Source organism: Candoia aspera, chromosome 3, assembly GCF_035149785.1.
Source record: "Candoia aspera isolate rCanAsp1 chromosome 3, rCanAsp1.hap2, whole genome shotgun sequence".
Classification (NCBI taxonomy): domain Eukaryota; kingdom Metazoa; phylum Chordata; class Lepidosauria; order Squamata; family Boidae; genus Candoia; species Candoia aspera.
Genome location: NC_086155.1, coordinates 44,408,167 through 44,696,524, shown reverse-complemented (window position 1 = coordinate 44,696,524; position 288,358 = coordinate 44,408,167). Strand labels below are relative to the sequence as shown.

The 288,358-nt window shown below is 40.4% G+C and overlaps 5 protein-coding genes across 7 annotated transcripts; 2 read left to right on the top strand and 3 right to left on the bottom strand.

Annotated features, from left to right (window-relative positions):
• Window positions 1–50,649: 50,649 nt before the first annotated feature.
• CDK18 (cyclin dependent kinase 18) lies at window positions 50,650–96,706 on the top strand. The gene is made up of 16 exons (XM_063297505.1): window positions 50,650–50,767; window positions 76,126–76,280; window positions 82,847–82,986; window positions 83,314–83,439; window positions 85,560–85,616; window positions 86,490–86,604; window positions 86,878–86,972; window positions 87,706–87,768; window positions 88,022–88,145; window positions 88,896–89,016; window positions 89,504–89,601; window positions 90,439–90,544; window positions 91,198–91,240; window positions 94,531–94,621; window positions 95,237–95,314; window positions 96,162–96,706. The coding sequence occupies exons 2-16, from the start codon at window positions 76,157–76,159 to the stop codon at window positions 96,194–96,196; spliced, it is 1,416 nt and encodes a 471-aa protein (XP_063153575.1). The 5' UTR covers window positions 50,650–50,767; window positions 76,126–76,156; the 3' UTR covers window positions 96,197–96,706.
• Window positions 96,707–130,344: 33,638 nt separating this feature from the next.
• On the top strand, window positions 130,345–177,079 carry MFSD4A (major facilitator superfamily domain containing 4A). The gene is made up of 10 exons (XM_063297506.1): window positions 130,345–130,864; window positions 150,767–150,965; window positions 152,733–152,972; window positions 167,162–167,330; window positions 170,057–170,172; window positions 170,879–171,052; window positions 171,972–172,119; window positions 173,171–173,241; window positions 174,092–174,212; window positions 175,291–177,079. The coding sequence occupies exons 1-10, from the start codon at window positions 130,632–130,634 to the stop codon at window positions 175,350–175,352; spliced, it is 1,533 nt and encodes a 510-aa protein (XP_063153576.1). The 5' UTR covers window positions 130,345–130,631; the 3' UTR covers window positions 175,353–177,079.
• A 3,412-nt stretch (window positions 177,080–180,491) lies between these two features.
• On the bottom strand, window positions 180,492–195,979 carry ELK4 (ETS transcription factor ELK4). The gene is made up of 5 exons (XM_063297503.1): window positions 195,488–195,979; window positions 194,228–194,443; window positions 192,134–193,030; window positions 190,013–190,129; window positions 180,492–187,946 (listed from the first exon to the last, which is right to left on the bottom strand). Exons 2-5 carry the CDS (start codon window positions 194,432–194,434, stop codon window positions 187,848–187,850), a joined length of 1,320 nt encoding a protein of 439 aa, XP_063153573.1. The 5' UTR covers window positions 194,435–194,443; window positions 195,488–195,979; the 3' UTR covers window positions 180,492–187,847.
• Window positions 195,980–211,929: 15,950 nt separating this feature from the next.
• Window positions 211,930–228,213, bottom strand: LOC134493173 (Krueppel-like factor 15). Its single transcript, XM_063297502.1, has 3 exons — window positions 227,551–228,213; window positions 219,189–220,208; window positions 211,930–212,962 (listed from the first exon to the last, which is right to left on the bottom strand). The coding sequence occupies exons 2-3, from the start codon at window positions 220,115–220,117 to the stop codon at window positions 212,782–212,784; spliced, it is 1,110 nt and encodes a 369-aa protein (XP_063153572.1). The 5' UTR covers window positions 220,118–220,208; window positions 227,551–228,213; the 3' UTR covers window positions 211,930–212,781.
• Window positions 228,214–237,269: 9,056 nt separating this feature from the next.
• Window positions 237,270–279,236, bottom strand: SLC45A3 (solute carrier family 45 member 3). 3 transcript variants are annotated; one of them, XM_063297507.1, is made up of 5 exons: window positions 278,960–279,236; window positions 246,904–247,317; window positions 245,221–246,042; window positions 243,447–243,712; window positions 237,270–241,634 (listed from the first exon to the last, which is right to left on the bottom strand). In XM_063297507.1, the coding sequence occupies exons 2-5, from the start codon at window positions 247,094–247,096 to the stop codon at window positions 241,206–241,208; spliced, it is 1,710 nt and encodes a 569-aa protein (XP_063153577.1). In that variant the 5' UTR covers window positions 247,097–247,317; window positions 278,960–279,236; the 3' UTR covers window positions 237,270–241,205. The 3 variants fall into 3 exon arrangements, with proteins under 3 accessions (XP_063153577.1, XP_063153578.1, XP_063153579.1); XM_063297508.1 differs by lacking the exon at window positions 278,960–279,236 and adding an exon at window positions 268,921–269,006; XM_063297509.1 differs by lacking the exon at window positions 278,960–279,236 and adding an exon at window positions 252,589–252,691.
• Window positions 279,237–288,358: the final 9,122 nt, after the last annotated feature.

Sequence of the window (288,358 nt, the reverse complement as noted above, 5' to 3'; positions counted from 1 at the left end):
TTCCCAGCCTGGGCTGGGGGCGGGGTTGCCTGTGCACGGGTCTGGCTCCAAGTGACAGCAACCAAGCACAGTTGTGGTTCAGTGAGAACAGTCCCAACCACATCTGCCACCTGGTCAAGGTCCTGAGGTAATCGTGACAAAGCATTGGCTAGAAAGTTTTTCTTTCCCAGAATAAATTTTAACTGGAAGTTAAAGCAACTGAATGTAATGGTTGCCTAAACCCAAATACTCAGTCTCACAAGCTCGGGCTTAAAGATAACTGATTTATTAAAGGAATAGTATGCAAATACAGAGAAAGCTGAGAATGAGCAAAAGCGCGCCAAATACAAACTTAAAAGCCTTGCCTTCAATCCAGTCCCGCCCCAAGCACCCGTCAGCCCACACCCCCTCCCAGGTGCTAGGAACCGTTACACGCGCCTGGGAAAGTAACCTTGAACAGGATTGCAAACCCAAACATACATTCCAAAGATCCAAAACAAAGGAGAGTGCAGGAATGGAAAAACCCCAACATGAGCCAGGCGGATATACACGTAAAACGGCTTGACATGTGAAACGTTACAATGTTAACAGAACATTGAAAGGAGAAACATGACATATTGCCCCCCCAAAAACAATGCTATGGAGCGGGTTTGTCAGGGTATGTAGAGTGGAAATGAGTAACTAGACAGGGCGAGCGTACATCAGGAGCGGAAACCCATTCAGGATGAGGGAAATGTTTCCAGCGAACGAGGTACTGCAAAGTGGAGCGCTGGTGGCGGGAGTCCAAGATTTCCGAAACCTCGAAGTGTTGTTGGTTATCAATCATGAGAGGAGGTGGTGGAACCGGTTGGGGATGCCAGCGGTCCGACTGCAGGTAGGGCTTGAGCAAACTGCAATGAAAGACAGGATGTAAACGTTTGAGGTTATGGGGTAAATCGAGTTTAAAGGTAACAGGGTTAATTTGTGCCACAATCGGAAAAGGACCGACAAACTTAGGGCCAAGTTTCTTTGAGGGTTGTGGTGACTTGATGAACTTGGTGGACAAGTAGACCTTATCCCCCACAGCAAAAGTAGGTTCGCGGGAGCGTTTAGCATCAGCATGACGTTTGTAGGTGGTTTGGGCATGGAGCAGAGCTTGTTGAATGTTCAGCCACGAGTCTTTGAGAGTGTCCGCCCAGTCAGTGAGAGAGGCTGGTAGGGGCTGCGGGTGCGGGAGTTCAGGGATGGGGACGAACTCCCGCCCGAAGACAGCCTTAAAGGGAACTTGACCAGTGCTCTGATGCACGGCGTTGTTATAAGCCACTTCAGCAAATGGAAGCAAGTCCACCCAGTTGTCCTGTTGGTAATTGACAAAAGCTCGAAGATATTGCTTGAGAGTAGAATTAACTGCCTCAGTAGATCCATCCGTCTGTGGATGCCAAGCGGTGGATAGGGCTTGCTTTGTGCCAAGCAGTTTTAAAAATGCCCGCCAAAATTGTGACATAAATTGTGTGCCTCTGTCACTCACCAAACGGGCGGGGATACCGTGAAGGCGGTACACGTGAACGAGGAAGAGGTGTGCCAGTTGTTGCGCGGTGGGGATAGAGGCGCAAGGGATGAAATGGGCTTGTTTTGAAAAAAAATCTTTGACCACCCAAATGACAGTTTTTCGTTGACTGGGGGGTAGATCGACGATAAAGTCCATGGAGATGTCTTGCCACGGGAAGGACGGAGTGGCAACTGGTTGGAGGAGACCTTGAGGCTTGCCAGTCTTGCGCTTTGTGGCTGCACAGACAGGGCATGCCGTGACATAGGCTTTAAGGTCCTTTAGCAAAGTTGGCCACCAGAATTGACGCCGAATTAGGTGAAGTGTTTTTAGATATCCGAAATGTCCAGCTAACTTGTCGTCGTGGCAACGCTGAAGGATTGTTTTCCGCAAAGCGTCAGGCACATAAACACGATCGTTGCGCCAGGCAAAATTGTCAGTGAAAGTTACAGTGTGTAGGTTTGCCTGTAACCAAGTATCATTTTTAAGGTGGAATAGCAACTGTTGTTGCAAATCTGATGGAATTGGCAAGCGTGGTGAGCGGCCGGGAGGCGGAGTGGCTTGAGGCTGCGTTTGGCGCGCTCGCGCTTGGCTGCGTGTCACCGCAGCCAAAGCCAATTGCTTTTCAGTCCAGACCGTACCTTGAACTGTTGGCCCTGGGCCAGCATCCTGGGGTCTGCGGGAGAGCGCATCGGCTAAGAAGTTTTTCTTGCCTGGTATGAATTTGAGGGTGAAGTCAAAACGGCTGAAAAACTCAGCCCAGCGAAGTTGTTTGGGGCTGAGTTTACGACTGGTGCTTAATGCCTCCAGGTTCTTATGGTCAGTCCAAACTTCAAAAGGGTTTGAAGCCCCTTCTAGTAAGTGTCGCCAAGTTTCTAAAGCTGTCTTTACAGCAAAAGCCTCTTTTTCCCAAACATGCCACCGTCTCTCTGTTTCAGTGAATTTGCGAGAGAGGTAAGCACAGGGTTTTAAGGTGCCAGACTGGTCTGACTGGAGCAGTAGCGCTCCGACGGAGAAATCGGAAGCATCCACTTGTACCACGAAAGGTTTGGTAGGGTCTGGATGCTGCAAAATTGGTTCGGTAGTGAAGATTTGTTTGAGTGCTTCGAATGCCTGTTGACAGGTTGGAGTCCATTTAAGGAGCGCTCCTGGGTTTTTTGAGCGCCGCGTATCCCCCTGCGCTTTAGTTTTCAACAGTTCAGTAAGGGGGAGGGCGATTTCAGCAAAATTTTGAGCAAATGCCCGATAGAAATTGGCGAATCCAAGGAAACTTTGTAATTGTCTCCTGGTACGTGGAGGCTCCCATGCTACAATAGCTTCCACTTTGGCAGGGTCCATTTCAATGCCCTTAGCGGAAATCCTATATCCCAGATAATCGATTTGTGATTGATGGAAGGCACACTTGGACAGTTTAGCATACAACTCCGCTTTTTTCAATTTAGCAAGCACTTGACGCACCAAGTGAATATGTTCTGACACGGTTTCAGTATAAATCAATACATCATCCAAATACACCAGTACTCCCTTAAACAGGTGGTCGTGCAAGACCTCATTGATAAGTTGCATAAAAACCCCAGGTGCCCCCGATAAACCAAAGGGCAAGACCTTGTATTGAAAAGCCCCAAGAGGACAGTTAAACGCCGTTTTCCACTCGTCCCCTTCCCTTATGCGAATGCAAAAATAGGCTTCTCTCAAATCCAATTTTGAGAAGATTTTGCCTCTGGCCAGATGTGATAACATATCTTTGATCAGGGGCAAAGGATATTTATTTAATATTGAGACTGCATTGAGCCCGCGGAAATCGGTACAGAGCCTCAATGAGCCATCCTTTTTTGGTCTAAAGAGGACAGGAGCCCCCACCGGGGAGTTAGCCGGCTCAATGAAACCCCTAGCCAGGTTTTTGTCAATGAACTCCCTCAGCGTAGCCAGCTCTTTGGGAGACATGGGGTAAATCTTTGGGTGAGGTAACTTTACATTAGGTAAGAACTCAATGGCACAGTCTGTTTTCCGGTGAGGTGGCACGCGATCTGCTTCCTTCTCCCCAAACACATCAGCCAGATCTTGGTATTGGCTGGGTAGCCCTTCTAGTGGCGAAAGAGTTTGTACTGTAGTGTTAGCCACCCGACCTCCCTCCATGTCCTCTAACAAGTCCTTTTCAGGTACTTTATAAAATCCATCAGCAAACGTTACAGTTCTATGCAGCCAATTGATAAAAGGGTTTTGTTGCACAAACCAAGGCATTCCCAAAATCACCAAAGGCCCCCCCACCGGAGCTATGACAAAAGGCAATTTCTCCCAATGGGAGCCCAACTGTAAAGCTACCAGTCCTGTAGAGTGAGTGACTGCTTTCCCTCCCGCCATGGTCCCATCCAATTGCGTGAAGATCATGGGCCGTGGCATAGGGAACGTGGGCAGTTCTAGGGCAGCTACGACATCAGGATGCATCAGCGAACGAGAACAACCCGAGTCCAGCATGGCCCAGACTTCGACAGTCTTAGTTCTAGAGCCCAATTTTACTTTGACAGTCATTGTAGGGAAGTTTCCACTCACCAAATCATGGTCGCGCCCGGTTTCTTCCACCTGTCCAACGGCGCCCTTCAGGACAGGTGGAAGGTGTTTCCCGCCGGCTGGTCAAATTGTAATTCCTCGTCCTCATCCCCGAATAGGAGGTCTGGAGGGTCGGGTGCAGCGCAGGCAGCCTTCATCTTGCGTGGTAGGGATGGCAATTTTCCCGGCGCTTTCCCGGGCCGCTCTTCTGGTCGGCGCCTTGGGCACGAAGTAGCACGATGCCCATCTTTCCCGCATCTTAAACACTGCCCTTTCGCCAATCGCCATTCCCTTTCTTCCTCCCAGGGTTTCAGTTTAGGGCGACTCGAAAACCCCGCTGCACGAGCCCCCTTCGCGGCTCAGGTCTGTCTCAGCTCCTTACTCTGGGCATACATTTGTAGGGCGCTTTCTGCACTACCGGCCAACTGTATCCAGCCGTACAACGTTTTGGGATCGTCTCTGCACAAAGCCCAACAGAAGATTTCCGTCTCCAGCCCTTGCTTGAACATCTCCACCAAAGTCGACTGGGACCAGTCTTCCACCTTCCCCGCCAGGGCTTTAAATTCTAAAGCGTAGTCTGCGACAGAGAGGGTCCCTTAGTAGAGTTTTCTTAGGGCGTTCTTCGCTCTCTCTTGGGCTAAGGGGTCTTCAAAGTGCTGTTTCAGTGCCCACAGAAACTCATCAAAGTCCTCTAACTCCGTGGCCTCAGCTTGGCACAGCTGTACATACCAATCAGCTGCCCTCCCCTTCAGCTTATTGGCAATGAAGTTAATCTTGCCTTGTTCAGAGCGGAAATTTAGACCCCAATCCTCCATATAATGTCTAGCATTGGTAATGAAGAAGGACAGCGTGGCAGGGTCCCCATCAAACTTCACCCCAAAGGGTGGGAAGGTCCTTACCGGCTCCACCGGCTGTGGTGGCTCCGCAAACAACAACGTGCATTGAGCCGCCAGTGGTGGCCGGTCTCTGGACGCCCTTGACTCTCTTCCCCCCAATGGCCGGGGAGCTCGAGTCTTGCTTCTCCCCCTGAATGACAGGGAACTCCGTCGGGGGGGAAACAGCTGAGAGGGTTCCTCTTCCCAGTCTTCCTGTAGGGACCCCGAGCTTTTGGTGGCATCCTTGATGAGGGTCACTATCATTTCCATTTTGTCCTCTATTGCCTTCATGCGGGCAGGGGTGACAGGCTCTTCTAAGGGTCTATTGGTTACCACCACCCTCGGTGATAAGGCGATTTTGGGTTCCCAGGATGGTTGTGGAGATCCCCTCCCCGGTGCTGCTCCCACCTTGGGCTGGGGTTGGAGTACACCCCCTGTGGCACCCTGCACCACTGACAATAGATCATCCAGTTGGACATCTCGCCTCTCCTGACGTGCTGCTCTTTGCGCTCTCGAAGTTGGAGCTATTAGAGTCCTCGTCGGGTCCGGCTCTTCTTCACTCCCTTCACTCTCGCGAAGCGGAGGTTCGATCATCGCTAGCGCTCCTCTCTACCCAACTTTGGATGGGGCTAGCGGAAAGTATATAAATGATTCTCAGCTTTATGTAATGGTTGCCTAAACCCAAATACTCAGTCTCACAAGCTCGGGCTTAAAGATAACTGATTTATTAAAGGAATAGTATGCAAATACAGAGAAAGCTGAGAATGAGCAAAAGCGCGCCAAATACAAACTTAAAAGCCTTGCCTTCAATCCAGTCCCGCCCCAAGCACCCGTCAGCCCACACCCCCTCCCAGGTGCTAGGAACCGTTACACACGCCTGGGAAAGTAACCTTGAACAGGATTGCAAACCCAAACATACATTCCAAAGATCCAAAACAAAGGAGAGTGCAGGAATGGAAAAACCCCAACATGAGCCAGGCGGGTATACACGTAAAACGGCTTGATATGTGAAACGTTACAATGTTAACAGAACATTGAAAGGGGAAACATGACACTGAAAAACTGAGCCCAGCGAATCTGTTTAGGGCTAAGATGTCATGGGGTGTGGAGGGCTTCCAAATTCCTGTGATTGGTCCAAACCTCGAAAGGGCATTTAGCGCTCTCAAGGAGATGGCGCCAGGTTTCTAAAGCTGCTTTTACAGCAAATGCCTCCTTTTCCCAAACATGCCAACGGCGTTCTGTTTCAGAAAATTTCCTGGATAGATAAGTGCAGGGTTTTAAGCAACCTTCTGAATCTCTTTGTAATAAAATAGCCCCAATAGAGGAGTTAGAAGCATCAACTTGGACCACAGAGGGGCACTCAGGATCAGGGTGCTGTAGAATAGGCTCAGCAGTGAAAAGGGTTTTTAATTTCTCAAATGCTGCCTGTCATTCAGGCGTCCAGTTCAACACTGCCCCAGGGTTTTTAACTTTGTGTGTCTCCCCCAAGCCCTTGGTATGGAGTAAATCAGTGAGGGGCAGAGCAATCTCAGCGAACCCCTGGATAAATTGCCAATAGTAATTACTGAACCCTAGGAAACTTTGTAATTGCCTCCGGGTGCGGGGACGTTCCCAACTTAGAATCGCCTGTATTTTGGAAGGGTCCATTTCTATACCCTGGTCAGACACTCGATAGCCTAGATAGACAAGTCGGCTTTTGTGAAACTCACATTTGGAAAGTTTGGCATAGAGTTTGGCATCCCTAAGTTTGCGTAACACCTGTCTGAGGAGGCATGTCTGTTCCTCCTCAGTTTCAGTGTAAATGAGAACATCATCTAAATAAACCAGGACCCCTTTAAACAAATGATCATGTAATACTTCATTAATCAACTGCATGAAGACTCCGGGTGCCCCAGCCAACCCAAAAGGGAGGACTTTGTACTGAAACGATCCTAGTGGGCAATTAAAAGCAGTTTTCCACTCATCCCCAGCTTTTATGCGAAGATCGAGCTTGGAGAAAATCTTGCCCTTGGACAAATGAGCTAACATGTCCTTCATGAGGGGTAGAGGGTACTTGTTGACAATAGAGACAGAATTTAATCCACGATAGTCCATACAGAGTTGAAGAGTGCCATCTTTCTTTTCCCTGAATAACACAGTGGCCCCAACTGGGGAATTAGCAGATTCAATAAACCCCCTTGACAGATTTTTGTCAATGAAGTCCCGTAATGCCTCAAGCTCCTTCTGAGTCATTGGATAAATTTTTGGCTTGGGCAATTGAGCATTGGGGACCAACTCTATTGCACAGTCAGTTTTCCAGTGGGGGGGTAACTGATCTGCCTCCATCTCCCCAAATATGTCTGCAAAGTCTTGGTATTGAGCAGGCATTGAGCAGGCAAGCCTTCTAAATGTGGCAAGTCAGGGTGCAGTGTGGCGATCACTGCCCTTCCAACCCCCGCTCTTGCAACTATCTCCGCTGTAGAAGCTTGGTAAAATCCATCTGTAAAAGTCACAGCTCTGTGCTCCCAGTTGATATAGGGGCTTTGATAGGTCAACCAGGGGATCCCCAGGATCACCAAGGGATTGCCAACAGGTGCTACAATGAATTTCAAAGTCTCACGGTGGCTGCCCATTTGCATTGCCACAGTTCCAGTGTGTCATGTTCACCGTTTCAATGTGCATTGTACATCGTAACGTTTCGCATGTCAACTTGCTGACGCATGTTCTGTTTGGGAGGGGCTGTGCGGACTCCTTCTGCTGGGTTTGTTATCTGTATTCAGTGGAATGGAATGTGTTTGGGTTATCTAGTGTGTTCAAGGTTTTCTTCCCAGGAGATCAGCAGAACTCGTTACCAGCACCTGGGGTGGGGAATTTGAAACAGTTGGGCGAGGGGAGGGATTACGTTTGCACCGAGGGTTTTTAGCTTGTATTTGGCGCGCTTTTGCTCATTCTCAGCTTTCTTTGTATTTGCATGCTATTCTTTAATAAACCAGATATTATTAAGCTCCTGCTTGTGAGTCTGAGTATATTAGGATAGGCAATCGTTACACAGTGAAATGGGTTGCTGCCCCCCCCCCACTGTTGAACCATCCAACTGTGTGAAGATCAAAGGATGCTGGAGGGGGAAACTAGGCAGGTCCAAAGCAGCAACCAGATCAGGGTGAATTAAACACCTGGAACACCCAGAGTCAACTAAAGCCCATACCTCTGTAGTTTTTGTGCAGGAACCCAATTTCACTTTTACTGCTAAAGTGGGACAGTCAGCACTCACCATAGCATCTTCGCACCCATCCTCTTCCACCTGCCCGCTGGCACCCTTCATGGCAGGTAGCTGGCATTTCCCGCTGGCTCCTTAGAGTTGTCGTCAGCCTCTCCTGAGAAGTAAAGTACTTCTTCAGCTTCAGCTGTCCCTTTGGCTGCTGTCATACACCGCGAGGGGGGGCGATTTGGCCGGCGGCTTCCCCGCTCGATCTCCAGCCTTGGCTTTTGGGCAATCAGCTGATCGATGGCCCTCCTTTCCACATCGGAGACACTGACCCCTCGCGTAGCACCGATCTCTCTCCTCATCCCATGCTCTATAGCTCGGCCGGGCAGCAGTTGCAGCACTTCAGGGTCCTCTCATGGTGGCGGGTGGTTTTTCAGGTTTTCTAGTTTGCATGAAGGTATGCTGAGCGTGCTCAGCCTTTCCTGCCAGACAGATCCAGTCGTACAATGACTTGGGGTCATCTCTACACAATGCCCAACGTAGGATGTCCCGGTTGAGTCCCTCTTTGAAACGCTCTATTAGAGTGGACTCAGACCAGTCAGTGATTTTCCCAGCCAGAGCCTTAAACTCTAGGGCGTAATCAGCTACTGACATTTGGCCCTGGGTGAGCTCCTTTAGCTCCTTCTTAGCTCTTGCCTTGGCCAGAGGATCTTCAAAATGCAGCTTTAACGCCCACATGAAATCATCAAAATAATCAAGTGCAGGAGAGTCAGCATCACTTAATTGAACATACCAGTCAGCCACTCGACCCTTCAGCTTGGTTGCAATGGCAGTTATTTTAGCCTCTTCGGAAGGGAAGCATGCTCCAAACTGCCTCATATAACTTTTAGCATTAGTTAAAAAGAAATATAACTTTGTTGGATCCCCATCAAACTTGACAGAAAAGTCTCTCACCCCACCTCCGGTTGGAGTGGAACCAGCAGACACTTGAGTGGTTGGGCCCCAGGTTACAGTAGCTTTCCCTTTTCGGGGGTGGGATACTGATGGCCGGGCTCTGAGGGGTGGAGATTCATCCCGGAGCCATCTCTGGCCCCGCTCCGCTGGCGGTCTGGATGGGAGGATGGGGGATGGTTGCGAGAAGCTGGGATCTCCTCCGCCCTGCCCCTGCCCCTCCAGCGACAAAGACAGGTTTCTCAACATGTACTCCATCAATTCTATTTTGGCTTCCATCACTCTTAGTCTCTCAGGGGTTTGAGAGTCCCCACTCCTTCGTGTGCCCGGTTTCCTCTCAGTTGACACCGTAGTAGATTCTTTGTCTGGGGTTAGCAGGAACCGATACTTCCAGGACATCCCCGACACCCCTGATTGGGGTTCCCCCACTTCATCCAAGGTGATCAACTCTGCGAGCAATTCGCTGGGTGCCGGTTCCTGCCAGCAAGGTGACAGTAGGTAGGACAGGAAACAAAGACAGGGAAATTCACCAATCACTGCCCTTAAATTGTCCCCCATTAAACTAAGGGCAGTACCAGACACTAACCTCATTACTAAAGGCAAATAGAGCTCAGCCATCAGGGCAGCGCAATTTATGTCAGAATACTTTTCTGCTAACTGGAGGAATAAACATTAATATAACCACAAGGAAGAGTCCAGTCTTCAGTATCTGACACAACAATCTAGGGATTCTGAAAGTATTTTTCCTAAAGCACTTTGATGAGTTGCAACAGTATGTAATGAAGAATAATTAAATATGTGTTTTATTTCCAGAAAGTTATGAAAACTTTTCTTGAAGCCTTGAAATCAATATCTGGTGTGTGTGCACACATTGGTGTCATATTTCTTGGCATCATTCCTGACCTTCACATTTTGTAAATCTGATCTTCAGACTTCTATTTTGCACAAAGAACCTATATTAATCAATAAGAGTAGCCATTGTGTAAGTTCTCTCTCAACACATGGAGAATATTCTTACATGTGCACTGCACTCAGAATAAGAATACCTGAATAAGGTTTCGTTAGAGCAAACTTAGCTATTCATTGTCAGAAAGTAATCAGCGTTTATATACAATAAGAATATATTTACAAAACAAAAGCCAATAAAAATTCCAGGGAATGGATAGGGGAAATGCTACCCAGTTTGCATCTTGCTTGTTGACTTCTGGTTGGCCACTGCAGGGGCGGAATGCCTTGGTTCACCAGATGGGCCTCTGAGGTGTACAATAGGGTTCTTCCTATATTTTTAACCTTCCCCTCCCATCCATATACTATACCATTTGGAATATTTCCTCCCACCACTGGTCACTGAGTTTGGAGGGAACTCAGAAAGAGCCGTTTTTGTAGAAGTGAAATCCTTTCTTCCAGCTGCTTGTTGTTTGGACGCTGTTTGCTTTTTCAAATACAACTGATATTTATATTAATAACCTATCTTGTTTGGTTTTATTTGTATATGTATTAATTTCTATGCATGATTAAATTACCCATTCTAAATGTTGGTCCAAACACCTAAAGTCTCCCAGCTGTGAGATATTATTTTTATTTTGCCTTCGTGCATACTTTTTTAACACCCACCATATTCTAAAACTTTTGGAATGCACCAATAATCTTAGTAGAATTATTAGAGGCATAGCCAAAGGAGAAGATCTGAAAACTCTCCAAAAATAGGATAGGCCTGCTTGATCATTAAAAGCAGTAATACAGAAAATGAGAGGCAGTACTAGAAAGAATAGCGTACAGTGCCTTTAAATCCTCTTATCCAAAGCTGTCTTCATTTTCAGCACTTCTCTCCAAGATGTCTTTGAACATTCAGTCCTTTCTGCATGAGCCTGCAAGTTCCTTTAGTTTATCTCTCTTACCTTTGCATCCATTCTTTCCAAGTTATAGTTTTAAACTATCATTGCAGTGGGTGATGGTTACTATAATTTTTAATTTCTGGTTAGTAGGATGGACCAAAAGCAGTTCCTGTGACACACTCACAAAATATATGCCCAAACTTGTTAATGTCTTGCAGAATTACTTCTCTTAGGCAGGTTTCTGGAAATAAACTATTTTGAAATCAAACCAGTCACTTGTAGCAACATTAGATTTGCCTATGTAATTCAATGTGATGTTTCTGAAGGAGTCCTTGCCATATACTTGATGGATACTGCATAAGAAACAGACCAATACTTTACTGATGCATCCATTCCCTTTAGTAGCAATAGCAGGCACATAAGGACATATGTGAGAGCCACTCTGGTGTAGTGGTCAAGGCACCAGGCTAGAAACTGGGAGATGTTGAGTTCTAGTCCCACCTTAGGCATAAAGCCAGCTGGGCGACCTTGGGTCAGTCACTCTCTCTCAGCCTTAGGAAGCAGGCAAAGGAAAACCACTTCTGAAATCTTGTCAAAAAAACTGCACAGACTAGTCCAGGCAGCCGCCAGGAGTTAAAAACTGACTTGAAGGCACACATGCACCCACAAGGACATATGCATGCATTTTCCTTGTTCATCTTAATTAATAAGGGTTAATAACAGATAGGACAGAACTTTCTTGCTCACATATCCTTCTCTCTTTCAGTAACACCTACTCTATTCCTCCAATTCAAAATGAATTAAAACAGATTATTCTGATACGGAAAGAAAACATTCCACTTGCTTGAGAGTAGTGAATGGCTGGAAGGCATGAGCCCAAATATCTTTAACTCTGTTGATTTCTCAACTTAGTGTTTTAGGCCTGGCCCAAGATATCTTGCTATATGAGGCAAAGGGCAAAATGCCCCAACTACTACTAGCTAATTCTACATACCAAAACCAATTGGACCAAATCTATTTCAGCACCCTTCCATGTTCCTGAGGGCTGCAGTCTAGCCCAGGGTACTCAGTGCCAACAAAAACCTCCTCCAACACCTGGTCATATCTGGGCAGTGTAACCCAGTGGTAGACCCCACCTTCTAGACTGTATGTTCTCATTCATATAATGAGAATTCTGGGATTCTCTTCATTTTGATGGACTAGAGATTTTTGTGTCAATCTCTGGTGCTGCAGCTCTCAGGCTAATGAACTGGTCCTCATGTAGCCCTCATAATGTTTTGAGTTTCATTCTCCTTTCTAACAGATACAAGTACGGAAAGTCCTCAGCTAAATGTAGGCAGGCCTGTTGCAAGGAAAGAAAGTTCGGTAAATTAATTGGTTTTGGAAAGGGCACAGCAAACAACAAAAACAGCTCTTGTGATTCAGAGTCGTCCAGTGGGCTGTGGCCACTCTCATCCTGACGAACGGTGCATCACGAAAGGCAGATGAGAGAGTACCTTGGAATGTTGTTCTGTGAGAGAAGAAAAGATCCCTGTGCACAGAAAGCTAGTGCATCAGGGAGAGCGTGCCAAAAACCTCGCCCCTGCTAGCCTGTTTTTTATCCTGATGACAGTAGAGTCCAGCAAGAATGTGATATGGAGGACAGTGATTAGTATGTGACGATCCTGTATCCAAATTAGGCAAGGGAGACGATACATTGGCAGAGCTTACATTGCTGGCAGAGGCTCTGATCTTTTTCTACTGAAGTATGGGCCAGGTAGCAGGAGAACAGGGCAGCTTCCTTAATATTGTATACTTCGATTAGGTGAAAACAAAAGATCCCTGCCTCTGATCTAATTCGGAGTCTTAATCTTTACAAGGAAGCTCAAAAACGAGTTCCTAGTTGGGCATTTTTATTATTTTCTATCATGGTCACTGATTAAATTCTCTCTCTCCCTCCCCCCCCCTTTTTTTTTGTCTAATTCGTTTTAGCCAGTGGGCACCATCACATCGCTTTCCACCGCAACTGCGCTACAGCCTATGAAAGCTGCATCTGTTGAATTCCTGCCTTTTCGTCCAGCAACAAAATACGGCAACATTGACACGGCAGGACAAATCCCGCGCCGTCCACGCCCCCAGTCCCTCCCCCCCCCCTCAGGAAACTCGGGGGAGGAGGATCCAGCGCCGCGTGAAGTCCTCCGGCCCTCTGCGGATGGTAGCGGCGGGGTCGCTCCGCCCTTCCGAAGCTCCGGGTTCAGGTTGTTCTTGGAAACCAGAAGCCTCCAGTTCTCCTTTCTGCCCGGATCGGACTTGGTCAGGGAGCGTCATGAATTTCTGCCGGGAGGCGTGGACGTGGGACTTCGCTTCTTCTTTTTAACGCCAAAGGAAAAGAAAGCCGGCGCGGCGCGAGCGAGCACCGCCGTAGCTCCTTCCGTGGGGCGGTTTGCTTTCGTTTCCACGGGGTTACAGTGTAAACCCAGCAAAGGTACAGCGAAATGCGGCGGAGTGCGGGGGGGGGGGGAGAGCGGGAGAAGGGGAAGAGGGTCAGCTAAAGGAACAGACGCCGTCTCCTTCAGGGCCCTTCTCCCTCCGGCTTCCTCCTTACCCCTCGGCCGTTCCAGAGGGCGATTTTCTGCTGCGCGGGTGGGTGGGTGCGCGCGCTGCAGGGAAAGAAAGTTAGGTCAATCAGGCGGCTTTTAGAAAGAGCGTGGCAACAAAAACAACTCTTGTGGCTGGAAGACATCCGCGTAGGCTCCGACCATTCTCGTTCTGACGAATGGTAATTCCATGTCTCTGTTGTTGCGCCGCAGAAGATAGGTGAGAGGACCGTGGAGTGTTTTTCTGTGAAAGAGAGGAAAAGATCCCTGCGTGCAGAAAGCTAGTGTGTCAGGGAGATTACACTAGAAACTTCACCCCGTAGCTTGTTTTCTGTGTGGGTGGCATTAGAGTCCTGCTAGAAGTCTGCTTATTAAAAACTACAAGGTTTAATCACTGCATCCTTTATGAGAATAAAGCAGTGCCACTGGGTTATTCAAAATCATTTCCATGGTAGAAGCCTCGGGCCTTCAGACTGTGAAGATGAACTTCATGTAGCACCAGGATCTCATTTTCACCTTGACACCTCCCTTCTTTTTTCTGTTATATTACCTGACCTCTGTTTCCTTCACTGACCTGGGCTTTCATCAAGTCTGTACTTTGACTTTCTATAGGAGGAAGCTACAAGGAAGAGGAAAAGAGAAAAGCTTTGGGAATGTAGGGTATAATTTATTCAGAAGGTGTTTCCCTTTTTTACCTGCTACCAGGCATATCCTAGCAGGGGTTAATCTGCTGGATTTCAGTGTAAGGTTTTGATCAAGTAAACAGTTTGCATGGTTCTAGCATCACCAGAGCAGTAATGATTTTTTTCCCTGAGTAAATGGAAAATCTGTGCTTAAAATATTTATTTGACACAGTTGCCTTCGTTAGAGTTGACAGGCTCCCCAAATTGGAGGAGTTCCTGCATATTAGGAAGTCTTGAGCTGCCAGACTAGAATTGGAGCTAGCCAGGGATGTTTAAACCAGCTCCTTACACCCAGAAACAAAGGGGAGAGTGACTGTTGCAGATGGATGAGGACAATGGTGGCATTAATTGTGGAAGGGAAAGCAGAGTATCCTCCAGTCTCAGACTGCTGGCATTGATTTTTATTTGTGGTTTCTACCAGCCAAGCAAGTTGGAACAACTAGCGTGTTGCTCTGAGGGTGATGAAGTAGCTATTATGAGGATGGTAGGCTCTAATAAAGTTGAAGAGAAATATACCAGGAACCATATTAGGTATAGAGAAGCCAGTGAAATAGAGAAATATATCAGGAACCATATTTGGTCTGAAGAACCTGACAGCGCAATTTTAGGGGCCACATAAGAAAGACATATTAAAAAAACACACAAATTGGAAGCCAAATAGGCAATTAGTTCAAAAGGTATTTCCCTAGGGCTATTATATATCTAAGCAGCAAAAATCAGAACAACTACTAGATGAGAGCGAAGAGTTAAACGTTCACTGTATCTCTTTGCAGACCAGACATGATAGCCACAGATTTTCCAGTCATCTGTTTAGCATCCTGAACAGCAGTGGTTTTTTATTATTATTTTTAAATAAGATAGCAAACTTTTTTTTCCCAAAATGTCTTGCTTGGTGTTCTTTCATAAACTGAGATTATATGCACTGTTCTTTGCCATCAGAAACAGAGATCAAAGGGGCAGTTGTGCCATTCAGAGATGGGGCTGATACAATTTTGTTGTAACCTTTGCCTTTACTTCAAGCAAGGAACTTCAAGTCCAAATAGAGATCTGCTTGCTAAGGTGTCATGTGCTTTGCTTGGTTCTGTTTTAGAATGTGTTACAGGAGTCTAACCATTATGGCTTATAAACCATGGTTTATGGCTGAGCATGATTTAAGAATCCAGTTAATTGGACTTTGTAAACAAACCATGAGATAGTATAATGTATTAACTAGGTCATAATGTTCTTTTAAGAATATTTTATCCCTGTTTTTGCTATGCAGAAATATACATAGGCTGCAACTCTGTGTATACCTACTGGAAATAAGTTCTTTGAAAACAGTAGTGATTGCTGAAACATAGACATGTATAGAATTGTACTTTTAAAAACTCTCCCTTTCACTGAAGCCCTCTTAGACATCATAGCAAGTGCTGAAGAGTAGCACGTTCCATTTCCTCAAGTATTCCATGGTGGTCTGACTCTTCTCCTGTCTTGCTTTTCACACTAGAGTGCATTGGGTCTGGTGTTCTGTATCCAGTTGATCCGTCTTTGAATGGAAAACTACTCAGCATTTTACATGATGTTGATAAGTAGTAGCAGCAGCAGTTGTACTTTGTATCTGTGAGCAGGATACTTGCAAGATTCTACCCGGAGCCTGTCCAACGTAAAAAGAAAACCAGACTTACTAGCATTAGACCTTGGAGGAATGCTGATAAATAAAGGCTTGTTCATGCGTTTTATATGAAAGGTTGTTACCATAGACTTATTATTCTGGGGTTGCTATCCTGCAATAATAGCCCCTGTCTGCACACAAAAATGGAATTTCAGTTCTAGCATATCACCCTTCTTACTTTCTTGATTAATTCACAGGCCACTGTGTTTGTGTTTGGGACTTTGTATTCTATAAGCAATAATAGTCTTGCTTAGATAATCATTGGGTGGAAGAAAAGATTTTGCCAGGGAATATGGATTCTTTTCCAACTCATTTCAATCTTTCATTCATCTCCTGAGCTTATTTATAGAGATGAGAATAAGTAAGTTTGAGGCCTATTATTCTAGGCCTAGGATAATTAATTCCATTGGCTAGGCAACTTTTGATGCTTTAGATACTGCTGAACCACAAATATGATCCCATATTATCAGCCATACTGACTGCTGGGAGTGGTAGCTCAGTTCACGTTTGTTGTGCTACGAACTGCCTATCTCTGCTATAGATTATTATTACTTGATGCTCTCATTAGCATAAATTTAAACATGTAACCTATCTCTGTTACCCTGCTTTGTGAAAGAGCTGTTTGCCTTATATACTCTGTTTCAGTGAACTAGTGAATTGTCACTATAGTTATTCTTGGATACTTGCAAATGGTTTGCTTTTCTTAGCCAATATTAGATTCAGAGCCCCAAGAGAAAGTTGCTATCCTGAACAAATTCAGAACTGGGCTGAAATGCATAATAGATCAGCAGGCAGCTTTGTACTGGCATGTCTTCTGTGCAAACAACATTGAGCATTTACTCTAGGGGCCACTGTGCTGGCTGTGTTACATCCAGTTAAAGACATTTGTTCTATATTTATAGCATTATGCTTTACAAATCCACGTGAGTATTTTCATACACAACAGCTATTTGTGCTCTTTTCATTCATATAGGAATCTGGATTACTTCATTTTCTTCCAATTTATTTACTTTAATGCAAATGGTTTAAGCATTGCAGTAACAGGTCCCACTGTTAATTCAGTCCTTTTACACTAATCAGCAAAGTGGTTCATATGCTGTAAATAGCAAAGCAGGGTAACTGTGTCTGGTATGGAAAACAGAGTCCAGAAACATAAGGATTTGCCTGAGGTTCCAAGGAGAGCTTTAAAATAGAAGTTAACTCTTAGGAAACAAATCTGTCTTCAATTCTTATTTATTTTTCTTTTATTTTACCAGTGAGTAATCAAGGGCTTTATAACCCATTATTGTCTTTTTTTTTTTTAAATCAGAATGACAAAAATAGACATCTATAAGAGAAGGATTTTTACCCAGGCATCTGGCAACCAAAATTCCAAAGCCTCTGATCCTTAGATCCCTCTCAGAACGTCTGCTGAAAATCGAAAGGTGCATTTCCTACCATTTAAAAGTAGGAAACAAACAAACCTGCAGTGGTAATCCTACAATAGGTGATTCATAGTTTGTTTTAAAAAATAACTCCCCCACATTGAACTTCATGACTCTCACCATCCACCAAGTTTTAATGCAACTCCTGCTCATCAGGGATTTCTACCTACTGCTATAGCCGTTTTTGCAGCCAAATTAATTTACAACTTATCTATGACATTTGGCTATTTTATCTTGACAATCAGAGATCCCGTTGAAAATAATACTGTGGCCTTGTCATTCCCTTTAGCTTTGTCAAGACCATGCTATAGGAAGCTGAGCTATGGTGAGCCAAAATTGCAACTAGGGGACTACATAAAAATATACCAGCAACAGGAAGACTTTATTCAGATAAGTTTCCATGCCAAATTGTCCTTCCAAGTAGTACAAAAGTCCAGTCACCAGTATCAGTGGACTCAGTCAGCCATGAATTTAAAAGTGTTTCAGTCAGTAAGATATTCCAATTCTGGTAGCTAGAGATCCAGAGTGGTATGGTGGTGGTTAAAGTACTGGATTGTCACTGGGGACACCAAGGTTCAAGTCCTCCCTCAGTGATAGAAAATCATTAAGTGACTTTGAGTCAGTTGCTTTCTCTCAGCCCAGCCTACTTCACAGAACTGCTGGCAAAGCATTGGAAAAGGGAATGCTCTATAAACCACTTTGACATCCTGAACAGAAGGTGGGATTTAACTGTAATAAATCAATAATCATCAGGGAGGCCCAGCTGCACATAGTACCAAATTTGGTGACTTCTGAGTCTCTATCAACATATTTGAAGATCCAGGAAACAAACAAAAAAATGAGGATCTCTCCCCCCACCCCCTTGGGAAGAATGTTTTCCTCTTGGCCTTCCCTTTTATTGGAGAGAAAAAATGAAAAAAAATCTTCTCCCAAATCCATTTCTGCTTCAGTCTTCATATCTTTAATTCTATCCATGACATACAATACTTTTAAGGAATAATAGAGTATCTCAAGAGTGTCTCATGTTAATCCTCAAAGGTATCATAAAAATCTATAGCAGAGAAGAATGGATCTTCCCTTCATGCCTCCTAAGGCTGGACACCAAATACCACTTGCTTGAATCCACATTTTATTTAATGTCTATGTAATATATATATGGAGAGAGAGAGAAGAAACATCTAATCATGTCAAAGTGATCTTTCGGATGTTTGATAATTGAAATTCACATGGATAATCTATCCATATATCCAGTGAATCTGCTTCCTCAGATCTTGTTACCCTTTCTTTTGCAAAAGGAAATGAAAAACAAAATATCTGCTCTAGATGTTGTACCATATGTTGATCTTAGTCCTGCAAACAATTAGGTTTTGCAGAGCTATCAGTACACTAATCAGATGCATTTTTTTAAAAAAAATCCAATCAAAATTCCTTTTAAAGTAGGCTTTCCCTTTCTGCCTCTTGTTCCTTGTGCAAATTTACAGCCTCTGTTCCAAGGCATTTGGAAACCAGATGACTGAAGAAAAACTGAGCATGCTCACTACCTGCAGAGTGCTAAATTTTAGTTGAATGGAGTTGAATGTAATATCCTAAAAGGTAGCATAGCTAGCTAGTTAGTTAGTTAGAACTCTAAACAGAAAAAAAAACCCCTCTGTATTAAAAGATTTTGTTGCAGGACCTCCTCATTAAGAGTTTAGTTTGGGCCAGGGTTTAACATTCAGATTTGTTTCCTGTAGCAGGGTTTCACAATAGTGTATGCAAAATACAATAAATATGAATACTTCTAGCACATGAAGGTTAATTTGGCTCAATATTTATTTATTTATTTATACTTCAAATTTAGTCATTGCCCATCTCACTCAGAGAGTGATTCTGGGAGATTTACAATAACATTGAGTGCATTCATCAATCCTCACATATATGGGAACAGATGGAAGATACAGTTTACAGGATTATTTGACACCTGAATTTTAATTCTATAGCTGTAAGACTGAAGCTGATACCAAAGAAATTGTAATACAATTGCTGCAGTGGTGTCTATGTAATTAAGGTAACCCTGGATTCCAGACCAGATTCTACTGGAAGCAGACTGCTGCTACCCGCTGATCGTGATGAACCCCAGCCTTCCTCCAAGTCTTGGAAGGTATAGAAGAAATGTGGATTGTCCTTGTAATTGTGCCTATCTCATTTTCCAGCTTCAAAGGTTAGACTTGGTGTTGCTGAAATAGAGCATCTTACCAAACCAGAAAGTTCTTGCCATCTTTATGACTCTGGAGCTAATGGATATGACAGATAGCTTTTATACCTTCAGATTGCTAGAGTCTGAAGTGTCTCAATTTTAAACATTCCCCTTTAAATTTCCCACTGGAAGCTGGGGATAGGAGCATGTCATTGTTCCTGGCAACTACTGGTGTTGCCTTGCCTAATAAAACCACCCCAAAATCATAGACCTCTTACCTAGACTTGTGAAGTCAGCCACATCTAAGTGTACTTCTAGATGATGGGATCTTCATATATCACAAATGCCAAGTGAGTGTCACAGATCTCATGGTGCTAAAGCTTGTTAGTTCAAAGATTGCCATCATCTAAAATCAAAGGGTGCAATCCAAAATGATAATGGCTATTAACACAGTATGGTTAAACTATTATCTGAGTTTCTATAAATGAGAAAAATTAGTATTTATAACTATCATCAATTTCACAGATGCTTTCTTTATAAATTTTCTTGGGAATAGAAGAATAATGAAGGTCTTTAAAAGTGACGCAATTTAAAAGTGACGCCTGTCTCTTTGCCACCTGCCTCACTTTACAAATGCCAATTATTTATAGAATGTGTCTAGAAGTAGCCATGCTCAGGTAGGGAATGAGTGAGGCCAAAGTTGTGACAGTTACTTTTTCAGTGGCCTGGGGAGAAAAGATAGTGTGGGATTACAAGACAAGTATGAAACACAGGGAATATCTTGTCTCTTATACTTAAATCCCCCATATCTGCACATCTTGATGCACCCAATTTGCTTCAGTAAGACTAAAAGCATTGTGAAGAAATCAGAAACAAGGGAAGACTTTGGTCTAATGTTTTAAATAAAATAGAGGTAGGAATGAGCATGTGGTTCTGTAAGGCAGAGCACATGAAATGTGTCCACTAAAACACAATTGAGGAATGTTCTTATACAAAAAAAATGAGATATTAAATAAAAGAAGAACAGAGAGAATGCAGATACTTGCATTAAAAAAATCACTCTGAAAATTTTTAACTGTTAAGGTCTATCTGTCAATTGCCAGAGTAATACCTACACAGTTGAAATGGCTCCAGGCTACAATTCATTGAGATGTGATAAGGATGGCTGTGTTTGTTATTCATTGTCATGATCGCCGTTGCGATGTTTGCGACATTGTAACGGCTCGCATGACAAAGCGCGGATGCGTGTCAATGACTGGAGAGGTGCGGGCAATAAACCGGACAAAGAAGGTAATGGGTTTGGGAGATCTATTAAACAACAAGGTCTCATCGCCCAGTAATCGACCATTGACACCATTGTCAAAGAAATGATCAGGGCGAGGTTCGGAAGAGCGCGTCCGGGCTTTCGAGGAATATCGAGGTCTAATCGCCCGGTAATGGACCATTACCTCGCAGGAAGATAAACAGGGCGATGCCCTGGGTGAATGGGGCTAGACGACCTCTCACCTATCAAGTCTTGATGGCCTGTCACTCCATGGAACTCGGGCACACCGGGGAGTGTGGGGGTGGAGCGCTGTTTGACGCGAGACTATTTAATTCAACTTTTGGCGCGCTTCCCTCACTCTCAGCTTTTTACTGGTGTGCATTCTATTCTAAATAAAAGCCAGAGCTTAAACTTAATTTAGAGTCTGAGTCTTTTATTTAGTCTTAGGCATTCCTTACATAAAGCTGAGAGTCCTTTAAGAACGAACCGCACTAGTCTCTACCAGGAAATTTTTATTGCGAGAGAAGCAGCTAGCGATGATTGAACCGGGGACGATCTTGGAGTCGGCGCTTCAGAGCGGAGACACGAAGGACTCAACGCGAGTGGGGGAGGCAACCAGACAGCTTCTGGAATCGGCACTCCCGAGATGGGACACGAGCCCCCTCCCTACCCACACCGCACCCCAGTTTGGATCCTGGAGCCCCAGCCCGGAGTGGAGGGCCCCGATGGAAGAGGGAGTCGTGAGTCAACAACACTTTGGGTGGGATGGCATAGCGGACCCCCGGCCGGGGACACCCCACACCACTTGGAGACTCCAATACCCCCAGACGCCCAAGAGGGAATTCGCAGGACTGCCGATCGGGCAACAACCGACAGCACCGAGGATGGACGATCCCATCACACCGGACAGGATCAGGGCTCTGGAGTCCAAGGTGCAGTCATTAGAACACATGCTGCGATCCATGTCAACTGTGGTGAGTGAGCTCACGAAGAGTGCTGCTGCGCAGGGTGCAGGGAGGGGTCTCGGCATCCCACCCACCCTATCGCCAGCCCCGAAAGGAAGGGGCCAGGCGTGGGACTTTTTCCCAGGGCCCCGTGGCTTTACTCCGGTGGGGGTCACCCCTACTCACTCACAGGTTGGGGTTTCTCCAGTTGGTGGGATCGCTAAAGACTTTCCAGTAAAATTTGATGGCGACCCCATGAACCTGTCATTCTTTTTAACTAATGCAACAAACTACATCCAGCTATACGGACATTGTTTTGCATCGGAAGGGGCTAAAATCTCAGCTATGCCACAAAACTTAAGGGTAGAGCCGCGGACTGGTACGTACAAATGTCAGAGTCCGGAGCCCCAGCCCTGGCTACCTTCCACACCTTCCTGACTGCTTTGAAGCGGTACTTTGAAGACCCCCTGGTGAAGGAGAGGGCTAAAGGCGCTCTGAAAGAACTTAATCAGGGGCAGAAATCGGTCGCAGATTACGCCCTAGAATTTAAGGTCTTGGCAGGGAAGGTCCCTGAATGGTCGGAGGCCACCCTGATCGATATGTTTAAGGATGGCCTCAATCGAGAGGTGTTACAATGGGCGCTGTACAGAGACGATCCGGACTCACTGCATGACTGGATCTGTCTTGCCGGGAAGGCTGAACACACCCAGCGCACCATCATGCTGGTGGCTAAGAGAGACAGGCTTCCTCCCAGCGGGAAAGGACTAGTGCCACAGTCGGGCCCGACATGGGACGCCGAAAGACAACGTCGCTTTGCCCGTGGGCAATGCATCAAGTGCGGTAAGGCAGGTCACCGTGCAGCAGAATGCCACAAGGCTAGGACGGCGGATCGCCCACCTAGACCGACGCAGAAGGCTCCGCAGAAACTACCCAACCCTCCCCGACGGCTGACAGGGGCACTAGCGACCCTGGACGAAGAGGACATCTACCTCGCGGGGGACGGGTTGGCCGCCCCGGAGCAGCCGGCGGAAAACACCTTCCACCTGTCCTAAACAGCGCCACTGGGCAGGTGGTGGAGAATGGGCGCGATACCACCAGGGTGAGTGCGGGCTGCCCCATCCTGGCCGTAAAAATTGAACTGAGCTACTGCTTCAAGACCATCGAAGTCGGGGCTTTGGTGGACTCCGGGTGTTCCAGATGCCTGATCCACCCCAACCTAGTCGCTGCGCTAAATTTACCCTGTTTCCCTCTCCCGAAGCCACTGATCTTCCAGCAACTCGATGGTTCCACGGCGGGGGGGGGGGGCAGCCACCCAGGGTACAGGGAATGTTACCCTACAAATAGGTATGCACAGGGAAACCATAGAATTTGTGGTCACCCCGGTGGGCAAGCCTATAGTGGTTCTGGGAATCCCCTGGCTAACTCGCCACAATCCCTACATTAACTGGAGAACCCGTACGATAACGTTTGAGGATGGGTTCTACCAGGCGCCTGCTAAGGGGAAATCCCTCACTTTGACTGTGGGGAGGGCTGAGATTGTCGACCCTCAAGTTCACACTTCCCCCATGGAGGGGTTGCCGGAACAATACGCAGACTTCACTGACATCTTCGGGGAGGAGGAGGTGGACCAGTTAGCCCCCCATCGCAAGACGGACTGTGCCACTGAACTGCTCCCTCGTGTCCCATTGCCTAGGCCAAAAATTTACCCAATGACACAAAAGGAATTGGCGGCGTTGCGGGACTTCCTCGATAAAAACCTCGCTCGGGGCTTCATCGAACCGGCAAACTCGCCGGTTGGAGCGCCCGTTCTGTTCCGGGAGAAGGAGGACAGTACCCTAAGACTGTGTACAGACATGTTCTCTGTTTAGGTATACAGGAAAGAATGAGAATTAAAATAAATAACTTAAGAGGAGGAAAATGGTTAAGGTTCTCCCTTGCCCTAGCTTCACCAAGCACCCCTTTCCCTGTTCTTGTACTGATAACAGGGAAGAGCCAGTTTGGGAAGAGAAATGCCTAAATTCCAGAATTTGAGAAGGGTTCAGTTCATCCAACAAGTGGGCCCCTCTTGGTCTAAGACAGCTCCAGCATCTATCTGAATAGGAGCAACTGCTGTTGTCTGTTTATGATTATGATTATCTCATTTGGCCCTGATGGATCTGCAGCTAAAATCCTGTGAATGGGAAATCTACATTTGGAAGCAAAGTTTCCACTGTTTCAAGTGGTGATGTGGATAGGGCAGCAGTGACTATATTCCTCCATTGGAGGGTAGAGGTTGTTATCTTCTGCGATGCAAGTGCTTAAGTAACTTTGACCTGCCAGGCCAATCTGTTTCAATAGGTGGATTGACTGAGGTGCCATCTTGTCCTTCACATAAAGAGCAAACTATTTTAGGCTAGCCTTGTTTGAGCTGAGTATTGCAAACTTTCCTAAAGCTTGCATTTCATAGCCTGGATATACAAGCTCAGCAGTATTTCCAGTGTTGTACTATAGACACTTAAAGGACACTTCAACACAGTGTATTTTCACTCACTCTCCCCATCCCTCAAAAAGCAGTCTGAAGCTTCTGCCAGCTTCAGAACACTGAGAACAGGCCAGGAACACTAGGAGACCATCTGTCCTTCCTCCAGCTGAGCAGTAGGAGTCAAAAAATGGAACTCAATCAGTATCTCACACCTGAGCTGCTGAGCTGGAGTTAGAAAAATATCTTTGTCCCCACTCCCACACACATGCAAAAGAAAGTAAAGTTCTGGTCCCATTCCTATCCAAATGTTCAGCACTTGCTGCATTTTATACCATTTACAAAAACAAAATGAACACTGGTTACCAGGTGGAGAAAAGCAAGACTGTGTGAAGGCTCTGTTTGTTCTGTTTCTTTAAAAAGGTTCTGCTGGTGATGATGCAGGAAAGAGAGCATGGTAACCTTTTGCAAGCAGGTGCTTTTCACAGCTCTAATCATGATTGTAGTTTGTGGTGAAGAGTATCTCTGTGTGGGTGTTGAGGGTGGGAGTATACTTCAGTAGCTTACACCAGCCCAGATGCAGCAAGATGGGGTTCAGTGAAAAGTCAAGGCAGGTTTCTGTTTTCACAAAGATTGTGAAATTGATTAGAAAATGGGTTTGTTAATACAGTGAGGTTGCCTGTATTCTTTCCCCAGCATAATTGCCTGCAATTTCCTCCTAGCAAGGAACTGGGAGGTAATGAAGCAAGAACAAAGCCAGTAGGAAAACAGACTGCCCACAATCCCCAGAACTGTGTGGAAAAAAGGTCCAGCTTTGTTCCTGTTTCAGATAAACCAGTGTGGAGCCTAAATAGCTAGTTCAGCCTTCACAATGAGCTAATGCCATAAGGATGGCAAATCCAGTGGCAATTCTGGAATGGCCCAAAGAGGACTAGGGAGAGAAGATTCTTTCAAGCGTACAATTTAAATACAGCACTCACCACTGTCTGCCATAGCAAGATATCTGAGGCCTGTAGATTGCTGTTGATAGCACTAAGTCTTTCCTCCTCTAGAGATCTTCTATAACCCTAACTTGTGCTTCTTTCAGAAAAGTACACATTTTCCTCTGGCTTTTAATTTAGTTGGTGGAGCATCTTAGCTTCTAGTATTTGTTATATTGTGGGTGGTGGATATTTCACAGCTTTGTTTCATTTTAATAGACTATCTTGATTTTTGCTTATTTGCTGTTGCCAGACACCACACTAAGAATGTTCACCATTATATTCAGCTATAACAACCCTTGCACTATGCTGAATGGTTTAAGGGTTGTTGTTGTTGTTTTCATAGCTTAAAAATGTTCATGAAAGGTGGAAATTAAAAAAAAGTTATGAATTCTGACATGGTTAAAAAGCATATTCTAACAGATCTGTTGGAATTGTAAACCGCCCAGAGTCCCCTTTTTGGGAGAGATGGGCGATAATAGAAATTCGAAAAATAAATAAATACATTCATTCATTCATTCATTCATTCATTCATTCATTCTAGAATTTCCAGTTAAAATGGCCCAGTTGTAATCCTGATGTATCTGGAGATGACCAGGTCAGGGAAGACTGTTCTAACTGCATTTTTTAACATAAGAGGATAATTATTAATTTCTGAAAAGATTAGATGCTGATTCTTTTAATGAGGGCTAACATTTATATAAATAAATGCCCTCTTTATCGAAATAGATGAGGTAGGGAAAGCATGCATGCATCTGCTTCTGGAATTCCTCCCAGCACCTTTCTAGAAGCTTTGCTCTGGGTCTTATGGACAGGTGGAAGGCAAACATAAGAATGGCGCAGTCAGTAGCCTTGCAGAGCCGCAACCCAACTTCCTCCCCCGTAGGGATGCATTGGGGGATTTTTTTTTCCTGGAGTTTCTTTCTTTGCAGCCTCTGGCCAGAGCTGATCCTCTTGGCAGCTTTGATGACAGAATGATGTTTTTCTTGTCAGCAAACCCATAGTATCCAAGTTGGTCCCATTCTGTTCTGTTGTGAGAGAGTTATCCTGGTGACAAACAGAGAGAATCCAGAGCCCACCTGCTTGCTTGCTTGCTTGCTTGCTTATTTATTTTGTTACTCCAATCATAACCAGCTCTGAGCAGCTTACAGACCTACAATCAGTAGTAAGATTAAAACAATACAAAATATCCCCATCACTGAGAACTAACCTGCAGAGATACACATTCAGCCTCAGGAGGGAACAAGATAAATGCTACCCCTCGGCCCTAATGGCCACTGGGTATAGCTCTGAGGATGTGGGAAGGGGAAGCTGGTTTGCCCTAATCACCATAATGTAGGCGTGTACCTGAACTCTTACCCATATTCGATCTGATTTACCTTATGCTTTTCACCAGTGGGGTTTTAGCCATCTCTTCAGTTGTCTTGTCTCCCAGACCACCTCCAGTTTGGTGAAAGAAGAGAGGCCGTTACATAATTTATTTCCAAGATTCCACTGGGTTGGGGAAAAATACCTTGCTATGCTCAGTATCCCATGTACCACTCAGTTGGTTCATTTCATTTATAGAAAGGATTTCAAAGCTTACATTTTAGGCTGCAGAAGTTCCATCTATTATAGGAGGAAATTATTTTCATAATGTTCGAACTCCTTGTGTTTCCCATTCAGTGTATCAAGAAATTTTGGTATGAAAGAAGTATGAATTTGGGGGATGTTATTGTGTATAATAGCATAATTATACATGTGTTAGAATTGGTTTCAGTGGCTATAGCCATGAAAAAATGATAATGAAGAAAGTGCTTTAGATTCCTCATTTCACACTTCTTAAAGAAGTGTGTTGGGAAGCAGCCATAACATAATTCAAGTCTTTTATTACAGGTGGTCCACACTTAATAACCACTTGTTCAGTGACCATTCAAACTTACCACAGCGCTGATCAAGTGGTACTTACAACCAGTCCTTGAAATTCCAGCTGTTGCAGTATCCCTGCGGTCACGTGATCGCCATTTGCCAGTTTCCTACAAGCAAAGTCAGTGGGGAAGCCAGCAGGAGGTTGCAAATGGCAACGACCCACAGTGATTTGCTTAATGATGGCAACTGCAACATTGTGCTTTACAACCATGTTGCTTAGCAATGAAAATTCCAGTCCCAATTACCATTGTTAAGTGAGGACTATCTGTATTGTAATGCTGGAAAGGCTAGCCATATGTCTTTATAAATTTTTATTCCCTCCACACACATTTACTGTCATTTAACCATAATAGATGAGGCTAAGTTTAGCATTGAGCAGGATGTAAGACAAGGAATTGTGATGTCCCCTTGAGTGTTTAATGTATTTATAGATAAATGCATAAGGAATGCTTGTGCCAATTATACTGGTTGATGCTAATGCCAAAATTAAGACGTATATTAGGTTGGGGTGTGAATGTATGTGCACTTTTGTATGCAGATAATTCTATGCTGTTGGCTGAGAATCTGAATGTAGTGAATGTTAGATAGACTTTATGATGGAGGAACAATTGCAAATTGAATATAAATGGTGACAAAGTAGAGGAAGCAGATGAATTTCTGTACTTTTGTGGAATGCTTAATAAAGATGGGGAAATGAATGGCAAGTTTTAACATGTACAAATGTTGGTAAGGGTGGTAGATAACCTGTGTTTTTTTGTAATGAATTAATGTATGTGGAAAGAAGTGAAAATGGCTGGCTGTATATAAAAAGATGTTTGTTTGTTTGTTTATTTCTCAAATTTTTGCTACGGCCCATCTCCCCCCAAGAGGGACTCTGAGCGGTTCCTGCCCACTTTGTCATAGAAAGTGAGAGTTGAGTGTGTCAGGACAAATATAAAAGCAAATTGAATATAGTTTATAGTTTATTAATAGAATTTTTATTATTTCCTTACCAGGTTTGTTTCTGAGCCAGGACCAAAGAAACAGGCAGTTGCATGAAATTTAAGTTCTTTAGTTTTCACCCAAGAGCAAAAGCAATGACAGCAAGCTGTTAGGTGGGCGATCGTGCAGGACCCCCTCCTTACAGCACATTATATACATTCCATTCAACTCCTCCTTTAGAATACCACACCTTACTCCGTTACCCATACTCTACCTTAGCATCACTCCATATTAGGAATTTCCTTCCTTCACTCTATCTTAAAATCATTCCATATAAGGGACTTCCTTCCATCCTTTGTAGGGCCCCTTGACCATTATTAAACAATACCTTTCCTCTGGAGAAGCTATCCTTGGAATGTACACCTTATCTTGTTCCTATGGGTAAAGCTATCTATCGAGGTCTGTTAGAAAGGAAGAGTAAGATGGCCAACACAACTCTTCACGGAAATAAAACATGGTTTCAGAGCCATAATGAAAGTGCAAATGTTTCTAATATGTGAATACTAAATATAAAATATATGAATATGTAAGTTCTTCTATCAGTAGTAGGAATGGGGCACTTAAGAAATGTGTGTGATTAAAAGAGAGAGAGGTGGTGGTGGTGAAGAATGAATGAGTTATGAATGAATGTGGATTGAAAAGAAGGTGAATGAGTATGAAAGAAGTAAATCGAGATGGCTTAGTATTGTAGAGAAAATCAATGGGGATCAAATTGCAAACAGATACATGAAGGAAGAATGAATGCATTATGAGGAAGATGATCAAGAAAGTTGTAGCTGGATGAGAGAGAGGTAAGTTTAAAGTGACATAAGGACATGGTGGAAGCAATGGAGAGGTATATTGTAAGTTGTTGGAGTAGACCACATTTAACCATGTTTCTTTTTCTTATCTCAGGGATTTAATTTCTTGGGCTTAGTACATTCTGTGCATAATGTTGCTTACTCCAAAAGGGAACAGTGTTTTGGGTGGAGAAGTGTTTATAAGACATTTTGATTTTTTTTTAAAAAAAATGAGTAGCAATATTGAAATCAAACCCCCTCAAGTCCTGCCTCACTGTGATGGGGTTTCTGGGAGGGATGAGTGAGAAATCCCAGAAGTGTATGCTAAGAGTATATAATCTCAGCAAGCTCAGAAGAGGCTCACCAAAGGCATGAAGTTCATCCCAGCTACCCACTAAAGAAGGCAGGCACATATATTTGGCAGCAGTGATATAAAAAGATGCCAAAGGTGGAAGATCACTTTAGTGACAATGACAAAGGCGTCATTTCACACTGTGCAGAAGAAGGCAATGGTATATATCCTGTATTTTTACCAAGAAAATCACATAGCTAATAGAAAATGACTGACAATATAGTGGCAGTTGTTGGCCGTGCGGGTTGGATGGTGTTCGACCTGCTACTGAGGACAAGCTGAGGATCTTTTGGAGTACTAATGTTGTTTATGATGTGACCAGATTAAAGCCTTTGGGTCATCTAGTTACTGTTACTGCTATGCAGAAAAAGACAATACAAAGCTGAGAAGTCAGAATTACAGTGGAAATATGGAACATAAGCATGAACACAGGAAAACTTAGCACAGTAAAAGATGAAATGAATCAATGACTCATTGACATCCTAGGCATCAGCAAATTAAAATGGACTGTAGTTGGAGACCTTCAGTCAGAAGATCATACTGTTTACTATTCAGGACACAAAAAACAAATTAGTAATGGTGTTGTTGCTTTCATGGTCAGGAAGGATATAGCAAGGACAGTACTATGAAGTTTATGCTCGAGGCACTGATGCAGCAGAAGAAGGGAAGGTTGATGAGTTTTATGGTCAAATTAAATCTGAATCAACAGAACAATCAAGATGCTACTTTGTGAAATGCAGTCAGAGGCTTCTTACTAGTATGGCTTAGGTACTGGGTAGCTGTGCTATAAGCGGGGTGAGCTTCTCTGCTCTATTTACCGTCCACCCCTAGACTTTACTTTCCACCCAACTCACACAAACCCAGGAACCATCAGAACAGATTCCTTTATTTTAATTATTATTCCAATGCATAAAAGATTCTTATGTGTCATTGCCTCAGTTCCTAAGCATTAGGGAAAGGCCCTGTGCTTTCACATGGCTTAAAAAGGGAAAAATGAAGTTAAAAATTACTTACATTTGTATATACATATATTCACAGACATTTTTTCTGGAGATGATTTTTTTTAAAGGTTTGACAGTTGTAACAGTAAAAATTATTCTCAGAAGCATTATTACAATATTTATGTCTCCAAAATTTACCTTGATAAATATAACAATACATGTAGATCTATAAAAGTCTTTATTGGAACATAATTATTTTGTTTATATTTTGATTGGACCCAGCTTGTCCGAATGATTAATAGAACTTAAGAAACAAAAGGTTTAAAGCCACTGGAAAGTTATATCCTATCCTGCCAATTTTTCTACCTTTAAATTTCCCAGAGCTTGCTACTCCTTTGTTTCATTGTGAGGAAACTACAGTTGTCCTCACCTCCTTTAGAGGAATGCAGAAATAATGTTGGCAAAGGAATGCAAGAACTATAGCAGAACTGTTAAGAGATAATACATGAGAAAGTAAAAGGCAACTCAGTCCTGGGAAATGAGGAAGTGTGAGAAAGAGACTCAAAATACCCACACCTTGATTCTGTATCATATAAGAGGGCGGGAGAGGGAAATTCTGCCAAGCCTTCAAGATTCTGCTATTATACCCTATAACAGAATTCCCCAGCCAGCTTGCTAACTGGGAAGTTCTGGGCATTGAAGTCTACTCAACTTAAATTTGCCAAGGTTGAGAAACATCTCTCTGTAACAATAAAGTGGAGTTTCAATAATTCTTGTTGTGTCTGTTTCCTGACCTGGCACCTCCAACCTGCATGCTAAATGATAGGATTTTAAATTGATCATACCTAGGAAGGTTTGAAGCTGGGAAAAAACTACTACAGACACAAAAAGATGCTTCTTTGCACAGGAAACTTCAGAAAAGCAACCTGGAATTATGAACACCATATTTTTACCATGTGGGATGAATGTACATAAGTGTCACCTTCCATCAATGCTTTTGATCATCTTTCCAGCTGCCAAATTATTGTTAACTTGTCAAGGGCCTCAGATCTGCAGCTGACTACAGAGAAGGTCATAGCCTCTGTGGGAGACTGAGCTGTTGCTTCTCCCTCAGAAGAGATTTGAGAGAAGGAGTGGGTGAGTGGGAAGTGAACATGCACAAATCTTGATATGAATAAATATAAAGAAGGGGAAAACACAGTTTTAATCCTCTAACAAGTCTCAGAATTCTCTGGGAAGGGCGGGAGGGAGCTGCATCATATCATGTTATGAAGTATTAATGGTGCTATTAAAGGATGGATACCTTTGTCTCTTCAGACTGTTATCCAAGCAGCACTGTTTGGAGATGATGGAAATCAGTGGAGTTGCACTGACTGATCCTCCAGCAATCTATCTTTTAATTTCCAAGATTGTCTTTAGGCCCATATGCATCATGTTCTTTTGTTCTGAAGTATGCAAACCCACTGAAAAACAACTTGCAATACATCTAGAGCAGCCTTCCCAAACTGGCATTCTCTAGATATGCTAGGAATACAACAACCAGAAGATATCATAGCTAGCTGGGAATTGTAAAAGCTGCAATCCCAACATTTCTGAAGAAAATGATATCAATGTGAAATGTTAGTGGCATGATCGGGATATTTTGAGGATGTGAAGATGTGTTTAGGAGCCACATGGGGTCTGGGGACCATGGATCACCACCTCTACCTTTGGGAGGCCTGTAATTCTCATGTACCCATTAGGTATAGAAAAAAAAATCCTACAAACCAGTAGCAGTACTGCTTATGTTATAATCATTAGAAGTCACTCTCCTCCTGTGTAACAGCCTTTGGGAATAATTGTGCAATATGCAATTATCTAGTCTTACATAAAGATAGCAACAAAGATCTTAACACATTATCTGAACACCACTAATTATATAAATTAATCATTCATAATAGGGGGCTAGGGTGGATTAAGAATTTAAAACAAAATCAATACAGGCTGCACTGTAGTTCTTCAAACTGCTGCTGCTTATGTATGTTTTCATAAGGCTGAAAACACTCCCAAGAGATCTCCCAAGAGTTAAAAATGGAGAAAAGGCCTCTATTTTAAAATGCTAGCTCTCCTTGCCCAGCCATATTATTCGATGGGTCCAGCTGCTTCTTCAGTCACTTCCTTTACAAACCAAGTAGCAAGAACGGCTGTGAACACCAGTAAGAATCCTCATCCAGCAGGGAGAGCTGCTGTATTCTCTTGCCCAAAGGCCCCCAAAAGAGATCTAATTTCAAGCTGGGAAGAATGATATGTTCTGATAGAAATAGTTTTGTCTCCCTAAAGATAAAAATACTTCTGATAAAAGCATTTCCTTTTATTTTTTAAAGTCCAAAATTATTTTAACGCGGACAGGCCACCCTCTCTTCCTTTCTCACTCTCATTCATAAGTACGGGCCTTGGGGTTGTAGAGGATAAATAGGTTAATTTTGCACCACAAAAAGGAAGTTCTTGTCCTCAGAGTTATTCAAACACGCCTTTCCAGTCTTGCAGCTTTCTGTTTGCTGTGCCTTTGCACTTCCCTTTGGGTAAAAAGCCTAGGATTAAAACAAACATTTCAGTTTTCATCATAGGCCGGTCAAGTTTTTGCCCTACTATCACCACAACCTCAGTCAGAGATTCTACAGATAGCTGAGAATTTGGGTTTCTTTTATACCTAGTAATTTGAAGTCTTGTGAAGAAATCTACTAAATCCAGAGCCAGAACAAACAAGGTGAATTTGGCTTTTCTTCTCTGAGGACCTAGGGGAGATTTTTTTTTTTTTTTAAATTAACTTATATATCCCAGCTTTCCTCCAAGAAGCTCAAGGTAGCATAAATGCTTTTGAGAATACAGACTTTCACAAAATTATAACTTAAAAAAATACAAAGTACAAACTATAAAAGTAATATTCAATGCAATATATAAAAGCACAAATAAAATATAATAAAATCACAGGAGCAGATAAAATCTTAGTTGTTGCTCAGAAGCATGGTGCATTCTTATCATACAGATAAGAAAAAAAAAGTATAGTTTATATAGTTCTCCTTCATTACCTGATTTATTTATTTAGAAAATTTATAGTCACCTATAATTCTGGGCAGCAAACAATCCACACAAAAAGAATACTAGAAACACCCTTATAACCAATTAAAATAATCCAGTGGAAGAAAAGATAACTGAGGCTCTACAATAATTCCATAAAAACAGACACAGGTATATTGGGCTCCCTAACATCGTGGCCTTAAAGCCTGGGGGAAATGCCAGGTTTAACAGCCTTCCAGAAGGCCAAGAAGGTTGGGGCAATCCACTTCTCAGGGAAGAGGCTGTTTATAGGGCTGGTGCTGCAACAGAGAAGGCAAAATTGTGTGAGTAGTTCAGATTACATTGAGAGATAGTGACTAGTCCAAGTCTGACTGGTTCAATTTATATATTCTAGGCTAGATTTCACAAACTCAGTGCCTTCAAGATGTGTTGGATTAAAGTACCATAATGTTCAGCCAGCATTAAATTGATGGAAAATCAGGAAGACATCATCTTGGGGAAGCCTGTCCTAGCAACTACATCAGTTAAAAATCTAGCTTCTAAATTATTCTTTAAAATAAAGTATGAATTAATAAAATATTTTAAAAAACCATGAATGGACAGGTACAAAATACCAGAGGGAAAAATCATCCTTGTTCATTGCTCATCTTAGAGTATCCTTAGTATAATCGTAAGGATGTTCCAGAACTAAACGTCTTCAGTCACAGTAAAGAGCAGTGTCGTACATTCTAATCCTATGCATCACCTACTTAGAATTACCTACCTAGAAGTAAACCCAAATCAGCACAAATGAGCTTAATCTACAGTAAGCTAAACAGGTATAGGATTGCAAGTTCAGATGTGTTTAAAACCTCTTTTGGAACTGCCTCAGAGTAACACAGGATTTTCTTGAGAACTGGGTCGTCTCCACGCACTTTCAGGACAATCTGCATCAGCCGCATGACCCAAAGGGCTGCCCAGAGGCCATGCTCAGCTTCATTCCACTGGCCTAGTTCAACTGCAAGGAGCAGTGGCTGGTGCTGCAACAGAGTAGGCAAAATTGTGTGAGTAGTTAAGATTACTGAAGGAGCAAAGAGGCTGTGAGTAGGGAGCCCACTCTAACATATACAGTGTGTTGCTTTTTGAGCTGTTTCAAAATGTGCTGTTCCTAAAAAGTTGTCAGAATGATTACTAGTAGAACCGAACAAAGATCAGTGTAGAAGGATACAATTTAGGAACAAAAACCACTTACAAATTGACACATACCAATCAGTTTACATACTCATTAACCAGACTTGATTTTCAGACAAGGCAATGATTTGAAACTTCAACAAAGGATCGTTACCTTGTGCTGGAGCTTGAGCACCTCAATGATGCCATGAGCTAAACCGTGAAGGGCCACCCAAGATGGGAAGGTCATGACAGAGAGGTCAGACTGAATGCGATCCCTGGGGAAGGAAATGGCAACCCACCCCAGTATTCTTGCCGTGAAAACTAAATGGATCAGTACAACCAGAGATATGTCGGTATACCATCGGAAGATGAGACCCCCAGGTCGGAAGATGGTCAGAATGCTACTGGGGAGGAACAGAAGATGAGTTCAACTAGCCCCAGATGTGATGACGCAGCTAGCTCAAAGCCGAAAGGACGGCTAGCGGCTGACGGTGCCGGTGGTGAATGGTGAATCCGATGTTCTAAGGATCAACACACCATTGGAACCTGGAATGTCAGATCTATGAGCCAGGGCAAATTGGATGTGGTTATTGGTGAGATGTCAAGGTTAAAGATAGATATTTTGGGCATCAGTGAACTGAAATGGACTGGAATGGGCCACTTCACATCAAATGACCACCAGATCTACTACTGTGGACAAGAGGACCACAGAAGAAATGGAGTAGCCTTCATAATTAATAGTAAAGTGGCTAAAGCAGTGCTTGGATACAATCCAAAAAACGATAGATTGATCTCAATTCGAATTCAGGGCAAGCCATCTAACATCACAGTGATCCAAATATACGCCCCAACCACAGATGCTGAAGAAGCTGAAGTAGAGCAGTTCTATGACGATCTGCAGCACCTACTAGACAACACGCCTAAAAGAGATGTTATTTTCATCACAGGAGACTGGAATGCTAAGGTGGGCAGTCAGATGACACCTGGAATTACAGATAAGCATGGCCTGGGAGAACAAAATGAAGCAGGACATAGGCTGATAGAATTTTGCCATGACAACTCACTCTGCATAACAAACACTCTCTTCCAACAACCTAAGAGATGGCTTTATACATGGACTTCACCAGATGGACAACACCGAAATCAGATTGACTACATCCTTTGCAGCCAAAGGTGGCGGACATCTATACAGTCGGTAAAAACAAGACCTGGAGATGACTGTAGTTCCGATCACGAACTTCTTCTTGCACAATTTAGGATCAGACTAAAGAGATTAGGGAAGACCCACAGATCAGCTAGTTATGAGCTCACTAATATTCCTAAGGAATATGCAGTGGAGGTGAAGAATCGATTGAAGGGACTGGACTTAGTAGATAGGGTCCCCACAGATCAGCTAGTTATGAGCTCACTAATATTCCTAAGGAATATGCAGTGGAGGTGAAGAATCGATTGAAGGGACTGGACTTAGTAGATAGGGTCCCGGAAGAACTCTGGACAGAAGTTCGCAACATTGTTCAGGAGGCGGCAACAAAATACATCCCAAAGAAAGAGAAAACCAAGAAGGCAAAATGGCTGTCTGCTGAGACACTAGAAGTAGCCCAGGAAAGAAGGAAAGCAAAAGGCAACAGTGATAGGGGGAGATATGCCCAATTAAATGCAAAATTCCAGAGGTTAGCCAGAAGAGATAAGGAATTATTTTTAAACAAGCAATGCGTGGAAGTGGAAGAAGACAACAGAATAGGAAGGACAAGAGACCTCTTCCAGAAAATTAGAAACGTCGGAGGTAAATTCCAGGCAAAAATGGGTATGATCAAAAACACAGATGGCAAGGACCTAACAGAAGAAGAAGAGATCAAGAAAAGGTGGCAAGAATATACAGAAGACCTGTATAGGAAGGATAACAATATCGGGGATAGCTTTGACGGTGTTGTCAGTGAGCTAGAGCCAGACATCCTGCACGGCACCCAGCTGAACTGTTCAAAATCTTGCAAGATGATGCTGTCAAGGTAATGCATGCTACATGTCGGCAAATTTGGAAAACACAAGAATGGCCATCAGATTGGGAAAAAATCAACTTATATCCCCATACCAAAAAAGGGAAACACTAAAGAATGTTCAAACTATCGAACAGTGGCACTCATTTCACATGCCAGTAAGGTAATGCTCAAGATCCTACAAGGTAGACTTCAGCAATTCATGGAGCGAGAATTGCCAGATGTACAAGCTGGGTTTAGAAAAGGCAGAGGAACTAGGGACCAAATTGCCAATATCCGCTGGATAATGGAAAAAGCCGGGGAGTTTCAGAAAAACATCTATTTCTGTTTTATTGACTATTCTAAAGCCTTTGACTGTGTGGACCATAACAAATTGTGGCAAGTTCTTAGTGGTATGGGGATACCAAGTCATCTTGTATGCCTCCTGAAGAATCTGTATAATGACCAAGTAGCAACAGTAAGAACAGACCACGGAACAACGGACTGGTTTCAGATTGGGAAAGGAGTACGGCAGGGCTGTATACTCTCACCCTGCCTATTCAACTTGTACGCAGAACACATCATGTGACGTGCTGGGCTTGAGGAATACCAGGCTGGAGTTAAAATCTCTGGAAGAAACATTAACCATCTCAGATATGCAGATGATACCACTTTGATGGCTGAAAGCGAAGAGGAACTGAGGAGCCTTATGATGAAGGTGAAAGAAGAAAGTGCAAAAGCTGGCTTGCAGCTAAACCTCAAAAAAACCAAGATTATGGCAACCAGCTTGATTGATAACTGGCAAATAGAGGGAGAAAATGTAGAAGCAGTGAAAGACTTTGTATTTCTAGGTGCGAAGATTACTGCAGATGCTGACTGCAGTCAGGAAATCAGAAGACGCTTAATCCTTGGGAGAAGAGCAATGACAAATCTTGATAAAATAGTTAAGAGCAGAGACATCACACTGACAACAAAGGCCCGCATAGTTAAAGCAATGGTGTTCCCCGTAGTAACATATGGCTGCGAGAGCTGGACCATAAGGAAGGCTGAGAGAAGGAAGATCAACGCTTTGGAACTGTGGTGTTGGAGGAAAATTCTGAGAGTGCCTTGGACTGCAAGAAGATCAAAGCAGTCCATCCTCCAGGAAATAAAGCCAGACTGCTCACTTGAGGGAATGATATTAAAGGCAAAACTGAAATACTTTGGCCACATCATGAGAAGACAGGACACCCTGGAGAAGATGCTGATGCTAAGGAGAGTGGGAGGCAAAAGGAACAGGGGCCAACCAAGGGCAAGGTGGATGGATGATATTCTAGAGGTGACAGACTCGTCCCTGGGGGAGCTGGGGGTGTTGACGACCGACAGGAAGCTCTGGCATGGGCTGGTCCATGAAGTCATGAAGAGTCGGAAGCGACCAAACGAATAAACAACAACAATGATTTGAAAAAATCATTTTTTTAACATGAGTTCATGGGTTAGTCTCATGCATTAATTACTAAAATTCACTAAGGCTATTTCTCTGTCAGTCTGAGAGACAGTGTGTTGCATGAGTTCTCAATGCACTTTAAAATATATAAAACCCCAACCAGCTTTCACTTCTGTTGAATATTATCAGTGAAATTCTGCCAATAAAGATTGTTTTTCAACAAGATGGACACTACTGAGGGCCTAAAAAGTAGAACATGCAGAAATAATCGAAGAAGCATTTTTTGTGACCACAGAGATTATTGGCACTTCCATACTGTGCTATTCCCACTCAAATCTAACTAGAACAAATTAAAATGCATCTGCTTGTCATTTTCACTCAGGCCACCTTTGACCAAGGGAAGCCACAAAAGGCATTGTGCAATGAATGCCCCACCCAAACTTCTGCTGGAGATGGAGCAACAGAGAAGTCCCTCAGTTTGACTCCACATGAAAAGGAAATGAAGTATGTGGCTTCTGCTCCCCTATACATACTTTCAGTACATGTTGTATGTGTTTGTATGGTTGTCCACAGAAAAGTGTCTGTTATGGGTGAACCTGCCTGGCCAAGTTGTATTCCTTCTGTATGAAAAACCCCATTGACAGCTGTGAAGGTAGAATAGTATTACGGTACCAAGGTGCAATCAGGTGCTTTTTCCAATGCTTCCAAGCATGCTTGTCACAGTTGTAGCAGAAGCAGGGAAAGGGGGCGTTATATCCTAAGCAAAATGCATACTTTGGGGGGGTGTAGGAACTAAAACCCATCATAAAGGGACTTCCACGCCATCTTTCTTTCCACTCTACAGATGTAACCAAAATTCCAAACCTTCAAACTACACACCAAAGGGGAAAAAAGGAAAAGAACTACAAACTCCAAGCCCTCTGGTGCTTAGCATAGCCACTCCTTCTTTGGCAGAGAGAAGGGGAAAGCAGACAGAACTCTTGTCAATTTCATTCCTGCAGAGAATGGACAAGGCTGTGAATGGCACTGCCTTTCACTATTCTTTCTTCCCTCCTCCCCATATTTCTTGCTGTATTTGCAGAATATACAGAAATCTCTGGCTGCTTTAACTGCCAGACAAGGTCTCAAAGTGATCTGAAATACCTCAGCAAGTGTTATCTCTGCACTTCAATGAAGTGAAACACGACTGCCTTGCAGATATCCTAATAGTTTCTTTTTATTTTTGGATGTTCTGTTAATGTTTACTAATCACCAAGGGATCTTTATGTGTGTGAATGGCAACCTATATCAACTTTTCAATCCATATTTACAGGAATTCCATAATACTGTTTTGCTTGTGTTTTTATGTGATATTGTAAATCTTGATTTCAATCAATTATATGTCATCAAGTCGATATCAACTCTTAGCAACCACACAGAAAGATTTTCTCTGGGATGAACCACCAGCCCGGTCTTTCGGGTCTTGTCGTGGTGCTGGAGCTTGAGCACCTCAATGATGCCATGAACTAAACCCTGAAGGGCCACCCAAAACGGGAAGGTCATGACAGAGAGGTCAGACTAAATGTGATCCCTGGGGAAGGTAATGGCAACCCACCCCAGTATTCTTGCCGTGAAAACTAAATGGATCAGTACAACCAGGGATATGTCGGTATACCATCGGAAGATGAGACCCCCAGGTCGGAAGATGGTCAAAATGCTACTGGGGAGGAACAGAAGATGAGTTCAACTAGCCCCAGACGTGATGACGCAGCTAGCTCAAAGCCAAAAGGATGGCTAGCAGCCAACAGTGCTGGTGGTGAACAGCGAATCTGATGTTCTAAGGATCAACACACCATTGGAACCTGGAATGTAAGATCTATGAGTCAGGGCAAATTGGATGTGGTTATTGGTGAGATGTCAAGATTAAAGATCGACAATTTGGGCGTCAGTGAACTGAAATGGACTGGAATGGGCCACTTCACATCAAATGACCACCAGATCTGCTACTGTGGACAAGAGGACCACAGAAGAAATGGAGTAGCCTTCATAATTAATAGTGAAGTGGCTAAAGCAGTGCTTGGATACAATCCAAAAAACGATAGATCTCAATTCGAATTCAGGGCAAGCCATCTAACATCACAGTGATCCAAATATACGCCCCAACCACAGATGCTGAAGAAGCTGAAGTAGAGCAGTTCTATGAGGATCTGCAGCACCTACTGGACAACACGCCTAAAAGAGATGTTATTTTCATCACAGGAGACTGGAATGCTAAGGTGGGCAGTCAAATGACACCTCGAATTACAGGTAAGTATGGCCTGGGAGAACAAAACGAAGCAGGACACAGGCTGATAGAATTTTGCCAAGACAATTCACTCTGCATAACAAACACTCTCTTCCAACAACCTAAGAGACGGCTTTATACATGGACTTCACCAGATGGACAACACCGAAATCAGATTAACTACATCCTTTGCAGCCAAAGGTGGGGGACATCTATACAGTCGGTAAAAACAAGACCTGGAGATGACTGTAGTTCCGATCACGAACTTCTTCTTGCACAATTTAGGATCAGACTAAAGAGATTAGGGAAGACCCACAGATCAGCTAGATATGAGCTCACTAATATTCCTAAGGAATATGCAGTGGAGGTGAAGAATCGATTGAAGGGACTGGACTTAGTAGATAGGGTCCCGGAAGAACTCTGGACAGAAGTTCGCAACATTGTTCAGGAGGCGGCAACAAAATACATCCCAAAGAAAGAGAAAACCAAGAAGGCAAAATGGCTGTCTGCTGAGACACTAGAAGTAGCCCAAGAAAGAAGGAAAGCAAAAGGCAACAGCGATAGGGGGAGATATGCCCAATTAAATGCAAAATTCCAGAGGTTAGCCAGAAGAGATAAGGAATTATTTTTAAACAAGCAATGTGTGGAAGTGGAAGAAGACAACAGAATAGGAAGGAAAAGAGACCTCTTCCAGAAAATTAGAAACGTCGGAGGTAAATTCCAGGCAAAAATGGGTATGATCAAAAACACAGATGGCAAGGACCTAACAGAAGAAGAAGAGATCAAGAAAAGGTGGCAAGAATATACAGAAGACCTGTATAGGAAGGATAACAATATCAGGGATAGCTTTGATGGTGTTGTCAGTGAGCTAGAGCCAGACATCCTGCACGGCACCCAGCTGAACTGTTCAAAATCTTGCAAGATGATGCTGTCAAGGTAATGCATGCTACATGTCGGCAAATTTGGAAAACACAAGAATGGCTATCAGATTGGGAAAAAATCAACTTATATCCCCATACCAAAAAAGGGAAACACTAAAGAATGTTCAAACTATCGAACTCATTTCACATGCCAGTAAGGTAATGCTCAAGATCCTGCAAGGTAGACTTCAGCAATTCATGGAGCGAGAATTGCCAGATGTACAAGCTGGGTTTAGAAAAGGCAGAGGAACTAGGGACCAAATTGCCAATATCCGCTGGATAATGGAAAAAGCCAGGGAGTTTCAGAAAAACATCTATTTCTGTTTTATTGACTATTCTAAAGCCTTTGACTGTGTGGACCATAACAAATTGTGGCAAGTTCTTAGTGGTATGGGGATACCAAGTCATCTTGTATGCCTCCTGAAGAATCTGTATAACGACCAAGTAGCAACAGTAAGAACAGACCATGGAACAACAGACTGGTTTAAGATTGGGAAAGGAGTACAGCAGGGCTGTATACTCTCACCCTACCTATTCAACTTGTACGCAGAACACATCATGCGACATTCTGGGCTTGAGGAATCCAAAGCTGGGGTTAAAATCTCTGGAAGAAACAATAACAATCTCAGATATGCAGATGATACCACTTTGATGGCTGAAAGCGAAGAGGAACTGAGGAGCCTTATGATGAAGGTGAAAGAAGAAAGTGGAAAAGCTGGCTTGCAGCTAAACCTCAAAAAAGCCAAGATTATGGCAACCAGCTTGATTGATAACTGGCAAATAGAGGGAGAAAATGTAGAAGCAGTGAAAGACTTTGTATTTCTAGGTGCGAAGATTACTGCAGATGCTGACTGCAGTCAGGAAATCAGAAGACGTTTAATCCTTGGGAGAAGAGCAATGACAAATCTTGATAAAATAGTTAAGAGCAGAGACATCACACTGACAACAAAGGTCCGCATGGTTAAAGCAATGGTGTTCCCCGTAGTAACATATGGCTGCGAGAGCTGGACCATAAGGAAGGCTGAGAGAAGGAAGATCGATGCTTTTGAACTGTGGTGTTGGAGGAAAATTCTGAGAGTGCCTTGGACTGCAAGAAGATCAAAGCAGTCCATCCTCCAGGAAATAAAGCCAGACTGCTCACTTGAGGGAATGATATTAAAGGCAAAACTGAAATACTTTGGCCACATAATGAGAAGACAGGACACCCTGGAGAAGATGCTGATGCTAGGGAGAGTGGAATGCAAAAGGAAGGGCCGACCAAGGGCAAGGTGGATGGATGATATTCTAGAGGTGACAGACTCGTCCCTGGGGGGGCTGGAGGTGTTGACGACCGACAGGAAGCTCTGGCGTGGGCTGGTCCATGAAGTCACGAAGAGTCAGAAGCGACTAAACGAATAAACAACAATGGTGCACCCGTAATTGCTGAGTTGAATCCTTCCACCTTGCTGCTGGTCGTCTTCTTTTTCTCTTCCCTTCCACCTTTCCCAGCATTATAGACTTCCCAAGAGCTAGGTCTTTGCATAATGTGATAGTTTGAGCCTGGTCATTTGTACCTCAAGTGAGAGCACTGGATTGATTTGTTGTATCATCCATTTGTTTGTTTTCTTGGCTGGCTATGATATTCTCAGGAGTCTTCTCCAACAAGTTCAAAACCATCAATACCTTTTCTATCCTGCTTCTTCAAAATCTAACTTTTGTATCCATAGACTGTCACAGCAAAAACCACTGCCTGAACCATTCTTATCTTTATGGGCACAGACACATCACAGCATCCAAATATCTTTTTCCAGGCCTTCATTACTATTTTACCAAGTGCTAGTCTGCAGCATCCTTGTTGACTACTAATTGTATGCTGCCTAGAGTCATTTCTGGTGAGACGGGCAGCTATATAAATTTGATTAATAAATAAATAAGTAAATAAACGAATAATTCTTTTAGTCAATCCTAAAAGGCAGAAGCTATCCACCACTTCAGTATCTTCATCGTCAGTTTTAGCACTGGTTGCTAGAACTGCTGTTGTTACTTTGGTCTTAATATTTAATCTTAGTCACATTGTTTCACTTGTGCTCCTTGGCACAGTGTCAGTGTCAGTAGACAATGGAAGTGTCAGTAGACAATTGGCCGTGCCAGACAATGCCAATTCAGTGCAAATAGGTGAAGTTGAAGCAGTAACCAAGTTTGCCTTCCCCCAAAATTCTCAGGAATAGCTGTAGCCATGCAATAAAGAGACATCTACTACTTTGAAGAAAGACTGTGATATACCTGAAGAAAATATCAAAAGACAAAGACATCACACAAAAAGTTAAAGTTCATCAGAAAGGCTGAGTGAAATAAAATGTATGCATTTGAATTGTAGTGCTGGAAATAATGGCTGGGAATACAGAGGACCATAAGAAAAACAATTTATTCAATACTAGATGAAATAAAACTGGACTGATTGCTGGAAGCATTACAGTAATAATGAAGCTAATGCCTAAATATTTTGGGCATACAATGTCAAGGCAAAAGTCATTGCAGAAGACTCAGAAAAATTGATCAAAAAAGAGGCTGACAGAAGACAAGGTGATAGATACTGTTACTGACGGCACAAGCATAAGCTTACAAGAACTTACAAGATCATGAGGAGGGAGAAGTGATTGAACTATTGAAAAGCAACAATTTGTTAACATACTTTTGGGGGGACATGGTCCTTCCATGCCTTTTTGAGAGGGGAGGGGAGTATGGCTTTCAACACACATATGCTTGCACATACATTTATTGAGTGAGGGAATCTCCAGGACTGATTTCTGCTATAGCAATAATGTGGAGAAGTTGAGCATTGTATATTTTCTCTCTTCACACCCACACACATACACACACCGCACATCTACTCTACTTGAAGGACCCTCAGGGACATCTTTCTTTCAAATTAATACAGTACTTTATTCATCCCAATATTTGGGAAGAAAACTATTACTTTTGATCAGTTGTGTTTCTTCCCCCATTTCATTTTAATTTTCCTGCAGATTTGGTAAAACATCAGATAAAAGAATAACCCAGAAATTTGGTTATGGGAATATTTAGGAGGATATTACAAGACCCACATCTTTGTTTTGCAACTTGATGCGTGTGCGGGATGGGGGAGCCTTCATTAGAGTTAGACTTTTGTGGATTGTCTGCTTTCCTCAGTCCCACAAATAATAATAAACAAAGATTTGTGATCATAATAATGATCAAGGAATTGTTTTATCTTTTGATGAAGTATACTCCCAAGATGAATTTCATTTTCTTTATGCTAGCTCTGGTAGAAATGGACCTACTTACAGAGTTTGAAATACTTTTTGGTTGAAAAGAAATGGGAGGCAGGTGGCACTGGAGCAGCCACAAGGGAAATGTGGGATCTCCCAAGTAGTAGCAATTATCAGATCTTTTTAGATCCTGAAGTTACGAGCCCCTTTGGTAGGAGTACCACAAGTGCTGGATCATTATCTATCCACTGAACTGCACAAATGTCCATAGTTTCATAATTGTAAAATACTTGGTGCATCATGCAATTCCCATAGTATTGTCCTTGCCAATCTGATTCCCTCCATATGTTGGACTTAGCTCTTAATTGCCTAGCCAGCATGTCCAACAGCTGTGGTAACTGAAGGAAAATTGAAAGTTAATGTTCAACACAGATAGAAGGGATCAGTTTGGGGAAAATTACAATTGCACATTGTTGCAAAGTCATTTGCCTTTCATTCTCTCTTAATCGTAGCAAGTTAGCAGTTATTTATTGCTACTCTTTTATTAAGTATCTTTTGAAAGTTAAAAAATATATGCATTCTCCTTTATTAAAAATGGAAGGGCTTCCCCCGGCAGTGGGTTTGTAGGATGATTTTTGTGTCATATTTATACAAAGTGTTCACAGAAAGGAACATCTTGTACCCAACAGGCATTAATGTCCTGATTTGGATCTGTATTAACAGAATGTTCAGACACTGAATCTTTATATTGCCCACTAACAACTACAAAACGAAGCAAAACCAAGATTTTTGGTGAAATAAGGTAGAAGTATTTATTTAAAACAATCTCATAGTTCTAGAACTACAGGAGAAAGATGAAATTAAGGAACATGCCTATAAATGCTTCTTTATCCCTTAGTTCATCTTAGATGGAAACTGTAATGATGATAATTCATACATCCCTGACAGCATCATAACACTTAACAGCATCAAAAGAGATAGCTGAATCTGAACCCCAAATCTGAAACAAAACTTCTCTAGTCCAGAATTGGCACACAAGATAATGTTGGAAACTCAGATGCAGGAGAGGAGGACAGTAGCACTTTATTATTGTTATCTCTTAATGAGCATCTCTGATTCTGAAATTAGAAGTTGTATGTAGCCATCATAACTGAAACTAATGTTCTATTATTTTGTCAAGCCTTCTGATATAAGTTAATGGCCTGCACAACTCAGTTATGAAAGGCAATTCTATGGTTAAATGTCGTGCATGTGAACAAGTGTAGTACTTCCTTTTTCCTACCTTGAAATTCATTGGAAGGCCTATATTCTCACTGCAAGGGAATATATCTCCTTTTTCTTAGTCAGGACCCGCACTTAGCTATGAAAGGTGAAAGGTCCCCTGTGCAAGCACTGAGTCGTGTCTGACCCTTTGGGGGGACGCCGCTTTCATGACGTTTTCTTGGCAGACTGTATATCGGGGTGGTTTGCCATTGCCTTCCCCAGTCGTCACCTTCCCCAGCAAGCTGGGTACTCATTTTACCGACCTCGGAAGGATGGAAGGCTGACAGCCAAACAATTATACTAGACTTTAGCAACATGACCAAGCCTGAATTACAGCCTCAAATATTGGGCACTGTTGAACCAGGTTTTCTGAGTTGGGATTTCTGCCATGGTTATTGTCATCCCCACCTATATACGTATTCATTATCTGTATTGTGTTATTGTAGTTACAATAAGATTTCATATGAATACAACAAAGAGACATAACCTAGGAGTTCAACTGTCATATAAGCGTCCCTGTTTTAGAATCCGTATTAGAATATTTGTAATGTATTTGTCACAATGTATGAATTAATTGCATCTTAATCCAGCTCTTAAAGGAAATCTTAGACTGAATTTACACATTATTTAAAGTCAGTGTGACCTACTCTTAGGCCATTGCAGCCAACCTGCTGAGTGCAGGAGTCCAAATTAAAGCATTGCTGACACAACACATTTAAGGAAGGCAAGGTCACCTTAAGTAATTGGTTCCACCGTCAAACTGTTCTTATCTTTTCCTAGCATTACATTCCTGTAAGTTAAATCCATTATTCTATGACCTGTACTCTGGGATGATAAAAGACAGGAATTGACTTTCTTTGGTGTGACATCCATTAAGAGGCTTGGAAAGTGCCTCATCCCTTCCTTCGGTTCTCTTTTCTTACATATTAATATCAAGTTATGTAACCCTCATATACCTGAATATCATATACTTGTACATTTATTTTTTCCCCTAAGTGAAGAACTTTGCCTTTATTCCCACTGAATTTCATTTTGTTAGTTTCTTCCCCCTTCCCAACTTTATCAATATCATTTTGAATTTTATTTCTGTTTTCTAGCTATCCTACCTAGTTTTGTATCATCTGCAAATTTGATAAATATTCACTCCACCTCCAAGTTATTACTGAAAATATTGAAGAGTACTGGGCCCTTGACTGACCTTGTGGCCCTCCACTTGATACTTCACTCCAGTGAGGAGCTCTTGATGAAAATATTTTGAGTTTTCAAGCCAGCTGTGGATACCTCTAATAGTTATTATATCCAGCCCATATTTACCAAGTTTTCTGATCAGAATGTCATTGGAGTATCATGTCATATACTTGGCTGAGGTCAAGATATACTGTGCCCACAGCATTCCCACAATACATCAAAACAAGTGACCTGATCAAAAATTAAATAAGATTAGTCTGGGAAGGGTAGTTCTTGACAGATCCTTGTTAACATCTAGTAACTTCTAAAATCTTCCCAGATATTGATGTCAAACCAACTGCAATATCATGGATCTTCTATTTTCCAAGTTTTGAAGATAAGGACCTTCTCCAACCATCCTGTACTTCATCCATTCTTCTGATTTCTCAAAAATAATAGATTAAGGCTCAGCCAGACCATCAACAAGTTCTTTCAATACCTTAATATGTAAGACAGCTGTCTCTGAAGATTTGATCTATTTTCCTCTCTCCCTCCCACCCTCTCCCCAACATCTGATCCTAAAGTTTATCCTGTTGATTTAAATAGAACTTCAGGATGAATAGGACCATATTTTAATGCATATGAAAAATTAGTACTAAAATATGAATAAGAATGTGCCATCACATCTTTAGCTTTGGACCCTGGAATAAAATTTATGCGCCCCAGGGCCCTAAGGCAGTCATAATATAGCATAGGGAAAGAGATCAGCTGCATGAAAAGTGTCATGGTAAATCATCTGAACACAAAAACACATTTAACATCGTTTCTTGGAATAGGGATTGTAGCAGCATGCAATATCTATTCTTCAATACAAAGTAGCGTTGGTTGTGCCAAGATTCATCAGATTTCAGGAGTATTCATCAGCTGAGGACAAATGGGAACACCAGAGGAGTTCATTTGAGGAAGCTGTTCATTCTGCCATGATAACTTCTTCAGTCAGCCTTGAAAATGTATATTGCGTCTAAGCTTTTACCAAGCACGCAGCTTTAGTCAGTCTAGCTACCTTCGTGTTTGCTCAAATATAACCAATACTAGAAATCTTCTGATTTCTGAAAGCAGCCTTCCTTTAGTCCTTTGTAAGCCTGTAAGTCTGTAGCAGTTATTTTCCAGCTGACAAAAGAACAGATCATCTGCTTTGTATTCAGGAGGCTGATGCATTCAAAGGAATAGAAGTTTCTCCAGGGACAATTAAAGATGATCTTCCTGGATCCTGGCATACCATTGCCCAGCCAGCACAGTGTGGTTGTGTCCATCCTCCAGGAAATAAAGCCAGACTGCTCACTTGAGGGAATGATATTAAAGGCAAAACTGAAATACTTTGGCCACATAATGAGAAGACAGGACACCCTGGAGAAGATGCTGATGCTGGGGAGAGTGGAAGGCAAAAGGAAGAGGGGCCGACCAAGGGCAAGATGGATGGATGATATTCTAGAGGTGACGGACTCGTCCCTGGGGGAGCTGGGGGTGTTGACGACCGACAGGAAGCTCTGGCGTGGGCTGGTCCATGAAGTCACGAAGAGTCGGAAGCGACTAAACGAATAAACAACAAAGTTTCTACACTGGTGGTGGGAATAGTTCATATAGTATTATTGTTATTGTTATTATGCACACACACATACATACACACACGGACGATGCACATACAACTTTATGCAAATTTGATGGCACACCTGAGCAGTATTCTAGCCTATTTTATCCCACTTTTTAAATATTTATTTTGGTCAGCTCAAGGTGGCAAACATACCTAATACTCTTGCCTCCTATTTTTCCCACAACAATTCTGTGAGGTGGGTTGGGGTAAGAGAGAGTGACTGGCCCAAAGTCATCCAACTGGCTTTCATGCCTAAGTGTCCTAACAGTCAGGAATCACGCTGAGACGAGGAATAGGTCTCTAGTGTTTATTGCTGCTACATAAGACAGAAAATCCTAACAAACTGAAGAAGTGTGGGAAAAACCCAGACAGATAAACCCCAAAAGTTAAGGCGGGTCTGATCTGTGTCTCTTTGAATGGCTGCTTAACTCCTCAGTACTACGCATGCGTTTTCCCCCCTGGACAGAGGCCCCCTCCTGCTCGCCATCAGTACTCATGACACTAAGGGAGGCCTAGAACCAGGGCTGTAACTAGGGTCTGTGTCACCCAGGGCAAACATGGATTCCGCACCCATTTTGGCACCCCCCAGCACTCATTTTGGCACCCCGCCAGCGCAGCACCCAGGGCACATGCCCCGCTTGCCCCCCCCCCAGTTGCAGCCCTGCCTAGAACTCATAATCTCCTAATTTCTAGGCCAGCACCTTAACCACTACACCAAACTGGCTCTCGTATGTATGTATATTTGCTACTTGATAATTACAACATCAAGGAATAGTAGTTGTATGCAGAATATCCCACTGCATGTCAAATAGCATAAAAACACAGAAATAGGGAGCATTGCTCAGGCATTGTTTGTATATAGTGGAGAGAGTGGACTGTACTTGCTAGTCCCATTATTAAGCAAGTTCTGTATAATAATTTCAGCCTACATTGGTTCCATTGCACTTTGAATGGATACAAGCCCTGCCAGGGATTTGAAATAGACAGATCACCAGTCACATCAATATCTGTAACATAATCAGCACACTGGTTTTCCTAGACAGTATGCTGAAAGTACAATATTTCTTCTAAGCATGTTCAAAGAAGGCTAGAATACTGCTCAGGTGTGCCATCAAACTTGCATAAAGTTGTATGTGCATCGTGTATGTGTGTGTGCATGCATTTATTTAAGTATCAGAATTCTAAAGAACATTTCCATTAGGTTGTCATGGGTTATTTTAGAGTAGCTCAGCAATAGTAAATGGAAACTTCTGCGAGACCTGTTAGTAATTTAAGCCATTCCATCTTTTTATATATGGAAGAGAGGATCTTCATTCCTCAAAACATACATAAACTTACCAACAGGAAAAGAAGGAAATATATATTCACTTAACAAGTATCCTAGAAAATCATGGTTGTAGTTCATAATAAGCCTTAAAGAAATGCTAAAATGCTAAAAAACAAAAGAGTTAATGTATTTGGTATGTGTTCTGGGAATCTATTTAAAATTCAGGATAGCATGAGCCTGCTTAGACATGTTTCCCTACAGATGTTGGTCTATAACTCTAAAATTGCCAGGCAACATACATTTATTTTCTTCCAACTGTCTCACAATTTAACAATCTGGAGCCAGTGTGATGAAGGGTAAAGGCTTTAGTCTAGGACTGGAGAGGCCTAGGTTCAAGTCCTCTAGGAACCTAACTAGGTGGCTTTGGCCAATCCCTCTCTCATCCCAACATATCAATCTAACAAATAAAATGAATAACTTTGGCTGCTTTATTCATTGTGAAATAACTTCCCCCAATCCTTTTCTAGACTAGCTTACAGTGGTATTTAAAAGTTTATGAACCCAAATATATAGCTTTGGATCATTTTCCTCAATAAATCAATGAACAAGTATAATGTTTTTGACTTATTTGTTTAATTGGGTTCTCTTTATCTAGTTTTAGCACTTGTGTGGAGAACAGATCACATTTTAGGTCATATTTATGCAGAAATATTGAAAATTCAAAAGGGTTCACATCTTTTAAGCACCACTATACTTTATTATGGCAGTTAGCATTTGTAAAGTTACTTTTGCTCTAGTGTGAAGACCTTTGGCCTTTCTGTACCATCTGTCTTTTGATTAACACTCTTAATATAGCTTTACTTATTTGTTTAGTATATTTATCTCTTACCTTTCTTCCTTCATGAAACTGAAAATTATCAATATTGGAACCCCCGGATCAGACTTGCTTAGCTTCATTGAGGTAGATGCTTCATGGACCGTTGTGGTCCATATTTTGTTCCTTTTAACTGCCTTTGAGAGAAATTCAAATCATTTTGAAATATGCTAGCTTTCCTTCCACTTCCCTTTATGCAGCTTATCCCCACCTCAATCCAGATGGACTCTAGACAGTTTATATACATACTTCCTTCTGGTAGTAAATGCTATAGGAGATATTACATTCTAACAGCAAGTGTTGTAGAGTATGTTTGGTTGAAGTTTCTCTTCAGTAAAAAGCATTCCATAAACTTTAACATAAATAAATAACATTATTGTTATCATCACAGAATCCAGTACAGTGCAAAGAAGGTTGTTGTGGAATAAACCTGCAAACATCATGCAGTGTGTTCATAGGAGATCTCTCAGTGAGAAGTAACATTCAGGCAGTGCCTCTTGGAGTGACAAAAGAGGTGAGTGAGTACATCAGAACATCCCTGTTTTCACTTGCGAAATATTGGAGGGTTTACTTTTGTGATGCTCCCCAATGGAGATGATATCCTCTCTCTTTAGGGGAACAAAAAGTAAGCTATGTTGCATAAGGAACTAAGTTATTTATCTGCAGACTGTGTCATGCTTCTTCCTGTATTGCTTTTCAAGAATATTCTCAGTGCTCAAATGTTGGTTCTTTCTCCCTTAAATTCTGAAAAGGCTCATGCAATATTTTCAGGTATTTTTTTTTAATCAGTTTGGCCCTAAATAGTAAATTCAACATGGTTTACCTTTCTATAATTTTATTAGTTTATAAAAAACTTAAACATACATATAAAAATACTTTATTGCTTGTTGGCTATGTTATCCATCCTGTTTCCAAGAGTATGATTATATGTCTTCCTACTGCACAAAAGAATCCTCTTTTTAAAAGGGTCCATTATTTGAAGGGCTGTACAGTCCAAGACAAGGTTAGAAATAAAGAAATATAAGAAGCTGGACAAGCAGGGGACTTAAAATTGTTCATCAACAGTTAGCATTGAACAGCAGTTGGCACAAATCATCTGGGCATAATCCCTACTAGGATGAGATCTGTTTAAATTACAGCACTTCATTTATCTATTTTCCATCCAGCCTTTATTATTTTTTTATAAATAACTCAAGGTGGCAAACATACCTATTACTCCCTTTTCCTCCTGTTTTCCCCACAACAACAACAACCCTGTGAGGTGAGTTGGGCTGAGAGAGAGGGAGTGACTGGCCCAAGGTCACCCAGCCGGCTTTCAGGCCTAAGGTGGGACTAGAACTCTCAGTCTCCTGGTTTCTACGCATGTTTGCTTGTTTTAAAAAAGTCTTTGCTCTTTTTTTCAGTGATGCAGCTTCCATCTCTCTCTCTTTTCTTTTTTTACAATATGTCAGTGGCCATCTGACTCTTCAAGTATCTCATAATATAGCAACCATTGGCCAGATGTTACTTAAACAGACTTCCTCTATATGTGAAACTATCTGTAAATACAGATACAGATGCACACAGCATACAATGTGTACTCAGTAAAGGTTAAATGAAAGCATAGCTGAGTCTTAGCTTCGTTGATTTTCTTGCTTTACATCATTTGATTCCACTGCAGCTTTAAATAACAGATACAGAGCTTTACCACAATGGGATTTAGCTGGCTGTCCTTTCTGCTGTTGCATCGGCCTATGAAAGAAATCTAGTTACTTCTTCCCTTATTGCAAATCTGGTTAATTAACCCATGATAAGTATATTAGATAACAGCAATCTTTTACAAGAACGCTTACAGTTTAGTTTATACTACGTGGAATCAAAATGAATCTTAAACCTTTGGCCTTTAATGGAAGATCAGGCTTAATGATTCCTTGCTTTTAAGCCAGGGTAGGCTTTTAATCCTATCTCACTGATGCAACTGAGACTGCCCCCATCTTTCCTAGGAGCAGTGGGCAAAATGCCATGTTGCCTGGTGAGAGTATAGAGATTGATCACCTGGGACACCTTCATTGAATATCTGCTTTCTGCCTAGCTAAATGACTGGACTATTTTTCCAGGGGGTAGAAATACCTACAGCTGATTCCTTTGCTTGCAGTAATATTTATTTTTATTTTATTTATTTATTTATTTATTTTCTGTCCCACCTTTATGTTGAGCAACTTCTTTTCTTTTAAGCTGAGCTAAGGAATCCAGCACTGCTTCGCCATTTCTTTTAAACTTTGGACATAATAGAATTCATTTATACAAATGGGAGATTCTCGTGGCCACATTCAAGATAAAATATAGGGTATGATACGGTTTTAACAAATATGTGTGAGAGGGGAAACAAGGTTATAGCGATAGGCTCTGTCCCCTGACCTTAAAACAGGAGAAGAGGCTATGGTGAAAATCCTGCTGCCTTCTACTTGTATGTATTTCCTGTTTTCTTCCACACAGATCAGGGCTGGGAAAGGATCATTAAGATGCAGGAAATACAAAGTATTTGTAACAGAAGAAGGATAGTTACCAAACAGTTTGGTTTGTTTCTTTCTTTATTAAAAATAAAGCTAAAGTATAAAAAAAATCAAAGTGTAAATGCCTGGTGGAGGCTGAGCCACTTCCTATAAATTTAACTGGATTTTGAGCACTCTTGAAATCTTAGGACAGCCAAGTGCATCAAGAGGCTCACTGCACTGCAAGTATCTAGTTACACAGTTTCAATTTCTGTATTGTGAATTATATCATCTGGCAAACAGGGTGCTTAGGCTGAAATGGTCATAATAACCATTCTGTTGAGGAATTTCTGTTTCTGTCATGGAGGTAAAACACATATATGGAGGAGGAGGCTTTTATGGTTTAATTTTTAAAAAACCTACTTAATAGCATTTCTGAAACTGAAATACAGGGACTGATTTGTGTCAAAATATGTTTCATAATTCTCTGTGTGTGCATGTATGTATATGAACAATCCAAGTTAGAAGAGGTAACAGTCCTAAGTCCTGGCCAGCATATAAATGAAATAAGCACAACAACAGTTGTTTCTGGTCTGGTGCTATTTATCATCCCCAAAGATTTATCAAAGCTGTGATGAATGACGGAGATCAATATCTGTGGGCCCATCTGGTGATGATCACGGCATATGGAAGATTGCAATGTACAATGTAGGAGGAGTGAAATGTAAAGAGCATAATCAGCTAATGACATGAATGATAGAAAAAAAATGGCATGCTGTGTGTGAGAAACCAAGAGAAAGGAAAGGTATAATAGGTGTGAATAAAGGTGGTCTTATATGATGGAGTTGGTGAATACATGTAGAAGTGAAGGTGTAAGTTTAATTATGGATGAAAGGGCTAAATTGTATGCCAGAAAATACAAATAGGTGTCATTTAGGTGGTTGTAGTTGCATATGAAAATTAGATTCCATATGTTAATGATAACTGCATGGTGATAATGGAAGTAGCATGCAACTTTCTGAATGAATGTGATCTAGAAGAAAATATTCTATTTTACATGAATGAAAAGGTGGGGACAAGTCAAGAAAAAGTGACTGGGACATTTGGAGACCAAATAATGAATGAGAATGGTGACTGTTGAATGGGCATCTGCTTAGAAATAGGTGTGATTGCTTAAATACATGGTTTAAATATAAGTTTATTCATATGGACAAATGGAAGAGGTATAAAACAAAACATGAATGATCTGACCTATTATTTCCTAGTGTTAAAAGTGGATTTTGGAGAAAGATGGAAATGGAAGAAAAGTGAAATAAACCAGAGTAAAAGTAGAAGAGAAAATCTGAGTCATTGGTGAATAGTTATTATAAGATAGAATAATATCTCAATAGAATGGATAGAGAGCGAATATAAGGGAAAGGAATGCTTGGAAGAAAATGAAAAGACTTATGTACAAAGTGCCACGCAAGTGTGTAGAGTTATGCTAATGGAAAGTATGAACAAGGACGACTTCTAGAATGTAATGAAAGTTTATATATATAAGAAAAATGCATATAATGATTGCTGCAAAATATTGAGAAGAAAAAGATACTGTATAATATGTATACAGAGGGAAATAGTTGCAAAGAATGTAGTCAAAGAGAACGAGGAACGGTTAAGATGAAAAGAGGCAGAGGTAATGCAGAGCAATTTAGTTAGAAATCATAATTGTTGTGGAAATGGATGAAGGGAACTTTAAAAAAAGCCTCCAGCAGAGTGAATGGGATTAAAATGAAAGCGATGAAATGATTTGGGATGAAAATGAAGTGAGGGAATGCTGGAAAAAGTATTTTAAAGATTTGTATTGGAATGATAGTGGTATGCTGATGAATAGAATGGAAAAGAATGTCATAATTGTGTTGAAGAAAGTATTGTTGAAAAGAAAGTCAGAAATGCTGTAAGAATATTGAACAATAGTATGACTGCAGGTATAGATGGTATAATGGGAGAAATGTTAAAATATGGATGCAGTTTGCTTATGGAGTGGCTGTGCAACTTGTTTAACGTATGTGTGAAGACAGAGTGGCTTGTAATCCCACTTTGAGCTTTGGGCATCATGATGGCATATGGAGAACAGGAAGCATCCATTGTTAGCCCCATTCCCTTAGCTTTGTTCAAATCACATGCAAGACTGTCTGATCCATACGCATTCAATTGCAGTACACAAGCGTGGTTGCTGTCTGGTATATGTAGTGGAAAAATTAACCTAACAAACAAAATGGAGACTGTACCCCCCACCTTTTAGAGTCAAACCCAGTTCCTCTCTTTGCCTAATCCCATCAGACCCAAATTGACCCTCCCTGACCCAGACAAAGCCCCCTGCAATCCTATCTAAACCAAAGAATAGAAGTGTCCTTACCAGCTCACAGTCAGCCCAAGGGCAGCCCTGCCAAGGGGTTTGCAACATAGAGAAACACCAAGGTTCCATCCTCCCTCAGCTGATGTCCTCAGCATTCCCTCTCCTTTATCAATGGACTTCCCCAGCTCTGCTGCCCATTTTGCCTAACAATAGAAGAAACTCCAGATACCCTTACAAGGACCCGTCTAGCTTCCCGCAGCTGGCTAGCGAATCAGATCCCTAGGATTTCCCACCTTGTAGTCCTCAACTTCTGTAAAAAAATCTTTGCTTTTCCATTGTTCAGGGTCCTTTCTTGTAAAGCAAGCCTCCAGTGAACATTACCATAAACATGGCTCTTCTCCTCAGTGTTGTGCTCCTTACTTTGGCAAAAATCTATAACAGTGTAAAACTTATTTAGAATTCTAGTTTTTTAATTTTAGTAAGAAATTCTACAGACTCCTAAATATATATGTATATATATTTACAGAAGGTAGACAAAAGAATTATCCAAGCATTGGAACACCCCTTCCCAATGCAGCTGTTGACCTGTATGTAAAATAACTTGACCTTTGTAAATGAAGTTGGATAATTCATTCAGGGCATAGCATTAGAATTTATCTTGGGAATTTACATTGCAAAACAAGCACAGCTCTGAGCATTCCTCATTTACTCTTGTATTTCTTGCTTGCATGAACTGTGTTTAGGTGAACTGCTTTTCTTAATTGCTAATCTCAGTTTCTTCTTAAACAAGGAATAGAAGTCTGATGTCGTAAATCTTGCTGTCTGTGCCTTAATCACTTGCTTCCATATGATGATAAAAAAAATAATGAACAGGGTGAAGGCCAGTAAGATTACTCTTAACTGTTGAAAATTCTAGAACCTGTTTCACAAAAGAACAATAGTTCTTTTCTCTTAATTGTTAGATTTTCATGATTCTGGAGATTCTTTTAGCCATGTGTGGGATGGAGCATGACAGAGATGTCAAGATCGTGGAAGCTTTAATTAAAAATAGACAAGAAAAAAATGGTTGTGTTCAGCACTATCCCAAAAGGGTATGTGAAGTGGCAGATGTCGACATAGGCCAGGCAGGCAGGAGTGGGCTTACTTCATGTTTATGGAGCCATTTAATTTTTCTCACTCTTCCATATTACTTCCCATGAGACAATTAGACATGCTACCTCCAGGGTGGCCTGCTGGGGAGGGTGATCCTCCAAATAAGCTTTTGATCTAGCTGATTCAAAGCTGCCTGCATCCCACCCTTTCACTCCTTCCATCTTACCCGAATGAGAGCAAGCCAGAGGCCACAGTTTTAAGTCAAGAATGCCACAACAGCAACAGTGATGACAATGGAATGGCAGTGATGCACTGATGACATTTCACCACTTTTTTAGTTCGGGTTTTGTTTGGTTTTTCTTTGTAATTCAAATCGTGGAAGGAGCTTTCTTTTTTTAGCTCTTCCTATTATAAAAACGTTTTAAATGTTACAGGATAGAAAAAATAAAAATAATTAATCCTGTAACATGGATAGCCACAAGATGTGTAATAGAAAATAAGAAGTTGCATTTTAGTTGAATAAAAAATATTCCCCTGGTTAAATCTCCTGATAGAAGCTGCTCTAGCTTGGTGGTGATACACTGGCTATAGCTGAAGGCATGTGATCCATACAAAATGCTGACACAACCAACTTCTTTTTAGCTTGACAAGAACCTCTCTGGAAAAGCAGACAATATTGCTCTTGAATTATCAGTAATTACAAGATTATGACTTGACAAACTGGTACTTTACAACACAATATGCCGTTTGTTTGTTTGTTTTCTGTCACAGTACTTATGGCCCATGTTAAGGGGGGGGGGCTTGAAGCAGAATTGGCAGAAAATGTATGATTGTGATTTTTAACGCCTTCCCTTTCAGCTGCACCAACCATAATAAGGGTCTCAAATTACAGGAAGGCAGATTCCAGGTGAATGTTAGGGGGGGAAAAGATTCTAACAATAAGAGCAGCTTAACAGTAGAACTGATTGCCTAATGATATAGTGAGCTGCCCTTCATTGCACGTACCTCCACAAAGCCTCAACAGCCGTCTGTGGATTTACACACTGAATGAATGGCTGGGCTTAATAAAGTAAATAGTCCCTTCTAACTCTGTGATTCTGTGATCCTGGTAACTCTTACTGTGTCTGTGTTTCTAGGACTTTAAAGAAATCAGAATGAAGTTGTGTTGCCTTAGAAAAAGGCACTTCCTTTGCTGTTTGCAGGCATAAATTCGTTACCAGTTACTAGCTCTTGTTTAGGGATATCTGTGTACACTTCTGTAGACTCATTTCTGGGAATCATACAAGCTTTTATTATTCACTTTTTAAGCAAATGCCTTAATCATTCTATTTGGCAATCAGCACAGAAGGGAGGAGACCAATAAAACATCTGCTCAGGTCTCTGAGTTTTCTCTCAAGCAGGTGAGAAAGGTTGTAATTTGCCAAATGGTGAACAGTTGGCACAAGTAATAAATTTCATGGAAGTTGAAGACTGAAGGCCAGGGAATCTAAAGTAGAAGAACAAACTCTGTGTATGTACAAATGGACCCTTTTAATGCTTGCCTAAGAATGAGATCATACATTTTGTATTTGTTATGCATCTGACAGAATGGGCTTTGACTTATGAAAGGTTGTGCCACAATATAGTTCTTGATTTTTAAAGTACCAAAAGAACTTGGGGGGGGGAGATTGCACATGACCAACAGGTCAAACGTTTTACCTGTCATCTCTTGCTACCTGTTGCACTCATGGGATTCTGAAATACATTTGTCATGGTTGCTACTTGCTTGTGCTGCATGACCATGAGTATGGAAAGTTGATCCAGTCCATTTTTATTGTGAAGTTTAGATGGGGAGGGGGAGGGGGAGGGGGAGGGGGAGGGGGAGGGACATAGTTATTCTGTAAGCAATTTTCCTACTTTCTACTGTTTGGCAGATATAAGAAAATCTACTGTAGCCCAGGAGCTTTTGACAAGAAACGTTCCCATTTACACATCAGAAGGATTCTAGCAGCATCTTTTCAGACTAACTAATTTTATTAAAAGGCATAAGCTGTCATGAGCTACATCTCACCTCAGCATATGCATGGAGTGGCTATCTGAAGTGGGATGAGGCTGCTGATGAGGTGGGGGGAAGGGGGAGACATGTTTTAAATAACTCAGCTTAACTTCTGTCTTAGATGAAGGTGGCAGTGGACTACCTAGAGCAGTGTTTCTCAACCTTGGTAACTTTAAGAGGTGTGGACTTCAACTCCCAGAATTCCCCAGTCAGTGAAGCTGGCTGGAGAATTCTGGGAGTTGAAGTCCACACCTCTTCAAGTTGTCAAGGTTGAGAAACACCGACCTAGAGAAACATAACAATGGAAGCCTTGGAAAGCCTTTCCACAAGTGAAATGTCAGCCTGTTCGTTAAATGAATCTACTTATAGCAAATGAGGAGCTCTATCTTACATGCATATTTTACTTAACATTTTTCTAGTAAAATATTTCTCTGGTTCCTTTTCTTCTATGCTCGTGGCTGATGTTGTAATTTCTCTGCTCCCTAAACTTTTGTTTTAGAGCATGACGGCACCCTCATCTAACTCTGTGCAAGCCACAGTGGCAACTGCAGAGCCTTCCTTAACCAGCCTTCTCCAGAGTCCTTAGGTTTTTCCCTGTCTTTATTCCTAGTACACAATCAGAGTGCTGTTTCTGCTGAAGGGAAGGGGATGCAGCATAGCTGTTCTTCCACCTCCTTACCCAGAGTGTGACTCTCTCTCTCTAATCAGAATGCCTCCCCCTGCCCAAATTTCATCAATTAAAAACTTCGTTTTCTCTACGTGTTTTCTTAGGAGCTGCCTGCCTTGCTTCTGTGTCAGGTGCTGCTAGCCTATTCTGACCACTGCTAGTCAGTGGGACTGGCTCGAAAGAAATCAGCCTTGCCCCTTTGTAGCTTGCAGGTGTTGGCTGTGTTGATTCAGCACGTCCAACAGTTTTGAAAGTGTGTGCATTTAAACATTCTGCGAGGGATAATAGTGACTGAGCATCCACATAAGTAAATCTCACGTGGGCACATTGCGAGAGGAGGGGGGACTGCAGTGGCTGGTAGCCAACAACAGCTTTTTAGACTTGGTCTTCAACAATGCATTTTTGTGTCATATTTGCTATTCTTTCTTCTTTGTCCAGTGTAATGAGTAGACTAATACATAGGAATGTCAGTATTATTACTCGGCTTCATCTGTGGTTATTATGTAGCAGGGAATTTCGATTATAAAAAGTCATCTCCTTAGCCTGACTATCCTAAAAGTAGTGTTATCTATTCTGTTAGTTAACATAGCTAGATAATGCTGGGTTTTTATTTTCTTTTATTGGCCTTTCTTAATGCTGCTTATTGTTCTCATGCTAATATATTTTGCTATTCAGAATACCAAACTGCTGTTTGGAAAACAATTTCTTGGCCCTGGCATTTCAGGAACTGAAATGTCCTCTGGAATGAATCACCTTTTTTGAGCAAGCAAATATAAGACTGAAAATGATGAGCAAGAGAGCAGAACAAGAACAGATTTTGTTGAGCTGGTGGTGAATCAAAGCAACTCACCAGGCCTGGCAAGTAGGCGTTAGGGGCATTGAGAATCAAGATGCATTGACAAAGCTAAGTTTACAGAAGGACAAAGAGTGTTTTTATCTGAGATTCATTATTAGGCAGAGTGTAAAACTTCGTTTTGGGATTTATGGGCAGAAAGATAGCACATGAAAGCTACATTATTTTCCTTCCTCTATAATGGCAGAGGAAAACTTAAGTTGCTTAGGAAAAAAAATCAGCGCAATGCTTACATTTCAAGTTATAATAAAAATGTCTTTTAATGAGAGAATGCAGACGGTTGATAGTCAGCTGTTTGAAATTAATCCAGAGGAAAATAAGGTTTTCTGTGCTTTATTAGTAACTAGTTAACACAGACAAATAACACAACCCTTGTAAAATCCAGTAGTATGCAGACTGAGAGAAGAGAAGGTAACTAAAATGGAATGATGCAATTAGGAACAGGAGGAAAATGCACAAAGGAAAAAAATGATAAAGATTTAGTCTCATAAACACACCAGGAGTAAGTATTGTAGATCCCTACAGTGTGGATGAATGGATAAATAGTCTTCAGAAACTGACAGACAGCTCTGACTCCTGAGCCCATTTAAGCCAGGGGTAATTTTTCTGATCATTTCAAGCCATGCCCTCTGAAACATATGTCTCAGGCAGCTCAGATATTTTCAGATTTGTATTCTCTTTCTTAACAAAAATTTAAATTCCAAGCAACATGGCTTTTTCACTCATTATTAGTAACTAAGGTTAAGCCAATGAATTTTTCGAGCACAAAAAGGGAAGTATTAAAGGGCCAACAGAGGAATTCACATTTGTCTGCTAGATGGCACAACCACATCCTGTACTGCTGCTGGACAACATATCTGTTCTCCATCAGACAGTTTGCCTGGGTCATACTCAGCTTCACTCATCATGGTGCCAAATCTGATCAGTGGCATCATCATGAAGATAAATGAGTTGAGAATGGGATTTCCTGTCCTCATCCTGGTAGTGTAAAAAGAATAGTGCCCAGCAACAAGGGCATGACTATGCAATGCCCTCCTCTAGTTGCATCCTCTCCTTCTCTCCCAAAATCAGTAACTATGTCTTCTCCTCCATCTTCAAATTTCAATATCTGTGTACAGATTGGCAAAGCTGACCAAGTTAGTACAAGTGAACCTAACTGGAAATTAAGTTAAATGCATATGAGGGGCAGCTCTTGAGTCCCATGCAGACAGCTGCTTTGTGACCTTACAGATAAAGATCCAAAACAGACAAATCCTTGCAAAACAATTGTACAAAATGAAATCTGACCCTGATCTCATTAGACAGGTATTTCAGCCACCAGACAGCACATCTAGTAAAAAGTTAGAAGCTGGTTGCAATTTATTAGAGCTCTTGGAATACAGAACAACCACCACATCCATCTCAAATTATAGATATTTTAATTGGAGTTTCCTGTGAAAATAATAGGATGGTCCCAGTCTAGTTAGGAGAAATGGATCATGTTTTTGAGTTCAAAGAGTCATAAAGATAATGAATGTGGAATAGCCAAGCAGTAGCAGCAACAGGACCTAATAATATCCTGTGATTTCTCAGCGACTGTTTTTACCCCATCTCACTTCCTCTCCAAACTCTGTTATATTTAGTAAAATATAACAAATTAGTCATATGAAGAGAAATCTTTTATCACCTGCAATTTCCATATTATCCTTAGTAGAAGCCATTGATTTCAGCCAAGCATCTTTGGACTTGAAAGAGGCAGAATCTTGCATTTCAGACAGAACAGATGGGAGAACAAGAAATGGAGTAAAATCCAAAATTTACTGATTTGTCCATTTCAAGAGCAAATACTTAGCCATATTGCACTGGATTGGATTGCAAAGAATTACCAAACTCCACAATCTAAGTATGGATTTGTCTTTAGAATTTTCCTTCATCTGATCCATCTTAAATGTTGCATGAAAAAATACAGTCTGTGCAAGACAATGCAAACTTTTCTATATTAGGGGAATGTAAGACAATAAATGCTTAACACGTTAGCCAGTGCTAAATGAGAAATCAGCTGGGAACCCACACTGTCTCAAATTTCATGGAAGAAAAGTGGGTTATATGAATAATAAATAAATGATAAGCTCTCATTGTGGATTTGGATGAACAGCTAAGTTGATAACACCAATTTATAAAATACATGAACATACTAATGCTAGTAGTAAGATCTCAGTTTACCAGTTCCTGGTAAGTAAAAAAGTGATGGCTTGAAAACTTATTTCATAAAAGCTCTAATATACTAAATTTGTTCCATACATAGCAAATGTTTGCTGATCAAAAGCATTTACATGCAGTCAAAAGGCTGACAACTTTTTGTTGCACAAATGCATATTTTCAGAATGATAGGCTCTGGGTATTTTCTGGATTGCCTTAATTGCACAGTGACTGTATCTCCTGGTAGGAGAAGGAAATTTTTATTTTTCTTGGCTATTTATATGATGCTAATCCATATGACAGTGCTTCAGGGAGGCATTCTTTCTGTGAGTGTCAGCTTGAGCTTATTGTTTGTGTTAGATCAAATAAGCTTGTGCTCTGCACAGCCATGCAGAACTTGATCTGAGTACTAACTTGGCTGAGCTCCAGTCTTCTGTTGAGTAGGTACTGGAACAAGCAGGGATGGGCAGTAAAGTGTGGAACTAGATCCTGCATCTTTGTCATAGGGAGGGAAGCCTCAGTCTTTGGGATATGTATGCTAGGTTCCAGGGCTTCAGGGAAGATCTACTCTCTTTGAATTCTCAGATGCCAAAGAAGAGGGATGGGGTGGGTGAAGTGGAAATGGCCTCAGCCAATCTCTTTCAGGATGAATTTCATACTCCCTGGTATGATAACATCAAGGGATTTGATTGAGTGATTAAATGTCAACCAACAAACAGTAGAAGATGATAAATGATAAAAAAAATCAATACTTAATCTAAAGCCAGAGCAATATAAAATTGCTTTATATTGTATGATGGTGTAATTCCAATAATTACGTTTTTAAAAAATCTTCAGAAGAGCTCCACTTTAACTGACCTCTGGAGGCCATAAATGTTGGGCCGAGTCTGACTTCCAGGGGTAGTTGTTATAAGACGGGGGTTATGCCAGGGAAATACCTTCTCCTGGCCTGATCCTCAGAAGTGAGGAATCAGCAGTAGATTTTCTCAGAAAATTTCTCAGAAAATCAACATACTAGGTTGATTTTGGTTTATGATCACTGGTTTTCTTCTTGACTAGCCAGCTTATCAAGTTGACATGGTTCAGGAGATTTAAAGCAAGATAAAAAAAAGTGTTTCTTAAGGCTGGAAATGTGCTAACAGTACTAATGTGCGAAATATACTAATAACAGATTAGTGGTCTTGTCTCTTGTTCATATCCAATTTGATATCTGAAGTTACTTGATGTGCTATTCCATTAATAATAGTGCCACTTTTCTGAGCAACTTTGGAACAAGGTATTGCCTTGGTATTCAGCCAGGCAGAAACCATGGAAGATAGGCAATCCCTCAAATAACCTGGCCTTACGCCATATAGGGCTTTATAAGTAACAACTAGCACCTTGAATTACACCTGGAAGCATACTGGTAACCAGTGCAGTTTACAGAGCAGAGGTGTCACATAGGCATACCAAGGCATGCCCATCACTCCTGAGCTGCTGCATTCCGGACCAGTTCAAGCTTCTAAGTCATCTTCAAGGACAGCCCCATGTAGAGCGCATTGCAGTAGTTGAGCTGTGAGGTGACCAGGGCATGAGTAACTGCCTGAAGTGCCTCCCAATCCAGGAAAGGGCAGAAGTGGCACACCAGATGAAGTTGTGCAAGGCTTTCTTGGCCACAGCTGCCACCTGCTCTCTGAACAGGAGCTGTGAGTCCAAAAAGACCCCCACATTGTGCACCATTCTTGAATGGGAAAGTGTTGCCCCACCCAAGGCTAGGGATAGAAAATCCCTGGATGTAGGCAACCCTAATATTCACAGCAACTTGATTTTGACAGGATTAAGTAAAAGCCAGTTCTTCCCCATCCAAGCCCAGACAGTCTCCAGACACTGGAACAGGGCCAAGCTTCACTTGGCCAGCCTGTCGTCAACAGATATAACTGAGTATCATTGGCATAATAATGATACTGAACCCCAGACCAGCAGATGAATTCACCCATTGGTTTCATGTAGGTGTTAAACAGGAGGCAAGAGAGCATCAAGCCCAGTGGCATTCCACAAAGCCTAGGGAGTGACATCTCCCCCCACCAACAGTAAATGGAACTGGCCCTGGAGAAAGGAAGAGAACCACCATAAAATGGTGCCCCCAACCCCCACAGACGGTGCTGAGGGATACGGTGATCGATGGTATCAAAAACCACTGAGAGGTCAAGGAGTGCAAGAATGAATACACCACTTCCATCCTGGCTCTGCCACAGGTCATCAACATCATCACCAGGGCTGTCTCCATACTGAAATCTAAATGAAATGGGTCTAGATAGTTCATTATAGTGATCCGTTATAGTAACTCAAAATTATAGATATCAATTCAGAAAACTCTGAATTCAGACTTCACTACAGTGTTCATGATTTTACATACATCATGTACATTTTACATACATTACATACTTCTTATGCATATGTAAAATCTCATTTGACATTTACCTGACATTAGCCCATTAAATTAAGGGTTTATATATTGGGAATGGAGGCTTAAAAAAAAGGATAGATATTCAAGCTGGATCTTGGCTTCTGTTGTAAAAAATAAATAAAGCAGATACATTCTTTAATGTAAGCTATACTTATCCAAATGTGGAGCTATTAGAAGCCAGCGTAATTCACTACATTTCAATTACATTTCACAAGAAAGTTATATATGACTTGGGAGGGGTGTATCCTGTGTCATCCTTTTGCAGCAAAAATAGGGAAACATTCTTTCATGGATTTGCAGCTGAGGGAAGTGGAAAAACTGCATAAAATTTATGCCAGAGTAAGTTTGTTAGTATTCAAAAACTGCTGTTTTTACTGTAAAGAAAGTTGCATTACCTTTTGCATCTTATTAACAGCAGTGATGCTGAAATGCAGACTTTGACCCTCCTATGTGACTTGTTATATAACAACTTTGTCACTTAACTGCCTAAAGCAGTTTCTACCTATGTTGTATTGAATGAACAAGTTGTCACTTGGGTGTCACAAAGGCCTTAAACCATTTGTAATGCTACTTCTAGATGGTCAAATAAAACCTTTTATTCCACTTCATCAAAGTCTAATTCATACTGGTAGATGAGACTTTCTGGACTCAACAGCTAAGAGAATTATGTGTTTTAGAACATAGGCTTTTTTTTTCATAAAACTTCACAGTTCTTTCTTTTGCAGCTAGCAGCCTTACCACCAGGACCTTAATTATTTCTCTTTCAAAAATTTGCCGTAAAGTGGAGATGGCCATGCAGCACCAGTTTTTGCACAATTGAATTATGGGTTTTCAGAGAAGCAGGAGAAGGTGGTGGTGGTTCTTGATGTTTTTCAGTTTTTCATTCACTTCCAATTCTTTGTGACCCCATGAGCATTCATTTCATCAGGATGGTTCTTAATATGTCATAAATAAAACTCATGTTTACATCATCATCTTTCCTTCTTGTCTTAGTCTCCTTTCTGCAGTTACCTTCATATGCTGGTATGGCAAAAGGTTCCCAATATGTGTTTTCTAGTTATCTCTTGGCTATGGCACTAAGAAAGCAAGGGTTGCTCGAGTCCTTAGAATGAAAGTGGCATACCTAATTAAAAAAAAGAGAGATTAAAAAAATACATTTTGGACCCCCTAGCAAATGTCAGGAAATCAGAAGACGCTTAATCCTTGGGAGAAGAGCAATGACAAATCTCGATCAAATAGTTAAGAGCAGAGACATCACACTGACAACAAAGGTCCACATAGTTAAAGCAATGATGTTCCCCGTAGTAACATATGGCTGCGAGAGCTGGACCATAAGGAAGGCTGAGAGGAGGAAGATAGATGCTTTTGAACTGTGGTGTTGGAGGAAAATTCTGAGAGTGCCTTGGACTGCAAGAAGATCAAACCAGTCCATCCTCCAAGAAATAAAGCCAGACTGCTCACTTGAGGGAACAATATTAAAGGCAAAACTGAAATACTTTGGCCACATAATGAGAAGACAGGACAGCCTGGAGAAGATGTTGATGCTAGGGAGAGTGGAAGGCAAAAGGAAGAGGGGCCGACCAAGGGCAAGATGGATAGATGGTATTCTAGAGGTGACAGACTCATCCCTGGGGGAGCTGGGGGTGTTGACGACCGACAGGAAGCTCTGGCGTGGGCTGGTCCATGAAGTCATGAAGAGTCAGAAGCGACTAAACGAATAAACAACAACAAGCAAATGCCTGCCTTTTGGAGTACTGAAAGTAAAAGAGCTGGCAATGGCAAAAAGAAAAAGAAAAAAACCCCAAGCCTGCAGCATGTTTGTGACACCGACAGATAATCTTTTAAGCTTTTTCAGTGCAGACTTTTTAACCCAAGTGTTCTGTTGCCATGGTGAACAACGAATTAGCTCTGGATGCTGAATCTGACCTCAACAATCTGGAATGTGATCTTCATTTATACACATATCCCATCATGGGATCATGCTAGAGAACAAATTGCAGCTTTGCCAAACACTTAGCTTCTACTGGGCATCATAATAAGAGTGGGGAGAACTATTGTTAATGTCTTAGAGAACCTCATGCCTTTTAGAGGTCATTTCGTCTTTCAAAGTGGAATTAGTCTGATTAAGAATCTTTAGCCTGTTGTCTATTTAAAGGATAAATGTCTTTTGAGCATAAAAATTTTTCACTAGTTGTGAAAAGTGAGTCAGTTGTACCTTCTGGACCCTCTGTGTTGGAGCATGGTGGGTATTGGTCAAAATAGGAGAAAACTCAGGTGTACCAGTGTCCCTGTCCACACTGATCGGAAAGCATAAAGACCCACTTTGTTCACTCTAGTATAGGTGAAGTTGCCTGAATGGAAATTCTCTATGCAGTTTCATCTCATCCAGAAAGAGTCTGTAGAAATGCTTCAAGGGTAATTGTGGGATGGATGAGGAGAAAGACCAGAGAGAAGTGTCTTATAAACCAAGGAATCCTTGCTGGCACAAACTAGATGGTTATACATGTGTCTGAATGGATGATATTGCACTCCCCTCAAAAAGCTATGAGTGCAGTTTGGGCATTCCTCCAGATGTGATGTTTATCACACTAGGAGCACCTTTTTTTCCTCAGCTTTGGTGGATTTTCCAGCTGTTGACCTGGTCTCATTAACAAACATCCTGGCTACATCCAAGCTTAATGCTATCTGCTTCTGCATATTTGCATTTAATATAGATTGGCCTTGAAGATAATCTGGATACTGCAGTGTGTGTAAGATGCAGTGGCTTTAGAGGGTAGGAATTCAGATCATGTTGCATCTGTCCTGCGTTAGAACAGGTGGAGGAACTTGCAGTCCTTGGCTGATTTTGAGAAAAAAAATTACCAGGATTGAAGCTCACTTATTTAATGGGAGACTACCAGGAAATCCCAGGGCCAAAATTGGAAACAACGTCACTGAAGAAGGCAGTGGCAAACCCCTCCATGTAGGTGCCAAGAAAACTTTAGGTCAGTAGGAGTCAAACTGGACTCCAGAGAGTCTTTGCTTGTTATATTCATTACGCTGTGATTCCCCTGTTGTAATTGGTAGAGAGGAAGATTCACTATGGGCTCTGCTTTGGCTACAGCTGGGAGGCTCATTCTTCTAGTTTACAAGAGGGTGGTCAGATCATTAAAACAAAGGCATTCTTTGCTTGGAAGAGGAGATTCCAATTTCCTCATAGTGCCTCTGAATTGTTATATTGATTGATTGATTTGGTTTATACTCTGCCTTTCTACTTAAGTGTAGACTTACTCTTCTACTAGCGAGACTTTCTTGGTTTACAAGACAAAATTGCAAAGCAGAATAATATATACGTGAAGTTGACACCTAACAGTTTCTGCAGTGAGCTAAACTAAGTTCCAAGGTTTTCATATATGAATGTATTCTTCTAGGCACTGAATTCTGTTTCTGCTATTAGTATTTGTATTTTAGTCTGACCATAAGTTCCTCATCCAATGCAGCATATTCTGTAATAATGGATCTGGTTTTTTATAAGCTGCAAGAGGCATGGCAGAACCATTTCCACCTGAAAATGTAGGAATGGGGAATACAGTATAAGGAATAATTGAATTGGAAATTGCAACAGCAACATAAGAATGAAACAAGCCAAAATAGCATCACAGAAATTGAAGAGGGTAGAATGTATCCAGAAAAATAAGGAAAACAAGTGAAATACACTCTAAGAAAATCCAAACGAAATAGTCTGTACCCAACAAAACATATTTCCATGAACAGCCCCCTAAGAGGAACTTCTGTCTGGTTGCAGCTGCATTGCTGAACGGCTGCAAGGACCACAGATAGGAAGAAGGTAACTACATTGGAAATAAACAGGGCTGTGTGCTCAGTGCAGTTGTGCTCATTTTAGCAGTTGGCCAAATAGAGCTACCCTTTGAAGCTAAGGAGTTTTTAGCATTGTTATGTCCTGGAAACAGTGTGTGGGCTGTTGAATGGTGTGTTTGTGTACTGCAAGTTTCAAAGAGAGTCTGGATGGTCCTCAGTCAGAAATGCTGTAGTGGATCTTGCAATGAGCAGGGGGTTGCCCTAGATGATCTCTAAGATACCTTCCTATTCTGTGATATATGCCAGGGGAATATTAGGTATTAGACTAAAGAAGTGGATGTCAGATAAGTCTACCTTCAGCCATGGAAACTCACTGGGTAGTCACTCTCTTTTGCCCAATTTAGCTCACAGGGTGGTTGTACTGATGTTAAATTGAAAGGAAATTCTTTTGTAAGCTGACTTGTAAGCTCTTAAAAGAAAGGTAGGATGCATATCTAACAAATAAAGCACATGTGCACATATACAGACACACATACATAAAGCAAAAACTGAGAAAACATCTCATAAACCCCCAAAAGGTAAAAAGGATCACCCTTTGGTTACCTGAGGAGTGTTAGCTCAGGGCAGAATTGGAATGACTCCATAGGATATACATTCAACAAATCCATTCTGGAAAAATGGCTTTATTATTGAACACAACCAGTGCTGCTTATCATTTTTTTTCATCAAGGGCAAGATGACATTTCTTATGCTGTGAAGACTTCAAAAGCTCATGCTTGGTAAAAATTTGCAGAATAACGGTGGATATATTTTACTCTGGCTGCATGTGCTACAATCATAGAATTAAAAGAAAACAAAACACTACTGCAGCAAAATATGGTAACTTGGATTGCTTGTTATATGATGTCACATTTAACACAACACTGGCTGGGGATGATGAGAGTTGGAGTAAAAAAACTAATTCCTGATATTGGAAGCTGGTTCAGTATATCCAATTAAGAAATTGAGGACTTGCAGGCAAATGGGAGTGTTCCAATCCTCTAAGGGCATATGGGTTCCTCTCCAGTCATCCTGGTCCCGAAGCTTGGGGGAAATGAGATTTTGCACAGTCAGTAGAGACCATATTAAGATACTGGATTTGGACCAGTTCCCTGTGCTCATGAGAGTCTGTGGGAAGCAAGCGTAATAGGTCTGCCTCTCATGTTGTAAGCATGTTTGGTGTATAATGTGTTAAGTATCTAGTCTTTGCCTGACTGCCTATCCCACAGGTACTACTAAAATAGATATGGCTCCTAGTCTGTTAAAGAGGGGAGGAGAGAGGAAAGTTTTGATGGCACTCAGATGGACAGTTGCAGCCCAGTCAGGGAATCGACATTCACTCTTCTGTGCTTAGCAGATACATTGCATGCTTTGCCATGTGTATGCAGAAGATCCACCAAACCTATTCCTTTTCTGATAAGAGAGCAGTTTGGGGTCATTTTAAATCCAGGGCTCAGGAGTGAGTTCTCGGGGAAATGGAAGGGAGAATGGTGGAATCCTCAGAGATAATCTGAGGAAGCAATCCAAGAATAATTAAAACAGGGAAATGTCTTTCAGGCAACAATTACCTCAAGAAAATAGAGAGAAAGGAGCATTTCTCTCCTAAACTTCTGATTTAAGGTTGCAATTTACAAGAGTTGGGAAATATCCAGGAAAAACAAACAGAAAACTATATGCTGGAGAAATTTGTTTGTTTAGCAAATTTATATAGCTGGCCATCTCACAAAACATGACTTGGGCAGCTTACAAACATAGTAACAGTTAAAAATCATATGGCAATTCAAAAAACTTCAAACAAAAATAAAAATAACATGAAAAAAACCCAAGCTAGTGGGAGAACAACAGTCATTTAAACACATACAGCCACACTGCAGGCTCGCCATGGGATCGCCAAGGTTGATGGAAGATCCATGTTTTAAGGGCTTTCCGGAAGGACAGCAGGGATGGGGCTAATCTCACCTCAGGGGGAATGATATTCCAGAGGGCGGGAGCTATGGCAGAAAAGGCACACTGAAAAGTTGAAGAGATCCCTCATCTCTAAGGTATAGGTAATGTTTGATTTACTTAGATGTATGTGTGGATTATAATCCTTACTCGTCTCTAATCACTATTTTGTCTGAAGTGTTTTGTACTTACACAAGCTCAACTTCGCCATGTTGTTACACCTTTGAGCAGCAGATCTCATCCACCTAAGATCTGTTTATTTCTCCTTGACAGCTATTTATGGGAGTTTCCTTTAGGGCATTATTTGTTATTCGTTTTCAGTATTGTATTTCTTTACTTACCAGCAAGGCTCTGGGAGTCCTACCTCTCTCACATGCTAGGGTTAAGGGGAAGGTTCCAGGTAATGCTGTCCTTCCCAGGTAATGGAAAAAGAGGAGATGCAGCAGTAACTACCAAGCAGCTGCGTCAAGATAGGAAGGTGGGGCCAAGGTGAGTTGAGACCTCCCACCTTCGCCCTTATAACCTCAGCCCTGGTACCAGACATGCATTGGACTGGATGTCTGTGTGTTTGGGTTAAGTATATGTGTACTCTAACAATATAGTATCATGCTACATGACTCGGTAGCTTTCGTGCTATAGGGCGTCAGTGTGGAGAATGCATGTTGTCAGCTTTTAATGGATGTTATAAAACAATTAGATCTTGTGGAGTTAATCTGTGTACGGGTCAGGATAGGCAACAGGCCCCACCCCACCCCCATACCTCCTTTGGGGGCCATCAGGCTTTATTCATTGGGGATCCCAGATTGACACGGAGCCCATCAAGTGGTTTGTTCGAATGATTGTTGTGGACAGGGTGGTGGGGGTATAGTGGGTTTTGTATTTGGGGTTTTATTTCCGTAAGCCGCCCAGAGTCACTGTGAGTGAGTTTGGCGGCCATATAATTTTTTAAAATAAATAATAAAATAAAATTTAAATAAATAACTTATTTAAAAGCGAAGTGTCTCACTTCTTGAAAAAATAATTAAATGGAACACAGGCTTCTGTGAAGCAAAATAGTAGCTCCCAGCATTGCCTTTTCTGCCCTACATTGGGAGGGTTGAGAGTACCTGGGAGTGTGAAGAGATAAGGGGTGTTATGTGGCTGGCCAAGCCCACATGGCAGATGTTATGTGAAGGCAGATCTCCCGTAGGAACCCTTTTGTGAATGCACTGCTCACAAGTTCTCACAACTGCAACTGTGTCCATGGTCCAAAAATATTAGATACCCTGGTCTGGGTGCTAAGAGCTAAGAGCTCTTAGTTCCATAACACATTCTCCCAACAGACCCTTTGATCTTTTTCTCTTCTTGGTTGTGCTGCTTTTCTATTAACCTATCTGCCACTTCCATCAAGCACTCTAAGCATTTTTAATGTGTTTGCCATTTTAAAGTCTGTCAGAATAAACTTAGATGCAGGTTACATAAATAGTAAGAATATAATAAGAATCTGATCAAAGGTCCAGCATCCTGTTTTCCGAAGTAGTTGGAAAGCCTGCAAGGAGCATTTGAAGATAAATGATCTTTTCTACCACTGCCCTGCTGTACAAGGTATTTAGCAGCATAGGTCCTATAAACTTTTAACATTCCAAAATCCTTAAGTTAACAGGGTTTTACTTCATTGAAGTGTTTAACTCCCTTTTAAAGCCATCTAAACTACTTGGCAGCAAATTCCATAAGTGAATTAAACGTTCAAAAAAAAAAAACCTTTATTTTCTGTGTCTTGAAAATTCTGCCAGTTTCATTGGTTAAATCACTGGCTGGCTTCCTAGTTTAATGTATTTATAGATATCTTGCTGTTTTGTCTTTATATTTTTAGCAGTATGTCCCTCAATTTTATTAGTTTTTGTTGTTTGTTATATTATCACTTTACCTTAGTATTGCCAGAATTTGTTCTCTTGAGACTAAGAGCTCCATATTTGAAGAAACCTTTGCTTTTTATAGCTTTCCTGACTCTGCTAATTAACCATGCTGGCATCTGTTGGATTTAGTCATATATTTTCTAACTCAGAATTTATTTTCTGAGTGCTTATTAGTATGGTTTTGATTCTCCTTCATATGCCTTGAAGATATGGGCCCTTTTGACTCTCCCCTTTAACTAGCCCCCTCATTCCTTGGACATTTAATTTGAAACTAAATGTGTCTGCAGCTAGGAATTTTTCCTCTTAATATGCATGTTCTCCCACAGTCTAATATCACTTGCATCCCAAGTCAAGTGCAAGGAACCACCTCAATTGTCAGCTGTCACCCTCCCCTATTTAGTTCCCATGACTACCTCGTCTGTTGTACAACCTTTTATTATATGTCTGCAACACAACCCAAACATGCACTTACCCAGCCATTATAAGGTTAACTGATGTTCTATTCATCTATATGTATATATTTTTCTGATATAGTTCAGCTTGCAAAAGAAACCACAAGAAAACATCAGTATATTGTTATTCAATTACTTTAGCACTTCAGTTCATTATTTCAGTAGATCAGCATTTGTAGTTAGGATGACCATGTAGATAATTTGTGGAGGACAGCTCTCTATTTAACAATATCCTCTCCAAGCCCAGTTTCAAGAAGGGGCAGTAGGGATGCATAAGCTTTAGCAAGACTCCAAGTCATTTTCCTTCTGATGATGAGAAGATGTACTGGATTTTTCAGAGGCATCTGCAAGATCAGTGGCTTTCATCAAAAAGACTAAAGTAGTGCTGTGCCACTATGACACAAGCACCACCTCCTTTGGTCCTGACTTATATATAAAATGGGTAGAACTTGTCAGCCCCCCTTCAGCCACCCCATGCTTCTGATATTTTTATTTATATTTTAGCAAATAATGCACAACTAATTTCTAAATGTGCATCTAAGCCACCATATGAAAATATCCCACAGGATATTTTTCACCTAGGTATATGGGGGGGGGAGGTATCTTTTTTTCTTTATGACAGTGTGTGTGTGGTAAGCTTTGATTTTACCTTCTGATTTTCCTTGAATAACTAGCCTTTTGTTTTCACTGAAGAAGAATATAATTCCTGCCTAATATAATGTAAGGATGGAGAGAAAGTGGTTTGAGCAATAGAGCTGAGGCTGCTAAAGATTGCAGAAAGCCTTACTTAAATGCACTTGCCCTAATTAACACCTGAAACATTCCTTTGTGAAACCAAAGTTAATTAACAGAAGCACAAGATACACAGTTTGGTTGCTGTTCTGTTAATATTTCTCCACTGAAAGATTGGGGGGTGGGTTAGCCAATGGCTGCTCACTATTATTTCTGAGCTGAAATAAAACAGAACCAAACCTGCCCAGGTAATGCACTGTTATTGCTCTAACCCAGCCTTTCTCAACCCTTTGACCCTGGAGGAACCCTTGAAATATTTTTCTGGCCTCGGGGAACCCCTGCACATTCAGGCTCAAATATAGGCCAGAAGTTACAAAATTATTCATGTCATATGTAGGCCTGTATATATGCATTAACAGTGTTCTTAAACTAAAAATAAATAATGAAACTTACCTCTTTAATGTGAAGTTGCACAAATGTGAAATATTTTTTTAAATGAATTGTGATCTCCCAGGGAACCCCTAGTGACCTCTCGCAAAACCCTAGATTTCCATGGAATCCTGGTTGAGAAACCCTGCTCTAACTCAAAGGGTGGGGGGTATTCATTTGGCTTTTCATAGTTACAACAGAAAATGATGCCTCTCAAGATTTCATAAGGAATCTTTGATATGCTACAAAATTAGTCCAAAACAATCTTTAGGTTTATGGGCACTATAAAAATGATGAATTGCTTATCATTTATTGACAGCCAAATTAGTTTGTTCTATGATTTATTTACCTGATAGCTGGATTACAGACCCAAAGAAGTTTAGAAGACAGCTAATCTGATGTTGTAACTACCTATATTCAGAAAATGTTCCCTGTGCAAATTAGGACTAGAGGAAATGGGCAAGTAAACAGACTGTTGAAGATGATGATTTACTTGGAGAAGGGAGTCAGCTAAAGGTATCTCTTATAGGTACCCTAAAACTAGAACTAGCAGTTGTATTAAGTTTTAACAGTGTCCTTTCTTACAGAATTTCTTTTACTTATATATTATGGGTAGAATTCAGGAATCTGGTCTTTGAGTCTGTTGAGAATGCAGTCTTTCTATTAATAGTAGTATATTTGCTTTGCATGCAGAAAATCCCTAGTTTCTTTTTCTTGCATCTCTGGATAGTGATGAAAACCCTGAGTCAATACTGACAATACTGGGTTAGATGAATCAGAATAAAGCAGAATAAATTCCAAATACTGAATGCAGTGCTTTTATTCTACTATGTAGGAATGATGTTTTTTCCCTGTGGATTTACTAATAGCCTTAGTAACTTTGAGTTAAATGAAAAATTGGCTAAGATGGATTTAGGAAAACCAGGCAGAGGAAGGATACCCCACTCATCCCTAGCATTTATTTTTCACGGTTTAAAGCATGTGGCGCACCTCTCTTTCCAGAAAAACTTGCAGGTACTCTGCAAGCTGCTCCCCCTTTACCTTTAAGCTACTGAAAATAATTGAAAACAACTGTTTCAATTTTGTCACTGCCTTCATGGAACTTACATACAAAGCATAATAGAATAATAAAGTATTTTTCTATTTATGCTGATTATCATTCATGTTTGAAAATGTTGCCAATCCAATTTGCAAGGTAGTTTCCTTTAGACCAAGATTTAAGAAAAGGTCATTTATGAGTTTGGATCCATTCAGTACTTTTAAGTACTTATTCCTGAATGAAGAGGGGACATTACATTGAAAGAATTGGGGTGGGGGAGTGGAGAGGAATCACTAGAAGGCTTAGGATACACTGGCTCCCAGTATGCTTCGAGGTACAATTCAAGATGCTGGTTATCACTTACAAAGCCCAACATGGCACAGCATGTGACGGTTCCAGGACCTTAACCTTAGAAATTCTCCAGACAGTACATTAGGAAGCTTAAAGAATTCATTTATTAGAATCCAATTACATAGGACAGTTGCAAAGCTCTGAATAACATTTTGGCGCCAAAGCATTCATATGAAATCATTCCCTCTGATATAGTTCCTCCTCCCTGTCACAAACAAGCCCATTCTCACTCCTGATCTTCCCCCTCCTAGCTCGTTAGACTTAATTAGAGTCCAGGTGTTGTATCAGCCCGTCCTTGCTCCAGTGGCTTGTGAAGGAATGCAATTAACGGTCTCTCTGTCTGCAAAGCTACGAAAGCTGACACAGGTTTGCTCTTGTCCTGGCTGGTAGTTGATGCGTGTAGCAGGAAGTTCATGGCAGGCGTGCAAAGCGAGCCTGACACAGCACTGGGTTGGGCATGTTCCAGGTCCCCTTGTTGAGGCAATGTTATCTGATGGAACCTGGGAGGCCTGCCTTTCTGATGCCATGACTGCCTTTTCAGACAATTTCCCTCCTGAGATTTGGATGGCCCTGACCCTGTTAGCTTTCAGGAAAGCTTTAGAAAATTGACTTTGTTGGGCCAGGATAATAGGTGAGCCCAGCTCTGTGTGGTTGATACGTTGGCTTATGGGTTTTATGTTTTGTTAACATTGTATGGTTTTTATCTGCAATATCGTTTGGGGTTTTTTTATTTCATATATGCTGTCCGGAGTCATGATTATGTGAGTTGGGCAGCTATATCCATCTTCTAAATAAATAAGTAAATGAAAGGTCATGAAGAGTACAAGTTTTTAAGTAAAAATGCATTGAAAGTCCTACTACCTTTCACTTTGATGGATCTTTCTGAAAGTGGCTTTTAACATTCACTGTAGCCTATATCAAATATCAAAAATGGCTGATATTTTTCTCCAGACATTGATGAAATATGCCATTGGATCCCATTAGGATTTATAATCAATGTATTTATATTTAAGGGAAAATAATGATTATAAATCAGGATTTCCTTTTCTATGTCTTTGGTTGCAGTTCTGTGATGAAACTGAGTGCCATCATTTTGCTTTCCTTCCCTATCAGATCCTGCTGTTGTCTTGCTCTACAGAATACAATGAACAAGATGAAAACGTTCAAGCGCCGCTTTTCCCTTTCAGTTCCCCGGACAGAGACTATTGAGGAATCCCTGGCAGAGTTTACAGAGCAGTTCAACCAACTCAACAACAGGAAGAATGAAGGTAAAAAGCTGAGGAGGGGAAAATTGTGGCATTGAAATGGGAAGGTGGGGTGTGGTAGTGGTGAACTAGGGTGCCCAAGACCTTTCCAAAAACAAGGCAGCTGAAGTCCTCAGATTACAGGTATTCATCTAGTGGGGAGCAAGCCATCACAGTTATGAAGTGCAAGATGTTTCAAATTTAAAACATCTTGGGCTTGAAATAGCCGTTTTGACTGTTCAGAAAGTTTGGTTTCAGTGTTGGAAAGAAAGCATGCTGTTCTCTGGTAATTTCAAGTTGAATGTTCTAACCATAAAAAACTATCTTGAAATGGTCTCAGCTCAACAACAAAACATCTGTGTTCTGAGAGTTTTGTTTTGAGTTAGAACCAAACATTTAGGCTGTATTGTGCTAAGAGAACTAACTGATTGTTTCAAGTAGGACTGGTTTGTTCCAGCTTGGAAACATAGCACATTTCCTGTTTTGTGCACACCTCCACTTCTGTGGTACCAAGCCAGGACACTATGGCTTGCTTGCTTGAGAACACATCTCTGTGCCACCTTGTGGCCCAACGAGGCAGTTTACAAAACGAAATACCATGTAACTACTGGAATTTAAAAAGTAACAAAATTAAAACAGAAAGTTAAAGATCATTTTAAAAGGGGGGGGGTTTCATTCTAACTACCATTACATGTTTCATTCTGACCTACATGTGTTCATTAAAACAGATGTAGAGCATTTCCACATGTAGAATAGCACACACAAGATGTGCATAGTTAAGAAACCTGCCTTTTATGGCTCCTCAGATCCAAATTGAAACCATTCATACTGGTCTGGTTCAGTCGCCACAGTAATCCAGACTATATGAGTAATAAGTATTAGTGATGCTTCTTAACATTCAGCCTGAAGAACTTTCCTTGCTATTTTGTGATATTTTGCTTGTTAATAATAAAAATATTACTCAGATGTAGATTATGGAATAATCTCTCCACTTCAAGTAGTTACCTATCATATCAGAAAAAACATTGAGCCTCCAGTATAGTATGTGCTTGGGAATACCTGAAACGTAAGAAAAAGTTCAAGGTATAGCTCAGATTCTACACTAGTTTCCTTCCACATTGTTTATATAAATTTATTTGTATAAATTTATGAGTTACCTTTGAATGTGAGACTAGAAGAAACACGTTCAAAGCTATTCAGTGTCTAATGAATACTGGAAAAGGCAAACCACAGTCAGGATCCAATATGATCTGTTTTGTGATTTATTCATAATACATCTGATTGTTGAGAGGACAATCTTGTACCTTTTTCAAGTTCATGTTAAATATTTATTAACTGAATATACATGGTTATATTTAGACATTTCAGTTTTGTAAATCTTTAAATACATTCTTCCAGTGAAACCTAATCTTCCCATTAAACATTGATTGATTGATTATTTGCCATCAACTTGGTGTCATCTCTTAATGTCCACATAGATAGATTTTCTCCAGGAGGATCTGTCCCCAACATGGTCCTTCAGGTCTTCCAATGCTGTACCCATTGCCACTATAATTGAGTCAATCCACCTTGCTGCTCATGGTTCTCTTCTTTTCTTTCCTTCCACCTTTCCCAGTATTATAGACTTTTCCAGAGAACTAGGTCTTTGCATAATGTGTCCAAAGTATGATAATTTTAGTCTGGCCATTTGTGTCTTAAGTGAGAATTCTGGATATCTTGTTCAGTGATCCATTTGTTTTCATGGCTGTATTCTTCTGGTATCCTCAGGGGTCATCTCCAGCCAAGAAAACCAAGAAAATTGCATTAAATGTTACTCCTCCATTATTCACCCTAGTACCAGCTGTACGTATTAATTTTTTTTTTTTAAAGGAATTTTGGAGAAATAATTATTACTAAGCTACTATAATAGTGCAATTTGCAGTGGAATTGTTTTGGACTCTGGAAGAAATGCAATACAAATTTGTTTCTCTGACAGCCAGTAATCGCATGATATGTTGCTTTTAATTTTATATTGCTTTTATTCTAATTTTGATTCCTTGTAAGATTCCCTTGGATTGTATTGAAGAACAGGATATACATCTTTAAAACAGTTAAACAGTTACAGATACCATTTTCCCCCCCTGTATATGAATTGATTGCTGCCACAAAGTAAGGATCCGATCCCTTTCTTCAATTAACCACTCTTACTCAAAACTAGACTTCAGCCAATGTTATCAGTCCAGAAAATCATATCAAAACTAAACCTTGGTCTGCTTTGCTTTGTTCTGCTTTTTCAGATAATCTCATTGAGTAAAGTAACATGCCCAGGGAAGGCCTAGAACATACAAAAAGAAAATCAAATAATTTCCTGACTGGGCACACGGAGTTCCAGGCAGTGTCACCTTGGATTTGGCACAGCCTGGTGTTGTAAAGCTGGAGATGTGTTTCTCAGAATCACCAACAGTTATGAAAGAGACGCCTTCAATTCGTCCTTTGAATGGACCTTCTGCTGTCTTAGTCCCATATGGAAAAGCGACATGTGTCATCTGGCCCCCTGTGATTCACATTCAGCTAGAGAACTCTGAGATCCATAAAACGCAGCTTCAGAGTTGTAACAGCAGCAGATATGTAGATATCATTCTCTTCTTCTCTATAAAATCTCAGAATGAACTTGAACAAGTTGTGAAGATCCTTTCTGACAGTGGGGATAGTCCCCCTTCTCTCTTCTCTATAGAATAGCCACAAAGGAAAATATTTTTGTGAGTTTAAGTTTTTTTCATTGTTATTGGAGTATAAGCAATAAAGGGTAGAAAATTAAATAGGCCATATTTAAGATGTTTGTGGCGCATGGTCATTAGAACTGAGCAGAAATGTTAATACTTAACCAAGTAATTAAAACTTGTGATTCAAGCAAAGCAAGGAGATTCTGGCCTAGTTCCCCAGGAGATCAAAGCCTGTTTTGGCAGAGGCAGTGTTTAAATATATTGATAAAAGAGGGAAGCTCATCAAAGCCAGAGGAACAACTGTGATTTCCCTTTTAATTTACTTTGATACCTTATGCACCCTCATTATATGCTGAATGGCAGAGCTGTCTACAGTGTTCTCCCAGAGGCTGCCTTCAACTGCAGTTAATCCTTTGGCCAAAGCACTTAGGATGTAGACATCTTCTAGGCTTCCTACTTCATCTAGGCCTTTTAACAGAACCTGCTGTCATCACAGGATAATGTTGTTTCTCTTATTCTTTCCTCCCTCCTTTCTTGTCTGTACAAGTTGTCCTTGCCTGCCAATTGCCTCATTCAGCAACCTTTCAAAATTATAACCGCGCTGAAAAAATAGGTTTATGACCAGTCCTTGAACTTGCAGCCATTGCAGCATCTCTGCAGTCACATGATTGCCATTTGAGCACTTTGCAACCGGCGTGCATTTACAATGGTCACAGCATCCCATGGTCATGATCACCATTTTTGAGCTTCACTGCCAGCTTCTGTCAAGTAGAGTCAGTGAGGAAATCGGCAGTGAAATTGTAAGTCACAATCATGTGATGTCTCACTTAATGACCTGTAATTATTCACTTAATGACTACAGCAGAATTGATGTCATAAGTCTGGCACGGTCATGTGACGTTACGCTTAACTGCATTGCTTAGCAACGGAGTTGCCAGTCCCAATTGTGGTCATTAAGTGAGATTACCTGTACTACCTTCATCAGAAATCTAGAGTATACAAGTGAACATACTAGTTACTGTTTTATTTTCATATTGCTTTCTCTCACTGAATAATCTCTTATTTTGATTTTTTTAAAGTTTTGATTCTGCATTCTGATGTTTTATGTGGAATCTTCCAGATCAGTTGCCTTATAGGCTTTTAGCATATATGTGAACTCAGATTCTATTCTGTATCTGCTACAATACGTTCCTGAGAAATCTCCTGTATTCAGGGAACCTAGATCAACAGGGCTTTTCCTTTTGTCCTTGCAGATTAGTAGAAAAAATGTGCAACTCGGTGCCACGCATCCAGTGCTGGTATTGAATCTGTTCACTGTCCTGCCTGCCCACGCCCCCATACATACATGCAATCTTGAAACTTACCAGGTTAGACTGTGGCTGAAGAGGCCTCCCAAATTTGCCATTCTAAGTGTAGATTATACATTGGAAGGTCCTTACATTGAACATTTTGAGAGTGTTTTGATTCTTCAGATGGATTGGGGGAAAGCCAGTATTTGGGAACTATGGGTACTTTTAAGTTGGCTTGCATTTTTTAGTCCTGAGAGATGAGTTAACCAAGGCAGACTATTGTTTTAAGCTGTGCAGTACATGCAGATTCATCAGAAATTGGACAACTGTCCAAGTCGATTGAAAGTCATGCTTGCCATGGGAGGTAATTCTCAGCTGGTGGAATTGTAAGCAGCAAGCCAAGCCATAGGAGGGGGGCATGCTTTAGGCAAATTGAAGATTGCATTTTAGTTTGCTCAGAAGTCCACCTGCTGATATTTGGCCTTTTCATGCTAGGCATTACACTTCCTGTGATAAATAAAGCAGGCAGAGCAAATGCAGCTGTAAGAGTTGGGGGTGGGTGGAAGAAACTTTGTTTGGGGCTGTGATCAGATGTGTTTTTCTGATCCAGCAGTTCTCCCCCTTGGACTCATTTAATGTGTTGGTTGTTATGATGCACCTATTGAACTAATATTATATTGTCAGTACATAAACAGCATTGCTCTGCTGCCCACCCTAGGTAAGTTTTATAAGTTGACATCCTTCACAGAAATCAATGTAACTGGAGTCTTCATTATGTCTACTCTTTTCATAACATTTTCAGAGGCAGGTGGATGTGACAGCACTTTGCCTTACTAAATCAATGTGGCAATGGAAAATCAAACAGAACCATTAGGTAGAGAGAAAATGTAAAAGTACAGTTGGCTGTATTCATCACATCAAAAACGATAGCTAAACAAGAACATTCCAAGGAGAACTTGGAAGCCAACTCTAATGTTAGGGTTAAAATCACACTGTGGTCATTTGTAGTTAAGAGAACTTGATAGGCCAACCTACAGTGAATACTCAGAATGGCTTCTAGTGCCATAATCCACATTATGTGCAGCTATTTCATATTTTCCTCCTTCATGACTCTCAATAGAAGAAGTGAAGGGAGAACAAGGATGACAGTTTCTGGACCTTATCCCCCAATTCCTCGAATGAGTCATATAATTGCATAATAAACACCCCCTTCAAAGCATGCATAAAGAGGCAGATAAAAAACAAAGTTCAGTCCTCAGCATCTCCAGATAGGACTGGAAAATATTTTTGTTGCAGAATTCTAGAAAGCATCTGCCAGTATGTTTTAACAATAATGGACCAATGCTTTGATATTTCTGGGATAGAAATGGCCTAGAATTTAAGACCCAGGGTCCCAAGGAAGACATGGAAATACTGCAGTTTGGAAAATTAGTACAAGTAGTACATATTTTTGACATATGTGTCATTGATGACATATCTTCAGAATATTTCAGCACAAACCTGTATCCCAGGAAAATCTCAGGATAGGGGATATTAATGTACTTTTTCCTTGAGCATAACCCCAACAGTTAAAACATTTCCAAACTACCTGGAAAACTGAATAGCATATGGTACCTACATTACTAAAAGAATCTGAAAAATATCTGAGGAAATAAATTTAGCTCATGATGGATACCCACATTACAGCATAGCCCAGAGCAGACTAAGCTGCATCTGTGGAACATGGTGTTAATCTGTGGAATTCCATTGGCTGTGGTGAAAAAGCACTTCAGTATCACAGTCAGGAAAAGGGATCTGTGCTTCCAAAATGACAGTTTAATATGCTAATCGTGTGTGTGTGTGAGCACACACAGATGCACACAGATGCACATATGCTAGTATCAGATTGAGATAAGTTAGAAGTCTGCAAATATGGAACATTTTTGGAGAACGTTTAATGCTAGTTGGCCTTTAAGAGCTTCTACACAAAGCTGGGGGGGAGTGTTTGTTTGTTTGTTTGCTTGTTTTTGTACAAAAGCCACATGTATACAGTCACCTGCTCTGAATAATAATTTAAAAAATCTATTGCTACAAGCTGTACAGAATAAGAAATGACAGTTACCTGTAGTTTTCAGTCAGGTTCATGCCCAAAAGAATGGATCAATTAGTGGTTTTAATAGTTTTTTTGTCATGAAAGTAGCATCAATAAATATTTGCCGTGGAAACATTTGGGTAACTAGTAGGATTGTCTGCAAATGCAGAGTCATTTTCCGTTATGAATAGCACTTGGAAATTAAAAAAAATCTTAAGTAACTATGAACTGGAGTATCAGGATGCAAGCTAGAATTTAACAAGTAACATTCAAATTTTGAGTTGACTTACTGTATAGGGAAAAATGTGTTCTAAAAGTTAAAATAATTTTCAGCTTTTTCTGTCCATGTTGAATCAGAAATAGACTTCACTGATGTCAGTGTGCCAACCTTCTTTATGACATATACTCTACCTGCTGATTTAAATTTTTAAAGTTGCTCTGTGTTTATCTCCGCCCCAAATTGTCCCAGGCGTTGCCAGTCTCTACGAACACCTGGTAATTTGCTATTTATTCTTCCTTTCTGATCAGATATGGCACAAGGACATTTGCATCTGGGTAGCCTGAATAGGGACATCCAGATGCAGCCCAGTTCTGCCTCACCTTTGGAAGGCCGGTCCCCGACTCCCGTGCATTACCGAAATGGCAACCAGCGCCGCTTTTCTATGGAGGTAACCTGCAAGCTGATAGACATGTTTTGCCCAATGACAGAAATTAGGCTGATGGAGGTCTGGGAGATGGGCCCCATCCATCTGAAAGTCTGACACAGAGGGGAGCTAACTTCAAATATCAGTGGCCTACCTAGTTTTCTTTTAAAATGCAGTGTATTTTGTTATATAACAGGCTTATATATTTTTATGTCTAGAAGAGCTCCCACAATAGCTAATGGTAGATTTAACCTGGTAATTGTTAAAGCTGTACTGTATTGTTTCGCCGTTGGATCTGGCTATCCAATTTGGAAGATCTTGTCATCTGTGCTGTGTTATTTTACTTCTCAGGACGTCAGCAAGCGTCTCTCTCTGCCCATGGACATTCACCTGCCCCCAGAATTCCTCCAGAAACTAGAAATGGAAAATCCAGAGATTAATAAACCTCTGAGCAGGATGTCACGACGGGCATCTCTGGTGAGTCCCAAGACTCATGGAAAAATAGAGTTCCATGGAGTCTGGCATGGGCTTGTTCTCATATATGTGTCTGATTGTCTCCCAGATGAATGGCCTAAACATTAGTATTGAAACAACACTGGAAGTGTTTGTGGGGCAAGCATTCCATGTATCTGTGTTACAGCCAAGCTCAGGAAGTAACTCTGTTTTTTCTATAAGAGCAGGGATTAGAAATTGGTATTCTAAAATGGAAAAAAATGAAACATATCCAAGGAGTTCCTGTTTATCTGTGCAATTTCTTCTGTAAAGTAACTGTCTGATAAATATTAGTAAGTGATTAAATTAGCAATGCGTGTTTTTTGTAAATTGATAAATGCAGTACTTCTGCATTTGTTGGACATTGTTCACATCAAACTTCCTTTATTTAGAAATTTTATTAAATTGGAAAAAATAATAATTTCAAATAAGGAAATTGTGTTTTATACAGTGCTAACTTGTGATGACATTTTTGGAGCTTGTATACAATTAAGCCTGAATTTCCAGTGGAATAAGCTGTGGGATAAGCACATTATTATGATATATTTCAGGTAAATTTAGGCATACTATATGTGAACTGCAATCATCCAAATGACCACTAGGTGGCAGGAAATATATTTATGAAATTCTAAAACTTTGCTGCCATCCAGTGAATATCTGGACTTTTGTAGCCAGATATGAAATCCTTGATGTGGACGCTGACCATTCTGTTTCTTTAGCAAAACCTGCAATGGAGCTATGGGAGAACTGAAGTTATTGTTTCTTCTGCCCACAGTTTTGGTGTTTAGGTTGTAACATGATCAGATGGTACATTTGCAAACACTGACTAGAAGCTTGCTTAGAGTTTCTCTCAATTCTTACAAATTCAGCTTAAAGAAAACATTTAAATGTTTTCACAGTAAAGTAGCATAATGATTTTAATATTTTTCCTTGCTGATATAGGTAGTCCTCATTTAGCAACTGTTTACAAGTACAGTGGGGGTGAAAAAGTAATTTTGTGACCAGTCCTTGCATTTATGACCTTTGCAGGTCTGTAAAGCAAAAGAAAGCTGAAGGAAGACTGTAAGCACAGTCATAGTTTTACTTCGTGACTGCTTTGTTTAACGACCAAGTTGCCTGTCCCCATTGTGGTCGTTAAACGAGGACTGCCTGTACTAGAGTATCAGTTTCACCAAGAGATGAAAAATCATGTCCTGTTATTGTTCCACCTTTAATCCAGCTAATAACACTTCTTAATTGAAATGAGAATGAAATATTTCTTAAAACGTTGTTGTTGTTGTTGTTTAAAAATATGTGTCTTTAGCACCACCTGCTGTTGAATAGTAAGTATGCTTAAACGGGACACATGAGCGAAGCAACTTTAATACTTCCATAGAAAACGTCTTAGCCCCCTGGAAGGATTAATCCTATGAATCTCTCATCTTCAATAGTGCTATATGTATTTGTTGGAAACAGATACCGTATTTGCTGAGTAAAATTCAACCTAAATAGATAGTGTTAGTTTTTCAAGCATTGTGATATTCTGTGGAAATAGATGAGAGGCCAAAGCCATTTGACTGTGCCTTCTGGTGTCACGCAAGGTGTCAGGGAAAAGCTGGAGGATTAATCTGGTTACCTTGACCCTTGAATCAATATGTTTATATTGCATGAGCAAAGGAGAAAACCACCCAGGCAACCCTCACTTTTAATTGATGTATGTGTAACAGGCCATTTGAGGAGTAGATATTAGAAATATTGCTTGCTGCAAAACACCCCAAGCAGAGACAGTAATGTGAGTGGACATGCTTTACGCTCTGCGATGGGAAAGAAGCAAGCGTCCCCCAGGTTGGCTGGTGCTTCCCAGCAACTGACTGATGATTGTGCCCTTTCAGAAAATAACTGATGCAGTACGTTGAGCTGCAAGTTCAAGGACCTGTCTTCATTTTATTTCCCAGAGAATTTGTTTTGAGCAATACATTTTTTACAGAATGAACCACTGGTAAGCTTATGTCTCCTGGAAGTAAAACTCAGTGGGCTAGACTTCTTAATAGACATGTATTAGCCTGTGTTGTGAGTTTCTTAATACTGTACTGTATTTACTGATATTTCTTCCTTTTTTATGATAGTCAGATATTGGGTTTGGAAAGATGGAAACCTATGTTAAGCTGGAAAAGCTGGGGGAGGTAAGAATAATCTGAAAAATGATCAATCCCATCCTTCATCCCTTGTAAGTTCCTATTGTATCTTTGTGATAATTTTTACCTTTTGCAATGTGCTTTGGGAGATAGTCATTTAACATTTGGGAGTTTAAATGTTTAAAACCTCTCTAATTCTGAACTGAATTTAAACATGACCATAGGATTTATCTGCATAAAAAATCGTTACTCTTGGGCACCTTAAAGCATAGCCAGACTACCTTCATTAGAGTTTATTACATCCTTGTCCTTTTTTTACTTTCGTATAACATATCTTTTTCCTTTTATTTCATTAGTTAATTAATGCTTTTCAGCATTTATTCTTGCTTTTTAGCAACAGTCCAAGTTGCAGTCCACATGCCATGCTTGTCACCAGATGGACATGAAGATACTGGCCTCTGCCACCCATCATGCCCATTCAGAGTGGGCTTCCTAAATTAAATGCACTTTCTGTATTAGACTGGACTAGGAGGAAAAAGTGACAAAATTGGTGCAGTGGTCAAGGTGCTGGCCTAGAAAGCAGGAGAGTGTGAGTTCTAGGCCTCCCTTAGGCCTGAAAGCCGGCTGGGTGACTCACCTCATAGGGTGGTTGTTGTGGGGAAGAGGCAAGAGTATTAAGTATGATCACCACCTTGAGCTGACCAAATATTTTTTAAAAGGCAGGATAAAAATATAATAATAATAAATTAGATCAAGCCTTTCTGTGCAATTTGTTTGGCAGATGGCGATTTTTTTAATCCAAATTAAGAAAGATTCAAGAGTGATTTAATCCAGTTCAGGAAGCCCAGAATTAGAGAGAGAGAGAGAGATGAAATATATTGCATTTTGTGCTACTTACTTTTGTTCCCCCTTTCTTCACAGGGCACTTACGCTACTGTTTTTAAAGGACGCAGCAAACTCACTAAGAATCTTGTTGCGCTAAAGGAGATCAGGTTGGAACATGAAGAAGGGGCTCCCTGCACAGCTATACGGGAAGGTAAGAAGCAGGTTTTGGTTTCCAGGCCCCTGCCAGAAATATATAGCATGTATTTTTCTAGATCTGTCCCTAAGGGTTATACATTTTCCCTAACATGGTTCCTTCCAGATGCCTTAGATTATATCTCCCATAATTCATACCCAAGTTTCCTGGATTTATATAAATGGTAGTCCAACCAATCTGGTTGGATGGGGATGTACCTGTGATTCCAGCTCACAGCTCTGACACCTTCAGATGATGTATGATTGATACTGCTGTCCTTCGGTCTTACAGTTTCCTTACTGAAGAATCTAAAGCATGCCAACATTGTGACTCTCCACGATATCATTCACACAAAATGCTCCCTCACTCTTGTCTTTGAATATCTGGTAAGTCTACGGATCCCTTTCTAAAGTAAAGAGTAGCAGGCTCAGGAACTTCAGTAAAGTTCCTGAGCAGCACTGAGGGTTTTTTGGTTTTGTTTTTTTACTCTTAGCTGATTAACAGTATCCATGTAGAAAATGTCCTCTGGAAAATGCTTCACTCGTTGCCCACAGCCATTGTTTAATTGTGCTCAAGGCAGCACAGATAGCAATCCTGTTTACTCAGTCATAGTATGTACTCAGTCCTATTGCATTTGCTAAGCCTGCCAAAAAAGGTAAACAGAGTTGTCTTAAATAGCAATGGAAATGCTGGGTGTATAAGAGAGAGAGAGAAAGAAAATAGCATTTTCTTAGCAGTAGAAAAATCTGGTTTAGAGTTGGGAAAATGAATTCTCTGGGACAGATGTGTTTATCAAGAAACAAACATTTAGATAGCCTCTGGATTGGGAATGTTTGCTGGAAAAAGAATTACTTTTTATCTCCTGTAACAGTTAGTTTTAACTGCATATTCATTATACATGATGCCACACACCTCTGAAAAGCTTGCCTAGTTCAGAGCTGTATAATATGCCTTACTATAGTCTATATTTTGCTGGAGGAAATAACTTGTTGCAAACACATCCGGTGCTTCTGAAGTCCTGGGAAATATAATTTGATTTGCATTTTCTGATGCTGAAGAAATTGTGGACGTCTCATTCCTCATAGCAAGTTATGCCCCAGGACATGCTTATCTTTGTAGGACAGTGACCTGAAACAGTACCTGGATAACTGCGGGAATCTGATGAGCATGTACAATGTGAAGGTGAGTGGACAGGTAGATGGATATAAAGAATGGCCTTTACAGAGGCTTCCTCTCTTATAAAATAAACATGTGAGAGAATTGTGCATCCCTTCTCCATTTGGTGTCCTGCAAATATATTGGATTACTGTTTACATAATTCCCAACACATTTGGGCATTAGCATATCTAGAGGGCATCAGGTTCAGGAATCTGTATTTCCTAAAACAAATCTGTGAATGTTACCAATTATTTCTTCTCTGATCTTCTGCTTCAAGATTTTCATGTTCCAGCTTCTTCGTGGTTTATCTTACTGCCACCAGCATAAGATCCTACACAGAGATCTCAAGCCACAGAATCTGCTCATTAATGGGAAAGGAGAGCTGAAACTTGCTGACTTTGGTAAGTTAGTGAATAAGACCGTAGTATTGCTTAGGTTCTCCCTTGCTTTCAGAGTGATGAAATTTATTTGTTTGTTTGTTTATTTAGCAAATTTATACAGCCACCCATCTCACATAATGTGACTCTGGGCAGCATACAAACACAGCAACATTTAAAACAATGTAGCCAGTCTTCAAACACTGAACGTAAATCAAAATAAAAACATGAAAAAGCCAAGTTTGTGGGAAATAACAGTCACCTAATATCATACAGTACAACCACCTATCAGGCTCCCCATAGGATCCCCAAGGTTGCTTGGAAAAAACTAACCTCTGTTATGCTCTGCTGGCCTTCAGAACATGTTTTGATAGATGCTTTTAATTTTAGGGTCACTCATCTCAAGAAACTTTTTCTTTGGGTATGTTTTTTTTTCCCCTTTAATATTTTCCTGCATGTTATTCACAAATAACTTGGTCTTTTATACAAGTTATGAGATTGTAAGAAACTTTTTTTTCAGAAGCATCTTTAAGTTGCTTCTCTTACTGAGGACAAGCTCCATTGAACTTAATGAACTTAGTTCTCTAAGTGGAACAAGCAAACCAGGTAGCTCATGCATAACTGTGACATGTGCCACCGTTTTAAGCACTGGGTTCCATAGGACTTTTTTTGTAAAATAGGTGAGTTTTTGCAAAACAAATGGAAGTATGGGTTTAATATAAATCTCAATTAGGAGCTGCAGCTGAATCTCACTGGCATATGCTTCATCCTCAGGTCTAGCCAGAGCCAAGTCTGTCCCAACAAAAACATATTCCAATGAAGTGGTCACATTATGGTACCGACCTCCTGATGTCCTACTAGGATCTACAGAATATTCCACTCCCATTGACATGTGGTAAGCCTAGTGTCTATGCTTGGGTAAAGCTGTGTAAAATGATTCTTGTTCCTGAGGTTCTTTTTAAAATTAGGAAATAGTTGTTTGGTTGCCGTCAGTACATGCTTTTTCTGGACTCCATGGCATGCTGATGGCACAGCCTCTCTAACTGCCAACGTTATAGACTGTCTTCTAAATAAGATGGGAGTGTAGTTTGCAGATGGCCACTTGGTAGGACCAAAGTCTTAGGTTGGGGAAGGATGCTATAGAGGATGAAAGAAATTAGAGAGATTTTCATGGCTCATTCCTTCGTGTTCCTTGAAACTTCTCTTGTCTGATTATCAATTCAATAGGAAAAAATAAGAATCATTCCTACCTCTTGCATGATCTTCTCGAGTCATTCTGGACTCCGCATTCTCTTCAGAGGTTGAATTAATGAGAGGTAGACAAGGCAAGACAGGAGATAGCACACTGTTCCATTCTGCTTCATGAGCACTTCTCCCTTTAGGGGCGTGGGTTGCATACACTATGAAATGGTCACAGGACATCCAATGTTCCCAGGATCCACTGTGAAAGAAGAACTTAATTTAATATTCAGAATGTTGGGTGAGTCTTCCTCTTTCTGTTTCTATATATAGATTGGACAGGAGGGAGGGCTGAACGGAAGATAATACAATAAATTTCATTCTTAAATGACTTGTCCCTCCAAGAATTGGACACTATTGAATGGATTAAAAAAAAATTAGCTGGGGAAGGAATAGAGTATATGGAGCCCTGCCCAAGAAACAGTGCTATAGCAAGACAACCCAAATAATGCCTTCAGGTTTTAAGTAGGTACACTTGGGTAATTAACCTCATATCCAGGCTTTGTGTTTTCAGAAAATCATGAGTATTAATTTTTGAGCAATTGTTGCCAGAGAAGTTAGAGATAAAAACCGCACAGCAAAATCAGATATTTGGAATAAGTAAACACAGGACTGCAGGGAATTACAGGGAAGGAGTTTCATTCTCATTCCCAAAGAAGACAGATTCCATAGCAGAATGATAGATAAAATTTTGGGAAGCTTGTTTTCCAGACTCATCCATGGTATTTCTCACTGAAAGGATCTGAGATTGGTAGAAGTGGTAAATCCATAATCATTGCTAATGTCAAGCTGTGCTAGCCTAGAACATCTTTATGTGTTGTGTCAGTCTAATGCTTTCCTTGATTTCTACGCTGCTTAATCTACCCTACAGGGAATGTATTTTTAATATTTCTCTGCAGTGCAAAGGAATAGAAATATACTAGAGAGTTTGAGTTTCTTAATCTCGGTTTTATTGTTTGAGATTTTTAGGGATCTAAATCCCATGACAGATACTAGATTCCACCTCATGCCATGCTGCATGTGGATCTAGTAAAAGTGTTCATCCTTCCCTAATGCATCCAATCCTTCTTTCCTGCAGGAACTCCTACTGAAGAATCTTGGCCCGGCATCACATCCAATGAAGAGTTCAAAACTTACAATTTCACACAGTATCGAGCCCAACCCTTGATAAATCATGCACCCAGGTAGAGGCAGTTATTAAGGACAGACCAATTCATTATGGATCATAGCTGCTGTTTGGAAGAACTGCAAGGGACAAAATATCAGCAGTCCTATTATAAATAACTAGAGAAAGAAATACAAGGAACAAATGATGATTTAAGGAACTCTTGGAAAAGTTGGCTGACTATCTGCACCGCCATTTGTGAACACAGAGGACTTTTCTCTGTCCCAGTGCACATGCATCGTTCCCATCCTCTGTATTATAAGAAGGGATTGAGGTGGGGGAGGGGCACAGAATCTTTGCCTTCTTTTCTGGGGCTGCCACTAGATGGCATTAGTCCTTTGAATTTAAATCTGCAAAGGTAAAGAGTAGACATTTTTAATGTGCTGTGTCATCCCCACTCTAAGAAATAACTCAAATTGCCAACTGTTAAAATAAGTATTTTCTTATTAGCTTCTCCAGTCCGCTGTTCTCCAGGCATTACAGTTTCCACCATCACCACCTAGTGGGGCCATCCTCAGGGCAGACTTTGGGGAAGTTGATGTGGATTATTTTTATTTGAAGCAGGGTCTTTTCATCTGAGCTGGAGTCATATGTACAGGTCCTGGTCCTGCACTAAGAGCCAGCTGCCTGAAGAGTCTCCCAGATATAACAGGGTCCTTTCTTCTCTTGCAGGCTAGACACAGAAGGAATTGACCTTTTGACAAGTCTCCTCCTGGTAGGTGGCTAAGCTAGGTATCAGAAATGCCACAGGTCAACCCTTAGATATTTCACCACTACTACCCATGTGCTGAAGGGATGTGCCAATTCAGTGGTTTCCTCCCTGAGAACATCAGGGGGATATTCTAAGAGGAACCAGGTCCCCAAAAGAATATTCCCAGAGTGTTACTTTTGCTTCCCTGGATTCTTGGAGGTGCCAGTTTTTATTCTATTAGTGAAAAAGTAAGATTCTCAGTTCTGAAGGAATATCTAATGGGGGCTGTCCTCTCCTCATTTTGGCCTCTTGTGGTCACCAAATAATCTTTTTCTCAATATTATTTCATTTTAGCATCTTGGTTCTGGGGGTGGGAAGTACGGGTATGTTCAGTTGTATAAAGGAAAAATGCATGTAGCGCAAGGCAAGTTGATTGTAGTCTTGGTTCAGAGGAAATGTGATTAGAATGGGACTGTAAATCCTGACTTGGGTCAGTTTTGTGGGTTGCTTTAGCAGTCATCTTAGAAACTTGTTTGCTTGATTTTTCTGGTAAATTCTGAACATGTCCCTTGATTTTTCTGAACAATTTCACAAAACTGCGTCATCTTACTGCAATCTCAACACTTCCTTCTTCCTGACATTTGAATGGGCTTCTCTGAATCATTGTTTCTAAATGCTCTTTCTTCACACTGAAGAAGAAAACCCAGCAATTTAAAATGTATTGAGATGGTAATGATTCCATATCTAGATCTTTATTTTTCGTTATTCATGCAAAGGAAGCCATCTTGAGCAAGTAAGAAACATATTTATAAATCGATAAAGATCAGTTGCAACATTCTCGATCAGGCTAAGTATTAATTAAAGTGTATGTGGGGAATTGGTATACATGTGTGGAGAGGAGAAAAAGTTTGAGAAAGTATCAGGGAGTGCCAGACCCCAAACTCTGCATTTAGGTAGTCTTAAGTTGGATTGTAGGAGGCTGATGCCAGTTGAATTTGATTGGTTTCTGGATCTTATGAAGATTTCAGGTTGCCCCTAAAACAGAACAGGAAAACAGGTGATGGCCAGTTCCCACTTAATAAATATTTATTACAATGTTTACAACCCACCCCAGTTCTGATGTACCTTGAGTGGGATACAACAAAATCAAAACAGCAAAAAATAAGAAACCTGTTACGCAAAATCAAAATAGTATCATCAAAACATCTGTAACATCATGGGTGCCCTTAGAACCAAGCAGTTTAAACTGAGGGCCAAACATGCCTTGAAATAAAATTGCTTTGATCTGTTCATGGAGTTCTAGCAAGGTTGGAGCCCTCTTTATCTCTGGAAGGGAGGTTATTCCAGGAAGGAGGACTGCCACTGAGAAGGCCTGGCACCTGGTTCATGCCCCATGAAATTTGCAAGGGAGGAACCTGTGACACACCCTCTCTTTATGCCCAGACAGATGGGCAGATCTGATTCTGGCAAGGCATTGCCTGGTTTATCCCAGTGCTGCAGTGTGAGGGGCTTTAAGGCATATTGAATAGGGTCTGAAAGCCAGCTGACAGCCAACACAACAACTTCAAAAGAGGTGTTATTCTGGCCTGACAGGGTTGTCCCATCAGAAAACTAACCACTGCATTTCATACCAGCTGTAGCTTCTGGGTCATCTCCAAAGGCAACTCCACATGGAGCAAGTAGCAGTACTACAGCGAGTGGTGATCATGGTGTGAGCTACCATCAGTGAGTTATGGTCCAATTGGCACACCAGCAAAACTGGGTAACAGTACCCCTGCCCAAATCTCCTACCTGCTGTTTAATCTGAGAGTCCAGAAGAACTCATGAATCAACTCTTTCAGGAGGAGTATGACCCTTTCAAGAGTAACTACCAGAGTCAGTGTTACAAGACTGAGCAGATATCTATTGATTCAGCCATCAGTAGACACACAGAGATAAACCACATTTGCACACCATTCAAAAGAAACAATAAAAAAAGCTAAGAAGGAAACAAAAAGACCAGAACACATCCTCTCCAGCAACCAACACCCAGATAAGCAGGGATTAACACCAGAAAAACAAGCAGAAAATAATACCCTAATCAAGGAACTACCAAGGAGAAAAACAAACCCTCACTAACACTGGCAGGGCAAGCTACTGTATTTAAACAGGGAGCAAACCCCACACTCACTGGCACTGATGATGTTACCTAGTTGGGTAATGAAATGCGTGCAAGCAAACAACCAAGCTTACAGAGCACCAAGGACTCCATACATTCATTTGTCAGCCCTGCCATGTGAGTATGGTAGTGCTACCCCAGCATGCAGGCAGATCTAGCATAATTATAATGACATGGCTGGCAAATTCAGATCAGAACAATTGCTGTTACTGGTGCTGTGGCAGGGATGGAGTAGGATGAGGTTGACCCAGAATGATGCTAAGTGGACCATCAAGCCTCAAGGTTGCACTCCACAGCACTTCTGGATCTTAGTTAACTGGCCCTGTTTTACAGATATTGGAGATGAGGCCAGCATAATTATCCCAGTGGGGCTGGTAAGCTGGGAAATACAGTTTGGAGCTCCAGTCAGAACCAATAATGCCACTGTAACTGGCCAGAAGACAAGCAACTCAAACAGTAAGATTGGCAGCTTCAGAAATACAAAAATAGCTGTGGTAGAAATTAAATGGTAAACCAGTCCTCAGAGAAGGATTCCTACAAGGGAACATAAAATGTCTGATCATTATGGGAAAGAGGCATAAATGTTCCTCCATTCTCAGTTTGAACTATGATGCTACCAAGTCTCAGATTTGTTGATTCTTGTGTTGCTTTGGTCTGTTTCTGCTGCCAAGATTCTTTTGTCCTCTTCTGGCTTTTGTAAGAGATGTTGTTTGGCTCTGCGGCAACTGCTTGACTTCCCCTTGCTGAGCCAAAGCTAAAATAAAAACATAGATTTTCTTAGGTACAGTTGTTTTGCATGACTGCAGACTGGACAACATGAAGAAACCAGACAGGATGCAATTTTGCAGAAGAATTTGGGGGTCATGGGTTTGCCAGACTTAAAACAAATGACACAACTTGTACAGCGCCTCCACTAAACTGCATAGGAGATTGGGAAAATTGCATTGTTATAATAGGTAGTGTTTCGTTGTATGTTTTCTGGTGTAGTTTGCATCTCCAGTCATCATATTCAGCCAAGCATTTGTGATTCTTCTGCAGAGTAACGTCCTCAGATCAGTCAATTGTTTAAAAGCTCTGCAGCCACACATCAGTATCTGGGAATGATGTGTAAAACTACTGTACAAATGTGTACTCGAGTCTTTTTTTTCCCCACAAGTATGAAGCCAAACGACGTATTTCTGCTGAATCAGCTCTACGACATCCCTACTTTATGATCCTAGATGAACGAGTGCACCTCCTTCCCGAGAGTAAGCATACAATGGGAACATTGTGACATAAGATGACTTAATAATAGTTCCAAAGTATGAATGAAGACAATTGTTGTGGAACAAATTAAGCCCTTTCCCAGAACCTCTCAAAGCACCTTTTGCTGCAACCCTTTAGTCACAGTAAAGTTCCAGAAGTATCATAGTTCCCTAAAAAGAACTAAGACATGGCTTGCTGTGCAGCATGGTTGATAGCTGCATTATATTGTTTGTAGGTGCTTTGCTTTTTTCACTGTCACATCGAACACATCTGCATTTTAGACTCAGAAATGCAGAGCCCAAGCATACAAAATAAATGTATAAAATATTTTAAAAGGCAGGGGTGGGAGAAATGAAACCCCAGAAATTTAATTTTTCAAAACTGCAGAAGATGTGGGAAGAGAAGCTACTGCCAGGACTTTGGTAACATAAGCAACATCCAGTGGATACCAGGGACACTAATCCAATCAGTCTTCAAAGGTGTGCTTAACTGTAGGTGCTCATCCACTTTAATCAAGTGGGGCTTCTGGGTAACATACACAGAATGAATCAGAATGGCAAGTGACCTCCGAGCAATACAATCCATGACTTCTGTCTTCCTCTCTTTCTCTCCTCTAGCTGCCTCCATCTTTTCTTTGAAGGAAATTCAACTTCAAAAGGACCCTGGCTGCCGAGGCTCAAGTTTCCAGCATGTTGGTAGGTACCAGCTTCTCCTGGAGAACAGTTTGACTGAAGGCTTTCCAGAAATCTCTTTGTCTTCTATATTGCTCTGTTATAGCTTGGTGACATGCAAAGCAACCAGGCTGTCCGAATATGTTCTAAGGATCAGAACTCATGACATATTGTTCAAAGATGATATTACTACTGTTGTTCTAAAAAATATAGTTAAGGTATATCTTTGCCACCTAGTTTGCCACTTATATACCATGCTAGTTATATAGCATAGGTAGTTGGTCATTCACAGGTGAGATTAGTGGCAGCACATGATAGCCCATAAAACCCATGTAAATGAATATAAAAATCCCAGCAGGTGATGCATGTGGAGGTGAGAGACTTCTGGCCCTCCAAATGTTGCTGTGGTGTAACTCCCAGCAGACTGAGCTGCCATGGCAAGATAAGTCAAGCTGGAAGGTAGAATTTGGCAACATCTGAAGAGCCAGAGGGACTAAACTTTCTTCCCACATACTCTTTGGGGACACAACAAAACAAACTGGTGATGTTTTTTAAATCATATCCAGCCTAAGTCCTGTATATTTCTTGTAGTATTCTTTGCACTTTTTAAAATACTTCCACAAAACTCTGAGGCTTGAGCTGCAATCTTTTATCATTGAGCCTCAAAATGTAGCTGAATTAACAAATAGGAATACAAACTTGTATGATGATTTTATGTTTGACTTTGAGAAACTTTGAATTCCATTCCTCCTACATATCTAAAGTAGAAGAAGGAATCCTGATGAAATCTTTTTTATCTCATCTTCCAAGCCACAGATACTGGTCCATGGTTCTTAGACCATCTAACTTTTCTCCTTCCCTACTTCTGCAGCTCGAGGAAAGAATAGGAGGCAAAGCATATTTTAAGCCTGTTCATTCATTCGTCCAATCACTGAGAAGATTGAAGCACTGAGAGGAGAGAGGACCACTGGATCCCCGGTAGTCCATCCCCAGAAAGATAAGGGGTGGCATCTGCCATACAAGAGCTGCTTTGCAATCTCAGGCATGCAGTACAGCTATTTCTCAGAAGCCCACCTCTTTCGCCAGTCAGAAAGACAAAGAGAGACATTGTAAAGCCTGGCCAGCTCCCATTCTTCATACAGCAATTGGAATATGCCACTCAGGCAAGATGGCGAGTGGCCTTGCGTGCTGCCCTGAAACATGGAGGCTGCTGTTCTAGAGGGAAGCAGTTCCACTGTGGAATCCACATCAGCTTTGCTCCTTAGATAACTCGTCACAGCCAATGTTCTGAATTCCATTGTTTGTTTTCCTCCTCATGAGATGATTTCTATGACAGCTTGCAGATATGAGGAATACGATGTAACAATGGAAAGCACTGATTTTTATGCAGAGCCCTCTCCCTCTGCCTTTAAACTTAAAGAGTTAAAAAATCTCTTTTCTTTGAGTTTCCTTTGCTCTGTTTTTCAAGAAATGTTCTCAATTCTGAAAGGTACAAACATTCAGGAGAAAGGATGGAATGAGGATATATATTTGATATATTTTCTTAGGCCTCTCATTCAAAGTATGATACCAAATTTAAATTTTCTCTCACAAGTTTTCAACTTGCAGAGCATGACTTAAATCAGCCATGCTCTCTAGATATGTTGGATTGTAATTCCCATAATTTCCAGAAACTAGGTATATATGAAAATTTTATTTCAGCACAGGTAGGGAGCACCAGTTTGAGAGAAGCTGATATAAGCCATACTTTATTATATATATACCTACTGTTTTTGAGAATCTCCTTTTAACTTACCACATGTGTCAAAAACAAACAGATGTACAAAAGTTGAAGTCCAGGTAATGAAAAAAATTAGATAGCACTTAAATCTTTAACCAAGTTGACTGTAAAACTGAAAAAACTTGAATCTTTTTTTCTGGTCCCTTTATACTTCTGTATTCCTATACCAAATCCTGCCTTTATGTGAAGATATAACTGTTCTTCATTGCTTGCCCATGTTACTCCAGAAAGATACTTTAAAGTCACAAAACATCCTTGGTGACCCTGGTCACAAGGAGCACAGGCACAAACAGGAAAATTCTACAATCCTCTGTGCATTTATGCTTTCCCAAGTACTATTATGCTAGTAAGCATGCTCCCTAGTAAGCATGCATAGTGCTGCAACCAGATGAATCCACTAAAAGCTGTGGAAAGTAAAGGCTGCTGATCTGTTTTTATTTCTATGGTCAGTCAACTCATTAGACGGATGGTAGAACTGGAATGAAAAAGTTTGAGACCAATTTCTCCTAATGCTACCACTCAAAAGACATTATGCAACTGTTCCACTTTTCTGAATGAATGTTCTATGGTAAAACAAAAGTTGTAAGAAATGATAGAAATATGTGGAAGGGATATGAAACAAAGACATTAATTTCTGGATCAAACACATGCATAAACTTGAGTGAAGATGCAAAGTGAATGTGCAATAAAAACTTAACTAGAAACCTTTTTATGGGGGAATAAGAGTGCTTCAAGACAGAGAGCTCCTAGTATTACCAAAACCTTTCTAATTTTTTTCTGGTAGAAAAAAGATGAACGAAATCAAGTGGTTCCAAGGGAAATACAACATTTTCTAGATATATTCATCCTCTTAAAATTTCATGAATGGGCCAGGGTAACAAGGCACAATAAAAGCCTTGTTTAGAAGCACCCAAAGTAGCAGATTGCGTAATCAGTTCAGGTATCTGTGTGAATCTTCTCAAGATTACAGTATTTATTCTGCATAGCCTGTAGAAAAGGGGTGGGTAACCTAATTCCTGTTAACACCACTGTGCTCAAGGACTTCTCCCCTGACCCCCACCAAGTTCCTTATCTTTGCCTTTTATAGTATTTTAATTAAAACAGAGTTCAGTTGGAAATGGGCATTCTGCAAAGTGAATATTAGCCTCAGGGCCCCATAAGCATTCTTAGAAAATAACAGCAATCAAATGTCTGCAGCACAGTGCTTTATTTGAACTTGTGCCCATCCGCTCAGAAGAATCCAGAGTGGAAGCAATCATTGGGGGAGGGGCCAGAGAGTGGTATCAAAATAAAATTGCCTGTTGATAAATCTATGGTTTGTGACTGCCGCACTGACAAGATAGGTATTTTGTTCCTATATGCTTTCAAAATTTCAATATGCCCACCATATGATCTCTGCTCTAGAAAACTATGTTCTTCAATGCTTCAGCTTTGACAGCTGTTCAATGAAAAAGTTTAATTAAGCAGCCATTTCCATTTTTGCAGTAACCATTCAAAATTTGTTCTGTTTTTTTTGGGGGGGGGGTTTGGACAAAAAAGTAAGGAGGAATCAACTTCCGCAGCAGTTTCTAGAAGAAGCACCAAATTAGCGCCACTGATCTCTGTATGAGATCCAACTCTGATGGGAATGGAGGAAAAGATACTGATCTTTCACTTTCAAAATGCATTGGTTATCAATGGTGCCCTTTTATAAGACAAAGACAAAATGTATCTAGATTTTGCATGAATTTCTTAACAAAGGAAATGGTTCTACACAGAAATTGGTTGACCTTATCAACAATGAATTAACAATTTTTAAATGGCCTTAAAGCTTGTAGCAAAGATCTGTCTAGCTACTTAAACTATTACGTGAATTTCTGCATTTTAGTCTGCTTGCTCCCTCACTCAGCCATGATACCTTGGTGACAAAAGAAACTATAGCTGACCCACTTCCCTTTCTTTGCAATTTGTATAGATCTAATCCACTCAGAAGGATTAGAACCTATAGTGCCAGCGGGTCCCTTGGGACCAGTCTTAAACCTTCAAAGCTCCCTAGTCCACTTCCTTCCTGCCAATAATACTTTTTCTTCAATGCTGTGTTGTGTTTTACCACTTACTCCCCCATAATTCCCCACTTGATTATTGTTTCCAAAATGCCCATTTTTTAATACGGTCTCTGCTTCCCACTTCTTATTTTATCCCATATCTTTGCTGTCTCTTAACTTATCTGTGCAGCATTCCTTATTATATACAGCTCCTCAACACTATGAAATTTCTTGTGCAGAAAACATCTTGATTGTTTATATCCTCTGTCATTTTCCACAAACTTGTTCATTGCTCATAATCCACTGCTTATTTTTAATCATTGTGTCTCTGGCTCTTGCTTCCCTGCAAAGCTGTTCCCTGTCACTAACACAGTGTTTCTCAACCTTAGCAACCTTAAGATGTGTGGACTTCAACTCCCAGAATTCCCTACCCGGCATGGCTGGCTAGGGAATTCTGGGAGTTGAAATCCACACATCTTAAAAATCGCCAAGGTTGAGAAACACTACTCCACAGGATATAAATGAAGTGGAACTTAATGTTTTTTTCTGAGCCAGTCTGTTAGATTATATTAACAGTTATTTGACATATCCTGGAATAAGTACTTTGTATGACTGAAACCATAACTTTAATTGTTTACCCAATGTCATATTCACTTTCTAAAGAGTTCAGTACAAAAGAATGCTTGATACGTACTGAAAGGAAAGCGGTAATATTAGTGCTGGATTTTGCTGGCAAAAGATAGGCTACTTGCAGGGCTGTTTACAGAGTCAAGAAGTCAGTTACCTGATTTTTTAGACAAAACGTTGCATATGAAATGGATTCAGTACTGCATTTAATCACAAGCTAATATTTAGCACCTAGACTGACATATGGAAAGCAGTAATCCTAAGCACCATAGCAATTTGGGGTATGACTATTCCTGGGATAAAACATGGCGATAATCATTGTTTATTGTTTACAACCATTATTTATTCATAGCATTTTTGTCCTGCTTGTTAGCCAGAAATGCTGCCAGCAGCTCAGTAAAACAAGGCAGTCCTTGCTTCAGCCTTGTAATCTAAAAGATACCACACCAAAGAAAAGTAGGTGGGGAGGGATAGGGGAGAAAGCAGATTCAGACTCAGTTCTTAAAATTATAGAATTCTTACAAGGACCAGCTGGGATTAAAACAATTATATGAGGTGGAATCCAATGTAGTCTTTATTTCCCATTCCTTCCTGTTTTGATCAAATGGCTTATGTCAGATTCTATTAGTGTATGTTTCCCCTTCCTTAGCATTCAGATTACTTAAAATAGATTATGGTTATGATTAGAGTCCCAAATGCTTTCATATTATACATGCTAAAGTTTGCTTCCTCTATTAATATACTCACAACAAATCCTTGAAAACAACAGGACTTCCTTCAATACACAATGGAACTGTACTATAGTTATTTAAATTCAGATAATACATATTCTTCCACCATTGTAGCATTCAGTCAATACTTTCTCAGATTTAACAGAGTTGTGAATCTTATTGAATCTAATTTTCTACCTCTTTTCACCTGAGGGTTGAGCAAGAAATTTTAGTCAGCTATAGCAAAATTACTTGGGCATAGATTCAGCCTTTACTAATAGTTACTATAGTGAAGGGGAGAATACATGATCAGAAACTAATAACATGGCCAGAGAAATATACCTATAGAAAAAGCAGGCTTTCCAATCTTCTCCTTTCTAGAGGAACATAATTGCAGGGCCATATATCTGAGCTGTGATATAAATAAGGCATTAAATTAGGCTACATGTATACATATATCAGGGATAGTTTTTGTTAGCATTTGTCCTGCATCGTTGCAGGCTTTGCTTGGTTTTGCACTGCATTCTCTTAGTTCTTACAGTGCATGATCCAATGAGGGGTTTAGGATTGAAAGGAAGAGACTGGCCCAAGGTCACCCAGCCAGTTTCTGTGTCTAAGGAAGGACAAGGATCTAGGTCTCCCCACTTCTAGTCCACCACCTTACCCACTAAACCATGCTGGCTGTCATATATACATCAGAGAAAAAAGACAAATTTGGACTACCGATCCCAGGCCTGGTATATGAAGTAGTACTTAGTACTTGATGGCACTACAGTAATACATTCTTACTCAGCTCTTTGAAAGTTAGATCAATATCAGGGTTTTGGCCGTTTCCCCCAACACATAGCCTGACCAGCCACTGACTGTAAAATCTCCTTCCTGGTTGTTCTGGCAGGACGCAGTTATACTGAGTCAAGTCGTCATTGCAGAAATCCCATCCAGTTCCTTCAGAAAGTGCCCAGTATCCCATGATCCCTTGGGCCAAAACATCTCAAGGGAAGAATTATAGAATTGGGAGAGCCATTTTAGGCCATTGTACCCACAACCCCTGTTCTGAACGTAGCTTCTTTCTTCTAGGTTATTAGCATCCCATCTGATTTTCTGTCAACTGCAAATATGTTGACCTCCATGTTTTTATCTAAACCGTTAATGAAAATATTGAAGAATAGAGGACCCAGGATTGATACTTGAGCAGCCCATCCTACTTGATATCTCTCTCAAATTTGAAAAGTAACCACTCTTAAGTATAATTTTCACTCTGGCTATGTATCACTTAATTGATGTGCTATCCAGCCACACTTTACCAGCTTGTTAAATCTATACAAACGTTAATGTTGTTAAACATCATTGGGTATTTTGTAAAGGTATTTCCACAGCTTTCCCACAATACATTAAGGAGGTTACCCAATAAAAAAAACAAGGTAAAATTGACCTCACAAGATTCATTCTTGACAAATCCATGCTGACGTCTAGTAATCACAGCATTGTTTTAAAGATGCTTAGAGATGTGACGGAGAGGCTTCTTTGGTCAACTGCTCTTCCTCTCCAAATCTTTTTGTTTTGTTCTGCTTTGTTTTTGGAAAACTAGGTAGGCAGAACAGGGTAACCAAATGAATTTTGGTGGTTTCATAATACACCTGACTGGGTAGAGTTAGTTTAACTCTATATAAATCTGGGTCAGTTTTTGATTAAATGTAACCTCCATGGGGTTAGCTGATTGTTAATTAACTTCTTTTTTGTGTGCTCACAATATGTTAAACCTCCCAGTTTAGTGCTTTGTGGGAACAGGATTGTTGAGACTTGGTCATTTGGAACAAAGCGTCAGCATTTGCTTAGTTGAAACTATGAAAGCAAACTTAACCTTGACCCATAGAATTCTTTATACATGTACACCAGCAATTGCACTGTACTTTCCATCATTCTCCTTCACTACTGGGACTTTCACATGAAAAAACCCCAGTGGCCTATGCTGTTTAAATTCCTTAAGCTTTTTTTAAGGTCGTAACCTTGCTCAGTGAAGACACGTGTAGAATTTACATAATCTCAGTGCAAAAGTCTTCAGCAAGACTTTTTGGATCTCACTTGGGGAATATAAAGCTGTATTTACAAGTTTTCCTTGTAACATAGAGTCCACTTTAAATATAAAGCAATAATATTACTGTATTTGTTGCTTCAGGAGCACTCTTTTAAATGTGGAGTCCTTGGTGCTCTCTGAGCTTTGTGGTTTTCTTGCAGATGTTTCATTGCCAGACTAGGCAACATCTTCAGATGTTGCCTAGTCTGGCAATGAAACGTCTAGATGTTGCCTAGTCTGGCAATGAAACATCTGCAAGAAAACAACAAAGTTCAGAGAACACCAAGGACTCCACAGTTCAACCCTGAGCTACAAATATTCACTTCAATTGGTATTCTTTTAAATGGTCAAGCCATGGGGTGATTAAAAAAACAGTGTTAAGTGATTTGGCAGATCTGCAGGATCTGCTGAAGCAATTCCTGGGAAGCAAAGCTGGACCTGTAAATGTGCACCATCCGGCAGAGAATGTGGTCATTTTTCTTCCAGGGCAAATTGGGCTTAAAGTACTGTGGGCCTTCCTGAAGAGACTTTTCTTATGTGTCTTAGAGAGAGAGATTGCCCAAACTTTCTCTGAAGCTGAAAGTTTGTTCCTGTCCCTTGTTCCTCTGTATACTGTTGAGTGCCCTTGGTTGTTTCCTGAATAAATTATCAGAAGGACATGGCAATTTATTAGACTATGCCTAGTTACCAGTGTGAGTTTGAGATGACCCCTTTTGTTCCAGCACATTTCAATATATATTTTTTCCCATTCAGCCAAGTGATATCAGCAAATATTTGGCACTCTGATGTATGCTGCTTTATTTATTATTCCTCTATACTTGCTCAATCATATGACTTGGCAGATGGAATTTCTGTTGGTGGCTTTTTGCTGGAGCACATGCACACTGCCCTTTCCTCTTAGGTCTTAGAAAAAACTTGCCAGCCAGAAAGTCTTGGAGAAGAAGAGCCTGACACTTTGTAAGCAGAGGTGATAATACATCTTGAAATTATATAATTCAAAATATATTGAAAGATTATATTTTATTGAAGCTCCTGGTCTTAATATCCACATTTTCATTTCTGCATATGATTGAAGTCCTTCTGTCCTGGCTGCTCTAATTATTCTTAATAAATGTGGTTAGCAAATTAATCCAACTAGCCAGTCACTAAATACAGTGAAACTTTAATTAGGATTGTTTTGTTAATTTGATGTTGCACAACTGCTCTGCCTTGTTCATGATGCAGATCCAAACAACATTGTTTCAACTGGTAATTTTCCTATTTACCTATTGACTTCTTCCTACAAAGAAATAAATCTACCAAATAGTTCCTGTTATCACTAGTCAAAACAACAATTTTCCTTTCCCATGTTAATTTCATTTGATAATGGAGTGGGCAACCGGTGACCTTCCAGAAGCTGCTGAAACATGCTGCTTACCATTCTTGACCATTGGGACAGTAAGGAGAATTTGTTCAGCATCATCGAGGGTACCACCAATTCCCCCCCCCCCTGCTTCTATGCACCTGCTTACCTGGAAATTAGCCAGTCAGGATCATCCCATGCATTTGTAATATTTGCTCTGTGGGCCAAAACCCAACATATGGCTATATGTGGAGCTATGTTTTATACTGTCCATTTCTGTGTTGCAGAAAACAGCATATAAATGATTTAGGCTATATTTCTGTACTCCCTAATCAGCAAGTAACTCCCATTCAGATCTGAGTAATTTCTAATTTGATAGACATAGGATGTGAGGTATGAACCACTATCATTATGGTAATGCTTTCATAGTGTTCTCTGGATCTGTAGGACTACAATTCCAATCACCTGTCTTGGTCATTGTTTGTATGATTATTCCCCCAGATTATTCCTTCCAGATGTATCGGTCTACAACTCCCAGCATTCCCAGTCAACACAATGATGAGAGTTGAAGTCACCACTTTGGGGAGGTCCGCACTAGCACAATCTCTGTTTGCAAAAAAATTTAGATAAGTCTGCTTCCAAGACAGCCTTTGCCTTTTCATACATAAAAATAGAAAACAAATTTCTCACATGCATTTTTAGTCACATTTTAATGCTACGGAGGAAATAATACAAAAAAGAAATTTAGAGCATCATTCTGGGCATGTTGTAGCAGAAGCGAGTCCCAGCTAACTAAGTAATTGATTGCCAACCAAATGAGTCAGCCATAAAATACTAATTCAAAACAAAACTGATTTGAAATTTGTAAACCCACTTATATTCAAGAAAGTAACACTGACTGATCTCCACAAGAAAAATATATGGGAGAACTGGTCTTCTACTTTCCCAGAAAGCAACAGATGTTTTTGCAGTTCTGAGGTAGATGCGTCTCAGAGCCATCATTCATCTCTCTCTCAGGGGACCAAATTGTCCAAAGGGAACAAAAGACTGATGTCCAGCTAGAACTGGAGTATTCATGTATTGCTGGTGTTTCAGCTCAGATTGTTTGACGTGTATGTAGCTATTTGAGCACAGATGTAATTCCAATTCCACCTCTATCCTCTCCTACACACTGGTGACCTTTGCAGACACCCTGTCTATTTATGTTTTTTGGAAAGCCTAACTTTCACAATAAACATGGTAAAATCGCAACATTCCTTTTCCAGCATTACCATGTCACTTTTGTATGGAGAAGATTTTTTTTCTCCCTTTTATTTCCAAATTCAATCAATCACACTTCTTACATTTAGTCCATGTTTCCTCTCTTTTTCCCTCTTCAGAAGGCTTCTGAGAAATCAACAGGGCTGCCATGCTTGTCCATTTACTTGTACTGCTCCAAGGAAAGTGAAATCCAGTCTGCTCTTTTTTAGAAGTTGCTCTTTCATGAAAGTGTCCGCCATCTGGTGGCACTGATATCACTGGCCTCACCTCAAACATGAAATTGAGTTTACAAGGCAACCCTAGGCTCTTCAAGCATGGAACTTTGCCTTTTCCACTTCAAATACTGTCTCTAACTTTAAGTGATGCTATCAGGACAGGATTTGGGGACAGATGCCTGGTTCCCACTCAGCCTGACCAGAAAAGCCCCCAAGTGTAGCAAGGCTGCCTTATTACATCTCACAGTAATTAAGCAATAGCCAGAGCTCTCTTGTAACACCACCAAGTCCAGAATCTAACATTCTCTAATTCCATGAATGTTGACTTACTGTATTCCCAAATCATGAGACTTGGGAAGACTTCAGCAAGGAAAAGGTGCATTCCTCACGTTTTTTCTTTGAAATGTTCTACATTCTTCCTTTCTTTAATCAGCAGCTTGCCCTCACTTTAAAACCAACATGACTAAATTAAAATGTGACCTTGAGGTGTGTGGATTGTTCTTTTTTTTTAACTTGCTCACTTACTTAATTCAACACAAGGGGAGAGTGTACAAGCAGGCTGAGGTGCATCATGTGTTTTCAGCAGGTTAACTCCTATCAGCTGATACCAGGTTCAAAGCCATGTGGTGTTTTCAAGGTCCTGTTCTAAAACAGCCGGATTGCCCAGGGCAAAGGAACTGACTTCCAGTGGGTCATTTCAGCTCCCCAGCCTTGCAGCCACTAGTATTCCTTTCCAAGCATGATGGGGTTTGAGTATGACTCCACTAACCCAGCGTTGTCTAAACCAGTATGACATGCTGGTTTAGGAACTTATGACTCTGGCAAAGTCGGTGCATCATACTGTGGTCCATTTGGATGAAATCAGGATGTAAAACTAATGGAGTTTGACAAATGAAAAGCTGCAAATCAAGGCCTGACTATCCCAGTCTGGCTTTATCTGCATCAGCCTTACATCCTGTGTTCTAGGTAATGTGTGGAATGTGCCCATAAACCCTATCTTGTCTCCTCCTTGATGGCATCTTGCAGCAAAGGGTCTCCGTATTCTTCATTACCCATTTCTAAATGTAGCGGTTGTGTAAGATTGCACATTCAACTCAACACCGTATATACTCTTGTAAAAATGTTTTGGTATGATTCATCTTGAAAATACTGATAATATATTGAAACTTGATATTATTGTACAAATAAAAGGCAAGCTTAAAGGTGATTATTTTATCAAACTTTTGCCAGGTAAAGCAGTTCTGTTTCTAACAGAAAGCTTTTAAAGAAACTGAAAGGGGTACCAGGATAAAGGTAGCATTCACCCTTACCTGAATGTTTGCCTGCACATGTTTTATAAATGGTAGTTTGGGAGATTCTTTGTCTATGACATGGACTTGTGTTTATCACTTTCTTACTCAGGCTTACCTTGTGAAAGTATGGTTCAGTACTACTGAAAATAAACTTTGCAAAATAAGAGGTTGTTCAGAACAGAGATTTTGTTTTGAAAGGTAGAAAGTTACAGTCACCATTGTGTTCTGATTTTCATTTAGAAAGATTGGTTCCCTTCTTTTTGGAATGAAGCTCCTTTTATGATAATCTCTTTATGTCATTCCAGTGTTGTTAACTTTTGTATAGTTATGGAAAACACTTCATCAATAAAGTGATAGTGATCTGTGTGTGTGTGTGTGTTTAAACTAAACTAGTAATTAAATGTTTTGGTCAATGAAAACTTACCAAATGTAAAACAACACTTAGCAAAAGGATGAGAGAAAATTTTCTGCTGTTTGAAGTGCCTGAAGTTTTCCCTTTCTAATGTTCATTTTTGGACTTGATACGTGCAACTTGGGTTGCTTGATGTGTGATCTAGAAAACCAGCCAGATCTCTCTGAAATATTAAAGCCCACCTTTAATATTTTAGAGATAAATATTGCTGCCATAGCGGCAGAGTGACAACTACTACAGCCCTTCCAAAGTTGCCACCAAATTGTAGGTTTGAATGGGTAAAATTCAAGAAGAATAATTGGGGCAACAGTATTTAAGTTAGTTAATTGTAATAATTTTAAATGTAAACACTATATTAGATTTTGCAAGAAAGGAAAAATAACAAATTCATCAGTGGAATTCCATAGAGCACAAGTGATGATCCATAGAGTAACAATAAATAAAATAGGTACATTAGGAAATGTGCATTGGTTGGAGTTGTTTCCAAAAGTATCACAAAGTTCACTTTGATGTTTTATAAAAATCACTGTGGTGTCCCACAGCCACATTAAATCTACTGCATAGTCATCTATAAAATACTTTCATGTTTTCGACTTCAAAGCACCAAGCCTACTGAGCCCCCCTACAAAGACAAAGACAGTTGGCATATGTACTATAATCCTCAATGTGTTTATTCAGAAATAAACTTGAGTTTCATTGAGTTCAGTGCAACTAATGCTCTAGTAAGAAATTGCAGCTTTAGACTGATAATTTAGTTCAGTCATAGCAGAACAATTTAAATACTGGAGTCAGAGAGTCAGGCATGGGCACTCAGATTTAATTCATGGAGTTTTCTATAGCTGTTTTAATCCAGGTTCTATCTTCTTGATAAAATTGGTCATTTCATTTGGGGAGGGCTATTGTTCAGTGATAAAATCCATGTGTTGCATATGAAAGTTCTCAAATTCATGCCTAGCATTTTCAGTAATGGCTGGGAAAAACTCTTGGCTGAAATAACGCTGAGCTGTCGTCAATCCATGGAGGTAATACCAAAATAGCTTAATGACCTGATGCTATATAAGGCAACTTCTTATACTATTCTCTTTAAGACTCATTCAAATTTAATTCAAGGTTTTATTGAAGTGTAGAAGAAAATTCAGCCACATTCTTCTTACCAAACCCATTTAGTTTTAGTCACATCTTAGGTTTTATAATACATCTCTTACCTATCCCCTGCATCAAATGTAAATTCTCACTCTGAAATATCTTTTACACTAAAGACAAATTCAATCAGTGTTTGGTACACTGGTTTTATGTGTCATGTTAAATCAGTGGTGGCTCGTTTTGGGTTTAGCATGTTGTGTGAATCCAGTTATGTCTTAGTAAACCATGGCTTAGCACAAACTATCAAAATCTGAAGCAGATTACAATTTAAGCAAGCTTGATTGTTCTAGATGCCAAGTTTAATAAACACTTTGAACTTCCATTAGAAAAAATATGCTCATCAGCTACACATGTTCTAACAAGGATGCAGCTTTCACAGGTATGAATCATACATAGGAAATGGAGTGTGGCAAACAATAGTTTGCAAAACAGGTTTGACTTCAAGCCTGACCCCATGATTTAGCATCAGCAGCTTTCAAAAGAGTACAAAAGGGAGCAACAGCATGACAAGTTCAAACGCAAGCATGAATAGGATTAAGAGATGTTCAACATAATCTTCCGATATGCCTCAACATACCCATACTAAACTTTTTCACTGAATTGTAGTTTTGCTTACATTGTCAGATGAGAGCCACTGTCCAAAATTTGTTCAGTCAGAGATTTTAATCACCTGGGCAGAATGCTCTTACACTGCAAGTGCAAATCCTATCTACAGGAGACATGTTTACTGCTTTCATTGCGATAGATTGGGTGGCTTGTATTCTCTCTCATTTTTGAAGGCATCCACTTTGTGTCTTCAGCCAAATTTGCCAAATGGCAAACTCCTCTGTATGGTGGTTGCATCCACGAGTGAATCTCATTGCCAACCGATATGTCATTGCATTGTATGTTTCTCCTTACTATGTCTTAACACTTGTGCAACCCAGAAGGCTGCATTAGAGTTGAGAAACAATGGTTAAAGTTTGGTGCAAAATGGCAAGGAATTTATAGTGTGGGTAACTTTCAAGGCAGTGATTAGTTCTTCTCTTCCAAGCCTGGGCTGGAAAAAAGCAGCTCCATGCATTAAGCATGTTCACCACCATCCCCTCCAGCCAATGCTGAATCAGAAGGCCCTGCAACCATGCATTGCTGCCAAATGTAGGGTTGCCTGAATCTATTTTGATTATGAAGTCTTGAAACCCATGCAATCTCACAGCTTTCAACTGAAGAACAAACACCCCTTTTGTTGAATTCAGAGGGGCTTCTGGCCCAGTGATTTGGGTTTCCCCTTAGAATCCCCCTATCTTGGGCCATTGATGGACCATTGAACGGGGAGGGGGGGGACAACAGAAGAAAAATATAAGACAATAGTATGCAAAGAGGAGGAGGAAGTTGGAGTCTCAAATGCACATTTCAACTCTCCTCCCCGTCCCCAAGTCTCACAAAGGCCCTATGTTTATTATCCAGGAATTTCCATTCCAGGAATCAAAGGCTAAAGCAGAGGCTGCAGCAAGCAGTGATGTTGCTGAAGAAACAGCAAGTGACTACATGCACAAAAACTGAGAGTGACAAGCATACTTTACTCAGGCAGGAATTTACATAAGTCCTGCAGAGGCTTTTATTCTGTGTACCAAAGGATTAAGCTGCTAGCTCTGAGCAAGCTTCTCCACAGGATGCTAGGAGTTCCATTCCATTGAGTTCAATTGCTTAGTGTTGTTCTACCTGAGCATTCTTCTACCTGAATGATACTATCTGTATAGTGGTTGGTTTGCTAATGCAAGCAGTAAAATAAATTGTTATGGTCTGTTCATATGTAGGGTTTGATATTTTTCCTTATTGGATGCCCGGAGAATTTGCCACTTAGAGCATCCCTGCTGGTTGGAAACTTGGCAGCAGGTTTGTTTAAACTGTAAAGGAGCTGGAAGGATTCTGCCTGGGAGATCTCTGACCAGCTCCTCAAAGCAAGAACAGTCCCTGTGTTAAAGCTGGAGCTGTGCGTGTGATATAGCTATGGAGGGCGGAGGCAGGCAGGAGTCTGCTGGTGACAGAAAGGTTTAGCCTTGCAGGGGATAATGGAGAGCAAAGCAGCAGGTTTTCCCCCTAAAGTGGCCAAGGTGGTGCACATACCCTTCTTTAGAGCTGTGAGAGGAATGCCCTTTCAATTCCTTAAATAGGCTGTGCATTCTTCAGAGGCAGCTCTAAACCCAGAACCTGTTGGCTGTAAAAAGATGGTAGTTCCTGCTTGCCTACTTGAAGGATTGAGAGGTGATTGTCCTAGAATGTCCGTTGGATAGATTCATATCAGGGTTGTGTGTGCAGCCCAGATGCTACGTCTCCAACTCCACATGCTCTGAAGTACTTCTATTCCTTAAAACAACAGTCTTCTCTTGAGATGCATGGCAGCTATGGAGGGCAATCACACAATCCTTTGAAAAGATAAGTTTGATTTTAAGGAGTTGCAGAGTTATGTTACCTTCATGCCCCCACATGCTCTAAATCACCTTTCTGCCTGAATCAAGGCACTGCAAAGCCCACCTTATATTCTGTCTTCCTGTTCATAAAGAACACTCCAGGTGGCTCACAGTTAAAACACAAACACAACAATAAATTCAGTGTAAGCTATATAAAAACAGGTAAATTAAAAGATGCATTAAATTGTGGTCCTGTAAAACAGGTGCATCTTGACCAGTCTCCTTAAGGCAGACTTGATCAAACACAACTTCCAAGCAAATGCATTTCAAGGAAAGCCAGGATAAGATCGACTCTCACATGCCAGATAAATTAATCCATGGCAGCGTGGATGTCTTCAGGAGGCCATCTCTTACTGATCTTGATGCTCAGATTTGTAACAAGTGGGTGGTCATATGGACAGGCAGGCCCCAAGCTTTTAGATTCAAACATCACCAACACGTTAAATTGCAAATTGTGCTTTTAATTGGCAACCACTCCAAAACAGATGTTTAGTACAACCTTTAGTACAAACTTCACATGCTTGCTTTGCCTTACAATAACTAGAATGAATGAATGAATGAATGAATGAATGAATGAATGAATGAATGAATATATATATATATGTTTAAAAATGTTTGCTTTTAATTGGAATCACCTGTGTGTGGAAAATAGCTCCCCTTGGAATTTTCTTAATTGCATAAGATCTTAATGGTACTTTAATATAGTTTTATTGTTTTTCTACATTACAGCTTTTATTGCACTTGTTGTATGCTACCATATTAACTTTGTGGAAAAGCAGTATTAAGACACTATTACGTATTGTCAAGTGAGAATTATGATCACTATTTCAGAGAGAACATTTGTGGGGTACTGCTATGGTTGGTACAAATGTCTATGCCCTTAACTCAGAGCAGGACCCCCTGAACTCAGGAAGAATGAATCTGTGTGTAGATAAGTTTAGGAAAGCAAAAATAATATGTTTACTTAGATCTATAACTCAGAGTCATTCAATAATGATGTAACAAATGATCCATTAAAATAGGAGGCAATACCAGCACACTTTAATTCAGATGAAAATACTGTATTAACTAATCAAATTTTAGAAATCTTCAAGAACAAGCTTTCTGGAGAGAAGCTAGCAGTAGTCGTGATTTTTATTTAATGTGCACTTATATCTGAGCATAGTACAGACAAAACAATTGTATATAACACAATGTAAACCAGAAACAGTGAAGGAAGATAGATGCTTTTGAATTGTGGTGTTGGAGGAAAATTCTGAGAGTGCCTTGGACTGCAAGAAGATCAAACCAGCCCACACTCCAGGAAATAAAGCCAGACTGCTCACTTGAGGGAATGATATTAAAGGCAAAACTGAAGTACTTTGGCCACATAATGAGAAGACAGGATACCCTGGAGAAGTTGCTGATGCTAGGGAGAGTGGAAGGCAAAAGGAAGAGGGGCCAACCAAGGAAAAGATGGATGGATGATATTCTAGAGGTGACGGATTCGACCTTGGGGGAGCTGGGGGTGGCGACAACTGACAGGAAGCTCTGGCATGGGCTGATCCATGAAGCCATGAATAGTCGGGAGTGACTGAACAAATAAACAACAACAAACCAGAAACAGCAATGAAACAACATAGGAATCTATATAAGACATTTCCTAATACCAGCACAAATATAATGTACATCTATATTGAATAATGATAAATTTCTTCTTGCTTCATAAAGGCCCTGAGAAAAGGGCCTTTTTTAACCTTCAAGAGATTGGACTCCAGATGCAATTCAAGGAGGAGTCAATTCCAGATGGTAGGAGCTAGATGGGAAAAAGCTGTAAAATGTGAGGTGATCATTCTATCAGCAGGACAAACTAATTGATCTTGATTGCATAACTGAGCTGAGCACACAGGAAGATGAATTGTAATTAAGTTATTTAAATAACAGTGTTCCTGTACACATGGCCCAGAAAGTCAAGATCAGCCCTTTAAACTGATCATCCTCCCAAATGCCCAGTCATTGTAGGCATTGGCAAAAAGAAGAAAAACAAGGGTATATCAGAAGGGGTCTAGGGCCACACAAACTGTACTTTTCTGAACCTGAACTAGAGGTTGGAGCATGGAGTCGAGAAGGCTGCCAACAGTCTACTACAATAGTCCAGGCATGAATTAGCTGTTCCATGCTAATGTAATAGAAAACATACAGTACATCCCTTACACTAAATCTGTCCTGGTGTCTGGTGAAACCATCTCAAGTTAAATTTGAATTCAGAGCTAGAAATGATCATAACTTGAGGACGTTAGCTTCATAGGCAGATAGTCAAAAAGTGCTTGCTTGCTCCTTAGGCAGATAGTCAAAAAGTGACTGAACAGTCACTTTCTGCAAAGATATTCCAGATAATAGGAGTATCATTTCACCTGTGTAAATCTATATCAAAAAATATACGCTCATAATGATATTTGGTACAACAATGCATTATGATTTGGGAGGGAAGATTGTGTTATCTCCTATCTCATTCAGCAACCAACTTTGAACTCTATGTTTGGCAAAACATTGCATAATTCAAGCCTATTCCCTTTCTCATACACTCTCTCTAAATCAACAAATGTAAAACAAACTTGCTTTCTAACATTCATACCAAAGAGCAAAAATCTAGTCTGCTCTTCCTCTGCCCAACATAAAACTGCATTGCACTTCCCAAATGTTGCTGGCTATCTCTTTTCACACTCAGTCAGAATTCTTCTGCCAAACTCCTTCCAAAACACACTCAACAAGCTAACTAAACCCTATAGTTTTTGCATACAGCCTTACTATCTTTCCCTTTGTATAAACAAATAACAACAATCGAGGCTTTCATATAAAGTTTGTAAGAAGGTACAAAGTAGGTTACCAACATCAGTTGTAGCCATGCGACATGCAGTATACCCTGCTAACAGTGAGGATAGAACCAGACAGTTTTGGCACACTTTGGCCTTTGTGCCACTGGCACAACCAAAGCCAAAAAACACACTGTTTCATGCAAGCTAGGATCTCTGTTCCAGAAAGGACCTTGCAACCAATTCTAATCTGTTTTGCTGAAAGTAATTCATCTCTCAATATGCTGGCTTTTCCCCTCAACCTCTTTTATTACAGTTTTATTTGTTGTCAAGTGCACTTTCTGCCCACTGTGGAGTTATGCATGTTCAGGTATAATTTGTGCCAATGTAATGCTTTCAAAGCCCAGGGTGGAAGAAAAATGTTTTGTTTTGTCCTTCATTTCCCTTCTTTTATCATGCAAGTGACTGATCAGATATAATTATTAATATTTGTATTAGTGTTGGGCCTGATTTAATATGCATATGCAACAGTGCAGCTGTGAATACCCCACCCCAATCTTTTTATTTTAAAGCCTATACAGCTACCCAGCTATATATGCAGTCACAATACTTTATTTAAGGAATCTGAAACATACCTTATGGCCTGTGCTCCCTCTATAAATTCAAATAATAAAGCATAACTCTTCAAATAACTATTGCAATACTATGCATTGACATGTGGCATTTTATTGAGTTAGAAGCACAATAGATACTATGTTGTATTGATTAACAAATAACCACTCGGCAGAGGGGTGTGTGTGTGTGCCTTCGAGTCAGTGCTGACCCCTGGCAACTGCCTGGACAAGTCCCTGCACTTTTCTTAGCACGGTTTTTTGGAAGTGGTTTGCTATTGCCTGGTTCCTGGGGCTGAGAGGGAGTGACTGGCCCAAAGTCCCCCAGCTGGCTTCATGCTTAAGGCAGGACTAGAACTCCTGGTCTCCCTGTTTCTCGCCTGGTGCCTTAACCATTAGGCCAAATTGGCTCTACTTAGGCAGCAATTACTTGTAAAATATATATTGGCACAGTAGTGCTTTGGAAATTAAAGGATTCTGATGTATGTTCTAGGCAGCTCTGTATTTCCTAGTCTCTATCTTTATTATTTCAGTTTTTAAAAAATAGCCAAACTTTTCATGTGGGACTACCTTTTCACAACCAAACCAGTTTATATTCCCTCAGTTCCTTTAGGGATATACCATCTTTTTCCCCATGGGGCTCCAGTTACACACAGATCAGCTTGCCATGGTTAATATGGAGTTACACAGAGATGATACTTGCCATGGTTAATATGGAGATAAGCAACAGCTGTTAGCTTCTTAGCAGCATGTTCTCTGCTAAAACAATCTACATTTTCACAGTGCGAATCACATTCCTCAGCCCTGCTTCTCATGCCATCTGATATGTTGAAAAACCTACCTGCTTCTCATCACTGTAATAGAGAGACAAGAAATTAGGCAGAAAGGTATTAGGGGTTGTCTACAGAAATCAGCCACCTGACATTTGCACATAACTTTCAGACTTGCTTGCTTAATTCTCTGCAACTAGAGAGAGAGAATATTAGAATAGTTTTCTCAACATTTTAGAAAATTCATGATCAGTATTTGAAACGTGGGAGCAGTTGCACCTTTGCAGCATCCCCATTTGTAAAGCAGGGTGACTAACTGAATTGGGTCAGCCCCACTTCAATGCTTCAGTGAGGTGGAGTATCTGGACAGGTTTGATCAAAATATCTCATTGAGTTGAAGTGCCTCCCAGAGACCTAATACCTGTGCATGCATGTGCAATTTATCTCACAGAAGAGACAAATCTTTGTGCCTGTTAAGTAACACCTCTAATATTATTGCCACATTTCCCAGTGGGATAGGTTTGTTAATCTGATGCAGAAAAAACAAAACAGAATCTTCTTGTACATTTATGGTAGCAAAATCTTTCCTGGATAAGGGTTGGCATTACCAGATGTATACTATGTTACCCTGAGCTGCACATACAGAAGCCTATGGTTTGGGAAGAAGAAGGGTAACAGTGAATCAGGGGAAACAGATGCAGAAGGAACAACAATGATAATTACATTATTAACATTAACCATTCACAAAACGTTGCCAATTACATATACAGTAAGTACATCTTGGCTTTGGGTAAACTAATTAATATAAGTAATGTGATTTCCCTTTACCCTCAGTTAAATCACAGATGGTAGAACTGAAACTTTTGATGAATTGTATCTCAACACTTTCTCACTGTAGGTTCCCTTTGATGTGTCATTACTCAAGAATGATCACTTTCAATATAAGAATGTCTTAGGAAGCTGAAATATTCTCCACTGTTTTTCTCAATATCTCTATTACTTGCGTCTATTTTTACATGTACCGACTGGCCTATTTTTCCTATATAAAACACAGAAAGGTATTGTTGAACATACATCACAAAAGAAGATAAAAAAGGTGAACCCCTGATGTTACAGATTAGTTATAATAGAGTTGACAGAGTAGAAAAAATAAATTCAGGGACAGAATTGGCAGCAGGTTTTGTTGCAAGTTGAATCTACCTTTTATTGGATTTTTATTATTTACCTACCGTGAACAACATCTGTACAACATTGTCAACCTCTAGGAGTCCTACAGGATCCAGCAGTATAGAGTTGGGGTTGTGTGGTCTATTCTTGCCAGTTAGGGGCTGTTTTAAACTGAGATTGGATGGGCGATCTTGTCAGCCCTTTGAGGTAGCCAAGCCAAGAAACAGACACTGCCAGGATTCCAGGACTGTTACTTTATTTTGAGGGTATTACTTTTAACAGACTCTTGAAAGCCTGTCAGAGTTTCTTTCTATTCCATCTTATACTAAACAAATTCAAGACCTTTTTTTTTAGTTTCTTTCTCACACTCCCTTCAATCTCTCTATGCTCTCTTCTTCAAGTTCCTTCTCAGTGACTCATTCCTTCCTTCCCCAAGGTGAGCTCTAAATTCCTTTATAGGTCTGCATAGAATGATTGAGCTACCATTCAATGACATTTTGAAAGGGAAGTGCCACTCCCTAGAACAATATTTCCCAACCTCAACAATGTTGAAACATGTGGACTTCAACTCCTAGAATTCTTAGCAGTGGCTATATTGGTTGAGGAGTTCTGAGAGGTAAAGTACCACACATCTTAAAGTTGCCCAGGTTGTGAAACACTGGCCTAAAATGGGTTGTAGTTGATAGACAAGGTTGTCCAATTTGTACCATTTCTCACCTCACGGGTGGCCTGTCCCATCTCAGAAGAGCATGAGACTTGACTTGTTTACTGTAGAACAGCTCCCTGTGTCAAGACTTTCCCCGCATGTAGAAAGCTTAGCACCTCAACTTAGATTTTGAACCACACCTACCATAGAATATAGTCATATGAATATTTCGCAGTGACTCTTGGGGAAGGTTGCCTTTTTGGTCACAATTACAAATCACAAAAGATTTGAAGAAAACAGAACCTCAGTGTAATCTTTCCTAGCCAACACCCAAGTCAATAAAAGCTTCTGAGCTGTCCAAATAATTGAGACCACTGTTCCTTCTAGATTTTATCTGGAAAAATATTGGGGTAAAAAAAAAGAAGGGACTACAAATATTGGGGTATTACTTTTTATTTAGCTTTAAGTTCTGGCACAAATTTTGACTATTTTGGGGGGAGTTCTTAGTATGTAATTTCAAGTTCTGGCCAGGCTTTGAAAAATGTTTTGCACAGGGAGTGCCCTTCACCATCCTAACTTGTTAAGGAAGTTTTTGCCCAACTGTAGATTTAATAGTGAGATTCATAACCTACAGTAGGAAATGCCAAATCATAGGCAATTTTCAGCCTTTTCTAAAGTATATCTGGCTGTTGATTTAGAAAGGCAAATACTAATTTGTATTTTCACACTGTGAGATAGATCAAGAAGTCTTTCATTCATGAACTAATCCCCCTCCGTCCCATTTTATGTTCAAAGGATTTATTAAACCATTTATTAAATGTCTGGGAACTGGAGAATATGGAGGCAGTCATTTCTGTATACTAACCATCTTCTCTTGTTCAAAAATACAAAACAGACAAGAGTCAGTTGCTATTATTCCAAATGTCCTTGCTGCAATCTCTCTTGCTAGCATCAAAACACTGAGAAATCCCATTATTTCATTTAAACAGAATATTTTAGGTATCTGAAAGACCTAATAGAACAGAATTTGACCAGAAATACTGAAGTAAGAGGCAAATTAGTGCAACTAATTAAAATAGATGGCTTTGAAAGACAGTCAGCATATTTTAAAAATAAACTCTTGGGAACGGAGGTCCTTTAGCACCCCACCCCCCAAGATAATTCTAAAATAATCTCGACCCAAGGGTTCTTCGTTGGAGTCATTACAATTCTTTATAAAGTCTATTTCAGGATCTAGGCAAGCAAATTTGTGCATCCAAAATGTGTGTATCTGAATAATAAATGTGTATCTAAACAAAGAATATTCACATCCCGTCCAGCAGCCAACACCCAGATAAGCAGGGATTAACACCAGACAAACCATCAAGCAGAAAACAATACCCTAACCAGGAACTACCAAGGAGAAAACCACACCCCCACCAACACCAGCAGGGCAAGCTACTGCATATAAACAGGGAGCAAACCCCACACTCCCTAGCACAGATGGTGTTACCTAGTCAGGTAATGAAATGTCTGCAAGCAACCAACCAACCAACCAACCAAGCTCAGACAGCTCTAAGGACTCCACAATATTCTTCTCTATACAGCAACAGAATATAGTCCTTTATATAGCAATAAAGAGCCAGTCTGGTGTAGTGGTTAAGGCACCAGCCTAGAAACCAAGGGAGGGTGAGTTCTAGCCCTGCCTTAGACACAAAGCCAACTGGGTGACCTTGGGCCAGTCACTCTCTCTCATCCTAGGAAGCAGGCAATGGCAAGCCACTTCTGAAAAACCTTGCCAAGAAAACTACAGGGAGTTGCCTGGGCAGTTGCCAGGAGTCAACACTGACTCAAAAGCACAGAAAAAGTAGAGCAATAAAGAACATTCAGAGAAGCCTCAAACAAAATTCATTTGGATCTCCCGGGAATTATGAGTCCTACCCATTACCATAAAAATGGTCAAAGCTGCAAAAAGAAGCACTAACCTCTTATTATGAAGTCCAATCAATATTGTACATTGCCCTGAGCTGGTCTTGATAGGAGCTGGGAACTTTTCTTGAAGCCCTATAGGATAACTAAATGTTTTACCATCTGTTAATGAGCAAGACGGAAAGGGGTTGTCAGTTATTGTCATCTAGGTGACAGACAAAAGAAATTTGCATAGAGCCAACAGCTTTGTTGTTTAAGTATATATCTCCCAAAATAGAGTGATGCCTTCTCAAAATAAAAATAAGTCATGTCAAGTTGATAAACCTCAGCAACTGCAATAAGTATCACTCAGGTCATTATCCAGACTGCATTCAGAAAAAGGTGCTAAAAATGCCGTTGTATCTTTCTGGCATTGATTGCAAAATGAAATGCAATACAGATATATTTTAATGGAATACATACCATAAGCCATTCTATTCTCTAAAAATATTTTTAAAATTCTGTTCCCTTATGAATTTATTTAATTGCTGGTGTGTTTGTTGCTGATACATTTATGCTGCTTTCATTGGGCAAATCTAAGTAGCTTACATATAACACATAACAAAATAAACAGCAATATAATATATAAAATAATAACATTATCGCCAATTAATTCTATAAAATAATAACAAATGACATCCTGTTTCTACCTCTCCAGGGGGTGCCACATTTCTTTTCAACAGAGACTGTCATTTTGTCCTGCGAGAAATGGAACTGTGTCCAGGACTCCTCAGATTCCTTCCTTCCTTCCTTCCTTCCTTCCTTCCTTCCTTCCTTCCTTCCTTCCTTCCTTCCTTCCTTCCTTCCTTCCTTCCTTCCTTCCTTCCTTCCTTCCTTCCTTCCTTCCTTCCTTCCTTCCTTCCTGTCGCTTCTTCTTTAGGGTATGGCCTGTGAAGAAAAATAGCTCCAGAAACACCATAATCAAATTATATTGCACATGGGCATCTGGATTCCTGCTGAGATCTCTATTAAATGCAGTCAAATCCCACTATATTAAACAGACATCTCTCTCTCTCCCTCTCTCTCTCTCTCTCTCTCTCACACACACACACACACACACACACTTGCAATAGAAAGGAATCAATTCTGAGTAGCAGAAAATGTAGCTTCAGTACCCATCTAGATGTTTCAAGTAGATGGGATGGTGGGAGGGGATCCAATCTAGGTTCCTATGAAATGGGATTCAGTGATTTAAAATTTGAGATGAGAACACAAAAGCAGCAAGCTGAACCCTTCTCCCCAGCCACTTTTTCCCAACCAAACCTGCTCTTTCAATCTTATTTTCTTCCAGCTGTGGTTTAGTTAAGGAGTCTTTCCAGGAAGGGAAAGCCTCACAAAACGAAGAGTGTTAACTCATTTAGGAATTCAACTCTGTCCTTCTGCCCATCCACATGGAAGTTATGGACCACCAACGCCCCCAGTTGGACCCTGCACATGGCTCTGTGAAAACATCTCTCCTTCATCTCTCCACTGATGTACCAGCCTTGGAGAGAGCTGCTTTAGCCTTTTCTAAGCCATTTCTGCAAACACACTATGGCTTTGGTCACCTACTTACAACCCTGCCCCACTGTAGGCATAATAATAGCTTTCCAAAAGCCAAATATGGGACATAATGAGGCATGCCCCACCACATGAACACACACTAAAGCAGCTGGAAATTGGCACAGGCTGGGTTATACAACGGACTGTATGCTGCTGAGTTTCTGCAGACTTCTGATATCTCCTGACTACAGAGATATCAATAAGTGTACAGAACATTCTAAATTCATCTGCCTATCTCTACACATAAATATGTTACTCCTTCCAGTGCTGCAAAACACTCTGCTTTTTTACATATATGTTGGTCAATTAAATTTGCACCAAATGACAAGCCTCTCCTATGTCTCAGCCCACCATGAAAAAGCAATCCTAATTGCTGCCCAGGCTTTTGAAAGGATAAAAAGTCTTATATCATTGATGGGCTTTTTCAGATCAGGCATAAAAGATTCATACTAAGCTACTGTCTCTTTGTGCTGTCTGCAAATAAAGTTCTACTTTCAAACTGCACCGCAGAGTATACTAAATTATGCTTTTAAAAAATGATGGAAAAAAACCCCAGCAATCCTTTGGCTGGCATTTGTAACCCTGAAGATTTTAAAAAGCAGCTGGCATTTAGACTTCTATGGGATTTGGGGGGTTGACTCACCTGGCAGAATTCCTGCTCCAGAATTGCTAACCACATTCAGCAGATTTAGAGAACCCCAGGCTGCTTCATGCTAAGCAACTGGATCGGTGAACCTGGATTAAATTTCCCACATTGGAGTTGAGTGACAATATGTTGAAGGCATAATGGGAAGTTGAACAGCTACTTCTGGGAAACCTTAGAGGCAACCAGGGGAAGGGGAAGAAGGAATATAGGAGAGGGCCACCAGGAAACACATCACTTCTGATCTTGGCTTGATCCCCAAAAGGAGGAATTACATTCATATAAATAGTGAATAGCATATAAATCAGTGTTTTTCAAATTTGGCAACCTTAAGATGTGTGGACCACATCTTAAGGTTGCCAAGTTTGAAAAACACTGATATAAATAGTGCTGCAATAACAACAACAATAGTGCACCACAGAATTGTTTGTGGGCTGCTAGATCGATCTGCACTGTAGATTAAGCCATAAATATTTCTAATGTGAAATGTTGCTTTCAGAGGAGCTGAAACTGAAATGTTTCCCCATGTCATTTTCTTTCTAATCTTCTCCTCTTTGGATTACCAGCTGAACTCCTGCAATTCTGACCCAATGATGCCAAAGTGCTAAGTAGCTCATCAGATTCAACTAGGCGAGGTGAACATCAAGGTCAAGTGAAGCTGATTGAGAATGAAGTCAGGGCTCTCCAGACTGCCACATGGAGAACCTCAAGCAATCTGATAATTATTGGTCTTTATTCGAAAGTGGTTGTACAGACAGTATTTCCCCTTCTCCTTCTTTTGTGGAGAAGCTCCTCTCCTAAGTTTTGAATAATGTTACTTTTTGCAGCTATTCTACAAGCTTGCAAAACAGGTTTCATTGTAGCAGGATATTCAGTATCCGAGTAACGATTTTATCTGAAAACAGTGAAATACAGGTAGTCTTCATTTAGCAACCACAATTGGGACCCATAACTCTGTTGCTAAATGAGGCAGTCATTAAGTGGAAAATCATGTGACTGCCACTGTGCTTTCCAGCTCAAAACTGCCAAGACTGACTAATCAGTTTCACACCTTCGGCTTTTGTTTGCCTCCTAACTGCTCCGCCGCCCTTTGGAATGCTCATGCTTCCCTCCCAGCTGGGTCCTGGGATAAGTAACAAGAAGGAAATTAATGCTTGCATTTACATTCATTGCAGAGGAAGGGATTACAAGAGAGTAAGCAGGCACACAGTGGGGAATACACATTGAAAGCAATGCACTAGTGCCGGCAGCCATGAGCACACTAAACAAACAGTCTGGTGCATTCCCTACTGTGTGCTTCCTTACTCCCTTGTAATCCCTTCCACTCCAATCTCTCCGCTCTGCAACAGGTGGGGGAGAAACGGGTCAGGCACAGGAGATTGCCTACAGAAATCACTCCGGTTTTTTCCTCCCCTCCCTAGAGCAGAGAGATTGTATATTGGGATATTCTTTTAAAAAATGATTTATGGTTATTTTTTGTTAATGTTTACTCCAGTGGTATGCCACCCAGAGTTGCATTGCTTGAGTTGAGTGTCCTTATAAATGCACAAAATCAATAAATCAATAAATTTGGGGGATTTAGCATCCACATCCTGTATGTTTTGTCCCTGAAGTGTCTTTCTAAAAGTATTGTTTGTTTATTACCTTGGGCTTATCATATATAATTCAGTTTATTATGGCTTATTCAGCAAACCATGGTTTAAAATATCATAGATTACAGATTTTGAAAAAAAACCCACAATTTCAGCAGGGTACCTGAGGGAGAGATCGCTGAAGTCACATATATCAAAAGGTTTCAGGGTATCTCAAACTAACACAATGGGTTTTTCACATTACAGCTGTGTTCATTGATAAGGTACTTGTAATCTGCCTCACATGTGACCTGTATCTGCATAACCAACCTGCCTTCCCCTGCCTCTTCCCATTTCATCCCACCAGATCTAGCAGGGTGAGGATGCTCCAGGTCTGTAAAGAGCTGCAGAGATGACCTTGGAGAAACTATGCAGAGGCAGTTACAAAAACATGGAAACAAGAAAATCACAAAAAGGGATTCAAATTGACTGCATTGAACTCCTTGGGGTCTAAGAGGGAGGGGAGGGGAGGGGAGGGGAGGGGAGGGGAGGGGAGGGAAAACACATTCAGGCTTTCAAGGCTTTGTTACTTTAGCCCAGAATTTTTCAACATCAGCACCTTTAAGAAGTGTGAACTTCAACTCCCACAATTCCCTAGCCAGCTGGGTAATTCTGGGAGTTGAAGTCCATGCTTCTTAAAGTTGCTGAGGTTCAGAAACTCTGCTATGGCCTCAGTTCCAGTCAAACTCCTAAAGCCTGTTTCCTGACCTGGCCTACCTGCAAGGACTGACAGGGCCCCTTCTGTGAAGCAGTGTCACCTGGTGGGACCCAAGCAGCATGTCTTCTCTGTTGTGGCACCTGCCTCCCCCCTGAGTTCCAGAAGGCCTTGAAGACCTGACTTTTCTCCCAGTTGTTGGGGATGGAACAGAGGCCAGCATGTATGTGTGTGTGTTGCGTTAAGTTGTTGGGGACTTTTTGGTCTCAGGCTGTTAGAAGGTTTTTAGGGTAGATTAACTGGAGTTTTAATTGGTTGTTGTTTTAACTGTGGTTTTATTTTTTCTGCATGCTGCCCAGAGTTATACTGTCAAGATGGGGAGCCATATACATTTGTTTAATAAATAAAATAAATAAATCCGATTAAGTAAGCTACAGCTCACAGAACCTCATGCATTTTAATAAAATGTTTTGGTTGGAAAAGGTGCCACCAGGCTCTTCCTGATTTCAGGAATTCAGTGAATTCCTTTGTCTGCAAGCACCTATTGTGCTAGGATTTGAAAGACATCAAGGTCATGGATAAGCATCAAAACAAGAGCTGCCTTTTTGACTGTCTCATGACTGACGCATAACTTGACCTTGGATAAATCCTTCTTCCTTTCCATTCCTATTATTTCACCATCAAGTATGGCAAAGATTTGACCTATTATTCCAATAGTCTTGAGGTATTTCCTTGGTTGTTTGCCAATATCTGATTGGTAGGTATAAAGGCATTCATCAAGTTGCCCTGCTAGTTTATCTAATTAACAGTACAAAGTATTTCACTACTTCCTTGCACCTTTGCCAAAACCAATCACCTACTTTCTGCTTTACTAGCATAGTGGCAGCAATAAACCTTCTTTGAGCAATGAAACATATGTTTGCTACAGCTTTTAATGAGCACTCAAGTGGATGAAACATCTACACTTTATTTGTTCTATTTAACACCTCTTCATTAAAGGCAAAAACTGAAATACTTTGGCCACATAATGAGAAGACAGGACACCCTGGAGAAGATGCTGATGCTGGGGAGAGTGGAAGGCAAAAGGAAGAGGGGCTGACCAAGGGCAAGGTGGATGGATGATATTCTAGAGGTGACGGACTCGTCCCTGGGGGAGCTGGGCGTGTTGACGATCAACAGGAAGCTCTGGCGTGGGCTGTCCATAAAGTCACGAAGCGTCGGAAATGACTGAACGAATAAACAACAAATACCTCTTCAAGCTGTTTGTTTATAATTTAATACAATGACATCCAAGGGAATGCTTCAGTCTGATGGCTCCTGGTTCAGGGATTAAGATTTAGGGAGATACTTCTTTAAGGGTCAAGGTCAAAGAGAGAGCTTTGAGTTTAGTGGGGTGGGAGATGCAACCTCCAGTCATGCTCCACCAAGGGCAGAAATACCTGCAGGCCTTTCCTCTCCAGGGTGGGAAGGGGAAACAACATGGATACAGCAGAGCAGATGGGGAATATTCCTATTTGCACAAGGGGTGGTGGAACTGACATTAAAATAAATTGCTCCCATTGAAAATCTCCCCCAAGTGCTGGAGCAACAAGAAATGGAGGAAAAAACAATTGTTCATTTTGTCCTGGCAGCAAGAGTCCACAAAGGGTTTGGGATTCTTTATGGCTTCTAATGTTGGTGATTGTCTTTAAAAAGGCTAAATTGCTCTTCTTGAGATATGATGCAACAAGAAAACAGGCAGAGAAGGGAAGAGTAAATTAAGTAAGTAAATTAAAGCCACCAACTGTTTCAAAACGTTCAGGAGGCAGCCCTGGGAATGAAGCATCCAAAGAGAAGATAGATCTATTATATTACTATAGAACACTATGCTGGCTGGGGAATTCTGGGAGTTGAAGTCCACACATCTTAAAGTTGCCAAGGTTGAGAAATACTGGCGTAGAATATTAATGTAAACTGCTACAGAATAAGAAACTGCAGCACCAAGGGTCTTTTGGGGGAAGGGCATCCAAAATCATCCTGAGTCTCCAGATGGCTATTTTATCACATGCCTGAAGGGGAAGAAAAAACAATAGTGTAATAAATAGAATATTGGAGATGAAATGGGGCGAAATTCCTGCCCACCTGGGAAGCCACTTGGACTAGTTATGATTGAGGAAGGTAAACAGACAAGGTAAACTGTGCAACTTCTCCTACTCAACCAGCCACCGCTGCATCTCCCTCCCACCCTTCACTACATTTTTTCCCACCCTAAATGCTGTTTTGCCTCCTTTTCCTTCAGCCTCCACGTACACTCTGCACTGTTTTGCCCTTTGGTTGAGAAAGGGCAGCATGGTGCATGAGAATTAGTTGTGGGAACACTGCAGAATAAAATAAGAAATTGATTTTGAAAATACAATTGCTGTTGGAGATGCAATAGGGCATTGTAACTCATGTAGGTTGAGCTAGTCTTATTAAGCGCTATTCTGAGGTGAAATCACCAGATTCTGACTGTAACTCTAGATAATCATAGCATGTCACAACATTATCCTTCCACACCTGCTTGGCCATGGTCTTATGGCCTGCCTGCACTGTTTCCCTCAATTCTTACCCACTCATTCACTCACCTATGTTATTAACTACAAGGCCAGGGTTCACACAATATACTAAACCAAAGCCAAACAAATCACAGGATGGTTTAGCATGATGTGTGAACCCCACAAAGCTGAAACCAAACAAGTATAACCTGTAGCCAGCCAGCAAGTCCCAATACAATTTTCTGGGGGTACCTGTGATGCTTGGATGGCAGAAATGCAGGCCACAGCAGGGCATCGTCTCTCTGTTTATATACCAGGAGCAGGAGGAGGGACCTGGAACTAGAGGAATTGGGGAGGTGTAGATAGAAAGGCAGGTTTGAGGATAGCCTAGGAAAATCCTCCACCTTTCAGGGGAACAGGGTTAGGAATATATTTAATGCCAGAGCAGGCAAGTATTGACTGACAATAATACACTGTAGAATCAAGAGAACCTGTTTATAAACCATTTTAAGTTATTTAACGCATATTAACTCATTTCTTTAAATGTTAACCAAGTGCTGTGCTATTTCTTCCCCACATTCCACCTAGTCATGTTATCTCAGAGACATAAAGAAATAAAGGATAAAAAGAAAAGAATTGCTAAACCAGAAAAATATTTAGTAGTTGTAGCAAGACTAAAAGATCCTGTAGAATCTCCCAGAATTTGTGGGATTTCATTTAATTTTTTAAGAGCAAAAGACACCCACAGACCATGCAGGAGTTGTTATCCACAAGAGCAGGACAGCCCCTTGATGAAGGGAATGTGTGCAAGAGATCTTGAGCAACAAAAGGCTGACAGGGTTAAGCAGGTGGTTCTTCTTCAATTCATATCCCTGCTTCCCCTGGAATTTTATCTACAGCTGCCTCTTTCATCTCACTACCAAGGGCTAGATCTTCAAGATCTTGAATTTGTCTTCATCTGAATGCAGTACAGTATCTGCCAAAAGAAACTGGTAAATATTGAGAACACTATATGATTATCTGTTACCTGGGAAGTCATTTAAGCCTTTAAAATAATAGCAACATTATTTCTGTATTTGCCTTATCACCTCCAGATGTGCTGGACTATAACTCCCATCCTCCAAGGAACATGCTGGCTAAAAAAAAAAATGACAGGATTTGTAATTCATCACTTCTGAAGGGTGCCAGATTGGGGAAATCTGATTTAAATTATGTCCATCTGGCATAATCCTTCTGTGTGCATGATACCTTGGATAATTGCCCGGTGAGAATTATTTCTGAGTACATTTGCCCAGGAGTGCACTGTAAATCAACCTTTTTCAATAACTAATCAGGATAATTAACTGCACTATTATATCACATTTTGGAGAGAATTCACAGGACTCTTAAGACTTTAGAAGATTATAGCACATCAAGGATGCACAGGTCTTCTTGGTTAAATCCCCTGTATTTAATTTATCCATATATCAATAACTGAGGATTTTTCATAGAAAGTAGCAAAATAATTATCATACAATAATAGAAAGTTATATCTTTACCTGATCTGCAGCTATGGATTGCTGGTAGAAGTTGTCTGTCAACATTTTAATTGGTACTGTTTCAACAAAGGAGCAAGAAAGAGGATTTCAAACAATCTGATTAAATGTTTTGGTGTTGCTGTTTCTGAACTAATGTTTTGGTGTTGCTGTCTCTTCTCCTTTAAATGGTAGAATTATATATCATTGTTAACACACACACACACACATTTAATCCATTAACAATATTTTTTTTTTAAAAATCACCTTAGAAAGAGTCTTCATGGCACCTGCCTTGTAACAAGAAATCTGAAGTACTGTAATCAAAAAAAAAGACCTTCAGAGCAAAATCTTATGCTTGATACAAGCTCTACTAGCTGCAGTAGGACATCTTCACTGGATGGCCATCCTTTTTATGTCTGGGAGGGGGAAACACATTTGACAGTTTTTTCAAGACTGAGCATTGCAACAGGTGGGCAAATTATGAAAGGAGATGGAACTGTGGGATTTATTGTTTTTTCTGGGTTTGGAGAAAGAATTTTTTGAGGCGGTTTGGGGATCTTTAACTGTGTTAAGGCTAGTTTAGTGCTCAGTTAGGTGGCAGTGGCTAAACAATCTTTGCTGATCTTGCAAAGATAAGCAGGGGCTGGTTAGTACTTGGATAAGAGACCACCAGGAAATTTTAAATAAATAAATAAATAAATAAATAAATATTAAAAATCCTGGAAGGAGGGAAGGGCAAATCACTTCCATACTATTTTCAAGAAAAACCTAGAAGACAAATTCAACTTGAGGAAGTCTTTACCTTTATCTTAATGGTAATGTACATTGTAGTCAGCTGTGCCAGGAATCTCAGATACAGAAAAGAAAACCATGTCACTGAATCATCTCTGCTTCACTTGCCTATGTACTGTACTGCATTTCCTGGGAAAAATAAGGCTGGAGGGAGGAAGCGAGCAAGAAAGCTCTAAAAAATACCACTTACTGTTTCAAATGCAGCAGGTAAGATATTTATAAACTCTTCTTCCTCCAGAGGGAGTTTTCTGCACAAGCAGAGCATCAACTCCAATCCAGCCTGCTACACAATATATATCCATAATATAGACTGTATCCTATTTAAAAAAAAACCCAATGTAGTAGAATCTAGAAAAAAGTCTTGGGTTCATTGGACAAGAGTTGTATGGAAGCATTTTCCATTTCCTCTAAATGTTGGGTGCATTTTGCAATACAGTTTGAAAGGCCCAGGATTTTAGATTACTGTTTTAAAGGGATGGAGCAGAAAGAGACAGTGAGAGAAGATGGAGCCAAAAGTTGTTGGGAAGGAATGCCACGGTCTTGCCTTGGGAACACATGTCCAGATATTATTTATTTAATTAATCCAATTCTGGCAAATTCAGGAAAGTTTTCTCAGTCACTGAATTTGTTATTTAATATTCCAGATCTAAATGTAGACTGAGAGCCAGTTTGGTGTAGGGTCAAGGCATCAGGCTAGAAACTGGGAGACCGTGAGTTCTAGTCCTGCCTTAGGCACAAAGCCAACTGGGTGACCTTGGGGCAGTCATTCTCTCCCAGCCCTAGGAAAGAGGCAAGGGCAAGCCACTTCTGAAAAACCTTGCCAAGAAAACTACAAGAACTTGTCCAGGCAATCTCTGAGAATCAGACACGATTGAACAAATTTTAAAAAAAATGTAGACAACCAATTTTTTTGAGCAACTACACTATTGGTCCTTTCTTTGCATATCACCTGGAGATTGTGAAAGAAAAAAAAATGGGATACCACATTTTCTCTTTGGTTTCTAGCCTGACAAATGCTTCCAGATATGTGAAAGAGCACTTTAAGTGAAAAGACTGTTTCCCTGATGGTACCTCCGCACAACTGAGTGACCTGTTTCCTTGTTAAGATCTTCTACTGCACAATATTCACACTTGGTTCATACATTGCACAAAGCCATAATGGAATTTGCAAACTTCATGAACTGTGAACATTGAGGATATAGCCAATATGTAAATGTGTCTGTGTACACATACATACGTACAGTATACAAACACAAACACACACTGTCTAGTGGCCACATGTCTTTTTGTTATTTCTGCCCAAACTGTCCACTGAGAACAATTTTAATAAGAAATTGACTGTGTAGGAAGGTTATGGTTCATCGAGTCAGACTCCCCAAAGTAGAATCTGAAAGAACAAAAGTATTGAGCATTATCAATACTTGGATCTTGCCAAGATTTAGGATCAAGGTAGCTTTCATGAGAAGGCAATAAGCACACAATGTTTGCTTGGTGTAAAGAGCAGCCCAAGGGGTGGTTGCTATTTACCTGTGAAGGTTTGACCCTCTTCCCCCAAATCTCTCTGCTGGTTCCTAACTGCAAGGGAAGGGAAACTCCTTCCCCTGTAACCTTTGCTCAACTTTGGAGACAGGAGTAGGCCATTCGATAGTGACTGCTGGTGCTTTTAACAGAAGATGAACTTAGTAACCTTTAATGTCAGTTTTGCACCAGAGGAAACAAGTGAATAAAGGAAGGATCTCAGCTTTGTTCAGAGGAGTTTCAAATGGTTCTTTTTCTGTGTATGGAAAAATGATTGGGTGTCCTAAGAACATCTCAAATGGAAGACCCGCGGTCCTATTCTAAACTGAGGGCGGACAGGTGAGCCGTCAAGGGTTCTTCCGTGTCGGACAACGGGTACATTTGAAAAAACCCGCCAACTTAAAAGACGCCGTCTCCGGGGACTGGCAAAGCTTGCGGGGTCTGGGACGCGGAGTCGCGCTGCAGCCTTGGCGAAAGGGCTGCACACCGAGAGCTGACCCATTCGCACGCCAGCCTGGGAGAACCGGGTTTCCCAGAGGCGATGGAGGCGGCTACGCGCAGCACCCAGGTGATAGGGAAAGGCGACCGCGAGGAGAGCGCGGCGGGCTCCCGTCTCCGCCAGTGACACCGGGCCGTTGCTGTGCGCAAGGGCGAGCGTGGGTCGGAGCCGGCTGGCAGCTTTGGCGCCTCCTCGCCATCGCAGCCCCGTCAGCTGGTGCCCCGGGGAGCCGGCCGAGGGAGGCGACTCTGCCGGTCGCTTGTGCGCGGCCCTCTAGGATGAAGGGGCGGAGCCAACGCCAATCCAGCACTGCTCTGCCCGCTCGCGTTGCGCGATACGCATCCTCCTCTTGCGGGTGGAAGCCTGAAGTGGGGAACGGAGAGACGCTGACTTGACCGCTTGGGGATTGGCGAGAGCAGGACCCAGAGGGCGTGCAATCGTGCGAACGAAGGAGGGAGAATCGGGACGAGGCTGGGCGGCGAGGCGTGGCGGGCGGGGAGGAGGATCCGGTTGCAGGTGTTTTCGAGCAAGATCCTGATTGCCGTAAAGGAGACTGCGCGGGCTCCGCTGAAGGGAGGAGGTCCCCCTAGGTTCCGGCTCGACACCGCCGCCGGAGCTTCTGCCAGGAGCGCGGTTCCGGCTGGGCTAGTGCGGATCCGGAGCGCGGGTGACTAGGGGGCGCCACTCGCCTGTTCGAGCCGGTCCGCCCGTCCCAGCGGGGACTTGCTTGGGGAAGGAAGGCGGACGAGGACAGGAGCGCAAGCCGAGGATGTGGCGGTGGGATGCGCGGGTGACGAATCTCTTCAAGAGGAACCTTCAACCCACGCTGACCTACTGGAGCGTCTTCTTCAGCTTCGGCCTGTGCATCGCCTTTCTGGGGCCCACCCTGCTCGACCTGCGCTGCCAGACTCAGAGCTCGCTGTCGCAGATCACCTGGGTCTTCTTCTCGCAACAGTTCTGCCTGCTGGTCGGGAGCTGCTTGGGCGGCATTTTCAAGAGAACGTAAGTCAGCTCGGGGTACTTTGCTCTCTTGCCATCGGCGTCGCCTGCCGCCCCGTTCCTTTTGGGGCGAGGATGCTGATGGCCGGGCCGGAGAGAGGGAGGGAGCCCCTTTCTCTTTCGCCGCCGGGGCGCCCTTTCAGCATCCAGGAAGGTGGTGTCGCCCATCGCTTGCTGGGTGTGATGTGTGCCAAGCTTTGCCCTAGAAATCCGTGCCTGGTTTCTATGCCCCTGCCTGTTTGTCATACCACTAGGCTGGAACAGACCTACCTGCCGCAGTTCCTGACCTTCTAACTTAGGGATCTTGGGCAAAGTTTGGGGCATCTGAGCCTGTTGAAATCCATGCCCAGTTCCTCCTAAGTCCAGCCACAAGTTTGGGTATAAGTCAGAACTTATTTCTGGGTACATGTGTGTTGGATTGAATCCAGCAAGCAGAAATACTGAAGGGAAATAATTTTCCTTTATAACCACTTGACACTGTTTTAGACCTGGTGTCTAAATATGTAGGAGGATGGGTAGAAATCCAACACTCTGGCTTGGGCTGTGATAAGTCAGGGAAAAGGAAACTCTGCTGTTGCTGGACAGCCAGCCATACAGTGCTTTGCTTGTTAGTAACATGTTTTGATGTGCAGACCAGGCCACAGTGGCTCACCTATGGCTTAGCTTTATGGGTGTGAATGTAACCTATGTGTTGCTGCAGAGACTGGGTTTAATGGATGATACAATCCAGAGGACATTTTTGGTGGGTGGAGTGGATGTGTAGGTGGATGAGTCAGGAGGTAGCCTTTCAGATTCTGTAGGGCATCTAGCACAACAGTGGGCAACTTATTCAGAGAGAGCCTGGCTCCTATAAGAACAACCTGTCACACCAAAATTGAGCTGTTAGCAGCTGCGCACATAGTTGCTTGTTTAAATGATAGATTACAACAAAGTAAGATTGAACAATGATAGAGATGCAGTCACAAGGGAAAGTCTGTTATCTTAAAAGCAGTTAACCAAATAAAGTCTATCTCCCTCTTAGAAAATGCTTTTTACACTGGGAATTGTGAATGCAACACCAACACCACCCCACTTTTTCCCATCATATTGCTTTTCTAGTTAAGTTCAATTTTTTTGCAAATAAGGCCAATGTCTGGTTCTAAAAGCAATGTGCTTCTTTCTACTCTTAAATTATTTAAGGACATATCCTCCAATAACTTTCAGAGGGCTCATCTAAATAAGATCAAAGTCATCCATCCAAATCTGAACAAGGCCATGCAAAATGATCCTTATATAACTACTGTACCAAGCACCTGGTCAGTTGAGAAATCCCACAGAAATCATTCATGCTATAGGATGGCCTTCTTACAGGGCCTACACTAGCAGCTCTTGGGTCTGCTCACATGACATCATTGTGGTTATTTGAATCCTTTTGCCCGCATGGAGGTGGTTGCAGACTTTGGGAAACTGGAGCATATGGCAGGATCCCAGAAGGATTTACAGTGGGGAACCAGCAGAACGCAGCATGCCTGATGGACATTGACATAGAAACCTCAGGCAGCAAATATCCTGCTGAGAATTTCTCTTTGTAACCTAAGAGGTTTGTTGTAAAGGACTTGTTTTAATAACCTCAGTGTCCAAATTCAAGCTGTCTTCTTCTCTGAAAAGTTGGCAGTTAACATCTAGTGGCCAATAAGTATTTAAGTTGATGTAGGGTAAAACAGATACAGTAAATACTCCATTTCCATACAGAGTTCCAAGACAAGATGATGTTATTCTTTTTAAATCATTGATGAACCATCAATAAGGAAATAATCCCTGTAAAACAGAGAACATTATAAGTAGTAATTCCCCCCATCCCATTCCCAAATTATGTCTTATAATTGCTGTTGAATATTAATTATAGTATTGATCCAACTTGTTTTATGTTCCCATTTTAACTTATGATTAACATCTGTCAATTGATGTTTAATCTGGAAAAATGGTTTTTAACAGTCTAGGTATTTTAAGTCTAGGTGTTTTAAAGGTATTGTTGACTATACTTAGTTTAACAAATAGAAAGCCTTGATCATTCTTGCTTTAAAAAAACAATTATTTTAATTGATAGGATGTTTGGATAATATTTCATAGTCTCATGATCAATATATGCTTTGGAAAATTAAAAGATATTTTTTGAATCAAGGTAAGCACACAAAATAGTCACATAACAACAGTGTTGTAAGCAAAGATATTCTTCCATTAGAACAACTGAATAAAATCAATTATACTAATTATTCTTTTCAACCTCATAATTATGGAGTCAAAAAGAACAGTCCTGCTTGAACTTTTAACTATTGGTATGCCTGAACAAACATCATCATATATAATTATTTGGCTTCATCTTTACAGTGTGACCTGAAATTGTTCTATAGAATATTTAGAATAGAATTTTTATAACTATATGATATACCTGGACGAGGTCATAGAGTAGCTGTTGCTTATTAATGAAAGAGGAATTCTGTGTGGATTGGTTTGGGTCATCTTGAGAAGAATATGGGATTACATCTTGATTTCTAATCATTACTCTTGGCAATATTGGGCAGTGTCTTACCGGAATCTTGCTCTATTGTTGCCCAGCATCATTCCTCTAAGACATATCCATAATTTAGCTCTGTCCAATGAGCCTTTAAAGGAAAAATGAAATCAAAAGCAGGACAAATGATTATGAAATTTAGAATGCTAAAAGGGACCTATTCTTTCCAGAGAGTTATGTATATTGCTTGTATTATCTATAGTAACAGAGCCTATTTAAGCATGGACTGAAAGAAGCTGCTTGGTCATTGTATTTTTGTCATTAGAGTGAAATTCATTGGCAAATTGTTTCTTAAAGATTCAGTAGGCTAATAGTTGTTGATCAATATTGCATTTTTCCCAACAGTCCTAAGTGTGTCCATTTTTGCTGACTAACTATAACTCCCAGCATTCCATTAGATGTAGTCTAAGAACTGGGCCTGCAATTAACTTGTATACAGCGCAACTAGTATGCCATACCTTAATGTGCAAGTTTCTAGAACCTTGATTGAACTTGCAAGAACATTAGCCAGTCTCTTTAAATTAACGTGTTTTGATCCAACAATGTACAGTATGCTTTCTGAGTTATGAAATATGCTGCAGTTCCCCCTTTACTGGGGAAAAACTGAGACAGAAAGCTAATTCCTAAGTTCTAGGTGGCCGGTTGTTAATAAACTAATACTGAAGAATTCTGTTCTTGCCATCAGATGATCAAATACATTTGGAAGGAGAAATGTTGAGGATTGTGTTTAACACATTTGTGGAGGACTAAGTGGCCTAGGGAACAAAATACTTTTGAATGCTCTTAGCCTCCCATAATGAGATCCTTAACGCTCCATCATCAGATCTCAGCAGTTTCCTTTCAAGACAATATAAAAAATGATGGCTTGCCTCTGTACAGTGTTTGGAAAACACATGTTTCTCTAACTGCTGCTATCTTCTAGGACATTATTTGAACTGATGTTGACTTAAGTAACATTTTTACATCTAAAAATTAATTTTTCCAATCAAGTCCAAAAACTAAGATTTATTGACTTGTGAACATAGTTGTCCAATATGTTATAGCTTTGTCCTTATCTGTTGACTTTTTCGCACATTCTTAACTCAGTCTTCAGAGGTGATGGGTTACTATATCATAGAATTAGAAAAACTCAATTAAATGACCCAGTTAATTCAGAGGAGAAATTAGTTTTATCCCCAGATAAATCAGGCTTTGTTTGGAGCTAAAATATCTCCACTGGTGCATCCATACTATGGATTACTATAGAATAACCTGTCCCAATCTTTGTGATTGAGACAAATTCCTAGAGAGGCCCCTCAAACAGGGTGCTTCTAGCACCCCATCTCAGTTGTCTTTTCAGAGTCTTCTACTGTCCTCCCCTGCTCTGGCCAGCCAGACCCAGCAAGAGGAAAAATGAATAGAAATTAGTATAGATGAGTAAATTCCCCCTGCCCCTCCCAATCTACAGTGCTTCTGGCCCACGGTTTAATCTGCCTTCATAGAAACAGTAACACACAAAAAAAGCAAGTAACAGCCTCCAAGTCTCATTTACAGTTAGGACCTAGAAAATGGCTGCCAGGGCAACTAAGGCACTCTGACTCGTGTGCTGCTGGTTTACCGAGGGGAGTTAACTAGCGGGGACAGGGCTCCCTTGGTCAGCCAAGTGAATGGGGACCTCTGGATCCAAACCTTTTCCTGCAGCATGGCAGGCGTTTTGTTTCTCAATCTTTTCGCAGTCAGGGAGGATGCCTGCTTATTTATTTATTTCTGGTCTCTGAGCATCTCAGAGAACACAGCTGTGTTATGATGTCCCTGGAGGGGGCAGGATTAGAATTTTTAGCTCTTTTTAGGCTTGAGGGAATTTTCTTTTTTAGTAAAATAAGTTTGTTAAGCCTGCTGAAGTGAAACACACATTCCTTTTTTTCAAATTAGTATTATTTTTAAGAGAGCAATCTCCAATGAATATCAGCTATTTGCTGCCGGATATTGGTGGTGCCTTTTGGGGGTGGGAGGGGAGGTAGGTTCTGAGGACAACACAACTGAGACTGAGGTCTGCATGCAGTTCCTGGGTTGCCCATTCATAGTCTAGAAATTGCTCCCTATTTTGCATTTGTTTGGATTTGAGTCTGAACCCTGGAAGGGAACCCAGTGTGTGTGGACATTGCTGAGCTGGATGAACCAATTGTCTGGATTTCCTTCTGCTATTTGGTAGGGCATAAACATGGGTCTCCTAGTCCAACCCCCTGGTTGTTGTATAATATCCCTAACAGCTGACTTTCCGACTTTTACTTGAATGAATGGGAATCTTCCACTTCTGTAACATAATTGGGTACTGTGTTCTTGGTCTTAGATGTCCTAGAACTGGAAGGGGCTTTCATGGTCCTTTCCAACTAGGAGCAGGCACCTACATTCCAATGTGCTACCTTCAGAAGAGCCAAGAAAAAGTCAGTAGGGACAGAAGGGGAACGTAGGCAGGGCAGATAAAAAAAGAGAGAGCACAAATTTATATTAAGTGAAATAATCAATTAATAAAATAAAATAATCGTTCACCTGGCTGAAGGACAGTCAGATGATCTGAAGAGGCACCTTTTAGATATGTGATGAATGTCTTTATAGCAGTAGACATTGTGTCCAAGTTTTATCAAATGCCAAGTGTCCAGCTTTTCAGTTTTACATACTTTAATAATGATGTTACAAGTTTAATAACTTTATGATTTATGATTTTTATTCTTAGTGCCCTATGAATGGAAAAGAAGGATGTTGTTATTCTTAGACAGGTTTTAACCATGTTTTGTTGACTAAGCCATTGTAGACTGTTTCACACACAATGCGAGCCCATAAACCATAATTTTCAGCCACAGTGACTAAGCTCGCATGTCACACTAAGCAAACAACATTATGGTTTAATGCCCCATGAGAATGCAGCCATTGTTTCCCAGAATTTTTTGCAGTGTCACCAGTTTCGGTAGTAAATGAAGAGAAGTCTATTTAACCCAGGTCAAATATTTTGGGCTTCCTAATTGTGGGCTTCAGGAAGCTGTATGAAGTATGTTGTTTCCAAAGCCTCTTTCTCCCCCTGTAATAAACATGAAATCCAGGCAAAGACTATTAAGACTTTAGATCCTCCTCCCCAGCAAGATTTGCAAATCAAGTCAGTTTGTGCTAAAATCTACTCTGAAGTGCTGTGCCTCAAAAAGGATCAGTCCATTACTTAAATTAATGCAAATAAGCATACTTGAATGCTTGTGTTAATAGAAGAAAATCTTATTCTTACTATATTTGGAAAGAGAATTGCAATTACCCCTTGCTGGAGATGTACTGCTGGAAGACACACCCTTAAACTAACAGCTGCAGGCCCCAAGTGCTCACAGAGTATTAGTCTCCTATCACGGAAATTCTGGTTTGCACTCTGTGTGATGCTTAGATCATCCAAAAAGATTCCATTATTTTTATTGGCATCCTTGTTTGGACCCATCAGGAATTCAGAATTTACACTTCTCTTGAAGGATATGAGATCTCAAAAGAATATGAAAGAAACTCATCTTAAATTCATGACTCTCTGGAAGTGTGCTGGGGATGGGCGGGGGAGATAACCAAAGATTATGAGATTTGGCAGTACTGTATATCCATTTTGTTTTTGTGAACAAACATTTTCCTAAAAACAAGATATAATGCTTTTAAACTCACTCTGTCCATTAGATTTAGTACTTAATTTTTTATGATTAAGAACATTCATAGATTGCAATACGCATTGCTTTCTGTATTACAAGTCCTTAATACTTTGTTGAAATTATAACTAAGTATACAGTAGGCTTATATTTGTTTTTTGATCAAACAAGGAAACAACGTTCTCGTTAATCTGTATCTTCCCCTGGGCTAATGCCTTATTAACAGTTTTGAGGCTGAAAGTTGGAGAGTGACATTAGGGAAATACTTTTATTAGGCCAACTATCCTCAATTTTACAGACAGAATTTGCAGTCAAAAGAAACATACAGGCCACAGATTTCTCTAAACCATAATATGATTTGTTTTGACTTCATGTATTGTTGAACTCTGCCATTGTGGTTTTTAAACCATGATTTATGACTTAACATTTATCTGGGAACTCAGACATTGTAGCTTAGATTGATTCCAGCAAGATTTGATTCTTGGTACACGCATGAACAAATGCATAGCTCTTCCAAGAATGGTCCTGTAATTTCTTGATCCTGTCCATTCGCCTAAACAGAGAAGTAAGTAATTTCTTGCCCCAGGAGCGACCAACTGGTTTTTGTTGTAGTCCATGGTACTTTTAGTCACTACCTAGAGATCCCTAATTTGAAAATGTTTATCTTCTTTCTCTCACTCTTTCTCAAGTGTCCACCTTGTCACAGTCCTACATTACCAATGTAGTTTAACTGTTGTGATCTTGTTTAAGCTTGTCACTGTAAGATTAATCTCTTTAATCAAGAATATATCTTTTCTTGAGCCCAAAAAAATAAAACTATCACCTTTCCTTTTTTACCACCCATTTTATGTTCACTAAACAGGTTGATCGACATTAACTTTGTCTTAACGTTTAGCAGCAATCTGGACTTTTCACGTTCCATTCTTTACTTTTATAATGAGCTCTTCTAAGTCTTCTTTACTATCTGCTAACAAAATATTGCCATCTGCATTTCTTATATATAATGTTTCAGCTTCATGTTTTGATTCCAGTCATCTTTTCCAATCCTGCTATTCCTATGAATATATTCACGGTACATTGAGAGATGGGGATAACACGTATCCTAATCTCACTTCCTTTACTATTTTGAGCCCCTCCATTTCTCCAAACTCAGTTCTTACAATAGTTTTATTGTAAGTTACTTGTTACATGTAAAAATACTTTGGAAGAGTAATCAGGTATTCTGGCATACCAGTTTTAATATATTTCGCATTCTCACATGTTCTGTACAAAGGCCTTGCTATAATCAATAAAGCAATAGCATCTTATATTCTCTGGCCTTCTCTCTAACCCATCTTTTGTTAGCTATCTGGTGATAGCTATCTCATGCCTATTTATTTGGCATTTTTCTCTCCACGTGTGGCTCTATTCTTTTTTACAAAATCTTAAGGAAAACCTAGCTTGCGGGGGAATTTAGCACAGTGGTTTAATAATTTGCAAGTTTTCTGAATTTCCCTTCAAGAAATACCTATATGACAAACTAAGTCTCTAGCCCACAGACTCTGTGTTCCACATTTGTCAACTGAGTGACTGTCTCCTCCATGCAGCTTAATTAACAAACCACATTTTAATATAATTAATGAAACATGGCTAAATACAATACAGGTAGTCCTTGACTTACAGCCATTCATTCAGTGACTGCTCAGAGTTATGATGGTGCTGAACGAATGGTGATTATGACTGGTCCTTGGAGTTTTGGCCATCCCAACACCCCCATGGTCATGTGATCACGATCTGGGTGCTTGGCAACCAGCTTGCACTTACAACGGTTGCAGCGTCCCGCTATCATGTGATTGCCATTTGTGACCTTCCCTACCAGCTTCCCCAGAAAATCAGTGGGGAAGCCTGCAGGGAAGGTCACAAGTCACTGGGGTAAGCCTCCCTCACCCACGCACTCTTTCCCAGCCTTTCTGCACTGGCACTGTGCTGGCCCCTAGTGTACCCCCACGCACCCTCTCCCACCCTCGCTGTGCCTCCCTTGCACCCTCACACACCCTTGCACACCCTCCCCAACCCTCACCACACCAGCCTTGCACACCCCTGTGCACCCTCCCCGAGCTTTGCTGCGCCTCCCTCGCACCCTTGTGGACCCCCTCATCCCCTCCCCTACCTGGCAGCAGCCACTTATCTGCCTGCTGGCCTGCTTGCAAGCCGCCTGGGACTTGCAACTTCCTGCTGGCTTCTGCACTGACTTGGTTATGGGAAGCCAGCAGGAAGTTGCCTCATTTAATGACTAGGATTTGATTAACAATGGAAACTGGGACTGCAGGGTTTTCCTTCACTAAGCGATGTGGTGACGCTTTACAACCACATCGCTTAGTGATGGAAATTCCAGTCCTAATTGTTGTAAATCAAGGACTACCTGTATGTGAATCCAGCCACTGAGTAGGGCGATTCCCGAGTAAGGAAATCCTGAAAATACTTGCATGTATATATATTGGGCCTGTTACTCTGGCAATTGTCTACCTGTACCCCACATTTTGAAATAAATTGTCATATACACCCAATGGCTAGGTTTGCATAATACACTAAATCATAAACTGTGATCCTCAGATCACAGTAGCTGTGAATCCCTAGTGTCATTGGCTGGCTGGGGAATTCTGGGAGTTAAAGTCAACACATCTTAAAGTTGGCAAGTTTGAAAAACAGTGGTTTAGCACAATATGTAACATAATGTTTGTGTCATTGTCATTCTATATCTATCTGTGGTTTTCTTCCCTCTTTTAAGTGCTCCTTCCAGCTTCATTTCACACTTCAGGTTTTTATTAAAAACTGGTTGATATTTTTTTCTCACCATTGGATCTCCCCCTATCTAAAAAAGATGGTGCAGGTGTTGAATCCACCCAAGGTGTTTTAGAATTATTGCAGTTTTTTAATTTAGTTCTGTTCCTTCCTAAATTTCAAAGCATATTTTTGTGCAGGACTTTGAAAAGGTTTAGATTTTGATCTATTTATGAAAGTGTAAATTTTTGTTCAGCTGTCTAGAAGATTTTTTTCAGAATATATGGGTGTTGTTACCATCATTGGATACAGACTCTGTGGAAGAATCCTTTTACAGAAGACCTAATGCCTGTCAGTTTCAAGGCTCAGTTTCTGAGATGCCACTGTGTGCCTCTGGCAAGCAAGCAAGCAAGCAGGATAGTCTTGTTTCTCCCACACATCAATTATCTATTGTCCAAAAGGATCATACATTTGAATGTGAAGGCTACAATTAGAACGAATTATATTGTTCTATTGGTTTTAAATATTCCATTTAGAAAGAGTTACCTACCTTCCTCTTATGAGAATTCTACAGTAGGGATTATTTATTTATCATAGCCTCTTCTGAGTCTCATTTACCACTGTGACTACCGTACCTCACCACAGTTGTTGTTAAGGTATTTATTATAAACTGTAGTAATTTTCAATATTTCTGCTGTTCAAATTAGCAGAGAGAATGAGATGTGAGAATTATGACAAATTGTTCATACACATGGCCGTTAAGTTTGGTAGCCACCTCAGAAATATGACACCCTAGAAATATGGCATGGCCCACACTGAGAACCACTGATTTAGGGACTACTGAGTTGGACCCAACTCCTCATGACTGTGTGGACAAAATGCTCACCATCTCAACCTATTTCTAGTACTAGCTTGTAGCTCTTCTAAAGATGGTTCTGTAACTCTTTTATACCCAGGGCCGCAACTAGGGTCTGTGTCACCTGGGGCAAACATGGATCCCATGCCCATTTTGGCACCCCCCCAGCGCTCATTTTGGCGCCCCCCCCCAGTGCAGTGCCCAGGGCACATGCCCCTCTTGCCCCCCCCTAGTTGCAGCCCTGTTGATACCATCCATCTACCTTATTGGTTATCTTTCCCTTCTTTTACTTCTCCCGTACTTACAAAGCACTTTTTTTTTGTCTCTCATTGATTTGCATCACATGCCTGCTTGCATATCATCATAATCTCAAGGGAGTAGGAAGTCATTATTTGCTTCAGGATTGATTGATTGGTTTTTCTTGCAGCCCACATTATTCTTAGCAACCATCTCCAGACCCATGCTAAAAGCATTTTGAAGACCATTTATGCTATCTACGTGTGTGTTAGAGGTAGGGGAGTTCTTTTAACAAAATATCATATTTACATTTCAATTTGAAGTATGTGCTTTACATTTACAATACAGTCAACAGAAACAGTTGATTTTGTGGTATGTGTGAAAATGTTCATAGTCCTGTGTCTCTCTTAGGCCTGATTCAAAGTCATACCCGGAAATGTCAGTGAGACATTGTACCCTCTGAAATGGTTAGATCATGCAATGCAGATCCCTGTGTACGGTGACTCTTGGCTACTTCTCTCTGTATCTGGATATTTACTGACAGTTGTTTCTGCTTCTACTTTCTGGCTGGTTCCTTTGAAGTTGTTGCTCAATATCAACCTCATTTTATTTTGTTAAGGGTTGAAAGCATTAGCCAACAGATGAAGTTTTTATTTACCACTGATTTCTTATGTAGATAAGAGGCTACCTTACAATGAATTTGGCTATTGGTCCACCTAGTTAAATTCTGCTGACATTTTTTTATTATTTATTTTTTTCTTTAACAGAAGGGAACAAAACACAAAGATACATACATTGTCAAAAAAATACATAACATGTGCTTAAAAAAATAAGTGAAAAAATAAAGCAAAAAAATAAAAATAAAATATAAGGTATAATATGTCGTTACAACGGTGTTTTTTTTCAATCTGTCCAATTCTCAGAAACTGCCTGGACAAGTCCCTGCTGTTTTCTTGGCAAGGTTTTTCAGAAGTGGGTTGCCATTGCCTCCTTTCTAGGGCTGAGAGAGAGTGACTGGTCCAAGGTCACCCAGCTGGCTTTGTGCTTAAGCTGGGACTAGATCCCATGGTCTCCCAGTTTCTAGCCCAGTGCCTTAACCACTACACCAGGCTGGCTTTCAGTTACATCAGTAAACAATTACAAGTCTATATATAATTATCTAATGCAAACGTTATGCAAGTATGTGTGTATATATATATTCTAATACACTTATATAACTATCATGCTTTTTTAAAAAACCTACTGTATTTTGTATAAATGAGTCCCATATTTCATTATACCTGTCCATACAAAATCTACGTCTATGGCAATCCATTCATGGGTAGCAAGTATAATCAGGTCTTCGATTGATTGAGTAAATAGGGCCATACATTTGTCTTTCCAATGCTACATTATCAGTCTTTTAGCCATAGTAAGGACACAGAGAATCCATTTATGTTGTCCAGTTGTTAAATTCAATATATTAGGTATATAATTCAAGAGAATATTATCCTCTGAAAATTTTAGCTTTTGTCACACAGTCACATTTATATGGTCCACTACTTTCTCCCAAAACTTAGTAAGTATAAGACATTGTAAAAACATGTGTTTAAAGAAGCATTGTCCTTATTGCATCTCCAACAAAATGCTGTCTTAGACAATCCTTTTCTATACAAATGTAATGGAGTCCAATAAATTCTAAATATTATTTTTGTTGTATTTAAAGTCCATTGCCACTTTTGCTATAGAAGTTAAGAAATTGTCCCGTTGTCTAGGCAATATAGGAAACTCTAATTCTTTATTCCACTCATCTCTTAGCATCTGCATATCAAACTGATTTATTGATAACAAATATCCATAAAAACTAATAGTAGGTCTTTTAGTTTTAAAGGATTTAACAAGTTGATCTGGTATCTCAGGTGTCTAAGGAGATGAAAATGCTGCTGGTCTAAACAACATTGTTAACAAATGTTGTAGCTGTAAATATTGCCATTGATTTATATTATTTAGAAAGGCCTCTATATCCTCAATCGATATATTCTCTGGTTAATGTAATTCTGAATAGAAGTTTAAAAATTGACAATTTATATCCTTTGAAGTTTTATATATTTCATCTCTTTTACCTCTACTAATTGGAATCATTGCCCTGTCTTTCTTTTGCTTTAAGCGATTAGCCAAAATCTTACCAGGTCTTTCGTCATTCTCCCTATATCTCTGCCATAAATAGCATGAATTCTGTCTGCTATGATATTATAGTATTTAGTTCATATTTCTTTTTCTGTATTTCTCTGTACAAGGTGCCCATAAATGCCCATAAATGTTTCAATTTATCTTTCAAATTATTTTCCCTTTTATTTTTTATCATATTTTTGTATGATGCATAGGCAATAATTCAACCTCGGATATAAGATTTATATGCTTCCCATTCAAAAATTTGGGCACTTAATGTTTCTGAATTCAAATCAAAGTATTGTAAAGTCTCTACCCACATTTATTGTACAGGTTTTTTATCATTCAATAAGGAGACATTGAAACACCAATTTCTCGATACCTTGACCAGTTTCTGAAATACACAATTCAGAATAATTGCACTATGATCTGATACATAGTAAACATCAATATTACAGTTGATGATATAATCAAGCCTAAAAAAATTCTGGTGCACACTTGAATAAAATGTATATTCTCTTTTAGTTGGATACATCAAACACCAAGGATCTATTAAATTCAATTCTTCCATATAGGTCTTAATTGTTTCCCTCACTAATTATTATTTTTTGTACCAGTGTATTTCTATCAAGCTCAGGATCCAATATTTCATTAAAATCTCATCCTATTACCACTTTATCATAAATGCACTCATTCAAATGTCGAAAACATTAATAAAATATAATAGGAGAATCTAAATTAGGTCCATTAACCATAGCTATGACAGTTCCTGCTATTTTAGCACATAAAATTAAATAACACCCATTTACATCAGTAATAGCCTGTTGTACTTCAATTGGAAATCCTTCTTGAACCAAAATGGCCACACCTTTAGCTGTCTTCAAAGTATCTGTGAGGTAAACCTGTCCCACCCAATCCTTCATTAATAGAGATTTATCCTGTTCCATTAGATGAATTTCCTGTAGATAAGCAATATCTGCCCTTAACGATTTTAAATATGCTAAAATTACATTTTGTTTCTTAGATTCTCACAGCCCTTTTACATCAAGACTACCTAATTTCATCCATTAATTTTGTTGTGGCCCACTTATCAATGTTCTCCCAATACCAATTCATTTTATAACCTGTTGTTGTTCATTCGTTTAGTCGCTTCCGACTCTTCGTGACTTCATGGACCAGCCCACGCCAGAGCTTCCTGTCGGTCGTCAACACCCCCAGCTCCCCCAGGGACGAGTCCATCACCTCTAGAATATCATCCATCCATCTTGCCCTTGGTCGGCCCCTCTTCCTTTTGCCTTCCACTCTCCCTAGCATCAGCATCTTCTCCAGGGTGTCCTGTCTTCTCATTATGTGGCCAAAGTATTTCAGTTTTGCCTTTAATATCATTCCCTCAAGTGAGCAGTCTGGCTTTATTTCCTGGAGGATGGACTGGTTGGATCTTCTGGCAGTCCAAGGCACTCTCAGAATTTTCCTCCAACACCACAGTTCAAAAGCATCGATCTTCCTTCGCTCAGCCTTCCTTATGGTCCAGCTCTCGCAGCCATATGTTACTACAGGGAACACCATTGCTTTAACTATGCAGGCCTTTGTTGTCAGTGTGATGTCTCTGCTCTTGACTATTTTATCGAGATTTGTCATTGCTCTTCTCCCAAGGATTAAGCGTCTTCTGATTTCCTGACTGCAGTCAGCATCTGCAGTAATCTTTGCACCTAGGAATACAAAGTCTTTCACTGCTTCTACATTTTCTCCCTCTATTTGCCAGTTATCAATCAAGCTGGTTGCCATAATCTTGGTTTTTTTGAGGTTTAGCTGCAAGCCAGCTTTTGCACTTTCTTCTTTCACCTTCATCATAAGGCTCCTCAGTTCCTCTTCACTTTCAGCCATCAAAGTGGTATCATCTGCATATCTGAGATTGTTAATGTTTCTTCCAGAGATTTTAACTCCAGCCTTGGATTCCTCAAGGCCAGCTTGTCGCATGATGTGTTCTGCATACAAGTTGAATAGGTAGGGTGAGAGGATACAGCCCTGCCGTACTCCTTTCCCAATCTTAAACCAGTCCGTTGTTCCGTGGTCTGTTCTTACTGTTGCTACTTGGTCGTTATACAGATTCTTCAGGAGGCATACAAGATGACTTGGTATCCCCATACCGCTAAGAACTTGCCACAATTTGTTATGGTCCACACAGTCAAAGGCTTTAGAATAGTCAATAAAACAGAAATAGATGTTTTTCTGAAACTCCCTGGCTTTTTCCATTATCCAGCGGATATTGGCAATTTGGTCTCTAGTTCCTCTGCCTTTTCTAAACCCAGCTTGTACATCTGGCAATTCTCGCTCCATGAATTGCTGAAGTCTACCTTGCAGGATCTTGAGCATTACCTTACTGGCATGTGAAATGAGTGCCACTGTTCGATAGTTTGAACATTCTTTAGTGTTTCCCTTTTTTGGTATGGGGATATAAGTTGATTTTTTCCAATCTGATGGCCATTCTTGTGTTTTCCAAATTTGCTGGCATATAGCATGCATTACCTTGACAGCATCATCTTGCAAGATTTTGAACAGTTCAGCTGGGATGCCGTCGTCTCCTGCTGCCTTGTTATTAGCAATGCTTCTTAAGGCCCACTCAACCTCACTCTTCAGGATGTCTGGCTCTAGCTCACTGACCACACCGTCAAAGCTATCCCCGATATTGTTATCCTTCCTATACAGGTCTTCTGTATATTCTTGCCACCTTTTCTTGATCTCTTCTTCTTCTGTTAGGTCCTTGCCATCTTTGTTTTTGATCATACCCATTTTTGCCTGGAATTTACCTCCAATGTTTCTAATTTTCTGGAAGAGGTCTCTTGTCCTTCCTATTCTATTGTCTTCTTCCACTTCCGCACATTGCTTGTTTAAAAATAATTCCTTATCTCTTCTGGCTAACCTCTGGAATTTTGCATTTAATTGGGCATATCTCCCCCTATCACTGTTGCCTTTTGCTTTCCTTCTTTCTTGGGCTACTTCTAGTGTCTCAGCAGACAGCCATTTTGCCTTCTTGGTTTTCTCTTTCTTTGGGATGTATTTTGTTGCCGCCTCCTGAACAATGCTGCCAACTTCTGTCCATAATTCTTCTGGGACCCTATCTACTAAGTCCAGTCCCTTAAATCGATTCCTCACCTCCACTGCATATTCCTTAGGAATATTAGTGAGCTCATATCTAGCTGATCTGTGGGTCTTCCGTAATCTCTTTAGTCTGATCCTAAATTGTGCAAGAAGAAGTTCGTGATCTGAACTACAGTCAGCTCCAGGCCTTGTTTTTACCGACTGTACAGATGTCCGCCACCTTTGGCTGCAAAGGATGTAATCAATCTGATTTCGGTGTTGTCCATCTGGTGAAGTCCATGTATAAAGCCGTCTCTTAGGTTGTTGGAAGAGAGTGTTTGTTATGCAGAGTGAGTTGTCTTGGCAAAATTCTATCAGCCTATGTCCTGCTTCATTTTGTTCTCCCAGGCCATACTTACCTGTAATTCGAGGTGTCATTTGACTGCCCACCTTAGCATTCCAGTCTCCTGTGATGAAAATAACATCTCTTTTAGGCGTGTTGTCCAGTAAGTGCTGCAGATCCTCATAGAACTGCTCTACTTCAGCTTCTTTAGCATTTGTGGTTGGGGCGTATATTTGGATCACTGTGATGTTAGATGGCTTGCCCTGAATTCGAATTGAGATCATTCTGTCGTTTTTTGGGTTGTATCCAAGCACTGCTTTAGCCACTTGACTATTAATTATGAAGGCTACTCCATTTCTTCTGTGATCCTCTTGTCCACAGTAGTAGATCTGGTGGTCATTTGATGTGAAGTGGCCCATTCCAGTCCATTTCAGTTCACTGACGCCCAGGATGTCTATCTTTAATCTTGACATCTCACCAATAACCACATCCAATTTGCCCTGGCTCATAGATCTTACATTCCAGGTTCCAATGGTGTGTTGATCCTTAGAACATCGGATTCGCCGTTCACCACCAGCACCGTCGGCCGCTAGCCGTCCTTTCGGCTTTGAGCTAGCTGCGTCATCACGTCTGGGGCTAGTTGAGCTCATCCTCTGTTCCTCCCCAGTAGCACTTTGACCATCTTCCGACCTGGGGGTCTCATCTTCCGATGGTATACCGACATATCTCTGGTTGTACTGATCCATTTAGTTTTCACGGCAAGAATACTGGGGTGGGTTGCCATTACCTTCCCCAGGGATCGCATTTGGTCTGACCTCTCTGTCATGACCTTCCCGTCTTGGGTGGCCCTTCACGGTTTAGCTCATGGCATCATTGAGGTGCTCAAGCTCCAGCACCACGACAAGGTAACGATCCTTTGCTGAAGTTTATAACCTGTACCTTTTAACAAATACCTAGTAATAAACTTTTCTATATTTAAATATTTATCATATTTTCTAATATTGCTCACAGACGTAGTACCTCCATAGGAACTCAGATTAATACTCAAATAACATTGTATTACATATATATAGAATCTATACTTAAAAGAAAAAAGGAAAGGAAAAAAGAAAAAAAAATCTGCTGACATTAGGTGGTAGGAAAGCAAAGGTCTTTCTTGGCCCTGCCAGGAGATTCTGGGGATTGAACATGCTGTCGTCTGCATTCAAAGCATGACCATTCCACTAGGATATGGCCCTTCTGTGTTACAGGAGGAGTGTGGCCTCTTTGCACAATGTAAGTTAGAAACCTAGTGGCTGCATTCACATAATATGCTAAACCGATAATTAACTGTTTAGTTTTATTTTTAAATCATTATTATAAAGTTTCTTTATGCTACATTACACACAAGTTTCTACAGTAAACAATCCTACTATGTCAGACCAGTTACTGTATATACTTGCATATAAGGCCATCCGTGTATAAGCCGACCCTCAAATTTTTACCAAAATACTGTGAAAAATGTGCCACCTGCGGATAAGTTGTCCACATTTTTCATGGTATTTTGGTTAAAAATTTGAGGGTCGGCTTATGCACGGATGGGCTTATATGCAAGTATGTACAGAAAATATGGGTACTTTAAAAATTATTACCATATATAGTTGTAGATAAGCCCATCCACAGATAAGCCAAAACTGATTTTTAGATGCATTTTGGCACCTAAAATTCTCAGCTTATCTGTGAGTATATACAGTACATCTTCCATACAACCTGAAGGTCCTCATCGAACTGTCACTAAATGAGTGGTTATTCAAAGTTACAGCGGCACTGAATGAGGGGGACTAAACGACAGGTCCCAACTACCAATTGTGGCTGTCACAGCATCTCTGTGGTCATGTGATCGTGATTCGGGTGCAGGGCTGCAACGGGGGGGGCAAGCGGGGCATGTGCCCTGGGTGCCGCACTGGGGGGGGTGCAAAATGAGCACTGGGGGGTGCCAAAATGGGCGTGGAATCCATGTTTGCCCCTGGTGACAGAGACCCTAGTTGCAGGCCTGTTCGGGTGCTTGGCAACCAGCTTGCAATTATGACAGTCACAGTGTCCCGCAGTCACATGATCGCTATTTGCAACCTTCACTGCTGGATCTCGACAAGCAAAGTCAATGGGGAAGCTGGCAGGAGGCTGCCAGTCCCAGCTGCCATAATTAAACGAGGACTACCTGTATTCATTTTATCATTTATGAAACAGATAGAATCCTGCCAGTCCCAGTAAAATAAGGAATTTCCACTTTGTTTTCTAAACTTGTGAATTTTATCAGAGATTTCTCTATCAGGTCAAATTTTATCAATCTATTTTTCAAATTCAATTCTATCCATATATTTCCATTAGTGGCCAAGTATGAGTAATTTTTTAGCATTATACCTTTGGGTTATACAACATAATTAATCATTTCTTCAGATTGGACAGTGAATGGTCACCCTCTCAATTTGAAAAAAAGTTTACCTGATATAAAACTTGTATATATAAAGTTTTTGTCCTAGTTGCTGGCAGTGCATAACAAAGCATTTTCATAACCCCTGACATAGATTAGAGCAATGTTTCTCAATCTCAGCAATTTTAAGATGTGTGGACTTCAACTCCCATGCTGGCTGGGGGAATTCAGGGAGTTGAAGGCCTCCTATCTTAAAGTTGCTGAGATTGAGAAACACTGGATTAGAGAATGATTTTTTTTTTTTTACCTGCTCTTCCACCATCTAAATAATATAGATGTTTGTGTTGTCCTAAAGAACTCACAAATCACAATTAACATTTAACTTCTCAGTGTGTTCTTAGGCCAGCCAAGGGCAAAAGGTAGCTGTTCTTGTACTACAAGGCTCATGTGTAGAATTCCAGTCTTGGCACATTGCCCATACCTAGTGGATCTGTTATTAGCATCTGCATATTTATCCCCCAATGTGCTCTTTCTGTCTCCCAGAGGTGTTGCTTTTATAGCTCTGGGCCTGTTGCTAACACATCACTAGCACTGAGCAATTGTTTTTCACTTGGTGCTCCTATTTTTATATGTATGTTTTGTTCCTATGTAAATCAATACCAACCTCCAATTTGGAGCCCAGTCGAATATAATACAAGTCCTTTCAGAACCAGTTATTTATAAGAGGTTTTATATAACTGATCTGTAGGTTTGCATAGCTTATTATCACCTTACTAGTATGAAATCAAGAGCCAGTTTGGTATAGTAGTTAAAGCACCAGGCTAGAAACTGGGAGACTGTAAATTCTAGTCCCACCTTAGGCACAAAGCCAGCTGGGTGACCTTGGGCCAGTCACACTTTCTCAGCCCTAGGAAGGAGGCAATGGCAACCTACTTCTGAAAAATCTTGCCAAGAAAACTGCAGGAACTTGTCCAGGCAGTCTCCGAGAATCGGACATAATTGAACAGATTAAAAAACAAGTATGAAATCTATTTTATTTGATGTATCCTTTAGCATGTTTGCAATTCGGAAGGAATCATTTTCCACACACATCAGGATATTGATTACATTATGTTGCTGTCATATGTCAGATTCATAATCAGCATCAGTCAGTTAAAGCTAGGCATAATTCCACTGATGGACAAGAGAGGGAGTTAAACATATCCCTTTCGAAGAGCGTGAATGCAGCAATTGGGAAAGCGTTCTTGCAATCTTCATTATAGACATCTTAGCCTGGTCTTGTTGAGAAAATACAGTATTTTAGCACATTGGCTGGGGATGACAGAAATTATAATCCAACACAACACATCTGGAGTGTAACAGGTTAGGAAAGACTCTTTCTTTTAAAAGTCTTTTAAAAACCACTGCCCTTCAATGCATCTCATTACTGTAGTGAGCATATTGAATTAAATCACATTTTAATTTACTTATCTATTCATTTATTTAAATTTCTTAAAGCCACCTACTCTGGGAGACTCAGGGCAGCTTACAAAATCCAAAAAGAATAAAACCAGTTAAAAAACGTACAACAACACAGACAGCCTAGACTAAAACAACCTGCATAATAACGAAGAATCACAACAGGGGCTTCACAACACTTTAAACCCCAGGACTGAGACCAAAGCCAGGTCTTGAGGGCTTTTCGCAACCCAAGGAGAGGGGGCACCATCCATATCTCTTGTGGGGCTGCAACAGTTAAGTTAGTACCATGTTCAGTCAAAGATTCTGTATCAGAGTACCTGAAAAAATTGTGCAATTTTTACAATAGTGCTTAGAATGACTGACCTTTAGTACAGCAATATGAGTAACTTGTGCCTTTTTTCCTGTTTGGTCCAGGTTGGCACAGTCTCTGCTTGCTCTCTTTGCTTCATCCCTTGCTATTTCTGTGGTTTTCGCCATCATCCCTGTCTGTCACAATGTCGTGGTTCTTGCGGTGGTCATGGCTGTGGCTGGGCTGGCCATGGGGTGTATCGACACACTTTCCAATATGCAGCTGGTGAAGATTTATCAGAAGGACTCAGCAGTCTTCCTGCAGGTGAGAAAGAAGCTGGTGGATGCTGGGCCCCTGACTTTACACCCCTGTTTGTGTGTTTGTGCCCCCTGCTTTTCCATTGGTTCACAAATGTTCAAGGTTCCATTGTGCTTGCTGCAATGAGATATCTTTTCCTCTGATGCTATGTTAAATATGAGGGTCCATATTCCTATGTAGGCTGAGACCCTTCTTTATTTTTATGCTGGGGAGAAGGAAGGAAATTTTCATTTTGTGCTGAGCTTGGGTGGTTTGTTTGCTTCAGAGTCAAAATCAGTGCAGCATGGAGGGGAAGCCTTAGCATTCTTAGTGGTTTCAAAAAGACAGGATTCTTCTAAATGCTATATTACGCAGCTAGAGCAAAATTTGTGGTTACAAATGGCAAGATGCTGCTGCATCTGGGCATCTCTGATCTTCCCTTCAGTCCCAAGTGCTTGTACATTTTCTTTTCTCTGCCCTCCATGTTGCATTTTGAAATATAATATTTTCATTTCCTTTCAGTTTTTATTGTGAGGCATTATCTCCATTTTATAATTAGATACTTCAGTCCAAGCTAGGACATATCTGTCCAATACCTTCCTTCCCCCCAGATTAACACTTGGATGCAAAACTAAAGGTAGAGGCATGTTGGCTCCAAACAGAAGCATGATATAGCACAACAGAATCCTGCACATGTGTAATGAATGAATGTCAGTCATTTCAATGGGAAGCCTATGTTGATCTTACTTTCAGACCAGTCAAGAGGGCCAGCACACGTTCCTGGACAGCTATAGAACCGAGTGCACCGTGTAAGCATATCCAAACCATTACACACCAAAAGTTCTTTGCAGATGGTATCAGAATTAATCCAACATCACATCGCTGCCTAAAATTATTTATCACAGTTATAACTTGTTTCTGAATAAGCAAGTCCAGATGCAACTACTTCATTGTGTTAGAATAATGAACATACAATCCTTTATCAATAGAAGTTAGTCAGTGGATACATTTTGCCAGTTTTGTATGTTTTAGAGTGCTTATCTGATCATATTCCCATTTACTAAAATAGATACTTCCCTCTTTCTTGCATGCCCCATTCAAACCATGTTAGTGTTACACATGAAGCTGTGTTAAAGCTTATCCGTGGCTGGGGAAATGATCGTTCTATAGTAACCATCTAGCAGTAATTCCATCTGCTGCTGCCAGTAGACAGGTACATTTCACAGCATTTTCTTGGAAGACTAGTGTTTGCTTAACCATAAACAAGCCATTAATCCTATCTTGAGTGACACAGCAGATTGTGGTTAAAGTAAGTTAATCTACAGAAAGCCATAGCTATAAACTGAGATTAAATCATTCTTACTCCATCACAATCTTGAGCTATTATCTAGTTTAGAAAATAAATCAAACCATAATATGATTTGTCATGTTATATGAACATAGTCACAATATTGTTTTGCATCACACCTGTGGTCAGCATCATAACTGTGCTGGATTATTCTCTGGTTCATCTGTGGTAAAGGAGATGTGTATATTTCTAGTCTCCCGCAAACAAGTTTCTAGGATCAAAATGCCAAGAGCATTTGGGTGGCATATGAAATCTATTGCAGAATTAACTACGTAACACAGTCTTCTCCAACCTGCCACTTTCCCCCCAGATGTATTTAACAATAAACTATTACTAATTCTTTCTGAGCCTTATTTATTGTATCTGGCCAGATTTGTTACTGGCAATGTTGGTTGTCACAGGACTGAAAGTAGTAAACCAGCTTTTCTCCTTGTCATTCTCTGTAGGCCCTTCATTTCTTTGTGGGCTTTGGTGCCCTGCTAAGCCCTCTGATAGCTGATCCTTTTCTGTCAGACACCAACTGCATCCTGGCAAATGGCACAGCCAGTGGTAGCAGCAACCTCCCTCATATCCGGAAGTCACTGGTCCCCCATCATCCTGGGAACCTGACACATTATGACCTACCCACAAAAGGACTGGTGGTGACACGAGTGTCTTATGCTTTCTGGATTATGGCTTTGATCAACGTAAGTATCACTGTCTTCATAGCCAATTGTTCCATATATGATGTTCATATATGTCTTCTGAGTAATGCCAGTAAAAGCTCTTGATTCCAGGTTGCAGTTTTAAAACTCTGTAAACTTGTTTTGATGTTCTGGCAAATCAGTCTTTTCAAAATGTTTCCTCCACTGTCCTTTCTCCAATTACGACAGTTAGTCATATGAACAATGGGGCCCAGATAAATCTTTAGAGATTTACATTGCATCTTGAGGCTATGAGCATAAAAGCAATATTCAAGAAACTGTGGTGTAGAGTTCTGTCTCTGCCAAAATTATCAGACTCACAAGGAATAGATTGCCTAAATGGTTTATCACAGAAAAAACATACTTGGCCTGACATTTAAGTCTTCCTAATCCAGGAAATAGTTCCTGGTCCCCCCTACTCCCTTCTGGAACAGATGCTGCCTTTTCTTCCTCTTTTACAGATTTCACTAGGGTTAATTCACATTTTTCCTATTTTTCCCTTACTAATAAAACTCCACATTGCAAGGAAGAAGGTCTGGAATCAGAAGGACAAGTTAATAGCCTTCAGCTGATCAAGCAGATAGCAGAGGGCCAGTTTCCACACTAAGCAGAAATGACTAATGAGTTTTCCTGATCGGTATCACTTCAAGAGGGGGCTGGTTTGAAGCTCCACTCTGTTTCTTTTCTTCTGGCTCAGGCTGAAGTCTGTTTGTTTCTTTGCAGCCCCTAATCTTTTGTGTATTTCTTCTACTTTTACCAACCTTAATAGGACATACATGTTTATGTCATATAGCAAATACCGCTCAGTTCATGGAGACTGACTCCAAAGTTAGTGTGCCATTGAGAATTTCAGCGGTGTATCAAGGGCAAAGCAGCACAGGTAGTCTGCCCCAGTACAGGCAATAAGGGGGTGCATCATCTGGCATATTGGAGGTGACAAGGAGGCTGTCTGGAAGGTTGGTGGCAGATGTGGAGTCAGGTTGCTGCTGCCAGTGCGCCAATCAGCTGTTTGGTGGTCAGTGGTGTGGTGCAGCAGCAACAAAGAAGTAGGTGTTAAAGGTGTTACATATGCTAGGTATGCCACTGGAGAATTTCTTTGAGTGAAGAAGGCTACTGTTTGTTGTGAAGCAATGGGGGTTCTATGCCACAGATTGATTTCTCTTACCCTATTTCACATATGATTTCTCTTACCCTATTCTGCTTTTTAAAAACAGATACATGGAATTCAGTCATATGTTTTATGTACATTTAGTTTGCTGTTGGCCCAGTGTTAGATGCTGTTGGTGGACTGATATATTTACCCCTCTGAAAAATCACTCCTGTGTCTTAATATTCATAGAAAGGGAAGCTCAGTTATCTGACAAGATTTTGTGGTCTGGCCAGAATATTGAAAATCCCAGAGGCTTGTAAAGAAAATATTAAACAAAAGACTATCTGGAAATCAAATTATAATTCCAAGCATATCAATATACCATAAAATAGACTTCTGATTTAATATTCAGGCTATATTAAAACCCACTGGAAAAGATGTATGCAGCAAATAATTCTATGGGTTATTTAGATTAGATTTAAAAGACAAAGTCAACCCAGTCTGTCGTTTGGGAGTGATTATTGGCAGCATATGTTAATCCCAGTTGCACAGTGAGCCCATTAATATATTGTGCACATATTAAGTTTAAAAGTAAGTAGTAATAGGTTCAGCTATCCCAGGAGTAGAGTTTCATCCTTTTCTTCTTCCAGGCAAATTAATTGTTGAGTTTTAGTAAACCTTGAAGATTTTAGTAAACCTTGGATTAATACCCTACTTTGAATTCAAGACATTTTATACTGTGTGACCTTCACTGAGACCACATGTATACCTCTTATATAGCATATATACCAGGGCAATTTTCGCCCTGTCTCCCACCTTCCCTTTTTGGGAAAGGTGGTTGAGAAAGTGGTGGCATTGCAGCTCCAGAGGATTCTGGAGGAAACGGATTATCTGGACCCCTTTCAGTCAGGTTTCAGGCCCGGATATGGGACAGATATGGATGCACTTATGGATGATCTCTGGTGAGAGTGGGATGGAGGGAGTGCATCCATCCTGGCTCTTCTTGACCTCTCAGTGGCTTTCAGTACCATCGACCATGGTATCCTTTTGGGTCGGCTCAGGGAGTTGGGGGTGGGTGGCGTAGTTTTGCGCTGGTTCACCTCCTTATTCCAGGGCCGGTCCCAATCGGTGGTGACAGGAGAGGAGAGATCTGCCCCTCGACCCCTTCATTGTGGGGTGCCGCAGGGTTCGGTTCTCTCTCGTCTCCTATTCAACATCTACATGAAACTGCTAGGTGAGATCATCCGTCACCACGGGATGAGGTATTATCAGTATGCTGACGATACCCAATTATACATCTCCATCCCGGGTGAGGTAAGTGATGCAGTAGCTGCCCTCTCCAAGTGCCTGGGGACTGTGGGGGTCTGGATGGGGAACAACTGGCTTCAACTGAACCCTGGTAAGACGGAGTGGCTGTGGGTTGATGGTTCCTCTGTATCCAGGAAGTTATCATCTTTAGTTCTGGATGGGGTTGCACTGCCCCATTCAGACCCAGTGCGTAATCTGGGGGTCCTCCTGGACTCACAACTCCTGCCCAATGAACAGGTGGCAGTTGTGGCCAGAAGGGCCTTTGCGCAACTTTGTGTTGTGTGCCAGTTACGCCCTTTCCTGGATTGAGAGGCCCTCCGAACAGTCACTCAGGCCCTGGTCATCTCCCACATAGACTATTGCAATGTGCTCTACATGGGGCTACCCTTGAAGAGTATCCGGAAGCTTCAGTTGGTCCAGAATGCAGCCACACGAGCAGTTATTGGTGCCCCAAGATTGGCACATGTGACACCACTGCTGCACGAGCTGCACTGGGTACCAGTTTATTTTATCGATTGATTGATCAAATTTAGCCACCGCCCATCTTCCCAAAAGAGGGACTCTTTTCTATCACCGCCCATCTCTCCCAAAAAATGCATTGCATTGTAGCTCCTCTCTATCTTTTCCGGTCATTGCACATGGGCAGAATTCTCTTCGGGCCTTGGCAAAGGGATGCCAGAGAATTTGAAGAGGGTGTTTTCTAGCCTGTCATACCAAAGCTTTTAACAAGGCTGTACTACTCACCTCCTTCTCTGTGAGCTAAGCAGCACCTCCTTCAGCATTACTTGTCAAAGCTTGGCTAGATTCAAGGTGTTGGTTATCACCTTTAAAGCCCTACATGGCATGGGGCCAGGTTACCTAAGGGACCATCTCATCCCCATAACATCGACCCGCCCCACCCGGTCATGCAGAGAGGGCATGCTATGAACCCCTCCGGTAAAGGAATTCCACCTGGTGGGGTCCAGGAGGCGGACCTTCTCTGCAGTGGCACCCACCCTTTGGAACATTCTGCCCCTGGAGATGAGACAGGCCCATTCACTCCTGGACTTCCAGAAGAACCTAAAAAGCTGGTTCTGCCACCTCGCTGGGTGGGAGGGGCACCAGTTAATCTTGGGGGTGGCTATTATAGATCTCTCCCCAACAAACAAGATCCACACTGCTGGATTTTATATTTTATATTCTATATTTATTTCATTTTTATAGAGTTATTTATATTGTAATTTATGTGTTTTAATTTTGATTGTAAACTGCCCAGAGTCCCCTTTTCGGGGGAGATGGGCGGTGATGGAAATTTGAAATATAAATAAATAAATAAATATTCTTCACTGAGACCAAAAGGTATGGGTGTCTCCCACGCATGCAGGTGCCCCCCCACGTGCAGAGCTTTTGAAGTGTTGTTCCACTTTGATGCAGTTCAAGCAAAATGCTCCCTTGAAACTGCTTTGCAAAGCAATTTGGCTACCTCACTTCTAAGTGACCCTGATGTTTTAAGGCCTTGGTTGTACTTCCTTACAACTCCAACAGTTCTAGCCAAGCTTTGACAAGTAATGCTGAAGGAGGTGCTGCTTAGCTCACAGAGAAGGAGGTGAGTAGTACAGCCTTGTTAAAAGCTTTGGCATGACAGGCTGGAAAACACCCTCTTCATATTCTCTGGCATCCCTTTGCCAAGGTCCGAAAAGAATTCTGCCCATGTGCAATGACCAGAAGAGATAGAGAGGAGCTACAATGCAATGCATTTTTTGGGAGAGATGGGCAGTGATAGAAATTTGAAGAATGAATGAATGAATGAATGAATGAATGAATGAATGAATAAATGCAGGTGGTGTTAATGCATATTGTATTACCTCTTTGCTTAAACAAAGAGAATTATGTCACTTCCATGGTACAGATCTCTTTATCAGAGCAAATTTAGGTTGTCCTGAAAAAGCCTAATGCAGACTATATTTCTCCTTCCCTAGTTCTGAATGTCTACACTGGATGGCCAGGGAACTAAATCTATCCTGTGCATTTCAGTCAGTAATACCAATGGGAGCTTTGTTTTCCTATGTTGGGTGGGGGGGACAGGGTTGTTGGGAAACTTGGAAAGGCAAGAATTAAATCTCCCTTCTGTCCCTGACTGCAACCACAATTAAAATATATTGTGCTTAAATGTAAAGGAGGAAAATTGAAGTGACCACAGGCCATGCTATTATTGTAAAATGCAAGTAAACCTCCAATAATTAAGATGATGGGGCTTTTGATATTGTCCCAAATTGTTTGGGATTTTTTTTGTTTGATATCTTTTATAATTATGTTTTTGTAATTCTTAATACATTATATTGTTTCAATACAATATTTATGCAGTATTAAGGATTATTGATTCTCTGTTATTTAGATATTGGAATTATCTAAATAATTTTTAGATGTTGGAGATAAAGGAAAAAGAAGTATTCAATATTAATTACAATTTAGGATGTCAGTATTACAAGCATAAGATAGTTCGACTTTTTCAACTAAAACTGAGTATAACATTAAAAAAAACTGCTGTAGATTGCATCAAAATATTTGTTATACAGTAAAAGTTTCGCTCTTGAGCTGATTACTTAGCAATAAAGTCATCATTGTATTGTTACCTTTTTTTACATATATTAAAGGGACAGAATAGATAAGCAAAGCAAATTTAACAATAATTAAAATACCAAGAAAAAGGAAAAAGGAAAATAATTGTTGAGTTTCTAACCTCCCCCTTTTTATTCATCTGCTGATTTATAGTGTTTGTAAACATTTAGGCTCTCTTGGAAGTCAAACTGTGATTATATTTGCCATGCTGCATAATGTATGGCATATATGGGAACCATTCTTGCTTAAATTTGGTTAAACTTCTATTGTGAATGTATACGGTTAGTTTTGCCATTGCTGCATATTCTACAAGTTCAAGTTTCCAATCAGATATTGTTGGAATTGTATTTTTCTTCCAGTGTGGGGCAAGATTTATTCTTGCTGCTGTAAGCATATGTCTCATTAAATTATGATGTTTCTTACTGATTTTTTCTGAGATAATACCTAGTAGGAAAAGTTGTGGTTTCATTTCAAATTTAAATCCCAGAGTTTTCTGCATTGGATTATGTATATCTTTCCAATATTTTTGCGGTTTTTCACGTCCTCCACATGTGATAAAACTTTCCTTGTATTTCATGGAATTTCCAACATTTATTACAATATTGTCCCAAATTGTTATAAGCCCTTTAGTAAAGACTTTTGGCAGAAATGGGAATTTAAAGGAGGGGCAAATCATGCTGTAGTACTGCTCCTGCAGGTTATGAGTTTCGTTTGTGAGTAGGTTCTAATCTCTTCCATGCTGTATGCTTAGCAATTTGTTATTCTCTAAACCAGTGTTTAGGATGAGATTTGAAAAACTAGTGCCACTTTGCTAAATGGGAAAGAGAAGCTGTGGCCAACAAATGTTGACACAAATCCTTTTTAAATGTCACTCGTACCTGACTGACTTTTTGGCCCTGCCAGTTTCTCTGCTGTTGCTACTTCCTGAGAATGAGAGAGCTTTCTTGCTACATCTAAAAGGTGTGGCCCAGTAGAATTCCTGGGGAGGAGACCACTTGAGGGCCGAAGTCTGGGCTGTACACATAGCAAGGTTGATATCTGCATGATCATGTCATGGGCATCATCAAGTTGGAGAGGCCGTGTGCTGGGAAAAGCTGTTCCTTTCTTTAAATGTACTTGTTGGCTTTTTAGTTTTAGAAAAGGCAAAAGGTATCTACTAGTTAGAAAACTCTAACTTCTCCTGGGTGAGAGACTCATAAGGCCTGTTACTGGAAGGAATAGCCTGTTATGATTCCCTGCTTTGATAATGCAGATCCCATCTTCTTAAATCTGCAATGTGCTTGCACAATTTTTAACACTTCACAGCCTCTGCAAGATTTTCTAGCACTTGGGTGGGTGGTAGAGCTTCTATTTTCTGCCTCTCTTGGGAAGTATAAGAAGAATCTACTTTACATGCCAAATATGATGCAGATGAGCAAAACATATGGAGTTGATAGAACAGAAGAAATGAATATTCTTTACCAAAAGGGAAAATGAAATTCTTTGCAAATTAAACAATATGGTGATAGAGTGGGCAGGGTGTGAGAATACAGTCTGAGCTTCTGTAAAGTGTAAGAAAATATGCAGGATTGGTAAGAGGGACACCTGCATTGGATGAAACTTACACATAGGCACAAAATGTATATAATAGATAAAACAATGTGGTTTATGTATTTTTTTTTAAAATCAGGGAAGTACTGTGGATGTTTCAGGGTTAGTCGATAAAAGACCAAATACTGAGGAGTTAGTGGCGGCAGTGTGTCAGGCAGAGCATCGTTGTTGCAATCCAATGCATGTAACCTAACACAATAAATCACATTCAGCTGGTTTGAATAGTTGGTCAGCAAGAAAGGATGGACAACTTGGAGGCCATACTTTATAACTTGCTTGACCTTCTTGCAACCATAGGGAGTGTGGTCCAGTGATGTGCTGGGGACCACAAATTTTTCTAGTGGATAACTGTTGGATTTATTTTATTCACAACATTTTGTTTAAGAGGAGCATTCTTTTGAGCAGCAAGAAGTAGAAGTAGAGGTGCCCAGATGCTACAGTTTTTATCATTCCTGACTAATGGTCATGTTGACTGAAGCATCCAGTCTGAAGGTCCATGGATTTCCTACTTCTGGCCTGGAATTTCAAGAGAAGTAACAATAATGGTCAATAAGCATTATTAAATTGCCCCGGAGCTACCCTATGAGCCTGGTTAAAGAAATGTATAATTCTAGCACTGTTAAAACAAAACTGACAAGGTTTTGATACTATGTGATTTCTGTTGCACCCACTTGTTGAGTAAAGGAGACCATAGATGAATGAAGTGGGAAACAGTGACAACCACTATCTGTGCTAATCTTGAAGTGATTTGTGTGGGCGGTCTTTTTGCTGATAGATAACATAGTTTAAGACAAATCTTCCAGCATCTTCCAGCAATAGTACTAAAAATGGATATGTGCCTTAAGTGTTTTTGTGTATTGAGTGATGAATATAGCCTGAGCTCATTGGATGAATTGATCTTGAGTTTTGGAATATGAAATACAGGCATTATTCCTAAGAGCCAGAGTTCACATAATGCTAGGAGACTTCTGGTATTCCCTCCTCCATCCCCTTATAGGATAAGCATTTGCAACCAGGAGTCCTCCAGCTTGGCTGAAAACCCAGCAGTTCCAACAAGCACAAGCAGTAATGAGGGATGCTGAGAAATATTGAAATATATGTCAGCAATATTTGGAACATTTTAAATTTCACCATCTTTCCTCATCTGTTGTGGAAGAGGTATATTACCCTGCCACAATAGAAAACTTATTGTGTAGGGGTCTGTTGTATAACTGACCAGTGATGAAGAAGTTAAATACCTCTTTTCCCATGGTATTGTTACTATGATCAAATTCCCGCTCCTTCTCCATCCATCCCAGCATATCTTTAAATGTTATTCCTTGGTTTCTTTGCTGATCTTCCAGCATCAGCTGCAGCTTGTCTTAAATTTCATTTCTCCTGTGGTAGAAAATACGGGCATGGTATCTTCTGTAGGAAATGTTAGCATGCAAACTCTGAATTGCAACTTAAAGGAACACTCTAGCAGATAAAGAAAATAGAAAGGGAGCTAGAATATGTAATGGATTGGATCCAGATTTTCCATTAGAGATAGGGCACTAAGCAAAGACTTTGAGGATTTAAACCTTTTGATTGGTCTTCATTACATTCTTTTAATAGTTCCCTGACAATTTCCAAGGGGTAGGTGGGAATGGAGGTGGAGTTTCATCTGCTAAAATTTCCTCTTTGGCAGATTGTTCTTAAAATCAGAGGAGTAAGGCTGGGGAAGAATCTTAAATCATTTCTTCTAATGATTTTTTGAAAACTAACCATATGAATGTTTTTTTAAGTTAATCATACAGCTTCTTAATGGGCCAAATGATATTGGTGTGTATATATGTTGATCTAGGAATAGTCCCCTGAGATAGATGGGTGAACTGGTTATCAGCAATACAAGTTTTGATGCTAGTGCCCTTTCTCAGTGCCCAGAGGAGCAATAGCACCTAAGTTACTTATTTGTTCACTATTAATTTGATCTGATCTGAAAAATTAGCTCAGACCATGGTAGGTCATATAAGATAATACTATTTGTTATGTGGAATGTTGCAACAATCCACCACATCCGCAGGGGAGGGGGAAGATGTCTTTGAAGTAGACTCTCTGCTGTGAAGGCATTTAACAGCTTTCCCAGTCCCCTCCAATTTGTTGGATTTATGGTGCCTGAAGGTTGATGGGAGTTGAAGTTCAATTTATCTCTGGTGGGAAAAGTCGGGGAATCCATTGTTTGCATTCTCAATATATGCTACATGGGTGCAAAGGCTAGCTCTGCTTAGCCTTGTAGGCAGGGCATTAGTCAAATGTAAAATGTTTCTGAATGTATTGTTTTGCCTTCTGGTAGGCTGGTGAGTCCTGTACCATGATTTGTTATTAAGCAACATTGCCAGATGTTACCTATGTCACTCTAAAAGCAAGTTGTGAGATCCTGCAATAAAGTCCCTTGGCTCTGCCTATATGTATCTTGGCAGGTGAACCAGCAGTAGAAGCCAAATTGGCTGATCAGCACCATTCAACTGTTAAAAGAATTAAAAATAAAGGATAAGCAAAACTCAGAGGAAGAAGAGAATTAAACAGTTGTGTCTATAGAACACTTGGATGGAGGTGGAAGAATTTCACTGGAGTGTAGGAAGGACAAATTCAATGACAGAACAAGATTATGTCTCAATAAAACTGTTACCCCTTAAGATACCCAAAGATTCCTCTTTTATTTTTGTTCAAAGTCAGGTAGCACTTTTCCTGATACATTAGCTGTATAGTATCTTTTTTTGAGAAAGGAAGTTCTAGCTGTAGCAATTGTTGCCTTAATCCCCTCTTGTTTAGATTCTTGTAACAGACTCTATCTAAGGCTGCCTTCCAGAAGCAGCTAGAAACTACAACTAATGTAGCACCTAAATTTTTGAATAGTTTCTTTTCACTTGCAATGCGCAGCAAATGTCTCTCTTGGTGCTTCCAGGAGCTGTGCAGTGGGGATTATTTTGTGTCACGTTAAAAGTTGAAAAATTTACTCAGTTACTTTACTTAATTTTCTGGGTGGCATAGTGCCTAGGGCAGCATTTTTCAACTTTGGCAACTTTAAGATAGCTGGGACTTCAACTCCCAGAATTCCCCAGACAGTACAGCTGCTTGTTAAACCAGGCCTGGCAACCTCCATGTTCCAGTCTCTTTTGTTTCATGAGCGTCTCTGGTTGACCTCAGCTGGTTCTTTTCTCTCCTACATAAGAGGAGTTAAGAACAAACCACAGCCCTACTGAGTTCAGCATTTGGCCCTCATAGGTTGACCTCAGAGTGGATAAGCAGACACTGAAGGCAGGCTAATGAGGAAACAGTCAGAGAAAAGGAACAGGAGTACATTACCCTTGGAGGCATGGTGGGGAAGAACATCTTAATAACACTCTGCATTGTCAAATGTTTTGAGCATAGTGGAGGGGGGTGTACAAGAAAATGAACCAAATGTCATTTTAATAATCATTTTATTAATTAAAAATCAACCCTCAGAGAATAAGAAACAAGCACTCCAAAAACAGATTTCTTATGTAATTGCTTCTAATGGCTTTATTAGCTTATTCCCAATTTACAATGTTGAGCCATACTATACGTATCCTTCCCCTAGTAGCATTATGCTGGTAAAGTAATCTTGGGATATTATTGAGAATTTGAGATCCTGGTAATTGATCTGCAAAAGGAGATTAGAAACAAGTAGAACAGAATAATTGTTTAGAGGAGAGCTTCCTTGAACGGGCCATTCCAAGAACTTTTGAGGCTTGTAATAAAATACTTAATTCCTGTGACTTCTAGTAGTAGTGGGTTCAAGGTGAAAAGACAGGCAATTCTTGGTCTGTCCAATTCGATGGAAACTTATAACGTTAATTATGATGGCAACAATGAAGATGTATATTTCTTCACATCCCTCCACTGGAAGTGAAAGGCAACTGTACCTGTGCATTTGGGGAGAGGGGAAATTTGGTGGTGAAATATCTCAAGTCAGTGCTTTTTACTTGAAATGTTTGAAGAAAAGCCATTGCAAAGATTCTAATTCTTTCTGGCTGTGAGCTATTCCTTCTTTTTGAACAGGACCCAGTTTTGACCCAGCTTAGCAAAATGCTGCAGTTTACCAGGATAGTCTGCCTGCCTTTGCCAGTGAAGGTGAATGGATAACATGGGATAGCCAAAACACCATTCCAGTTATTTAATTTTGGATTGCTATGAGTTCTTGTATGTAATCATTGTTCAGATATCCTTATTATCATCTGGCACTTGCTCTAAGTTATGTTATATGCCATTTTAATCTTATGTGGCAGCCTATCTTTCAGGTTTCAGCAAAGATAATAGCTACATGGATTGGCCTTCCCCAGTTTTGTAGGTTTCACATGTACTGGACCACAGCTCTCATTCATCCTTGCATCCATCTGCAAGGTAGACCATTATTCCAATCATATAGGATTGGTCCAACACATAATGTACAGCCCAATATTTTCTGGCTTAGTGTTGTTCAAATGATCTGTGAAATATGCATCTGTTTTTGCTGTTCTCACTTTCATAGCAAACTTGCCATTAATACAAACTGGTCCTGACCTCAGGAAGGATTCTAACTATTAAGGGAAAACGTTTTTCTTCCATGAGACTGAACTAGCTGTTCTTGTTTCTATTGTTCTATGAACAATAGAGATCTCTTAAATGAATTCAGTTGAGGAGAGGGGAACAGAGAGGGAGAGAATGCTCCATACCTTGAAATAATTCTGTGAGCCAACAAAAACCAGGAAATGTGAATTACAGCTCTCCTAAGTCACAGACAGAGAAAAACAAGCTCAGAGCGATCAGCCATTAATTATGAATGTTCCAGCTTTCACCATCAGTCAGATGGGAGAGTAGGAAGATAGCTTCAATTAAAATTACTTAATTACTTTCAGATACAGCTTCTATTCTGCCCATGCACAAAATGTTTCACTAGGCTTAGCAAAATCAGTGTTGCATTTAAGTGAAGCATTTTATATTGTGGAAGGCCACAAGGGGGGGCTGCTCCTATATATCTGTATGCAACATTGCAAAGTACTAGTGATGAAGTGTCCTCAGGAACTTTCTGAGATTCACGTCTGATGGGCAGTGCCTGCCCAGATGGAGTCCATGACTTAGTTGCAGCCTTTAAAAATTAGCCTAAAAGTTAATGTAAAAATTAGCCTAAAAGTTAATGTAGCATGCAAAGCAATTTTCATTGCATGTACAAAAGTTGCTAGCATCTGTGGTCCTGGCCTGTCACCTGCTGGCAGAGTGAGAAACAGCATTTCACTCCTTCAGTTAGCAGAGAAGTGGTATGTTTAGTTTAAAATGCATGAAGTGATTAAATGAGAAAAAAAACTATGGGGGAGGGCTTTCCGGAAAACACTTCAAATGTTATATTCTAGGTTGAGTTTTACAGCTTGACATTTGGAAAGCCAAGCATGCTAGCCATGATGGCTATAATGCATCTCCTCTACTGATCAGCTAATGACCAAGTAGCAACAGTAAGAACAGACCACGGAACAACAGACTGGTTTAAGATTGGGAAAGGAGTACGGCAGGGCTGTATACTCTCACCCTACCTATTCAACTTGTATGCAGAACACATCATGCGACATGCTGGGCTTGAGGAATCCAAGGCTGGTTAAAATCTCTGGAAGAAACATTAACAATCTCAGATATGCAGATGAGACCACCTTGATGGCTGAAAGTGAAGAGGAACTGAGGAGCCTTATGATGAAGGTGAAAGAAGAAAGTGCAAAAGCTGGTTTGCAGCTAAACCTCAAAAAAACCAAGATTATGGCAACCAGCTTGATTGATAACTGGCAAATAGAGGGAGAAAATGTAGAAGCAGTGAAAGACTTTGTATTCCTAGGTGCAAAGATTACTGCAGATGCTGACTGCAGTCAGGAAATCAGAAGACGCTTAATCCTTGGAAGAAGAGCAATGACAAATCTCGATAAAATAGTTAAGAGCAGAGACATCACACTGACAACAAAGGCCCGCATAGTTAAAGCAATGGTGTTCCCCGTAGTAACATATGGCTGCGAGAGCTGGACCATAAGGAAGGCTGAGCGAAGGAAGATCGATGCTTTTGAACTGTGGTGTTGGAGGAAAATTCTGAGAGTGCCTTGGACTGCAAGAAGATCCAACCAGTCCATCCTCCAGGAAATAAAGCCAGACTGCTCTCTTGAGGGAATGATATTAAAGGCAAAACTGAAATACTTTGGCCACATAATGAGAAGACAGGACACCCTGGAGAAGATGCTGATGCTAGGGAGAGTGGAAGGCAAAAGGAAGAGGGGCCGACCAAGGGCAAGATGGATGGATGATATTCTAGAGGTGACGGACTCGTCCCTGGGGGAGCTGGGGGTGTTGACGACCGACAGGAAGCTCTGGCGTGGGCTGGTCCATGAAGTCACGAAGAGTCGGAAGCGACTAAACGAATAAACAACAACAACTACTGATCAGCTGAAGCTCAAATGTGTTTTTATGTGCTACTCATATCTCCATCTTATGCATCAGTGCCATAGAAATGCAGTGCCATGAGAGGGCCTTTGCACAACTCCATTTGCACCCTTTCCTGGATCGGTCAGCCCCCCAGACAGTCACTCCCTTGTCACCTTACGGCTTGACTATTGCAACACGTTCTAGATGGGGTTGCCCTTGAATACCGCTCAGAAGGTTCAACTGGTCCAGAATGCAGCGGCTCAGGCACTGATGGGCATGCCTTGGCATGCCTGTGTGACACCTCTGCTCTGCAAGCTGCACTGGTTGCCAGTATCCTTCTGGGTGTGAATCAGGGTGCTCGTTACCATCTATAAAGCCCTACATGGCACAGGGCCTGGTTATCTGAGGGACCGCCAATCTCCAATGGTGCCTGCCCAGCTAGTAGGAGCCAACAGAGTGGACATGCTCCAGGTCTCCTCGATTAAACAGTGTCATCTTTCAGGACCCAGGAAGTATACCTTCTCTGTCGCAGGACCTGCAGTCAGGTCCCCACTGAGATCTGGATGGCCCCCACCCTGGCGACGTTCTTAAAGCCTTGGGATAGGGTGGATGGGACTACCCTGTTTGTGATGTTTGGTGTTTGTTTTGCTGTTGGGTTGCTATCTTGTTATTTTTTTGTAGTTATTTTTGATCTTTTGTATTCTGCCGTTTTTATCTTATTTATTGTTGTTAGCTGCCCAGAGTTGCTTGGAGTTGGGCAACATCCAAATTGAATCAAATAAATAAATAAATAAAAATGTGTTACTATCTTAGGCTGTATGTTACAGTGGGACCTGTTCCTTTTTTAACCTTTATAATAATATAGCAAAGGAAACTTCATGAGGGCAACTTTTTAAATATTCTTGCCAATAGAATCCACAGCTGCAGAAATTTCTGCTCCCACCCACTGGTTTAAGAGCAGGAAGGCTATGCTTCTCTGTAGGTAATCATGCTGCCTGTGCCCTTACTCTTAGAATATGTTGGAAGAAAGTGATGCTGTACACACAAGTAACATCGAGGAGTCTCCTGAGAAAAGACGAACTGGAACGGCCCCTTGCACTGGAAGAACTTACATGCACCTGTACAATGGATACAATGCCACATAGGCCTGCTTGGCTAACTTCCCTTTTCCTTTTCTACTGCTTTCCAGCTGCCTGTTCCCATTGCAGTATTCCTTTTGCTGTACAAGGAAAGGCTCGTGCCCTGCTGTCACAACGGCAGCCCCCCTCTGTTACCTGCAGATGAACTGGCAATGGAAACACGGATAACTGACAAAGACGACTCTTCCGCTTCCTCATCAAAAATCCAGGTGGAAATAGGTGAGAGCGTTTATTCCAGTTTTGGTGTACCATTCTTTTCTCCCATTAGCTCAGCAAAACCAAGAGAGCATGATGTGTTGCCCTATGAAGGGCCTGGACTTATATATAACATTAAACAAGGCTTATTGAATCATGGTTTATTGAATCAGCCTGAATTGGCCACAGTTCCCACAACACACTGAGCCAAAACTGAACAAACTATATAATGGCTATGTTCACACAGCACGCTGAATCATAAATTAATTAACTATACTTTAGCTTAGGATGTTGTTGTACAGCCTTGTGTAATAACTTCTTCAATGAGTTGTGTGAACTAGAAAATTGGGTTGATTGAATAAACCATATTAAGTTAAGCATAAGTTAGTATGTTATATAAAGATAGCCTTTGGCTTATTGTGGGAACCAGGGCATAGTATGCTGATGATTTCCAGTGAAAAATCTGCATACTAAGATGTTGCCATTAATTCAACAAATACTCAAATTCCAAAATGGTCTTTATCCTTCTTCTAAAATGGACATGGATATCTGAATTACTCAAGGTTGTTTATGAGATGGATTTCAGAAAATCCAGCAGAAATGTTCTGAGTTGCAGATTAATTCCCTCTTCGTGCACCCCTGTATAGTCCTAGGCTGATTCCCAGAATTGTTGCAATATGTATCAAGAGGAAGTCAAAACAATCCAAACTGGTTGGTCCATGAGTACTAGAATATGATATGAAGTTTGTCTTTCGTGTCTGTTAATACTAACTCTGCAGATTATGATTTCCCTGGGGCAAGTTCTTCAGTGTAGTTTACTCAGTTCCTTTTTTTTTAATCCATTCAGTCATGTCTGGTTCTCAGAGATTGCCTGGACAAGTCCCTGCAGTTTTCTTGCGAAGGCTTTTCAGAAGTGGTTTGCCATTGCCTCCTTCCTAGAGCTGAGAGGGAGTGACTGGCCCAAGGTCGCTCAGCTGGCTTCGTGCCTAAGGCAGGACTAGAACTCATGGTCCCCCTGCTTCTAGCCCAATGCCATAATCACAACACCAAACTGCCTCTCACTAAGGTCTTAGTTAATATAATTACAATAGATCGTCTTGGGGACTGCATTTAGCACAGTCATTTATTTGCCCATATAAAACTCGTGTCAGCTGAAAATGAGGCCCCATATTCACTTTGGACTCCTAATAAAGATGCCATTTCTCTCTGGGCAAAAGTAACTGTATCCCTGTGCTGCAATAAGTCTCATGAGTAAAAAGGCAATTATTTCACAGTGTACAGTTTGAAGACGAAAAGCAGTCAATACATGCCTGGAAGGTTATTCCTAGAGTCTAATAGGAAGCAATTTCTGTATGTGTTCTAAACCCGTATCATTTTATTTAGCTGATAGCTTTGCAGCAACATCTATCATCTTACACGCTAAGAAGAGAAGGCATTTAGGAACATGTGCTCGCATTTTGTGATGGTTTTAATATAGACTTCATTAAGTGTAATACATGCCAATATGCCTTTGGTGCATATGACAAATAGAGAAATGGTGACATCAGCATGGGAAGCACAACCATGGGTGCAAGACAGCTTTTAGAAGCAACGAAAAATAAGAGCCTTGTTGGATCAAACAAACAGCCTATCAACTGAATCACTGGTTCTTGAAGGGTTCCCAACAGAGCTACAATGCTCCTGACTTGGTTCCACAAATTAATTTTTGATATGGCAATAATTTGTTTCATTCAGATTTGATACCTCACATCCATAGTTGCACTTCAGTGGGAATACTTAGGATCAAAAACTCTTGGGGACTAAGTGAAGGACTGGTGGCATGTAGACTCCTTAACTGCTTCTCATCCTTACCTCTTCTCCCTGAGAGTTTGTTTGGTGCATCTTGCTCAGAGGGTGACTTCCTTCAACTCTAGCAAAAGGTATAATTTGCATGGGTGGTGGAATATTAGAATTGAGAAACATCTCCTCCAAGAAAATCGTCCCTTTCACTATAACTAGGATGGAAAAAAAGCTTCCCATTGGTTTCAGTGTAAAACAAAAATAACTTTTTTTTTCCTAAAAAGCCTAACTGATTGACAAAGGAAGGCATATTTGAGTGCATGAGACAGGGGAGGAATGTGTGACTCCATCCATTGCTGGCATGAGGCTCCTAGAGGGTTACTCATGAGGGGACACAGTCTTGGGTGAAAAATGTTTATTCATTATTCTACCTTTCTCTTGCTGGCTGTCTCCAGATCTTAGACTACATGGCTCATTATCCCAATCTATTGACCAATTTGACCAGGAAGTATTAGCACTGTGGTCTAATGCACCGGGATAACTTTTATAGATAAGGTGTCTTTTCATTTTAGAATTTATATCTTTCTTGTATAATCTTATATAACCTTGGTCAGGTTTTTACTCTGTCTGTAAATTACAGATTGATAGCAGAGTTTGGTGAGGGAAGAATGATATCGTCCACTCCTTTAACCCCAACGTTATGCTTTCAAGCCAACAAACTGTGGGGCACAGAAATTATTACCCTTCTCCCTTTTTTCGGGTGAACTAGGAATGGCCACCCAGAACTGTGTAGGAATGGGTGATCAAAGAAATCAAAATTAAAAATACATAAACTAAATATAAAGTAATCAGAATGAGAGGTGTTGTACAAGTCCTCAAATGTGATTGATGCTAAGCTCATGTGGAGAGAGTGGCTGGCTATACTAATAGTTTAACCAATACACTTAAATGACATTGTTTTCTCTCCCCAGGGCACGATGACCTCTTTGGGTGCTGCCAAAGCAAGAACTTCAGAGGAGTTCCTTGCTCTTACTTTGCTGTCCACATAACTGGAGCTCTTCTCCTTTTTATGACAGATGGCATCCTGGTAAGGGCAAGGGACAAAGAAAATGTCAGGCCCATACCTGTTTTACCAGAGTAGCTTTCCCAGCTCTCGGGACTGATCAGCTGGTTGGGATATTGGGAGTTGCTCAGTTGGAGAATACAGGACTGAGGAAGGCTGACACAGATGCTGAGCAACTACCATGTAGACAATCTAATTTTGTTTCAGGCATGATCTCTGTAGCTGGTTTAAAATGTTCACATGTTCCAAAATCAAAAGATAGCTTTCAACCATAAACATATATGCTGTTCCTTTTTTTATTCCTCTCCCAAATTTACTTGCTGTTAAACCCCTGTTGGTAAAATTCTTTGGCTCCAAGTATGTGGATTCTGCTAGTAACTGTTCTAGTTACATTTTTTTTTTTAATTGTATTTCTCCCCTCCTTTTATTTTGTTGTCGGCATCAGATACCTTATTCTGACAAGTTACTTTCACAAGTCATGTTATGTGATTCTGGGGATTTTAAAGAAAATGTGTAAAAGTTTTAAAAATGACTTTTTAAAGTCTGTCTTTGATGTAAATTGTGCTAAGTAGTATAAGATCATTATTTTACTTGTTTTTATACACTGTCCAGAGAACCGTAATTATATATTGATAAAAATCATCTGAATGAGTAATAGAATGAATGCTACAGGTCATTGCTTAATACTGAAAGAGTGCAAAGCTAATGAAGAATGTTTTCTTCTCTTCAGGGGGAATACTCTGGCTTTGTGTACAGCTATGCAGTGGAGGAACCACTCTCAGTGGGACACAAGAGGGCTGGCTATCTGCCCAGTCTCTTCTGGGGGTTCATCACACTGGGCAGACTCATTTCCATCCCTGTCTCCTACAGAATGAAGCCAGCAACCATGGTTTTCATCAATGTGGTATGGCCAATTCTTATTTACCCTTTGTTTCCAACTTTGTGATTTGGGTGTTTGTGTGTGTGTTGATAATTGCCATGATACATAGGTGGGATGTATCTCAATACATCTGAAGGGCATCATGTTTGGGAGTGCTGTACTTTCCCTTCAGGGATCCGTGTAAACTATAGGTCTAATGTGAAAGCTTAGGATTTTCAACAAAGTAGTCTTGGTATCATAAATTTTCCATTTCCAGAAGCTCTTCAAGAGTTGTTATGCCAGCCCTTCTTGAAAGAAATAATTGATTGTATGATTATATTCTTTTCCTAAAAATATTTGTGTTTAAAACAAAACATTTATCTTGTTCTAATGCAGCTGTAATAATATACAATGTAGGTTAAGACAAAGTGCAACGATATAGCAATAGCTAATAATAACTCTGATGATTCAGTTCCAGATGAGTCTTTCAATGAATGGTCCATTATTCATGGAAGGATTAAGGATCCCTCCTATAGAGGAAGGTGGTACTGTATGGAGGCATTTTTATCAATTCCCCTGTAGCCATGTGTCCTGCCTATCTTTGTGCTTGGCAGGCTCCATGCTCTTTCCTAATTGCTGATAAATACTACTCTGAACTCAGTTGAATAAAAACAAAACAATGGAAAGTAACCCCACACATGCTGAGAAAACTAACTAGAAACAATATGGCAGCAAAACACTGGAGGACAATAGCAGAAACCACCCAAAACGTTGGCTCCCACCTCAGCCTGTTTGTGGTTCTCTGCTCCAGGTGGCAAGGCATCAAAGCTGAAGTAAGTGAGCAATGAGAGGGCAGGTATATAATCCATCTTTGTGATGTATTTCTGTAATTGCTGCTCCTCCTTTCGCAGCGGGGTTTCATTCTGTCCTGATCCCTCCACTTTCCCATTTAATGTCATTGCAGGTTGGAGTGCTGGTAACATTCTTCCTGCTCCTAATTTTTTCTACCAGTGTGGTTTTTCTCTTTGTGGGGACTGCCTCGCTTGGCCTCTTCCTCAGCAGCACATTCCCCAGCGTGCTGGCCTACACTGAGGACATTCTACAGTACAAAGGTAAAGCAAATCTCTCCCTGTGTCTTCTTTTGCTGGAACATTAGTAGTTGGAGAGTGCCAGTTTAGGAAGGCAGGCCTGTGGTAGGATCCCATTAATGACTTACTATCTTCTAGAGCACTGTTGCTCAACCTTGGCAACTTGGTGTATGGACTTCAGTTTCCAGAATTCCCCAGCCACATGGGGAAGCAAGGCCACACATCTTCAAATTGCCAAGGCTGAGAAGCACTGTTCTAGAGTCACTGGACCATTATTGTGCCAAAATAACAGAAAGGAAGACTGGTTTACATTGCCTCAGGTCTTGCTGAGTGATGCTAGAAGGTTAGTCACTAATGGGGATTCTGCCTTTGCCTCTCTCTTAGAACTCTTGTTTTGTGCAAATAAATTCCTGATATTCTGCCAGCCTTTCTAAGAGAGGACTCTTTGAATTATCTGATTTGCTTTCTTTGCCATGCCTTATTTCTTCCATTCTGGGTATTATTTGCCTTGCCCCAGATTGGGTCCCACATATTATAATATAATGTAATATATTACTGAAGTTGAACGCAACTCTTGATGACTTCATGGACATATCCCTATCATTTTCTTGTCAACCAAATGGAAGTGGTTTGTTGTTGCCTTCTTCTGGGATGTTTTCTCAACTTCCCAGTCTACGCCACTGCCCTGATATTTTCTGGTGATTCCCATCCAAATACTAACTAGGTCCATACCTTCTTAGTGTTTTGAGATCAGCCAAGATCAGTTAGATGCTGCCATGTTACTGGGTAATGCTGAAAGAGAAAGGGACCAGATGGCTCTCAAAGAGTTAATTCTTTCTCCCAAAGCGAATAAACCACAGGTCCTGGTGCTCTTTTTTGCTTATGTACTTTGATGAGTAAATTAATATGAATGCTTATCTTGGACTGCAGCACAAGACAGATGGAATGGCATTCTGGACAGGTCATTTATACTACAGATTAAGTTCTACCACTTACATCTGAATATGCCAGCTATACATATATAGTCTTTATATCATCTGCTTAATTAAAACAGATAGCAACTTTTTTATTCCAGGCTGCGCCACTACTGTGTTGGTGACAGGAGCAGGAATTGGAGAGATGGTTCTACAGTTACTGGTAGGGTCGGTAAGTACACAGGATACAAAATGACACCCTGTTGGGTGTAAATTAAGTTACGTAACATCTAACTACCTCCCAGGAGATAGATCCTCTGAAAGGAAAACTGCTACCTTATTCCAAGACTGCAGGTTCAGCTAGCTCAGTAGTGGAGATGCCCCGTGTAAGTCTTTTAAATAAATAAAATGCTGAGAACTGTACTTGGGATCTTGGGCATACAAACATACCCTGGATCACTAAGCTTTAGCTGAGTCGTAATGTATTCTCTAGCATAGGGGGCAGTCTGCAGAGAGGGGGTGCAAAAAAAAAAAGCTGGCAAAGTTCTGCAAGACAGTATTTCTAACATATGGAAACACTGCTTAGTGTTTTTAACTATGTTTGTTTTGGAGGCTAAGGCCAAAAGTAGTCAAATAGTTGCAAAGTGTGTGCATTTCCACTGAGCTGTGATCTGCTAGGCTCCCATGGCAACAATTTGGAGCTTAGAGGTATCCTATTGTCATCTGATGCTCTAAGCTGAAGAAAGGGAAAAAAACATTTCTTCTCATGATCATGTTGCTTCTGGGCTTTTGGCACTTCTTGAATTGCAGTTCCTCCCATGCACACACACAGAATGCAAACACAGACTAGGCTCTGGCAGGTAGAAACCCTGGGGAAGCAGATGGCATTTGCTACTTTCCCTGAAGGTCAGACAGTCTGGAACAAATTTCTTCACTCAAGGGAAATGAAGTCTGTATAACCTCAGTCAGCACTGTTGGAGCACTTTGACGTTCTTCCTCCCAAACAATAAGCTGCGCCCATTAGTTTTTAAAGCAGTACCCAAAGCTTGAAAACCTAAAATACCCTATTTTCTTTCTGGCAGATCATTCATGATCAAGGTAGCTATAGTTTCCTGGTGTGTGGAACCATCTTTGGAACTTTGGCCTTTACTTTCTACGTCTGTCTTCTGTTTTTCCACAGGATTCACCCTCACTCCCAATCAGGTGAGACTGCCAGTTTGTTCCCCCTACCAGCAGCAGCACTTCTGAAAAGAAAGGAAGGCAGGCAGGGTGGAAGAGGATGTATGTTAATGCAGAACAAACAGGGAAAACTCTGGATTTTAAAAAAATGCAAGGAAGTGTTCGTTTTACAGCTGCTTCCTTTCCCTTTTTCCTGCTTGGACTGAACTGAATGCCCAAGCAACCACATATCCCTTTACCTTCTTTATTCTTGGACAAGGAGACCACAGAAAATGAAGCCAGGGAAATGGGTGTGGGATGGAGAAAGTCTACAGACAATAAATAAATAAATCTTAGTTGGTTTTCTTTGCTGAGTTTAGCAGAGATTCAGCCTCTGGCAATATATGTTTTCAGATTACAGTTGCTACCATTTCAGTTGAAGAATTAATGGGGAGCATGAAAATAAGGGATTTTATATATCAGGGATGAGGAACCTGGGGCATTCCATTCCCAGGCAGCATCGTCCAGCACGGCCCAGGATGAAGGAGCCATCGTTCAGCATCCTATTAAAAAGTCAGCGCTTCTCACCCCTGTAATGCACCATAGTCATTGCAGTATCTTCTGACAGATGCTGCCAGAATTATTGTTAATTATTGGTAATAATTATGATCAGGAACTTTAAGTGCATGATTTTTTTCAAGCAAACAAACACTGAAATGAATCCTGCTGTTGCTGTGAGCTTTAGGAAGGTGGTTTACCTCAGTAGCCATGAATGCGTGTAACTGCCCCCATTTGTAAGTCAATTGTATGCAAGACTTGGTTCTGCTCCATGAGGTATTCTGGGTACCAGTACATATATGAAAGAGTGATGTTCAACTCAATATACAGTATATAGGAGTTGCACACATTTTGGAGAACAGCAGCTGCCCACAATTGGTATCTAGAAGTACAGGTCTCCATCCACATCTATTGCATATTGTAAGCCAGTAACTAATAGTACTTCATGAAGCAAGTGTGAATGGAAGCGGGTAGAAGGCATGTGGTATTTTAATGATTTTTTTTTAAACAGCCAGTGAAGGGCTTTTGACACTTTAAATGGCAACTTCAAAATCTTGTTTTGTAGATATGGACGTGTCACCTGACAAGCAGCCAACAATAGGAGAACATGGACTTTATCAGAGCTAAATAAAACAGCAAGTTCTTACCTGGATCAAACACATGGTCATTTCAGCTGAAAGATTTGTTATCAAAGCCTGATTTGAAACTACCTGAATTTTCTACAGTTGAACTCCTTGATCATAGTTCATTCCCATTTATGGTTAGAAGGGAATGGTCACAGCAACAAAGACTGAGGGACCATCTGCAGAATCCTAGAGAGGCCAAATTTTTGATATATGATCATTTAAGACCATTCAAGAGCACAGGTAAAAAAATATACTACTGTCATTTTATAGACCTTGCTGACAGGAAGCTGGGGGCAGGGGATATACTAGTATTTTATACGTAGGAAGTTTTGGAAAGCACCCTTCTTAATGTAAACTGTTAGCTGCAGGAAAGTTTTAAAAACCTCTACCCTTGGTGTTGTACATAGCCATCCAGAATAAAAATGTATCAAATTGCCACCCAGTTTGAAGTATTCAAGTTTTGTCTGTCCCCAGATGGGACTTTAATATGTTCTGGTGGTGAAAAGCCCTAGACACTGTTGATAGTACAGTATAGAGCTCAACCAATGAGGGGTTAAGCTTGGTTGAATCAATATAAGATGGCCTTTTAACATTAGCCTACTAAATGGTATAAGCCAGATGGGCTACTGTATTTGTCAGAAAAGCCCAAGTCCTGAAGTATTAAAAAATTTTTAAGTACATGAAGTCAAATGTTACATCTCTTGCAATTGTGCAATATTGTATACTAGGTGCCTTCCAGGAAGAGAACTTGAGAGGTACTAAATAAATGGTAACTATTCCCATGACTGGCTCAAATAAAGAAAATGGGATAGGTGGGGATTGCAAATGCTGTCCCATGGGTATACATTTGTATGTATATATAAAGGAATGTTACATATGGTATTGTTGCATGAACTTGTAGAGTGACTAAGATGGGACCCAGCAACATTACTTAAGCTATTTTTTCTAAGAGGCTTGTTGCACTTCTCATTTCAAAATTGTATATTTATACTAAATTTGTATTGCAATGTGGCTTTCAGATTGCTATGTTGCATGGGTATGCACCCTCATCTTTGATTTCCATGTTGTTTAAACCTTAAAATACACTGTCCTTATTACAGAGCATGTGTACTCAAGTTCAGATGAGTATAAAGTGGACCAATGACCTTTTCTAATGGCCCATTTCTAGATTTTTACATTTCTAAACCAGAAGAAAAATCAGGTGAATGTTACTATCCAATTTCACGTGTTAGGATTCTGGCATTACACAAGACTCAAGCTGATGAAAGTAGCAGCTTCTGCTGCTACAACAGAAAGGCCACCATATTATCTGCAAGCTATTTTTAATATATGGGGGTCGGTGGGAATTAATGACACAGGTAATATTTAATTAAAATTAAGCTTAAATTTAAGTTTGTCCTGGCCCACCCACTTGCTGGAGTGCAGCATCCAACCCAGGACTTAATAGCCTAATATAGCTCATAGCCAAATACAAACCAGGATTGGAAATGTTAACCTTAAATCATAATGTGGTTTGCTTGACTTTAATGTATTTACAAATCATAGTTTATTTAGACTGCAGACAGAACTCAGATGTTGTAGTTTGTAAGACATGGTTTAATGTCATATAATGCAACCACTTATGATTTATTCCACAATCCATGTTAAGCAAAGCATTGATTAACATATTGTGTGAACACAATCTGAGTAAAACAGTTTGGAACAAAAGTGGATTTTATAGATGCAGCCTAAGGCAAAAAAAAAAAAACTTGTGGAAAAACTGTTCAGTTATTAACAACCTTTGCTTTGGAAAGTCTTTATCAATGTGTTTTAACACATAAAGACACTATGAGTACAAAACCTTTTGAATCAAATAATTTTGAATCTAAATGCTCCTGTTTCAAAATGAAGCAGGCTACTTGGAGTACGTTGCCTTTCAAAATCAAAACAGTGTTGCACCTGAAAAACAGGTGTTCCAAAGTTGAGGTAGTTTCATTTAATGGTTTGCAGGCCCCTAAAGGGTACTTAACAAACACATTCTCAAAATTGCTTCACTAAGTTGTTGCAAAGTCTGCAGTACAGGGGTGCAGGATTAGGCTCGTTAGCCTGAAAATATAGTCTTTAATTAGTAAGCCAAACTGCATCAAACTGACCATGCTGTATTTGGATTATCAACCTGAAAACCTGGTTGCGTTGTTGCTTTATTTAGTTAGTTCATTTTTTTAAAATTGCCCAATAGCCAAAGTTCTTTGGGTGGTTTATACTAAAAGTACAATTTCGATAAATATATATAGATAAAATCAAGTAACATAAAAAAAACACCAGCAGCACAGAGATAATTCACAAAATAGAATTAAAAGTCTATTTAAAAGCCTTGGAAAATAAAAAGGTCTTCACCTGGTGCCAAACTGATGCACATGCAGGCGCCAGTCAAGCTTGTCTGAGGAGGGATTCTGTAAGTTGATTTCCACCACAGAAAAAGTTATCCCCCTTGTAGAGGCCCACCAGAGGGGACCTAGAGGAGAGCCTCACGAGATGACCTTAAGGCCCAGATATATACATATAGGAGAAGGCACTTCTTCAGGTAACCTGGTTTAGGTCTCTAAGGGTCAAAAACAGCACTTTGAATTGAGTCTAGAAATGGACTGGCAGCTGGTGTAGATAGTGAAGAACTGACATAACATGGTTGTATCGGCCAGCCCCACTGAGCAGTCTAGCCTATTTTGAATGAACTATAGTTTCTGAACCATTCTCAAAGCCAGCTCCACATATAATACATTGCAATAAACCAACCAGGAAGTTATCAGAGCGTGAATAACTCTTGTGAAGTTGTCTCTGACCAGGAAAGGTCATGCTTGGTAAATCAGCTATTTGAACCTCTAGTGACAATGATAGATCTAGGAACACCCCCAAACTGTGACTTGCTCCTTTAGGGTGAGTGCGGACCCCATTAGGACAGGCAGGGCACCACTTGACTGGACAGAGGCACCACCCATAAACAGGATTTCTGTCTTGTCTGGACTGAATCTCAATTCATTGGCCCTCATCTAGTCCATTACTTGCCCAAGTGCTAGTTCAGAACACCAAGCACCTCACCTGATTAGATGAAAAGGAGAGGTGGAGCTGGGTGTCATCTGCATATTGATGATTGACATATCCTCAGCTGATGACCTCTCCCAGCAGTTGTGAGTAGACCAGTGTTTCTCAACCTCAGCAACTTTAAGATGTATGGACTTCAATTCCCAGAATTCCCGAGCCAGCAGAAGTTGAAATCCACACATCTTAAAGTTGCTGAGGTTGAGAATCACTAATGTAGATGTTAAAAAGCACAGGGCTCTGAGAGACCCCAAGGCCCAACCACCATGAGGCAGAAGAGAAGTTGCCCAGAGTCGCTGAGACTTGGGTGGCATATATCTCCCAGCACCACCTTCTGGAAAAGGCCAAGTAGAGTGGAATTATCATAGTACAGTACCCCCGCATCCCAACTCTGACAGCCTATCTAGGAGGATACCAGAGTCAATGGTATTGAAAGCCACTGACAGGTCCAAGAGGATCAATATGGTTGTTAAACCCCTTTTTCGCAGGTCATCCCACAGGGTGACTAATAGTTTCTGTTCCATAACCAGGCCTGAAACCAGATTGAAATGGATCTAGAAAATCAGTTTCATCCAGGAGAGTCTGGAATTGATCACCTGCTCAAGCACCTCACCTGACTGGGCAAAGTAGCAAACTGCTGCACATATTGCAGTCTACAATGAGAACTCAGCACTTGAATGGCTTCTTCCATCTGTGAGGCTGTGAAATAAAACTGCTGTAACCGAGACACTCCTTTGCTTCTAAGTTTGGTATATGAAAAAGAAACACTGCATTGATTGGCTATTAGGAACGCAGGGAAGAAGGGATTTGGATTCAGTCACTTTAAAAACAGGCTGTGTAAGTAGCACGAAATAATGCCAGCTCAGCAGCCCTTGGTGCTAGATTGCTTCCACACCGCAGTCCAAAAGGAAGCTTCACAAGCAGCAACCACCTTGCTTGCCTGGCTTGCCTGTCCCTGTTCATGCAAGATCTTCAGAGCCAGCTCTGATAGGTAGGAGAGGGGCTAGTCTAGTTGGATTTTGGTTTGACAGCCAAATGCCACTGCCAAAGGATATCCTTTATACTTATTTCTCTGGTCTGATTTCTCTGATAGGGCACCTTTCAGTATCCATAAAAGATTTTACAACTGCAGATATTTCTGAAAACATTACTTAAAAGGGGGGTGTTCTGTTCTTGCAAAGCAAGACCTTCAAACTGAATCCAAACATCACAGAAGTATTTTAATTTGCAAAGCCTCAGATTTCAACAGGAATACTCTACGAGGAATATGCATCATTTAATTACGTTCAAATTCAAGAACAGTATCATAAAGGCAGGCAATAAATTTATACTATACCATATTAGATTTGGACAATAGTTGATTATATTATTGCTTCCATTTCAAATACGTCTAGCAAAAGGTTTATAAAAATTGTACTGTAATGTTATCTTCTGCCTACTTTGGAAGAGAATAATATTCCAAGATATTTTTTTGTTAAAAAATATTTATTTTAAAAAATACAATTGTTCTGCAAGTCTTCTTGCACATACATATTAACAAGATTTACTACAATGTTTAAAGCAAACCTGCATTATCAAACAAAGCAAATCCCTCTGTCAGTTCTTAAACAAAATATTTAACACTTTCCCCAACTCTTGTAAAAAAAAAAAAAAAGATTGCTGTAACTTTTTCTTGCAAAAAGTCTAAGCAATAGGAAAAACATACCTGATTTCTCAAGGAGAAACTTCATTATGTTAGGATGTGCAGTAACTAATATATCATTTTTTTAAAAGCAACCAGTCTTCAAAACTGTGCTTGAAAAACTACAAAGCTCTGGACCAGATTTGGTAATTAAAATTATTACTGAAGATGCATGTTTTTCCCTTTTGTAATAAAAACTTAAGATTATGAAGGTCTCCCTAATACCTTGTCCAGAGATGCTTATAGTCAAGACAATAACACTGAAAACTTACTTAGAACTTTGGCTATTCATGCAATTTTATTACATATTAGCATTATTTTACACAATGGCATTAATGTACTGAATATATAAAAGGTATAGGTTTTCATTTTTTTTAAAAAAGGAACAAGAAGCTACATTTCCCTAGCTAAAATCACATGACTCTTGTGGCAACCTGCTGAACATGTGACAGATATTAAGAAATCCTGATTAGACAGTAAATCCACCAAGGGAGAATATATTGTATGTAAATGTACTGAATGTATTCTCTCAAATGTACCAACACAGACCCTGGATGTTTGAGACTGCACAGATACTGCAGAACACTCACATCCCAAACTCCATGAGCATGAAGACTTACCTAGGAGCACAGGATGAGGGAAGAGAAGCTAAAGCTGATTTTTATATCAGGGCAACACAAAGGCCTCAAGAAGATAAGGCAGCAGGCAAGTACACTAAGAAAACAGCTCAAGGACCTGGCCTAACCCACTCGTATTCTTCCTGTACTAGCCAGCCTAGAGGGCTATCGTCTCCAAAATTAAGATAATTCCACTTTTGTCTGCAATATATATGCTGAGTAAAAATAGACACTCTTCTGGGAAAGTAACCATTGAAAAAGAAAATAAGAAACCAAATACTGTATACCTGTGTTTGTAAGTAAAATGGGAATTGCAGGAACGTGATCAGCACCAGAGCAAACCCAGCAAAACAGATTTAATTCATACTGCCCACCATCAATGTAAGCCAAACAGAGATTCTGTAGTAGCTTTCATGATTGCCAATCCCTTGCAGAGGACTCCCCTAACTGCAGCTGCACAGATACTAGCTAGTCAGCATTCTGGCAGAAGTATTTGTGAAGCATTGGAAGTACATAACCATATTTCCTTAACAATATTTAATTGTGGCAGCTTTCATTTCTGAAAAACTCTTATTATACCAACATACACATCAAGGCATATTCTAGCTTCCTCCACTCCTCCACCCTCTAGATTTCCCCTTGTACATTCTTACAACATGCACAAACATGTCAACTCTGAATAGAAACAATATAAAAGTACTCTCACAACCACTATGTATACGTAAAGTCATTTGGTAACTGCATTAAAAATACAAATAATGAATTAAGTGGATTTAGAAGAAGCTATCCAGTACAAGCTTTACAAGTATTTTTTTAAACTAATATTTCTAGTATTTAAAATTCTGTGCAACTGAACAGAGACCAAATATCAACTATAGTTACAAAAAGTACTACCAAAGACAAAATATCACAGCTTAAAGGATCTATTAGAAAACCTTGTTATTTCTTCCCCTACTAGTTACACATGGCATACCAAAGGCAGATTTAATTTTTTTAAAATTAAAAACAGATATGAAGACAGTCTGAAAATAAAAGCTTCCAGTTATTAATATAGTGCACAATTAATATTAAGGAACTTATCCCAAGTCAGAGTTTAAGATGGCTTTGAAATGGGATATGGTAGAGGTGGGACAAGAAGTTTATAGGGATCCAAATAGAATAACTGAATATCAACTGTGGGCCACAATGAGGGAGATCTATTTATTTATTTATATTCTGCCTTTCCTTCAAGAGCTCAAGGTGGCAGACCTAGTCCATTTCCCCCCTCATCATATAACCTTCAAGCTGTGTTTCTGGCCTAGCATCTGACTGATCATGGACAAGTAAGATCTTTGGTGTGATCCACTGATTTTTTTTCTAGAAAGCTCTGCAAAAGGATTCCAAATTAATGCTCACATTGAAGAATGCACTAACTATACAACTTTGGAGGTTTGCCATTACAAACAAATCTTATTTTAAGCCAATCCATTCAGATCTTTTTCAACAGGATGAAAATGAATACTGCTGAACCAATTTAAGTTTGATGGCAATTCAACTAAATAAAAGCTTACTCCTTCAATTTAAGCACCAGCAACGTGGAATAGCAAACTAAATAGAAGATTTACTTTGCAAACCTGAAAGCCACTTCAAGCAAAGATACATTCATGTGTTTAACAACTGTTTCAGCCATTCAGGTTATTATATGATAAACACAACTGTATGAATAATGCTACCTTTTAACTCATCTTCAGAATATTAGTTTAAGATGCTTTTGGAGAAAATGACATTTTTAATAGCTTCAAAATTATGTCTTAACAAATAGAGAAATATAACATGGCACAATGACCTATAGCATTAGAAATCCTGAAAGTGCAACTCATTTTAAAACTGTGGCTATAAAGTGCAGTACCTTTCAAGCTTATTTAATAAAAATCAGTCTGGATACCATCTGGGTCGCTTAACTCTACAAAATACTGCCTTAGGTACCAATGTCTCCAACCAACGGGATTAGCTTCATCACTGTGACTAATAACATTCCACAGCACTGTAACAGTGAACCCAAGAGAAAACTGTTTTAAACAATCATCAGGAGCCAACAGATTATGGCACTACTTCCATGATCTTAAAGGTGAATTTATATTCATATTTTGTCAAGAGCCTTGATACTAGCATTGTAAACTACTTTCAAAAGCATGTTTCTGGGATGAAAAAGCAAATAGCTATTCAAAGAAAAAGTCAAAATACCCTTAGCAATAGTGCAGATCCTAATTAATGAGTCTAGAGCCAGTAAATTACACCTAGACAATTTTGTTAGACTTGCTTTATTGCTTTATTTGTTTGTTTAATTTAGCCACCGCCCATCTCCCCTCAAAGGGACTCCCTTTAGCCAGTTTAGTTTAGCCAGACTCCTGCAGAGGCATGGCAGAGATGAATTTCTGAAGCAACGATTCTTAGGGCACTTTTATATTTCTGTTGTTTCCACTTACAATCCCTGAAAAGCCTGAAGACCATCTATGACTGAAATGTTGAAAAGGAGAAGCAAAACTCAGAGCTCTGCCTTGCACTGAGATCAGTAGCAGTAATCCTTACTCCCCTACTTCTATATAAAAGAGAAAAAAATTATATTGCTTGTACACACAAACTCCAAGCCATGTTCTTATTTCATGTTGTTACGCATTTTTATGATTATATGCCAACTGCCCCGCCTTTCAGCAGGTGCCACGAGGAGGAGCTGAAAAAGCAACAAGTTACCTTTTATCTTGAAAGACCTGAAGCCTAGGAGCTGAGGGGTAGCTGGTGAAGCAGTAGCTCCTATAAATGGCAAAATGAACCATCCACAAGCTCACTTGCACCACAGCACCTTTTTTCATTTAAAAATATGGTCTGTGGGGCTAAACTTACAATTCCTTCATTTCAGCTGTGATGATTAACTGGTTTAATGGTTTAATATAAAAAGGAAGTAAAAATGGAACGCACGGTCTTGTTGCACTTTCCGGATGTTAAATTATAGTTTAGGGAACCAAGAACTGAACATTTGAACCTGGCCACTGATAATTGTGCGTCTGCATGCCTTCAAGTCAGTGTTGATTCCTGGCCACTGCCTGGACTAGTCCCTGCTGTTTACTTGGCAAGGTTTTTCAGAAGTAGTTAGCCATTGCCTCCCTCCTAGGGCTGAGAGAGAGTGACTGGCCCAAGGTTGCCCAGTTGGCTTGTGCTTGAGGCAGGACCAGAACTCATCATCTCCCAGTTTCTAGCCTGGTGCCTTAACTACTACACCAACCTGGCCCACCCACTGATAATTACTGATAGTTAATTTCAGTTTTCATTTTGAGAAAGTACTCTTGTTACCACACTATTTTCCAATGCCATGGGCATTAGCCTAATGCTTCCTTTTAAGCACAATTTTGCGAGTCTCAACAAGCTTGAGAAGTATTTGGTTATTAAATTAAAATGTCACTGATTTATATTCACAAAACATTGATAGCAAAGGAAAATTAAAGTTCTCTGGCATCTCCTCACATTAATGTGTGCTTTATAGCCTCTCACAATCCATTTTCATACCAGTTACAGGAGCAAAAACTCTCACAAATGTGAGTTTGTGAAAGATAAAATTTTCACTGCTTACTTTTAAACTTGAAAAATAATATCTAACTTAATGAATATTCCCTTTTTAAAAAAACAGAGCTCTAACCTGTATAATCTGGACAGACAGAGATCTTTTGAATGAATAAATGTTTACATGCAATTACATATAAAGATGCATTGAAAGAGTAACAAAAAATGAAATGAATTATTTAGGAGATCCAACATTTGTCCAAACACTAACTGATTAGGTAAAAGCCAACTGACATCATTTCATGCTAACATACAGTATCATATTGTAACAATAAATGTAGGGATGTTCTTTTCTCTAACCATCAGAGAACAAAAATACAGCATTAAGAAAACTCAATAAAGTACCAGATTTTTTTAAATCAATAATCACATATAAAAATAAGTTACCATCTGACTAATGTGTACATTAACATGATCTAGCAGCCAAAAGTGTAAAAATATTTATTATCTATGACAATTACAGAAAACATGCATGAAAAGCAAAATAAAATCTGGGTCTGGGTGAAAAAGAAATAAAAAACATCTGTATTATCTGGGGTGTAAAATGGATTTTTATTATCACTCTCTCAACCTGCATTCCCTCCATCCTGGAAGGTAAGAGTGGGGTATTTCAATTTTACTAAATGGGTTTTTAGAAAACATTAATGAAGTACCTAGGTGAGTGGTTGCAGTGGAACAAAATTTCTATTGAAAACATAAGCATGTGAAATTAAAGAAAACAGCAGGTCAACTGGCTGGGAAGTAGGCCAGTATAAAGAATCTGTCTAAATAAATTACACAACAGGTTTGCAACTGGGAATGGTTTTAAAAACCCTTATTATTGAGGGAAGCTTTTCCCTATAACAGTACTATGTAATAGTATAGACTGTTATCTTCCACACCAAATATAGTAGCCAGCTCCAGTTCTGGCTCGCAAAGCTCATTCTTAAATAGAAAATATGAGGCAAATGGTACTTAAAACTCTCAAATGATTTATCAGTGATGGAGCAGGGAGAAATTCAAAATCTCTCTAATACATACCGTCCATAAAATGAAAGGACAGCGTTCTATTAAGTCACTAAAAATGGAAACGCTACATCTGCATTCAGTATAAGATGGCCAGTGGTTTATAGCAGTACATTTTTTCTGAGACTAGCAGGACTAGATTGTGAAACTAGGATAAACAAAACTACTTTCAGGATGATCTAAGTTTTGGTTCACTTGCAAATCTAAATACATGTATTATGTGCAGCTCCTTCCCCAGCACTGGCTGGGGAATTCTGGAAATTGAAGTCCACACATCTTAAAAGTTGCCACGTTTGAGAAACACTGATTTAGGCCATCAAATTGAACCCTCTGTGCAGTGCAGGAATCTAAGTAAAAGCATCCATGAGAAATGGCTATCTAGTCCATCAGTTATTTTTTTTCTAACATTCAATTGATATATGCCAGCCCTTCCTGTTGTCTGAGTGACAAAGGAGATGAAGAGCAAATATTTTAACCGCCATTACTGTACATGGTAAAGTTATAGCAAAACTTCATTTTTAAAACCTCTATCTAATGCATGTGCCATCAGCAGCCAGTCTAGAATGGCTACCCTTTAAAAGTGCTGCTCTGACTTGGACGTTGCCTGCAGTGCAAGCGTAAGGATGCAAGACATCTACTTTTGTTACTTGCCATAACTGATTTGCCTGTCTATGCTGAAAGCAGATCCATGAAATATTGCACATTCAGTTAGGTACAACGAAAGACAGGACTGGACCTTTCGAATCCCTGCCTGATCAAGGGAGCCAACTACAGATTGAGCCAAATAAAAGGTTTTTCACTCGAAGATGGCGCAGTTACTTAAATTTTGCCCCTTTCTGTATAGCATATTCACAAGGGTCTCTCATTATCTAGTTTAATGCAGACAAATCAGCAAATGTCTCCTCCGTTAGTCTGATATATTACTTTGAGGCATTCTTGCATACCAACATACATGTTGAAATGATATGATGCCTTTTCAGAGTGCCTGAATATGAATAAAAACCCACAGGTTGTTAGCCCTTTTCAAGCCAAGCCCACCCCCCTACAGAAAAAGCATTATAACATGTTACTGATACGTATTTCAACTTTCTAATAAGCTATTGAAGCAACAAGATTTAAGGTGCTTTCTGAAACAGAACAGGGCCTGAACATAAATCTTATGCTGAAAGAGTAAATCGTTTTGCAGTTCTTTCAGCTGACAGATTCTATTAGTGGTATTTAGATCTATCCATTATACTTTCCATTTCTAGCCCCCAAAAGAAGACTCTCACTTCAACAAGCCATCATTATGTTACCATTAGTTTACAAAGAAGTGTCAACTACCATTATGCTGAAACTGTTACTCAATGAGTATCTCCCCTCAAGATTAAGTGCAGGCTAAAAGCATATTTTACTCCTTTCAGATTACGAACAGCATGTGCCACCTCGCTCTTTCTCCCTCCAATCCCAAACACCTAATTAGCCAGAGTACTTTCTAATAATGACACATTTCTAATTTTAGAGGCTTGAATACATTTAAAACTTTAGTCCACTTATATTTAAAAGAACATCTAGATATGTAAGAGGTCAAAAGGAGGTATGTCTCTTTGGGTCTTCATTTGCTGAGAGGGTAAAAGAATAAACTATAAACATTCACTTCCCAAATGTCATACCTGCATACATTATCAAGGAGCAAGACGACAATAACCCACAGCATGTCAAATAAATGCTTATTAACCCAGTGCCACAACAAATCCACTGCAAGGATCTTCAATTAGCACAATCTGCTAAATTCTTCTTTATTACATAACAAGGAATTTGCTTTTATTTTTCTTGACTTGGTTTATCAAATCTTAAAGCCTTCAAATATTTTTGGAAGATCAAAGCAATTCAATCCATGATCTATGCATATCTATACCATTCAAACATACAAAATACCACACTATTATGTGATGGATGAACTGGCATTTTTGCCAAAGAAAAAAGAGCCTCCTTATCCATAGCAACCACTCTTAAAATTTTGCTCAACTCTCTTCTACACGACTGTAAAATGTAATGCTAAAGCTTCTCCTTAAGGTCATTGGAATCCACTGTAAAAATAAGTTTTTTTATTCACTTTCCAAGCATTTCTTGGAATGCCAGCTTCCATGAATTAATATTTTGACGTAACAAAAAGCAAAGGAATGGAAGGATATCAATCAAAAACTATCTGATACCAGTTGAATGTTCTGCCTAATACCAATTCAATTATGATACAAAAATGTTCTCTTTATTAAAAGAAGCCTTCAGTCAAAAGGAGCAGTAAGGAGCAGGGGGAGAGAGAAACTCTGGAGAAGAATCTCCACAATTAAGGCACTTCCTTATGAATTCTCATATGTCTTAAAAGAATTTTGCAAAGGCATCTGAACTGGGAATAGCAAAAACGAAGTCAATTTAAAAGGTCTCTGTGGAATTAAAACTGCTCCCTAAAACCTGGATTGCAGCATTTTTAATGAAACCTCTTCCTCTTGTTACTCCAAGCTGTCCATTTCCCAAAAGCCATATACTAAGTCTTCTGTAAATCTGGGGAGAAAGGGCCAGGAGTAGAAGGCCCATCCATTCCTGACATAGTAAATGGTCCATGAGTATTCAGCACTGATGGAAACTGTAAAACAGAAACAGATGTTAATGCTACAGTTGTGTATAAGGTAATACCTGCATTTTCAGTTATCTTTTCCACTGGTGTCTGAAGTATTTGTCATCAGCAAAACATTCACAGGCTTTAGATTCTTCAGCTGAAGACAGAGTAACAATTTCATATGACCATTTTTGAAGAGCGAAGCCTATCCAGCCCTTTATTTATGCTATGAAATGATTTTATCAAATGTCTTCAAAAGGCAAGCCCCCAGGTTTCCAAGTCATTTCTCCTAGCATGGTACAGTAAAATCTTCAAACACAAGGGTCTTTTTAGTTATTTATTTTTTTCCGCTGTGTTTTGGATTATTTTTTGCAGAAATATGGATAGAAAAAAGCCTACAAGAGGTGAACTCTCCCATTCCCACCCTTGTACTCCCTTAAAACTCTCAAATCAAGCAAAAAAGAGCCAACCATTTTCAACTTTCCTCTTCCAATTCCATAAGTGGGGGATGGATTCAGTGGCCTAAATCAGTATTTCTCAACCTCAGAAACTCATCTTATTTGAAGTATAGACTTCAAATCCTAGACCCAGACAGCATTCCTGTTCCAACTATATGATTCTAGGATAACGAAGTTACCAAATGGCCTCATGGGACCCATCATCAGGTTGGGTGTGACTGAGATGCAATACTGTATAACTTTATTGCATAGTAAAGTACCACACTATCTTATTAGTCAACCAGGAAGTCTTTGGGCTTTACAAAGTGCTCACAGAGATGATTGAAAGCATCCTGGGAAGTTATTTTACTTTCTGTTCATGCCCACCTTGGTAGCCATTTCATACAGGGAAGTCTCCTATGGCAGCCATTTTCTGAGTATACCCATCACATCTCTCAAAATTTCAAATGAGCCCCTGCCCCAAAGCAGTTGTTTATCCCTGATAAACATAGATCCCCTGATACAGATAAGCCCATTTATTTGGGGGGGGTAAAAACCTTAGTAAGAGGAAGAAAGCACAAACAAGCTCAACAATGGCACTTATCCCTATCCTCATAACATTTTCTACAGCAAGAGGCCAACTTTCTTAGAACACTGAAAAATTAGAGTCCTAAACTGTCACCCTTGTGAAGAGTTCCCACAGATTAGAAGGCCCTCAATGCAGAGTCACCATCTACATTTGGAGGGTGAAGCACTGGGTAAGGCAAAGCTAGTTTGTAATTGCTCTGCCTCTTCCTTTTATTCCTCAAATTTAATAAAATTTTAACAGTTCTGAAGAGGGTTAACAGTGAATTCATAGAGTTCCACAATATAGATTAAACTAGTACTTGTATGGAGCATCAGCTGAGAATTCCAGAGGTGTTAGCAAGACTAACTTAAAAAATTATTTTGAAAGGCAACAGCCACTCACTTTTGTTACACAGCCATGGATGCAGTGATCACAAGACTGAGCTCAACTCAAGGGCATCCTTAGCTTTTGTTTTAACTGTATTCTCGCTCAGTTTGTAGACTAATTCCTTTACCTAACATAGGATGTGATATTATTTTAGCCTTCCTCAACTTCTCCTTTACACAAATATCATGATTAAAACAACAGACCTGACTAGGAATTATAGAAGTTGGAATCCAAACCTATCTGAAGGGCAGCAGGTCGAGGAAGGCTGAAGGATTTTGTTAAACTGCTAAGCTTAGCAGCTGCAAACAATTAGGAGATCCGAGTCATTTAAACTGAGCTTTGCTGCTAAATCAAGGTTGTACAACCTGCCAAAGCCTCAAGAGCCTCTCTGAATGTAGCTGTCAACTGCAATTTTTAAGGCAACAAAAGAAGGAATAATTAAAATATGTGAAGTAATAAGATTAGTTGTATTTAAATCAAATGTAATTTTTGTCCTAGTCTTGCCCACCCCTTTGTCCCCTTCCTGCTCCTTTTTGGAGAGCAGCCTTCCCCCAGCTTGCTGCACAAAGGCTAAGTCTCACCATTGGCTTAAATAAGGTTGTACAACCTTGTTCTAATGATGAAAAAGACTCACACTTACATAAATATTTAGGACATATCTGCTACATGGACTTGGTGTGTGGTCATGATCTGAAACTTACCTGGAAGAGGGTATTAGCACCTTGTAATCTTGCTGGACTGAGGGGAGCAACTGGGCTGAGAGTACTCCAAAAATGAATACTGGAGAGCAAGGGGCTTGGTGTCAGTAAAATAGGTGTCTGTGGAACATACAGAAGAATAGAATAAAGCTAGTCATTTGGAAATACTCATTGAGTTCAATATGGCTAACAAGCACCTGAAACCACTGAGGCAAGACATTTGATTAACATCACTAGTCTGGGATCAGACTCCAAAATGGCAGTTGATGAAGAGTAGAAAGTTACTTTGAATTGCAGATTTTTTGTATTAGTATGTTTAAATCAACAGTAAAAGGGGAACTCAAAGAAACACATTCTAAAGGGGAAAAACCCTACATATGGAATTGTCTGAATTAATTCCCAATGTTTACGCTGTTGGGAATTCTTCTTACTTGTATGCAGTATAAGCTATCTCGTATTTTATCCACAGCTCACACAAATGTATTATAAAGGATGAAAATCCCAGACTAGTTTCGTCTAGTCTATGCACTGAGAATGATGGCACACTGCAAAAACGGGAAGACAGTTTGTTCAGCTATCTACCTCTTCCAGATACAGCAAGAGGAGGACCTGAACAGAGATTTTCTCCATTTCAATGTCAGATCCTAAGATATGGTGAGATGGAGGGGAAAGCTTATTAGTTTTGCCTGACTTTATTAGATTATTTTATTTCCTGCTCAAGAAACACTGATGGGATAAAAATAAAGCAAGTGACCTATGAAAACATTTTTTAACCAAAAAGGAAAAAAAAAAGTGATGCCCTGAACACATGGTCCTAAAATAGAACTAGACAGAATTAACTTTTTTTTTAATTACATATAAGACGAAGTGATCATAAACTGATATATTCACTGAATTCCATGATCTAAAGCATCAGCTTAAAGCTGTTATGCTGATTTTACTTTTGTTTTCATTTTGATCATTGTTTTACTGTTTTCTGGAACTTTAAAGCTTGGGGGGATTTACCCCTAAAAAGTGGCTTATAAATCTTGTAAATACATACAATCACACATGCACACCCAGTATATTTTACAGAATTTTCCAAAGTTGCCATTTTGGGATTTAATCCAAACTACTTAATCATAGTTAAATTACTCTATTGGAGTCCCTAATCTCCATCACCTATTTTTCATTTACATTCAATTCATTTACTTACTCATTGTGGTCAATTTTTATATCTGCAGCAAAATTAACTATAGTTGAAAGTACATTAGGGTTCTTGCTTAATTTAGAATATGAAACTACCTAGAAACAGATTTTTAAAATGCTATGTTAAATAAAAATTAAGCTGCACGTAATGTTGCTGTGGCCATAATTAAATATGTTCTTAAACAGCTGAAGAAATTTCTCTCTAAAAGGGAGAGGTGTTATCAAATAGCAACTCCTAATTAGGTAACCATGGTTAAATAGTGAAATGTTGGCATTTGCCCTTACTAGGGTATAATTTAAAAAATGTCTAGGAAACTTGGGTATCTTCAGAAACAGTAGTATTTCAGAAAACTCCAGCAACATTAAGCATTTGGCACCAACTCCATCAAGCACAGACTAATATAATACAGCAGATCCCCGGCTTAATAACGTCCCAGTTTATGCATCCACTCCTAGTTAAGAACGGACTGCCATAAAGACTATTATATTAAAAATTCAAGTTAAGTACAATGTTTCAGATTAAATACACAATACTACTTTGTGTATTATTGTGTTTAAGATGTTTTAGTGTATCTGGAAGTGTTTCTTAAGTGTTTTATATGCATAGAAAGGTAAATATATATACTATATATTAAGACAAGCATTTGACTAACTGATGCTAAATAACTGTTCCAACTTAGATACAAATTCGACTTAAGGACAGAGGAATGGAACACGTTCTTAAACGGGGGACCTGCTGTATACTAAACAGATTTTGACAATTATCTGGTCAATGACAACTTTGGCTAAATAGCCATCCAGCCTCTTAAATTCCTCCGTTTATTCCCAAGCATAAAAAAAAAAAGAGCATACTTCTTTCCCAAGAATCAGCAGTCAAGTTTCTACAATATGGCTAGTCCACATACAGAATCTGGGTTTGAAGTAAGACAGGATTACCTGTGAAAAGAATGCTGGTGTAAGAGAAGCAGTTGGTAGAGAAGGGCTTAGTATTCCCAGCGGACTGGGATCACTGCCAGTAATAACCAGAGTGGGAGTAATCTCCAGCCCTTTGGGCTTTCTAGTTCTGCTATGACGAAGATCCTTTTCAAACATGGAGGAACCCTCCTCTTTAACCTCCAAAGCTGGATTCTGAGAGTGCTCTAGCTGCTGGAAAACTACAGACTCTGTTTCTGTGTCTATAGCCAGATCAGAATTAGAACTTAAAGGTGGCAAGGGAGATTTGGATGGAATCTGGAGACTAAGAGAGATGGAGGTTGCAGGAGATGTAGAGTTAAAATCAGAGGTCAAGCCTGGCAAAGATGCTGAACTTTCCGTGGCTGCCCCTTTAGGTGTTACTAAAGATTCCAAGGCTTGGAGACTTTCATCTGAACCTGAAGGTAGGATAGAGGCAGCTGAAATATTAGAGGTCAGTTGAGTAGTTGAGGCAAGGGGAGATGCTGAAGGCCTTTTGGAGGACATGGTCACAAATTTTATGACTGAAGGTGTTGGATCCTGAGAAGTTCTTTTCTCTGCCAATTTCTCAGCTGAATTCTCCATCTTAATGGGCTTAAACAGTTTTGCACAAGAGGAAGAATTGAGAGAGTTCAAAGTAAATGAAGAATATAGGCCTGAGTGGATATAGTCATTGCGACTGGAGGATTTTGCACAGGCCTGATGCTTCTCTTTCCCACAAGTCTCAATGTCCTTTGTAGTGTTGCTAGTATCAGCATAGCCAGCCTGTGCCTCAGCCTCACCCTCAATCTTGCCAACAACCAGTGGATCCATATTCAGAATCTCTGGGTAAGATACAAACTTGTAAACAAACTTTTGACCATTAACTTTTTTGATGATGTTCTGTAAAAACATCAAAAACAAAACAGGCATTAGGCACTCCCAGATTGAATACTTGTCCCAGAAATAGTTCATCTAGTCAAGGAGAACTGTGACTGATTCAGTCCCACTGATCTCAGTGGGCTAAAAGGATCCCTAAGTAGTTCTGGATTCAAACCTAAACCTTTCCTCACTTTTGATTTGAAAGAACAGGGTGGCTTTCATAGGGATTTGGGATACATATCCATGTTCTAATCAGGACACATACCCAACTATTGAGGACAAACATCCACTTGTCAAGAAGCATACAGCACTGGGGAAATTAGGAACGTACTTTCCTATTTCACTCTGAGACCAGCTATACCCCAACAAATCCATCAACAATAAAAATAATAGATTTAAAAGTACAGCACAGCTTTTAAAAAAGTTTGCTCATAATGAACATGGATTCAGTCAACTGCATATTTTATTACCTTGATTCAGAAGGCAATATAATATAAGCCAATTTCTGATCTTGAGCATAGTATCAGTGGTGCATTTCAGCCTCAAGACTAAGTATTCAAAGCTGACTGTATATAACATTTTGATGAACATCTGAAATATTCAGCAAAATGGTATGAACTACAGCCATTTCAAAGTCTCTAGACAGTATTTGATGGCACTCATGTTATTCTGTAGCAATGTGCTGAATGCTACAATCTGTGTATTATAAAATTACAAGCAGCATTTAATAGTCAAGCCAGTGTTACTCCAAATTAAATTGTAATAGGAATGTCAGCTGAAGCTGTTCTGTACCTCCAGAACACATTGAAAAAAATGATATGCATCCACATATTACATGGAAATTCTACATAAAGTATCTATTACATATATTTATCACTAAATAGCATTTAACATGTTTTAAAAAGCTGAGGATACAAATGAATAAATCAAAACTTCAAATAATAGAGCTCTCACATACACAAACTTATTTCAAAACAGAACAAATGGTTGGATAGAACAGTAGTAGAGCTTGACAGGTTGTTGTTATCTCATGAAACAAATATATTTGCTCAGCATAACTAAGATATTCAAGCAACATTTTTATCTGTTTCCAGTTTAGCTCAATAAACTCTCATGGCATTCCTGCCACTGAAGTCAGTGACAAAAAAAAAGCTAATTCTAGAGCCAGTGGAATGCAAAGAAAGTTAAATAACTGAGGCAAACAAAAGGCTGAGTTACCTTTACATAATAATATCTGAGCGCACGACTGAGTTTGTCATAGTTCATGCTGGGTTTGTTCTTACGGATCCCCCAAAGGCGGGCCACCTCTTCTGCCTGCAAAAGTTTGAATTCTCCATCATTGGAGGTCCAGCAGATAATATCCTTATTCTGAGATTCCTGAAGAAGTTGCAAAAGGAACTGCCACAAGGTGATAGCACTGTCCATAGCAATGAACTGAAATTCAGAAGAGAGGAGATAAGGTTGTCACCAAGATCATGCACAATACTTTGGGAACAAATACATCTCTTATGGATGGCCATTAGTGCTATCTGACAAAAGAGAGGTTGCCCACTGAAAGTCAACTCAAATTTTAGGGGACTCACATTTGCTATACGATCTGCTTTTCTGCATCTTTAGCCTTCTTTGCTAAATCAGATCAGTTGGGAGAATCACACTGACACACTGTATTCTTTTTGCCAAAATGATGTACATCTGATTAACTTCATAAGGGACTGTACCACTATAGCAGCCAAATAAAATTTCTCCTTCCATTCAAGATAAAATATATCACATGCAAAAAACAAACAAGTTCAATACAGCCAGAATTAAAATTTACATGTTTTCTCATGACAGAAAAAATGTAATTGAGGGTGAATAGAGGAGTTCCTATTCAAGTCTAACCTGCAAGTTACTTTAAACATTGACATCAATATTATATTCATCTAATAAATTAGAAAATAATAGTAACAAGACCAAAGACTATTTTAATTATTAGGCAAAAATCATAAATCTGCATATGCAGGCTTTTTGATGAGAAGCCTTTTGCAGACATGCTATAGTCCCGTTCACCTATTAGTCTTAGAGGTACACTTAAAAAAATAGAATATAGAATATAATTGTCACCTAAAAGGAAGACTAGGTGTTTTTTCCCCAAACAGTTCAACTTGGGAAAAAAGGGTATAGGTTCATTTTCCATTTCCTAAGAATATGACAATGGAGACCAGTGAGATTCTTCCCTTATAACTTTCCTTTTTCTGGAGAGGTACTAACTTACATTCAGAGTCATCTTCCTTTCAGGTAATGCGAGACATGAAATGGTTCAAATAACCTCCTTTTGGCTTTCCAAATCTATTTTTACATTATTTTTCCCCAAGTTCCTACAACTGAATAATGCAGGAAAGATCCCAGTGACAGCAGAATAGAAAGAGTCTCTTATAGATGGAAATATTGACATTATGACCTAGTTCTTCCTCCTTCTTTTGAGTACCATAAGCATACCTTTTGCAAAAATCCACATTTCTAATGAAGATCAATTCCCAGCAGCCCCAGCCAGCAAGGCCAATGATATGGGTTTCCAGAAGTTGTGACACTCAAACATCTAGAAGGCAGCAGATATTAATGGATCTTCACTTTGGTACTCAGTTCTCCAGGTTACAGACATAGATGTGAAAGAGGAATCAGGATCTAGAGACGAGTGACAAAATTACTAGAAAGCAAACATGAGGAAGTCTTAACCTATCATTTCCCAAATAGCATAAACAATACAATTTGTCTGCAATTCTACTGAAAATTTAGTCTAAGAAATTAACTGTATAAAATAATTCTATTACTGAATAAACCTTCTGGACAAGTACCAAGAAAAAAACTATAGAATATGACAAAGTAGCCCATTCAGAAAAGATGCTGGAATGTAGTTGGCTCAAAAAAAGTATTTGCATAATATTTAAGTAGGGCTCAGCATTTTTATTTAAAGTATCCGTTAGGGCAAGTGTCTCCAGTTGCTGCTGTTAGGTGAATCCCACACGGTCACAGAAATCACAATTTGCAACTTCCTGCCGGCTTCCCCATTGACTTTGCTTGTTGGAAGCCAGCAGTGAAAATCGCAAATGGTGATCATGTGACTGCGGGATGCTGCGACATCATAATGGCAAGCCTGTTGCCAAGCGTCCAAACCATGATTATGGGATCACAGGGATGCTGTGATGCCCACAACTAAGAGAACTGTCATTAACTTTGAATGGTCACTGAATGAGTGGATGTGAAGGGAGGACTACCTGTACCCAAGAGCAAATCATATTCCCTTCCTATTCCAACTCTGAGTGAAGTCAATACATATGAGAAGATCAGAAGTGAGAAGATATCTTCTGAAGCCCTCCTTATCAACAGAGTCTGAAGAGAGTACAACCAAAGTTATAAGGGACACAAAAGGGAAGCATTTGTGTACATTTGGATCCTGCTTTTCTGCTGGCAATGGATGATGAGAGTTATAGTCCAACACACCTGGAGGTCACAGGAGTGATAAAATCAGCATTCCCCAGTGAGCTTCTTCCATTTGACAAGAAAATACTAAAACAGGAAGCAATTATTTTTCTACTAGATTTTCAATACAGTGATGACTAATTTGTATAAAGAAACACATCTGCAGGGTTTTTATGTATAAAGATCTCTTGTTCAGTCTCCAACATCTCAGTTGTAGATTACTGGGTAAGAAGGCTGGGAAAGACAATTATTGGAAAGCAGATGCCATACAGGCTAAAGTGTAACTGGTGAATGGTAGCCCGCTCCGAAGCCTTTAAAAGAAGTTCTTTACAATGTGCAGGAGCATAAACAAAGCAACGCTCACTGAATCATTAAAGAAGGGAAGAAAGCAAAGCAAAGTGTTGTGCATATGCAGACAGCTAGATTCAGTTTCTGAAGCAGCTGCATGAGCCTTGCAAAATTTGTACCTAACCATTAGAAGTGCTTTTTTGTGCTTCTGCACATTGCAAAGCACCTCTTTCAAAAGTTTTGCTTAGCTTTGGTGATAGAGTATTACAATCAGATCCTTGATTTATCTTATATTGCATCCATCATGGGTTGCATTAGAACAATTATGGAACCAAAAAAGAAAAAAAAAGCTAAACCAAAACCGCATAAACCGGTTTGCTACCAAATAGCTCTTAATAGTGCCTACTCAACCCCCAAATACTGTGAGAAGAGCTTTTGAGGAGCCATCTCACCTTGAAACAAGAGAAAAATAAACAGATTCAGCTTGAACTTGGGAATGTAAAGAAAAACTAAAGAAATTAAAGAAAGAAAAAAGAGAAGAAAAAAAATGACAACCCAGAACAAGGAAAGATGAAGTGGAAACCTAAGTACACTCAGATCATGAAGATACATTTCCACCAATCAGGCCAACCAAATAAACCACTAGTATGCTTTTTCCCCCCTCCTCTCTGCTTACACATCTGTTTCTCTGTCTTTGTTTGTCTGACTCTTTTTTGTTGTTGTTGTTGTTGTGGGGAGACTGCTCTGGGAGCCTTATTTGATTGCAGAACAGGGGAAAATATTTCAGATAAATAGTTCATGTTGACTGTTGATTATCAGGGATAATAGTTTAGAACTGAAGATTTAGCATATTCCTTTAGCAAAATGCTGGACTATGCAAAGCTTAAGCAACAATTTGGTGAAATACTAGGAATCAAGCAGTGAAATACAGCAGTTGCTTTTCAAATGCCATAGGACAGAATGGCTCAAGGTCACTACAGTACCCAGAAATCCTTCTGTGTATGGCTTAAACAATACAGCATAGACACTGGAATGCCTAAAAGTTCTTTCTCTTATTGTATGTTACTCTTGGTACAGTTTGTGAATAAGGCAGTGTGATAGCTTTGATAGGCAAAGGGAGGCCCAGAAACCATGGTGCACTTTTGTTGTTGTTGTTTATTCGTTTAGTCGCTTCCGACTCTTCGTGACTTCATGGACCAGCCCACGCCAGAGCTTCCTGTCGGTTGTCAACACCCCCAGCTCCCCCAGGGACGAGTCCGTCACCTCTAGAATATCATCCATCCATCTTGCCCTTGGTCGGCCCCTCTTCCTTTTGCCTTCCACTCTCCCTAGCATCAGCATCTTCTCCAGGGTGTCCTGTCTTCTCATGATGTGGCCAAAGTATTTCAGTTTTGCCTTTAATATCATTCCCTCAAGTGAGCAGTCTGGCTTGATTTCCTGGAGGATGGACTGGTTGGATCTTCTTGCAGTCCAAGGCACTCTCAGAATTTTCCTCCAACACCACAGTTCAAAAGCATCGATCTTCCTTCGCTCAGCCTTCCTTATGGTCCAGCTCTCGCAGCCATATGTTACTACAGGGAACACCATTGCTTTAACTATGCGGGCCTTTGTTGTCAGTGTGATGTCTCTGCTCTTAACTATTTTATCGAGATTGGTCATTGCTCTTCTTCCAAGGATTAAGCGTCTTCTGATTTCCTGACTGCAGTCAGCATCTGCAGTAATCTTTGCACCTAGGAATACAAAGTCTTTCACTGCTTCTACATTTTCTCCCTCTATTTGCCAGTTATCAATCAAGCTGGTTGCCATAATCTTGGTTTTTTTGAGGTTTAGCTGCAAGCCAGCTTTTGCACTTTCTTCTTTCACCTTCATCATAAGGCTCCTCAGTTCCTCTTCACTTTCAGCCATCAAAGTGGTATCATCTGCATATCTGAGATTGTTAATGTTTCTTCCAGAGATTTTAACTCCAGCCTTGGATTCCTCAAGGCCAGCTTGTCGCATGATGTGTTCTGCATACAAGTTGAATGGGTAGGGTGAGAGTATACAGCCCTGCCGTACTCCTTTCCCAATCTTAAACCAGTCCGTTGTTCCGTGGTCTGTTCTTACTGTTGCTACTTGGTCGTTATACAGATTCTTCAGGAGGCATACAAGATGACTTGGTATCCCCATACCACTAAGAACTTGCCACAATTTCTTATGGTCCACACAGTCAAAGGCTTTAGAATAGTCAATAAAACAGAAATAGATGTTTTTCTGAAACTCCCTGGCTTTTTCCATTATCCAGCGGATATTGGCAATTTGGTCTCTAGTTCCTCTGCCTTTTCTAAACCCAGCTTGTACATCTGGCAATTCTCGCTCCATGAACTGCTGAAGTCTACCTTGCAGGATCTTGAGCATTACCTTACTGGCATGTGAAATGAGTGCCACTGTTCGATAGTTTGAACATTCTTTAGTGTTTCCCTTTTTTGGTATGGGGATATAAGTTGATTTTTTCCAGTCTGATGGCCATTCTTGTGTTTTCCAAATTTGCTGGCATATAGCATGCATTACCTTGACAGCATCATCTTGCAAGATTTTGAACAGTTCAGCTGGGATGCCGTCGTCTCCTGCTGCCTTGTTATTAGCAATGCTTCTTAAGGCCCACTCAACCTCACTCTTCAGGATGTCTGGCTCTAGCTCACCGACCACACTGTCAAAGCTATCCCCGATATTGTTATCCTTCCTATACAGGTTTTCTGTATATTCTTGCCACCTTTTCTTGATCTCTTCTTCTTCTGTTAGGTCCTTGCCATCTTTGTTTTTGATCATACCCATTTTTGCCTGGAATTTACCTCCAATGTTTCTAATTTTCTGGAAGAGGTCTCTTGTCCTTCCTATTCTATTGTCTTCTTCCACTTCCGCGCATTGCTTGTTTAAAAATAATTCCTTATCTCTTCTGGCTAACCTCTGGAATTTTGCATTTAATTGGGCATATCTCCCCCTATCACTGTTGCCTTTTGCTTTCCTTCTTTCTTGGGCTACTTCTAGTGTCTCAGCAGACAGCCATTTTGCCTTCTTGGTTTTCTCTTTCTTTGGGATGTATTTTGTTGCCGCCTCCTGAACAATGCTGCCAACTTCTGTCCAGAGTTCTTCCGGGACCCTATCTACTAAGTCCAGTCCCTTAAATCTATTCTTCACCTCCACTGCATATTCCTTAGGAATATTAGTGAGCTCATATCTAGCTGATCTGTGGGTCTTCCCTAATCTCTTTAGTCTGATCCTAAATTGTGCAAGAAGACGTTCGTGATCTGAACTACAGTCAGCTCCAGGCCTTGTTTTTACCGACTGTACAGATGTCCGCCACCTTTGGCTGCAAAGGATGTAATCAATCTGATTTCGGTGTTGTCCATCTGGTGAAGTCCATGTATAAAGCCGTCTCTTAGGTTGTTGGAAGAGAGTGTTTGTTATGCAGAGTGAATTGTCTTGGCAAAATTCTATCAGCCTGTGTCCTGCTTCGTTTTGTTCTCCCAGGCCATACTTACCTGTAATTCGAGGTGTCATTTGACTGCCCACCTTAGCATTCCAGTCTCCTGTGATGAAAATAACGTCTCTTTTAGGCGTGTTGTCCAGTAGGTGCTGCAGATCCTCATAGAACTGCTCTACTTCAGCTTCTTCAGCATTTGTGGTTGGGGCGTATATTTGGATCACTGTGATGTTAGATGGCTTGCCCTGAATTCGAATTGAGATCATTCTGTCGTTTTTTGGGTTGTATCCAAGCACTGCTTTAGCCACTTTACTATTAACTATGAAGGCTACTCCATTTCTTCTGTGGTCCTCTTGTCCGCAGTAGTAGATCTGGTGGTCATTTGATGTGAAGTGGCCCATTCCAGTCCATTTCAGTTCACTGACGCCCAGAATGTCTATCTTTAATCTTGACATCTCACCAATAACCACATCCAATTTGCCCTGGCTCATAGATCTTACATTCCAGGTTCCAATGGTGTGTTGATCCTTAGAACATCGGATTCGCCGTTCACCACCAGCACCATCGGCCGCTAGCCGTCCTTTCGGCTTTGAGCTAGCTGCGTCATCACGTCTGGGGCTAGTTGAGCTCATCCTCTGTTCCTCCCCAGTAGCATTTTGACCATCTTCCGACCTGGGGGTCTCATCTTCCGATGGTATACCGACATATCTCTGGTTGTACTGATCCATTTAGTTTTCACGGCAAGAATACTGAGGTGGGTTGCCATTACCTTCCCCAGGGATCGCATTTAGTCTGACCTCTCTGTCATGACCTTCCCGTCTTGGGTGGCCCTTCACGGTTTAGCTCATGGCATCATTGAGGTGCTCAAGCTCCAGCACCACGACAAGGTAACGATCCTTTGCTGAAGGGTGCACTTTTAGAGTACAATTTATTAAGATTATTGAAATGTGCTCTATATGGGGGTCTCCTTGAAAAATGCCTGGAAACTATAGCTAGCACAATGGTGGGCAGACGTCTGTGAAGCTTGTAGTTTGAAAACCATGTACTATCAACCTTGGAACCTCTTCATTGTTTTTAGCAAAATTCAAGGCATTGCTTTTTACCTATGAAATGCTAAAGACTCACTGAATGTAGGAGTTTGATGGTACCTTGAAGATGATCTAGTCCAACCCCCTAGCCAGTACAGGAATCTACAACTATAGCATCCCTGACAGATAGTCATCCAACTTTTCTTAAGTACCTCTAGCTAAGGTGAGTCTACCATTTCCTAAGGTGATCTGTTCCATTGCTGAACAGCTCTTATTATTAACCTTTTTCTCCTTATGCTCAATCAAAATCTATTTCCTTGAAATTTAAATCCACTGTTACTTGTCCTCTCTTCTGGAACAACTCTGAATAGTTTTATCCTATTACTTGACAACCCTTTAAATATTTGAAGACAGCCACAATGTCTCCCCACAGTTTTCTCTCCTTCAGGCTAAACATATCCAAAGCCTCCCAGTGTTCCTAATAAGTTTTTCCTTTTCCAGAGACTTTATCATTATTGTTGTTCTCCTCTGGATATTCCAGTTTGTCAGTGTCCTTCCTAAAATGTAGTGCCCAGAACTGGATACAATTTTCTAGGTGTGGTCTGACCAAAGCAGAACAGAAAGAAATGATTCCTTCTTTTGATCTTGACAAGCCATTTCTGCTGATGCAGCCTAGGACTGCGTTTGATTTTTCTTGCTGCTGCATCATACTGTTGGTTTGTGTTCATCTTGTGATCCATCAAGACACCAAGATTCTTTTCACATATACTGCTATCCAGTATGGCCTAAATCCTAAAGCCTGTGATTTTCTTACCCAAATACAGGAGTTTGCATTTGCTCCTGCTGAAACTCACCCTGCTGGTTTCTGACCACTGTTTCAGTTTATCAAGATTCCTCAAATTTTGATGTTAGCTTCTAAGTGTTTGCAATCCACCTACATTTGTGTTGGCTGCAAATACTTTCTAATCACTCATCCAGGTAATTTAATGACATCTTAAATACCACACGGATAGAATGGAGCCCTGCAGTACACCAATCAGTACTTCCCTCCAGCCTGACACAGAGTTTAAGGCAAAGATATTTGAGGACTACATAAACTCCTTCATGAGGGAATTTAAAAAATCTTGTTCAGGAGAGTGTCTGAATTTTAGTGGTGACATTGGGCTGCCATTTTTGTTTGGGATTTTATCTTGTTGATCGGGATTGAAATGTTCTTTATTGGTAAAGCACCCAAAACCTTGGGAGAGGGGCAGTATGTAAATAAATATCATAAATGTACCCCATTATGTATGGCATAGGATATTTAGAGAGACTATGTTAATGGACAGGTCCTTTTCTAATTAATCTTCCCAGGGGAGGAGTTTTTTACACTGGCATCTTCTGTCTGATACATCATATGTGCATTTTCCCACAAACAACATCCCACAAACCTGCAGAATTAGTAGTATGATCAGAGAGAGAAAAAACCCAAATCCACCCGTAGGTTGCTAGATATAGTCAAAGAATTTCTGAAAATGTTTACTATATTGTCCCTTACAATTCAAACTTCTTGCATTCCAGAAGTTGCTACCTAAGATACATGAAAGAGAATTGCTTGTATCTCTTGAGGGAATCTATTGCTATAGCTTGTGGAATGTTAAATAATGGGCAAGACACTTTCATTTTTCAAATTGGTTTGTCCATTTAGCCTTGCATCTGTAGAACACACTTCATCTACCATACAAGTAAAAAAAAAAAAGTTCTTCCCTACATGCCCAGATAGTCAAGCTGCAAAGATCTTCCAAAGATTTTCTAAATACACGCAAGGCTGAAATGGAAGTTTACAAAATAGTTCCAATTAAGCAACATCTAAATCCAATTGACAGAAATGCATGCAATACAATCTACTGCAATATTCTCCAACCTTCAAAGATCCCCAGAGATCTTGGAAATTGCAGACCAATACACCTTGGCTACTTTATATGTGCTAACTCTATGTATGTGCATATCTGTATTTACTTTTCTTCCTAAGGCAGCAGAACACTGTACTGTTTCAGGCAAATTTGAAAACAACCTTCAACTTCAAAAGTCATATCTTATGTACCATGTTTATCATGGTAAACATAAGTAGCATTGCTAGCTGTACCCCCAACCGTTGTACTAATTTGTACTTCAGCTGTACTTCAGATCTTGGAAAGCATATACTCTTTTTTTAATCTAAAAGTCTGCAAAAACTTAGCTAATAGTTTTTGTGACAGTAGTCACATCAATGATGCTACAAAAGACTTAAGTAGTAAAAGCAGTAACCTGAAACACCAGAGAATATCACTAAATGTGAAAATAATATTGAAGTTCTTAGGTAGCCTCCAGCAGGCTGGTGTCCTCTCTATACGTTGTGACTACAACTCCCAGATTTTCCAGGGAGAATGGGGGTACATTGTCCTTTTATTCTCACAATAAACCTATGAGGTAGGTTGGGCTCAGAAAACAATGATTGTCATAAAATCACCTAGTAACCTTCACAGTAGAATTACAGAAGTTGAAGTCCAACATATACTTGTTTGCCAAGTTGCAGAATACTGGCTTAAATGAAGGGGGAGTGGAATGAGCACCATCAGGCTACGTCTTCTGACCCCAATTCTTTTCTTTGAAAGCAGGAAAGTACAAGTATAACGGCCACCAAGGGATGCTAATTAAGAGTTTCTTCCTGTGAGTGGCTCTTGCTATCTTGCTTGACTCAGGACCATCTATTTGCTGTTCTTGTTATGAGGAAAACATATATACAGTACATACATATTATAGCTTTTGTTTTACACGAGTCATGTGATCTAATAAGCATTTCCAGTGAAGAAATAAAAGTTCATAAAAATGATAAAATGAGCAAAAAAAATTGGGCATAGTGTATATATGGAATAGTGGGAGAACATGTGGATGAAAGAATTGACATTTACATTATGCATAATCTTAAATAAAATTTCTATAAACTGACGTACTGTTGGTATTTGTCACCAGATAAATTGTCAAAAATATATAAAGGGATCTCAAATGTATGTTGGAAATGAGCACAAGAGGGGACTTTTTATCATCTTTGGTGGACTTGTAAGAAAGTTAAAACATTTTGGGATCAAATATGCATTTTAATCCAGAAGATTTTAAAGGCTAATGTACAACTGAAACCAGAGACTTTTCACTGATGGATAAGCAATTAGAAAGAGCTCATGGTACTTTATTTCTATATGGGATAACAGCAGCAAGGCTTCTGTTTGCACAGAGGTGGAAAGAGGTGACACTACCTACTATGGAAGAATGGATGAAGTTGATGGAGTTAGCAGATGAGGCAAAACTGACAGCCTTGATTAGGGAAAAGACGTTGTCAAATTTTATTGCTACCTGGAAGTCTCTTCTGGACGTTTTGCATGAAACTGAAAAAAATGAAATTGTGATAATTGGATTTGATTAGATAAACAATGGACAGTGGAAATAATGGAAAATATTTGGTAAATTTAGAGTAAGAGCTTGATGTAAATGTATACTTATATCTGTAACAAAGGTTGTAAGTCAATTCTTTTTCTTATGTTTCTGTTTTTTTCTAGCCTTTTTTTCTTCCTTGCATCTTTGATGCTTTCACTTCTTCTTTACGTTGTTCTTCTGTTCTATTTACTTCAATCTTTGTTTTTATGTTTGTATTTTGAAACCTTTAATTAAGTTTGTTTAAAAAAAAAGAAATCAAAGTTCACAGCAGAAAAAGCAAGCCGAGTTCAATACAAATGATTACTATATCCTTTCAGAGACCAAAGTCCTGAATGGACTAACAAGATTTCAATGCTTTTGTAGCTGCTTTCATCCAAGTTCCTCACATGTACATAAAAGCACACAGACACACAAATATCCTCATCCACATCACACCACAAAAGAAATCTTAACGTTTTCATACATATAGCACAGACTCTGAAAGAGAATCTGCTCCCCTCACTGTCTAAACATTAACTTTCAGAAGTATGTCTGCTGAGTTCTATAACAATATTTGACATACTGACAATGTGAAATACTTGAATACAGTACCAAACTTTCAATTTGTTTCTTGTGGGACATGAGATCCTCTGATAATTAAGATTTAATGAAAGGGCCTCCTTAAAAAACAGATCCAAATACTAGTAGATGGTAATATGAACACCTTCACCATTTTTATTTATACAAATTATATTTGCAGTTCCTACCAGTCACAAAAAAGTCCTGCTGTGTGTGTCTCTACTCCACGGGCCACCCAGCTCAGCTAGTCTATTAAACAGTGCAAAAACACAAAGCTAGAGAGACAAGTATATAGCCAGCTGAGAAGAACACAAGATATTTCAGTAAAATAGTAAGGGAGAAGAGGTCTATGCTATCCAGCAATGAAAGCTAAGAGTAATCAAGGAAAGAGAAAAATCCCTTCAGCCAAAGCAAAAGTAAACGAACTGCTATAAAAACTTATCAGGGCAAACTTACAGGTGATCATAAACAAAGCATGGATCATGGAAAATAATACTAGATTCTCAAAACTCTGATTGAAGTAGAAAATGAACAGTTGTAGGAAATAAATATTTGGTGTGTTCCTGAAGAAATAGTAAATTTGAGTGAAAACTGTGGGAGCAAACAGAAATGCCAATGCCTGGGATAGTCCTAATAATTGGTTTCACATTCACAATCAGGACAGTTAGAGAAAACTATCAGACCAGAATTCACCCTTTTTCCTGGTGATTGTTTACTGGTAGAATGAGAAGGTTCGTCTGATAGCAAAAACTGGGGCATTATCAACAAGGAATTAAAATTAACTTGTATAAGCAGAAATCATATACATAAAATGATTTCTAACATTTCTGACAATTCACACAGAAAAGCTGAATTCAATTACGTATGGCCTTTTCTTTAAAGAATTGCTTCTCATGTGACCACTGCAAAACAAGAAGCCAATTTCTCCTCTCTTTAGATTGCATGTGCACACATTATATATGCCTACTTTAGGTACTAAACAAAAAGCACTGGGTTAGCCCATGATCTCCTGCCTTACGAAACATACAACCAGTGCAAAGGCTATGCCCATGTCCAGAAATCTCAAATGCAGCTTGCTTACCATAGCATGGGCAGCATCAGGTACCTGTCATAAAGACAGTAACTAGAAGTGTGTGTGAAGGAGTGCAGAGTGCGTTCCAGAAGAGCCACAATGACAGAATCTGAAGATTGTGGGTTGATTAGGAAGATCCCAGCATGTTTCAGAAGCCACATCTGAAGTTTTCAAAGCAGAAAAAGAAGGGAGCATTAAGTTTTACAGGCTGAGGATTAAGCCCAAAGAGTGGTGGGGAAATGTCAAAATATCGGTGGAGAGGGGGCTAATACAGGCCTCTAGATACCCATTTAGTTTGCTTGAACCAGGAAGACATTTCCAAATACTTGCTCAGTCACCCTCACACTTATTGGCCACGTTCACATATCATGGCAACCCAGAATTATGAAGAATACGGGACAACTGTTGTATGGCAATATTTTTCAGAAAACAATGAACCAGCAAACAATGATAAAGAACAGGGAGACACACCCAGGTGTCTGAAGAGGCGGGGTTCAGCACGCCAGGAGAACAATTTCAAAAGACGACTGCTCGCGCCCCACACGGAATGTGGAAGCGCGGGGCGGGAAGGCGAGAGGACGAGGAACCTTAGGCCGGAACCTCATCCGAGAGGAGTAGCTCAACAGTTTAATGTGCTTAGCTTTAGGGAAGAGACTAGAGCATAGCAGAGTGTCTTTCTATCGACGCTTTCTATCAACGTTGCAGAGACTCCGCACCCGCGGGAGATTAGCGGCCAGGGCGCGCAGATTGCCCAGCATGCCTGGTGGGATTCCGAGGCAGGGCAGCAGCACCGGGGAAGGAGAGAGAAAAGTCCCAAGCCGACCCCGGACTCACCCAGGCGGAGAGCCCCCCGCGCCAAGCGGTTCTTGTGCAACGGCAGGTGCTGAGCTCCCTGCCGAATGCCTGCCTTTCATGGCCAGCGGCCTCCGCGGAGACTCGAAATCTGGCTCCCCATCTCTGTGTGGGCAAAACCGAAACAAGACGACGAGTTGCAAGACCAGCCCGGCAGATCAGGCATTTGCCCCGTAACAGAGAGATTCCGCAGTCCAATTACGGCCACCGTACCCCGAACTTCCGCCACCCCGTGAAAGGGAAGCTAGAGCCCAATCGCGTCAGCCTCAGTAACTTATTGGACCAATGAGAGGCTTCTTCCCGCCTCCGTCCCGCAAGGCTTTCTGGTCATTGCAGTGTTTTATAAGTGGGAGTTTTACTTTCGCCAGCTAGTCAGGAAGATAGCATATTTAGGAAGCGAGAGTTATGAGTGTTAGCGCTGCAGTATTTGCTTATTGCGAACTCAAAGCAAGTCATCAGAACTTTTCTTTAGAGCACGCCCATTTTGTTCTGGCACATGCCTTGAGGCCTGATTTATTTTTAACACTGTTTAGTTGGTTTATCCTTATTAACATAATGACTTGCAACCCTGAAAGTGAGAAAACAACGGGGAAAAATAGTTAAGAGGCTACTGGTTTGAAATCCAGAGAATGTTTTCCCCAGCTTATATTTCATACAACGCAGACCATAATAGAATTGAGAAGCTAAAATGATCTTCCACGAGGTTTCAAATGCCAGAATGAAACAGGCTGGAACAGTTACTTTTAAATAAAAGTTAAGTGTAAACAGTATAATGTATTAGAGATTACTAAGATAAAAAAAACCCTTTATTATACTTTGTTGTACTTTAACAACTTAATAGGAATAAATATTTTTAAAAAGGCAGAACAGCTTAGACCACACATTTCCCAGCCAGTCAAATCAAACAAATTAGCTGGTCACATACACCTAAACAGCTTTGATAATGAAAAAAAAATCAAAACACGGGAACCATGTTCAGCTACCTGTTCTGGGAAAAAACAATATATTCAGACCACCCATTTCCTAGCAAGCCAAATGAAGCAAATTCACCAGTCACATGTGACTGCTGAGGGCCCTTGATGCAATAAGATCAACAACATGGGAGCTATTGGTTAGTCCTGCAAGACTGCCAAGTTTAGTTGCTTCAGTTGGCTAAGAAGTAGGTATTCTACCTTGTTCAGACAGTTTTGGAGTAATAACACTTTAATGAAAAAATAGTACTGAAAACATTACAATCTTAAATATTGTTACCATGTAAGTCTAGCATAGCTCACTATTTATGGCTTTTATACTGTCCCCTTCCATCTCTTTAGAAGGGAAGATAGATTCTGCAACATTATTATGTATTTTCTCAAAACTGACAATTACAAAAGTTGTAGAAAGGCTCAGAAGTTGCAGAAAGGCTTAGTACCAGGTTCACACAACATACTTAATTTCATCTACTTCCTGGGTTTGTAGAAAACCATAAACTAACCATATGGGCTGGAGTTGCACTGAACTATTAAAAAACTTAAGTGACGTTATGCTAACCAAGCATAACATGTTGCTGTCTTTGCCTGACTTGATGTAGTGTGTTATGACAACACAGCCAAAAAGTAACTTAAGATTCTTTGGTTATACAACCAAGTGGTTGTATATCAGTGGTTATACAACCAAGACAAGATTCATGATTTTGAACTGTTTTTCATTCCAGATTTCATATTTCTTTAGTAACTGCAATTAAGATAAAGCTGTATTTTAGAAGTTCTACTTGTAAGAAGTAAAAAGATTTACACTTTTGCCACCTGTATGCCAAGAACCTGCAGCAGCAAATACCATAAAAACATGGTGATACCAGATATGTAGTGAGCATGATCTGAAAGTTGTGATGTTTGAATCCTTGATATATATCCATTGTAGACTGCAATCTTATATTTTCAGTTCTTACTGTACAGTTTACCTCTTTAAATAACCAGTGTGAGCTTCAGTTATTTGCTATGACATTTGCATCCTACTCTTCTCTCAAGGAATTTCCAACATGATAAAAAATATTGACTTGCCTATTTATTTTCTTTTCACAATAGTCCTGTGAGCTGGGCCGGAATTGAAAGATTGATTCAAGACCATGGTCATTCAGTGATACCTATTACAAAGCAAATTGTTCTTCCAAGCTATCTCCCCATTCCACATTCACTAATCAGCCATGCCTATCCTGCATAACTGCCAGGCATGCTTTTGAAAATAGTCCGTTTTTATACCCACAAAATGAGTTACAGAACATTGGATTTGCAGTAAAGGGTTTGTAACCTATAGAGTAAGATCTGGCTATGTATATCTGATGATTCCCAGTAAGGATGAAGCTACAGTAGTCTTTATTGCCTCCTGGTGGTCAGTATAACTGAAAACACCACATAGAATATGCATTGTGTAAAAATAGAGAAATCCTCCAACACCCTGGGGGATGCAGGAGGGTGTAAGTCATGTAAAAACCTTGTACACAACTATTTCTCACACACTCTGAGAGTTTGAGGGGAAATGGACTGTATATACCATTCTGATCGATCCTATATATTCTGTCTGACAACAGCACTGAGTGTTGGGACCTGGACAGCTCCTAAAGGTAATGCACTGTATTTAGTCATCTATAGTGCAATGGTCAATAAATTCAGTTCTAGGTAGAAGATATGAACCCCATAGAATAACATCCGGCTATGTACATCCAATGATTCCCAATAAGGAGCATGTACCATCTCATACTGCCTCATGGTGGTAAACATAACTCTTTACAAAATGTATTCTCTTGGCAGCCCTATAGTGCAAAAAAAAAACCCCTATAGAACATGTAACCAGAAATTATATAGATCACAACTGTAGAATATATATGAGTCTATGTTAGGACTTGCCTTTGACTTGTAACAGCATTAGTGGCATAGTCGTTTGTGGCAGTCTTACCCCATGACAGGTTGTCACACCCCAATGCCACCCAATATATATAGTCATAGGAGTAACATTTTTTAAAAATGGTAGAGGTTATTGGAAAAATTTAGATCTCTAATTCCAAGTAACTCCCAAAGGCAAAATGATTCGGTAATACATAATCCATGTGCTTATATGTGTGGATAGATGGTGTGGTTACATATGTAAGAATATACCACTGCTATGTAATAGTGGTGTTAATAAAAATCTCACAGAATCAAAGAGCTGAAAGGGGCCTTTGGGCCAACTCCCTGCTCAGGACAGGAATCCAAATTAAAGCATCCCCAGAAGATGGCTCTCCAGCCTTCTCCTGAACACCTCCCACAATGCGAATCTTACTATTTCTTTGGACAATTAGTTCCACTGTTGAACACTTTATCTGTTAATTTTATTCTGTTATTTTCAGCTCAATATCTCCAACCTATTATAATAGTTTTCACCTTTATTGTTCTTCTAGGATACATGATTGTTACATCAATAGATCTTTAGAAATCAACTCACCAATCATTTCTCCTATTCACGAAATAATGGGAGAGAGATCATTTGGATTGCCAAGAGACAAGTTAGGAAGGATTCTGATTCAGGTTTTGTCTCCTACTACAACATATGCAAAGTTAAATATTTTTATGGTTATTTTTTTGCAGTTCTCTTTTACTATTTGTATGATGTTTGGATTTTAACATTGTACCCTGTTTGTTTTAAATGGTATTATTTATTATATGTAAGCTGCTGCAAGTGGTTCAATTGCAATGGCATAGAAATATGCTTAATAAATAAATGTATCTGCATAGCTGGGCTTGAATTCTGGATTTCTGTACCTGCAAATACAACTTGCTTTGGGGGTTTTTCAGTACAATTTGTTGTGCCATGGTACAATTCTCTATAGGAGGTATAGGAGGTGCTTTTAAAATCTGTTACTTATGCCAACAGAAGTTCATTCAGTGGGAGGAGAAATGGCTATAGTACACCTTTATACATTATTCAGAGTCTCAGTTGAAGACTGAGACAAGTCAATGTTGGATAATAAAGTTGGCACAGGTACAGAATTCTTATGGAAAAACTGGAGCAAAGAAAGGAGACAGAGGCAATATGATTCATTCAGGCTGGCACACTGAAAAACAAAAACAGTGCCCATAGGGGAAGGAGGCTAAAACATCCAAGGCAAGCCATAACGCATCTCAGAATCAGTCTTCCAAGCAAGCATGTGGGAGTGCAGGCTGCTAGTCTTACACAGGACATACAGGTGCTTTCCTCTTCTGGCAGGAACTGTCACATCAGGGCAGGCTGGAGATGCATAAGAAGCATGCTTGCTTGCGGATGCATGTTGCCTCTTAAATACAAGTCATTTTCTGTACTTGCAACTGTAGAACATTTGTCCTTAGTTTTACACCAGCAATTCCCTTAAACCAGATCTGAATGCTTAACTACTGTAAAGTAGCTATATTAAAGATAAAACCCCCTTCACTTCAAGCTGGATTCTTGATAGATACATGTTCATGTAGTTTTCTTGGAAATAACATGGAAGTAGTATGCTATTGCATACTGCTATTTTTCCAGATATTTTTTTCAACCCCATAGTCTGCCTACAGCCCTGGAGTTTCCTGGTAGTCTCCCATCCAAATATCAACCAGATCTGACATGCTTAGGTTATCTGAGATCAGCCAAGTTAACTAGGTTCTGCCACAGGCTCTACTGGGATAGCAAAACCAATGCAAGGATTTAGTGTACTGTACAGATGTCATAATACATTGGTTAGTATTTTGTCAAATTTAATGTATCAGGCCCTTTAAAATAATAAAATTAAAATGGATTGAGCTGAAGAATCATTCTGGCTTGCCTTATTAGAAAGGCAGAAGGCACCCTCTAGCAATGCAGCACTTAGACAAAAAGCAAGAACTGCACAATTTCACCTTGGGTACCATTCTGAGGCACTGGCAATCTACATTCCACAGAATATGCATTTTAAATGTGGCTCTTAAGAGACAAAATAATCATTCACAGTAATCCAAAATCTAATTCATTTCCCCAAAGAAAACTTAAAAAAACAAAACATATTACAGGGAAAGCAATCAAACTCACTTTGGAGTGGCAAAATATAAGTTTGGGAAGGTAAAGTCCGTATTTTAAAAGAGGAACTTGGAATTCATGGAGTAATTTGTTTGCTGGATTTGGGAAATTGTAACTGATGTTCACTTGCATGCATCAACCTGAAATAATTTTCTCCCATTGTTTTGGTTTTAGAATAAATGCCAGATTGATCAAACAGGGGTAGTCTGAGAAATGATGAAAAGAGTAACTTACATTTGAATACTGTCCCTTGTGTACAGCTTAACAGAAGATTCAGAATTCCTGAATATGTACAGTATTTACAAAATTCAATATGAAACAGGATCTCATGCTGTTCTTCTCCACATCCTGAATTGTCACATTTTCCTCTCAGATATAATTTACAATTATTAACATGTATTAAAGATCTTGATTTGGAGGCAAACCCTAATTGTAAGGCACATTCAAACAGAGGTAAGCTTCCCCCAGACTTAAAGAAGTCACTTTCTAATTTCCTCCTCTCCTAAAGGAAAATCATATTTTCTATTCAGTTGTCCTTTGAGTTGACAGGAATTCTTCTCGAGGCAAGCAAGCAGAGAGTTGGTTAACTATTATGAAAACAACCTGCTGTCTGACTTCCTGAACTGAATGACCCTTTGTGGATCTTCATATGTTTAGATAAGTGATCACTGCGGGCAAATTTCTTCTCGCACACTTGGCACTGGTAAGGCTTGAGTCCAGAATGGGAGCGCTTGTGGCGAGAGAGCTCATCTGAACGGGAAAACCTGCCAGACAGAAGAGGAAATATTTGTTTACCGCACATTTGTTGAAACCAAAGAGACTGTTGCTTTTCACCCTGTGCCATCAACAACAAACCGCAGAATGCAGGAGAGATTTCTGGGATATAGAAAAGATAATCAAATAGATGCCACTCTAATTTGAATCTCAAGAAACCAGTGTTTTTCCATTTATGAAGTTTCCCTTGTAAACCAAACTTTGGCCCATGTATGTTCACACGTATACATTATGTATAGCATGCTAGATATGAACCAAGGAAGAGAAGAGATATGGCACCTCTCAAGTTCACAACAATAAAGGCTTGTGGTCCTTTATTCTTGTGCACCTCTGATCTTCTCTTTCCCTCTTATGGTGTCTTTGCTTCTATTTTCACATGCAGATTTGGATGCACACACACAATCTTCCTATGAAGTCTTCCAACAAAGAAATTCAAAGGCCTTGACAAATATTAACAAAGCCATTGTATCTTTGTGAAACACCACTTCTCTATTTAGAATGTGAAAAGAGATGCAGAAGGAAGCGCCACTTATCCAGTGTTATGTAACAATTCAGGAAAAGACTAGACATGATCTCACAGCCTATCAAACCGGGCTCAGAACACAAACTGCTCTCTAGCAGATTTATTTTCCTTTTAATTGCAAAGGAGCCTTTGTTCAAATGGAAAGATGTAAGGCAGGTATTGGGCAACATGCAACATGGAACAGCCTAATTTCAAAACCCTCTCCAAGCAATCAGTTCAGTTCTCTGGTTTGAGCAATCTGTCTCTCTCCTTGGCTGCCTGCAAGACAAAGACTTTTGGGGGGTGGGGGTGGGGGGTGAGGGGAAGAGACTGTCTCAAAAAAAGAGACAAAGACAGGGAAGCAAAAATAAACTTTCCAAAAGGTCAGTTCTGGCCCTGCCCACCACTGACTTTAGCTCTGTCCAACACTGAACCTTCAGAAGATGCCCTTCCCTGGAATGTGGCCCTTGACATAACAGCATTCCCAGTTCTAAAGGAATAATATTGACCTATTTTATCCATCCTCCCAGGAACTACAGCCTGATGGAAACCAACTCCAGGCTATGAGAATAGCTCTTTACCAAGGGCACATTCATATGACTATACAGTACTTACGATTAAGGGCCACCACCTTCACCATAATGACACTTCTGTAGAATGACCTCACCTCTAACAATGTCAACTCCAAAGTTGGCATGGTGTAAGCATTCTCTAAAAATGTTTAGGTTAGCTTTTCCTAGCCAATAGCTCCCACTGATATTTTGGATCATTTAAACAGATTGTTTGTTTATACGCATAACTAAACAATGCTCTGAATCTGGTATTTACATAAATGAGCAGCAGTACATATATCATAAATAAAAAAATAGCAATAAATAAATTTAAATAAATTAAGACCAGGCATGCACCCACATGATGCACATGGGCATCATTACACCATAAGTCTCTACTTGACTAAATAAAAAGAGAGCCCTGGTCAGCTACAGTCCTCCAGCATGTGTGTACATATTGAAGCATACAGGTTATCTGCTCCAGTTTTATTCATTTATTTATTTAATTACTAACTCCTTTGCATGACTATGGCCTTCCCAAGGCAGCTTACAATAAGAACACATACAGTTGCCAATGCCACAGACTGTTATCGTTGCAAACTAGCAGCAACCATCAATTTAAAAGAAGTGAACTACAATGCAATATAATTCAAGCTGTAACCATACATACAAGTAAAACTGTTCAAAGATATACACACAATACTCTTTGATAGCATATTAAAGACAGAAAAAGAAAGCAAGCTCTTTCTACACCTCAGTAAGCACACTACAAAGACCAGTGATCTGATGTAGGATAAACATCATTTCTTTAAAATAGTTTTACACCACCCTTCATTTTTCTGACCTGGTTCACATACAGTATTAAGTTACAATGTGGCCTATTTGGTTTAGGCTTACCGTGTTATATGAACCCCCCCAATTGTGGTCTGAACAAATCATACAAACCCAGCTAAGCTCTAGGATATGTTCAATGCTGCATCAGGCCCTTGGGCTAGAATCAATCCAAGTTTAATTATTTTTATGCTCCTTCAATAAGTAGTGTAAAAAAGAGCCAGCATAACTAAGAAACAAACTTCTGGATACATCACTTAGATCAGTGGTTCCCAAACTTTTTGGCACCAGGGACTGGTTTCGTGGAAGACAATTTTTCCACGGACTGGGGTGGTGGTGGTTTCAGGATAATTCAAGCACTTCCTCTTTTTCCCGACCTTTTATTCTTTTTTCTTCATGCCGTTTGGAGATAGCAGCCAATGGGCTTGCTTTCTGACAGGAGGCGGAGCTCAGGTGGTAATGCGAGTGATGGGGAGCAGCCATAAATTCACTCGCTCGCCCACTGCTCACCTCCTGCTGTGCGGCCCGGCTCCTAACAGGCCACAGACCGGGGGTTGGGGACCCCTGACTTAGATAACTAATTTCTGTATCCATTTTGAAGCTATAATTTGTCCTACCTATCTATACATATGGGCTGCATAATTTGGGAGGCCCTCTCTTGCAGCAGGCTCTCTTAGTTCACTACCCAGTTCCCCCTGCCATTTTGAAGGTCTCCCCTGAAATGAGAAGGGCAACCCAGATTGGGTGGGTTGCTCTTTTCAAGCTCTATCAAAACCCTGACTCTGCCACTGTATAGAGCCAGCTGGACAAAACCAAGAAATGCACGGTGACATAATGGATTTGTCACCCTCTGGTTTCCTTTTTTTGTCTTAATGGCTCCAACTATAGCAGTGTTTCTCAACCTTGGCAACTTGAAGATGTGTGGACTTCAACTTTCAGAATTCCCCAGCCAGCCATGTTTTCTAGAGGAAACTAAGAGCAGCTCTGGATCAAGATCAATTAAGTTTAAAATCCAGATCTCTCAGTGACCAACCTGGGCATCCTAGCAACCCAGAAACAGGGCAGAAGGCAACATCAACTTTTGGCTTACAGCCACTGGTAGGTAACTTTTTTTTTAATCCATTCAATCGTGTCCGATTCTTGGAGACTGCCTGGACAAGTCCCTGCAGTTTTCTTGGCAAGGTTTTTCAGAAGGGGTTTGCCGTTGCCTTCTTCCTAGGGCTGAGAGAAAGTGACTGGCCCAAGATCACCCAGCTGGCTTTGGGCCTAAGTGGGGACTAGAACTCACAGTCTCCCAGTTTCCAGCCTGATGCCTTAACCACTGCACCAAACTGGCTCTCAGATGATAATTTTTTTTTAAAGACCATTTTTTTCTCAATTTTTGCCTAACGGATCAGGCTTTGACTCTCCTAATCCAGAATCAACCTGGCTAGAAGAAAACTAATATATCTAGAGTACCTACCTCCTTCAATAGAATTCCAAAATAGAGGGAGTGCATTCCTGTTTACCAAAACATGGTAGAACCGTTTAAGAAGGCTCCTATAAAATAATGTAGAATCTGAAGTATGTTTTGCTGGGCTTCTGGTGGGGGACATGGCAGACTGAACAGCTGTGTCCATGGGCTCCACAGACAGAACTGACTATGCAGCAGTTTTTCCGGGATCAGGCAGGTTTTTTTTTTGAACCTTATTCCCAAAACTCAGTTGCTCCATCCTCAGATCCTCAGTTTTATGTTAGCTCAAGAGGCCTTGTATTAAGTCAAACTGTTTCCCCAACTAGCCCAAGACTGTCTACTCTGATCTGAAGAGGCTTTCCAATAACATTGGCAGGGTCATTCAATCACTTGCTTCCAGAATCTGGCTATAATTAAATATTGTAAAAGCCAAAATGTTTGGTTTTGACTGAACATGTGATTAATTTTAAAAAAAACTATAATTAAGCAAAATATTTGTGCACTTAATTTCAATGTTTAACAGGACATGTCAAGGACAGAGCCTGGGAACTTCTGAATCCCACATACGCATTCTTTCAGTGAACTACAGTCAGTGCATTCAGTTTGCCTGTCTCTCAGAAGGGTCTCCTTCCTCTCTAACTTGCAAAAGCTATAACCTCCATGCTACCTTATGTCAGAAAAAGGGAATGTGTGGGCCCCCCAGATGTTGCTGCTATCCTTGGCCATGCCAGGCAGGGCTGCTGGCAGTCATAATTCAAATCATCTGTAAAACCATAGATTACTCAGTCTGATCTAAGCTGTTAGAGATTCCAGGCAGCCTGAGAGATGTTTTTGCCTAAGCTGTTTTTGAGAGGGAGAATCCCTACCCTATTTTTACACACACGCACAAACACACAAACAGAGCTTGGCATCTCTGAAAATAAGTTAGATATTATTTCATATAGTTTCTCTTATTCTGGGCTATCATAGCTGGGCTGTAAAAATCTGGATGACCATTTGATAGGAGTAAAGAGATGCAGAAATCTGAACTCTTTGTTCCCATCCTGAGGTTATCTGGCATCTTGCAGTCCAGATATGGTAACCCTGTTCTTATCACAGAACTGTCACTGGGACAAACAACACAGCTCTGGCAATCACTGCAAAGCTCCCTGTAAATGCAGAGAATCACACATCTGTCAGCAGCAGCCTCTCTCCACATTTGGAAAGTCTCCACTGATGCAATGACAGGCAGACAGCTGGAGGCTTAGAATTGTACGTAGAACCATCTGCTTGAAGAAGAGATATGTACATAAATGTAATTTTTCAAAACTTTGCAACTTTACCCCCATAAGATATAGCCTGAGAACTGAAAGGACCAGCATAACTGCATAAATAAAATGAAGTTTTGACACAGTCCATGAGTGGATAATTCTTTATCAGGACCAACAAAATATGTACAAAACTGTGGACAGCTTTCAGGAGTTCCAGAACTCTTCATCCAGCAAGTTTACAAGAAGCAGACTGGGGGAAGAGAGAGACTGGAGGGGTGAATAAGGCTAACATGAAGATACAGTCATGAAGGCTGCATGAGCAGTGCCTGTATGTGGAATACAACTATACCTGAGGGCCCAGTGACCTGCAGACTAGGAAGGATTCTGAGGGAAAGAGGGACTTCTATGGGGAACTCATTCAAGCTGCCTTTGAAAACTTATGTTGAACATAATCCCAAGAGATGGGGAGGTTAACGTAAAGGCTTTCCAAAGCTGCAGAACACCAAGCAAAAATTCAGCAGTTGAGGCTTTTCCCAGTCCTGCTAAGAAGGAAAGAAGTTACTTTACACCAAGCTAAACTATTGTAAGCTGTCAGGCAGCTGTAAAACAAATCAAAGCCATGAGTAGGGGAAGAGAGAAAGACAGAGAAAGTATTGTGTGTGAATCAGTCTCTCACCAAGAATGGACATAAGAAATGCCATGCCTATTTAACCGAAGATGCATCTAGTTCAATGTTCTATTCCTAACCAGATGCACATGGGAAGCCTAAGAGCAAGTTATGAGCACCAAAGTGTATCATTCATGTTTGTCAGATTGTTTTGATATTGGACTGGCAGCCTTTGATAGTTTTACCTTCCCAGAATTTGTTTAATTTCCTTTTAAAGCTGTGGAAATTGATGGCCTTAAGGGAATCCTTAATTTCATAATTTATCTATGGTGCTCTGTGAAGAAATACTTTCCTTTATCTATCCTAATCTTTTACCATTGAGTTTTGGAAGATATCTCCAAAAAGGAGACAAATGTGTGTGCCTTTTTAATAAGCTAAATGGTCTAAATTGTAATCTTCCCTTGTGGGCAATTTGATCTAGCCCTTTGAATATTTTAATTGCCACTTTCTGTATCTTTTCCAGTTCTGTATTAAATATATAGCAGCAGTCACACGCTATTGTCTAAATATTCACTTTTTAAAAAGTTGCTTTATATAAATGGGCACAGATATTATTAGGCACATCAAGAATAATTATCCAAGTATTAACAAATGCTTATCTGTTTCTATCACCTGTGCTGAGATTGCGTCTACATTTTTCAGATCAGGTATTAGATTTCAAATTATTTTTCAAGCAATGTATGATCTGATTTTGGACTATAATCCTAAAGAATCTTACAAGCTTCACTGAACCTACTGGGAATGTCTTTTGAGAAAATATATGTAGAATTACACTGTTGGTTCAGAGAAACAGTTTCAGAGATTACAGAATTCTAAGATCATTAAATATATTTCAAGTAATTCATTGAACAATGAACTATGCTAAAAACAGGCTTCAACAGTAAACCTGTAATTACAAAAGCAGCCAAATACATAGCTGAAGATCCTCATTAAGAAAGTGGTTTTCACTGTCACCCACTTACCTCCAACCACAGTCAGGCCACGTACAGGTATAAGGCTTTTCTCCAGTATGACGTCGGAAGTGTGCCTTAAGATGGGAACTCTTGGTATACATTTTGGTGCAGCCAGGATGTGTACATTTGTGGACTCGGATAACAGAAGGAGAAACTTTGGGGACCTTGGTCTCCATACTCCTTGGACTTCCAAGAACTTCTGGCCTCAGTGCCACAGGCAAAGGGGCTATTCGTACATACTTCTGGTCTGTGCCTTTCACAGGACTTGGGGTGACCTGAGGATAAACAGTTAAGTTCTGGCCTTGCATTCTGATAATCAAGTGGGCCACCCGAATACCACCAAGAGAGCTCTGGATGGATGAGCTATCTTCTGCTTGGACAGGCTGGATCTGAAGGAGAACAGGGATTGTCCCCATGGTTCCAGGCATGCTTATGTCTCCAGATACCATTCCAGCCTGAACAGAGCTAGAAATGCCTTCATCTAGATCAGTCCCAGCAGCAGACTGTTCCCCTGCACTGCTTAAGTTGATTTCAGATTTTATCGCAAGTTGTCCTCCTGGCTGTTTGTCATTTATCTCATCCTTGAGAAGTGCCTTCTTCTCATTGAGGAACTCCTCAATCTCTTCCAGTGTAGGGATGAAATCTCTAGAGACTTCAGAACAAAAATCTGGCAGCTTGAGGTAAGCCTCATAGATGGTATTCTGTGGTTTCTCCACTTCCTTCTTTACCATCGACAACGAGACACCCATCTCTGATGTACATGCTGTATTTGAGGTAACAGCTGGAACAGATACTTGTTCACTGCTGCAATCCTGCAGTAAATTTAATGGTGGCATGTCAGGCTTGAGAACATCTAATATGTTATCTTGCTGATCAAAAGCTGGGGCAAGCAATGCGCTAGAAACAGATACCAGTTTGCTATGACTTACTGAGACCATGGGTTGGTCTAGTCCCTCATAAAAAGATGAACTGTAAGCTGGGTAATCAAATCAGATGGAAATGAAGATCTTGGGAAATCTATAGATCCACCTGCAAGAAAATAACCACAAACTTGTCTAAAGGAATCCACATTCTAGCTGAAGCAAAATCAAGATATGGAAGATTTTTAGAAACTAATTTCATAGGAACACAAATTCTAATTCAAAAATCTCCTTGAAACATACTGCAGTGGTATCCAAATACTGACTTTCAAGTTAGCAACAAACTCATGATATCTGCAACTGTTAAGAAAGCCATTGATTTGGCCCAAAATCTATCCTTATCTTTTAATTATTTGGTCAGTGATGCATTGGCATTCTCCTTTCGCCCTGAATTTCACTGCACATTCTATTATTATTGTTGTTGTTGTTATATAATTTATCCCACCTTTTCTTTATATATAACTCAAGGTGGCAAACGTATCATTTCGATTTTCAATTCCAGTGTGCAATTTCAAGATTTAGATTTTGAAATGTTATTGTATTATGGTATACATGCACAAAATCAATTTTATAATAAAAAGGTATTTCTGCAAAAAAAGATAAAGTCCAGCCACACTTATTAAACTATAGGCATATACAACACTCTACATATTCTGCACCACATCAAAAGATTCAGTGAAACAATGGGACAAATAAGCACTGCAGCACAAATAAAATCTGCATCACCGTATATCTATCCTGTTGCGCCTGCAGACACAGCTGTCCCTATGCTAGAATGGGACAAATGATTCTGTAACCAGAAGTTAATTTTGTAAACATACCTATGCTCTCAGTTCAGTAGAACAGAAATGGCTCAGAAGAACAAACTGTTTCTGGCAAGCATATCACATAGGAACCCAGTTGTGCAGACTGCATGGCACAAAAATTCTAAATTGTATTTATCAGTCATGTAGCCTGATGGGGAACTAATAAGAACCATGTTTCAAACATTAGCAAAGTCAGAGCAACCAGTATTCACATCTATTGTATCAATCCCTCCTCATAGAGATATTTTCCACAAATTTGAAATTCATCACTGAATTTGGCAATATGTAGAATTTGGTCAGAATTTCAGACAATCAGCAAGAATAGAAGGTGCATTCAGCCATGACTTCCTGCTGACTGTTCATGTATCTGTGCAGACACCCAAACAAACACTTTGCTTAGTGAGCAAATAACTTGAAGCTGAGAGTGGAATAGATAACTTAGCTTCTCTTAGGAAAATGTTCCCATAGAAGAAGGGGCTGTTGAGATGGTATCAGAGATGGAGCCCTAAAAAAGGATAGAGAGGATTCTGAAGGGCTAAGGAGAAGAACTGGAAAGAAAACTTGGATATAATGGCTGGCAAGAAGTAAGATGGATGTAGACAGTGTTACACTCTTAAAAGATTTGGGTTTGGTTTCAGGACAGAGTAATGATGGCTGATGGACCTAAATTAGACTGTGCAGTGTTATACTGTGGAAGTCTTGTTAGTTCAAGGGCAAATCTGGAGGAGGTCGCTGAAGAGAGTTGTTAGTTGAGATCCAGAAGAAGGCTCACTGAAGACCTGAAGAGGAGGCTGTATTGTGAGACCCTGTCTAATCAATCTCAGGACTGAAGATGACAGAAAATAGGACATTCTCCCAGCCAGAGCTGGGAGTGGAAGCTTTTGCCAATCCAGGAGGGAAAGAAGGCCAGCCAGTACCTCTTTAGCTCTTTCCTTACCTTTAAAGTAGGATCTGAATGGAAATAACTATGGGCACATTATGTCAGAGCAACCTTATTGCTTGCAAACATATACTGTACTGTATGCAGTTAAGAGAAATCGTAAGCCACCATATTCAGTAGTGGAAGGAAAAAAAGTTCTCCTTGCAAGGCAGAGAGAAAGTTTAAAAAGTCAAGTGGCAGCGTTATCAGTAGCCAAAGGGGAAGATGAAGTGGGCACTGGAATGCAATTAGCCAGTTGTAAATTCTGCTTGCAGACCTAGCTGGTGAAATGAAACTAATGCCTTAGCTTTGATGTGCTTTGTTAATAAATGAAAAATCTACCACCCACCAATCCAAAGGAATTGTTGTTACATTGTGTCATTCATCAAATCTTATGAGCCCATAGAAAGTCCCTGCGACAAGGTGAATCTCCTTCAAGCTGAATTCTACTAATGATTTCAGGGATATGGCCAGGCAGCATTTTTGGCAACAGCACAGGTGGTTAGCTCACCATTTTAACTTCCCTGAGTACTTGCATCAAATTGCATACATGCATTTGTTCCTTTTGTGAAGATACAATTTTGTAAGTCGCAAAAAATTTATCAACCAATTCAAAACGTTTTCAATCCACTTTTTTTCCTTATATTTTTATATAATAGCAGCCATAACTGGAAATGTTGAAAAAAAAAATAAGCCCAAATTTGTGTAAACAGATTTGAATGACAAAAAACAGTTTGAGAATGTTTTCCCGGTCCCACTGGGTACAGCACACTGAATGTTAAAATTCAGAACTCTCTGGCTGTATTCCAAGGGCTTAACTGACAGAACACTTTTCTTTAATAGCATTCAAATCAGCTTATCTTCTTGTGTACCTTCCTGCAAGAAAACCTAATTACAGGTACATTCCTGAACAAACATACTGACTTTTTGAGAGCACAGCATTCAAAGCATTTCAATTCCAGCCCAAGGCAACATTCAGGTCAAAGACCTGGCATTGCTCAATGCATTTTTTAACACACCATTCACAACAGTTGGACTGTTTCTTTGATCCCACACCCACTGCAGGTGCCTGTAACGTAAGTCCAGAAATTGCAAGCAGTTAGCTCACTCTCCCTTCTTCCCCTCTGGAACATTTGGTGGCAATCTAAAGAAATGAAGACCAGATTTTGTTAAAAATAAAACTGGGAAGCTTAAGAAACATCCCAGAAAAGGCAAATGCGATGATTTCTGTTCTGTTGCCAAGAATCAATATGACCCACCGTCACAAGAAGTAAAGCTTGTCTAGCAGTCTTTACCTTTAAAGAATATTAAATACATGGCTGGTTTTGCACTTTGTGATTTGTTTTAGCCATGGTTTACTAGAAACAGCCATTGAGCTGGTTCAGACACAATGCTAAGCCAGCCATTTACAAATCCAGTACCTGGGTTATACAATATATTAAGCCAAAAACCAAATATATCATATGATGTCTCAAGATCAAATAAAGGGGCAATGGGGGAGGGGGACATTCACATTCAAATAGAGGTAGTCCTCACTTAACGACCATTCATTTAGTGATGGTTCAGACTTACAACAGTGCTGAAAAGCCTACTTGCGACTGGTCCTTGCACTTAGAACCACTGCAGCATCCCCACAGTCACGTGATCACCATTTTCAATCTTCCCCACCAGCTTCTGGCAAGCAAAACCAATGGGGAATTGCACGATTCATTTAACAGCCATGTGGTTCACTTAATGACATCAATGATTTGCTTAACGACTGCTGCAAAAAAGGGTGGTAAAATCAGGTTGGATTTGCTTAATGACCACTTTGCTTAGCAACCAAAATTCTGGTCCCAGTTGTGGTTGTTAAGCGAGGACTACCTGTATACTATAGAACGGTGTTTCTCAACCTTGGCGACTTGAAGATATGTGGACTCCAACTCCAAGAATTCCTCAGCCAGCAATTCTGGGAGTTGAAGTCCACACATCTTCAAGTTGCCAAGGCTGAAAAACATTGCTGTACAGGTTTGGAATTTTTAAAACGCAGACTCTTCAAATTAACACTTTCCGTATGGAGAGAGATGGTATTTTCTTTCCATTTCTTCTGTTTTATTATGGCTAGGGACTTGAAAACCAGAACAACTCCAGGCCTCTCTGGCACCTTCAGCCATGGAAGCTAGATGACTTCAGTCCATCACTCTGTCTGAGCCCAACCTACCTCACAGGGTTGTTGTGGTTGGGAAAAATGAGAAGAGGTAGTGCTATGTTTGGCACCTTGAGCTCTAAACTAAAGGCAGGATAGTCGACTAACAAACAAGCCAATATTTGAGAGGGCTTCACTCTGTGGGTTAGAACAGAAACTAAATATGGTCCAGAACTCAAAAACAGATGGCCAAGTTTCATCAGATTTCTCCCATTTCTATTTTTGGTTGACATTGTTTATTTTCACTGCTAAACTGTTTTTAATTATATGTCTCTGCCCCCCTCCTAATCCCCACTTCTTTCCTTCAGAAAATGGCTTCTTAAAGGCCCAGCACTGTACTAGATCTTCAAACAACAGCAGCTTCAGCAAGTGTTGAAAACACCGTGACTGCTGTCAGGGCTAAATCTGACATTATTTTTAGAAGGCATGAAAGGCACGTGTGTCTGTGTGTGTGTTGTCAGGATCCACTTAAAAATCTCATCTGCAATTTAAAGCCAAAGACTTGGGGGGGAGGTGTCCTTCCTTCATACTTGATGGCACACATATTTATTTTTCATGTGTGCACATAAAAATAAAGCAACCAGGGAGAAGGCCCTGACCAGAATAACGTCTATGATCAGATGTGTCTAAAGCTATTAAGACCCCATGCATTCAGACAACAAAATTGCCTTGTTGTCCGAACAGAGGCATTCAACAACTGCAAAAGAGGCTCTGTCAATAATAAAGGTGACGTGTTCTCAGCAATTTACTCTCTGAGAACACTTTCTCCCTGACAACAGAGAGTCCAGTGAGAACTGGCCCTAACTGGATGCAGATACAAACTGGATTCTCATATTGCACTGTTGTGGCTTGTTTAACTAAAGTTTATTTACTCAATAAAAACAGTCTGTATTCCCACAACACATTAGAGCAAAAGAGAGAGAGAGAGAAAGGGAGGGAGGAAATCACATATTGACGTAGCATGTTATGTGAATATGGCCACTTTACTATATGGATAAAACAAGCGACCTGAGTTAACATGTTACTTTGTTTAAGTGCCTTCAAATTACATCCCGTTCCATGTGGCAAAATTATTTGCTATTATTTATTTAAAAGACTCATATATGAACAGGGATCTAAAATCAAGACCTTGAGTGAAACAGGCTCAGCTTCCATGCTTCCTACCTTCACCACAGAAACAGACTAATCAACAGCAGAACATTGCTTTGCATGCAGAATGTCCATCCATGGCCTTTCTATTTATTTAATTAAGCTGCCTTTTTGGACAAAGCCCATTCAAGGCAGTGATCAAAATGTAAATCTAATATTAGCATATAAAATTGTCATTAAAAGTGAAGCTTCAGAAATAAAGAGTCCAAGCATACATTTTAAAATGTAATTCAATTACCAGGAAAACATTTTCAGTAATCAAGTGCCAAAATAGACAACAATAGACTATTATTTGATGTGATACATCTTCTACCCCTCCAGACAATGAAAGAAAACACGCTCTCAAAATGATATTTACGCACCTTTGAAGTGAATTATCTTTTAATTTATACAAGGGAAAAACCATAAAGTCAGAAAGCTGGTTCACATCTGTATCAGCATCAAATGATGATTGACTAAGGTAAATCACTACTAAAACCAAATAGCAGGCATTGGTAGTATAAGCAATTTATTCTTCCTCTTTCATATGAGCAATATCTAAAATGACCCAGTCAATTTACACATAACTGCAAGCCAAGTATTAAGGAAAAGTCAAATGAAAAAAAATTACATGTGGAAAGAATTTGGAGACTAGATTCATATAAAGGCATTCTCATTTTTTGCACTTAAGTTTTCACCTATTTTAAAGGGGAAGGACATCTTACCTATTGCAGAGAGGAACTTTAAGTATAAAAACCATGAAAATTAGGATGTTCCACAGCCTAATTAAAGCTTTGTAAAGTTTAACTAGAAATCTGGCACAAGAACACCTGTTCTATCTTGGATACTGTGTTAATTTTGGTACATCCTTATCGTTCACGTTTTATGTTATCATTTATTTTATAGCAGTTTTTTGGCAAAGGAACAATTGAACAGTTTTGGCCAAGAGTTGAAAACCAGTTTTGGCAGTGAAAAATTAAGCCTGCTGAACTAAGAAATTAAATACTTGAATTCTAGTATTTGTGTAGATTTTAATATTATGTACGAATGGTAGCTGAGCCTTCCAATTTCCCCTGTATCTTGATTAATGAAAACATCAATAATAGGCACATTAACCAATGGAAATTTTGTAGTATTGAAGTCAGGAGGGGAAAGAGAGTATTTTTAAAGTAAGCAGGACAAACAAGAGACTAAAAGACTGAAACAGCTGCATGGCTGGCAGTGTGTGATTAAAGAAAATGAAGGTACCAAGTAAAATGGGTTGAAGGAAGTGAGAGCAGTGAATCAGGGGTAGGGGACAGCACAGAAGAGGGTAATCTCTTTGTGAAGATAGTGATGTTGCCTGGGCTCACCCCACCCCAAGACCTGATGCCCTGTAACCCACAGGCACAAATCACCTCTTTTTTTTTTCCCCAGAGAAAAATGTGGGTGGGAGGAAGAAAGAGACAGGGACATGTGGTCACATAGTGGAGGAAAGAGAGAAGACTGAGCAAAAGAGAGAGAGAGAGAGAGATGGAGAGAGAGAGAGAAATGAGTGGCAGAGTATTTGGAGAATAGGTGAAGGTAGGAGTGTGTAGGTTTAGGCAAATTCTCATGGATCAATCAGAAAGAAGAGAATATTGTTGGAGGTATGTAAAATGGGGACAAAAGAATTATGTGAAGGGATTTAAGGATGGGTGGCCCAGCTAGGTTTGGCCTTGCTAATCTCAACAAATTAAGCATGACCAGACCTGGTTAGTACTTGGATGGGAGACCCCCTCAAAATCCTAAAGCTGTAGCTAGACTGGGAATTGGATGGGAGAAAGCATCATCAAGCTACTTCTGCACAGTTGCCCTGAAAGTTACAGGGACCGGTCACCAGAAGCCAAGCTTGATATAGAGGAGACTCCTTCAAGAGTGGGCAAGTAGGACTAATTACAGTTGAGTTAAGAGTGTTTGTGCATTAATCTTAAAATGGGTGCAAAGGTGTCAAAGGCCAAGCTCACAATAATACTTGAGGCTCACCCCTAGCTGGATTGGGATTGCTGCTTTCTAGTGCAAAAGGAATGGACATGGCCAGTGACGAACCAGGGAAAAACAGAGAGGGGGAGTAGGCGAAGTGCACTGAGGGGGCAAACAAGCGAAAGTGCATTGCGTTGGAGTTGTAGAGAAGAACGGTGAACTTTTTGAGAAGGAGGGTGTTCCCCTGGCGTCAACTACGGGTATGCCAAAACGGGAGCGGGTAAGGCCCTATTGTCAACTCTCAGAGGTTGGGAAGCACGGGAAAGGAATCACGCGCCTTGCCTAACCCGCGCGCTCTTTGCTCCTCCGCAACCCGGCGCGAGCAGTTCAGACGGGAAGAGCGAGCTACCCGCTCAAGAAGAGGACAGCCACCGGACGAGGCTCCCCGGACCGCACGCGCTCCTCGGCTCACCTATCGGGTTCCCACCTACGACCGCGTCGCTTCCCCTCGCACCGATCCGAAGGCGGAGGAGTCCCGCCCTGCAAGCCAGAAGCACGGGGCAGGTCTGCCATCAATCAACAGAGCTCCACGTTTCCAATAGGCCGGGCAAGATCGACTCCGACGGCGGCGCACTCTGTCGAGGGACGAGCATCTCAGGTTACTCGCGTTCAGCGGCGCGTTGCTTCACGCGCCTGCAGAAGCTCTGCTCTAGAAGTTTAGCCTGCTTGGCTGGATTCCTGAAGCCCCATTACGTTTGTCAGCGTGACGGGAATCGGCTGCGTTTCTGAATTAACGCTTTCGGGGTGCGAAGATCGGACTGAAAAAAGCTATTCGTCATTTGGCGGCAAGAGGCCAGATTTTCTACTAGAAGCGCTCGGGAACTCCACTCGCCTTAACATGCCATCTGCAGTGAACAACCCCCGAGGATGATTTATTCCCCACTCAGTGTCCAAAGTAATTAAGCGGGGCGTTAAAACAAATACATTATCTGAAGAGCAGACCCGCCTTTCAGGGCCTTTTGCTCCCTGGCAAGCAAGATACGCACATCGGCTCTCGACCGCGAATCCCTCCCCAACCCAGCTAGCTGGGGCAGAGAAACAGCAAAACTATTTGTTGGAAGGTGTTAGTTCACACGCGGGTATTAGTGCATTCCCTGCGTGCCTTCCCAATACACGAGCTCGCAAAGTTGCCCTTTTACAGCAATAGTACACTTCGACCTTCCCTGCTGAAAATGCAGCCACTCCCTGCAACGCCCGCCTCCGTCCCCCTCCGCTCTCCCTCGTGCCCAGCTCGCGCGCGTCCACGCCAACAGCCCTTGTTAACCCTTACCATCGCCGACCGCGACGAAGCTCCCGCTTCCCTCTCCTCCTCACGCTCTCGCTTTCTGCTCATGTGATCCCAAGGTAGGTGCCCTCCGAAACAGTGGGCCCGCCTACTCGAAGGCTTGGTTCTATCCTAGTCTCCTCATTGGACAGCTCGCCGCAGGGGCTCGCCTGGCCCTGCTAGCCGCAGAGCCACGTGCCGTTGGTTCGGCGAGAACCCGGCAGGCGCAGCCAGGCCGTACCCGGGCACTTCCCCGCAGGCGCAAATACGGTTCTTGTTTACATTTTCGTTCTATTCTTGCCGCTCGCTTGAAGGTCAGAAGTTCTGATACTTCAGTTTTGAGGCTACTAGGATAAAAAGGTATATGTTATATTAGGAACTGTATGTAGGGCTAAATATGATGATTATGAAGTTACTATGTGAGATTTTTCTCCCTGTTGAGTACACAGGTGGGTATATTTGTAAGAACGTGCATTACGGGCTTGTCGGTGCAATCTGAAATACATCTATTAAGAAAGTCAAATCTTATGAGTTTAGGATTAAAATCATAAGCAAATATGGATTATTATTATTTTAAAAACTAAGCCCAGAACAGAAATAAAAGAATACTGTATCATCTGAATTTGAATATACTGTACGGAAATACAAGATGCTTAGTATCAGAGCTAGTGGAGTTATTTTGACCCATGATCCACAAAATTTCCCAAGCATCTCTCCCATCCTTGGCAGGGGGAAAGAGAAATAATAATAATAATATAAAATAGGAATACATCAGCTAGTTTTTCATGGCATCCAGCACCTGCTGCCTGAGGTTACAACCTCACTCTGCCTAATGGTAGGGCCAACCACCTGTAATGCCTTTGAACGTATACATATATTTTAAGGATCTTTAATGGTATCTGGAAATAACTACACACTGATTCTTCAGTCTTAAGTATATGCTTCTCCAGTAGCCTTCTCAAAAAATAGCTATGGGAACATTACGCTAAGGGGCCAGCAATCTTTGGTTGGACCAGATTCAGATTTGAAAGTTACCAAAGTGGTCACTTGGATTTCCTGTGGCAATGAGCTCCTGAACATATATTTAATTGGCAGCATTCGCTCACGGCTAGGAATTGCTTTATTAAATTTCCCAGCGTCTCTAAGGCAGATTTGCTCCAGGGTAGTGTGACAGATTTAAAATGGTGTATCCAAAACGTAACTGTAAACCATTGGGAAACATAGCAACAACCTCTCCCCAATACTGTAACAGCATTTACTCCCCCCCCCCACACACACACACTCAAATGACTCCAATACTGAGGGACAGACTTACAGGTAAATAGGCTTAGTTGGGATGGGGCTACCTGTAGGAACCAGTGTATGCATGGACAACTCCCTTCACACCCATCAGGCTCTCTCTATATTTTTAAAAATTAAATAATAAAAAACTGGTATTCTCCAAAATTTGAGCCTCCAGCATTATCTTTATTTCTCTGAATACCACTGGGACATGGGGCCTATAGCATTCTCAGAAAATAAAAATTGTGCTTAGTTGCAATCTAGTATTGTTTGAAAATGCTCTCCTGCCCAGAAAGCTGAAATATGGTAAGGAGTGAGAATGGATGATGAGGAGCAACTTCACAGTTTAATTCTGGTTAATGTGATTGCTATGTCTATTGCAAAAGCTATTTTGTGAACAAACCATCTCATTTCTCCCTGTCCCAGCAAGGATTTTGTGAGGTTACCTGCAACATGCTCTCAAATTTCTATCTCAGAAATAGAGCAGGTATGTACTTTGGGGGGGGGGGCTTAAAAAAGTCAAGATGGTGACCACAACCATGAAATTGAAGCCCCACTCCTTTTTTATTTGGAGCTTTGATTGTATGGTTATGGCCACCATCTTGACTTTTTTGACACCCCCCATGGACATCCCTGAAATAGAGGAAGAGGAAGTGCTTCCCCATTCAGACCATTCAGCTTTAGCCACTATCAATAGTGAAAATGTAGACTGTGTCCATACAAGACATTACAGTGCTGTTTTCTGTCCATGTGCGGCTTGCAAACTATGAATTAGAGTTTACTGTGTTGTATGAACTCAGTTAATTGCAACTTATTTAGTAAGCCACGATTAAGCAGGAACAAAAAGACAGATGCCTGAAACCAGTGAAATCGAAACAAGTAACAATAGAAATAGCAATTCATTCACAGTTAAAATAGAAGTCCTAGGACGACCAGATATCTGAACAGGCAAAGGAGGACACAGACAATTGGAAAGGAGGACAAATGGGGGGAAAAGAGGACACAGTAAGTGTTTAATTTTCTTGGCATCTGCAACAAAAATTACACCAAAAAACTGCAAACAAATGTACTTAGGCCTACATGTATATGAAATTACTTTTTTGATCAGAGAGACTGGTTTTTTTAATCACGATCTTTTCCAACAAATCTTTATTTTCAAGAACATATGCTAGCGATAATATAGAATTGACAACAATGTGCTTTTCAAATTTCACCATAGAAACATATGACAAGTTATGTGGTCTACAGACTAGTGATCATAGATTTGAAGGGACTGGACTGAAGTTGATTGTTGGAATCATGAAATAAATAACGTAAGTCTAGGTTGTCAAGTCTATTGACAGACAAGGGAAAGAAAGAAGCAGACAATTTACAAGGTCACAATATACGAAAGTTTGAATGACTACTGTTGTAAAAATAGTTCAAAAAACCCAAGATACTCAAAAAGCTGGACAATATTTGATTTTAAGGCTATGCCTGCCAGATGGAGGACATGAGAACTAAAAGGAGGACATGTTCTCCTTTTGCTGGACATCTGGTAACCCTAACTAGGACTCATCTGCTTTTTCATTGGTAATGTTGGGAGTCCTCCCTCTGGAAGAGCTAAATCCAAGTAAAGTTCAGTCATAGGACTTCTTATTTTAAAAATGACAGCACTATAATTTCTACTGTTATACTCTCCTCTTGATTTTATGTGGTTTCAGGCATCATTCTTGCCTTTGTCTCTAATATGGATAGAGTCTTAGCAGGTGGCAACACCTTGACTGATCTTAGAAGCTAGGCAGGGTAAGCCCTGATAAGTATTTGGATGGGAAACAGTCTGGGTATTTCAGGGCAGTTGACTAGATAGGGAAGTTGAAAATAACTCCCCAGCAGCAACTCACTAAGCCAAGTAAACATTGCAACAAAAAGTTGCATGGATGTAGTCACTGGGAGACTAGATCAACCTGCAGACATATTTATTTTACTAGTAAGGGTAGTAGCCACAGGTGAACACTCTGAGTGGAGAAGCCCTTCCCCTTTTTCCTCCATAAACTTGCTACTGGTGCAGTCCCATAGAACTCAGTTTTGATTTATTCTAAGGGAAAGCAGGGAATAAGTACCTAGTCATTTTATACTGTTGTCAAAAGGACTGTTGAGAAAATGAGTACACAATGTTCTGAACACTCCAAAGTGATACAGAAATTCTAATAACTTCTTGGCATTCAAAGCTGGATTGTTAAGAGGAATATTCTGTTAACTGGCATCTGCTATGTTCTATACCACTCAAAAGAGGAACTGATTCCTGTATTATTTCAACATGGAGCACTGTCTCTTCCTTAAAGCATGAGCTAGCATGATTAGCCCTTTCTTCCCAGAGGCTTCAGGGACTTGCATTAACTTGTAATCAGTTTTAATTGATCTACTAGAATGGTAGCAAGAAGGTAACACCCTTAATTTCCCAAATGCAGGCTGCCAGCACTCTTAATCTTTCTTTAATTTATTCAGGAATCAGAACTGATTTCTGCTACATTTAAAATGCATGTTTTAACAGGTAGGGCACCCTGAACATTGTTTGAATAGTACCTGAAGTTTCTAATGGTGAAATTTGCACATCACTTCAAATAGTTGCTCTGTTGGTGTCAATAGCACTGATACAAATACAAGTGGTATGGTAAAATTGAATAGTAACAACATCTGCTCTAGGAATAGTAAATTGTAATATCATGGGATGTCTACTCTAAGAATAGTATACAATTTTTCAAAAACAAAAAACTGCGTATGCGTACTTCACAAGTTACCATGGATATGGAATAAAAGCCTATTCATGTTTGTTCAGGGCCTCTAGTTTGGCCCTGCACTAATCTGGAGTCTTTGTATCATGTGTTGGGCACTCAAATTTGGTTGGGATGTCACCAGTGTACCTTCAGCAGCCGTTGTGGGTGGCATTTTCAATACTGGGACTCTCAAGCTGATTATCCTGAGGGACCTGCAGTAGGACTGCTTCATCTAGGGCATCTCTGCTTCATGGCTGCCATGACAGACACAGCCATCTTGACCTGTAATCAGCCCAAACTGAATCAGGACTATTTGGAACTTTCTTGGTTGGACAGGTTGCTAGTTGGTATCAATAGCTATACAAGATGGGCGGTGAAGAAATTTGATAAATAAATAAATAGTGATCTGCAGATATGGATTTCTATTCATTAGCCATGGTTGGATCACTGCCTGTTGAAGTTTAACCTGTCAGTGGCTTTCTCCCTTTACAAGGATGGGTAGCCTATTAAAACTAGAGACTGGTAGATTGATTTTCTGGATGATACAGTTGTGTTTGTTATTTATACTGTGTCTATGTGTATGGATAGTTTCATCTCCATAAACTTGTGAATATTTTAAAAATTGCCTAAAAACAGGAGCGGGCAACCCCTGAACCACATTTTTGTGGCCCTTGAAGCCTTTTCTGACCATGATTCCTGAAAACTGATAGCATTGTTATGTGTAGGAGACTAATAAGTGTTGAAAAACTATAGTAATTGAAGTGTAATTAGTTCAAACTGTACTCATTCTTGTTGGTATTTACAAGGAAATCACCAGTTTTTCTGGTCTATGCCCTGACACAATTCAGGTTCTTTGGAAAATATAGGAGGCTCAAGTACCACCTGCCAGCAGTACCCTAAAGCAGCTGCATCATTTCCTGGGACTGTGCAGTTGCCGTCCACAGCTGCAATGTGATCCTGGGAAAAGATGCATTTGGTTTAAGAAGTTGCGAACAGATGCTATACACACTGAAGCACTTTTTCCTTAGAGTCCGAAGTGTTGCAGAATCACGATAGGAACTTGAAAGAATACATGCTCTGTTAGTTGTCCAATGAAGTCATATTCCTTTCTCCCTATGTCCCTACCATCTAAGGGAAATCAGCTGGTAACTTACAGCTTTCTTAGTAGTAGTTCTCAAATAAAATTTCTGGGTTGAGTCTTTGACCCTGTCTATTCTTGCTGGAAAGTTTATTTCCTGCTCGAAAAAGGGTATAGCCTGTGATTTGTGCTTTTGCAGCTTCACATCCCAGAGAAGGCTGTGTTAAATGTTAGAGAGTCCTTGACTTGGACCTGCACAAGAAAGCTGACGATTAGCGTGGGGGCCTCTGTATTACACCTTTTGCCATCCCCAAGTGTCCTGCTAACACACGCTTGATCTCACATCAAGAGACCAATAAATCTATTACTATTTACACTAGTGAGATTTAATACCCTCCCCTCAGAGGTGTTGGAGGGGGGGGTCTGCAACATCCCGTATTCAGAGTGCGTCGGTCTGTGCTTGGATGAAGCCATCAAGAAAGCCTTGCTCACCTTGCTGTGCTATCCCTTGTGCCACTCTTAGCGCTCTGAATTAATATGCCCCCTGAGGTAGCCTAAAACAGAGGTAGTATACTTTCTACTAACATGTCAGACTATTGAAATTTCTACAAAAGCTGCTAAATTCTGTTGAAATGCAATTGCTTTGAAGGTGCTGGTTTGAGTTACCCTTAGGCTCAAATGGTCTGGTTATATATTGGGCCTAGAAGATCAATACTTTTTAATGTTTGCCACCATTTTCATCTCCCTAATGTGTTGATTTCTTACTTTGTTTATTCCTTATGTAGTATCTGTGTTATCTTTTAGTCTTTGACAATAAATTCAGTAAACAAAGTAGTTCAATTCCATATATTCACGAAATTCATTCTTCAGAAAGGCTCAGAATCAATATTAACCTTTCAGTGTCAGATGCAATCCTTTTTTTCTATTAGGTTTTTCAACATATTTTAATATTTATTTCTCTTAATAATGTTGTATCTTATTTAGGTAGTATCTTAATGAATTTAGCTTGCCACACTGGAATATGTTCTAAAGAACTGCTTTTAGTCTTTTACATATTCTTGCTATTTTGTTTAGCTTACTAATTTTAGATCTATGATTCTATTTTTTTCTTTGTTCTGCTATCCATTTTAGCCTTTGATCATGCTGCCATTGCTCTGCTCTATATAGGTTTAAAATTTTTGTATGTCACCTTGAGAGATATTATTTATAGGCAATTAATACCTCTTAGAATTAAACCAATATGCAGATCTTTCAAGTGCAGGCATAAATATCCAGAATTGCCAGGATATGGTGCCAAATTAATTAGCCTGCAAACAGATATCCCGAAAAGACTAACCCGGCTAGGATTCACATTCAGAAGGAATGGATGCAGCATTAGTAATCCAAAATCAACTGTAATCTAATGCAAATTCCTTGCTATAGCATCGCTAAAGCTTGTGTAGAATATTATAGCACCACCTGCTGGAGATTGTGCACAAAACATGATGTATCCATACCTAAACAAGGTAGGGAAAGGAAGCAGAGCACAGCTGCATTTTTTTTTCCCAACCCCTTTACCATAGGGGCATCTGCACTTTCGTTGCGTAGCTAACTAATGTGTCTCATCTGTGTGAGCATGAGCATCTGGCATCATGTTGTAGCTGTGTGAATACTCTCTGCTCCAGGTCACATGATAAGAAGTGGGGAGGGCTTAGAATGGAACAGCTGCCAACATTCTGAGCTGCTGGCCAATTGCCTCTCCTCACAAAACTAGTTTCTCTGTAGCACCTGGGCTGATTCACCCGTTTGCAAACATCTTCACCAGCTTCTCCCCCACACCAAATCTGGTCCTATTATGTTCAGTTTTTGAAGAGCTATTCTGCTGACAGTCAGTCCTGCGTGCCTTTACATAATTTCTTTCCAAAATTCTGCTGAGTGGGGAGGGGAATAAAAATCAAGGCTCCTATATGAACAAGTATTAGTTCTGCAATCATTCTAGGGGTGTGGGGCTAGGAAACAAAGCTGCTGCTGTCTCCCTAGCAGATACTGTACTAATGCAGAAAGGAATGCATGACAAACTAAGAGATGGTACTGACAGATTTATTTTAAAGTTTAAAATACAGCCATAAATTAATGCTAGGTCGCCAAATTTTTCTAGGAGGGTGTTTTCCTTTTTTACTACTTTAATGATTCCCACTATGCACATTCAGACATGATCCCTCAAATTATCCTTTATTCCTGTGATTTCCCTCAGTTGTAATTGACAATTTGTCAAAACCTTAGCATTCCATACCTCAAGCCATTATTCATACAGGGATATCTCTTTATTCATCCCCCCAATTTCTTGAGTGCCTCTGACCAAATTTTTGTAAGAACAATTTTATTAGCCTTTTGGAATCACCATGGGCACCCATGTAAATCTAATAAACACATAGATAAGCAAAACTGCACTGCTAGCATACCTAATGGCAGCTATAATCTGATTACTTCATCATGGACTGGACAGGAAGTTATACCCTAGCTGGGTTCACATCATAGATATGCATGAAATGGAAACATTTTGAGTTTTGTTCTGAACTCAAAGCAAACAGTTGTATTTCAGGTTTTGTTTCTCCAAATAGTTTGGCAGCCAAACAGTTTGGCAGATGCCAGAGCTCCCAGCCTTTGGGTATATTGGCTTGAAATGTTGGGAGTCATTGCCCCAGTACAGTATTTCAGGAGAGAACCAAATTGGGAAAGGCTGGTCTAAGTTACAACCACCCACACCATTTCTTTCAATAGTCATAAAAAAAGTAATAAAACATGAAGCAGAGATGACTGACTGTCTCAGAGAAGAAACTTTGGATTAATCTAAGAATCCTGTTTATAAGATGCAAGCAAATGTGGATACCTTCTAATTTTGCTGGAACTTCTCGTTTCTTGTGCTTGTCCAGTATATTTTTGTTTAATTTGTAATTTCATAGCTGCAAAACTGTTAGTGATCAAGAGGTACAAAACTTTTAATTGGTTATGAAAGTATAACCAAACTGCAACAGATTTATACTTGAAATCTGCCAATTACAGTGTTTAATGTACAATTGTTCTGCAACAGGAATTGGCAAACCTGCTGAGAATTTCTGCTGAGATGCCATGGCAGAGATACATGGAGCAAGAAAGGTATTTGTGATTCTGTTGTGGTGCCTATGGTGTAATATATAGATAGAGCTAAAGGTTATCCATGGCAAATCTAAAAAGAGGTGACCAGGTAAAAAATGGAAAGTTCTTTCCACGCAGTTCTATAATCAATCAACACCAGATGGGATGAGGTATGTGAAGCACAAATATATTTGCTTCATAAACCAAGTGTAAAATTTGAAAATAAAAAACTGTACTATATATTTTTCATGAATCTAATATTGTAATACCTCCAAACAATTAACTTGTATTTTGCTTAAATGTGTTTAGTATAATGCAGTAACTCATCATGAGTTTATTGTAATACTGAAAATTCCATGTCCTGAATGGAGCTATTCAAACTTTGTGAGCATTGTGCACTTCAGTTTTCTTTTGTTCTAATCCTTCTGCTGAAGTGACCCATGTTCAGAAACAAGCTGTTTCACAGTGATCTCGCCCCATAAGTATATGCCCTTACAGTCATGTGAATGACTCTGACTTCACCATCTCAGGTGTTACTCATTCTTTCAATTCAAGATAGAAAAAGTAGGTAACTCCGTATTCAGTTCCAAATCCAAAAGAAGCTCTTATTGTGTTAAATTAACAGACCATTTTAAACATTTCCATTCCTTAATAGACTTTAATATCTCCTGCACAAACTGTACAAAATATTTACTTTCATAAATAAATAAACATACAAATTCCATAGTTTTTTTAAGCAGGGAGGACATAGCATGGAGTACCGTTTACTCACTGGCCAAAACTTGGTTCAGAAAGTTCCCTTTAAATAAAGATGGACAAACATACCATTAACAAAGGAGAAATAATTAACATCCAAAGCAAGCCGCAGTGATGCCAAAATGACAATTCATGTGTGATTATGCAATCATGCAAACACTATGGATACATACCTGTCAGGACATCTGACACAAATACTTAAGTTGCAGGTTTTGTGTCATTCCATCATCATCATTCATCCACCTCACTGCCCCACAGAGACCCATGGCTCTTCCCTAATTCTAACACAACCAAAGAAAGTTTGTGAATGATATGCATTCAGGACCTATCAATGATGGGCACACAACAATAATAGAAGTGTGTGAATCCATTACCCAGTGGATTCTTTGTTAGCCCATCTCAAGTGTAAAAAGAAAGTTTCTGATAACCCTATTGATTTAAACCAAGTTAGTTGCTGGCATATGAGAGTTTTGGATAGAAGCGGAAGATAATGCTGTATCATGGGACAAAATTACACAGAACTGATATGGCTCATGAATTTATCTTCTATATTAACCCACTAAATGTTAGCAAGAACAATTTCATCAGCTTTATGTTTCTTAATTTCAACTGTGCAGACATTCTGCCACATAATGGAATGGAAAAGATTTAATCATAGGACAGCTGAGATGGAGTTTGTTATAAACCCCACAACTATCTGTGCAGGACAGACATAGTGACAGTTCCACTAGTTCATATCCCTGGATAATTTGTTCAAAATGCAAAAACAAGAATGGGCTTATGCTGAAGTTCAAACTATAATGTGGTTAGTTAGATTTTGTCTTGGCATGTTCTGTTAACTCAGTAATGGAGATTGCTAGCTCATAGTTTATGGCTTATTGTTTCTGTGAACACAGCTAGTTGTGGCTTATCCAGTAAATTATGGTCAAACCACTATGACTAAATGGGGTTAATGAACCCAATTTATACTTCTAGGGATTGGTTTTGTATGAAAAGATGGATTGGATGGTTTATCAAGCTTTTTGTATAGGCATCTCTGCCAATGTCTTTTCAGCCACTCAGCTAGCTCCTACATCAACTTTCCCCAAGCTAAACCCCTCTAATTGTGTTGTACTTCCATATTCCCTCCCCTCCCCCTCCCCATCTTAACACATCAGGCTAAGCCAAGCATGTGAATCTAACTTGAGTTGGAAAGAATGCGAGGAGCCTATAGCAGAGACAAACACTCAATTGGCATATCACTCTCAGAGACCCATTTTTAAAAAGACACCATCATATGAAGTTAGGCTTCTTTAAATTCTGATTTAAATTTTTAGACAGAAATATATTATACTTGCTAGAAAACAATCCCATTTGCCTCATGGAACCATAAACTGGGTCTGAAGCATACATGTATTTGGGAAAGACCTTTGCTAATTTGTGACTAAATGTTATGGAAGGACCATTGTATAATATACACATGTTTATATTGGTCAACTGTTTTAATTCCAGTTCTAGCAATACCTCAGTAGCACTAAAGGGTTCTCAAGTGAAAAAATCCAGGATCAGCTACTGCTATTTGATCATGCAGGGAGGTGACACTGATGACTAGGACAATGTGTGCCATCATTTAAAGCATGAAACCATGTTAGGACCTAATATCAAATGTGTTTTTTTGACAGCCCTGTACTTATGGCATTAGAAAAAACCACATGACTGGACTATTGTCCTCTTTACCTGCAATCTGCTTGTTGGATGGGAATGCTGAGTTATAATCCAACACATCTGAAGAGTATCAGATTGGAGAAAGCCAACGTAATGGCAATGTATTCAGTTTTGCTTTTTGCTTTTTTCTCTTCAGTTTACATCTCCTAATCCAGTTCTGAAAGACAGCTCTCCAGTCTTTTTTCTTCCTACAGCATTTTCCCCCTATTTTTGTTTTATAACTTTACTCCTTCCACTCAGATGATTAAATTGTAAGCATTACCAGGATATAGGTATTAAGTCTATTCTTCATCCACATCAATTCCCTCCCTCTAACGTAACAAAGATAGCTGCATTCACTGGATATCCAGTTAGCATAAGCCTGTAACAGAGGCCTTTTGTGGATAAATGTTGTCTTTTACAGGTTTTAACTGACCAGCTTCTTTAGGCTAAGAATGTGCATTAGTTAAAACTTCTAAAGATACTGAACACTTGCAGGATTCATCCCTTTGAATAAAAATATTTTTCCTACAGGGGCCTTTGGCACACTTCATCTAGCAGTTTCTTAATGGGTTCTTGTGACATACTGCAGTCTGGTTTACACAATAATTTGGCAAGACAGCAGCACACTAAGGCTGACCAAAGAGCATGGATTAAGTAGGCTTTGGGGCCTACATGATTGTCTCAACAATCTCATACCTCAAAATGCAAAAAAGGCCAAGTTAGAAATGACCAACTGATGTTTAGGTCAGACAAAAACCCACCTCTTTCCCATCCCAAATTCTAGAATCCTAAGGCTTCCCTGCAATCACTATTTACTTATAATACTATTGTGAGATCTAATCTACTAATTGTTCTAATTACAAGTACAATTTTAATTTGTGCAACCCCATGGAAAGGGGATCCTACCTTGGGGAAAAAGAGTTGATCTTGACCTCCTGGTCCCACTGTTCTGTGCATCCTGAACTCATGTTGTACTGGCTATGTGTTACTCCTGGTCAGTAAGAGCTATCCTGCCTGCTGCTGATGGAATCAATGCAAGCTATATGGCTTATTAAAAACAGTTGAGGGGGTGGATTAAAAAGAGTGCAGTTTGGCCTGCAATGCTTTTCTGGCCAAAGAAATGCTTCTGCTCTATCTGGGTGGCAGAAAATACGGATTACACAGTGGAAAATTCAGTTTGGAGCCTGCCTTGTGCTATAGAAGAACATAGTTCCTTTTCTATAAAGCCCTTCCGCAGAAATTTGAATGACCACCACATCTCCTTAGTAGAAATAGCAGCATACACCCAAGTGTTTTTACTCTAAGCCTTCTTTTTAGGACTGCACACAGTGGAAAGCACTGTAATTTGTTTGGGCCAGTCAGTCACTTAAAGGCAAGTCCCCAGAGAGGCATGTTCTTCAGCCTCCGTTTATGCAAGTCTCTATTTGCACTAACTGCAGGCTCTGTTTTGGGCAGATGTGCGGAAAAGGATCAGCTGACAACCAAGGTTTTCATTTCCGTCATGCTGTGGTAGAGTTGCTGCCAGTGTAACCACAGCATCTTCTGCTAAACAAGCTCCCTCCTATGTAGCTCTGCTCAAATTATTTATACCACCTAGATCTTAACCTGCAACACATCCAGAAAGATGAAGGGAGTGTATTATTCTTACATCTTTCCAAAAACATTGATATACCATGTACATTTGTCTTCCCATATCTTTTCTGGCTCAAAGCAAGTAATGAGGACTTAATACAAAAACTGACCAACAAAGTTTCAATACAGAAAGGAACTAAGAAACAAGGTTCATTGCATCTCTGAGCTATCTTTGGTCCCTTCTGCACTATGTCACCATCCATCCACACAACTTGAGGAAGTGATCATAGTAGCACCCTGTTAGAATGGCTCTTGTGAGCCTGATCCATAGGCTTGTGCGCAGAGATTTTTACTGAAGGCATAGGGTGAAAAGAGACAGCCCAATACCACACTTTTTATTAAGAGACCCTGAGATCAACCCAGTTATTTTTCCTTAAGCCAGATATTTTGCACATCTCATTGTAACAATCAGAGAAGCAGAAAGAGGCTATATGTGCCCTTCTGACTCTTCTCTATTATGTGTTTTGATGTACATAAATTTTCTCTCTAGTTCTCTCCTTCTATACTGAATACTTGGCCATATCACTTTTGTCAAAAATAACTTTGGTTGCAAAGTAAATGGCTACCAACCCAAAGCCAGTAGCAGATGCCATATAAGTGGTGACAGACTGTGTGAACTGAACCAGTGAACCCATAAGAAGGGATGGGATAACCTGGGAAAGAAGAAAAGCACTGTCCAAGATGGCCAGATCTGAACAGATGCCTCGGCTTGCAGTTGCAGTGTCTGAATCTCCCACCATCATCATGAGTGAGACTTCACATGGTGAGCTGACACAGAGAGAAGAGCCAGCAACGGGGGGAGAGTGCAGGCTTCCACCATGTCCATTCTGGTAGTTCAACTTCTGAGTAGAAAGGTGGTTTTTGAGAAAACCAAGTTTCTTTTCTGATTGAGCTGCATCCTCTTTACTTTTATACTTAGGCAAATATATCTGAAAGCAAAAGAAAATAAAAAATGATAAGATGTTAGAAGACAATTCAGCAAAGGCATAGGAACCACAAAACAAGCTATGAAATATATGATTAGCTGGAGCAGAGAAAAGTAGGGATGAAAGCTTTTAAATATAGATCAACAGAAGAAGCAAAGATAGCTGTTTTCTAGAAATCAAATTTATTGTTCAAGCTATTTCACATGAATTGAGGATTTATAAAAAAAAAAAAAAGAGCTCAAGGCAGCTTGGTATTATTTACCATTTAGGTACCATTTAAATTTATATAATGTCAGCCTGGTCAAAGTTCTTTATCCAACACAGAACAGTCAGGAACTAATTCCAAGATGATGATAGTCCTATAAACACAGTACGATTCAAGGGCATGCATGAAATGCAACCGACTTACACAGCTTGTGCACTGGAAGCTTCAGACAGTTAGTCTTGCTGGCTCTCACAACACTGGAATGGCAGCTGTTATGGAGAAACTCACTTCAGAAGAAAGAAGCAAAAAGATAGAGGAAGCAGATATGAAGGATTGACAAGAGGCAAAGAAAAAGGAGGAGGCTTAGGTAGAACTGTATCACCCTACAAAGGTCTACAAAGAAGATACAGTATTCACTCAGCAGTCGTGCAATTAAAGTGAGGTAACGGGGAACATCTGCTTTGGGCATGACCTGATTGGGATGCCGAACTGGCAAAGACAAGTCGTGACAGTTTTGAATAATATTTTAACAATAGAAGTAATATATTTGTTACAGGATAGCAGTACCATCGGTTCTCCGAAGATTTGACTAAACACTCTAAGGATCAACTGAACATGCCTATTTGTTAACTGCATATAATTGTCATGTTGCTTTAAAAACTATTTGTAGAGTTCCAAGCCATACAAACCCTGGTCAAGGAAATCCAGGAATCCCACCCCCTACATAAATGCACTGGCTATCATGAAGTTACGCTGCATAACTTCTGCCAAGGCTAGTGGTGGTGAAGCCATTATGGCTTCGGGAGTTTGCATCAAGTGTTAGACTTATTGATTATGGTAGTGATAATTACATATCCAAAAAGGCCATTACTGGAATTCCAACTACAGAACCTCTAGAAAATTAAGGAGTTTGTACTATTGGAACTTCTGGTGGTAATTTTCTGTTAGGTTAGTTGAAGTTATTCGCCCTTTCCAAGCTGTGTTGCTCTGCGATGTAGGTTTTAAGATTCATAGCTAGGCTGCTCTGGGATACCATGTCCGGGAAAATCCATTGCTTATTAAAAATGGGGAATTATATATGGGGAAACAGGTCAACTCAAGATACTTCAGTACTTTACTGTATATAGACCATAGCTTTATATGACAATGAGCAAGAATCAATAAAGCAGGGATCGGGTAAGGTACTGCTGACTGAATCTTATGCCACAATAAGCAAGTTTAGTCCTAGGTTGCCTTCAGCTGGATGGCTGGGAACATTAGCAGTCAAAATTCTATGCAACCATGCTGTCTTTTCCTTAACAGAATGACAGGAGAGTCACATTTGGAAGACGATGTTGTCCAGATCTCCCATAGGATTCTATGAATTCATCAGGTAAATCACACAAGAGCCTGCTCTGGAACTATTGTTATGTGCCCTGAATACAATCTTGTTGAGGACAAAAAATATATACCAGTGCTACTTCCTATATATGCTAGTTTCTGCTTTCATACAAGGTAGCCATGGGAAAAGGTGTACATGTACCAAACTTGGTAGTTTTGTTCATCAAACAAATTTTAAAATTACATCCATTTGTTCCATGCTTTCAGCCATTTCAGGCTATTTCCCCCACCTGTTTTTCATGATGATAAAGTGATGCAAGTGTGTATGGAAGGATCTGAAGCACTGAGAAAGGGAAGCCAGTCAAGGCAGCAGAAACAGTGACAATGACAACACTTTGAGAGAAGCACATGATGAAGGCTGTCAGTGGAAATAGGGCCACGCTAGCTAAGTAGACCATTCGTGTCCCAAACTGTTTCACCATCCGATCCATGATTGTTGAGAAGAAAATGGAGATGATGCACTGGAGAAAGAGGCCCAGGCTACCCATCCGAATTCCTGAGAATGAAGATATATACAGTGAAATAGGGAAGAATAAATGGACAGGTTAGCTAGAAAAAAGTCAAATTTCATAATGCCAACTACCATTAGTCATCTGGACAAGATGTTCTACCTGTTCTAATATAGTTTATCAAATTAAAAGATGAACAGCAGGAAAGTATTATATGTGTTTACATCTGAAAAGACCTGGATATGTCAGAAGGGCAAAAGCACTCAGATGCCTTGCATCAAGTAACATAACCCTCAAATATACCTCAGTTTTAAACACTCTCAGAACTTTGCCCAACTATTAATTTGAGAAGTTAACTGTGGCCAAGATGTTAACTTGTACACTGGCAATTGACAAATATTGTTCACATTTAATTTATTCTGAAATTGATGTTTAAATCAGTGCCACATTTGAGTTTCCTGTGAACTTTTCTTCATGCATCTCTAAAAGACAATTATACATGGGTCATGGGTCCAAGTTGATGCAATTACTGAACAGCACTGCTTCATTAATAAATGTTAAATATTAGTTAAACTGAAACTGGGTCACCCAGACCTTGGAACAATATGCTATACTGGAACAAAAGGCAATCCAGAGATCAAATGGCTTTAAGAGGAGACATTCAAGAAAATCTACCGTGTGGGTACCTTTTTCACATTAAGAAAGAAATGAGAAAACAGGTCAGGTACAGATTTCATCCTCTTGCAACAACGGGGGGATCTGCACATTTGATTTAGTGCAGGACAAATATAAAAGAGAATCTTTCACAACTTCTTAATTAACAAGAAGTATTTTGTTTGCAGGCCATCATACATTAATCAATGAAATATTAGATATTAAATCAGCATTTCTCAACCTTGGCAACTTTAAGATAGGTGGACTTCAATTCCCAGAATTCCCCAGCCAGCTGTGCTGTTGCTATGTTATACTGGGGCTTTATATGTAGAAACCAGAATTCTGAATGGTGTTCTGAAGCAAACTGGTTGCTGGCAAAAGGGACTAGTATATATTCCCTGCAGTTTGCCCTGGTTAGTAATCTAACTCCTGTATGATGACCCAGTAGAAGTTTAGAACTCTTTTCAAAATCAGCCATAAAGCACATTATGCAGTAAAATTCAGGTTTGTAGGATGACTTGACTTCTAAAAGTAGTATTTATTTTGGATGTTTGGGGGGGAAATGGGATTCCTTTATAGTGTAGTGACAAGGTTCAGGTTTGAAAATTATAATAATATCAAGGCAATTTAATTAACATACTGCTGAATAAAACTGCAGATCTAATTCCCATATCTAAAACCTGCACTATCATTAATTTCTCTTTCCTGCTACTTCTTTTCAAAGAAGTCCAGGTTCAAGGAGAAGGAAAAATTTACAACCAATGGCAAAGGCAGCTTTATGCAAGCGGTTTTTTTAAAAAAAATGAAAACAAGTTTTCTAATTACATAATTTTAACAACCTTCAGTGCTGAAATCTGCTTTAAGGGCACAAGCAAAACGACTCTCATGCACTTTATCATACCTTCATCATAGTTTCTCCTGGCTTCCGTCCCAGGCTTAGCCCTGGGAACGCCCTGGTACAGTCCTTCCCCAACAAAGTCTGTGTAGAACAGCATGAACGTCATGAGGGCCATCCAGCTGCAGAATTCTGCCACAAAAAGCTTTCGGATTACCTTGGGAATACGACAGCACACTCCATGTAGGCGTGGGGCCAAGGCACAAAGATTCCTAAAGGCCTGGACCAGGTGCCTGGTCCTCAAAAAGTTCTTTGGAAGCCAGAAAGAGCAGCAGCCAAATGATGGGGACTTGGAAGACTTCCCTATAGGGCCTGAGCTGAGCTCTACCTGAGCTGACACCTCCTCTCTCACAAAGACAGTTGCTAAGACACAGCCAAGGAAGATGATGGTAAGGAGGCTAAAGAGGCATTCCTCCTGACCCCCTAAGTAAGGAGCAAGGAAGCTACTGTCCCAGTCAATAGCTGGGAGCAAGTACCCAACACAGCCTCCCAGGCTAACCATGAAAGAGTACAAAGAGAAGGCCTGTCGGCAGCTGTCCGGCTCCTGGAACAGGTCAGAGAGAAGGGCCTCCAAGGGGGTGAAGCAGACCTGGCCACAGAAGTCAAGGAGGCCAACCCCCAGGATAAGGAAGGCCAGCTCCAAGGCACGGGTGTCCAAGGCAACGAGTCCAGCCAGATGGTGAGCATGTGGGATGATCAGAAGGCTCAGGAGAACGCCTAGGCACAGGACCCAGATGAAGGGCCTTCGTCGGCCATAGCTGCTATGCCAGTGGTCGCTGGCAGAGCCAAGGAGTGGTACAAACACTAGGCCTAGAACTGGCCCAATCCCTAGAAAATAAGAAGTGGGGAGAGATCATTATTTGAAGGGAAGGGATTAAATAGGGCAGTAGCTGGAAACAAATGATCACAAAATTAAAGGCACAATGTCAGATAATTCATCTCCAGGTCTCCAAAACCAAACAGGAAGGCCAGACTTTCTAAGGAGAAATGAACAACTGCTAGGGTGTCTTTAACCTTTGAGCATCCCCTCACCTTTGTTTCCAGAACGGAGTGTGTGCATGCACACATGCGTTCCACAGATTAGCACAAGAGTGAACAAGTTAGTGACAGAAGGCACATTCAAAGGTAAGGAGAGCCTTGATACAAAAGTAGAAGAGTCATCATATGTGACAGGGAGAACAGTCAAAGGAAAAATCTTGAAACATTTTTAAAATTCATGGCTTCCCATCCCCCAGACCTTTTTTAAAAAAATACAGTTCAATTTGTAGCCAAATCCAGTGGAAAACTATGCTGCCAAAGATCAGGGGGCTGTATAAGGAGGGGCAGCATATGGTCTGCAGGCTTAAGGTTGTCCATATCTGGATTAGATTATAAGGATGGCTAGTATCATATCGTTTAGTATAAAACAGCAATTCCAATATATTCTCTTTTTATGTCCTAATCCATAACATGCCACTTCATTTTACGTACTCACACGCATATAACTATTATTTGTAGTCTGTATATTGTACAACACTACTTCATGTCCTAACTGAGATATTGGCAACCCAAAGCCTTAAGGCCTTGATTGATAGACAGATAAACATGCACACACGTGCACACACACAGACATGCTGAAACTATGCAGCTCAAAGTCTGTCAAAACTAGCATGGAGAATCTCCCAGCAAAGAAGAAAAGGAGTCACCTACCCAGAACCATGGTCATAAACTTCTCTTCCACTCCTACTTCCAACAAGAGGGGCGGCACATATGTGACACCTGCAGCAAGGCAGACTTCCAAGCCAAAGGTTAGGGAGTTGATCAGCAAAAGCTGGGCTTTGCGATTCTGAAACACCATGCTGAGCCAGGCCCTCTGAGCCAGGCCCCCCATGCACCTCATCATCCAAGAGTTGCCCCAGCCAACAGCATTCTCCTTAGGGGGATTCAGAGCAGGAGTTCAGAGTCCTGAGTTTTCTTTTGTAGCTGAATAGCAAAAGGTTGATAGCCATGTTATAGCCAACAGTGAAGATCTCAGTTTGTTGCCCACTGATCAAAATGAAGATTGGGTCTGGGCTCAGGTTGGCAAGATGAGTAGTCTTAACTGTTTATTGTGCTTCAACTTCTCTGTGAGAATAGTGAAAATTAAAGATAATACATATCAGCACCAAATTTCCTAAGTTGAGACAGTTTCTAATAGCAATGAAACCCACATAGCAGCCTCACCTACCACCCAGTGCCCTGCAAATGACCTGGAGTTCCATGATTTGCAGGGAGCATGCAGAGCAGCTACTCCTTAAGCACCACCCCACCCCATGATGTAAGTTAAAGTGGCAGCTTTATCATTCATAACTGAAAACAATCCTACTAAGTCTAGCTAAATTGGGGCTGGGAAACCGAGGTTCCATGACTCCACATTGCCCCTGCATCCATTTTTTCTGCTCACAATTGCCCCAAATACCACGCCACCACCATTTGGCAACAGGAAACATACAAACTCAATTGGCGACTCTGTGGGTGACACATTCATACTCCCTTAACCCAACCTTCCCGTCAGGATGGCTGTTGTTGGGGAAAAATAAGAGGACAGAGCACTATGAATGCCACCTTGAGCTCCTGTACAACAGGTAGGATAGAAATCTAATGAATAATAAAAGGTGTAGTGAAAGCATCCATATAAACTCTACCTACCCCAGAATTTGCACAACCCTTCCTAAAACAATCATGAAATGCAGTCCATGATCACCAAATGATTGCTCAGCCCTGGGCTAAATGCTGGGTTTTTTTCTCTTGTCTAGCTATGCAAATAAAGCGGTTTAAACTAGCTCAATTCCATGATTTCTCCAAACAAGTTTCAGAGCTTTACTTTGAGAGGATAAGAATTGTGATTCAAACGCTTAAGCTCTGACAACTCCATAGAATTAAAATACCCAAGACTTCTTAATTGGTAGGACTAGTGTTTACAAACCCTTTCTTAATGTGTCTATTTATCTATTACAAATATATTCCAAAAGCAGCAAATGTTATCAAAGGGTACACTGAAGTTGTATTTCATTAAATGAACAGGAAACAAAACGACAAATGGGACTCAATGGAAGTAAGCACAGAAATGATGCTATCTCACATGAAGGAGATCTGAGCTAGTGGTAAATAATCAGGAAAGAGATTAGTGTGTTTGGTTGTGAAGATAGCCACAACCAAACCAAACCAAACCACAAAAAAAAAGGATGAAACATGATCATGCATTTAGATGATGGTGTAGCTATATATGCGTACATAAGTGCAACTCTAGTCATAGCTCAAAAAGAATACTGTAAAACTCTTGTCAGAAAGGCCAATTAGAATGGCTCCATGAAGAAATGCTGGTGTTTAGCTCTATGGGTTTGGAACAATAGAAAGTGGGATAGATAATAAAGGGTATGAAATGTATGATATATAAAGAAAATGGATCTTCTGATTATAGTGGAGCCCAGTATAATGAAAGTCAAACAGCAGGAGATTCAGGGCAGACAAGAAAGCGGAGGAAGGGCTTTAGATAATTGCACAGTTAATCTACACAACTTGTAACAATGGGTGATAGCCAGTAAGATAAATGGTTCAAAAAGGGAGGAAAATGAATTCTTCAAGCAAATGCCTAGCAGAGGCTACTGCTATGGACTGCACACCCCACTCAGGGCTTCTCAGAAGCTTCTAACTAGCTATTTTAGTATGGTAGCCTGGTTAATTGTTTCACCTGATTCAGCAGAGCTCTTAAGTTCTAAACTCACCTAACAATTATATTCACTGGATGTGGATCCAAGTAAAAAGCACAGAGACTTTGCACTCACAGGAACAACAGGGCTGGCACATACATAGATAAGATACAGCTGAAATTTTATTTTGGTAAATAAATATTTTGGAGAGAAACTAAGTCTGACACCAGTGCTTTTGTAATACAACTGTATTAGATCTGCTAAATAAAAAAATTTGGCTAGAAGCTGAGTATACAGCCAAGAGAGTAATGGGAAAAATAGTGATAATTAAGAACAATTAACAAAGTTATTAACAAGTACAGTATATGAAGGAGGCAAACTTTTTGTGTTAATGTTATTCACAAAAGAAGGAATAAATTCTAAACAGCTATAGTGTAATGGTTTGTGGGAATCACCCTGGGAGACAGGAGGAAGAGCCAGAGATTAGGCAACCAGTCAGATAAGAGGCAGCTGAGCCCCCAGCAGGAATGGAGGCATGGGAAATGTCTCAGAAGGCACCCTCCCTAGTTTCTTGGGCTGTAAAGGTGAGGAGGGAGAAGTGTACTTGCAGACTTGCAAGATTCTGTTAATGTAACCTTACAATAGAGACAGAGCTAGTACTCCTAGGTGTGCTTCTTGTCTGGACTAGTTCGTGAAGGTTGACATATAGTTAACAATGATTAAATTGATGCCCAAGTTACTATATTGATTACTTATTTGCCCTTCAATATCTCCACCATCAGATTTTTCCTCAGATAATGTATTAGCAAAAGAAAGTTATATAAAACATTAAACAGATTAAAACTTTAATCTTATGTTGTTCAAACTCTTTGAGTTGGAACACAAGCAATTTACCTTTGGTAAACCATAGATTAACTTCTTCACAAAACAGACCAGTAGATGGCTCTATTGCCTCCAAGACTTTGCATTACTTTTATCATAGCACTGAAAATATATTCCATCAATGTTCCTTTAACAAGAGTAATATGTGGTTTTCTTTACTGTGTGCAAACTGCAGGATAATCATTTTTAATAAGTTTAGGAAAGATTAATTTTTCCATGATAAACAAATCCAATCCTTTATTATAGACCCAAATCCATTTTGTTATTACACCATCTCAAAAATCCTCTGAATTATAGTTAATCTACCAGTTTCCTAACCAGTATGTAAAAATAATAAGTATTTACATTTGGGTTTCTTTGGTTTTAGCTGATAAGGTCTAACAGTTATTTGCTCATTCTGGAAAGAAATTTAAAGTCATAAATTACTTGAAGCCAAGAATTCCAAGAACTCTAGATGTACTTACTAGCAAGCAAAAACATGCTAGTTAAAAATAGATACAACGATGAAGGGTCTTTTTCTCTACAATGACCTTCCCTTTTTCTTTGAGAATATATTTCTGCTGTGGCACAGCCAGACATAAAAAAAAAGGCATTGTGCAGAACTTCCCATTTTTAATAAACCTAAAATTTACCATTATCCAAATCACAGTACATTCTTTCAGGTAATACTTCTTAAAAAGAGGCAGGACCAAATTATTAATGTTTTTTTTAATCAGGATTTTAAAAACAATGAATGGGAAGCATTCCTGGAAAACATTCTTGCAGTTTTCAAGTTTTAAGATATTCACACATGCACATACCGCCCTATCTACACTTGTAAGGAGTTATCGCATGCTTTTTACCTATAACTTTAACATCTTTATGTAAATTAGCTTATCAAGACAGGAAGTGATGCCAGATCTGCCACTATAAACAAATTATTTTCTCCAGCTATCAAGACAAATTATTACATTTAAGTAATTCACAAATTCCATGCTTCTGTAATATCTGAGATCCAAGTAAATACAGAAGGCTAACTCAGGGGAGGCCATTTATCTTTCACTTAACTGCCTGAAATTTATGTAACTTAAGAGAAAGCTTGATTCGTCTTTCCCAAAAAAGCAATTACAGTCTTGGAGGAGGAGCTACTCTGCTCAAGAGTTGAGAAGTTCATGGGGCCATCATTTTCATTTTCTATATTACTGATACAGATATTTACATGCCTGGCATCCTTCCCTCCCTCCAACAGTTCATTCATCCCACACCCATCACCTTGGTTTTAATGAGTATACAGCCAACTGCTTTGCTTCAGCATATATATAAATAGGCCATAAAAGGGGGAAAGGGGAAAGATGTGCAAGCTATGAATAGTAACATCAAAGGAAATTAGCATGTGCCAGTTTGAGGATATAGGCCACATAAAATGCCCCTTATCTCCTAATATTACACACCACAAATCCCACTGGTTTTACTTCAGCAAGTATGGAAAGATATTCATATTGCTGCCTTCTAAGGGGAAAGGGAAGGGGTGCAATGTGAGCAGATATTGAAGAAACATCTCCAGATGAACAAGTTTTTCTAGCTTTAAATATAGGCTTCTTAGATTAATATAATAATAATAATAATAATAATTCTGAGTTATTTGAAAGGACTACATTTGGCAAGTTAGGAAACAGCTACGTTGGGGAAGCTAAAGTCAATCACATGCAACTATTTTTCATATGTTTAGATTTCTGCAGCAACAGCCACTCTTCAGCTTCCACACTGATATGTAGAAAAAGTATATATTATATCAGTATAACCTAAATGATAGGATGGAACTTTGCTTGTATGCTCACAGAGGAGGGAAAGGGAGAAACAACTAAAATGTGTTTTAGATTCATCTCCATACAGGACTGGTGAAAGTATCTGTATTGTTATGAAGGTTATGTACAAAAGTAAGAAGTTTGGGTGTCGTGCTTCTAGTTGTTTGCTTTGTCATTATTTTTAATCTATTTTTAATCTATTCTATCTTAATGACAGAGATATTTAAATGCCCGGTTTGAACCTTGGTTACTATTCACCCATATAGAAGAGTGAAGTGGAAATGTATTCACTGTGCACATTAATTTATGCATTGTTGGTAACTATAAAATTGCTGTTCAACTGCTAGAAGAATTATTATTTAGCCACAAGGCTAATGAAAAACTAATAGACTATTTTAAAACCGGTTAGAGTAAAACCTTCCTTGGGATATAAACCTGCCCTAAAGCCATGAAATTCAAATAAGGGCTCTTAAGACATTTTGGAAATACAAACTGGAATACATTTATTTAGATACAGAGAGCAACACTGGCTGTAGCACACTATTCTACCACGGCATCAGTTAGCAGAGTTAGGTACTCTTGGTGCCACTATGCTAAGAATCTTCTGTGGTACATGGGGCAAAATTAGATTAACTTCTTGGTCCTTAGAAATGGCAATTTCAGAATGTTCCCAAATATAATACCTATTTAGCTTTCATGCTAGACATTAAAACCTTGGATTCTCCTTTCACTCCTCTGCAAACCTAAATTCATGCCCTGCATTAACACACTTCATAAGCAAGGAGCTGTTCAGCAAAACCTAAAATAATTCCTGGTTAGTCATATAATTCTTCTCTTTTGCCATAGTGGATGAAAGGTGTTATTTCCAATAAGTTTCTAATTGCAGCTTTCATTCAGCAACCTGGACGGGTGAGAGAGAAATCAGAACTATTCTGGGAAGCAAAGAGGAGAAATCAGTGTAAATTTGAAACTGTCCTTCACCAGCCATCCAGAACATCTGCAAAGTCTCCACTTATTCCAAATGCTAAGAGTCAACTCACCTGATTATTTGCTAAAGCTGGAAGCCAACAGGCTGAGAAGTTCAAGCATGCTGGATTCATATCCCTTCCTCCCAAAGACAAAGCTGCTTCAGCAGAGTAAGCCTGGACCGGCATCGGGAGTGCACCAAGGAGGAGGTGGGGCCAAGATCACCCACCCACGCCTCTGCTCTCATATCCTATTGGTTCAGGAGCCCTCTCTGCTGTTATTTTACCTCTCCCTTTTATCCCTTCCACACACACACACCCCCTGGCAAGTATTTGCACTGCAAAACTATTGTATATTTTACAGTGAGTTGGGAGTTCCAGTTACAATGCACAACCTGCTCCTTTGTGTGGGGGAAGGGAGGGGAAAAAAAGTCACAGAGCAGTGTATAGTCAATCCTTTTTTGAAAACCTCCAGACAGCTCAGGTTGTCAATTTCTAGGATGACAGGACTGCTGAAGTATTATCAGTAGGGTGACTGGTGCACTCTCATTTCTGCCTTTTGCAGCAAGCAGCACTTTTGCTCCAAAATACTGTGTTGGTAACAGAGATCCTAAAAAGGCACAAAAGCCATGGGGTGGGGGGCGAGGAGAGATGTCTGGGAACAGCTGGGAACCCTGCCCTGAAACCATTCTCAAAAGTGATTATGCAGCTGAATAGTTCTGCCTCCCCAACAGGAGAGTTAGTACTCTAGTGGGCCTCTTGGAAGGGATGCAGCAGCATCCACAGAAAGTGGGCATGGAATATAAGCTATTGTAGGAAGAGAGCTCTATTTTCTTTGTGAGTTGCTCTTCAGAACTATGTCATTGTACAGCACTCACCAACTCAAAGCTGCACGTTCCCCATGAGATGCAGAATGCTGTCGACTTGTATTTCCCCCGTTTTGTAGATATTGGGAAATCCAACTGCTACTTCAAGACATCTGAAGGATAATCTGAATCCATTAAGACAACAGTAGAAATGAGGAATCATCAAAGGAGAAACTCATGTTATGCAGCACCTAGGGCAACTGAGTTGCTCTGGCCCAATCTCCTGTTACCGCAGCTTCAATTAACCTGGGCAGTTGCATGCTAGAGAGATAATAAGGAGAGCAGAGCTTTAGAACTTTCTTCAGAGTGGTGGTGATAGCTGTGAAAGTACCAAATGTCATCCTTGATCTAATAAATGAATTACAGTATGTGATAATGCAGCCTTCAAATTCTGTTTATACAATACAAAGGAAATTCTATTATACAATATAAAGGAAATCAGCAGATATTGAACATTATCAAGCAGAAGCTGAATATGGCTTTTTCCTTAATAGGGATCCTCCTGCACACCAGCAGTTTAAAAGGCAAAACTTCTTTGCAGTATAGCTTGTATTTCTAATTAAAAGTTGAAAGTTGCATTTCAGGTTAATGAAGATCTTTTGTTGAACCTCATCATGTTTTACTAACTGAACCTAAAAGGCCTGAGCCAACAACTTCCAGGCGACTATGCGCAGGATTGCATAGGGCACTGTGCTAAGTATTGCTGCTCTTCAGTGGATTCACACACAGGCATACACATGCAAACACTCATAAACACCTACACTTCAAAATTTACCCCTGCATCACTGAATGTCATTTTATATTTAGCACAAAGAATAGACACTATGGCTAGAGCATTTATTCTATTCAGATGAATGAAGCATACATTGCTTATGTCTCAGTCATCTGGAGGAAATGTGGATCAAGTGGAAAGAAGGGGGGGAATTATCGCCCATAGTTCAGAGCTTACACTTTTGCAGGTGCTGGTTTGGCTACTAATAATAGTCTCAGCTGAGAACAGGCAGGCATTATAAACCACTAATCTCCACCACAACACACTTGCCAAGAGACAATCTGCCAGGCAGAAAGCCAATTAGATGCTACATTGGAAGTGTCCAGGAAAGATAACTGCAGTTGCAGCCCACTATGATGAAAATAAAACTGTGGTCATGAGAGTCTAATAATATTGCTTTGGTTATTATACCTTGACATTTCAAACACCAGTCTGCGTATCTTACTAAAATTAAAATGATTTGGCTATTTTGGCAATGAACAGTATCAGAAATACTAGCACTTAAAGACTATGGACAGTATACAGTTGTATAAAATGACTGAAAGCTGGCAAAAAAGGTATATTCCTAAACAGTAAGAGAAATATTAGGGAAAGGCCATGCTCAGTAATACAGCAAGCACTTTGCATGCAGAAGCTGTGCGCTTTGTCTGAAAATCTTGGAACAGCCACTGCCAGTCTGTACAGACAATACAGAGGTAAGCAGACCAATGGTAAAAGTCAGCTTCCAACATCCCTGTATTCTACATACTGCACACAAGTGTGCTGCTGTGTGGTGGTAGCATCTGGCCAAATGTAAGAAGAACTTCATCTCACATCTGTATCTGGTCTAAGCACCTAGGAAAGCAAAATAAATGATAAGGTTTTCCTCCCCTCTTGGCCAGACCACACTGCTTATGAAGTAGTCACCAATACTTTTTCAATTATTCAAAGTATTTAAAGAACTCGCACATAACAAATGTGTGTGCATGGGCATGCATATATGGAGAGGTGCGTAGTGTCAGTTCTTATCTCTCTACCCAAATTACATGCATTTACCAGACTAGCCTGTAACCTCTTCAAATCCAAACTTGCATGGTCACTTTGGGTGTGTAGTGTCTAGGGCCTTATTATTATTCCAACTGCATATCCCACTTTTCCACACAATTGTGCTCAACTAGGCAGATACAGGGGAAGGTAATGGCAACCCACCCCAAACTAAATGGATCAGTACAACCAGAGATATGTCGGTATACCATCGGAAGATGAGACTCCCCAGTCAGAAGATAGTCAAAATGCTAGTGGGGAGGGACAGAGGATGAGTTCAACTAGCCCCAGATGTGATGACGCAGCTAGCTCAAAGCTGAAAGGATGGCTAGTGGCTGACGGTGCTGGTGGTGAACAGCGAATCCGATGTTCTAAGGATCAACACACCATTGGAACCTGGAATGTAAGATCTATGAGTCAGGGCAAATTGGATGTGGTTATTGGTGAGATGTCAAGATTAAAGATAGACATTTTGGGCGTCAGTGAACTGAAATGGACTGGAATGGGCCACTTCACATCAGATGACCACCAGATCTACTACTGTGGACAAGAGGACCACAGAAGAAATGGAGTAGCCTTCATAATTAATAGTAAAGTGGCTAAAGCAGTGCTTGGATACAATCCAAAAAAACAATAGAATGATCTCAGTTCAAATTCAGGGCAAGCCATCTAACATCACAGTGATCCAAATATACGCCCCAACCACAGATGCTGAAGAAGCTGAAGTAGAGCAGTTCTATGAGGATCTGCAGCACCTACTGGACAATACACCTAAAAGAGACGTTGCTTTCATCACAGGAGACTGGAATGCTAAAGTGGGCAGTCAGATGACACCTGGAATTACAGGTAAGCATGGCCTAGGAGAACAAAACAAAGCAGGACATAGGCTAATAGAATTTTGCCAAGACAACCCAATGTGCGTAACAAACACTCTCTTCCAACAACCTAAGAGACGGCTTTATACGTGGACTTCACCAGATGGACACCACCAAAATCAGATTGACTACATCCTTTGCAGCCAAAGGTGGCGGACATCTATACAGTCAGTAAAAACAAGACCTGGAGCTGACTGTAGTTCAGATCACAAACTTCTTATTGCACAATTTAGGATCACACTAAAGAGATTAGGGAAGACCCACAGATCGGTTAGATATGAGCTCACTAATATTCCTAAGGAATATGCAGTGGAGGTGAAGAATCGATTTAAGGGACTGGACTTAGTAGATAGGGTCCCGGAAGAACTCTGGACAGAAGTTCGCAACATTGTTCAGGAGGCGGCAACAAAATACATCCCAAAGAAAGAGAAAACCAAGAAGGCAAAATGGCTGTCTGCTGAGACACTACAAGTATAGCCCAAGAAAGAAGGAAAGCAAAAGGCAACAGCGATAGGGGGAGATATGCCCAATTAAATGCAAAATTCCAGAGGTTAGCCAGAAGAGATAAGGAATTATTTTTAAACAAGCAATGCATGGAAGTGGAAGAAGACAATAGAATTGGAAGGACAAGAGACCTCTTCCAGAAAATTAGAAACACTGGAGGTAAATTCCAAGCAAAAATGGGTATGATCAAAAACAAAGATGGCAAGGACCTAACAGAAGAAGAAGAGATCAAGAAAAGGTGGCAAGAATATACAGAAGACCTGTATAGGAAGGATAACAATATCGGGGATAGCTTTGACGGTGTGGTCAGTGAACTAGAGCCAGACATCCTGAAGAGTGAGGTTGAATGGTCTTTAAGAAGCATTCCTAACAACAAGGCAGCTGGAGAAGATGGTATCCCAGCTGAATTGTTCGAAATCTTGTGAGATGATGCTGTAAAGGTAATGCATGCTATATGCCAGCAAATTTGGAAAACACAAGAATGGCCATCAGATTGGAAAAAATCAACTTATATCCCCATACCAAAAAAGGAAAACACTAAAGAATATTCAAACTATCGAACAGTGGCACTCATTTCACATGCCAGTAAGGTAATGCTCAAAATCCTGCAAGGTAGACTTCAGCAATTCATGGAGCGAGAATTGCCAGATGTACAAGCTGGGTTTAGAAAAGGCAGAGGAACTAGGGACCAAATTGCCAATATCCGCTGGATAATGGAAAAAGCCAGGGAGTTTCAGAAAAACATCTATTTCTGTTTTATTGACTATTCTAAAGCCTTTGACTGTGTGGACCATAACAAACTGTGGCAAGTTCTTAGCGGTATGGGGATACCAAGTCATCTTGTCTGCCTCCTGAAGAATCTGTATAACAACCAAGTAGCAACAGTAAGAACAGACCACAGAACAACAGACTGGTTTAAGATTGGGAAAGGAGTACGGCAGGGCTGTATACTCTCACCCTACCTATTCAACTTGTACGCAGAACACATCATGCGACATGCTGGGCTTGAGGAATCCAAGGCTGGAGTTAAAATCGCTGGAAGAAACATTAACAATCTCAGATATGCAGATGATACCACTTTGATGGCTGAAAGCAAAGAGGAACTGAGGAGCCTTATGATGAAGGTGAAAGAAGAAAGTGCAAAAGCTGGCTTGCAGCTTAACCTCAAAAAAACCAAGATTATGGCAACCAGCTTGATTGATAACTGGCAAATAGAGGGAGAAAACGTAGAGGCAGTGAAAGACTTTGTATTCCTAGGTGCAAAGATTACTGCAGATGCTGACTGCAGTCAGGAAATCAGAAGACGCTTAATCCTTGGGAGAAGAGCAATGACAAATCTCGATAAAATAGTTAAGAGCACAGACATCACACTGACAAAAAGGTCCGCATGGTTAAAGCAATGGTGTTCCCCGTAGTAACATATGGCTGCGAGAGCTGGACCATAAGGAAGGCTGAGAGAAGGAAGATAGATGCTTTGGAACTGTGGTGTTGGAGGAAAATTCTGAGAGTGCCTTGGACTGCAAGAAGATCAAAGCAGTCCATCCTCCAGGAAATAAAGCCAGACTGCTCACTTGAGGGAATGATATTAAAGGCAAAACTGAAATACTTTGGCCACATAATGAGAAGACAGGACACCCTGGAGAAGATGCTGATGCTAGGGAGAGTGGAAGGCAAAAGGAAGAGGGGCCGACCAAGGGCAAGATGGATGGATGATATTCTAGAGGTGACGGACTCGTCCCTGGGGGAGCTGGGGGTGTTGACGACCGACAGGAAGCTCTGGCGTGGGCTGGTCCATGAAGTCACGAAGAGTCGGAAACGACTGAACGAATAAACAACAACAAGGCAGATATAAGATAAAGTATAGCAGAGGCAACCATAAAAACAACTAGTAGGTAAAAACTAATGCATAGAGTTTATATGCGCATAAGGACAGTGCAGTTTAATGAATACGTAAATCTTCTGAGTATAGATTTTTGTCAGTGAAGTGCCCACAGTTTCTAACACAGTATATATTAGCTAAACAAATGCTAATGCTAACTGTAACAGCGCTAGGGTAACTGAGCCTCAATAGTCAAATTCTGTGACAGGCCAAGTGTTAATGGATGCATTTTGTGGATGAATCAGTTTTATCATTGTTCCTAATCTTCATTTAAAAGAAACTAAGATTTCCATTTTAAAAAAAGCCAGATGTTATCTTCCTACTTTAAATACATGTTCTGTGAACCTATGGATTATGAATCTACTGCAAATCTGCTTTTTGTCGTTCTTAAGATTCACATTTCAACAAATAAATAAGCAGCTGTCTGCTATGAATGCAATGCAGCCACTAGAGTCTAAATTGATCTGGCACAGGATCAGTTCGGGCTCTGCTTTACCCCTCCCTTGGGAGACAGTCTGAAGATTTTAGTTAAACACAATATAAGCCCTACCTGATGAACAGAGAACAGCATTTCTTTGTCTAAGAAACCAGGAAACAACTTATCAAAACTTCTTTCCTGAAAATCAGGTAAGCAGGCCAGGCCTCAGCATGATTTAAAGGGAAAAGCCAGACAAAGGGAAGTCGAATTTAAAGTACACCTTAGAAGGATGGCAACTGTTCCAACAACATATATTTAACATTCCTGCAGCTTCTGCACAACTATTTTCCTTCTTTAGTCTCCAAAACCTGGAAAATGGTTTCTTTTCTTTTTGGAACTAAAACCTTGAGGACTGTCGCAAAGCATAACAACAACTCAATAAGTCACACCACGCTGAAAAAAAATCCTCTTCAAAATTGTATAAAGAATATAGAAAATGATGGATGAATGGATGCTGAGCAAAAATAAAATCACTGAAAATCAGCAATCGTTCCAAGAGAAATTATTCAGTACCAATCTATAATTATTAATAAACTATACTGGTATGCAACAATACAGAAACATACGATACGCTTATTATTGTTATTGTTATATTTTTATCCTGCCTTTTTTATATATATAACTCAAGACAGCGAACATACCTAATCCTCCTATTTTCCCCACAACCACCACCCTGTAAGGTGGGTTGGGCCAAGAGAAAGGGAGTGGCCCAAAGTTGCCCAGTGGCTTTCATGCCTAAGGGGGGCCTAGAACTCACAGTAATGGGAATAGGCATACTTAATTATACTATATGCTGCTTTTTAAAAAATCGCTTTTAAAAACAATAGCTCAAAGCAACAGAATTTACTATCCTCCCAAATACAGGTTTCTTTAGTAGCCAAAATAGCAGCAGCAGAATTCATCCATAGAAGAGAGGTATGAGCTGGATGGTCAACCTCAAAGTTCTCAGGAGTGCAAAGCTGTTGTAGAAGAAATTGGAAACAGGTAACCACAAACAAGAATAGAGCCCACTTCTTAGCCATTGGAAGCTGACTCTCTGGGGCAGTGTTTCTCAACCTTGGCAACTTTACGATGTGTGGACTTCAACTCCCAGAATTCCCCAGCCAGGATATGCTGGCTGGGGAATTCTGGGAGTTGAAGTCCACACGTCTTAAAGTTGCCAAGGTTGAGAAACCCTGCTCTGGGGGATGGAATTGGGTGAGACTGAAGAGTTGAAAGAATGGACTATATTGAAGGAGAGTATGCTTCGCAGTGCGATTATAACCCATGTCTCCTGAAAAATAATTTTGATTGCTTTAATGAAGCTTAGACCCAGTTAAGAAGATGTAGAACTGCAACTTAGAATACGAAAGAGGAACATTTCACATTGCAATATTTTCTTTAAGCCTCACTTGATGATGTCATTGTGTCTAGCCCACTTGTCTACCTTAAATAATACACAGGCAGCTTTCAATTACATCTTCATAAAGAAGGACTGGGCTGGAAAGTAAACACCCAGTCCTAGAGAGAGGGGGAACTGGGTTGCTTATTTATAATTTTGAAACATATTTTTAAAAAGTTAACATATTGTAAAATATGAAGTTATCCCCTTGGAAAAAAGAAAAAGACTTTGAGACCTTGGCCTCCCAAGAACAGGAAAAATAAAACTGGGAAGCTTTCCTCCAAATTGAATGAAAGGTGGACTGAACCCAGTTATGAGCTTCCTCTGAAGTAAGAGGACAAGGGACAAGTCCCTCACCCTTCTCTGACCCCTCCTCCCTCAGGAGTTCCTAAGTATGTGCCCAGAGTAGGGAAGATAGAAGCACAGTTGTAATTTATTTAATTTCACCTCCTTGAATTATCTGCAGGTTTTCAGTAAACTGAGGACTCTGTTATCTTACTGGCTTTTCACCAGAGCAAGGCTAATAATATGTTGCAAAAAGCCTTATTATCCAAGGAATACAAAAATATTGCCTTGATCTAGCAGCTTCTGTAAGTCCAAAGACAAAACTAAGAAAACTCACAATGAAGAAGTTCCCTGTTTCTTTAAGATTCATGAACTGGTATTCAATAGCTGATTTCAGTTCACTGAAACTTGAAATAAGGCTGTAATCTCACACTCATTTACTGAAGAATGTCTCACTGAATGAATATGCAGGGGGTTACTTCTGAGTAAGTGTTCAGTGAACTGTCGTCAAAGTCTGTTGTCTTTGCCAGTTGTTGTTAACAAAATATTAAAGCTCTTTTGTCCCTACAACAAAATAATAAATTTATAATTATACCATTGCGCTTCAGGGTTTTTTTCCCCCAACAACCTACATTAACCAGAAAAAAATTGAGCTGGAGAATGCCAGTAAAATTATTTGGAGTGGAAATCTATTTCTGTTTCAAAACAAGACTTTTAAATAAAATTAGAAGGTGAGAAGGAAAAACCAAGCATCCTGTGGTTTATTTGAAGCAACTCAACCCAGGGAGTGGGAGTAGAAAAGAAATGTATCCTAGTGTCAACAGGACTGCGGGCTGCAAAATCTGGATAACCACTAGGTGGCAGCAAAAGGATACAGAGAGGTCTCTTTGTTACCATCTAGTGGCCATTAATTTTTCCAGTCCAGTTCTGACAGCCTACCATCAACCTTTCCCCAATCTACCAGATAAGTTGCACTACAATTTGCATAATTTCCAACCAGATACTGGACAACTCTTATCATCCCCTACTAGAGCAATCAATGGCGAGATGGAAATTATGGGGATTGTAGCTCAACAGAAGCCAGTTGGGTGACTTTGGGCCAGTTACTCTCAGCCTAGGAAGAAGCCAATGGCAAACTACTGTACCTCCAAAAATGCTGCCAAGAAAGCTGTATGGACTTGTCCTCCCTCCCTCCCTCCCTCCCTCCCTCCCTCCCTCCCTCCAAGAAAGTTCAACACCACTTTTTGGAAAGCTATTTTAACACCTTGAGGCTTTCATTTATGTTTTATTGGGTTTTTTTCCTGTACTACTACTCTCCCCTGCACCATCAAAGACAGCTGTAGCAATTTATCAGCAGAATCAATCTGCCTTGTATAAAAAGGAATGTGAATCAGAAAAGGAGAGGCAGATGTTGCAGAATGGTTTGCTTATTAGGCCCCCATGTCTAGAAACCCATTTCACATCTGTTCTGGCTGCACCACAGACCAGCGTCATCATGACCCTGAAAGAAAGATTTCAGGTATCATTCAGTAATCATCCCCAACCTGGTATCCTCCTGATGTGTTGGATTACAATTCCCAGAATTCTCAACCAGCATGTTGAGGGCTGGAGGACACCAAGTTGGAGATTGCTATATGATTGCAAAGCCTTGAATGACCTTGAACAAGTCTTCATTCTCAGCTTTACCAGAGGGGATAAAAGAAAGATGCCTCCACATAGGCAGTTTTTCCTGAGGAGTAACTGAATTGCAAGAATGAGTTGTCCTCAGGCTGCGCTCTGTCACTTTTGCCAGCTTCTAAGCAAAGCAACTGTACAGGCCAGCAGAGGGGTGGCCAATCACATTAAATAGTTCCTGCACATAGCCCTGCACATCCATTCTCCACAGCACCAGCAGTGCCAGCTGTAACTGCTAATGTAACCAATGGCTCTACAGCATTGGTAGTTTATAGCTTGGAAGATCTTAATTCAAATGGCTAATCAGAGATATTAAAATTGAACTTTCGATATCCTCAGTGGAGAAGAGAATGGGGCCTTTAGAAATCAAGATGGGACCTCAGCCTTTTGCTTTCAAATGGGCCAGGATTAAGGACTGTCCCTCTGCCAGTCAGCCTCCTCCTCTGAGTTAATGCAGAGGAGTCAAAATGGAAATCAAACCAAGTGAGAAAAACCTAAAGCAATTCCAAAAGTGCCCCCCTTTAACCTCTTGGCCATGGTAGTGGGCAAGGATTAAATCCTGCCCCACATGACCTGGCTGACTGCATTTTGTCAGGATGTAAAACCCGCCCTGCTGAGCAGCCTTTTCTCTGCCTGAGGCAGGGAAAGCGGGCTGGGGGTGGGGTGGCTTCTGCCGGGTGTCTCTCGCCCCGCAGACACACAAAGGGGATTAGCCAAGAGCCTCTCAGCCCTGCAGAGTAATCCATCAAATTATCCCCTTGTTGGTGCTGCCATCCTCTTGGGGAGGGGGCAAGGCTCTAAAGGCTTTTGAAGGCGCTGAAATTACCCTTGAGCCTGAAACAGTCCCCCAGCTGCTTCTAGCTGAGCCCTACAATGGGACAGTTGTAAACAGAAGACACGATCTGGAAGGGGAAAGAGGAGGGGCAGCCAGTGTTAAAAAGGGCAGCGGCCTCTCCCATGTGTCCAAACTCAACAGGTGGCCTAGCCAGCTCTCCTCCCTTTCAGTAGTAAAAAAAAGTAGCTGACAGTATACCCCAAGCTCCTCCCAGCCCACCCCTTCTCCATTTAGGGAATGAGTCCCCATTTCTAGGAGTTAAGTTTGGCATTGTTCAGCAGTGCCCCAGGCCTTTTCCTTTCTTCCAAGCTCTTCAAGGGCTTTGGGTTTTATCGCTTTTCCTTCTTAAGACACATGGAAGAGATCCAAATTTCAGCTAGGCTTTCCCCAGGGTTCCTTGTGCTCAGCTACATTTGACCACCTGCCTGCATTCTTGAAGAATGTGCAGTGGGCATGGTCCAGAACCGACATTTCTGAAGATGCCGTTTTGCAAGCAATTCACTCAAACAGTTCTTCAGGACCTGGAAGGTTATTTGGAGGGCAAATGGGATAGGAAAACAGAGCTTTTATTTCTATTAAATAATGATAAAACGTTTTAGTCACTTCTAAGTGGCATTAATATTCCCAGATCTCAAGGTAAGGATCAAGGCCACAAAACTGCTACAAGGCCATGCATGGTCTGTTCCCAGGCTCTGATTGGTCATTTCATCAGCAGAGGCCTCTGTCCTTATCCACCATCCACTGTCAAATAATCACTTTTAAGCCAGAATCAGAATCATTCTTTATTACAGTCATAGACCAGTACAATTAAAAGTACTCAAAAGTGTCCGATAAAGTTCTCAGACATGATAAAAATACAATCCATATCATAGCTGAAATTTAGCAATTATACATAAAATCAAAGGTGCAGCTTATGTTACAGTGTATTAATACATATTTGATTAAGACATCCTAAAATTAATTATTAACTACTTAAATACAATAAATGATAATATCTGAGGTTTGGATGCATTACATTATTTAAAAATGTTTACAATTAGTTATTCACCAGGTTTCAATGAATCCTTAAAGTTGCTGTGCAGAATCTAGCTACCTGCACAGTGACTGCAGACTGCTCAACTTTAAGCAGAAACTGAAGATATTCAATGTCGGAGCGGCCAGAGTACCTAATAGTCATCGGGAAGATAAATTTTGTTCAAATGTCTCTATAGAATGAGCATCGAAGAAGGACATGTGCAGTGGTTCACTTTCCAGTCAAGACAGTTCCAACTCTCTTTAAAATCTGGACCCAATTTCAAATTCAAAGCACTTTAAACAACTTTGTTTTAAGAAGTCCTTCCAATAAGCTATTTGAGTAAGCATAGAGGGGAGTGGACATATCCTTTAATCCAACTTTCTGGCAAAGGAAAAGGTCAGTTACACATTATAAGCAAGGGGATGAGACACACACGATCCACACAGTGCAGGGATGAAATTGCAGAGTTTTAGATTTTTGCATTTTCATCCAATATGGGACCCCTTCACATGCAATTCTGCCTTCAAGCTCAAACAGAGCATAGCTCCCATGGGCATCTGAAAACTTCATTTTCTCACAGCCATCTTATGAAGTAGTATATAGTGTTTCGAGCCATTCAGTGTGAGTTGCACAATCAATTTATACAACAAGGTGCCCCTTCCTATTCTGTGTAATTATTTGCTGTTTTAAGAAAAAAATGTATTTGTCTTACTTTACTTACCCCTCACCCCTACTTCACAAGATGCCACTCAGTTGAAATGAAGGCTCACTTTTTGAAGGAACTGGCAATACAGAAGTGTAATAAGAGTAGCTTGAAGACACAGCATTGTGTTACAGGGATAACAAGTATCTATCTTTTGCCCCAATTACTACCTATGTGCAAACATACTGTACCTCATTACCTCTTTGCATTACAGGTATTTTCACTGTCTCACACCTCTCCTTTTACTATTCTGAAAGGTTTCCATCAATGCAGAATTAAAAAAAAAAAGCAAAGTCCAAATTACCTTGCTTTGAGAATTCCATTCTAATATTACATCTCTTACACACTCTGGGACTTTCAGTCCCTTGAATCCAGAATACTGAATGTAGGTTTTCCACCTCCCCCTTTCTCCAGAGTCTCTCAAAAGCATACTTGCTAAAAAGTTGTAGGATACAATTCAAAGTCACCAAGATCATGAACGGGGGGGGGGGGGGGTCATCTGCACTGCTAGATTTCACATTTAGAAACTAACTACAAACTGAAAGGCAGATGATTGGAAGAGTTTTAAGTTATTCCCCAACTTCACAGCTTAGCTCTGAACAGAAACAAATACTTTGTCAGTTTAACATCACTCCATGACATCAAGAATCTGAAAAATGCAAAGGTCAGACTGAAAACAGCAGCAGCTAACTTTGTTCCCCCTTTTGTGACAGTGCCTGGTCATGCTGTCAAAGACAATTATTTACATTTTCCATTCTGCCTTTTTCTTCCAGCCAGCATGATATAGAGACTTTTGGGCCAGATGTAGAGGGAGAACTGCCAGCTGATACAAGACACGCTGCAGACTGAATCCAGAGGTCTCTGGTTGGAAGGGAAGCTAATGAACCTAAAGAAGGATCCTATGGAAACTCTACATGTAAGTAGTACTAACATACCATAAAAAGAAATGGTGAATTTAAAAAAAAGTTTTGCTTGAAACCATGTTTTTTGTGATTATCAGAAACATTCCTTTGTAATTAACAAATATATATGGTTCCAAATAGCTCCTTCCATAGCAACTCTCTCACCCATTCTGATGCTTACAGGAGATAGCGAGATGTACACATAGCTAAAACATGTACAACCGATAGTGTGGAAAGCCATTTATAATTGGGCTTGTGGATTACAACAAAAGAGCAACAATGATTGGGTAATGCTAAGAGACACGTTCTGGAAGCCATGCTGGCAATGCATGACAAGACTAGACTGATACATCTAGAAGACAGCAAACTGAGAAATTCTGTAGCATAGTAGTATCTTAGGACCAACTAAAATCTCATTTCATAAGCCCAAAGATATACATACACATCACAAAAAATTAGATTTCAGTGCTAGATAATTTCAGTTCTTTTTTCTATGATTGCCAGTTAGGCTGGATATTGAGCAAAAGAAGACTGGAAGAAAAATGGCTACCCCAATTATTGTTGTTTCAATGTCTGTAGTTTTTTGACAGCCTTAATATGTCTGTAGAAGAGATTATGCAGGCACAGCTGAATTAGCACAGCAACAGTTCTGTGATTCAATCAGATCTGGAACCGTCAAAAGGCTTGCTCATTATAACTGAGTTCACACTTGCACATAGTTTGCTTAACCATCGTTGGTTGAATGAGCTATAATTGTCTGGATTCATATAATATATTACAGCATAAGCCATGGTCTCCAAGCTCCAAGGGCTGGATTCAGATCCAACACAATAAGCTAAAGCTAAACAAACCATGTTATGGACTAGCACAGTGTGTGAAACCCTAAAGAAGTTCTTTGGGGCAAAAACATAAGCAATCCACTGGCTAATTCATTGCAAAAAGACTGTCTATTTAAAATTTTTGAAGATAATTTGATGCCAATAGAGAGGCCTTATCTGGTAAAGAACAGCACTTCAGTGATAGGAGGAAACCACATTATTCAAAGTCTCGGCCTTGAAAAACTTTGAAGAAATTATGACAGCAGATTCCTAAGCTTTATTACTTTTTTCTGACTGAAGTTGAAGGGCATGACCTTTTGCTCTTCAATGGAGGATGAGTTTTGAGTTCCAGACACACTAATGGCCCCTTTTGTAATCACATGGTAACTAATGCATTTTTGCCTGTGGCAATTTTGTGGTCTGCAATTCCAGCTATTTATAACCATGCCAGCTATTTAATGCCATCACTGTAATTTTTGACCTCTGCAAAGAAGGAACCTGCTGATAATCTCCAAAGTAGAGGGCATGGCTTGGAAACCAAGAACCCTTAAGAAAGAAAGAAGACAGGTACAGAACAAGGACTAATTTCAGTTAGAGCACACCAGAAAAAGGCAGGACAGAAGTGGATGTAGTAGGCAGAGGCAAGTCTTTTGTCTACAGTTGGGTTGGAAATGCCAGATTTTGAAAGAGCCACCTCGCTCGTCTTCCATGAGTCCCCTAAGTGCCATTTTGCCCCTTTGAATCCCAGTCTCAGAGTCACTTTGTAGATTTCTGAAAATCGTATCAGACCAATTATCTCTTTAAGAGGAAAGGCATTTCCTTAACTTGTCAACATTTATTTTTAGAGCATGGAATTTAAGCTCCTGGCAACTATAATTATTGTCCCGCATTTTGCCACTTACTAAAGCAGGACTGGAGATACTTATGGCTCTCATGCTATTGCTTAACCATAGTTCCCAACTGCCCCAGTTTCATTAGGGAAAGTAAGAGTTATGGTTGAGACACAGGTTCCTCAGTGGTCTAATAAAAGGACTCAGCCCAATTTTGGATTTTAGGAAACTTGTACTGATTATATTTCAGTTTTACTAAAGACCCACCATATTGTTAGACTAGTTTAGATAGGCCCATTGTCATAGTCTGCAATATACCACATGGTCAAGATTTATGGCAAATCACTTGATTTTCAGATTTCAATAATTTCTTTCAAACAGCACACCAGCTTAGTCTCTTGTAGAACTGGGAAAATTAATTGAAAGGTTTCCACATAATCAGATCCTGTTATCCTGTTCATTTCTCAACAGGAAAAGAGGGAGAGTGGGTTTTGGCAATAGAGGATTGGCTAAGTTTGCACTCTGAGTCGAACTTGGCTGCTGCAAAATTCTAGCTTTAGTACACATAGCATGGTTGAGAAGAACAAGGCTAGCTGTAAACATGAACTCTCCCACTTACTGGCGCTCTATACAGAAAGGGTGGGGAATCTTTCAGGCAGTCTCTGAAAATTACTGGCACGCTCTCTTCCCGTTAGCCCTTTATATTTAATTTCTTCAGAAGTATGAATTTATCAGATCAAAGTTTACTGAGAACATAGGTAGAATGGAAAGCTGGCCAGGTAACAAAGCTTCCCTCCTCTCCTATATTACATCTTTTTGGCACCTTCAAGTATTGTTTCCCTGGAGAATAACACTATAAATATTTATTTACTTATTTTATTTTCTATCCCACCTTTATTATTTTTTATAAATAACTCAAGGCAGCGAACATACCTAATACTCCTTCCTCCTCCTATTTTCCCCACAACAGCAACCCTGTGAGGTGAGTTGGGCTGAGAGGGAGCGACTGGCCCAAGGTCATCCAGGTGGCTTGGGCGGGACTAGAACTCTCAGTCTCCTGGTTTCCAGTCCGTTGCCTTAACCACTAGACCAAACTGGCTCTAGTACACTTTGGTTTCCCAAAAGTACTTATTGTATGTCGTAGGTGGTGAATATACAATGTAGGAATCAGGTCAATACCCAAGATCATACAAGTATATGGGGGGGGGGGGAATGGAGCAAGGAGAGTCATAACTGGCACAAAAGTCCAAGATTTTTTTCCTGGGGGCACCCATTATTGTCAGGTTTGATCTCATATTGCCCAGAAGTAAATATGAGGATAGTATAAAAAGATAAACAACATCTGAACAGGTTGAAAAAACATCCAGGAAGAAAGCAATGGCAAACCATTTCCGTACAAGAAAACTACAGAGGTACGTTCAGGTAGTCACCGAGAGTTTCAGGTAACTCTTAACCTTCAAATGCAGTAATGCCAGGATTCTCTTCATCCCACCCCAAATTCAGTCTTGGCTAAGAGATAATTACATAAAATGTAAATCATAAGCAAGAATGATCTTGTATTTGTCACCTGGGAAATGCAGTATCCAGGGTCGGCTTGCGCAAAGCTCAGTTAACTCTCACGAAGCTTCGTATAACTCACTCTGAACTTTGGAGTTAATATAGACAGGATGGTATGTTTAACCTCCCTGTTCATTGGCTGGCCCAACTGGCATGCAAAGGTGATGAAATATGTAACTCGTTGCAATGGGACTGAGGCACTTATTTCCATACTATTCCATCTGACTGCAGCAAAGGAGAGACACGATACTAAGATCCTCCCTCCTTCTACCCACCCACTCATCCACCCTCCATTTATCTGGGACAAGCTGCCATTTGGCTGCTCCACTCATCCCAAAATAATCTGTATCAGTGACCATTCCACCCAGGCGTTATGCAACTTAATTATGTAACACTTATGAAAGACTGGTGGCTTATTTGCTTATCTTCTTCCTCTCAGGGTCTCTCTCTTTCTCTCTTCCATTAATCACTTAGAACAGTGTCTCTCAACCTTAGCAACTTAAGACGTGTGGACTTCAGCTCCCAGAATTCCCCAGCCTATGCTGGCAGGGGAATTCTGGGAGCTGAAGTCCACACGTCTCAAGGTTGCCAAGGTTGAGAAACACTGACTTAGATTCTTTATTTTGCTTCCAGGACTTTTTCAGAAATGTGGCAAGGCACAAATAGAGATATACGAACAGTTCTTCCAAAGAGAGTATGCGTGCTCAGCCCTTTTCTCTCTTTTGGTGAGGTAGAAAATAAAGCGAGCGACAGACGAAGCAGGAAGGTTCAAAGCAGAGCTGGCTGGAAGTGAATGTGAGAAATGCCACTTAAGGATTTTGTTCCATTTGAGAAATATAACTGAGGTATAACATTCAGAAAACCCCATGGGTGGCCCCAGTGCCATTTCAACACAAAAAACACTTCAGTAAAGCCAGCTTGCAAACGTAGCCCCTTTCAGTGGTTACATCTGAAGATGGTTCACGATTAGTTCACATTTTGCAAAATGCAGCAAAACAGCTACCAAAAGGATAGTGCTGCTTTGGAGTGAAACGACAGCCTGTCCTTTTGACTCACAAATCTAATGTCGATAGATGACAATGATGAATAGTGTTCAAAGGCAAGGAATAGAGACATTGTTCTCAAAAATCAAACAGAAATGAAAGAAAGCTATGTTGCATCTTTCCTTCCTGGGACAGCTAAGTCCACACGCTGTTAGGCTTAACTTTGCTTGCCTTTCCTGTAATACAATTTGCTGCACTTAAGTAACTTTCAAAACGTGAAGCTGAGTTTTCCTTTGTCTGCACTCATATGTACCTGTCTGCAGTTCAGGTCCTTGCTGTCTTTTGCACGTGAACTTGGACTTTAACCAGAGAGATTAGAAATTGTTTTTCTGAAAACCCAGCCAACAACAATGGTGCAGTTAGGTAATTTTAGATTCAGGAATTAATGGTTTCTATCCTCTTAAGATGATAATGCAGTACTGTCTACCTGAACATAAATAAGGTAAGCCTGACCAACTGGATCTGGGGGTCCTTCTGTTCATTCTATCCAGAAACACTGCTGATTGAAAAGAACACGGAAACTCTCTTGGCAAGCAGCAGTAAAGACTAGCAATCCCAGCATGGCAGGAGCTTTGGAGAGAAATCAGAATTGGCTGCCATTAAAAGGAGAGTGAAATTGCTGTACAGAATATAGCAATATTGCTGTGTTTGGGAAATGAATTTTGGTGTGGGGCCAAGCTCATCGAGGCAGCGAAGCAAAATTGTTAACCAAAGAAATCGGCTGCAGCTATATATGCCAGAAGGGATCTTTCCAGCACCTAGGATATGTTCTTTTTAAAGACATTGCTCAGGTAAAATTAGGATGCATCATGATTTGGTGACATGGCAGTGATTATTTCTCAGTTTGTCAAAAAGAACAACAGAAATGAAGATAACTTTAAAAGTGAGGTAAACAATATTCTAGCAATGACAGTTCCTACAGATCTAAAAACCAGTCTGGCATTTAAGTGACTTTAAACTTCTATTTTTGAGATAGAACACAAATACAACTAAGGCTAAATGAATTCTATTGTACCCTATAACTTTAACCTGTCTGGAGTACCAATTTGGTAACTTTGTCAGAGGGTAAGAAAGAGTAGAAGATAGAAGAGTACAGGAAGAAAAACAGAGAAAGAAGAATCAATCTTATTCAGGTTCCTATGAACTTTTGAAACTTTAACTCTCTACAGAAAGTGCCATTTGGAATTGCAAATTCTTGCAGCAGTTCCCACGACAATCTTCTCTGGATGTCTTAATTGATTTCAGAGCCACTAGATCATATCAAAAATCTGCACACAATTCACTTCTGCATGATCCACCCCGCAGCTTGCAGCTTCTCCTGATTTGACTTTTACACCTGAATGCAGCTATACCATAGGCCCCAGAAGATGTGTTTATGAATTGCTTCCAGACCTGGCATCTGCTTGCAGCAGAACATATGCAAGACTCTACTCTGTCTCTCCAAAGGAAACAAACACTGCAGTTTCATCTGTTCTGATCCTTCTATCCCATGTCTTACTTTCCCTGCCTTCTTTCATACTCAAACTGCAAAGCATTAGAACAAACATTTTTCAAACTTAAACATGGGAACTGATTTCTACCTGGGTATGAAGAGAAAAAAACATGTACCACTAGTTTTAAGGCACTCCTAGGAATTAGCAAGGGAGAGAAGAAAAAAAACACCTTTTAAGACCATTTTGAGTCAAGAATTTGCAACTTACTCAACTTTCCCAGCCCCAAATAAAGCTCCATGAAATAAAAGCACATGCTATTGCATCAGGATTCCTACCAACCATTTCCCAGCCATGTTTTCCTAGTGAACCTTATGTATATATTTAGCTCTCACGTTGTATTCCTGCTTGAATAAAAACAGCTGCAAAGTAATTTTTCATTTTTAGTATGCACTCACCCCAGAGGCCTTTTTTGTAATGGTGGGGAACATTCATGTTATGCTTTGCTCCCTACAACGTTATTGAGAACAGATCCACCAATCCTAATCTGCCTAGAATCAGTCAGAGGTTGACTCAAATCTCCATCCTTTTTTTATCTGAGATGTAAGAAAGCTATTTAAATATAATCATGCATTTGTCCAAAAGGAGAGATTAGACATCTTATGGGCACAATGGTGTAACTGTTGTTTTAAACTGTAACTACATAGGTAAACCTAGAGGAAGCCAAAATGAAGTTGAGTGCCAATAAAGGGGGATATTTTAAAGTTTTGCTTACTTCAAAATGATTCTTTTAATTAAACTCTTCTGGTACCTTAAAAGACTAACAATGCATTCTAGGACAATGAACTTTTACAGACTGGAGTCAGATGCATTAGATGAAATGGTGAAGTCAATGGCAGTAACTGAGTTCCAATATGGATAGGTTGCTTAACTATGATCTGTTGAAGAAACCACAACTGACTGGATTTACACAACATGCTAAATCACAAACAAGAAAATCATACTGAGGTTTAATACATTGTGCAAACCAGTTCATCATATACAAGGAGAATTGTTTATAACTATTCATTTAAAAGTATGCAGTAGTGGCTAAGGTGCTGAACCAGGTTGCAGATGACCCAAGTCCATCCTCAGCCAAGGGAGCTCACCAAGTGACTTAAACTCAGTCATTATCTCTCAATTCAAAGCACCAAACGCAATTATTACGGAAGAAGGAAGAGCCATGTAGACTGCTTTGAGGTCCTAAAGGAAATGTGAAATAGAAATCAAAGAACTAAACGAATAAAATGGCCACATTCTTTGACTAGCAAGGATGGAAGCTGCATGTATTGCGTTTGAATGACACATTAAGCCCTAAACTAACCAGTGACTGTGGTTTCCTAGCCACATTGGTCAGAAGGCAGAGACAATAGACATGATCAGGCTGAGCCATTAGTATGATGTCCAAACACACAGTTGTAGCCTTCTATTTGTAAACTCCTTGTATTTTCCCATTGCTTCATCTCTCTTTTTTCTTATTACACACTCATACAAAAACCTATGGAAGGAAAGCTAGGATTGCTACACACCACTGTAGCAATTAGTAGCAGTGGTAGGAACTGAATGCTCTAGAAACAATCTAGGTCAGTCTTTCCCAACCCTGTGTCCACATGCACAACTGTGCAAAGAATGAGAAGACTGTAAGCTTTCTAATTCTCTGCCACCATAACTGATGCAGCCTGGAAATTATGTGAGTTGTAGTTCAACACATCTGGAGGCAGCAAAGTTGGGGGGAATGAGCCCCTAGAATATACAGTATCACCTGAAACATGCCTGGAAAGAAAATAGAATCTGCCAGTCTGTTTCATATCATAACACAGTTGCATGTGCAAAAGCTAGGCTCACTCATACTTTAGTCAATTATTATTGTAATTATTTAGTATACAGACTGCTTTCCAGGACTGCTATATCCACTTATGTCTGATTTAATAAGACCATTTGCATACCCAATAGTATGTAAGTGTTCAAAAAAATGATACTACTTTGAACCTCCTCCTTACATAGTGTGCAAGAGTATTAACACAAAATCATCTCAGAATTGTCAGAAGATATGTCATAATTTCAGACAAATCTGTTATACAGACTTTGCTCTATAGAAAAAGGATTAATGGGCTTGTCATAAAATTGATCACTAGAAGCATAACAAAGACTTACAACAGATTAAGATGGGCCACATTAACTAGCATTCTGTTTATAGAAAGGGAACTGGCCCAGATCAACCAGAACAGCTATAGCTAAGTCTAATGTAAGCTATCTCCTGGGTTAGGAGAAACCCGTATTTGAAAATACCCAATGTATTTATTCATGCATCCTGTTCCATGTGTCATGGTTCATGGTTCCATGTGTCCTGTTTTCATCACTTTCTGTATAGAATAATATTGGAGTATCCAAGAGGTAAAACAGAATAAGGATTTAGAGTATGTCAATACAACCTCAACCTAAAGACTTAGTCCATTATATATGTATATAATGTGTGTATGCTTAGTCTACTTATAAATATATATACACAAACATAAAGAGGTGTATGCGCACTTGTTTTTACACCCACATACATTCATACAGACTGTGATAATAATGTCACGTAAGTTCTAAAAGTGCATACTGGCAAGGAAGAGCTACCTCCCGCTCATTCCCTCTTTTACTAGCCACTTCTCCCCTAAAGTGCCAACACTACTGACTCCTCATTATAGGCTGTGAAGAGAATGTTATCTCCAAACAGCCATGTAGCCTAACATGTAGCAGCCATGATAAATTTTATCCTCTGAGCGTAACTTGATGATTCTTAGAAATCGGGTACTGCAATCCTTACTCAGACTCTGTGATATCCAAGAGGAGGAAGTTCATGCGCACAGAAGAACTTCAAAGAAAAGAATTTTATGAGTGAGCCTAGATCACTCTATATAAGCTCACTAGCTCTTAGCTGAACCTATTTGAAAAATCTAAGTCTACTCATCACTCAAATATTTGCAATTTCCATTATCGCTGCAGCAAACTATGGCTATATGCTTGCATTAGCAGGTGCCCTATACCTCAGATAATCCCAAGTAAAACACTAGGGTTATATCCCACCCCATCATAAAGGCTTAGCACTACTTAAAATCCATTATTCAGTTTCCCCAAAGCTAGGATTTTTTTTTAAAAAAAACAAGGCAATAGCTCTTATTGGATTAACTACTGATGATATAGGAGTGTGCAGATTTGATTGTTATAGGCCTGTTCCACAAGCAAAGCTAACGAAGGGGTAAGTGTAACACAAACACCAGTCTGATCCTTGAGTACTATAAATTAATCCATTTTTTAAAAAAGGAAAGACCCACATGGATTATTACTTATTTACAGTCAACGTGGCCTGTGTCAGAAAGTTAGGGAATGCTGTACAGGTAGCCCTCGATTTATGACCATTCGTTCATCAACCATTCAAAGTTACAAACATGCTGAAAAAAGTGACTTACGACCAGTGCCCAAAGTTACAGCGTTGCAGCACCCCTGCGGTTACGTGATCAAAGTTCAGGTGCTTGGCAGCCCGCCTGCATTTACGAGCACAGGCACACCTCAATTCCCCCCCCCACCTATCTCCCCGCATCTCTGCCCTTTTAGCCGCCCTGCACCCTGCCTTGCAAGAAGCCCAAGCCACAGTGCAGCATGAAGACGCAGCCACCTCTGGAAGCCTCAGCCGCCCCAGCCCGGCCCAGCAAGCATCAGCAAGCGTTCGTTCGCCCCACTGCCTTTGCTGTCTCCTTTTCGGACGCAGCTTGTTCTGAGAACGTTTCCTCCATGTGGCTCCCTGAGTCTTCAGAGAGCTGCACTGTCTCTGCAAGGCCCTCAGAAAGAGAGGGCAGCTCTCTGAAGGCGCTGTGAAGACCGTGGAAAGCTGCCCTCTCTTTCTGAAGCTGCTGCTAAAGGCTCAGGGAGCCACGTGGAGGAAACGTTCACAGGACAAGATGCGTCTGAAAAGGAGACAGCAAAGGCAGCTGGGCGAACGAATGCTTGCTGATGCTTCCCGGCCTCTGTGGCTGGGTGCAAAAGGCAAAGGGCAGTGTGGGGAACTGGGAGAGATAGCAGCTGGGCGAACAAATGCCTGCTGGTGCTTGCTGGGCCGACTGAGGCTTCCAGGGGCAGCTGCAGCTTCGCACTGCACTGCGGCTCAGGGGCTTCTTGCAAGGCAAGGTGCAGGGCAGCCAAAAGGGCAGAGATGGGGGGAAGACAGGTGGGTGGGGGGAGGTTGGAGGCAGTCCCTTACCTTACCAAGGTTCAGGGCTGGGAGGGACCAAGCCCAGAATGGCTTGGATTGGAGGGGATCCTCGGCTAACAACCAATGAAATTCGCTTAACGATGGCAAGGGGAATTGCCAGGATTGCCATCGCTAAGCGATGCAGTCATGTGACATTTATGACTGCATCACTTAGTGATGGATATTCCTGTCCCAATTGTGGTCATAAGTCGAGCACTACCTGTAGTTGCTTTCCCTTTGGATCAGGAAGACAGAGTTTAGTTAATTATTAGAAAAATACCATTTCTTAACCACAGGAGAAACTGAGCAATCTACATGTTATACATCAGTTGTGGTGTGGGCATTATGAAATCCTTGGTGGAGTTTTGTTTTCTGTTTGAGAAAGAGACCAACCCTTGTGAGTGTGATGAACGCCTACCCAAGTTTCCAACCAGACTCACACAAGAAGCTTATGGATATCTGCTTTATTACTGGATAGTATGCAAGTTCAAGAGCAAAGCTGAGAATGGCAAAAGTGCAGGTCTTTCAAACAATTAAAGCTTAGACAGTTCCAAACCCCCCCCCCAGAGTCAGAAAGAGTCCACTCTGCCAACCTAGCAGTTTGAAAACATGCAAATGTGAGTAGCTTAATAGGTACCGCTTCGGCGGGCAGGTAACGGCGTTCCGTGTAGTCATGCTGGCCACATGACCACGGAAGTGTCTACGGACAAACGCCGGCTCTTCGGCTTTGAAATGGAGATGAACACCGACCCCTAGAGTCAGACACAACTGGACTTAACGTCAAGGGAAACCTTTACCTTTACCTACGCAAGTTCAAGAGCAAAGCTGAGAATGGCAAAAGTGCGGGTCTTTCAAACAATTAAAGCTTAGACAGTTCCAAACCCCCAGAGTCAGAAAGAGTCCACTCCCCGCAGCCTGCAGGTGTTCCTAACAGTTCCTGCCGGTCTTCGGGGAAGTGTCCTTGAACAGGTGAGAGAACCCAAATAGACATTCCAAAGTCTCTACATCAGTGCCTGGTACAAAGAACAAGAGCAGCCCCCTCCCAAACAGTAACACGTGTCAGCACCAGCATGGCATGGGAACTAGTTACGATGTTCACAGGAACACTGAAACAGGAACCATGACAGTGAATCTATCAGAGTCAACCAAGGAAACCAGCTTACATGCCCAGCTGGGAAGCTTCTGCAGGATTCTTTGTCTGGCAGGATCCATGTGGAACTGAATTCTGGATGAGGGAAAGAGGCCTTTCCTTGTCCAACTTACATTCTCCCTCATGCATCTCATGATCAATTCCTTACACAATTCTGAAGTGGTCAATAAACTAATTTTTAAAAATATAGTGGGAAAAGTGTGTTATGTGAAACTGAGATCTTATTTCAGTTATATATTTTCTGGGTCACTGTTTGAGTCCTAGGAACCTGAAGAGCCAATCACTTAAATCTTTTTTATTGCTATTATTAATAATATCAAACAACATGACTTATCACCATTATCAACAACAACATCAGGCCTACTGCTTCAAACAGCACCAGGCATCTGGGTTTAGCTGCCATTTTAATTTTTCATAGTACAGTAGTCCTTGTGACCAAGTTGTTCCGGGCCGTTGTGAAAAATTAAACATAGTTATTTATGGATTTCTGTAGCATAACAACAGGAGCTAGGTGCCTTGCAAACAACTGTAACATGTCAGTGCAGTATTAAAATTATAAACAGAACTTTTTATATAATCAAGTTTTAAACTTTTAACCCACCCGCTCCCCAAATTTTAAATGTCAGTTATTAAAAATCCCCTGGTCAGATTTCACCAGGCTAGTTATATTCAGATGTACTGTAGTATCAGCTCCCATGACCAAAAGGAGTTGCAGTCCACCATTTCTGGACAGCAAGAGAAATTTCTTCACCCAATGCCACAAGGCTGTAACAATGGCATTGGGCTCCAGTAACCCAGTTGCCACAACTGAAAATACCTTTCCCTAGAGGTCAGCTGCCTTGCTTTATCTGATAGGAGCAATCAGTGTGCATTTTCTGAAGGAAATCTTAAGAGTTGTGGCTTTTTAGGTAATTCTATCCCAAGCCATTTGGGTTTTTAAAAAGTAGGCCCTGGAAAGCGGGCCCACCATAGCTAAACAAGACAGACTTTTTAAACAAAATTGGTGCAGAACCTAGGTCTCTCCATATTTCTGGGGGCAGATTCTCAGCTTCCAGAAATGTAGACAGCACCACAGAGTACAGTAGGAAGAAAGAGAGAAAGGAATCTGCAATCTCTCTCTTGACTTGTGAACAAAAACATTGTTTGTACTTTATAAGACAGGGCAGCAACTGGGCTGTGTCAAATTCGAATCTGTGTTCTATGGATTCCCAACAGTTAACAAGCTTTAGAATGTTTAGGCTCTCCAGCCAATAGGAGAGCAGGAATCCAGGAAAGAATTAGAGGAAGAGAGAGGGAGAAGTTCAAGGATGAAGTTAACCTGATGATCAGTTTTCCCAGGGCTGGGAGGAATTCCTTCGTCATCTAATAGGCCACCGCTCATTAAGTAGCCAGCAGTAATCCAGGGGCAAGTCATTCATTCCTCCAGAACATTTCCCCCACCGCCACGTATCCAATGAACGGCTCTGAAACCCAACTGTCCCAGGTTAAAGGTAACTAAGGGAACTGAAGTAGCAAAACGTGGAATCCTGCGCAGATCGGTCATCCGAGATTGCCGCAGCGAGTTCAACCAAAATAAACTCCACGATTAATATATGACTCATACCTCCTGCACTCCCACCCCTTTCCGGAGACGAAAGCCTAAGATTTTCCAAAAGAGCCCAGATTACGATGATCAAGCAAAATAACTTTATGGTAGTGCGCTTGTGGTGTCTCAAACGGAGCGGGCGCTGCCAACAACGTCCCGCTCTCAAGTTCTGAGCCGGCTCTTCCCGCGTGCCCCCGAATCAACCACCCACGCTCCTCCGCAGCCGCCGCCGGAGGAGGGGGGAGAAGGCACGGGGGACGCCGTCCTCCCCCGATCCCACACGCGGCGCCTCAGAGGAGCTGCCCGAGCCGAGAGGAGGCGCCGGCCTTTCGGGGAAAGCCATAGGAGCGACAGGGTTTAACAATTCACCTTCCCAGGCGCCAACCCACTGCAAAGCTGGATGGAGCCGAGCGGGGTGGTGGGGAGGAGAGGAGAGGCTTTTCCAAGTGAAGGGATAGCGGCCCCGCCTCTCCCGAAGATGCCCAAAATTTTAAAAAGAGCAAGGGCAAACATGTTGATTGACTTCACAGGAGGAGGCTCGGAAACACTAGCGCACGTGTTGCTGAAGTACCTGGAAAAGAGACGCAGCAGCTCGCATGCCTTCTTCCCAAAGCGAAGCCGCATCTCCGCTTCCACCCGCGAGTGGTGAATTACGTGTGCACTCGATCACAAGCCGGCTCTCGTTCTACCGCCTTTTAAATCGCTAGACCTCAGGGCGCATGCGCCGTTGTTGCCTTGGGAGGAGTGACGTTGACTCGCCCAGCTCTGGCGCTGAGGGAGCGTTCCTTGTCCGGAGAGCGGGCGAAGTTACTATCTCGGCGGCTCCCGTGGGCTGTGCTTCAAGGTTGCGATCCGCCTACGGTCCAGCTTTCGGGAACTGCATGATTACAAGCCTCTTCATTTCAGCGTTGTGAAAAGCACGTCCCAAAAGTGTTGTGGCTCTTTACAATTAAAGGGTTATCGATTTCATCAGATGTATGTGACGTGAAAGGTGTCCTCAATTCTTCTGATGGGAATAAACATGTATAAAGGTAAAGGTTTCCCTTGACGTAAAGTCCAGTCTTGTCCGACTCTAGGGGGCGGTGCTCATCTCCGTTTCTAAGCCTTGGAGCCGACGTTGTCCCTAAGGACCCGTCCATGGTCATGTGGCCGGCATGACTCACGGAACGCCGTTACCTTCCCGCCGAAGCGGTACCAATTAATCTACTCACATTTGCATGTTTTCAAACTGCTTGGTGTGCAGGAGCTGGGACGAGCAACGGGAGCTCACCTCGCCGCGCGGTTTCAAACCGCCGACCTTCCGATCGGCAGCTCAGCGGTTTAACCCGCAGCACCACCGAGTCCCTGTATACAAGATGCTAAAAAATGAAAATGGAAAAAGTACATTTTAATTCATTTATTGTTCTATGTGTAGAAATGCCCTGCCTTTTTTGTTCTATAAAATTTCAAAGCTGCTTACAGCAATTAAATACAAAATATAACACAATGAAATCAATACAATTAAGATCAAATTAGAATTTGAAATAAGTATCGTTAAAATAATTTAACAATGGGGCACGCCATAACCTGGGAGCCAAGCAGAAAGCTTTATTTTTTGTGCCAAATTACCAGACTTGTGTAGCTGGAACATCTTCCAAATGGCAAGAAAGTCCTACGTATTTAAAATCTTAATTTTCTATGCTTCCAGGGTTCCTAACACCACCAATTTTTAGGAGGACTGGAAAATAAATGGAACAGTACTACACTTGGACCTGAATTGCCATACTGTAAAATTGCATGTAGGACAAAAAGACAATTGTAACATTTTTATTTGGAAGCACAGACATTGCTTAACATAAACCATCTTTCAGGTTAGTTCAAATTTCAGGCAGAGCTCCAAACAGAATACTGAACAATGATCCAGTCTTTTTAGTTTCAAATTCTCCAGATTAAGCACAGGTTATACAGTACATCCCCAATCTAGGTGTTCATGATTTCCTTCACTAGGTCATTGTGCAGACCCATTTTTGCTGGGACGAACATGATACCAAGACCTCTGCAGGCCAGCTCTTCTGTCTGTTTCCAAAGGAGAAATGTTTGGTGAAGGTATCATGGGTGGGGTTTAGAATTCTTAGACTTTTCTTAGTTAAGAGATTGCCAAGATGTGTCTGTGTCTGTGTGTGTGTGTGTGTGAGAGAGAGAGAGAGAGAGGTGATAAATGAGTGCTCCTGTGACTGCTCCCATCTTTCACCCTTCAATCGTCCTTCCAGCAGACTGTGTTCTGGCATTCCCATTACATCCCAAGAAATACATCCATCTTTCAAGCTTACTCAGATCAGCCAAGGAGGCTGCAAAGGGATGGATCAATATGGGACAGTGGCATCAGCAGCAGCACCCAGGCCCCTTTACAACAATAAAGTCGATTTAAAACATCACAAAAGCAGTGGAAAAGCACCCTGAGAAAGAGCCTCTTTTCCACAGAAGAAAACTTTCAGGAAATTTCACACCGTATTATTAAATATATGCAGTAGCTAATCCTAGCTGAGGTTATTATATAAAGACGGATCCAAATAGTTGTCTCCTGTTTTTATAACCTAGAGAAGATTCTGTTTAGTTTGGGTTTCTATGCCTGACAAAGTTTCAGTGAGTCAGGCAATCACTGCTGAGACCTCACAGATCTGAGTCTGTCTTCTGCCACCCAAGTGCCAACTGCAGTGATAAATGAGCAGCTTGTTTCAGCTGTACTTAGGCTTGCATGGAAGTTAATTTTACTCTGTAGTCCATTTAGATCTTCATGCAGAATGAGTCTGTGTTAGTCCTTTATCCAGACGTGAATGTAGGCATTCCCCAAACATCTGTGTGACCAACCAGATATTTGAACAAACATTCACAAATAGAGGCACAGATGTGGGGGTGGAAACATCTGTTCTCCAATTAGACAGGCATTCGTTGATATGCAACTCAATGGTAATCCAATTTTTAGCCGTTTATGACAAGGCCAAAGCACCTTACAGATGCATGTAAAACTTTTTGGGTGCCAAATATTATTGCCCTTTCCTTTTCATTGAGCATCTCATGGCTTGCACTTTTCATTTCTTTTGGTACAGTTGTACAAGGCCTGCCTTGTTCCAGGCACCAGACACCTGTTCCATCCAACTGTATGCAGACTGGAACCCTTACACATGGAGAAAAGCATATGGAACACCCGTACTTCTCGTCAATTGAACCACTGGGAACAAATCCATTGGCATGGCTCTTTGAGACAACTGAATGATGCAGAAAAGCCAGTTGTTTCCTGAAGAAACTCTGTAGGCTATCTAGCTCACTGTGCAAGTGCAAAAAGTTGCATTAGCTGTATTTTTAAGTATTGAAAAGTTTAAAAACTGTGTGGAGACATCTCTAGCCAGGAAATGTCTTTTATTTAGAATCTGAGGAAAACATCTGGCTAAATATTAATGTTAACTGGTTTCATTGTGTTTTTGGATTCCTGATCAAATGTACGTCTTTCTGTGTGTCAAGTTCAAAATGACTAACATGAGATCATCTTCACAAAGGTAATATAGAGAACAGCCTAGTAGAGATCAGAATGTGTGTAGAAATTATGATTTAAAAACTAAAGGACTGTTGTTAAGTAACCACTGCTTTTAAACGATTGCCACTTCAGGAAGAAGAAAAAGATTCCAAAGGGAGTCCATGACTCCCTCTGATCGTGAGCTCAGGTGGTAGATGCTGGCAGAAATGGAGCCAAAGCAATGCCAGACAAGAAGCAGATATCAGCGTGCTTGGAAACTTGAGGTTTGCAGAAGTACCAAAGTGCATAAAGTAAAACGTGCCCCCCTCCCCGCACACGCAACCTGAGTATAAATCATGGAATGTTGTGTATCACTTGGAAAAGAAAATGGCAGAGGAGGTGAAGTTAGAGAGCTGGAATGTTTTAACCTGAAGGTTGCCATAGCTGGCTGATCATCCTTAAGAGTTAAGGAACGTAACTCTTAAGAGGTGAGAGTATACTGAAATATACGTTGCAAGTCTGATATACAATGGGTAATAACACCACAATGAAGACACCTGTTCCATACTAGCAGATATTTTAGCCACCTCTATTAGTCACAGCCCAATTTACTATTATTTATGCATAACCCCCTCTGACATCTTTCTTCAGCTATACACTGGATTGTGACCATCAGCTTCCAGGTTCAATCAGCAGAAAATGTTCTGTGTCAAGGGATAATACATTAGGAACCCCAATCTGGGGTAATCTGCTCCTGCTTACTTTTTACCTTAACAGATGTGCTGTATGAAAAAGAGACTGCTCCTTCTCATTCCTGCATATATTTGTGAGAAACACTTGTCAAGAATGATACAGTTAGAGTCAAGGAAGGGAAAGGGTAACTGCCACATCAGCTGTGCCTGCCTGATTAGATTCCTTTACAGATTTTTCCCTCTATGATCTAAACCTGAACTGAGATTGAGATCACTAAGCCATCAGGGTATGACTGCTTCTGCAATGATAAGTGGTAAGGACTGATAATGTCTCAGCCACTGAACCATCTAGCCTTGAAAGCATCCTGCATGAAGAATGGCCCTCTGAGGCTTCTGATAGTTGAAAAGTTGGTGCACTTGATCTACCCTTCAGAATACTCTCCATGCAGTTTTCTTGCTCCAAGCAATGTTGTCCAGGCTATATACCCTGCCAGCCTTCCAACTCCTGGCCATTTGGCTGGAGAGTCTGGCTGTCCAACAGATCGGGAGTGATGGAGTTTTTAGAGGTTAATAAAATAACTCCAAGCAGCAAACAGCAATCTTGCAGAGTAGAAGCATGTACCAAAAAAGGAACTTGTACATTAAGCTTAGTTACATTCAGAAATCAATTCAGTCTTCACACTGTAGTTAGATGAAGAAAAATAGAGATAGCTTACTTTTATTTTGTAGATCTGGATACAGGTAGTTTTATAGTAGAAAGCACTTAATCATCACTGGTTCTTTGTAGACACTTTCGAAAGGGCGAGAGCTGCATCCTGCAGCAGCTCCTGCTTGTAGGTCTGCCAGAAGGGTAATGGAGATTGTTAATCCCCAAGCCCAAGGAGGAGGAGGAAGTGGAAATCAGGTGACCCATGTGACATCCCACAAGCACAATAGAGATGCATTTGCTAGAGAGACCTCCTTATGCTTATGTGACAATGCTGAGTTGACTCCTGATAATTCCAACAGGGAGAACATCAGGTTAAGAAAATTGTCCTCTGTGTTACAGTGTCACAGAAGCTTAACGTTGGAAGAGGCCAGCTAGATCATCAAGTTCAAGCTTTTGCTCACTGCAGGAATGGAAATTAATGTAGTCCAGACAGATAGCTGTCTAGACTTCATTTGAAAACATCCAATGAACGGGAGGCTCAACAGTCATATTGCTCTATTTGGAATTTTTTTCTAACAATCAGTCAGAACTTCCATTCTTTAATTTAAACCCATTGGTTTGTGTCTTGTACTCTGGAAAGATGGAGAACAGGTGCTGACCACTTTTGTGTGACATCCTTTCCAGTATTTGAAGAGCACTGTCATACTCTCTTCTCAATCTTCTCTTCTTATGACTACAGTCCCAGTTCCTTCAGGTTTTCCCAATTTCTATTTCCTTAATCATTCCCATTGCCTTCTCAGAACCTGAATGTGATAGCTTACCTGAATCTTTCTTAAACCTTGGTGAAACAATATCCCCTATGTGGCCTGGCCAACACATAGCAAAGAGGTATTATGATGTCTCACAGTTTGGAAAGTATCTTCCTATTGATATGGCCTTTCATGGTGTTTTCCTTTTTTGCAGCCACATATTGCTGCTCATACTCAGTCTGTAATCAACTCCTCTTTTAAGCTCTTTTTTATATGCACTATTATCAAGCCAGGAAGCCCCCAACCAATAACTGCTCATTTAATTTCTCTTTCCTAAGGGAAGAACGTTGAATTTCTTCCTGTTAAATTTCATTCTCTTATTCTTGACCTACTTCTTCTGAAGATAATTTTGAATTTATTTTGGTTATTCACTATCCCACTCATATTTGTGTTATCTCCAGATAGGATAAGCATTTCCTCTACCTCTTCATTGAAGTCATTAATAAAAACATTGAACAGCACAGAACTTAATATCAAATACAGTTGTCACAAAGCAAGTTATTTCTTTACTTATGCAACAAATCAGCTGATTTATCTCTTCAAGTGGATCTCAGCCAACCATATACAGATGTCCTTCCCGTATAAAGATAATATGTATACAATTAAAAGGCTGTGTAACCAGAATCAAATCATATTAATATTGGATTGGATAAGCATTAATACTTTTTTAAAAGCTAACCCCCCCCCCCAAAAAAAAGGCTACTGAAACCAAAATAGACTATGCAACCTTTTCAAACAAATCAGGTTGCTTCTACAGGAAGATTCTTGAATGCGAATAAAATACTGCTCTTCCACAAATTAGGCAGAAGTGGAATTAAAAGTACTGCATCCAGAATATATTTAGTAAAGTATTATATAGAGCCAGTCTGGTGCAATGGTTAAGGCACCAGGCTAGAAACTGGGAAACCATTGAGTTCTAATCCTGCCTTAGGCATGAAAGCCAGCTAGGTCACCTTGGACCAGGCACTCTCTCAGCCCTAGGAAGCAGGCAATTGCACACCACTTCCAAAAAACCTTGCCAAGAAAACTGCAGGGACTAACCCGTGCAGTTGCCAGGAGTCAAAAACTGACTCGAAGGCACAACAACAACAACAAATTAAGAAGTACTATCTTGGTCATAATTCCAGCCATACTCTGCTCTACCAGCAAAATCCTAATATATACTCACTCAAAAGTCTCATTAAAAAATTGTTTCCTCAATCCTTATCCACAGCAGTAGCAATTTCTAGACCACAATTCTCTCTTTAGTTATTTCCTATTGACAATGCCAATTGTATCATTATTTGCTTAATATACTGCTGCAATATTAATAAAAAGTATAACCATTTTAATTTTCCAGCACAACATGAAAAGCAGAACAAGTTTCATCTTTCATGTCAGAAAACATGATAAAAAGGATAAATCCTGATTCTTTGCAATGTACCAATTGGAGCCAATTCAGGCTCAGAGTGCACTGGATGATTGACATTATTTAGGGGGTGTTTCATTGCTACATTTCCATCTCAAGCATCTGCAGACACACTCAGTTCAAATCTGAAGCACTGTGGTGGGGGAGAGAGATTCACTTTAATCCCTACACTGCTTTTTTGAATTAAATCATACTCTACCCCACCCCCAGTGGTTGCTGCTTTGGAAAATATATGGATACCTGAAGCAAATAGCAATGGGGCAAGGAGAGGAAGGATTATTTTATTGCAAAAATAGGAGGGAGAAAAGTAAACTTTTCCTCCCCAGCACTGTAGCCCTGATCACGTTTAAAAATAATAATAAAGATCACTGAACTCTCAACGTTCTGTCTGATTTGGCCCTTCGTGTCTTCAAAATTATGTCCCAGAAAAATAATTGTAATTGTTCATCTTTAACCTCAGTATCATTGACTCTCTTCCATTTTAAATTTAAATTTAAAATAGACCATTTTTATTATGAGTAAAAGGCATAAGCATTATATTAGATGGCTGGATTCTACCCAAGGTATTTTTGCAGTTCCTGGCTATGGGAAAAAAGGAGTTGATGAAACCAGGAAATACTTTAGTAAAGCAAATAGAGTTTTTGGCACGCTGCTCTTTACATCCTGAGAGTATGTTCTAGGCAGGGCTGCTCTGGGTGACCATTTAGGTAAGGAGCTGAGCTCATTCAGAACAATTTCTTCCCTTCTCCCTTCAGGATCAGATATCATGGATTATCCATGTGCTGATGCCTCTATTAGCAGCCTTTGTGTAGGAGACAAAGCACAGTATCTTTGGCTACCTTCATCCTGGATGTCCAGTTTGCTTCCAGTACCTATTAGGAAGCATATTTATGACAGAGGTTCAGAACTGCTCTTTACTGTGATGTCCTTAAACAGCCACATATATTTAATAAGCTATTTTCAAAAGCCCCCAGAATATAGACAGCAAGGGCCTTGACCCAGTCAGAGTAAGCATTGAACTCTTAAGCTTATCTGCTCTTGTTCTCTAAACAGGAAATGTAGCCACAGTGCAAGAATTTTTCTCTATTACAGAACAATTTGGGCCAAGAGTTCCCAACTGGTTTTTCCTCTTGTCCATTGTAGCAATATACACCAGCTCAGTAACATGGCTGGGTACTTGTTCTGCAGCAGGAAGGAATCAGGTTATTGATTCAGGTACCTAAGTATCTGTTTGGAAATCTATTTTTAAACATTAGCGCTTCTTTTTTAAAGGTTATAACCAAGATGAGAGTTTCTTCTTAAATTACTGAGCGTCCAAAAAAGCCAGTTATTTCCTGGAACTAAACCCAGGAGCTTACTCAGAGATCCCACTGATTTAAGTAGAGCCTATTTCTGAGCAAGTTTGCATAATTACAGCACCCAAATGTCAAGGAAATAGCAGTGGTAAGCAAGATCTGAGAGACCATACTCTCTTGGAATATGTAGTCATTTTTATGAGTGACAGAAAGGAGCAAAGAAATGCGCATACACAAATGCTGGCAAATGAGGAAAAAAACATCGAAAGAAATGGTTTCCTTCTTACTGGAACCTTTTGATCAATACAACATACTGTACTTCAAACCAGTTGTACAGGCCAGTACACAAAAAGTGAAGAATGGTGTAACATTTGAAGAAAGACTCGAGGTAGTTTAAAAGCAGCATCTACTCAGTGGGTTTCAGGAAACGAAAAATGTTTCTGTGTGTTTTGGAATGGATTCAAGCTGAACAGGAGAAAACTTACCTTTCTTGTAAGTAATGGATACTCATTTGACAAGGCCCATCTCTGCCACACCTAAATCTAGAAAGCAATTAAAACTATTTTTGAAAGAAGAATCATGACTCACTTTCATTCACATGATCTCTTTAGAAAATGTAACATTTCAGAGAGGCAAGATTGGAGAGAACGTGTATTAGCACTCCAGCTGTTTGTTCTTGAACCCTCAAACCCTAAAGATGCTGTGAACGGTGCACCTTCCTTCCTCATTTGTTTGCAGTGTCAAAATAGAGCCCTATAGATGTTTATTTGTCTGGGCCTCATAATAGAACTCAAGACCTCCCCCCCAGAGGGGTTTGTATAACTTTGTATTAAAAAGTAAATATAAACCTTCAAACCCTTTTTGGCCCCAAGGATTAAACTGGTTGCCCAGCACCGCTTGAACAGTGTGCACGTGGACGTGAGCACGCCAACAAGCAGCTTCTCTTTTCATCTCAGCTTCCATAACTGGACTGCTACTGCCATTAGCGTAAGACCTGGTGTGATTTGGGCTATTTCCAATTCAAAAGCAGGTCTTCACATTTTAAACATTCAAGAAATTATTTTTGGCCATCCCACAACATCAAGTCAAATTGTACAATTATGTTCATTTTCTGAAAGGCTGATGATTTCTGATATAGCAAAATGTTTGAGCCCAAAGTGCAGTAGAGCTATACGTAATAAGAAATACTGGATTCATACATCATACTAAGACATAATGTGGTTTGTCTGGCTTAATGGCTTAGTGTATTATGTAATCCACCAATTATGATTCTAAACCATGGTTTATGGCTACATAATTGTGGTTTAGTCAACAAACTACAGCAAAAGAAAGCATTGTTTAGCACAGGAGTGAGCAATCTTTTCAAACTGGCTGAAATCACATCACAAATAACTGATTTGAGAACAGATTTCAGTTTGCTCCACATTGCATGTGCAATTCCTTCTTTTCAGCTAATGACTAGGCAGTCCCTTATTCCAAACTGTGTGTATTTACAGGTTCATGGGATAGAAGCCATAACATTTCTAGAAATCAACTAACTTGACAATTGAGAACCACTTTAACTGTAAAATCATCATTCATACTGTGGTGGATCCTGGGATAGTAAAAATCATTTCTCAGTCTGCAT

Bases quoted from the DNA above. Each gene is read 5' to 3' on its own strand.
- ELK4 (XM_063297503.1), bottom strand. From the start codon at position 194,434: ATGGACAGTGCTATCACCTTGTGGCAGTTCCTTTTGCAACTTCTTCAG. The intron at 193,031-194,227 runs GTAACTCAGCCT...ATGTTTTTACAG, and splicing joins TCAGATATTATTATGTAAAG to AACATCATCAAAAAAGTTAA. The intron at 187,947-190,012 runs GTAAGTTTCAGA...TCTGTTTTACAG, and splicing joins GTGCTAATACCCTCTTCCAG to TTTCCATCAGTGCTGAATAC.
- CDK18 (XM_063297505.1), top strand. From the start codon at position 76,157: ATGAACAAGATGAAAACGTTCAAGCGCCGCTTTTCCCTTTCAGTTCCC. The intron at 85,617-86,489 runs GTAAGAATAATC...CTTTCTTCACAG, and splicing joins AGCTGGAAAAGCTGGGGGAG to GGCACTTACGCTACTGTTTT. The intron at 94,622-95,236 runs GTAAGCATACAA...TCTCTCCTCTAG, and splicing joins AGTGCACCTCCTTCCCGAGA to CTGCCTCCATCTTTTCTTTG.
- MFSD4A (XM_063297506.1), top strand. From the start codon at position 130,632: ATGTGGCGGTGGGATGCGCGGGTGACGAATCTCTTCAAGAGGAACCTT. The intron at 150,966-152,732 runs GTGAGAAAGAAG...CATTCTCTGTAG, and splicing joins ACTCAGCAGTCTTCCTGCAG to GCCCTTCATTTCTTTGTGGG. The intron at 170,173-170,878 runs GTAAGGGCAAGG...TCTTCTCTTCAG, and splicing joins TTATGACAGATGGCATCCTG to GGGGAATACTCTGGCTTTGT.
- LOC134493173 (XM_063297502.1), bottom strand. From the start codon at position 220,117: ATGGTCTCAGTAAGTCATAGCAAACTGGTATCTGTTTCTAGCGCATTG. The intron at 212,963-219,188 runs GTAAGTGGGTGA...TCTGTCTGGCAG, and splicing joins TGGCCTGACTGTGGTTGGAG to GTTTTCCCGTTCAGATGAGC.
- SLC45A3 (XM_063297507.1), bottom strand. From the start codon at position 247,096: ATGATGAGGTGCATGGGGGGCCTGGCTCAGAGGGCCTGGCTCAGCATG. The intron at 246,043-246,903 runs GTAGGTGACTCC...CTTATTTTCTAG, and splicing joins GTTTATGACCATGGTTCTGG to GGATTGGGCCAGTTCTAGGC. The intron at 241,635-243,446 runs GTGGGGGAAATA...TTTTGCTTTCAG, and splicing joins TTTATCATCATGAAAAACAG to ATATATTTGCCTAAGTATAA.